Source organism: Pseudophryne corroboree, chromosome 9 (genome assembly GCF_028390025.1).
Source record: "Pseudophryne corroboree isolate aPseCor3 chromosome 9, aPseCor3.hap2, whole genome shotgun sequence".
Classification (NCBI taxonomy): Eukaryota; Metazoa; Chordata; class Amphibia; order Anura; family Myobatrachidae; genus Pseudophryne; species Pseudophryne corroboree.
In genome coordinates, this window is record NC_086452.1 from 467378511 (window position 1) to 467666868 (window position 288358).

The 288358-nt window shown below is 48.4% G+C and overlaps 3 protein-coding genes across 3 annotated transcripts; 1 reads left to right on the plus strand and 2 right to left on the minus strand.

The window, feature by feature from the left end:
- Positions 1-549: 549 nt before the first annotated feature.
- Positions 550-27808, plus strand: DUSP7 (dual specificity phosphatase 7). The gene is made up of 3 exons (XM_063941322.1): positions 550-1532; positions 11800-12228; positions 23216-27808. Exons 1-3 carry the CDS (start codon positions 1169-1171, stop codon positions 23521-23523), a joined length of 1101 nt encoding a protein of 366 aa, XP_063797392.1. The 5' UTR covers positions 550-1168; the 3' UTR covers positions 23524-27808.
- A 16469-nt stretch (positions 27809-44277) lies between these two features.
- Positions 44278-187732, minus strand: LOC134958615 (inter-alpha-trypsin inhibitor heavy chain H3-like). Its single transcript, XM_063941323.1, has 23 exons — positions 187624-187732; positions 139829-139995; positions 135829-135933; positions 134732-134894; positions 133476-133586; positions 133258-133386; positions 115302-115418; positions 114794-114962; positions 113523-113648; positions 111739-111920; positions 94847-95032; positions 92957-93096; positions 88550-88710; positions 87297-87329; positions 82676-82696; positions 75961-76008; positions 73621-73662; positions 70780-70833; positions 68574-68687; positions 64632-64800; positions 63054-63199; positions 60859-60937; positions 44278-44602 (listed from the first exon to the last, which is right to left on the minus strand). Exons 1-23 carry the CDS (start codon positions 187702-187704, stop codon positions 44467-44469), a joined length of 2679 nt encoding a protein of 892 aa, XP_063797393.1. The 5' UTR covers positions 187705-187732; the 3' UTR covers positions 44278-44466.
- Positions 187733-190678: 2946 nt separating this feature from the next.
- Positions 190679-203381, minus strand: RPL29 (ribosomal protein L29). The gene is made up of 5 exons (XM_063941324.1): positions 203317-203381; positions 196998-197119; positions 195728-195772; positions 194181-194245; positions 190679-190832 (listed from the first exon to the last, which is right to left on the minus strand). Exons 1-5 carry the CDS (start codon positions 203364-203366, stop codon positions 190731-190733), a joined length of 384 nt encoding a protein of 127 aa, XP_063797394.1. The 5' UTR covers positions 203367-203381; the 3' UTR covers positions 190679-190730.
- Between the last annotated feature and the right edge of the window lie 84977 nt (positions 203382-288358).

Here is a 288358-nt window from a genome sequence, read left to right on the forward strand (position 1 = left end):
CCTCCTCCCCCGGGCAGTGATTCGCAGTCTGCGCCTCCTCCTCCTGGCTGTGACAGGCGCCGCCCCCCGGCCAGTGAGTGACAGGCACCGCTCCCTGGCTGTGAGTGACAGGCACCGCCCCCCGGCTGTGAGTGACAGGCGCCGCCTCCTCCCCCGGCCAGTGAGTGACAGGCACCGCCCCCCGGCTGTGAGTGACAGGCGCCGCCTCCTCCCAGCGGCCAGTGAGTGACAGGCACCGCCCCCTGGCTGCGAGTGACAGGCGCCGCCTTCTCCCAGCGGCCAGTGAGTGACAGGCACCGCCCCCAGGCAGTGAGTGACAGGCACAGTCTCCTCCCCCAGGCAGTGATTGGCAGTTGCTGTCTCCTTCCTTGGCCAGTGAGTGACAGGCACCGCCTCCTGGCTGTTAGTGACAGACACCGCCTCCATCCCCGGGCAGTAATTTGCAGTCTCTGCCCCCTCCCCCAGGCAGTGAGTGACAGGCGCTGCCTCTTGGCTGTAAGTGACAGGCGCCGCCTCCTCCCCACTTGGGCAGTGATTGGCAGTCTGCGCCTCCTCCTCCAGGCTGTGAGTGACAGGCACCGCCTCCTCCCCGCAGCCAGTGAGTGACAGGCACCGCCCCCGGCTGTGAGTGACAGGCACCACCTCCTCCCCCCGGGCAGTGATTCGTAGTCTGCGCCTCCTCCTCCTGGCTGTGACAGTCGCCGCCCCCTAGCCAGTGAGTGACAGGCACCGCTCCCTCGCTGTGAGTGACAGGCACCGCCCCCCGGCTGTGAGTGACAGGCGCCGCCTCCTCCCCCGGCCAGTGATTGGCAGTGTCTGCCCCCTCCCCCAGACAGTGATTGTCAGTTGCTACCCCCTCCCCCGGCCAGTGAGTGACAGACACTGCCTCTTCCCGGGGGCCAGTGAGTGACAGGTACCGCCCCCTGGCTGTGAGTGACAGGCGCAGCCCCCCTCCCGTGATTGGCAGTCTGTTCCTCCTCCTCCAGGCTGTGAGTGACACAGGTGCAGTCTCCTCCCCCGGCCAGTGAGTGACAGGAACCGCCCCCAGGCCGTGAGTGACAGGCGCCACCTCCTCCCGGGGGCGTGGTCCCGCAGACAGCGCTGCTTGCTCGGAGAGTCGGTCGGACACGGCGGCGGGTCCGGGGCAGCTGCTGCCGGGTCCTGGCCGATGGCGGTGCCGCACCCCAGTAAAAGCGCCCGGTGGCTGCGGGCGGAGCTGGAGGCCGGGGCTGGCGGGCTGCTGCTGCTGGACTGCCGGCCACACGAGCGCTTCCAGGCGGCGCACATCGACTCGGCCGTCAGCGTCACCGTCCCCAGCCTGATGCTGCGCCGCCTGCGCCGGGGGAACCTGTCCGTCCGCTCCCTCATCGCCAGCGACACGGAGCGCTTCTCCCGCCGCGCCCAGGCCGACACCGTGCTGCTCTACGACGACGCCACGCTGGACTGGCCGGACAACAGCCCCGCCGGCTCCGTGCTCGGCCTGCTGCTCCACAAGCTGCGGGAGGACGGCTGCCGGGCCTTCTACCTGCGAGGTGACCGCCGGGGACACTCACTCTCACCCGGGTGGGGGGGTGGGACACTCACTCACTCACTCACTCACTCTGACCCGGGGACACACACACACACACTCACTCACTCTGACCCGGAAGGGGGGGACCCTCACCCTCACGGGCCCTAACCTGGGCAAGAGCATACGGGACACTCACACTGACTTGGAGGACACTCACCAACAGGGGGCCTGACTCGGGGGAGTTCATTGGGGACTCTCACACACCAACATGGGCCATCACCATGTTGGAGAGTATGGGGGGCACTCACCAATAGGGGCCCTGACCCTGAGAGGGGGGACACTCACTAACAGGGACCCTGAGGGAGGGCATGGGGGGATACTCACCAACAGGGGCCCTGACCCTGGGAGAGGGCATGGGGGAGCACTCTTCAACGATGACCCTGACCCTGGGAAGAGCATGGAGGGACACTTACACTCACCAACGGAAACCCTGATTCGGGTGAGAACATGGGGAGGACACTTGCACTTTCCAACAGGGGGCCTGACCCAGGGGAGAGCATGGGGAACACTCACTGACGGGGGCCCTGACCTGGGGGGAGAGCTTGGGGAGATACTCTAATCCAACCTGGTCAGGGTACACTTACTAACAGGGGTCCTGATCCAGGGGGGGAGGTGGACACTCACATTCCCCAACAGGGACATTGACCCAGGGGGAGAACATGGATTGACACTCGCTCTCACCAGTGAGGGTCCTGACCTGGATTGAAAAGGCGGGGGACACTCTCAGCAATGGGGGGGCCCTGACCCAGGGGAGAGGACAGGGGACACTTACTAATGGGGGGATCCTGATGTGGGGGGAAATTGCACTCACCAACAGGGGACCTGACCTGGGGGAGAGCATGGGGACACACACACTCTGACCTGGGACACACACACACTCACTCCGACCCGGAGGGGGGCACACACTCACTCTGACCCCGGTGGGGGGCACACTCATTCTGACATGGGGAGGGGGGGGGCACACACTCACTCTGACCCCGGGGGGGACGCACTCACTCTGACCCGGGGGGGTGGCACATTCTCTCTGATCCGGGGACGATGACACACACTCACGCTGACCGGGGGACGACGACACACGCTCACTCTGACCCGGAGGGGACACACAAACTCACTCTGACCCGGGGGGGGGGGGGGGGGGGGCAGGCACGCACACACACACACACACACACACACACACACACTCTGACCCGGGGGACACACACACACTCACACTCTGACCCGGGGGACACACACTCACACTCTGACCCGGGGGACACACACTCACACTCTGACCCCGGGGGGGGACACACACACACTCTGACCCGGGACACACACTCTGACCCGGGACACACACACACACTCTGACCCGGGGGGGACACACACACACACACTCTGACCCGGGACACACACACACACACACTCACTCTGCCCCGGGACACACACACACACACTCACTCTGCCCCGGGGGGACACACACACACACTCACTCTGCCTCGGGGACACACACACACACACACACACACACACTCACTTTGACCCGGGACACACACACTCTCACTCTGACCCGGGGGACACACACACACACTCTCACTCTGACCCGGGGGACACACACACACTCACTCTGACCCGGGGGGGGGGGAGACACACACACTCACTCTGACCCGGGGGGGGGGGGGGGGGGGCACACACACTCACTCACTCTGACCCGGGGGGACTCACACTCACTCACTCTGACCCGGGGGGACACACACACTCACTCTGACCCGGGGGGACACACTCACTCTGACCCGGGACACACACACACTCTCACTCTGACCCGGGGACACACACACACAAACACACACTCACTCACTCACTCTCTCACTCTCACTCTGACCTGGGGACACACACACACACTCACTCTGACCCCGGGGGGGACGCACTCACTCTGACCCGGGGGGGTGGCACATTCTCTCTGATCCGGGGACGATGACACACACTCACGCTGACCGGGGGACGACGACACACGCTCACTCTGACCCGGAGGGGACACACAAACTCACTCTGACCCGGGGGGGGGGGGGGGGCAGGCACGCACGCACGCACACACACACACACACACACACTCTGACCCGGGGGACACACACACACTCACACTCTGACCCGGGGGACACACTCACACTCTGACCCGGGGGACACACACTCACACTCTGACCCCGGGGACACACACACACACACACTGACCCGGGACACGCACACACACTCTGACCCGGGACACACACACACACACTCTGACCCGGGGGGGACACACACACACACACACTCTGACCCGGGACGGACACACACTCACTCTGCCCCGGGACACACACACACACACACACACACACTCACTCTGCCCCGGGGACACACACACACACTCACTCTGCCCCGGGGACACACACACACACACACACACACACACTCACTCTGCCCCGGGGACACACACACACACACACACACACACACACTCACTCTGCCCCGGGGACACACACACACACACACACACACACTCACTCTGCCCCGGGGACACACACACACACACACACTCACTCTGCCCCGGGGGGACACACACACACACACACACACACTCACTCTGCCCCGGGGGGACACACACACACACACTCACTCTGCCCCGGGGGGACACACACACACACACTCACTCTGCCCCGGGGGGACACACACACACACACTCACTCTGCCTCGGGGGGACACACACACACACACTCACTCTGCCTCGGGGACACACACACACACACTCTGACCCGGGACACACACACACACACACACACTCTCACTCTGACCCGGGGGACACACACACACTCACTCAGACCCGGGGGGGGGGGGGCACACACACTCACTCTGACCCGGGGGGGGGCACACACACACACACTCACTCACTCTGACCCGGGGGGACTCACACTCACTCACTCTGACCCGGGGACACACACACACACACACACACACACACACACTCACTCACTCTGACCCGGGGGGACACACTCACTCTGACCCGGGGGGGACACACTCACTCTGACCCGGGACACACACACACTCTCACTCTGACCCGGGGACACACACACACACACACACACACACACACACACACACACACGCACACACTCACTCTGACCTGGGGACACAAACACACACACACACACACACACACACACACACACACACACACACACACACACACACACACACTCTCACTCTGACCTGGGGACACACACACACACACTCTGACCCGGGGGGGGGGGGGGGCACACACACACACGCACTCACTCACTCTGACCCGGGGGGGGGGGGGGACACACTCACACTGACCCGGGGGGGGACACACACACACACTCACTCTGACCCGGGACACGCACACACACACTCACTCTGACCCGGGACACGCACACACACACACACACACACTCTGACCCGGGGGACACACATACACACACTCTCACTCTGACCCGGGACACACACACACACTCACACTGACCCGGGGGGGGGGGGGGGGCACGGCACACACTCATTTTGACCTGTGTGTGGGGGAGGGGGCGGCACACTCACTCTGATGCAGGGGACGATGGCACTCTCTCTGACCCAGGACACACACACACTCACTCTGACCCAGAGGGGGACACACACAGACACACACACACTCACTCTGACCGGGGGGGTGGGGGCAGTCACCCTGACCCGGAGGGGGGGGGGGGATGACACACACACACTCTCTCTCTCTGACCCGGGGGTGGGGGGGGGGGAGGCACACACTCATTCTGACCCAGCCCAGGGGGGTACTACGACGACACACACTCACTCTGACCCGGGGGGGGGGGGGGGGACAACTACACACTCTCTCTTTGACCCGGGGGGGGTGGGACACGCACACTCACTCTGACCCCGGGGGGATGTACTCACTCTGACCCCGGGGGGGCACTCACTCTGACCCTGATAGCATGGGGGGACACTGACCCTCACCAACAGGGGCCCTGATCTGGAGGAAGAGTATGGGGGACACACTCGCCAACAGGTGCCCTGACCCCGGGTAGAGCATGGGGAACACTCCCTAACAGGGGCCCTGACCTGGGGGGAGAGCATGGGGAGATACTCTAATCCAACCTGGTCAGGGTACACTTACTGACAGGGATCCTGATCCAGGGGGGGAGCATGGGGGAGGGGGATACTCACATTCCCCAACAGGGGCATTGACCCAGGGGGAGAACATGGAGAGACACTCGCTCTCACCAGTGAGGGTCCTGACCTGGATTGAAAGGGCGGGGGACACTCTCAGCAGTGGGGGGGCCCTGACCCAGGAGAGAGGACAGGGGACACTTACTAATGGGGGGATCCTGATGTGGGGGGGGGGGGGACTAGCACTCACCAATATGGTCTCTGACCCGATGGAGAGCATGGGAGGGGGGACACTGGCCATCGGGGGCCCTATTTCAGGGGGTTGTGGGAACAGCATAGGGTAACACTCACTCACAGGGTCCCTGTGCTGGGAGGATTGGGGTCACTCACCAATGGGAGGCCTGGGCTGGGAGGGTGGGGCACACTAATAGGGGGCCTGACCCAGGGAAGAGGATGAGGGACAGTCGGCAATGGAGGGGCCTTAACCCGGAGGGAGGAGGATGGGGGAAACTCACTAATGGTTGCCCTGTACTAGGGAAAAAGATGGGGACCCTGACGAAGGGGGAGAGAATGGGGGGACACTAACAGGTGGCCTCACCCTGGGCAGGAGGATGGAAGGACACTCACAGGGACCCTGTCCATTGGGAAGAGGATGTTGGACACTCACTAATGGGGACCTTGGCCTGGGGGGCAGATGGGGGACACTCGCCAATGGGAACCCTGAACTGAGGCTGGAGGATGGGCGACACTTATTAACGGTGGCAATGAACTGGGGGGTGGACGGGGGACACTCCCTCTCACAACTGAGGCCGTGTATGGGGGTATACTCGCCAACCGGGGCCCTGCCATGGGGGGGATATGGATGGAGGACACACTAACAGGGACCCGGCCCAGGGAGGAGGGATATGAGGATGAGCAACACTTATCAACAAGGGCCCTAAAATCACTCTCACCATCAGGGGCCTTGGCATGGGGGGGGTTTGAGGGACACTTTAAAACATTGTGCAATGATTTCAGTGCTCAATGAGTCTCTCCTATCTGCCTGCTCACATAGAGCCCCACATACTCCTGCCTACAGGGATTCTGCCTATGGGGCGGAGGATGGAGGGCACCCAACAGTGGGGTCCCTGACCTGGGGGGAATGGGGGAAAATACATTTGTCAATGGGGGCCCTGACCTGGGGGGAATGGGGGACACTCGTTTAACAGGGTCCCTGACCTGAACTGGAGTTGGATGATGGGGGGAACCTAACATGAGGGTGTGGGATGGGGACACTAATAGGCAGGATTGAACACAAAAGAGAAAGAACCCCTGGTGCGCTACAATACTAATAGCAGCCTTAGAGACCAAATAACAGCCTTCTATATTTATTGTACCATATTTATTGTACTAATAGGCAGGAGTATGTGGGGCTCTATGTGAGCAGGCAGATAGGAGAGACTCATTGGGCACTGAATTCATTGCACGGCTTATGGAGGACGGGCTATGCTGCTCGGGCAGGGACTATAGCAGGTGTACAAGTCACTCGGGGGTCTATAGCTGGTATACAGGTGTATGGGGCACTCTGAGTCTGCGGCAGGTGTATGGGGCCATGGATCACTTCGTGGCTAGCGCAGGTGTATGCGACACATGGGGTCTATAGCAGGTGTATGGGGCGCACAGTCTGTAGCAGGTGTATGGGGCGCACAGTCTGTAGCAGGTGTATGGGGCGCACAGTCTGTAGCAGGTGTATGGGGCGCACAGTCTGTAGCAGGTGTATGGGGCGCACAGTCTGTAGCAGGTGTATGGGGCGCACAGTCTGTAGCAGGTGTACGGGGCGCACGGGGTCCGTAGCAGGTGTACGGGGCGCACGGGTTCCGTAGCAGGTGTGCGGGGCGCACGGGTTCCGTAGCAGGTGTGCGGGGCGCACGGGGTCCGTAGCAGGTGTGCGGGGCGCACGGGGTCCGTAGCAGGTGTGCGGGGCGCACGGGGTCCGTAGCAGGTGTGCGGGGCGCACGGGGTCCGTAGCAGGTGTGCGGGGCGCACGGGGTCCGTAGCAGGTGTGCGGGGCGCACGGGGTCCGTAGCAGGTGTGCGGGGCGCACGGGGTCCGTAGCAGGTGTGCGGGGCGCACGGGGTCCGTAGCAGGTGTGCGGGGCGCACGGGGTCTGTAGCAGGTGTACAAGTGTATGGGGCGCACGGGGTCTATAGCAGGTGTACGGGGCGCACGGGGTCTATAGCAGGTGTACAAGTGTACGGGGCGCACAGGGTCTAAAGCAGGTGTACAAGTGTACGGGGCGCACAGGGTCTATAGCAGGTGTACAAGTGTATGGGGCGCACAGGGTCTATAGCAGGTGTACGGGGCGCACGGGGGCTGTTGCAGGTGTACGGGGTCTGTAGCAGGTGTACGGAGCGCACGGGGCCTTAGCAGGTGTACGGGGCCTTAGCAGGTGTACGGGGCGCACGGGGTCTGTAGCAGGTGCGCGGGGCCTGTAGCAGGTGTGTGGGGCGCACGGGGTCTGTAGCAGGTGTGGGGCGCACGGGGTCTGTAGCAGGTGTGGGGCGCACGGGGTCTGTAGCAGGTGTGGGGCGCACAGGGTCTGTAGCAGAGGTGTGGGGCGCACAGGGTCTGTAGCAGAGGTGTGGGGCGCACAGGGTCTGTAGCAGGTGTGGGGCGCACAGGGTCTGTAGCAGGTGTACAAGTGTGTGGGGCGCACAGGGTCTGTAGCAGGTGTACAAGTGTGTGGGGCGCACAGGGTCTGTAGCAGGTGTACAAGTGTGTGGGGCGCACAGGGTCTGTAGCAGGTGTACAAGTGTATGGGGCGCACAGGGTCTCTAGCAGATGTGTAATGGCGCACAGGGTCTGTAGCAGGGGTATGGGGCGCACAGGGTCTGTAGCAGGGGTATGGGGCGCACAGGGTCTGTAGCAGGTGTGTGGGGCGCACAGGGTCTGTAGCAGGTGTGTGGGGCGCACAGGGTCTGTAGCAGGTGTGTGGGGCGCACAGGGTCTGTAGCAGGTGTGTGGGGCGCACAGGGTCTGTAGCAGGGGTATGGGGCGCACAGGGTCTGTAGCAGGTGTATGGGGCGCACAGGGTCTGTAGCAGGTGTACAAGTGTATGGGGCGCACAGGGTCTCTAGCAGATGTATAATGGCGCACAGGGTCTGTAGCAGGTGTATGGGGCGCACAGGGTCCGTAGCAGGGGTATGGGGCGCACAGGGTCTGTAGCAGGTGTATGGGGCGCACAGGGTCTGTAGCAGGTGTATGGGGCGCACAGGGTCTGTAGCAGGTGTGGGGCGCACAGGGTCTGTAGCAGGTGTGTGGGGCGCACAGGGTCTGTAGCAGGGGAATGGGGCGCACAGGGTCTGTAGCAGGTGTGTGGGGCGCACAGGGTCTGTAGCAGGTGTGTGGGGCGCACAGGGTCTGTAGCAGGTGTGTGGGGCGCACAGGGTCTGTAGCAGGTGTGTGGGGCGCACAGGGTCTGTAGCAGGGGTATGGGGCGCACAGGGTCTGTAGCAGGTGTATGGGGCGCACAGGGTCTGTAGCAGGTGTACAAGTGTATGGGGCGCACAGGGTCTCTAGCAGATGTATAATGGCGCACAGGGTCTGTAGCAGGTGTATGGGGCGCACAGGGTCTGTAGCAGGGGTATGGGGCGCACAGGGTCTGTAGCAGGTGTATGGGGCGCACAGGGTCTGTAGCAGGTGTGTGGGGCGCACAGGGTCTGTAGCAGGTGTGTGGGGCGCACAGGGTCTGTAGCAGGTGTGTGGGGCGCACAGGGTCTGTAGCAGGTGTGTGGGGCGCACAGGGTCTGTAGCAGGTGTGTGGGGCGCACAGGGTCTGTAGCAGGTGTATGGGGCGCACAGGGTCTGTAGCAGGTGTACAAGTGTATGGGGCGCACAGGGTCTCTAGCAGATGTATAATGGCGCACAGGGTCTGTAGCAGGTGTATGGGGCTCACAGGGTCTGTAGCAGGGGTATGGGGCGCACAGGGTCTGTAGCAGGTGTATGGGGCGCACAGGGTCTGTAGCAGGTGTGTGGGGCGCACAGGGTCTGTAGCAGGTGTGTGGGGCGCACAGGGTCTGTAGCAGGTGTGGGGCGCACAGGGTCTGTAGCAGGTGTGTGGGGCGCACAGGGTCTGTAGCAGGGGTATGGGGCGCACAGGGTCTGTAGCAGGTGTATGGGGCGCACAGGGTCTGTAGCAGGTGTACAAGTGTATGGGGCGCACAGGGTCTCTAGCAGATGTATAATGGCGCACAGGGTCTGTAGCAGGTGTATAATGGCGCACAGGGTCTGTAGCAGGTGTATGGGGCGCACAGGGTCTGTAGCAGGGGTATGGGGCGCACAGGGTCTGTAGCAGGTGTGTGGGGCGCACAGGGTCTGTAGCAGGTGTGTGGGGCGCACAGGGTCTGTAGCAGGGGTATGGGGCGCACAGGGTCTGTAGCAGGGGTATGGGGCGCACAGGGTCTGTAGCAGGTGTGTGGGGCGCACAGGGTCTGTAGCAGGGGTATGGGGCGCACAGGGTCCGTAGCAGGGGTATGGGGCGCACAGGCTGGTTGCTTTCATGCCACATACCTATCACCAATACATACATGCAGCCTTTGTGCGCCAGTGTCTGGGGTATATGGCTGATCTGTCACAACATCCTCTGGCTGTCACTGGTGACCGTGTTCCCGCAGAGCGGAGTACTGACAGCTAGAAGCAGAACATAATAGAAGTATATATATTGGTGTGTTCCCCTAGGAGGCTGCAGACATTACTGTTATTGCTGTTAGTGATCTGTGTAATTATGACGTTGTACTTTCTGTAGGTTTATTGCCGGCCTATACATCACGGTCAGTGACTGCTATCATCAGGAGGTATACGCACACGCAGCTATCCCCGGCGACTTCATACAAATGTATAGGCAGATATTGTAAAGGGCAGACTACTGTAGAAGTGAAAACTATATTATTATTTTATTATAAGCAAAATACGCCACAATTGTTAAATATTATTTCTAGTCTAACATTTACACCCATATGCATATTTGAAGCCAAGTTGTAGCTGCTGAATTTCAGGGCCTGGCACGCCGGCGGTTAATCCGTGCCTCCTCCGCAGTCTGCGTGGGTGTGATAATTTGCATGTGTAACATAGGGAATATACCAGCCGATGGGTGGAGCCGACCGCGTACATTTTTCTCAATGTGTCGTACAGTTGACTCTTACCGACTTGTCGCGTCTTGTCTCAGGGAGGATCCTTCTCCTGCGTATAGAATTTATAGGAATTAAATCCCGTGTTGTAATTAGCTGTAATCTGCTATTGGGATAATGACGATTGTGCGTTCTGGGTCGTTACGGTAGATGATGTTCTTGTTTGTTGTGTGATCGTTGGGAACAGTGAGAAAACTGTCAGTCTTCCTGCGCAGGAAGCCGGCGCTGTCAGAGCCTTGGCGCTGACTGGTGTTTACATGTCTGAACACTTCCTCTCGTCATTCTCTAATTGCCACGCTCTTGTTAATAATCTGCTGTTAATTGCTGCTCCCCTGTCAGTCAGAAGCCACTGGGAATTGCTCCAGAGTATAATTCGCATCACGCTGGACATTTATTACATAAAGGTGTTATTTCTTCATCGTCGGAAGACAACTGTTTTTCCATTAATCAATCTGGGTGTTGACTCGTTTGCAAAGTTCTATCGGGGACATTAACCCATATTATCGTTGGGGAGGGGGGGGGGGGGGTTACTGACCTTCAATCCCGTCGTTACCTGCGTATAATTTATGTGATATAAAGGTGTGTAAATAGCTTTCTTTTTTGGATGCGATGGTCTACAGACCATTACATCGGAATACAGGTTTGGAATGTAGTATACGAGCGGCATACTGTGTCTCTATACGTCTCATTGCTGGATTATTAATGTACTACTTTACTATAGGTGGTATGTAATAAATAGGGGGCAGGGATGTCCTTCAGCATTTCCTGGAGCAGTTGGACTGCCGGTAAGATAATGTCAACATTATCCACCCTCCTAATGTCTGTCACACAACCGTGGTGTGTGTGTGTATATATGTATATATATATAATATATAGCAGTACTTAGTATGAATTACACATGAATACTCTTTTATCATTGTCTGATTTGTCATTTACTTACAGGTGGATACAGCAAGTTCCAGCGGGAATACCCTGAGCATTGTGAGGTTGGCCTTGAGATCCCCTCTCCCAGCGACCCACCCCCAGAATGTGTCCTGGGACTGGGGGGGCTTAGAATAAGTTCGGAATGTTCCGATGGGGAGTCTGACCGGGAGCCCAACAGTGCGACGGAATCAGAAGGCAGCCCCGCGCTCTCCAACCAATCAACCTTCCCCGTACAGATACTTCCATATTTGTACCTCGGCTGCGCAAAAGATTCAACCAACCTTGATATATTGGGGAAATACAATATAAAATACATCTTGAATGTGACTCCTAACTTGCCAAACACGTTTGAACACAATGGAGAATTTAAATACAAGCAGATTCCGATCTCGGATCACTGGAGTCAAAATCTGTCGCAATTCTTCCCTGAAGCCATATCCTTTATTGGTGGGTATTGTCCGGCAAAACGGGAGAATTAGCTGGATAAATGGTGTCTGTATATATGGGATTTATAGTCTGGAACTGCTCTGATATGGTGGGGGATTTGCAAGAACTGGTTTTGGTGGGGAGGGGAGACACACGGACGTATAGTTTGGAAACTGCCCCTGTCCTGCTAGAAGATGTATACTGTGGGAGCTATCCCCCGTCATCGTGGTGCTGGAGTGGCTCTATAGTGCATGAACTACCACGTCATGGTATGGGGGCTGTCTGGTGCAGTAGCTGCCCCATGGTGGTGGACTGTGTGGATGTGAGTGGTACAGGAGCCGACCTGACGTGGGGAATACATTGTGCTGGAGCTGACCTGACATGGTGGTGGGGAATACATTGTGCAGGAGCTGACGTAGTGGTGGGGAATACATTGCGCAGGAGCTGACCTGACGTAGTGGTGGGGAATACATTGTGCAGGAGCTGACGTAGTGGTGGGGAATACATTGCGCAGGAGCTGACCTGACGTAGTGGTGGGGAATACATTGTGCAGGAGCTGACGTAGTGGTGAGGAATACATTGTGCAGGAGCTGACCTGACATGGTGGGGAATACATTGTGCAGGAGCCGACCTGACTTAGTGGTAGGGAATACATTGTGCAGGAGCCGTACTGACGTAGTGGTGGGGAATACATTGTGCAGGAGCCGACCTGACGTGGTGGTTGGGAATACATTGTGCAGGAGCTGACCTGACATGGTGGTGGGGAATACATTGTGCAGGAGCCGACCTGGCGTAGTGGTGGGGAATACATTGTAGGAGCTGACCCGACGTAGTGGTGGGGAATACATTGTGCAGGAGCCGACCTGACGTGGTGGGGAATACATTGTGCAGGAGCCGACCTGACGTAGTGGTGGGGAATACATTGTGCAGGAGCCGACCTGACTTAATGGTGGGGAATACATTGTGCAGGACCTGACCTGACGTAGTGGTGGGGAATACATTGTGCAGGAGCTGACCTGACGTAGTGGTGGGGAATACTTTGTGCAGGAGCTGATCTGACGTAGTGGTGGGGAATACTTTGTGTAGGAGCTGACCGGGCGTAGTGGTGGGGAATACATTGTGCAGGAGCTGACCTGACGTAGTGGTGGGGAATACATTGTGCAGGAGCTGACCTGACATAGTGGTGGGGAATACATTGTGCAGGAGCTGACCCGACGTAGTGGTGGGGAATATATTGGGCAGGAGCTGACCACCTGACGTAGTGGTGGGGAATATATTGCATAGGAGCTGACCACCTGACGTAGTGGTGGGGAATACATTGCGTAGGAGCTGACCTGACGTAGTGGTGGGGAATATATCGGGCAGGAACTGACCACCTGACGTAGTGGTGGGGAATACATTGTGCAGGAGCTGACCTGACGTAGTGGTGGGGAATACATTGTGCAGAAGCTGACCCGACGTAGTGGTGGAGAATATATTGGGCAGGAGCTGACCACCTGATGTAGTGGTGGGGAATACATTGTGCAGGAGCCGACCTGACGTGGCGGGGAATACATTGTGCAGGAGCTGACCTGACGTAGTGGTGGGGAATATATTGTGCAGGAGCTGACCTGACGTGGTGGTGGGGAATACATTGCATAGGAGCTGACCTGACGTAGTGGTGGGGAATACATTGCGTAGGAGCTGACCTGGTGTAGTGGTGGGGAATATATTGGGCAGGAGCTGACCACCTGACGTAGTGGTGGGGAATATATTGGGCCGGAGCTGACCACCTGACGTAGTGGTGGGGAATACATTGCATAGGAGCTGACCTGACGTAGTGGTGGGGAATACATTGCGTAGGAGCTGTCCTGGCGTAGTGGTGTGGAATATATTGGGCAGGAGCTGACCCGACGTAGTGGTGGGGAATATATTGTGCGGGAGCTGACCTGACGTAGTAGTGGGGAATACATTGTGTAGGAGATGACCTGATGTGGTGGTGGGGAATACATTGTGCAGGAGCTGACCTGACGTGGTGGTGGGGAATACATTGTGCAGGAGATGATGTAGTGGTGGGGAATACATTGCGCAGGAGATGTAGTGGTGGGGAATACATTGTGCAGGAGCTGACCTGACGTAGTGGTGGGGAATACATTGTGCAGAAGCTGACCCGACGTAGTGGTGGGGAATACCTTGCGTAGGAGCTGACCTGGCGTAGTGGTGGGGAATATATTGGGCAGGAGCTGACCACCTGACGTAGTGGTGGGGAATACATTGTGTAGGAGATGACCTGATGTGGTGGTGGGGAATACATTGTGCAGGAGCTGACCTGACGTAGTGGTGGGGAATACATTGTGCAGGAGCTGACCTGACGTAGTGGTGGGGGAATACATTGTGCAGAAGCTGACCCGACGTAGTGGTGGGGAATACCTTGCGTAGGAGCTGACCTGGCGTAGTGGTGGGGAATATATTGGGCAGGAGCTGACCTGACGTAGTGGTGGGGAATACATTGCGTAGGAGCTGACCTGACGTAGTGGTGGGGAATACATTGTGCGGGAGCTGACTTGACGTAGTGGTGGGGGAATACATTGCGTAGGAGCTGACCTGGCGTAGTGGTGGGGAATATATTGGGCAGGAGCTGACCACCTGACGTAGTGGTGGGGAATATATTGGGCAGGAGCTGACCACCTGACGTAGTGGTGGGGAATACATTGTGCAGGAGCTGACCTGACGTAGTGGTGGCGAATACATTGTGCAGGAGCTGATCTGACGTAGTGGTGGGGAATACATTGTGTAGGAGCTGACCGGGCGTAGTGGTGGGGAATACATTGTGCAGAAGCTGACCTGACGTAGTGGTGGGGAATACATTGTGCAGGAGCTGACCTGACGGTAGTGGTGGGGAATACATTGTGCAGGAGCTGACCTGACGTAGTGGTTGCGAATACATTGTGCAGGAGCTGATCTGACGTAGTGGTGGGGAATACATTGTGTAGGAGCTGACCGGGCGTAGTGGTGGGGAATACATTGTGCAGAAGCTGACCTGACGTAGTGGTGGGGAATACATTGTGCAGGAGCTGACCTGACGTAGTGGTGGGGAATACATTGTGCAGGAGCCGACCTGACGTAGTGGTGGGGAATACATTTTGCAGGAGCCGACCTGACGTGGTGGGGAATACATTGCGCAGGAGCTGATCTGACGTAGTGGTGGGGAATATATTGTGCAGGAGCTGACCTGACGTTATGTTGGGGAATACATTGTGCAGGAGCTGACGCAGTGGTGGGGAATACATTGCGCAGGAGCTGACCCGACCCGACGTAATGGTGGGGAATATATTGCGCAGGAGCTGACCTGACGTAGTGGTGGGGAATACATTGCGTAGGAGCTGACTCGACGTAGTGGTGGGGAATACATTGCGTAGGAGCTGACTCGACGTAGTGGTGGGGAATATATTGTGCAGGAGCTGACCACCTGACGTAGTGGTGGGGAATACATTGTGCAGGAGATGACCTGACGTAGTGGTGGGGAATACATTGTGCAGGAGCTGACCTGACGTAGTGGTGGGGAATATATTGTGCGGGAGCTGACCTGACGTAGTAGTGGGGAATACATTGTGTAGGAGATGACCTGATGTGGTGGTGGGGAATACATTGTGCAGGAGCTGACCTGACGTAGTGGTGGGGAATACATTGTGCAGAAGCTGACCCGACGTAGTGGTGGGGAATACATTGTGCAGAAGCTGACCCGACGTAGTGGTGGGGAATACATTGTGCAGAAGCTGACCCGACGTAGTGGTGGGGAATACCTTGCGTAGGAGCTGACCTGGCGTAGTGGTGGGGAATATATTGGGCAGGAGCTGACCTGACGTTATGTTGGGGAATACATTGTGCAGGAGCTGACGCAGTGGTGGGGAATACATTGCGCAGGAGCTGACCCGACCCGACGTAATGGTGGGGAATATATTGCGCAGGGGCTGACCTGACGTAGTGGTGGGGAATACATTGCGTAGGAGCTGTCTCGACGTAGTGGTGGGGAATACATTGCGTAGGAGCTGACTCGACGTAGTGGTGGGGAATATATTGTGCAGGAGCTGACCACCTGACGTAGTGGTGGGGAATACATTGTGCAGGAGATGACCTGACGTAGTGGTGGGGAATACATTGTGCAGGAGCTGACCTGACGTAGTGGTGGGGAATATATTGTGCGGGAGCTGACCTGACGTAGTAGTGGGGAATACATTGTGTAGGAGATGACCTGATGTGGTGGTGGGGAATACATTGTGCAGGAGCTGACCTGACGTAGTGGTGGGGAATACATTGTGCAGAAGCTGACCCGACGTAGTGGTGGGGAATACATTGTGCAGAAGCTGACCCGACGTAGTGGTGGGGAATACATTGTGCAGAAGCTGACCCGACGTAGTGGTGGGGAATACATTGCGTAGGAGCTGACCTGACGTAGTGGTGGGGAATACATTGTGCGGGAGCTGACTTGACGTAGTGGTGGGGGAATACATTGCGTAGGAGCTGACCTGGCGTAGTGGTGGGGAATATATTGGGCAGGAGCTGACCACCTGACGTAGTGGTGGGGAATATATTGGGCAGGAGCTGACCACCTGACGTAGTGGTGGGGAATACATTGTGCAGGAGCTGACCTGACGTAGTGGTGGCGAATACATTGTGCAGAGCTGATCTGACGTAGTGGTGGGGAATACATTGTGTAGGAGCTGACCGGGCGTAGTGGTGGGGAATACATTGTGCAGGAGCTGACCTGACGTAGTGGTGGGGAATACATTGTGCAGGAGCTGACCTGACGTAGTGGTGGCGAATACATTGTGCAGGAGCTGACCTGACGTAGTGGTGGGGAATACATTGTGCAGGAGCTTACCCGACGTAGTGGTGGGGAATATATTGGGCAGGAGCTGACCACCTGACGTAGTGGTGGGGAATATATTGCATAGGAGCTGACCACCTGACGTAGTGGTGGGGAATACATTGCGTAGGAGCTGACCTGACGTAGTGGTGGGGAATATATCGGGCAGGAACTGACCACCTGACGTAGTGGTGGGGAATACATTGTGCAGGAGCTGACCTGACGTAGTGGTGGGGAATACATTGTGCAGAAGCTGACCTGACGTAGTGGTGGGGAATACATTGTGCAGGAGCTGACCTGACGTAGTGGTGGGGAATACATTGTGCAGGAGCCGACCTGACGTAGTGGTGGGGAATACATTGTGCAGGAGCCGACCTGACGTGGTGGGGAATACATTGCGCAGGAGCTGATCTGACGTAGTGGTGGGGAATATATTGTGCAGGAGCTGACCTGACGTTATGTTGGGGAATACATTGTGCAGGAGCTGACGCAGTGGTGGGGAATACATTGCGCAGGAGCTGACCCGACCCGACGTAATGGTGGGGAATATATTGCGCAGGAGCTGACCTGACGTGGTGGTGGGGAATACATTGCATAGGAGCTGACCTGACGTAGTGGTGGGGAATACATTGCGTAGGAGCTGACTCGACGTAGTGGTGGGGAATACATTGCGTAGGAGCTGACTCGACGTAGTGGTGGGGAATATATTGTGCAGGAGCTGACCACCTGACGTAGTGGTGGGGAATACATTGTGCAGGAGATGACCTGACGTAGTGGTGGGGAATACATTGTGCAGGAGCTGACCTGACGTAGTGGTGGGGAATATATTGTGCAGGAGCTGACCCGACGTAGTGGTTGGGAATATATTGGGCAGGAGCTGACCACCTGATGTAGTGGTGGGGAATACATTGTGCAGGAGCCGACCTGACGTGGCGGGGAATACATTGTGCAGGAGCTGACCTGACGTAGTGGTGGGGAATATATTGTGCAGGAGCTGACCTGACGTGGTGGTGGGGAATACATTGCATAGGAGCTGACCTGACGTAGTGGTGGGGAATACATTGCGTAGGAGCTGACCTGGTGTAGTGGTGGGGAATATATTGGGCAGGAGCTGACCACCTGACGTAGTGGTGGGGAATATATTGGGCAGGAGCTGACCACCTGACGTAGTGGTGGGGAATACATTGCATAGGAGCTGACCTGACGTAGTGGTGGGGAATACATTGCGTAGGAGCTGTCCTGGCGTAGTGGTGTGGAATATATTGGGCAGGAGCTGACCCGACGTAGTGGTGGGGAATATATTGTGCAGGAAATGACCTGATGTGGTGGGGAATACATTGTGCAGGAGCTGACCTGATGTAGTGGTGGGGAATACATTGTGCAGGAGCTGACCTGATGTAGTGGTGGGGAATACATTGTGCAGGAGCTGACCTGATGTAGTGGTGGGGAATACTTTGTGCAGAAGCTGACCCGACGTAGTGGTGGGGAATATATTGTGCAGGAGCTGACCTGACGTGGTGGTGGGGAATACATTGCGCAGGGGCTGACCTGATGTAGTGGTGGGGAATACATTGTGCAGAAGCTGACCCGACGTAGTGGTGGGGAATACCTTGCGTAGGAGCTGACCTGGCGTAGTGGTGGGGAATATATTGGGCAGGAGCTGACCACCTGACGTAGTGGTGGGGAATACATTGCGTAGGAGCTGACCTGGCGTAGTGGTGGGGAATATATTGGGCAGGAGCTGACCTGACGTAGTGGTGGGGAATACATTGCGTAGGAGCTGACCTGACGTAGTGGTGGGGAATACATTGTGCGGGAGCTGACCTGACGTAGTGGTGGGGGAATACATTGCGTAGGAGCTGACCTGGCGTAGTGGTGGGGAATATATTGGGCAGGAGCTGACCACCTGACGTAGTGGTGGGAAATACATTGTGCAGGAGCTGACCTGACGTAGTGGTGGCGAATACATTGTGCAGGAGCTGATCTGACGTAGTGGTGGGGAATACATTGTGTAGGAGCTGACCGGGCGTAGTGGTGGGGAATACATTGTGCAGAAGCTGACCTGACGTAGTGGTGGGGAATATATTGTGGAGGAGCTGACCTGACGTGGTGGTGGTGGGGAATACATTGTGCAGGAGCTGACCTGACGTAGTGGCGGGGAATACATTGTGCAGGAGCCGACCTGACGTAGTGGTGGGGAGTACATTGTGCAGGAGCCGACCTGACGTGGTGGGGAATACATTGCGCAGGAGCTGATCTGACGTAGTGGTGGGGAATACATTGTGCAGGAGCTGACGCAGTGGTGGGGAATACATTGCGCAGGAGCTGACGCAGTGGTGGGGAATACATTGCGCAGGAGCTGACCCGACGTAATGGTGGGGAATATATTGCGCAGGAGCTGACCTGACGTGGTGGTGGGGAATACATTGCATAGGAGCTGACCTGACGTAGTGGTGGGGAATACATTGCGTAGGAGCTGACTCGACGTAGTGGTGGGGAATACATTGCGTAGGAGCTGACTCGACGTAGTGGTGGGGAATATATTGTGCAGGAGCTGACCACCTGACGTAGTGGTGGGGAATACATTGTGCAGGAGATGACCTGACGTAGTGGTGGGGAATACATTGTGCAGGAGCTGACCTGACGTAGTGGTGGGGAATATATTGTGCAGGAGCTGACCCGATGTAGCGGTGGGGAATATATTGTGCAGGAGCTGACCACCTGACGTAGTGGTGGGGAATACATTGTGCAGGACCTGACGTAGTGATAGTAAATACATTGTGCAGGAGCTGATCTGACGTAGTGGTGGGGAATACATTGTGCAGGAGCTGACCGGATGTGGTGGTGGGGAATACATTGTGCAGGACCTGACGTAGTGGTAGTAAATACATTGTGCAGGAGCTGACCTGATGGTGGTGGTGGGGAATACATTGTGCAGGAGCTGACCTTACGTAGTGGTAGTAAATACATTGTGCAGGAGCTGACCTGATGTAGTGGTGGGGAATACATTGCGCAGGAGCTGACCGGATGTGGTGGTGGGGAATACATTGTGCAGGACCTGACGTAGTGGTAGTAAATACATTGTGCAGGAGCTGACCTGATGTGGTGGTGGGGAATACATTGTGCAGGAGCTGACCTTACGTAGTGGTAGTAAATACATTGTGCAGGAGCTGACCTGATGTGGTGGTGGGGAATACATTGTGCAGGAGCTGACCTTACGTAGTGGTAGTAAATACATTGTGCAGGAGCTGACCTGATGTAGTGGTGGGGAATACATTGCGCAGGAGCTGATCTGATGTGGTGGTGGGGAATATATTGTGCAGGAGCTGACCTGACGTTATGTTGGGGAATACATTGTGCAGGAGCTGACGCAGTGGTGGGGAATACATTGCGCAGCAGCTGACGTAGTGGTGGGGAATACATTGTGCAGGAGCTGACGTAGTGGTGGGGAATACATTGTGCAGGAGCTGACGTAGTGGTGGGGAATACATTGTGCAGGAGCTGACGTAGTGGTGGGGAATACATTGTGCAGGAGCTAACCCGACGTAATGGTGGGGAATATATTGTGCAGGAGCTGACCACCTGACGTGGTGGTTGGGAATACATTGCATAGGAGCTGACCTGACGTAGTGGTGGGGAATACATTGCGTAGGAGCTGACTCGACGTAGTGGTGGGGAGTACATTGCGTAGGAGCTGACTCGACGTAGTGGTGGGGAATATATTGTGCAAGAGCTGACCACCTGACGTAGTGGTGGGGAATACATTGCGCAGAAGCTGACCCGACGTAGTGGTGGGGAATACATTGTGCAGGAGCTGACCTGACGTAGTGGTAGGGAATACATTGTGCAGGAGCTGACCTGACGTAGTGGTGGGGAATATATTGTGCAGGAGCTGACCTGACGTAGTGGTGGGGAATATATTGTGCAGGAGCTGACCACCTGACGTGGTGGTGGGAAATACATTGTGCAGGAGCTGACCTGACGTAGTGGTAGTAAATACATTGCGCAGGAGCTGACTCGACCTAGTGGTGGGGAATACATTGCGCAGGAGCTGATCTGATAAGATTTGGTACGATATTCCGACGGACGGGATGCCAGTGGTCAGAATACTGACAGCCTCCCAGAAATTACCATAACCCTCATCTGTTGCCTACCCTAACCCTCGCTTCCCCACTGCCTAAACCTAACCCTCCCTGTTTGGTGCCTAACCTTTCCTTCTGAGTGCCTAAACTAAGGCTATGGCCACACAAAGCGGCCAAGTGGGTCCTGCTGAACGGGTTCCACTTGGCCGCTATGTGTGGCCGTACACTGAACCTTCCATCCCCAGTCCCTGCACCCTAACCCCCCTTCTAATGCCTAAACCTAACCTGCCACGCCCCACCGCAAGACGCGAGTGCTCCCTCTGAAAGAACAATCGGGATTCTGGCGTCAGTATTTCGACCGCAGGGTCCCGTCCTTCAGTAAATTAACGACATCCCACCTGATGTGTGGGGGGCTGCGTAGTGCTGGACCTGGCCTGTGTCGCTTTCTAGCGAGATCGCTATTCCATATAGGGATCAGGACTTGCGCTATGAATCCCATTCTGATGCCACTTTAAACTTTGCTCCTAAACTTGTCTGACTGGCTGCTGCCCGGGCTGATCATCTATGGGTTATTTGTAGGGACCACCCTTCATACAAGTGACATTGCTGTGTGTGTAGCCACCTGTATGATCCCTGTGTACTGATATCCTCCCTTATACTCGGAAGTCTGCGTGATCATTAGGAAACCCCGCATATCATAAGACGTAACCCCCAACCTCCATATTGATATTAGAAGTCACATCTGACGTTTGTGCCCCCTCCCCCACCATATACAGCCTGGTGCTTTTATATGATCTCAGAACTCCTTCCAATATCCTTCTAATTCACATTGCGTTGTCACATGTATATTGTATTATAACGTGAGAAACAAAACTTGCTTTGGAGACTGTAACTTTATTCTCTGTCCGTAATAAGACCCCTAGTTTCTGAGAATAATGGCCTATTCATGTCGTAGGGAAAAGATAGGGATATATATAATATTGTATATGCAGAGTGTTCAAAAAGTTACGCAACCGTGTGTACTCAGAGTTGGTGTCTGGTGTGCCATGGTACGTAGTTGCATCTTCCTAACGTTCTTCCAAGATGCTGTGAATAGTGGCTGATACATACCGATGGTGCAAGGATTTATCAATACGTTGCTGACAGAGAGCAGAACACGTGGTTTTAACAGGACAGTGCCGCTGCCCATACAGCCGGAAACACTATGGCTTACTCGGAAGACTGTTTTCCAGGACGACTGATCTCTCATGCAAAAATTTCACGGGAAACCTTGATTAGCCGCATCCATTTGTGCGGAGCGCTGAACGACGGACACTTCCGCCACTTTACTGTGAAATAAATTGTTTCCCCCTATGGCTGCGTGACTTTTTGAACGTCCTGTATGTACTGTAGTAGACCTTGTACACTAAGTTGAAATCCCGAGTTATTGGCGGGTCGGGCCTCAGTGTAAACAGCTCCAAAAGAAGTGACCCAGCAATCCAACGCGGGATTCGACCACGGTTGAGCACGGGTAGGCCCCGTGTTGAGGGGCAGTGTAAACGGGTAACTCAGGTGATCCGACCTGGGACCCATTTATAGCAATTGGAGAGCCCATACCTCCCAACTGCAGCGTCCTGCGGGAGGTTGGGGGAGACGGCGTGCACAGTGTCTGCTGCTGTCTGTCCGGCTGCGCAGGCGCTGGGCTGGATTGAAGGATTTAGTGTGGCGCCCATTTTCTGCAGAGACAGAGGCTGGGGGGCTGCCCAACAGCTGCTGGGTGGGTTTGCCCCAGAGTAAAGTTGGCGCCTCGGGGGTCCCGATCAGCAGGCTTCCTGGCACTTGGAGATGTCATCTCCAGGCGTCGGCCTTAAAAGACTGCACCCGTGTGCTTTGTGAATGGTGCCGACCTGGGAACATCCCGGGTTGGCACCGCAGTGTAAACTGTGTAGATCTCGGGTCTGACCCGGATTGGAGCAGTGTTCCAATCCTGGAGCGGATCTGGGATTTTTTGTGTAAAAGGGGTATTAGTGTGCGATATTGTACATAACACATTATTACACACATTTCTTCATTATTGACGGACTTTGATATTTTGTTGCAGACGAGGCTCGCACCAACAAATGCGGCATCTTGGTCCACTGCTTGGCAGGGATTAGCCGTTCCGTCACAGTCACCGTGGCGTACCTCATGCAGAAACTCAACCTTTCCCTGAACGACGCCTACGATTTCGTCAAACGGAAAAAGTCAAATATCTCTCCAAACTTCAACTTCATGGGGCAGCTGCTAGACTTTGAAAGGACCCTGGGATTGAAAAGTCCCTGTGATATTCGGTCGCCGACCAACCAGCTGTACTTTACTACGCCAACCAATAACAATCTCTTCCAGCTGGACAGCCTGGAGCTGACATGAAGCTGCTTTCCGGGTACAAGTGTTTGGAAGATGAGTGACGCACAGCGATGAATGAAGTGTCTGTCTGATGAGTCTCTTGTATGTTAATACAAAACTTGTGATTTGTAAGTACTTTTCCAAAAGAAAATGGATCAAATAACTGTTTCTAATGATGATCTTGCACTTAACAATCGTTTGTTACATCAGCATTTTTCCTCGCGGCATTCACGCCCCAAAATAACCTTTTTATTTTTATTATTTTTTTTGCTTACAATTTTTTTTACAGTCAGCAGTCGCTGCTGACGTTACTGCGAATTATAACAACGCAGGCCCTGACGTGGAATGTGTGTATTAAACAGTTCCACTGAATAGTGCTTTAAGAATACAGGACAGAACTTTATAGAGGTGGAAATTATATAGATACCGGTCTATATATAGATGTCTCTTACTCGGCTAATATTTGGCTGATCAGAATTGGTAATCTTGATAAAAGATCCCCTCCCCCCAACAATTATCTTCTAACCACTTATTTGCATAACAAAATATTTTTTTTTTTTAACTTCTAAGCCAAATGTTTATATTGACCAAATGCTATATGCACAGTCTACAGAGCTCTATATTACGCAACGTAAAGCGAAATGCGTCTCTGATAAGTATAATAGGTGGATGAAAGCAATGTTGTAATCTGCATATTTATTTTTTTCCATTTTTTTTTTTTTTTTAATTAAAGCGTTTTATATTCTTAAAGAGAACCTACATAAATTTGCTTAGACTATACCTATGAACATTCCAGGAGATTAAGGCCCAGTGATGATATATTTGAGATAACGATGGGTAATCCTGTTAAAATGAATCTGACCCCTGCACACCGCCCGTATTCCTGAATATACAGCCCATCAATGCAGGAGGTATCCGGTGGCCTCACTGAGGTACGATGCTGCCTCCTGTGTGCAGGCAACTGGTGTAAATAGGGTTTCTCGTTACATTTATCCTTTGCTAGACCGGTCGATACCATTGGGATAAACCTGTATATCGCTAGTTGTTCCCGAACTACAAGTCTCAGCCCAGAAGTATGTATATATTTATATTGGCTGTCCCATGCACTTGAGAACATTCCCTTTCATCAGATAATCACCTTGCCGTATAGTTTTGCACTCTGGGACTTGTAGTTCTACACCAGTTGTCTGAACGTGGTGCAACATGAAGATTCACTGAGGATTACCATCTTCGTTTTTAAATAGCTTTGACAATCCTTTAAAACAAAATGAATGTCCTAATCCCGCGAGTGGCGTATTACATGAGGTCACGCACGTGTGTGTGTGTGTGTGTGTGTGTGTGTCTGGTACAGTTTTGGGTTCCCAACCGGACATATCCCGTAGTCTGGTATGTTCTGGCGCGATCTCCCAGGTGCTATTTCGGAAATGGTTTACACGATGTCTCACTTTTTAAAATCTATTTTTATGAAAAGACAAGTTATTATAATCCCCCAGCGAGAGATCTTTATTTTTTTACACTTATTTAAACAATGTAAAATGATAAAAGCACCTTTAAAAAAAAAATATGTATTAAAGCTGCCAAATTTACCTGCGGCTTCCTGTGTTGTGCCTTGTCCCTGTAGGAAATTGAATGTGCGCCCCTCAGATGTAGAGAACCACTAATCCAGCAATTGCAGCCTATCCTTGTATCAGGAAGTAGTTACTTCCCAGTATGTTTGAGGCACTTGTTGCCTCGAGCCTCTGCGGTGGCACTAAATCCTATCAATATAATAGTATTGGGTCCTTATTGGAAATAATTGCTCTAGTAAATGCTGATCGCACAAAATAAATATACAATGAAGTGTTTACTGAGGAAGCCAGAATAGACCCCCAAATCAGTAGGGGAGAGGGCTCCTGCGCCACCTGGTGGAGATTGTCTAGCATGCAGGTACTTGAAGTTACGCAGCCGGTGAAAGGCGATGATATATTGCCCAACCCTGTTGTAGATGTGCCACGCCTGATTTCTGGTGACTCTGTAGACGCCATGAACGTAATTTGGGGATTCTTCATAGATATATGGGGAGGAGGCAGTAGTGTGGGTTTATTTTTTTTTTCTCCTTTCAGTTTCCTTATGAAGCTCTTATTTCATGACTTATTTTCTGTGTTGTCTGATATGCTGTTGGGGAACTTTAATGAAAACTGGTGCAGAAAAAAAAGATGCTGTAACTTTAGCAACTAATAAGGATCGGTCATTGGTGCATATAAGTTATATAATGGTTGCAGTGGTTACAGCACCGAGTATCACAAATCCCCCAGCTGTGGGTATTCAGGCTGGAATTATTCCTGAGATGGATTTCTCGTTACCTGGAAAGAGAAGTCCTGAGGACTGTTAGTGTAGCCCAGCGACTCCGTATCCTTAGTGATCGGAATCCTTAATTCCTCTTTGTATTACAGACTGGCAGAGGGTACCACACCACCCCCATGTGCCAGTACTTAATATGGACTTCGAGGCACGGCAACCCCAAAATGAGACTTGTTTAATTGAGCATAAAGGTCCTTCCAAATTATTATTGTGTTAAAAGACTGTGATGCACCAGGGGAGGGTGTCGGAGGCGGATGCGCCCCAGTGCTTTTACTTGCAAGCAAATGGTGGTGAAGCACGCAATAGGGAGCGTTCGGTCACATGGGAAAGATTGACATGGGCGCTCTGGAGGGACATAAATGTACGAAGACAAAGCAGTGGTATTCTGAGCGAGGAGCTATGGCGCAGACTTTGCACCAATGTTAGTGAATACCTAGAACGAGGAGCTAATCCACTAGATTTCTCCGTTACCAGGGAACAATATGGAACCATTCGGTTAGAGTGCCTTGATCCAGCGTCACAGCGGCCGTTCATGCCCTATCTCCAGCATTGTCAGAGATGTCTTTTATGTGTTCCTGTGGTTCATACCGGAGGTAGCCAATTTATATGCTCTATCTCACACTAATAGCAACATGGCTGAGGCATGAGGCACTGCGGTGGCTCTGGATAATATTAAGTCCAGAGATAGCTGCCTCCATCAGGAGTAGGCGCGGAGTCCACTGGGGTACTTGTATTTGGGGGTAAGAGCAGATCTGCCCTCTACTCATTTTGTGGGGGGTAATTAATCCGCTTTTCTCACTTTGATATTAAGCTTTTTTTTTTCTAACTAAATAATAGTTGAAATTGTCTTTATTCTACCGTATTATGATCCCGCTGTTGTACGGATCCTTCTACTTTCTACTGTCAGTATAATATAAGAACAATCTACATTTATACCTGGCAAAACTTTTCATGTATTCACTTATGGCAGAACCTGCCCCAGTTTAGTCTAATTCCGGCCTTTTCTACCATTTATACAGTGCCATGTTTTATACGATGAAAGTGGATCAAATGCTTTATACAATCTTGTAAATGACAAATGTTGTTTTTTTTGTATTTCCTGCAGATAATTACATGTATAACGATATAATTGTTTTGAATGTTTGATATTAAAACTGTGCATAGAGGAACACCAAAGCCCTGCCACATTATAACCAGGGAAGGAAAGATGGCGGAAGGCCGCGCGTCCTGCGTCGTTAGTAACATTGAGAGTAATAGGCCCTACACACTGGGCGACATGAGTGAAAGATATGAACGATCTCGTTCATTAATGAACGAGATACCGTTCATATCTTTCAGTGTGGAGTCACCAACGATGAAAGATGTGCGGCCCCGCGCTCGTTCATCGCTGGTGCCCCGTCGCTTGTGCATGCAGGTCAATATGGACGATCTCGTCCATATTTGCCTGCACTGCTATGGAGCCGGGTGACGGGGGAAGTGAAGAAACGTCACTGCTCCCCCGCCGCCGGGTCGGCCGTATCCGCCGTCGGGTAGCTCAGCGGCGCATCGCGCAGTGTGTAGGGCCATTAAGACGCCAGTTGCATAACTAGAGGTGGGTCTGGTACTTGTAGTTCCACAGCTACCTTCTGCTGCTGCTGCCCCATTCAATTCTTCCTTTCATAATGCACTTTTTGAGTATGAAATCTATCCAGGCCCATTTTACTGCTTTAATAACTTTGCTTAAAATACTAAATAAAGAAAGAAAATGAATGTAATTGTTCCTTTCTCACCCGCTGTAATGAGGCTGACTGTAACGGAGCAGCTAGTCGCTGACCGCCTTACCTGGAGAGAGTGGAAGCGTCCGCACGGTGTTCCAGGGTTTTGTGCTCTCTGCGCAGGTTGTGGTTAAACGGCTTCTGATTTCCGCATGAAAGAATGATGAGATTTATGTTGTTTATACTACAAATAAACATATTTTTCTTTATGACAATGGTGTTATGGTGTTTATTCTGAAACGTATCATTTTGGTATAATATCCTAATTTTGCGATCCTATAGCCGCGGAGTTAATACAGGTCACAGAAATCAGAGGTGACCTCTAATCTCTGATCATATACAGTCAGTGCCAGATAAAGGCCATATGGGCCTAGAGCTGCAATATATGAAGGGCCTATTTTATGCCACCGCAGGGGATGTGAAAACACTGTGGGGGTACGACTAGAAATGTGGGGTGTGTGGTTGATGTTGTGAGGGCGTGGTCTGTGCAGGGTGTGTGGCCTGTGCCATGGGGTGTGTGACTAGTCCCTTCCTTGATCAGATGATCTCCAAGAGCCTCCTGCCTCTTTAGTGTTCACGCTAGGCTGTTTTAGCCGGGGGCGCCGCGCCCTGCCCGTTTTTTTTTTTTTTAAGGACAAAATCCGCCCTGCCCTTTCTGCGGCACCCTGCTAAAACAGCCGGCCGCTTCCTGTCCTCTTAGCGTGTACAGATGCGGCACGACCCCAACAGTGACGACGCCGGCCGCCCACGCCCCCTGTATTAACGTCTGTGGGCTGTACCGCCCACTTCACTGACGTTAAATGGCCACGCCCCCATTTCTCTAACGTACTAGTGGATGCTGGGGACTCCGTAAGGACCATGGGGAATAGACGGGCTCCGCAGGAGACAGGGCACTCTAAGAAAGAATTAGGACTACTGGTGTGCACTGGCTCCTCCCTCTATGTCCCTCCTCCAGACCCCAGTTAGAATCTGTGCCCGGTCAGAGCTGGGAGCACTTTAGTGAGCTCTCCTGAGCTTGCTAATAAAGTATTTTATTAGGATTTTTATTTTCAGAGAGATCTGCTGGCAACAGACTCTCTGCTACGTGGGACTGAGGGGAGAGAAGCAAACCTACTAACTGCGGATAGGTCGTGCTTCTTAGGATACTGGGCACCATTAGCTCCAGAGGGATCGAACACAGGAACTCACCCTTGGTCGTCCGATCCCGGAGCCGCGCCGCCGCCCCCCTCGCAGAGCCAGAAGACAGAAGCCGGCGAGAGAAGCAAGAAGACATCAAAATCGGCGGCAGAAGACTCCAGTCTTCATATGAGGTAGCGCACTACAGCTGTGCGCCATTGCTCCCACATTAAACACGCACACTCCGGTCACTGTAGGGTGCAGAGCGCAGGGGGTGGCGCCCTGGGCAGCAATTGAGTACCTCCTGGCATAATAGAGCATATATACAGCTGGGTACTGTATATATGCATGAGCCCCCGCCATTATTTTTACACAATCGCGGGACAGAAGCCTGCCGCTGAGGGGGCGGGGCATCTTCAGCACTCACCAGCGCCATTTTCTCTCCACAGCTCCGCTGAGAGGAAGCTCCCCAGGCTCTCCCCTGCAGAATCACGGTAGAAAGAGGGTGAAAAGAGAGGGGGGCGCACATAAATTTAGCGCAAAATCACTAATACAGCAGCTACTGGGTAAACACTAAGGTACTGTGTAATTCCTGGGTTATATAGCGCTGGGGTGTGTGCTGGCATACTCTCTCTCTGTCTCTCCAAAAGGCCTTGTGGGGGTTCTGTCCTCGAATAGAGCATCCCCTGTGTGTGTGGTGTGTCTGTACGATTGTGTCGACATGTTTGACGAGGAAGGCTATGTGGAAGCAGAGCAGGTGCAGATGAATGTGGTGTCTCCGCCGACGGCGCCGACACCTGATTGGATGGATATGTGGAAGGTGTTATATGATAATGTAAACTCCTTGCATAAAAGGTTGGATAAAGCTGAAGCCTTGGGACAGTCAGGGTCTCAACCCATGCCTGATCCTACAGCGCAGAGGCCGTCAGGGTCTCAGAAGCGCCCACTATCCCAGATTGTTGACACAGATATCGACACGGATTCTGACTCCAGTGTCGATGGCGATGATGCAAAATTGCAGCCTAAAATGGCTAAAGCCATCCGCTACATGATTATAGCAATGAAGGATGTATTGCACATTTCAGAGGTAAACCCGGTCCCTGACAAGAGGGTTTATATGTTTGGGGAAAAAGGCAAGAAGTGACTTTTCCCCCTTCGCATGAGTTAAATGAGTTATGTGAAAAAGCGTGGGATTCTCCTGATAGGAAAGTGCAGATTTCCAAACGGTTACTTATGGCATATTGTTTCCCGCCAACGGACAGGTTACGCTGGGAATCCTCCCCTAGGGTAGACAAAGCTTTGACACGCTTATCTAAGAAGGTGGCCCTGCCGTCACAGGATACGGCCTCCCTAAAGGATCCTGCGGATAGGAAGCAGGGAGGTATCCTGAAGTCCGTTTATACACATTCAGGTACCCTACTGAGGCCGGCAATTGCGTCGGCCTGGATGTGTAGTGCTGTAGCAACATGGACAGATACTCTGTCTGAGGAACTTGATACCTTGGACAAGGATACTATATTACTGACCCTGGGGCATATAAAAGACTATATATGAGGGATGCCCAGAGAGACATTTGCCTACTGGGCTCTAGAATAAATGCAATGTGAATTTCTGCCAGAAGGGTCCTGTGGACTCTGCAATGGACAGGTGATGCCGACTCAAAAAAGCACATGGAGGTTTTACCTTATAAGGGTGAGGAATTGTTTGGGGACGGTCTCTCGGACCTAGTTTCCACAGCTACGGCTGGGAAGTCAAATTTTTAGCCATATATTCCCTCACAACCGAAGAAAGCACCGTATTACCAAATGCAGTCCTTTCGATCGCAAAGAGGCAAGAAAGTTAGAGGTGCGTCTTTTCTTGCCAGAGGCAGGGGTAGAGGAAAGTAGCTGCACAATACAGCTAGTTCCCAGGAACAGAAGTCCTCCCCGGCTTCCACTAAATCCACCGCATGACGCTGGGGCTACACAGGTGGAGCGGTGGGGGCGGGTCTCCGAAATTTCAGCCACCAGTGGGTTTGCTCACAGGTGAATCCCTGGGCTATACAGATTGTGTCTCAGGGATACAAGCTGGAATTCGAAGTGATGCCCCCTCACCGTTACCTCAAATCGGCCTTGCCAGCTTCCCCCATAGAAAGGGAAGTAGTGTTAGCGGCAATTCACAAATTATATCTCCAGCAGGTGGTGGTACAGGTTCCCCTCCCTCAACAGGGAAGGGGTTACTATTCCACAATGTTTGTGGTTCCGAAACCGGACGGTTCGGTCAGACCCATATTGAATTTAAAATCCCTGAACATTTACCTGAAAAGGTTCAAGTTCAAGATGGAATCGCTCAGGGCGGTTATTGCGAGCCTGGAAGAGGGGGATTTTATGGTGTCTCTGGACATAAAGGATGCTTACCTGCATGTCCCCATTTATCCACCTCATCAGGAGTACCTCAGATTTGTGGTACAGGACTGTCATTACCAATTCCAGACGTTGCCGTTTGGTCTGTCCACGGCACCGAGAATATTTACCAAAGTAATGGCAGAAATGATGGTGCTTCTGCGAAAGCAAGGAGTTACAATTATCCCATACTTGGACGATCTCCTCATAAAGGCGAGATCCAGAGAGCAGTTGCTGATCAGCGTAGCACACTATCGGGAGGTGTTACAACAGCACGGCTGGATTCTGAATATTCCAAAGTCGCAGCTGATTCCTACGACGCGTCTGCCCTTCCTGGGCATGATTCTGGACACAAACCAGAAAAAGGTGTTTCTCCCGGAGGAGAAGGCTCAGGAGCTCGTGACTCTGGTCAGAGGCCTCCTAAAACCAAAACAGGTATCGGTACATCACTGCACGCGAGTCCTGGGAAAGATGGTGGCGTCATACGAAGCCATTCCCTTCGGCAGGTTCCATGCGAGGATCTTTCAGTGGGATCTGTTGGACAAGTGGTCCGGATCGCATCTTCAGATGCATCGGCTGATCACCCTGTCACCCAGGGCCAGGGTGTCTCTTCTGTGGTGGCTACAAAGTGCTCACCTCCTCGAGGGCCGCAGGTTCGGCATACAGGACTTGGTCCTGGTGACCACGGATGCAAGCCTCCGAGGATGGGGGGCAGTCACTCAAGGAAGAAACTTCCAGGGGCTGTGGTCAAGTCAGGAGACTTGTCTGCACATCAATATCCTGGAACTAAGGGCCATATACAATGCCCTGAGTCAAGCGGAGCCTCTGCTTCGAAACCAACCAGAGCTGATTCAGTCAGACAACATCACGGCGGTGGCCCATGTAAACCGCCAGGGCGGCACAAGAAGCAGGGTGGCAATGGCAGAAGCCACCAGGATTCTTCGTTGGGCGGAGAATCACGTGCTAGCACTGTCAGCGGTGTTCATTCCGGGAGTGGACAACTGGGAAGCAGAGTTCCTCAGCAGGCACGACCTCCACCCGGGAGAGTGGGGACTTCATCAAGAAGTCTTCACGCAGATTGCAAATCGATGGGAACTGAAACAGGTGGACATGATGGCGTCCCGTCTCAACAAAAAGCTAAAAAGATATTGCGCCAGGTCAAGGGACCCTCAGGCGATAGCTGTGGACGCACTAGTGACACCGTGGGTGTTCCAGTCGGTCTATGTGTTTCCTCCTCTTCCTCTCATACCAAAGGTGCTGAGAATTGTAAGAAAAAGAGGAGTGAGAACAATACTCATTGTTCCGGATTGGCCAAGAAGGACTTGGTACCCGGATCTGCAAGAAATGCTCACAGAGGACCCGTGGCCTCTGCCTCTCAGACAGGACCTGTTACAACAGGGGCCCTGTCTGTTCCAAGACTTACCGCGGCTGCGTTTAACGGCATGGCGGTTGAACGCCGGATCCTAGCGGAAAAAGGCATTCCGGATGAAGTTATTCCTACGCTGATAAAGGCTAGGAAGGAAGTGACAGCAAGGCATTATCACCGTATATGGCGAAAATATGTTGCTTGGTGTGAGGCCAGGAAGGCCCCTACAGAGGAATTCCAGCTGTGTCGATTCCTGCACTTCCTACAGTCAGGAGTGACTATGGGCCTGAAATTAGCGTCCATAAAGGTCCAGATTTCGTCCCTATCCATTTTCTTCCAAAAAGAACTGGCTTCACTGCCTGAGGTTCAGACGTTTGTTAAGGGAGTGCTGCATATTCAGCCCCCTTTTGTGCCACCAGTGGCACCTTGGGATCTTAACGTGGTGTTGAGTTTCCTGAAATCCCACTGGTGCGAGCCACTTAAGACCGTGGAGCTAAAGTATCTCACGTGGAAAGTGGTCATGCTGTTGGCCTTAGCTTCGGCTAGGCGTGTGTCAGAATTGGCGGCTTTGTCATGTAAAAGCCCCTATCTGGTTTTCCATATGGATAGGGCAGAATTGCGGACTCGTCCGCAATTTCTGCCAAAGGTGGTGTCATCCTTTCATTTGAACCAACCTATTGTGGTGCCTGCGGCTACTGGTGACTTGGAGGATTCCAAGTTGCTCGACGTAGTCCGGGCTTTGAAGATCTATGTTGCCAGGACGGCTGGAGTCAGGAAGACTGACTCGCTGTTTGTCCTGTATGCATCCAACAAGCTGGGTGCTCCTGCTTCAAAGCAAACTATTGCTCGCTGGATCTGTGGCACGATTCAGCAGGCTCATTCTGCGGCTGGATTGCCGCATCCAAAATCAGTGAAAGCCCATTCCACAAGAAAGGTGGGCTCTTCTTGGGCGGCTGCCCGAGGGGTCTCGGCATTACAGCTTTGCCGAGCTGCTACTTGGTCGGGTTCAAACACATTTGCAAAGTTCTACAAGTTTGATACCCTGGCTGAGGAGGACCTTGAGTTTGCCCATTCGGTGCTGCAGAGTCATCCGCACTCTCCTGCCCGTTTGCGAGCTTTGGTATAATCCCCATGGTCCTTATGGAGTCCCCAGCATCCACTAGGACGTTAGAGAAAATAAGATTTTACTCACCGGTAAATCTATTTCTCGTAGTCCGTAGTGTATGCTGGGCGCCCGTCCCAAGTGCGGACTTTCTGCAATACATGTATATAGTTATTGCTTACTAAAGGGTTATGTTATGTGGCATCAGTTGAGTGATGCTTGTTTGTTGTTCATACTGTTAACTGGGTAAGTTTATCACGAGTTGTACGGTGTGATTGGTGTGGCTGGTATGAGTCTTACCCTGGATTCCAAAAATCCTTTCCTTGTAATGTCAGCTCTTCCGGGCACAGTTTCCTTAACTGAGGTCTGGAGGAGGGGCATAGAGGGAGGAGCCAGTGCACACCAGGTAGTACTAAATCTTTCTTTAGAGTGCCCAGTCTCCTGCGGAGCCCGTCTATTCCCCATGGTCTTTACGGAGTCCCCAGCATCCACTACGGACTACGAGAAATAGATTTACCGGTGAGTAAAATCTTATTTTTTTGCAGCCACTTGCATCTTCACTACGCTCACATATCAAAGACCCCACTTCCTTTCTAAACGCCATCTCAGATATTAATTGAAAAAGTTCTTTTTTTCTTTATGACCTGTGATGTACAGGTGTTATACTCCAATATTCCACATCAAAAGGGTGTATCCACAATAGCAGATTTCCTTTCAAAATCAGACTCTATTGAGCCTGAGTTACAGCAATTTATACTTGACTCAATTTCATTTATATTATCGCACAATTTTTTTGGTTTTTAATAAGAAATATTATTTACAGACTCTTGGGACGGCCATGGGGACGAGGTTCGCGCCTAGTTTCGCAAACCTATACACGGGGGCTTTCGAGCACCACCATGTGTGGGGTCGGGACTTTGGCGCGGACCTCGTCTACTTTGGCTGTTACATAGATGACATATTTTTTATCTTTGATGGCGATATTTCTCTCTTCTGATTTTACCACTCAGTTGAACACTAATAATTTCATTTTATGTTTCACGAGCACGTCACATAAATCCTCTATTACCTTCCTGGATATTTCCTTAACGATAATGGATAGTAAAATTTCCACGAAAACATTTAGGAAAGAGGTTGATACGTTAAATTTGATACATTATAACAGTTCACATTATAAACCTTGGTTAAATAACATTCCTTTTGTGCAGCTTAGACGTACCAAACGTAATTGTAGTGATGCACATGATTATTAATCACAGGCAGATGAACTATCTCTATCCCTCCAAAATACAGGCTACCCTATGGACCTGATTAAATCAGCCCGTGAAAAGACGGATGCATTCGAGAGAAAGGACCTTTTAACACACAAAGTACATTTTCATAAATACGAACAAGATCAACCGCATTTTTTGTCACAGTTTAATAGTTCCTCGTCGAAGATTAGGAACATCATTTGCAATAATTACCCCATCCTTCTCACAGATCAGGTTCTTAGAACTGAATTAAGAGATACACCATCTGTCATTTTCAAGAAATCAAATAATTTACAGCAACATCTTACACCCAGTCCCTTTATAGATAGAAGAAATACAGATGTTGCTATAACCTCAGCCAAGACCTCTCAGTGGCTTCCTAAAATCATAGGTTGCTTTAAATGTGGTGCTAAGCAATGCATCACTTGTTCTTACATCCAGAACAACTCCAAGTGTTTCAGTTCATCCAATTCCATACAATTTGAGATACGTTCATTCGTCAACTGCAATAGAGCTCTTTTGTCATGTATTTACTGATTTGTAACTGTAATCTTATTTATGTAGGAAGGACAACACGCAAACTCCGGATTAGATTTTTGGAACACAGAACATCCAAAAGGGTCTTCTTTTCCATAGTGTCTCCAGACATTTTTTAGAAAAATATCAGAAAAACCCGCATGAAATCCAACTAGTTGGCATTGAAACCATCATGCCCACGACACGTGGGGGGGGGGGGGGGGGGGATAGATATAGAAAATGATGTCTTAGAGAGAACTATTGGATACACAAATTGAGAACTCTCATACCTGAGGGTTTAAATGAATCTATCAAGTTTGATCTCTGCCAATAATTAGGGGGGTGTTTTTACTCAATTCTGTGACCATTTTTCCATCCCCCCCTTTCCCCACCCCCTTCCTTCCCCTTCGCTCCTCTTCCATTTTCCCTCTCTTCCCCATCACTGCTAGATATCCTTATGTGTCTACAACCTAAATTTCATACAGTGCTACTGTGTGTATACTTCTTTCACATCTGTGCACACCTGGTATTATCATTGAACAGCTATTTTCTAAAAATTAATTCACACAAGAGAAAGTTAGATATCCTAGCTATATATAGACATATTGCTCTATGTCATGTACTCTTTACATTTGCTGTCATACCTAACGGGCCCAGTGGCGTACATGGTTAAGTCACGGACCCGTTGTTAGATGGGGACCTAGGTTCGTATCCCAGATAGGATACTAGATGGAGCTTTAATGAGTTTTTGTTTTATTTGAATATAAATAATAACGATGGTATTAGGATATTGACTATAATCTGATCAGAATCGCCTTGCTTCATCAAGAGATACGGATTACTTTAGAAATTCTTCACAATATATTGGCTACGTTCGATATAGGGCTCTTATTCATTTAAGTGTAACTTTAGTATACAATTTTCTTTGACACAATTAGTATGTATTTATTGAATGTGTTTTATTTTCACTTTACATGTTATAGTAATATTTGTGCTTTATTTTAGACAAGTCATCTCTGCCATATTTATATTTATATACATCTTCTATATCTTTCTGTGAGAGCCGACATTTGTGATGTTTTAATGCAGGCATGTCCAAACTGCGGCCCTCCAGCTGTTGAGAAACTACACATCCCAGCATGCCCTGACACAGCTTTAGCATTCTCTGACAGCAAAACTGTGTCAGGGAATGCTGGGATATGTAGTTTCACAACAGCTGGAGGGCCGCAGTTTGGACATGCCTGTTTTAATGCATTGTTCTTAATTGAGCATTATGGACACCTGTTTATCCTTGGCCGTTTTGGCTTTAAATACCAGCTGGACTAGGGGCAGGAATATACCTTTGATAAAGTCACGTGGTACATGATGAAACGCGTTAGGATTCCGCCCTCTAGCACACCTTTGTTCAGGTATCTGCACCAGTAGCCATCCGCATTGATCCAGTGTGATTCTACCTGATCTACTTACTGCTGCAGGCCGTTGCCGCTCTGGCCCAACACGCCAGCCCGGCGTATTTTTTATATTTATTTTACACATCGGTTCTTATCTCTCATTTGTCTCCTGGTATGCAGCGCAGCCGCTCTTTGTTTAAATTGTTCCTTATACACCACTCACATAGTGTGTTACGGCTGCGCAGCATCTCAGGAGAATTTTTTGTCTATATATTTTTTATTTACAATTTTATTATTTTATGTCATATCTGAGGCGCTTATAGCAGTCAATTGTCTTTTCTCCTTTGGAACAGACTTTACTGAAGTCCACTCAAGCATTCCAGCTAGAGATGAGCGCCGGAAATTTTTCGGGTTTTGTGTTTTGGTTTTGGGTTCGGTTCCGCGGCCGTGTTTTGGGTTCGACCGCGTTTTGGCAAAACCTCACCGAATTTTTTTTGTCGGATTCGGGTGTGTTTTGGATTCGGGTGTTTTTTTAAAAAAACCCTAAAAAACAGCTTAAATCATAGAATTTGGGGGTAATTTTGATCCCAAAGTATTATTAACCTCAAAAAACATAATTTACACTCATTTTCAGCCTATTCTGAACACATCACACCTCACAATATTATTTTTAGTCCTAAAATTTGCACCGAGGTCGCTGTGTGAGTAAGATAAGCGACCCTAGTGGCCGACACAAACACCGGGCCCATCTAGGAGTGGCACTGCAGTGTCACGCAGGATGGCCCTTCCAAAAAACCCTCCCCAAACAGCACATGACGCAAAGAAAAAAAGAGGCGCAATGAGGTAGCTGACTGTGTGAGTAAGATTAGCGACCCTAGTGGCCGACACAAACACCGGGCACATCTAGGAGTGGCACTGCAGTGTCACGCAGGATGTCCCTTCCAAAAAACCCTCCCCAAACAGCACATGACGCAAAGAAAAAAAGAGGCGCAATGAGGTAGCTGTGTGAGTAAGATTAGCGACCCTAGTGGCCGACACAAACACCGGGCCCATCTAGGAGTGGCACTGCAGTGTCACGCAGGATGTCCCTTCCAAAAAACCCTCCCCAATCAGCACATGATGCAAAGAAAAAGAAAAGAAAAAAGAGGTGCAAGATGGAATTATCCTTGGGCCCTCCCACCCACCCTTATGTTGTATAAACAAAACAGGACATGCACACTTTAACCAACCCATCATTTCAGTGACAGGGTCTGCCACACGACTGTGACTGATATGACGGGTTGGTTTGGACCCCCCCCAAAAAAGAAGCAATTAATCTCTCCTTGCACAAACTGGCTCTACAGAGGCAAGATGTCCACCTCATCTTCACCCTCCGATATATCACCGTGTACATCCCCCTCCTCACAGATTATCAATTCGTCCCCACTGGAATCCACCATCTCAGCTCCCTGTGTACTTTGTGGAGGCAATTGCTGCTGGTCAATGTCTCCGCGGAGGAATTGATTATAATTCATTTTAATGAACATCATCTTCTCCACATTTTCTGGATGTAACCTCGTACGCCGATTGCTGACAAGGTGAGCGGCGGCACTAAACACTCTTTCGGAGTACACACTTGTGGGAGGGCAACTTAGGTAGAATAAAGCCAGTTTGTGCAAGGGCCTCCAAATTGCCTCTTTTTCCTGCCAGTATAAGTACGGACTGTGTGACGTGCCTACTTGGATGCGGTCACTCATATAATCCTCCACCATTCTATCAATGTTGAGAGAATCATATGCAGTGACAGTAGACGACATGTCCGTAATCGTTGTCAGGTCCTTCAGTCCGGACCAGATGTCAGCATCAGCAGTCGCTCCAGACTGCCCTGCATCACCGCCAGCGGGTGGGCTCGGAATTCTGAGCCTTTTCCTCGCACCCCCAGTTGCGGGAGAATGTGAAGGAGGAGATGTTGACAGGTCGCGTTCCGCTTGACTTGACAATTTTGTCACCAGCAGGTCTTTCAACCCCAGCAGACCTGTGTCTGCCGGAAAGAGAGATCCAAGGTAGGCTTTAAATCTAGGATCGAGCACGGTGGCCAAAATGTAGTGCTCTGATTTCAACAGATTGACCACCCGTGAATCCTTGTTAAGCGAATTAAGGGCTGCATCCACAAGTCCCACATGCCTAGCGGAATCGCTCCGTGTTAGCTCCTTCTTCAATGCCTCCAGCTTCTTCTGCAAAAGCCTGATGAGGGGAATGACCTGACTCAGGCTGGCAGTGTCTGAACTGACTTCACGTGTGGCAAGTTCAAAGGGCATCAGAACCTTGCACAACGTTGAAATCATTCTCCACTGCACTTGAGACAGGTGCATTCCATCTCCTATATCGTGCTCAATTGTATAGGCTTGAATGGCCTTTTGCTGCTCCTCCAACCTCTGAAGCATATAGAGGGTTGAATTCCACCTCGTTACCACTTCTTGCTTCAGATGATGGCAGGGCAGGTTCAGTAGTTTTTGGTGGTGCTCCAGTCTTCTGTACGTGGTGCCTGTACGCCGAAAGTGTCCCGCAATTTTTCTGGCCACCGACAGCATCTCTTGCACGCCCCTGTCGTTTTTTAAAAAATTCTGCACCACCAAATTCAAGGTATGTGCAAAACATGGGACGTGCTGGAATTTGCCCATATTTAATGCACACACAATATTGCTGGCGTTGTCCGATGCCACAAATCCACAGGAGAGTCCAATTGGGGTAAGCCATTCCGCGATGATCTTCCTCAGTTGCCGTAAGAGGTTTTCAGCTGTGTGCGTATTCTGGAAAGCGGTGATACAAAGCGTAGCCTGCCTAGGAAAGAGTTGGCGTTTGCGAGATGCTGCTACTGGTGCCGCCGCTGCTGTTCTTGCGGCGGGAGTCCATACATCTACCCAGTGGGCTGTCACAGTCATATAGTCCTGACCCTGCCCTGCTCCACTTGTCCACATGTCCGTGGTTAAGTGGACATTGGGTACAACTGCATTTTTTAGGACACTGGTGAGTCTTTTTCTGACGTCCGTGTACATTCTCGGTATCGCCTGCCTAGAGAAGTGGAACCTAGATGGTATTTGGTAACGGGGGCACACTGCCTCAATAAATTGTCTAGTTCCCTGTGAACTAACGGCGGATACCGGACGCACGTCTAACACCAACATAGTTGTCAAGGACTCAGTTATCCGCTTTGCAGTAGGATGACTGCTGTGATATTTCATCTTCCTCGCAAAGGACTGTTGAACAGTCAATTGCTTACTGGAAGTAGTACAAGTGGGCTTACGACTTCCCCTCTGGGATGACCATCGACTCCCAGCGGCAACAACAGCAGCGCCAGCAGCAGTAGGCGTTACACGCAAGGATGCATCGGAGGAATCCCAGGCAGGAGAGGACTCGTCAGACTTGCCAGTGACATGGCCTGCAGGACTATTGGCATTCCTGGGGAAGGAGGAAATTGACACTGAGGGAGTTGGTGGGGTGGTTTGCGTGAGCTTGGTTACAAGAGGAAGGGATTTACTGGTCAGTGGACTGCTTCCGCTGTCACCCAAAGTTTTTGAACTTGTCACTGACTTATTATGAATGCGCTGCAGGTGACGTATAAGGGAGGATGTTCCGAGGTGGTTAACGTCCTTACCCCTACTTATTACAGCTTGACAAAGGGAACACACGGCTTGACACCTGTTGTCCGCATTTCTGGTGAAATACCTCCACACCGAAGAGCTGATTTTTTTGGTATTTTCACCTGGCATGTCAACGGCCATATTCCTCCCACGGACAACAGGTGTCTCCCCGGGTGCCTGACTTAAACAAACCACCTCACCATCAGAATCCTCCTGGTCAATTTCCTCCCCAGCGCCAGCAACACCCATATCCTCCTCATCCTGGTGTACTTCAACACTGACATCTTCAATCTGACTATCAGGAACTGGACTGCGGGTGCTCCTTCCAGCACTTGCAGGGGGCATGCAAATAGTGGAAGGCGCATGCTCTTCACGTCCAGTGTTGGGAAGGTCAGGCATCGCAAACGACACAATTGGACTCTCCTTGTGGATTTGGGATTTCAAAGAACGCACAGTTCTTTGCGGTGCTTTTGCCAGCTTGAGTCTTTTCAGTTTTCTAGCGAGAGGCTGAGTGCTTCCATCCTCATGTGAAGCTGAACCACTAGCCATGAACATAGGCCAGGGCCTCAGCCGTTCCTTGCCACTCCGTGTGGTAAATGGCATATTGGCAAGTTTACGCTTCTCCTCCGACAATTTTATTTTAGGTTTTGGAGTCCTTTTTTTTCTGATATTTGGTGTTTTGGATTTGACATGCTCTGTACTATGACATTGGGCATCGGCCTTGGCAGACGACGTTGCTGGCATTTCATCGTCTCGGCCATGACTAGTGGCAGCAGCTTCAGCACGAGGTGGAAGTGGATCTTGATCTTTCCCTAATTTTGGAACCTCAACTTTTTTGTTCTCCATATTTTATAGGCAGAACTAAAAGGCACCTCAGGTAAACAATGGAGATGGATGGATTGGATACTAGTATACAATTATGGACGGACTGCCACGGTTAGGTGGTATAAAAAAACCACGGTTAGGTGGTATATATTATAATAATAATACAATTATGGATGGACGGACTGCCTGCCGACTGCCGCCACAGCCGTGAACTACCGCACTGTACACTGGTTGATAAAGAGATAGTAGTATACTCGTAACAACTAGTATGACACTATGACGACGGTATAAAGAATGAAAAAAAAACCACGGTTAGGTGGTATATATTATAATAATAATACAATTATGGATGGACGGACGGACTGCCTGCCGACTGCCGACACAGAGGTAGCCACAGCCGTGAACTACCGCACTGTACACTGGTTGATAAAGAGATAGTAGTATACTCGTAACAACTAGTATGACACTATGACGACGGTATAAAGAATGAAAAAAAAACCACGGTTAGGTGGTATATATTATAATAATAATACAATTATGGATGGACGGACTGCCTGCCGACTGCCGACACAGAGGTAGCCACAGCCGTGAACTACCGCACTGTACACTGGTTGATAAAGAGATAGTAGTATACTCGTAACAACTAGTATGACACTATGACGACGGTATAAAGAATGAAAAAAAAACCACGGTTAGGTGGTATATATTATAATAATAATACAATTATGGATGGACGGACTGCCTGCCGACTGCCGACACAGAGGTAGCCACAGCCGTGAACTACCGCACTGTACACTGGTTGATAAAGAGATAGTAGTATACTCGTAACAACTAGTATGACACTATGACGACGGTATAAAGAATGAAAAAAAAACCACGGTTAGGTGGTATATATTATAATAATAATACAATTATGGATGGACGGACTGCCTGCCGACTGCCGACACAGAGGTAGCCACAGCCGTGAACTACCGCACTGTACACTGGTTGATAAAGAGATAGTAGTATACTCGTAACAACTAGTATGACACTATGACGACGGTATAAAGAATGCAAAAAAAACCACAGTTAGGTGGTATATATTATAATAATAATACAATTATGGATGGACGGACTGCCTGCCGACTGCCGACACAGAGGTAGCCACAGCCGTGAACTACCGCACTGTACACTGGTTGATAAAGAGATAGTAGTATACTCGTAACAACTAGTATGACACTATGACGGTATAAAGAATGAAAAAAAAACCACGGTTAGGTGGTATATATTATAATAATAATACAATTATGGATGGACGGACTGCCTGCCGACTGCCGACACAGAGGTAGCCACAGCCGTGAACTACCGCACTGTACACTGGTTGATAAAGAGATAGTAGTATACTCGTAACAATTAGGATGACACTATGACGGTATAAAGAATGAAAAAAAAACCACGGTTAGGTGGTAGGTATATAATAATAAATAATACAATTCTGGTCGGACGGACTGCCTGCCGTGTGCCGACACAGAGGTAGCCACAGCCGTGAACTACCGCACTGTACACTGGTTGATAAAGAGATAGTAGTATACTCGTAACAATTAGGATGACACTATGACGGTATAAAGAATGAAAAAAAAACCACGGTTAGGTGGTAGGTATATAATAATAAATAATACAATTCTGGTCGGACGGACTGCCTGCCGTGTGCCGACACAGAGGTAGCCACAGCCGTGAACTACCGCACTGTACACTGGTTGATAAAGAGATAGTAGTATACTCGTAACAATTAGGATGACACTATGACGGTATAAAGAATGAAAAAAAAACCACGGTTAGGTGGTAGGTATATAATAATAAATAATACAATTCTGGTCGGACGGACTGCCTGCCGTGTGCCGACACAGAGGTAGCCACAGCCGTGAACTACCGCACTGTACACTGGTTGATAAAGAGATAGTAGTATACTCGTAACAATTAGGATGACACTATGACGGTATAAAGAATGAAAAAAAAACCACGGTTAGGTGGTAGGTATATAATAATAAATAATACAATTCTGGTCGGACGGACTGCCTGCCGTGTGCCGACACAGAGGTAGCCACAGCCGTGAACTACCGCACTGTACTGTGTCTGCTGCTAATATAGACTGGTTGATATTTAAAGAGATATTAGTAGTATACAACAATACTATACTGGTGGTCAGGCACTGGTCACCACTCCTGCAGCAAAAGTGTGCACTGTTAATTAATATAATTGTACTCCTGGCTCCTGCTAACAACCTGCAGTGCTCCCCAGTCTCCCCCACAATTAATTATAAGCTTTTAATTTATACATTGATGACTGTGCAGCACACTGGGCTGAGCTGAGTGCACACAGACTGAGTCACACTGTGTGACTGACTGTGCTGTGTATCGTTTTTTTTTTCAGGCAGAGAACGGATATAGCAGAGAGAAGTGAACGGATATATTATATTAAATAAAAGTTAACTAGCAACTGCACTGGTCACTGACTGTGGTAAACTAACTCTGTCTGCGACTCTGCACAATCTCTCTCTATCTAATCTATCTATCTCTATTCTAATGGAGAGGACGCCAGACACGTCCTCTCCCTATCAATCTCAATGCACGAGTGAAAATGGCGGCGACGCGCGGCTCCTTATATAGAATCCGAGTCTCGCGATAGAATCCGAGCCTCGCGAGAATCCGACAGCGTCATGATGACGTTCGGGCGCGCTCGGGTTAACCGAGCAAGGCGGGAAGATCCGAGTCGCTCGGACCCGTGGAAAAAAAAGTGAAGTTCGTGCGGGTTCGGATTCAAAGAAACCGAACCCGCTCATCTCTAATTCCAGCAGGTTTGAGCTCCTGCTGGACTTCTGTTGGCTCCTTTTATAGCTACTTGAATCACCCGAAGCGTTTCGTCTTTCTCTCACTTTTACAAGGGGCATGTCATACAGAGATGCCGACAGGAAAGGATCATTCTCATTGGTTTTTGTGTGGGTTTCCTCCCATACTCCATGACATGGAGCATGCTGGTAGGTTAATTGGCTTCTGACAAAAGTGAACCCTTGTGTGTAATCATGTGTCCAGGGCAGGGACTTATGTGAATGAACAAAATGATTTTTATAGGCAAAAGTAGGTCTGGACCGAGATAAGACCATTCTTTTATTACAGATCCATAGTCACATATTCATTGGCAGTCAATTTATTTCACATCTTAGGTCATTGTATCTTTACCAAGAAGTAAGCACAAAAGGTATTATTACAGCTTCTTATGAATTGCTGTTACTTGATCAGAGTAACACACGTATTCCTTATTACATTATTACTTATGCGGAACATAAAATATATCTGAGACAATTATACTGTTTCCACCGGGGAAATCATCAGCTTTCACAGCGACGCTCACGCAGGGTAATTGCTGTTTTACGCCATCTGACGCTAAGTAACAGATGCTGGATCTGGAAACAAAAAGGAGATAAATTAGGCTATTTCTCAGATTAGAACCCAGAGACTACAAACGGCTGCCTGTAACAGACAGTAACACGAGAGAAATGTATTATGTCTCGTATTATTATTATCTCACTACATGGCTCTACATGTCAGACTTATCTCACTACATGGCTCTGCACGTCAGACTTATCTCACTACATGGCTCTGCACGTCAGACTTATCTCACTACATGGCTCTGCACGTCAGACTTATCTCACTACATGGCTCTGCACGTCAGACTTATCTCACTACATGGCTCTGCACGTCAGACTTATCTCACTACATGGCTCTGCACGTCAGACTTATCTCACTACATGGCTCTGCACGTCAGACTTATCTCACTACATGGCTCTGCACGTCAGACTTATCTCACTACATGGCTCTGCACGTCAGACTTCTCTCACTACATGGCTCTGCACGTCAGACTTATCTCACTACATGGCTCTGCACGTCAGACTTATCTCACTACATGGTTCTGCACGTCAGACTTATCTCACTACATGGCTCTGCACGTCAGACTTATCTCACTACATGGCTCTACACGTCAGACTTATCTCACTACATGGCTCTGCACGTCAGACTTAAATCACTACAAGGATCTGCACGTCAGACTTATTTCACTGCATCGCTCTGCACGTCAGAATTATCTCACTGCATGGCTCTGCACGTCAGACTTAGCTCACTAGATGGCTCTGCATGTCATACATCTCACTACATGGTTCTGCATGTCACACTTATCTCACAACATGGCTCTGCATGTAACACTTATCTCACTGCATGGCTCTGCATATAACACTTATCTCACTACATGGCTCTGTATGACACACTTATCTCACTACATGGCTCTGCACGTCGGACTTATCTCACTACATGGCTCTGCACGTCGGACTTATCTCACTACATGGCTCTGCACGTCAGACTTATCTCACTACATGGCTCTGCACGTCAGACTTATCTCACTACATGGCTCTGCACGTCAGACTTATCTCACTACATGGCTCTACATGTCAGACTTATCTCACTACATGGCTCTGCACGTCAGACTTAAATCACTACAAGGATCTGCATGTCACTTATTTCACTACATCGCTCTGCACGTCAGAATTATCTCACTGCATGGCTCTGCACGTCAGACTTAGCTCACTGCATGGCTCTGCACGTCAGACTTGGCTCACTAGATGGCTCTGCATGTCATACATCTCACTACATGGTTCTGCATGTCACACTTATCTCACAACATGGCTCTGCATGTAACACTTATCTCACTGCATGGCTCTGCATATAACACTTATCTCACTACATGGCTCTGTATGACACACTTATCTCACTACATGGCTCTGCACGTCGGACTTATCTCACTACATGGCTCTGCACGTCGGACTTATCTCACAACATGGCTCTGCACGTAAGTTTTATCTCGCTACATGGCTCTGCATGTCAGACTTACCTCACTACATGGCTCTGCATGTCAGATTTACCTCACAACATGGCTCTGCACGTAAGTTTTATCTCGCTACATGGCTCTGCATGTCAGACTTATCTCACTACATGGCTCTGCACGTCAGACTTATCTCACTACATGGCTCTGCACGTCAGACTTATCTCACTACATGGCTCTGCACGTCAGACTTATCTCACTACATGGCTCTGCACGTCAGACTTATCTCACTACATGGCTCTGCACGTCAGACTTATCTCACTACATGGCTCTGCACGTCAGACTTATCTCACTACATGGCTCTGCACGTCAGACTTATCTCACTACATGGCTCTGCACGTCAGACTTCTCACTACATGGCTCTGCACGTCAGACTTATCTCACTACATGACTCTGCACGTCAGACTTATTTCACTACATGGCTCTGCACGTCAGACTTTTCTTTATCATCCACTAGGGGTCACTGGAGTACTCTTGGGATATGGACGGGCGTAGCCGAACAAAGGCACTGAATATTCAAATTTAGGACTCTCCCCCCCTCCATATCCCCAAGTACCTCAGTGTACTTTGCCAGTGTTTTTTCGGTGCTCACAGATGAACATCGGCTTGTGGCAATGGCCACTTTTCAGAAGATTTTTATTTTTATTTTTCTTTTTAATTTTTACACTTCCCGTCCCAGTTTCTGGAAAAACTTGGGTCCGGGATGGTGCCGCTGCAAGGCAGCGTATGGCGTGTCGGTCCTCACAAAGAGCACCCTCACAGCCACAGGCGCTATAGGGCAGCGCATGGCGTGTCGGTCCTCACAAAGAGCACCCTCACAGCCACAGGCAGCCACTGTCTCCTGCAAGCTGAACGGAGCTTACAGAAAGAAGATCCGTTACAGCCAGGATGAGACAAAGAGCTGGAAGAAGGAGCTTACAGCAGACACGAGTGGAGAAGCTGGAGGCTGAAACGGAGCTTACAGAGAGAAGCTCGTCACAGCCAGTATGGAGCAAGGTATGGGTGTCAGGGCGGTCAGCTCACGCTGCCGCCCTGCTGTGTGAGTGTTAACTGTACAGGGAGCTGGCCGCCGCTGAGCACGCCGCTGACGGGTCCCGCTGAAGTAGTAAGGAGCACTTCTTATATATGAAGTTCCACCTGATAGAATGAGAGCTTTACAGGTTCTCCTCACATTATACGCGCAGAGCGGCCGCACGTCACTCAGACGCCGGCCGCTCTCACTGCTCTGATGGCCCGGCACCGCTACACGCCGCCGACACTCTCCTTGGCTGAACTAAGCAGAGCGGCCGCACGTCACTCAGACGCCGGCCGCTCTCACTGCTCTGATGCGGCACCGCTACACGCCGCCGACACTCTCCGGGCGCTGAACTAAACAGAGCGGCCGCACGTCACTCAGACGCCGGCCGCTCTCACTGCTCGGATGGCCCGGCACGCCGCCGACACTCTCCTGTGTACTAAAGAGCGGCCGCACGTCACTCAAGGACGCCGGCCACTCTCCCAGTGAGACACCGCAGACACAGGGAGACTGTGTACTGCTGTAGGAAGGAGCTTCCGGTCGGCTCCCCGGCGCTAGATTCAGGCTCTCCTGCTCTCCCTGCACCCGATCCCCGTACGCTGCAGGTAACATGGGGATGCAGGGGGGGGGGGAGGGGGAATAATACCCATAGCAGCAGCAAAGGCTGCATGGGTTCAAAATAAACAAGCAGCGCAGCACTTTAAACAATGTACACTGTGTACTGTGATTCAGCACGTTTTATATATATAATATATAATGAAGCTTTTGCTGGCAGAACTGTCTATAATATCAGTATGAACTGTGATTATATGTGTAAACACTTTGTATATATATATAATATATATATGAGGCTTTGGCTGGCATTAGGTTATCAGTGGCATAACCTATTGCACGTTTAACCATGTTTTCTGTTATTTTTGGTTAAGGTTGCAAAATAAATACACTGCAGGCAGTGCTCATATTAATTGACTAAATGCATATATTTTACTGTAACCTACACCTGGGTTATCACTGTATAATAGGCTATTAAGCATAGTAACTGTATAATAGGCTATTAAGCCTATATTAAAACTGCAGCAGGTAACCTGTACTGTGATTTTCTGTGAAAGCATGGCATGACGGCCTTTTTAATCATTGCTGGTTTTCCAGTTATAATTCCAGACCATACACCTCTACTCCACAAGGAGGCGCAGGGGTGTTAGTGGGAATTTTTACTTCAGGATAATTCTAGAACATTCCTGCCCTACATCTTTAAGCCACCAGAAGGCGCAGGGGTGTTAGTAGGAATTTGGTTCGGGTTTCATACCCATGTGAACTGCTTTTCACATAAAGAACACTTTAGTTTCCTAATAAATATGCTGTTCAGCAATAACATATATATATAGATATATATGCCATATAATAATGTTATTAAGTCGTGCAAGTGTCTGTCTGTTGCCTATTATGATGTCTGTCTACATAGCAAATAAGGCTCTAGTGCAGACTAAAAATGTTAACATGGGCAATTCAAATTAAAACAGCGGTAATCAGAGTCTCAGAATAACTCCGCCAGCGCTAACAAAAGACAGTCTTTCCAAAGTGACAATTTTCCTTTGGGTACCAGAGTGTTTATTTCACTAGTCTTATAATTTAATGCACGATTCTATGTCAAATCTCACACCGATAACTACAAGTGAGAAGGGTACATTAGTCCAGCATTCAGATAGTGCGGGGTTTTGGACAACCATACATAATCGTTTCCAAAAGGACGCGATCCGCCATTGGTATATGCGTTTCTGTCAAACATTATAAAAACCACAGATACATTTGGGTCACTAGAATCTATGTATGAAACCATGCCGATCACGGTTAAAAGAAGCTGCAGAGTATATCTGTAAAGCTTCTGCTAACGCCGGTTATTTTCATTGTCGCTAGTTAAGTGCGACAAGACCAGAGCTTGTTTGCTCCTAAATTTGATATATGTGTAACGGCATTTTATCCCTTTAGGATATTCTGCCATTAGCGCATACAATATACTTGTAACGGCGTTTTATTCCTTTATAAGAAACAGTCACGCCTTGTAACGACAGGACGTTACAGTCAGCAAGCCAGTGGTTTGATGACCTCTTTTACAATTGTGGAAGTGCGTCTTTTCATGTTACATTTGCAAGGTTTCATGACTTCAACTCATATATGTCTCAGCTATTTACAGCTTAGAGTACAAAACTGCTTCTGGCGAACGGTTTGGCAGGTTGTCATTTAGTCTTTGCTGGTTTATAAACCAGCCAATAGTACGCCAACAGAGTCAAAGTTACTTATTCCCCTCTGTTTGAGCAAAATCAAAAGCTCCGTTGCAATATCAATCAGCAAGTCATTTACTACAGTTAGGAAATGGATTTTCTGCTGTTAGTTTTTGCTTATTGCAGCCACAAAATTGTATAATTGCATTTGATCTTCACAATGCGTATTTACCCAGTCCGGTTTCTTCATCACAGGTTCTAGCGTTGGCAAATCGCCACAACCATTAACCATTTCATTTATACCGTTGCTTATCGCTTCCGGTATTTACCAAAGTGATGTTGGAATAATAGCTCATCTCACATAAGAACTATGTATCAACAAAGTTCCTCTATCTTGCGCTACTAAGGTATACTGCGGTAGCAGATTAAGTTCGAAAACAATCACATCTAAGTCTGTCTAAACGATGTCAATTCCTAGGTAAGATTATAAATACGGTAAATCAAAGACTTTTACCTACTACAACAGCAAGAGCAAAAGTACACGCAGACTAGCGGTACATTGGTGTATTCAATTATTAAGAATAAAGATGTGTTTTCAATTTAGTTCGCCACCCTTCACTCGCGTTTCCCACAGAGGGACAGGGGTGCGTATACTCTGGACGACAGTCACAGAGAGTCAGGATTTGTAGTTGAAATCAACGCAAAGGTTCTAAACACGACAGATTGCTGTCGATAAAGGTACTACAACTCTGTGCATTTTACAATGCAATAAATGATTCGCTTTCAGTCTGACCAGGGATAGACTCTGGTTTCTCTTCAGAACAAATAAAAAATATTTCTGTGGAGAGGAACAACCGTGAGTTTCATGTAATTTTGTTTTTTCATGCCTAGCTCACGCTGCCCTTAAGCAGTCAAACAAAGCAAAGGCAGTTGCATACTCAACAACCAGTGAGAACCAATAAGCCGCATGGCAAGGCGGTAGGTAACTCAAATCTTCAATGGCTCAGAACGCCATTATGTGAAAATGTCAAGAGATCAATCCGTGAGTGGACATCTGTTAGACAGGCGATCTCACCCGTCAGGGTTTGGATCTTAAAAACTGGACATTAAATCCAGAGGTGTTTCATATGTGAGTCCACAGAAGGGGGTTACCCTCAAGTATACATGAGGGCATCTCGCCACAATTACAAAAGCTCAGTATGTGTACATCACATTCATGGGGTCATGCAGCATCGTGTATCTGGCTCCACCATTTTCCGCTTCTTTCTTCGTTGCCAAAACGGATCAGTAGACAGTTCGTCACAGTCATACTGGTGGTATCTCATGGGTTTCAGAGAAGTTTGCTTCTCGAATTTTCAAGGAATACTTGCACACGATCTTGGCCCGCTCATAATACGTCCAACCTGTTACATCAGGGAACGTTCTTTTACCCATAGTTACCTATGTACCTATTATCTATGTACCGCAGCTGCGGTTGACGGGGGGAGGGTTCAGACCGCCCTCTTAAAAAATAGAGCATTACAGTATCGGTTATACCAACCATGTTACGAAATACTAAGCCGCTTAAGGCAGCTCATGACTAAAAAAAAAAAAATTTCGTGTGCTTTCATAGGGTGTAAACCTCGGAAGTTTCCAACATCATACTTCAAGTACCCGTATTCTGTTACACGGGATGGGATGGCAAACTGCGTTCATCTGCACTAAGAGGGCAGGTATCTGTGTGGTAAACTTATTTTCAAAGCGTTTGCCTCTATTTGCGTCTGTCAACATCTTTCTACAAGGTGTCACCAAAGTTCAGACTCTATTTATCCCACCTACAGCGCCAGGCGATTTGAGGTTGGGTTCAGATTTTCTTACAGTTTCATATTTTGGAACCCTTTCAACAAATGGGGATTAAGTTTCTCACTTTGGAAAACATTTTTCTTCTAGCCTTGGCTTCGGCAATGGTGCTTCGACAAGGGGTTTGTTTTCATATTTGGGTGCCTTGTATTCCAAGCCACCGTATTTGAGTTTTCTCATGACAAAGCAGATCTTCGGACGAAATCCGCTTTCGTATTCTTCACATCAATATACCAATAGTGGTTCCTGTGTGGATAGCACATTCTAAAATTCTGATTGTGGTACACGCGTTACGCGTTTATATATGTACCGAACGTCTACAGTACGTGATATGAGTACGTTGTTGTTATATATGATACTGCAAACTGGGGTTAGCCAGTTTCTCAGCAGACATTATCCAGATAATAATGACTACAAGTCAGGCTTACTTTAAGGCTAAGTTACATTCGCCTACGTCAGTAATAGTTCATCCCACAGGTTCTGTGGGAATGTCAGACCCAGCGGGTCGTGGAGCGTCTACGACGCGGCTACATAGCCTTCAGTGCACCACGTTTGTGCACGTTTACATGTTATGAATGGTGGCGCCATCAGCATTTAGCTTTGGCTGCCTACTGTTACAAGTATCAAACAGCTCTCCCGCCCACGAGGGAAGCTTTGGTACGTCCCAAGAGTACTCCAGTGACCCCTAGTGGATGATAAAGAAAATAGGATTTTGGTACTTACCAGGTAAATCCTTTTCTTTGAATCCATAGGGGGCACTGGACGCCCACCCAGAGCAGTTTTACCTGGGTTGTTTTAAGCTCAAGGGAGCTTAGTGAACAGATTTAACTTGGATGGTATTAAGCTCAAAGGAGCTTATGGTAACACATTTTCACCGGTTGGTTCAAATTATAAGTTCTATCGGTTAAGGTGTCAACTGTTTAGTTGACAATAAGGTTACGGGTCAACTTTGTGGTTGTCCGTTATGTTATAGGGATTCTCCATTGTCAACCTCTCTATATCCTGTTCGCTCAGTAAAAAACACTGGCAAAGTACACTGAGGTACTTGGGGATATGGAGGGGGGGAGAGTCCTAAATTTGAATATTCAGTGCCTTTGTTCGGCTACGCCCGTCCATATCCCAAGAGTACTCCAGTGCCCCCTATGGATTCAAAGAAAAGGATTTACCTGGTAAGTACCAAAATCCTATTATCTCACTACATGGCTCTGCACGTCCGACTTATCTCACTACATGGCTCTGCACGTCAGACTTATCTCACTACATGGCTCTCCATGTCATACTTATCTCACTACATGGCTCTGCACGTCATACTTATCTCACTACAAGGCTCTGCACGTCAGACTTATCTCACTACATGGCTCTCCACGTCAGACTTATCTCACTACATGGCTCTGCACGTCAGACTTATCTCACTACATGGCTCTGCACGTCAGACTTATCTCACTACATGGCTCTCCATGTCAGACTTATCTCACTACATGGCTCTGCACGTCAGACTTATCTCACTACATGGCTCTGCACGTCAGACTTATCTCACTACATGGCTCTGCACGTCAGACTTATCTCACTACATGGCTCTGCACGTCAGACTTATCTCACTACATGGCTCTGCACGTCAGACTTATCTCACTACATGGCTCTGCACGTCAGACTTATCTCACTACATGGCTCTGCACGTCAGACTTATCTCACTACATGGCTCTGCACGTCAGACTTATCTCACTACATGGCTCTGCACGTCAGACTTATCTCACTACATGGCTCTGCACGTCAGACTTATCTCACTACATGGCTCTCCATGTCATACTTATCTCACTACATGGCTCTGCACGTCAGACTTATCTCACTACATGGCTCTACACGTCAGACTTATCTCACTACATGGCTCTGCACGTCAGACTTATCTCACTACATGGCTCTACACGTCAGACTTATCTCACTACATGGCTCTGCACGTCAGACTTATCTCACTACATGGCTCTCCATGTCATACTTATCTCACTACATGGCTCTGCACGTCAGACTTATCTCACCACATGGCTCTGCACATCAGACTTATCTCACTACATGGCTCTGCATGTCAGACTTATCTCACTACATGGCTCTGCATGTCAGACTTATCTCACTGCATGGCTCTGCACGTCAGACTTATCTCACTACATGGCTCTACATGTCAGACTTATCTCACTACATGGCTCTGCACGTCAGACTTATCTCACTGCATGGCTCTGCATGTAATAATACTACAGAATTAGATCTGTATATTAAACTTATCACCAGATACGGCTCTGTATATTAGACAATCACCAGATATGGTTCTATGTATTAGACTTATCAAAAGGCATGGCTCTGTATATTAAACTTACCACCAGACATGGCTCTGTATATTAGAATTATCACAAGGTGTGGCTCTGTATATGAGACTTATCCCCAGATATGGCTCTTTATATTATCCTTCTCAACAGATACAGCTCTATACATTAGACTTATCACAGAGACAGCTCTGTATATTAGACCTATCACCAGATACGGCTCTGTATATTAAAATAATCACCAGATACGGCTCTGTATATTAGAATATCACCAGATACAGCTCTGTATATTAGACCTATCACCAAATACGGCATTGTATATTAAAATAATCACCAGATACGGCTCTGTATATTAGAATATCACCAGATACAGCTCTGTATATTAGACGTATCCACAGATATGGCTATGTATATTAGACTTATCCCAAAATATGGCTATAAATGTATTTCAGACTTATCACCAGCTATGGCTCTGATTATTAGACTTATCACCATATACGTCTCTGTATATTAGACGATCGCCAGATACGGCTCTGTATATTAGACTTATTAAGAGGAAAAATTGTGGCAGAGATCAGTTTACCTAGGTGCACTCTACCCCTTTAATAAATCTAATCTATGATATTTTTACTTTAATAATTTGTAATTTTTGTTTTTTTTATAAACATAAGGTACCATGGAATGTCATACTTTATTCATAATATCCCATATGGTATTATAATGGCCTGAATATTAGGCCATACAAAGCGAAATATATATATTTTTTTTATAGAAATAGAAAAACGTGAAAAGAAGAAATATTTATTAGACAGATTTCTCTCTTGTGTGAAAATAAGAATAAAATAAAAATCTTAAAACCAAATCGTGTGCCGCCTATTATATCATATATATTTGATATCACTCTTATGATGAGTATAGGTGTTCTAAGCTCCAATTATTTGTATGTATGCACCTGATAAATATCAGTGTACTGCTCAAATATTAAACTATATCTGAACAATGTATTCATTCCAAATGTACCGCACTTAAATTACACTCTAGAGCCCAGAAGAAGCTCTAACAAAGAGCGAAATGCGCATTGGTTTAGCCGTGCGCCGCTAATGTTAATGTGTTGTTTCCTAAGCTCCTAATTGATCTACCTATGTACCGAACATTTATGTGATAGCTTTGTACCTTAAAAAATATATACTTAAAGGTAGTGCTACCCGGAGATTGTCATGCACAATGATAAGTGACCATAGGAGGAGGGCATGAGGGTTATATGATTAAATTTAGGCTGTCAGAAATTTGTATCTTTTTGCTTAATATATAATAAATTATGCGGAGTATGCCAGTCGGTGGGTCTCACATATAAGAAAGCAAACCCACCTCTATACTAACTGTACTATACTCTCTGACATAGTCCGTTCTTTAATAACCCAGGAGTGCTGGTGTGATTTAGCATGGATTGACAGCCTATTGCAGCCCTCATCCCCACATATGCATGTAGATTATAACTGCGGGATATAAATTATTGAGTCTATGTAAATAGTGTGAGATGAGGGGATTTGTGAATTCAAATCCCCAGTACTAATCCTGGTCATAAGAAGCAGTTATTGATATCACGTCACCGAGGGGGAACATATCAGTATTTTTTTATGGTTAAAAGAGCAAGAAGCAATCACAACTTTATATCTGTGCAGCATAGGAAGACTGGCAGATTGCCAAGAATTCATACTAATATATATTAGCAACATTTGTTGCCAGTCACAGCACATAAAGCAGTATGTAATTGAAATTCACTACTGTCAGAGGAACTAGTGGATACAGTGTCAACAGTATACACAGAGTAATGGGAGATTGAAACATAATACTGTTTATAAATAAATACAAGTAGATACAGCATCAACATTAAAACCTGGACAGAAAGTGTGATTTTTCATATCTATTTCTTTTCACACTGCTAAATGTAATTTAAGTGCGGTACATTTGGAATGAATACATTGTTCAGATATAGTTTAATATTTGAGCAGTACACTGATATTTATCAGGTGCATACATACAAATAATTGGAGCTTAGAACACCTATACTCATCATAAGAGTGATATCAAATATATAAGATATAATAGTCGGCACACGATTTGGTTTTAAGAATTTTATTTTATTCTTATTTTCACACAAGACAGAAATCTGTCTAATAAATATTTCTTCTTTTCACGTTTTTCTATTTCTATAAAAAAAAAAAAAAATATTTCGCTTTGTATGGCCTAATATTCAGGCCATTATAATACCATATGGGATATTATGAATAAAGGATGACATTCCATGTGAGTATTGGTACCTTATGTTTATAAAAAAAAAAAAAAATTACAAATTATTAAAGTTAAAATATCATAGATTAGATTTATTAAAGGGGTAGAGTGCACCTAGGTAAACTGATCTCTGCCACAATTTTTCCTCTTTGTATACATTTTCCGATCAGTAGGTAGCACCAGCGTCAAAATTATTTGAATATTCAATGGAAATTTAACGCTTAACCCCTTATATTAACTTTCATTCATTTATTATTAGTTCTGGTGCGGGATTTTCTCTCTCAAACATATCAGACTTATTCCCAGACACGGTTCTGTATATTAGTCTTATGCCCAGATACGGCTCTGAGTTTTAGACTTATCACCAGATATGCCTCTGTATGTTAGACATATCCCCAGATATAGTTTTATATATTAGACGTATCCCCAAATATGGCTCTGTATATTAAACTTATCCCCAAACATGGCTCTGTATTTTAGACTTATCACCAGATACGGCTCTGCATTTAGACTATCACCAGATATGGCTCTGTATTTTATACTTACTACCAGATGTGCCTCTGTATATTAAACATATCTTCAGATATGGCTCTGTATATTAGACTTATCCCCAGATATGGCTCTGTATATTAGACTTATCCCAAGATACGGATCTGTATTTTAGACTTATCCCCAGATATGACTCTGCATATTAGACTTTTTATCAAATATAATTCTGCGTATTAGACTATCACCAGATATGCCCCTGTATATTAGACTTATCCCCAGATATGCCTTTGTATATTAGACTTATCCCCAGATATGCCTCTGTATATTAGATTTATACCCAGATACAGCTCTGTCAAAGTCAGAAAAATATCATGATGCACACTGCCATATTTGCACCTCATGCGTGTCCCCGCTGCGCGTACATGCGCTCTCCCGTGCGTATGCATACTCGCAGTCGCGTGCAGGTGCACGGTATGTGGATTTACGGTAGAGTTTGTGTGCGTCTAGCGGGCGACTCAATCGTTACATATTTTTACCATATAATGTATTTTGTAGATTATGGTCCCCTTGATAGAATCTGAAAGTTTAGTTAATGTAGCATGTTCATAGACAAAGAGATCCCTCTTTGTTTGATACGAAGGGTCAGACAAGGGTTATACAGTGGTGTTTAGTATCCATCGGAAGAGTATTTAATTAGCAATATTCCGGTGTTGGTTTGAAGCAGATTAATCGCTCGTGCGAATAGTTATGGACATAAGAAGTTTATGGACTTTTACTATTATTTGCACTTTATTATCCATGCGGCGGGAAACCTAGTTTCCCACCCACCTGAGCAGTTGGAAATAGTCACAGCCCACCTGTATGAATCGACCTATGACCTTTTGTTATAATGCGGAGACGAATTCCTGTGTCCAATGAACAATGAGATTGTAGGGACCATTGAATTGTATTGTGTGTGGTGCATAAATAGACAAGCCGATCTGATCCAGCTCCCATTCTACTCTACTCTCTTCAACGGTTCTCACCACTGATAATCGGGAGCTGGATATCCAGAGGCGCATGCGATTGTTTCCTTTGTGCGTAAGTTTTCTCCGCAATCATATTGCCTTTATTGTTATTGTGAGCCATATCTCTCTCTCTCTCTCCTCTCCTCTTTCTCTCTCGTTTCTCTTAAGTGTTATTGTACTGTTATTGTATTTTAAGTGTAGTTATCTGGTTAGGTAGTCTATGTTATATTGGTAGTGTATGACTTGTATTGTATTATTCTTTTGCAAATAGAACGTTCACATAAGGTGTTAGAACCTCAGCAGGGTGTCTGTGTCTCTCTAGCTGGTACAAAGGGTTTCTGAATTCTAAATCGCTCTAACAGCATTTACATTAACAAGGTTAAGCAGCGTTATATCGCTGCAGTATTTCAGTAGTAAAGTTTTACAACACAAACTCAATCATAGTGTGTTGCATACAAGGGTTACAGTGTAAGCATAATCTGTGTTTAAAGTTTATAAAGGTTACTGTCTGTGTGTATGCTCACTGTGGGTATTCCGTACACCCAGCACAGCGTGTGTACTTTATTTGCGTACCACGTGCGAGGTCTTCATACGCAAATAGTGTACGGAGTGCGTAGCATGTGCACATGGTTTAGCAGCCATTACGGCTACACGGTATTAATATATAGCTCATGTTAAAAGGTAGATATTTGACTCTATCAGCTCTATATATTAGACTTATCACCAGACACGGTTCTGTATTTTAGACTTATCCCCAGATATGGCTCTGTATATTAGACTTATCACCAAATATGGTTCTGTATATTAGACTTACCACCAGATATGGCTCTTTAGATTAGACTTACCACCAGATATGACTTTGTATATTAGAATTATCACAAGATATGGCTGTATATTAGAATTATCACCATATACAACTCTGTATATTAGACGATCACCAGATACGGCTCTGTATATTAGATTATCATTAGATATGACTCTGTATATTAGACTAATCACCAAATACGGCTCTGTATATTAGACTTATCCCCAAATACAGTTCTGTATATTAGACTTACCACCAGATATGGCTCTGTATATTAGACTTATCCCCAGATACGGTTCTGTATTTTAGCCTTTCCACCAGATATGGCTCTGTCTATTAGAATTATCACCAGATATGGCTCTGTCTATTAGACTTATCACCAGATATGGCTCTGTATATTAGACTTATCACCAAATATGGTTCTGTATATTAGACTTACCACCAGATATGGCTCTGTATATTAGACTTATCCCTAGACACGGTTCTGAATATTAGACTTATACCCAGATACAACTCTGAATTTTAGACTTATCACCAGATACGGCTCTGTATATTAGACTATCACCAGATATGGCTCTGTATATTAGACTTACCACTAGATATGGCTCTGTATATTAGAAATATTATCAGATATGGCTCTGTATATTAGACTATCACCAGATATAACTCTGCATATTAGACTTATCACCAGATATGACTCTGCATTTTATACTTTTCACCAGATATGGCTCTGTATATTAGACTATCACCAGATATGGCTTTGTATATTAGATTTATCACCAGATTTGGCTCTGTATATTAGAATTATCACCTGATATGGTTCTGTATATAGACTTTTCATAAGATATGGCTCTGTATATTTGGCTTACCACCAGATATGACTCTGTAAATTAGACTTTTCACCAGATATGGCTCTGTATATTAGACTTTCACCTGATATGGTTCTGTATATTATTTTATCACCAGATATAGATTTGTATATTAGATTTATCACCGGATACGGGTCTGTATATTAGACTATCACCAGATACAGCTCTGTATATTAGACTTGGCACAAGATATTGCTCTGTATATTAGACTATAACCAGATACAGCTCTGTATATTAGAGTTACCACCAGATATGGCTCTGTATATTAGACTTTCACCTGATATGGTTCTGTATATTATTTTATCACCAGATATAGATTTGTATATTAGATTTATCACCGGATACGGGTCTGTATATTAGACTATCACCAGATACAGCTCTGTATATTAGACTTGGCACAAGATATTGCTCTGTATATTAGACTATAACCAGATACAGCTCTGTATATTAGAGTTACCACCAGATATGGCTCTATATATTAGACTTACCACCAGATATGGCTCTGTATATTAGACTTACCACTAGATATGGCTCTATATATTAGACTTGCCACCAGATATGGCTCTGTATATTAGACTTACCACTAGATATGGCTCTGTATATTAGACTTACCACCAGATATGGCTCTGTATATTACAAATATCAACAAATATGGCTCTGTATATTAGACTTACCACTAGATATGGCTCTGTATATTAGACTTACCACTAGATATGGCTCTGTATATTAGACTTACCACCAGATATGGCTCTGTATATTACAAATATCAACAAATATGGCTCTGTATATGAGACTATCACCAGATATGACTCTGCATATTACATTTATCACCAGATATGACTCTGCATATTAGACTATCACCAGATATGACTCTACATTTTATACTTTTCACCAGATATGGCTCTGTATATCAGACTATACCCAGATACAGCTATATATATTATACTTACCACCAGATATTGCTCTTTATATTAGACTATCACCAGATATGGCTTTGTATTTTAGACTTATCACCAGATATGACTCTGTATATTAGATGTTTTACCAGATATGACTCTGTATATTAGACTAATCACCAGATACGGCTCTGTATATTAGACTTATCCCCAGATACAGTTCTGTATGTTAGACTTTTCACCAGATATGGCTCTGTATATTAGACTTTCACCTGATATGGTTCTGTATATTATTTTATCACCAGATATGGATTTGTATATTAGATTTATCACCGGATACGGGTCTGTATATTAGACTATCACCAGATACAGCTCTGTATATTAGACTTAGTCTAATATGCAGAGCCATATATTGTGCTATCACCAGATGCAGCTCTGTATATTAGATTTATTACCAGACATGGCTCTGTATATTAGAGTTATCACCAGATATGGCTCTGTATATGAGAAATATCAACAAATATGGCTCTGTATATTAGACTATCACCAGATATGACTCTGCATTTTATACTTTTCACCAGATATGGCTCTGTATATTAGACTTACCACCAGATATGCCTCTGTATATTAGTCTTACCACCAGATAAGGCTCTGTATATTAGAATATCACCAGATATGTCTCTGTATATTAGCCTTTTACCAGATATGGCTCTATATATTAGAATTATCACCAGATATGACTGTATATTAGACCTATTTCCAGATATTACGAAACATATCTCATATACTAATAAATAACTAATAAATATATAAGTTATTGGTTTATATAAAAATAAGTCAGTAATGGTTCATTGTACATCATTGAGTTGTGCTTTAGTCCAGAAAAAGCAGTTGTGTCATTTGAACATATCATAGATACAGCAGAGAGAAATATTATAGTATGATAATTATAGATTATCACGCAGCATAAGTGTGAGCAACGCGTTCATGTGGACAATATTTATATATGTCTTTGCTTTAGAAAATACATTTATTGTGTCTTACTTCTCAGCCGGAAGAGTTTTCCCATTAACAATGATCTGATCCGTTTCTATGCGTAATTTATCATCACTTATCAACTGGCCTGGAAAGAGGAGAGAGCATATAACAGGTCTATAAGTCCTATGTATAGTATTACCAATCATATATAGAGGTTCTGTGTTAAAATAATAAAGTGAACTAGCTGATGTGCCCGGTTTTAACTGAGCAAAGGTTTGATGAGCGGAATATTTTACCATTTTCACCTCTTAAAAGTCGAATTTGGAAAAATCCGGCTGCTTAGTGGGTGGCTGCAAATAACTGTCACAGTTTCCAGACCACCCAGCAGGTCACATGTTCCAGGTCAGCCAGCAGGTGTACAGGGAGTGTTCACCAACTGTCACAGTTTCCAGACCACCCAGAAGCTCACATGTTCCAGGTCAGCCAGCAGGTGTACAGGGAGTGTTCACCAACTGTCACAGTTTCCAGACCACCCAGCAGGTCACATGTTCCAGGTCAGCCAGCAGGTGTACAGGGAGAGTTCACCAACTGTCACATTTTCCAGAGCACAATGGTGATGCACTGTAAATGGCAGGTGGATGTTTTGCAACATAGCTCCGAAACGAAGTAACCAATGACAAAGCTACAGACCAAGGCTTTTAATTTGGTATATAATGTGCCCTACTCAGACAATGGCATGATAGGAATATGTCACTCATAAAAGTCGTCCTTCTGCTATTAATATATAGATATTCCTGGATGGCAGCAGAAACTCCACGCCGGATTCTGGTCTGTGATGTGTATAAAACTGGATACACACCTTCCGACACTGCGACTCAGTGATGTGGCAATGTGCTGCAATGACACACAGTACGATGGCGTGACGTATCATTACATGCTACACATAACTACACTGCATCAGAATTGGAATTGTCCCATAGGAAGTGCAGCACATCTAATGGGACGATCCAATGAATGACCGCCGGGATCAACAGATTTGGGGTACACTCTAAACCAGAGGTTCTCAAACTCGGTCCTCGGGGGCACACGCAGTGCATGTTTTGCAGGTCTCCTCACAGAATCGCAAGTGAAATAATTAGCTCCACCTGTGGACCTTTTAAAATGTGTCAGTGAGTAATTAATACACCTGTGCACCTGCTGGGTTACCTGCAAAACATGCACTGTGTGTGCCCCCGAGGACCGAGTTTGAGAACCTCTGCTCTAAACTATATGCATGATATAACACTCCAATCCACATCAGAAGGATATATCATGTGATATATTGTATAGTGTGAACCCAGCTTAAGGTCAGCGCGAATTGGGGCATGGCAGGGGCGTGAATGCGGTGGCTGCGTGACGTAACACGCAGCCGCCATGATCAGAAACATGGCGGCAGGCCTCCGGCTAAACTGTGCCGGCAGGAGGCAGCCTTGCCCTGCGATGGGCGGACCCCAGCATGCGAACAGAAGGATTGCAAGTTCTGCTAATTAGCAGAATATGCATTCCTTACTGAATTAGGCCCAGGGGTGGATTGGAATGGAAAACCAGCCCGGGAAATTTATGAGAGCAGCCCTAATGGGGGTGCGGTCTCATGGGGAGGGGGGTCTGTTGAGGGGGGCGGGATCCCTCCTCATAAGACCTGGTTGTATGCAATAGTCGCCTTCCTTGGGTCTTTTGCTGCAGACCAGGGGAGGATTGGGAACAGAAAGTGGCTCTGTAAAACTTAGTAGAAGTGGCATGACATGGGCAACACAAGAGGTATAACACACCGTGCAGCCATGGCAGCATCACTGGGTGGCAGAGTTGCTTTAGTGCAGAGATGGAATAACAGAATGAATGGGGACAAGGCAGTGTACTGAGTGCGGGGGGCTGCCTGTCATGTGGGGGGGGGGGCACATGACAGCACATAAAACAGGCCCCGCAGACACGTTGGCCTACTGGGAATCTTCCTGGTGAGCCCTATGGCCAATCTGCCCTGATTAGGCCCATTTTTCAGGTTAAGAAACCCAACAAACACGTCACAGGCAGTATGCAAAGCTAAGGGTCATTTAGTAGAGTGTGCCTCGTACCTCTATGATGTACCTCCTAGTGATACATTCCCACAAGCATCGATCCCACAAATCTGTGTATAGGTAAGAGGGGTGGGGATCACCTTATTGGATGATTCTACTGTCAGATAACGTATGAGTGATAACATTGGGAAGTTACATTTCAGCACGTACCGAGCAGTCCCTCTGTGTAATTCAGATCTCGCCTCTTATTCTCCAGATGTAGAGCCAAGTGATCTGGGTTTCTGGCCAATGAGATTATCGCCCGGAATCTGCTGTCCAGAGATACCGTTAATTTTTCACCTTCTTTCTTCATAAACCTGGGAAATAAAACACAGGATTAAAGCCCTTTTCTGAGGAATTATATGTTGTGTATTTTGATTAAAAACTATTTCAGTACACAATGGGGTATATTTAGGAAAGCTAAAATTGAAAAGTGGTGATGTTACCCATAGCAACCAATCAAATTCTGTCAATCATTTTCTAGGATGCAATAGGGAAATGATAGGCAGAATCTGATTGGTTGCTAGGGGAAACATCACCACTTTTCAATTTTTGAAGCTTTAGTAAATGTACACTATATATAATAGATATACGTATACGGAAACCCCATTGACGTGTGAGGGTGGTTGAGCTGAAACTGCAGTCCTTGTCATGTTACCATGTTCTCTGTCATGTATTGAGCTCTTACTATGTTGCTTGCTGGACCGGATTAAAGGACACATGTGCCTGGGGTTGAAAATGATCGAGGAACCTACTGTGGGAAGTGGAGGAGGTGAGTCCAGTTCTGTGTGGGTGTGGTCAGTGCTGTGTGGGTGTGACTAGTGCTTTGTGGGTATGGCCAGTTCTGTGTGGGTGTGGTCAGATCTGTGTGGGTGTGACCAGTGCTGTGTGGGTGTGACTAGTGCTTTGTGGGTATGGCCAGTTCTGTGTGGGTGTGGTCAGTTCTGTGTGGGTGTGGCCAGTGCTGTGTGGGTGTGACTAGTGCTTTGTGGGTATGGCCAGTTCTGTGTGGGTGTGACCAGTGTTGTGTGGGTGTGGTCAGATCTGTGTGGGTGTGGCCAGCTCTGTCTGGGTGGACCAGTTCTGTGTTTGTGTGAACAGTGCCTTGTGGGTGTGGTCAGTGATTTCTGGGTGTGGCCAGTGCTGTGTGAGTGTGACCAGTTCTGTGTGGGTGTGGGCAGTGTTGTGTGGGTGGGACTAGTTATGTGTGTGGGTGGGACTAGTTATGTGTGTGGGTGGTCTGTTCAGTGAGTGGGTGTGGCCAGTTCGGCATGGGTGTGATTAGTTTTGTGGGCGTGGCTAGTTATGTGTGGGTGTGGCCACTTGTGTGAGTGTGACCAGTTCTGTGTGGGTGTGAACAGTGCCTTGTGGGTGTGGCCAGTGCTTTTTGGGTGTGGCCAGTGCTGTGTGAGTGTGACCAGTTCTGTGTGGATGTGACCAGTTCTGTGCGGGTGTGGGCAGTGTTGTGTGGGTGGGACCAGTTGTGTGTGGGTGTGGTCTTTTCAGTGAGTGAGTGTGGCCAGTTATGTGTGGGTGTGGCCAGTTCTGCGTGGGTGTGATTAGTTTTGTGGGCGTGGCTAGTACCCCAAATCTATCAGCCCCAATGTCTCCCTAAATGTGTAAAAATGTGTGGGTGACTGGTAATCATGATGGGCCTATTATGTTCCCGCCTGGGGCTGTAGCTCCATCTGCCCCATCTGCCCCATTGTGATTCTGGCTCTATATCCTAGCAATGTATTGAGCAGTTACCGTGTTCCCGGTAATGGTGATGCCCATGAGTAGACTTCTGATTCCTGGCCGGTGGTCACGGTAATGTTTTCAGTGGTTATCTCCACCAATATCATCTTTTTCTTCAGCACGATCCCAAGCTTATCTAAACTGCTGTTATCAGCGGCCAGTCTGCCATTAAGCGTTACACCTGTGGTGGGAAAGGATGGACACCATTACTGCAGGTAGTGTCTTAGGTGGCACCCCGCGTCCTGATATTGGGGAAGTGACAGTTGTAGGCCACCTGCATGAAGTAAAGGGGAGATACATTTGCTTGTCCAAATCAATCACCAAAAGATGATCACTGTTCAGACATTCTGGGAGGTCGGGCGCTGAGGCGGGCACATGGGGGTTTATTTACTAATATTCGTGTTTTGTCCGTTTTGAAGGGTGTTTGAACTCGAATGGTATCGGGTGCATTTTACTGCAACTTTTTGAATCCTGATACGGTCATTCACTAAGCTGCCGAGTTTTGCTCAATCGTTTTTTCCGATGTCGATGTGATTCGTAAAATCAGGCAGTGTTTTACGGGAGTGATGAGTAAGACACTGCCTGAGAAAACACAAGGAAACCCGGCCGGATCTGTGAGATCCGTGCAGGGCTTCATTGTGTACCTTAAAAAATTCATTAAAGTCTTTAAAAATCTGAAAAAAATTGCGTGGGGTCCCCCCTCCTAAGCATAACCAGCCTCGGGCTCTTTGAGCCGGTCCTGGTTTAAAAAATATGGGGAAAAAATGACAGGGGTTTCCCCATATTTAATCAACCAGCACCGGGCTCTGCGCCTGGTCCTGGTTCCAAAAATACGGGGGACAAAAAGCGTAGGGGTCCCCCGTATTTCTGAAACCAGCACCGGGCTCCACTAGCTGGGGAGATAATGCCACAGTCGGGGGACACTTTGATATCGGTCCCTGCGGCTGTGCCATTAAAACCCCAACTAGTCACCCCTGGCCGGGGAACCCTGGAGGAGTGGGGACCCCTTCAATCAAGGGGTCCCCCCCCTCCAGCCACCCAAGGGCCAGGGGTGAAGCCCGAGGCTGTCCCCCCCATCCAAGGGCGGCGGATGGGGGGCTGATAGCCAAGTGTGAAAGTGTGAATATTGTTTTTAGTAGCAGTACTATAAGTCCCAGCAAGCCTCCCCCGCAAGCTGGTACTTGGAGAACCACAAGTACCAGCATGCGGTGGAAAACCGGGCCCGCTGGTACCTGTAGTACTACTACTAAAAAAATACCCCAATAAAAACAGGACACACACACCGTGACAGTACAACTTTATTACATACATGCACACCAACATACACACATACTTACCTATGTTCCCACGAGGCTCGGTCCTCTTCTCCATGTAGAATCCTCGGGGTACCTGTGAAAAAAATTATACTCACATAATCCAGGGAAGAATCCGGCCTTTGAATAATCCACGTACTTGGCAAAAAAATAAAACGCAAAGCCGACCATGCACTGAAAGGGATCCCATGTTTACACATGGGACCCCTTTCCCTGACTGCCAGGACCCCCCCTGACTCCTGTCAAAGAGGGTCCCTTCAGCCAATCAGGGAGCGCCACGTCGTGGCACCCTCCTGATTGGCTGTGTGCTCCTGTAGTGTCTGTCAGGCAGCACACAGCACAGATACAATGTAGCGCCTATGCGCTCCATTGTATCCAATGGTGGGAACTTTGTGGTCAGCGGTTGACCGAAAGTAACCTCACCGCTGACCACAAAGTTCCCACCATTGGTTATAATGGAGCGCATAGGCGCTACATTGTATCACTGCCGTGTGCTACCTGACAGACACTACAGGAGCACACAGCCAATCAGGAGGGTGCCACGATGTGGCGCTCCCTGATTGGCTGAAGGGACCCTCTTTGACAGGAGTCAGTGGGGGTCCTGGCAGTCGGGGAAAGGGTTCCCACGTGTAAACATGGGATCCCTTTCAGTGCGTGGTCGGCTTTGCGTTTTATTTTTTTGCCAAGTACGTGGATTATTCAAAGGCCGGATTATTCACTGGATTATGCGAGTATAATTTTTTTTCACAGGTACCCCGAGGATTCTACATGGAGATGAGGACCCAGCCTCGTGGGAACATAGGTAAGTATGTGTGTATGTTGGTGTGCATGTATGTAATAAAGTTGTACTGTCACGGTGTGTGTGTCCTGTTTTTATTGGGGTATTTTTTTAGTAGTAGTACTACAGGTACCAGCGGGCCCGGTTTTCCACCGCATGCTGGTACTTGTGGTTCTCCAAGTACCAGCTTGCGGGGGAGGCTTGCTGGGACTTGTAGTACTGCTACTAAAAACAATATTCACACTTTCACACTTGGCTATCAGCCCCCCATCCGCCGCCCTTGGATGGGGGGGACAGCCTCGGGCTTCACCCCTGGCCCTTGGGTGGCTGGAGGGGGGGGACCCCTTGATTGAAGGGGTCCCTACTCCTCCAGGGTTCCCCAGCCAGGGGTGACTAGTTGGGGTTTTAATGGCACGGCCGCAGGGACCGATATCAAAGTGTCCCCCGGCTGTGGCATTATCTCCCCAGCTAGTGGAGCCCGGTGCTGGTTTCAGAAATACGGGGGACCCCTACGCTTTTTGTCCCCCGTATTTTTGGAACCAGGACCAGGCGCAGAGCCCAGTGCTGGTTGATTAAATATGGGGGAACCCCTGTCATTTTTCCCCCCATATTTTTTAAACCAGGACCGGCTCAAAGAGCCCGAGGCTGGTTTTGCTTAGGAGGGGGGATCCCACGCAATTTTTTTTTACTGATTTAACACTAAACAGACCCTTTCACATAGATAACCATGCACAGATATCACTGAGCCGTGCATGGTTATCCAAACTCGACTGGAAAAAGCAGGTCTATTTTTTTGCTGCTTTTTTTAACGAATCAAAAAAAATACACCCGCACTTGAGCACTCAGAGACTAACACCCAAATACGAATGAATAGTGAATGGCCGTATTCTATGAAATAACAGCCGCGTTTGACCGATGGTCTATTCATTCGTATTTCGGAAGGCTGTCATTCAAACCATTCCGAATAGACCAGACACTGCCGAGATTGGTGCTTAGTAAATTCCCGGATTGGGACTTAGAAAAAAAAACAAAAATCGGCCAAACTCGGATTTTTAGTAAATACTGGCCATGGACAGAGACAGAGGTGGTTTTGGAAACAACAGTAACAGAGCGCCATAACAGTATGCCCGTGGCTAATTTCACCTTTATAGTAAATATTTGGATTTGTTACCCACCATAAATATCACCTGAGTTATGGGGATCCTACCACTGGGACCACTCCCTTTGCTATGTTGAGGTCCATAAGTCCATCAGGTTCCACAACCGGGGGTCCAACGCCCCGATAGGCTGTAAATTGAACCCTATGATGGCTCCACCCCCTGACCTTGTCATTTGCACTGCTTCAGGCTAGTGATTGTTAGTATGAGACCACCAACGTCATATAATAAAGCAGGAGGTAGGGCTAACATAAGGACAGAGTTGTGGCCTACTTGAACATTGGGCTCTCTGTTGTGAGGAAACCATGGAGTCATAGTCCCCTGGACAGAGGAAGGGATCTGGGGTAAGGATTCCTAACAATTCTAGTAAGGGTAAGCAAGGAGGCGGGAGGTAACATTTTAGATTTTCCGCTACAGAAGAGGAACTCGAAAAGTTAGAGAAACTTTTTGAAACAGTCGTGTGATGAATTTGCCTCATTTGGCCGGGAATGTAGCAGAATGTGGCGTAGGTGTCATCAGTCTAGCCCTAACCATCCCGTATCAGCAAAATGAATTCACTATAGTCATCACACCTGCGTAGACAACAATGGAGATACAGCATGACGCAGAACGTCGTAGTAACGGTGGGAATGGAAGATTCTGTCGCGGAAACTTTTCAGCCTACACGAAATGTCCCGGTCATCTTGAGACAGATGCATCTTCCTACCTTTGTCAGAACTGTGTAGTAGTTGTATAATGGTATTTGGTTTCTCATTAATTCGGATGCACATCTTTTCAGGAACAGATTGTGGGGTGATGAGCACGTGGGCGTCTTTACAGTCTGCAAAAATAAAATATATGGAGAAACTAACCAGGATGATGATGTAATCCTAACAGTCACCGTCCAGCTATTGCACCCAATTGTCCCTTCTGGATGCGGTCAAGATCCCGCCAGACGGGATCCCGGTAGTTAGAATACCGACACCGGGATCCGGACCAGCACAATCCTGACATATTCTCCCTCTGTGGGTGTCCACGACACCCATAGAGGGAGAATAAATTAGTGTGCCGAGTGTAGTGACTCTTGAGGCACCGTGCCCACAGCGTGGCGAGAGCAGCTAGCCTGTAAGGGGCTGCGTTGTGCACGCCCCCCCTGTCGGGATTGTGACGGTCGGGATCCCGGTGTCGGTATTCCGACCGCTGGGATCCTGTCCGGCGTTATCTCGTACTGATTCCGTCCCTTCCCACCCCTGGGATCAGATGCATAGATTAGTAGAAAGTCCCCTACAGGCCCGGGATAGTGGCTGGGTGATTCCTGTGTGCATTATTACTGCAGGCTATGGCATAACTCCCAACATTCCCGTCACACTGCCTCCAGCCTCTCCCGTCACTGGGGGTGATTCAGATCTGATCGGAGATGTGCCACTTCTACCATCAGCTTCCCTGACATCTGGGGGGAAGCCCAGCACAGGGCTAGTCCGCCCCGCACGTCAGGCCCTGACTCGTGGCACAAGTACAATAGCATCGCTCAGCGGCGATGCTTTTGTACTTGAAGAGTAGCTCCCAGCCAGCGCAGCTCCTGCGCACTGGCAGGTAGCTACTCGTCGCAGCCCGGGTCGCAGCAGCTGCATGTGACGTCTCGCAGCTGCCGCGGCCAGCCCCCCCCAACGGTCCGGACACGCCCCTAAATGGTGGGCAAACGCCGCTGGCCCGCCCCCTCCCGTCCAGCGACTGCCTCTGCCTGTCAATCAGGCAGAGGCGATCGCAGGGATAAGACAGGCGTCGGCTGCGCACTGGGGTGCTGGCGCATGCGCAGTTCAAACCTGATCGCTGCTGTGCGAAAATGCACAGCACCGATCAGGTCTGAATTAGCCCCACTGTGTGGATGATGCTTCATCCGGTCATCACTGAGGCCCGCGGGTGGGACAGAGGAGCAGTACAGGAAAGCAGAACTGTCCCCCTGAAATCGGGATGGTCAGGAGGTATGCTATGAGGACACAGTACTATGGTCAGGAGGTATGCTATGAGGACACAGTACTATGGTCAGGAGGTATGCTATGAGGACACAGTACTATGGTCAGGAGGTATGCTATGAGGACACAGTACTATGGTCAGGAGGTATGCTATGAGGACACAGTACTATGGTCAGGAGGTATGCTATGGGGACACAGTACTAACAAAAAGAGGCACCACCAGAAAAATCCATCATTTGTCTGCAATATCCCTCTTCTTAAACAGGATGAAGCAGTGATATTCCCTTTCTCCTGCAAAACAGTCCAGAGAAAACGGTTACATAACTCCCAACTTTTCTCTCATCCGAGGAGGGACACTATCGCGCGCCGACGGTGCGTGCCCGATTTTAGGGGGCATGGCCTAACGGAAAGGGGGCGTGGCCTCATGGCAAGTGCCGCAATCACAAGCCACGCCCCCATTTTCGTCATTATGGGGGCATGAACTGCGCTGTGAGAGCTGCTGGCCATGCCCCCTGTCCCTCTCTGCCGTGTGCGCATGCGCACAGCATCTATTCACCGCTGCTCTCCTCAGAGCAGCGAGTGACAGGGAGGGATCTCCCAACTGCCCCCCCCCCCCACCCGCGGGACACTGCGACCCGCGGGTGGGGCAGACCGTGAAAAACGGGACTGTCCCGACGAAATCGGGACAGTTGGGAGGTATGCAGTTATCACTGCTTCATAAATAGACTCCTCTATGTAGACTGTGTCATCTACACCGGTATTACCAGGAGGCACTTTCTGTTTCTCCCATAAGGTATCACCCTTGCTGCATTCACCTTGCAAAATAACTTTTTTTTTCTTTTCTTTTTTACTATTTCTAAACGTTTATTTGTTTGGGGAACAATGTTTTGTCCTTCACACTATTCTGATCACATTTTTTCCACAAAAACTCACAAATTCAAGGGAAGCATCATACTTTACCTGTTGGTCTGAGAATGATCGATTTAATTGCAGGTGAGGGATGATCTAAGGAAACTGTAGAAATGCATGAGAGTCATATATTCACAGTTCTATACACCACTCTGATTTAGTAACTGGCACACTGGGATTTTACACACTCATTAATAGCATACTTACCTCCTCTCTTGGAAGGTACAGGAGATTCCCGATTTTTAGGGTAATACCCCAGAGTGAGTGAATATCCCGCATCCCGACCACTTTCTAGGGGTTAACATGGCACAAATCATGTTTTTCTAGCCATTCTCCTTCCACACAATCACACAATTAGCATAATTTGCTACAACAGGGATGGGGCCTAATGACATGCAGAGCTGGCTCTGCCCCTGAAGTGCCCAGCTGCATGTCCTCTCGTGGCTTCTCAGGGGTGGGGCCTAATGACATGTAGAGCTGGCTCTGCCCCTGAAGTGCCCAGCTGCATCTCCTCTCATGGCTACTCAGGTGTAGGGCCTAATGACATGCAGAGCTTGGTTCCGCCCCTGAAGTGCCCAGCTGCATCTCCTCTCATGGCTACTCAGGTGTAGGGCCTAATGACATGCAGAGCTTGGTTCCGCCCCTGAAGTGCCCAGCTGCATCTCCTCTCATGGCTACTCAGGTGTGGAGCCTAATGACATGCAGAGCTTGGTTCTGCCCCTGAAGTGCCCAGCTGCATCTCCTCTCAGGGCTTCTCCCAGAGAGGAGAAACAAGTATGATTAATAGCATATTGTATTACCAGAAAGTGCAATTTAGAACTATGGCCCTCATTCCGAGTTGTTCGCTCGGTATTTTTCATCGCATCGCAGTGAAAATCCGCTTAGTACGCATGCGCAATGTTCGCACTGCGACTGCGCCAAGTAACTTTACTATGAAGAAAGTATTTTTACTCACGGCTTTTTCTTCGCTCCGGCGATCGTAATGTGATTGACAGGAAATGGGTGTTACTGGGCGGAAACACGGCGTTTCAGGGGCGTGTGGCTGAAAACGCTACCGTTTCCGGAAAAAACGCAGGAGTGGCCGGAGAAACGGTGGGAGTGCCTGGGCGAACGCTGGGTGTGTTTGTGACGTCAACCAGGAACGACAAGCACTGAACTGATCGCACAGGCAGAGTAAGTCTGGAGCTACTCTGAAACTGCTAAGTAGTTAGTAATCGCAATATTGCGAATACATCGTTCGCAATTTTAAGAAGCTAAGATTCACTCCCAGTAGGCGGCGGCTTAGCGTGTGTAACTCTGCTAAATTCGCCTTGCGACCGATCAACTTGGAATGAGGGCCCATGTTTTCCATTGCAAACAATAGGGGGCTGTTTCTGAGTTGAGGGCAAAGCAAAAAAAAGTCGGTAACTGAACAAAAGATGCAGCAATTGTAAGGGCATATTTGCCTACTCTCCCAGAAGTTGCTCACAATTTTTCAGGTAGTCACCCACACCCCTGAGAGAGTAGGCAGATCTGCCACATTCCGCCTGCTTCCTAGTGAATGAGCGGGGAGATAATACTGGGATGGGGAGATAATATCGGGATGGGGCGATAATACCGGGAAAGCTAGTCAGTATTGTAAGGGAGGAAAATACATTTATTATATTTGCATGCAGGGTAAATACTGGCTGATTCTGCATGTAGCCCACACATGCTGCACAGCTTTATTCTTACACTTCAATTTATCTAATCTCTCTGCACATGTTACATCTGTCCCCCTTGCAGCACAACAAGGTTTTACCAAGGTGCAAAGTTTCTTAAATTTTTTCGTCTTTTCCTCCCGACAATGCAAATAAACCCAGAGACACCAATATGACCAGATATATACACACCTATACAATGATAACAATATGCATCAGTATTTGTTATGTATAATGGTGGACATTCCGAGTTGAGCGCTCGCTAGCAGTTTTTAGCAGCCGTGCAAACGCTATGCTGCCTCCCACTGGGAGTGTATTTTAGCTTAGCAGAAGTGCGAACGAAAGGATGGCAGAGCGGCTACAAAGTTTTTTTGTGCAGTTTCAGAGTAGCTCAAAACCTACTCAGCGCTTGCAATCACTTCAGACTGTTCAGTTCCTGTTTTGATGTCACAAACCCGTTCCAGCAGTCACCCAGCCACGCCTGCATTTTTACTGGCACGCCTGCGTTTTTCCGAACACTCCCTGAAAAAGGTCAGTTGACACCCAGAAACGCCCACTTCATGTCAATCACTCTGCGGCCACCAGTGCGACTAAAATGCATCGCTAGACCTTGTGCAAAACTGCATAGTTCGTTGTGCCCGTACGACGCGCACATTGCGCCGCATACGCATGCGCAGAACTGCCATTTTTTAGCCTGATCGCTGCGCTGCGAACGAATGCAACTAGCGATCAACTCGGAAGCTAGCGATCAACTCGGAATGACCCCCAATAAGTTATGTCAAACCTGAAAAAAAAAAAGTTTCCAAAGTCCTCTGACACCCACATTCCTCATTATCCTACTATATTACTGGGTCATGGGTTCGATTCCCACCATGGCCCTAATTGTGTGGAGTTTGTATATTCTCCCCGTACTTGCGTGGGTTTCCTCCAGGTACTCTGGTTTCCTCCCACAATCCAAAATATACTGGTAGGTTCTTTAGCTCCCAATAAAATTAACCCTAGTGTGAATGTGTCTGTGTACATGTGGTAGGGAATATAGAGTGTAAGCTCCACTGGGGCAGGGACTGATGTGAATGGGCAAATATTCTGTGTAAAGCGCTGCGGAATATGTGTGCGCTATATAAATAACTGGTAATAAATAGTAATAATAATAAATAATACATCACAGGAAGTTCTGTAAAGCAGATTAGTGCTGGAAATGAACAGATATTACCTCCCGGTTTCCGTCTCCGAGATGTGCGCCCATATGTCATCACTGCAATAGAAAAAAATACAGTAAAATGAAGTTAAAAAAACAAACAAAAAAACATAATGTATAAAGTAAATTCTAAGTGCATCCTCCCATTCACACGCGTCCGATTATAACCAAACACAGACTTCCTAAAGATGGATAGTAACACAGCCTCCCCCTCCCCCCAGTCCAAATCCCCCGAGAATACGTTATATATCGGCCTGGATAAATTCCACACCCGCATACCTAACACGTCTGATAAGTTATTAGCAACATTGAGGTTTTATAGCGTTACAATAGAAGCAAATCGTTAATGGAAAAAAAAACTAATTGTCCATTATATTATTATCTGTGACAAGGATATCAAGAACGGGATCCGTGCTCTGGTTCGACATACATTTGGTCAACAGCCATTAGGTCAACCCCATATGGTTGACATGAAGAAAAGGTCAACACTGGGAAAGGTGGACTGGTTCATATGGTCGACACATTTGTAGTTTTTTTCATGTTTTTGGCCTTTTCCCATCCTTGACTATCCATGTCGCAAATCATATCCTTTAGTAACCTTGTGGTGAGCGAAGCAAGACCGCGAGGGACGCGTTTCTACAAATGGTGGTTCCCAGATGAAAAAACTATCCACACTAATCCCAATGAGAGGGTGAGCTGATACATGTAGTACGCAGCCCGGCACGCCATTTCTACTCTTTGCTGAGGGATCATTCATCATTTGTAAAGAAACCGACATTGCTTGGGGGCGTAGGAAACATACTGGATTTGGATTGGGCCCCATTGCTCCCTAAGCTTGTCCATTTGCAAAAAATAAAAAAATAAAAAAATCCTAGATCCTATTCCCTAATGGAAGATCTGTCTGGGATTACAGCAGTGGTGCAAGTAGAAAAAATGTCTTACAGGTACTGTGTGCGCGCGCGTGCCAAAAATGGGTGTGGCCAAATGTCATATGGGGCGTGGCTAATGAAAATGTGGCCGTGGTACACATATGGGGGAGGGGCCGATACACATATGACCCCAATAGTGCCAGATACACGTTGCCCCACAGTACCAGATATACATTGCCCCACAGTGCCAGATACATTGCCTCACTGTGCCAGATACACAAATGCCCCCAGAGTGCCAGATATACATTGCCTCACAGTGCCAGTAACACATTGCCCCACAGTGCCAGATACACACATGCCCCACAGTGCCAGATACACACATGCCCCCAGCGTGCCAGATACAAAAATGCCCCCAAAGTGCCAGATACACAAATGCCCCACAGTGCCAGATACACAAATGCCCCACAGTGCCAGATACACAAATGCCCCCAGAGTGCCAGATACACAAATGCCCCCAGAGTGCCAGATACACGTTGCCCCCACTGTGTCAGATATACATTGCCCCACAGTGCCAGATACACATTGCCCCACAGTGCCAGATACACATTGCCCCACAGTGCCAGATACACATTGCCCCACAGTGCCAGATACACATTGCCCCACAGTGCCAGATATACATTGCCCCACAGTGCCAGATACACATTGCCCCACAGTGCCAGATACACATTGCCCCACAGTGCCAGATACACATTGCCCCACAGTGCCAGATACACATTGCCCCACAGTGCCAGATATACATTGCCCCACAGTGCCAGATACACATTGCCCCACAGTGCCAGATACACAAATGCCCCCACTGTGTCATATACATTGCCCCCCAGTGCCAGATACATAAATGCCCCCCAAGTGCTAGATATGCCCCAGGGCCAGATACACATGTCCCCCCCAGTGCCAGGTACACATGTCCCCCCCCCCCCAGTGCCAGATAGGCCCCCAGTGCCAGGTACACCCCCAGTGCCAGATAATACATGTCCCCCCAGAGCCAGGTATGCCCCAGTGCCAGGTATTCATGACGCCGTACCCATCCCCCTGCTCACCGCTGCTGCTGCTGTCCTGTCTCCTGTGTCTGTGAGGGGAGGAGAGCGCAGCCTGCGCCTCTCCTTCCCCTCAGTCTCCGGTGGGTGCGTGTGAGTTCAATTCAGCGCCGATCCGTGAGCCAATCAAAGCTCTGCGAGCTCTGATTGGCTCACAGGCGGCGCTGATTTGAACGAAGACATTGAGGGGCAGGAGAGGCTCAGGCTGCGCTCTCCTCCCCCCACATCAGCGGTAGCGAGCGGCGGCCAGTCGGTGTGGGTATGGTGTACCCACGGCGAAATTCTTAAGGGTACGCCGTACCCACCCGTACCCGCATACTTGCACCGCTGGATTACAGCCACACAAGACACACACGCAGTATGCTAAATAATACATATATTTGTATAATTACCTGGAATCCTTACCCTCGAGGCTGCAGTGGAGACATCAACAGGGAAACCTAAAGGTTGAATAAAAGAAGCTTTCACAAATTAATGTATTCAGATTTTCACAGTGATCTAAGTGGGAATTCTTCATAAACATGCTGACATCACAATGTAGACAGTTATGATATTGATATTGTTAAAATGTTAACACTGTGTACAGACCGAAAGGAGGGGTGTTAGGGTTCGGCTGTGGGAGAAGAGGGTAAGGGTTAGGCTGTGGGAGGAGAGGGTAAGGGTTAGGCTGTGGGAGGAGAGGGTTAGGCACTGAGGGAAGGGTTAGGCATGAGGGGGAGGGTTAGGGTTAGAGTGCGGGAGGGAAGGGTTAGGCACTAGGAGGAGGAATAGGGTTAGGCTGCAGGATGGTAGGGTTAGGGCATTAGGATGTGGGAGGAGAGGGTAAGGGTTAGGCTGTGGGAGGAGAGGGTCAGGCACTGAGGGAAGTGTTAGGCACAAGGGGGAGGGTTAAGGTTAGAGTGCGCGAGGGAAGGGTTAGGCACTAGAAGGAGGAATAGGGTTAGGATGGTAGGGTTAGGGCGTTAGGATGTGGGAGGGGAGGTTAGGGTTAGGCTGTGGAAGGGAATGGCTAAGGTGAGGCTACGGGGGGAAGATTAGGTTAGGCTGTAGGAAGGGAAGTTAGGGATAAGCTACAGGAGGGAAGGGGTAATGCTAGACTGTGGAAGGGGAGGGTTAGGATTAGGTGGTGGGAGGGGTGTGGCATGAGTTGCCGGCAGCCGGGTCCCTGGCGGCCAGCATACCGGTGCCGGGATCCCGACCGCCGGCTTGCCGACAGCGGGGCAAGCCCAAATGAGCAACGCGCGCCACACTATCTATTCTCGCACCAGGGGGGTCGTGGACCCCCAAGAGGGAGAAAAGGTGTCGGTATGCCGGTTGTCGGGATCCGGCGGCGGTATACTGTGCGCCGGGATCCCAACAACCGGTATACGGAATACCACCCAGTGAGAGAGTAAGGATAGGCTGTGGGAGGGGAGGGTTAGGATTAGGTGGTGGGAGGAAAGGGTTAGGAACTAAGGGAAGGGTTAGGCTTAAGCACCAGGGGGAGGGTTAGGATTAGGCACTAGGGGGGAGGAATAGGGTTAGGCTGCAGGACGGGAGAGTTAGGGTTAGGATGTGGGAAGAGATGTTAGTGTTAGGTTGTGGGAGGTGATGGCTACGGTTAGGCTACGGCGGAAGATGGAGGTTAGGGATAGGCTACAGGAGGAAAGGGTTAGTGTTAGGCTGTGGGAAGGGAGGGTTAGGGTTAGGCTGTGGGAGGGAAGGGTTAGGGTTAGGTTATGGGAGGGGAGACTAGAGTTAGGCCCTAGGGGGAGAGTTAGGATTAGTGGGAGGGGAGGGTTATGCACTAGGGGGATGGGTGAGTTAGTGTTAGGCTGCAGGAGGGGAAGGTTAGGGTTAGGCTGTGGGAGGGGAGTCTTAGAGTTAGGCTGCAGGAGCGGAGGGTTAGGGTTAGGCTTTGGGATAGGCACTAGGGGGAGGGTAGGGTTAGGCTGTGGGAGGGGAGGGTTAGGTGATGAGAGGGTAGGGTTAGGCTGTGGGAAGAGAGGGTTAGGCACTAGGGGGAGGGGTACAGATAGGCTGTGGGAGGAGAGGGTTAGGCACTAGGGAGTGAGTTACGGTTAGGCTGTGGGAAGAGAGGGTTAGGCACTAGGGGGAGGGGTACAGATAGGCTGTGGGAGGAGAGGGTTAGGCACTAGGGAGTGAGTTACGGTTAGGCTGTGGGAGGAGAGGGTTAGCCACTAGGGGGAGAGTTACGGTTAGGCTGTGGGAAGAGAATCTTAGGCACTAGGGGGAGAGTTACGGTTAGGCTGTGGGAGGAGAATCTTAGGCACTAGGGGGAGAGTTACGGTTAGGCTGTGGGAGGAGAATCTTAGGCACTAGGGGGAGAGTTACGGTTAGGCTGTGGGAGGAGAATCTTAGGCACTAGGGGAGGGTTACGGTTAGGCTGTGGGAGGAGAATCTTAGGCACTAGGGGAGGGTTACGGTTAGGCTGTGGGAGGAGAGGGTTAGGCACTATGGGGAGGGTTATGGTTAGGCTGTGGGAGGAGAGGCTTGGGCACAAGTGGGAGGTTTATGGTTAGGCTGTGGGAGGAGAGGCTTGGGCACTAGGGGAGGGTTATGGTTAGGCTGTGGTAGGAGAGGCTTAGGCACTAGGGGGAGAGTGGGAGAGTTAGACTATGGGAGGTGATGGTTAGGTTGTGGGAGGCGTGGGTTAGGGTAAGGATGCAGGAGGGGAAGATTAGGGTTAGGCACTAGGGGTAGGGTTATGCAGTGGGAGGAGAGGGTTAAGCACTAAGGGAAGGGTTAGGCTATGGGAGGGGAGGGTTAGGCATTAGGAGGTGGTTTATGGTTAGGTTGTGGGAGGGGAGGGTTAGGCTGTGGGAAGGGAGGTTAGGGTTAAACTGTGGAAGGAGAGGGCTAGGCACTAAGGGGATGGTTAGGGTTAGGCTGCGGGAGGGGAGGTTAGGGCTAGGTTGTGGTTTAGGCACTGGGGAGAGAGTTAGGGTTAGGCTGTGGGAGGAGAGGGTTAGGCACTAAGGGGAGGGTTAGGGTTAGGCTGTGGGAGGGGAGGGTTAGGTACTAGGGGGAGTGGAGGGTTAGGCTGCGGGAGGGGAGGTTAGGGCTAGGTTGTGGGTTAGGCACTGGGGAGAGAGTTAGGGTTAGGCTGTGGGAGGAGAGGGTTAGGCACTAAGGGGAGGGTTAGGGTTAGGCTGCGGGAGGGGAGGGTTAGGTACTAGGGGGAGTGGAGGGTTAGGCTGCGGGAGGGGAGGTTAGGGCTAGGTTGTGGGTTAGGCACTGGGGAGAGAGTTAGGGTTAGGCTGTGGGAGGAGAGGGTTAGGCACTAAGGGGAGGGTTAGGGTTAGGCTGCGGGAGGGGAGGGTTAGGTACTAGGGGGAGTGGAGGGTTAGGTACTAGGGGGAGTGGAGGGTTAGGCTGCGGGAGGGGAGGTTAGGGCTAGGTTGTGGGTTAGGCACTGGGGAGAGAGTTAGGGTTAGGCTGTGGGAGGAGAGGGTTAGGCACTAAGGGGAGGGTTAGGGTTAGGCTGTGGGAGGGGAGGGTTAGGTACTAGGGGGAGTGGAGGGTTAGGCTGCGGGAGGGGAGGTTAGGGCTAGGTTGTGGGTTAGGCACTGGGGAGAGAGTTAGGGTTAGGCTGTGGGAGGAGAGGGTTAGGCACTAAGGGGAGGGTTAGGGTTAGGCTGCGGGAGGGGAGGGTTAGGTACTAGGGGGAGTGGAGGGTTAGGCTGCGGGAGGGGAGGTTAGGGCTAGGTTGTGGGTTAGGCACTGGGGAGAGAGTTAGGGTTAGGCTGTGGGAGGAGAGGGTTAGGCACTAAGGGGAGGGTTAGGGTTAGGCTGCGGGAGGGGAGGGTTAGGTACTAGGGGGAGTGGAGGGTTAGGTACTAGGGGGAGTGGAGGGTTAGGCTGCGGGAGGGGAGGTTAGGGCTAGGTTGTGGGTTAGGCACTGGGGAGAGAGTTAGGGTTAGGCTGTGGGAGGAGAGGGTTAGGCACTAAGGGGAGGGTTAGGGTTAGGCTGCGGGAGGGGAGGGTTAGGTACTAGGGGGAGTGGAGGGTTAGGTACTAGGGGGAGTGGAGGGTTAGGCTGCGGGAGGGGAGGTTAGGGCTAGGTTGTGGGTTAGGCACTGGGGAGAGAGTTAGGGTTAGGCTGTGGGAGGAGAGGGTTAGGCACTAAGGGGAGGGTTAGGGTTAGGCTGCGGGAGGGGAGGGTTAGGTACTAGGGGGAGTGGAGGGTTAGGTACTAGGGGGAGTGGAGGGTTAGGCTGCGGGAGGGGAGGTTAGGGCTAGGTTGTGGGTTAGGCACTGGGGAGAGAGTTAGGGTTAGGCTGTGGGAGGAGAGGGTTAGGCACTAGGAGGTGGTTTATGGTTAGGCTGTGGGAGGGGAGGTTAGAGTTAAAATGTGGGAGGAGAGGGTTAGGCACTAAGGGGAGGGTTAAGGTTAGGCTGCGGGAGGGGAGGTTAGGGCTAGGTTGTAGGTTAGACACTAGGGAGAGAGTAAAGGCCAGTACTGATGGGGCAGATGTGTGCTGAGCAATCTTAACACAGACCGCTCAGAACACATCTCTCCCCCAGCTCAGCACAGCGCGATGTGCTGAGCGAGGAAGGGCGATGACGGGGGGGCCGCTCACTTCACACAGCGCTGAAGTGAGCGACCTGCTAGATTGAGCCTGCATGCAGGCCAATCTAGCACGGGCGATAGCGACGCCAGGGGCCACGCATCGCTATCGCTGGGGGGCATACACACGGCAGATCCGTGCTAAAATCTAAGCAATCTAGTCAGATTGCTTAGATTTTAAGCACAGATCTCTCCATGTGTACCCCCCTTTAGGGTTAGGCAGTGGGAGGGGAGGGTTAGTGTTAGGGTGTGGGAGGGGAGGGATAGGATTAGGAGGTGAGGGTCAGTGTTAGGCAGTGGGAGGGGAGGGATAGGATTAGGAGGGGAGGGTCAGTGTTAGGCAGTGGGAGGGGAGGGATAGGATTAGGAGGTGAGGGTTAGGGTTAGACTGCGGGAGGGTAGGGATAGGATTAGGAGGTGAGGGTTAGGGTTAGACTGCGGGAGGGGAGGGATAGGATTAGGAGGGGAGGGTTAGTGTTAGGCAGTGGGAGGGGAGGGATAGGATTAGGAGGGGAGGGTCAGTGTTAGGCAGTGGGAGGGGAGGGATAGGATTAGGAGGTGAGGGTTAGGGTTAGGCAGTGGGAGGGTAGGGATAGGATTAGGAGGGGAGGGTCAGTGTTAGGCAGTGGGAGGGGAGGGATAGGATTAGGAGGGGAGGGTCAGTGTTAGGCAGTGGGAGGGTAGGGATAGGATTAGGAGGTGAGGGTTAGGGTTAGGCAGTGGGAGGGTAGGGATAGGATTAGGAGGGGAGGGTCAGTGTTAGGCAGTGGGAGGGTAGGGATAGGATTAGGAGGGGAGGGTCAGTGTTAGGCAGTGGGAGGGGAGGGATAGGATTAGGAGGTGAGGGTTAGGGTTAGGGTGTGGGAGGGTAGGGATAGGATTAGGAGGTGAGGGTCAGTGTTAGGCAGTGGGAGGGGAGGGATAGGATTAGGAGGTGAGGGTTAGGGTTAGGCAGTGGGAGGGTAGGGATAGGATTAGGAGGGGAGGGTCAGTGTTAGGCAGTGGGAGGGGAGGGATAGGATTAGGAGGGGAGGGTCAGTGTTAGGCAGTGGGAGGGGAGGGATAGGATTAGGAGGTGAGGGTTAGGGTTAGGCAGTGGGAGGGTAGGGATAGGATTAGGAGGGGAGGGTCAGTGTTAGGCAGTGGGAGGGTAGGGATAGGATTAGGAGGGGAGGGTCAGTGTTAGGCAGTGGGAGGGGAGGGATAGGATTAGGAGGTGAGGGTTAGGGTTAGGGTGTGGGAGGGTAGGGATAGGATTAGGAGGTGAGGGTCAGTGTTAGGCAGTGGGAGGGGAGGGATAGGATTAGGAGGTGAGGGTTAGGGTTAGACTGCGGGAGGGTAGGGATAGGATTAGGAGGTGAGGGTCAGTGTTAGGCAGTGGGAGGGGAGGGATAGGATTAGGAGGTGAGGGTTAGGGTTAGACTGCGGGAGGGTAGGGATAGGATTAGGAGGTGAGGGTTAGGGTTAGACTGCGGGAGGGGAGGGATAGGATTAGGAGGTGAGGGTTAGGGTTAGACTGCGGGAGGGGAGGGATAGGATTAGGAGGTGAGGGTTAGGGTTAGGCAGTGGGAGGGGAGGGATAGGATTAGGAGGTGAGGGTTAGGGTTAGGCAGTGGGAGGGGAGGGATAGGATTAGGAGGTGAGGGTTAGGGTTAGGTAGTGGGAGGGGAGGGATAGGATTAGGAGGTGAGGGTTAGGGTTAGGCAGTGGGAGGGGAGGGATAGGATTAGGAGGTGAGGGTTAGGGTTAGGCAGTGGGAGGGGAGGGATAGGATTAGGAGGTGAGGGTTAGTGTTAGGCAGTGGGAGGGGAGGGATAGGATTAGGAGGTGAGGGTTAGGGTTAGACTGCGGGAGGGTAGGGATAGGATTAGGAGGTGAGGGTTAGTGTCAGGGTGTGGGAGGGCAGCGTTGGGCACTAGGGGGAGGGTTAGGGTTAGGCACAGGGGTGACATATAGTGTAGCAATGTGCTGGATCTGCCGGAAATCATCGTTACCTGACCGCCAAACCTTGAAGACACTGCTGGAACCGCCAGAGCCCTCATACCAGGTAAGTCACCACTAAACCACCCCGGGACATTTTGTCATCATTCTAATCATGTCAACATTTCATCAGTGTTGACATGATGAATATTGATGTTATCAATATCGACAGAACAAGCAAGTAGACATTATGAATTTTGACAAAATATTCCTTATCCGATCTAAGTTGTTTTATTTGCAAATTGGATTTTACAGCAATTTTACAGCAGGGACCCTGAATGCTCAGCAACATCCCAATTTTTGGGGGGCATCTTTATGAGCATGTATTTGTTAGATATCATATTAAACTCCAGAGAATTTTATTTAGAAAGAGACCATGTCCCTAGTCTCTTGCTGGGCCTGATACTTGCGTCTGAAAGATGCCATGGCCCTTGCTTGGCCAGAGACGCAGCGCAGAATTGGAGCCCCACCCCCCACCCCTCTGGGGAGTTACGTCACTGAATCCTCAGGAGTTCAGTTCATTTGTGTCTTATTGTGACATTTTTAATATAACTTACTTTGTAATCTTGATTGTGACTCTGTAGAACAGAACATAAAAACATGACAGTTACATAAAGGTATAGATCAGCTACAACTGACACCTGTTATCTGTGCCTCTCATTATACAGAGGAGTGATGTCCCGTGATCTATCCCAGGTTCACATATTAAGGAGAATTGGCAACTAACTGCGAAGGTTCCTTGAGGCCACAATTGAGGATATCAAGGTGTAAAACGGCACCAGTGCCGGTGAGTGGTTATGGGTAGAAGAGGTGAGTCTGTGTAGGGTGAGTGGTTATGGGTAGAAGAGGTAAGTCTGTGTAGGGTGAGTGGTTATGGGTAGAAAAGGTGAGTCTGTGTAGGGTGAGTGGTTATGGGTAGAAGAGGTGAGTCTGTGTAGGGTGAGTGGTTATGGGTAGAAGAGGTGAGTCTGTGTAGGGTGAGTGGTTATGGGTAGAAGAGGTGAGTCTGTGTATGGTGAGTGGTTATGGGTAGAAGAGGTAAGTCTGTGTAGGGTGAGTGGTTATGGGTAGAAGAGGTGAGTCTGTGTAGGTTGAGTGGTTATGGGTAGAAGGGGTAAGTCTGTGTAGGGTGAGTGGTTATGGGTAGAAGAGGTAAGTCTGTGTAGGGTGCGTGATTATGGGTGGAAGAGGTAAGTCTGTGTAGGGTGAGTGGTTATGGGGAGAAGAGGTAAGTCTGTGTAGGGTGAGTGGTTATGGGTAGAAGAGGTAAGTCTGTGTAGGGTGAGTGGTTATGGGTAGAAGAGGTGATTCTGTGTAGGGTGAGTGGTTATGGGTAGAAGAGGTAAGTCTGTGTAGGGTGAGTGGTTATGGGTAGAAGAGGTAAGTCTGTGTAGGGTGAGTGGTTATGGGTAGAAGAGGTAAGTCTGTGTAGGGTGAGTGGTTATGGGTAGAATGCTAAATCAGGCTATTTTTTCATCGCTTATTTTAAATCCATCGGTCAAAGCCATTAGTCATTGGCCTCAGCATAGTTAATCTAACCCAGTGCTGAATTACCAAATAGGCAGAGTAGGCACTGGCCTATGGGCCCGCGCCTTTCAGGGGCCCCGTGACAACGGATCAAAATAATATTGATTTGATCTTGAAAGGAAATGACAATAAAACTTTCTTACATGGGCCCTCATTCCGAGTTGTTCGCTCGGTAATTTTCTTCGCATCGCAGCGATTTTCCGCTAATTGCGCATGCGCAATGTTCGCACTGCGACTGCGCCAAGTAAATTTGCTAAGAAGTTTGGTATTTTACTCACGGCATTACGAGGTTTTTTTCTTCGTTCTGGTGATCGGAGTGTGATTGACAGGAAGTGGGTGTTTCTGGGCGGAAACTGGCCGTTTTATGGGAGTGTGTGAAAAAACGCTGCCGTTTCTGGGTAAAATGCGGGAGTGGCTGAAGAAACGGGGGAGTGTCTGGGCGAACGCTGGGTGTGTTTGTGACGTCAAACCAGGAACGACAAGCACTGAACTGATCGCACTGGAAGAGTAAGTCTGGAGCTACTCAGAAGCTGCACAGAAAAATCTTTTCGCAATATTGCGAATACTTCGTTCGAAATTCTGCTAAGCTAAGATACACTCCCAGAGGGCGGCGGCTTAGCGTGTGTACTGCTGCGAAAAGCGGCTAGCGAGCGAACAACTCGGAATGAGGGCCAATGTTTCCAAAAGACAGAAACAAGTGAATCAGCTTAAAGAATTGAAAACTTTACATTAAAGACTCCCTGGACTCTGTATATTAATGTAATGTACCCATTTACAATTTACAGTACATTAACCAATTATTTAATAACATAATATGTTAATTTGTTTAATAACATTAATGTTTAATGTTTCTTTTGTGTGATAAAATTGGTTTATTAAAATTGTTGGTTGGTAAAATTAAAAACGTATTAGGAGATAATTTGCGAGAGAGCCCCAGAGATTTCTACTGCCCAGGAGTCTCCACAGGGTTTAATCCGACAGTGGTCTAACCTAAAACCTAGTTTGTTTGTCCTGTAATTCGCGGGGTCGCTAGCTATCCTGCCCACCATGTAGTCTCATCCCCTCTGTGTTTCTCCTGCCCCAGCCCTCAATGTTCTGTACAATCTCAATCCCCCTCTGTGTCTTTCCAGCCTCACGCTCCATCCTGAGTATCTTCAGCCTCATTCCCCATCTGTGTCTCTCCAGCCTCATGCCCCATCTGTGTCTCCCTAGCCTCATTCCCCATCTGTGTCTCTCCAGCCTCATTCCCCATCTGTGTCTCCCCAGCCTCATTCCCATCGGTGTCTCTCCAGCCTAATTCCCCATCTGTGTCTCTCCAGCCTCATTCCCCATCTGTGTCTCTCCAGCCTCATTCCCCATCTGTGTCTCCCTAGCCTCATTCCCCATCTGTGTCTCTCCAGCCTCATTCCCCATCTGTGTCTCCCAAGCCTCATTCCCATCGGTGTCTCTCCAGCCTCATTCCCAATCTGTGTCTCCCCAGCCTCATTCCTCATCTGTGTCTCTGCAGCCTCATTACCCATCTGTGTCTCTCCAGCCTCATTCCCCATCTGTGTCTCTCCAGCCTCATTCCCCATCTGTGTCTCCCCAGCCTCATTCCCATCGGTGTCTCTCCAGCCTCATGCCACATCTGTGTCTCTCCAGCCTCATTCCCCATCTGTATCTCCCCAGCCTCATTCCCCATCTGTGTCTCTCCAGCCTAATTCCCCATCTGTGTCTCCCCAGCCTCATTCCTCATCTGTGTCTCTCCAGCCTCATTACCCATCTGTGTCTCTCCAGCCTCATTCCCCATCTGTCCCTCTCCAGCCTCATGCCACATCTATGTCTCTCCAGAAATCATTCCCCATCTGTGTGTCTTCAGCCTCATTCCCCATCTGTATCTCTCCAGCCTCAGTCCCCATCTGTGTCTCTCCAGCCTCAGTCCCCATCTGTGTCCCTCCAGCCTCAGTCCCCATCTGTATCCCTCCAGCCTCATGCCCCATCTGTGTCTCTCCAGCCTCATTCCCATCTGTGTCTCTCCAGCCTCAGTCCCCATCTGTGTCTCTCCAGCCTCAGTCCCCATCTGTGTCTCTCCAGCCTCAGTCCCCATCTGTGTCTCTCCAGCCTCAGTCCCCATCTGTGTCCCTCCAGCCTCATGCCCCATCTGTGTCTCTCCAGCCTCATTCCCATCTGTGTCTCTCCAGCCTCATTCCCCACCTGTGTCTCCCCAGCCTCATTCCCCATCTGTGTCTCTCCAGCCTCATTCCCCATCTGTGTCTCCCCAGCCTCATTCCCATCGGTGTCTCTCCGGCCTCATGCCACATCTGTGTCTCTCCAGCCTCATTCCCCATCTGTGTCTCCCCAGCCTCATTCCCCATTTGTGTCTCTCCAGCCTAATTCCCCATCTGTGTCTCCCCAGCCTCATTCCTCATCTGTGTCTCTCCAGCCTCATTACCCATCTGTGTCTCTCCAGCCTCATTCCCCATCTGTCCCTCTCCAGCCTCATGCCACATCTGTGTCTCTCCAGAAATCATTCCCCATCTGTATCTCTCCAACCTCATTCTCCACCTGTGTCTCTCCAGCCTCAGTCCCCATCTGTGTCCCTCCAGCCTCATGCCCCATCTGTGTCTCTCCAGCCTCATTCCCATCTGTGTCTCTCCAGCCTCACTTCCAATCTGTGTCTCTCAAGCCTCACTTCCAGTCTGTGTTTCTCCAGCCTCATTCCCCCATCTGTATCTCTCCAGCCTCATGCCACATCTGTGTCTCTCCAGCCTCATGCCCCATCTGTGTCTCTCCAGCCTCATTCCCCATCTGTGTCTCTCCAGCCTCATTCCCCATCTGTGTCTCTCCAGCCTCATTCCCCATCTGTGTCTCTCCAGCCTCACTTCCAATCTGTGTCTCCCAAGCCTCACTTCCAGTCTGTGTCTCTCCAGCCTCATTCCCCCATCTGTGTCTCTCCAGCCTCATGCCCCATCTGTGTCTCTCCAGCCTCATTCCCCATCTGTGTCTCTCCAGCCTCATTCCCCATCTGTGTCTCTCCAGCCTCATTCCCCATCTGTGTCTCTCCAGCCTCATGCCTCATCTGTGTCTCTCCAGCCTCACTTCCAATCTGTGTCTCCCAAGCCTCACTTCCAGTCTGTGTCTCTCCAGCCTCATTCCCCCATCTGTGTCTCTCCAGCCTCATTCCCCATCTGTGTCTCTCCAGCCTCATTCCCCATCTGTGTCTCTCCAGCCTCATTCCCCATCTGTGTCTCTCCAGCCTCATTCCCCATCTGTGTCTCTCCAGCCTCATGCCTCATCTGTGTCTCTCCAGCCTCATGCCACATCTGTGTTTCTCCAGCCTCATTCCCCCATCTGTGTCTCTCCAGCCTCATGCCACATCTGTGTCTCTCCAGCCTCATCCCCCATCTGTGTCACTCTAGCCTCATTCCCCATCTGTGTCTCTCCAGCCTCATCTGTGTCTCTCCAGCCTCATACTCCCGCTGTGTCTGCTCCATAGGGGGGTTTCAGCACTTTTTTGCGCTGTTGTGAATATTCACTCAATTACGTAAAGACCGGCATTGTGTGAGCACCATAATCAGGCCCCAAGCTTCACATGCAGCATTTGTCTAACTTACAATGTTGAATCTATTGGTATTACTGGACACTCAGAGTTACATTTGTATAAGAACTTACGTTTCTTGGAAGGCCTAATTGGGAATAGAGAGCCTGTAATAAATAGGAAAATGATGCAGTGGAGTAAATCAGGGGTTCAGTGATTAATACATTACACTTATAATACACTATATACCCCCCCATACAACCAACCCCCCATTTGTCCAAACCGCAGTATACCTCCACCCCCATTCCCTCCACCGAACCATCCTGCAACCAGGACAATGAAACAAGAATATGCGTCCAGGACCACATCCTGTCTTATTACCGGAGGAATGGAAGAAGAGCAGTGATGGAAGGGTCCAGTAGAAGATATAGGGACAGGCGAGGCAGAAGATTTGTGATTCTGAAATGCCGCAAGATCTCTGCGCCATTACCCAATAACAACATCGCATTATCCTGAACCAAATATGCATAACAGTATGGAAGAAAGGAAAATGGCTCCCAGGGATGCACAGGCCACATACAGAAAGAAGAACACTCTGTAGAGGAGAAAAGAGGAGAGTGACCCAAGCAGAGAGAATGAGAGAAACAGAAAGATGAGGGGGAAGAGAAAGATGGAGTAAGAGGGGGAGAGAGAGAAGAAAAAAAAGAGGGAGAGAAGTGCTGAATGGAGAAATGGGAGAAGAGGGGACAGTGTGTTAGAAATATAAAAGTAACACCTACGTCCCTGGGCATATTCATAATCATCATCCATATCTGAATAGCAAAGCAAAATAAGCAGGTTATAATGTCAAGAATTCATGAAATTATAAGTTGCTACACTTTAAATAGCCATGCTCCAAGTGTGAATTCATTTATGTTACCTAGAAGACTGCAAGTTTATCACTCAGGTTGAGTACCTTTGTACTTTCCTACAGCGCTACAGCTGGAGGATCTTAGAGGTCTAATATCTGTAACAATTAACAGTGGAGGGTGCATTACTCCTTGTAATACACAAGTTTTCCTAATGTACACTGCAGTGATGACATCAGAGGTCATAAATTATAAGTGATGACATCAGAGGGCATCAATTATAAGTGATGACATCAGAACATTGCACATATAGAGAAATTATTAACAGGAGTTTAAACATGTTACGACAGCTGATTGGTTGTTTTGAACAACTTTTCCACTTTGTCTCTCCCCAGGACTTGATAGGTCTCCCCCCGCCCGCCCCCCCCCCCCCCCCCCCCCCGCCACCCTCCAAGAAAGTTGTGCGACCTCAGACGACATATCCCATATAACTGACTCTACACTCAGCCCTTGCGTGGGTCATCACTGATAAAACTTGCCATCTTCCTTTGGTTTGTTTGCCACTATTTTCTTCTTGTCGTCTCGGTCCTCGGGGGAGGTGATAACCATCGAGGTGAGAGGGGTCACAAAGTTGTACTTCAAGCACAGGGACAGGGCTTCCTCTGTGATATTGTTCTTTTCCTCGCCCTCAGCCGAGACCCTGGGAACAGGAGGTAAAGAAAAACACTCATCGTGAATAGACTTGCGCCACGGAAAGTAACCAATTACCACAGCGACAAGGCTATGACAAAATGTCGGGAATTACAGTCAGTCTTATTTTTGCCTAAATTCACACAGACAAAAAAACTATAACAAATCAAAGATTAAAACTTTCATAAAGCAAAGAAAAATGGAATATATAAAAAAAATCATTTATATTGGTATTGCCATATTTATATTGGTAATGGTATTGCTTGCTATACTTCAGCACACGTTAGGGGAGTACTTTATATGGGTTCACTATGGTATGCCGGCGGTCGGGCTCCCGGCGACCAGCATACCGGCGCCGGGAGCCCGACCGCCGGCTTACCAACAGTGTGGCGAGCGCAAATGAGCCCCTTGTGGGCTCACTGCGCTCGCCACGCTACGGGCACGCGCGCCACGCTATTTTATTCTCCCTCCAGGGGCGTCGTGGACCCCCACGAGGGAGAATAAGTGTCGGTATGCCGGCTGTCGGGATTCCGGTGCCGGTATACTGTGCGCCGGGATCCCGTCAGTTGGCATACTGAAGACAACCCGTTTATATAACTGTACACAGTTTTGGGGGTAGTTGGGTTAAACTGATATCAAATGACCTGTGTTAGGGAGTACTTGAATAAGGGGCACATGATACAAGATTGGGAAACCCTGATCAGGAGTGCCGAGAGGGGTTGGGTACTAATTGCCCGGGAACGGGCTTGTTTGGGGTGGGCCTGGGCCAGCAGTGGAGGAGAAGAAATGGGCCTAAACTCCGCGTTTTGATGTCCATATTTTAACAAGCGGACGTGGTTATGGATCCATATTTGGCATGGCCGTCCCATTTAGCACCAAGACACTTATCCTACCAGAATGATGTTTGGATTGTGGGAGGAAGCCGGAGTACCTGGAGGAAACGCAATAAATGTGAGCACATATAAACTCCACACATATGAACCATGATGGGGAATATGGACATTAACTCTTCCTTTCTCTTCCTAGGGACCCGTGACAGGATGTCACTAACCTCTGAGGTGTAATTTGTATTGGGAATTGGGAAGAGGTTAACTTGAGGTAAATCCCAGATACCTCATCACACACAGAGAGAGTCATTTACTATAACAAAGGCAAAACAGATGCTCGGCCTAATTCAGGCTGGATTGCTGCAGCGACCGCAGTCTGAAGCCCTTTGGGGATTGCGCACGCACAGCGGTCGCACTGCGCATGCGCACCCCAGGAGGCCCATGAGATGCCAAAAGTATCCCAGAGCTGCGATGGCCTCTACCTGATTGACAGGCAGAGGCGGTCGCGGGGCGGGAGGGGGCGTGCCGTTAGCATTCTACGATCAGATCTGAATCACACCCGCTGTTTCTTCCCCTTATGTGAATAAAAATGAAGATCTGGAGGGATAATGCCAGGGTCTGGAGGGTTAATGTGAGGATCCGGAGGGCTGATGCCAGGATTAGGAGGGCTGATGTGAGGATCTGGAGGGCTGATGCCAAGATCTGGAGGGCTGATGCGAGGATCTGGAGGGCTGATGCCAAGATCTGGAGGGTTAATGTGAGGATCCGGAGGGCTGATGCCAGGATTAGGAGGGCTGATGTGAGGATCTGGAGGGCTGATGCCAAGATCTGGAGGGCTGATGCGAGGATCTGGAGGGCTGATGCCAAGATCTGGAGGGTTAATGTGAGGATCCGGAGGGCTGATGCGAGGATCTGGAGGGCTGATGCCAAGATCTGGAGGGCTGATGCCAGGATTAGGAGGGCTGATGTGAGGATCTGGAGGGCTGATGCCAAGATCTGGAGGGCTGATGCCAGGATTAGGAGGGCTGATGCGAGGATCTGGAGGGCTGATGCCAAGATCTGGAGGGTTAATGTGAGGATCCAGAGGGCTAATGCCAGGATCTGGAGGGATAATGTGAGGATCCGGAGGGCTGATGCCAGGATCTGGAGGGATAATGTGAGGATCCGGAGGGCTGATGCCAGGATCTGGAGGGATAATGTGAGGATCCGGAGGGCTGATGCGAGGATCTGGAGGGATAATGTGAGGATCCGGAGGGCTGATGCGAGGATCTGGAGGGATAATGTGAGGATCCGGAGGGCTGATGCGAGGATCTGGAGGGCTGATGCCAGGATTAGGAGGGCTGATGCCAGGATTAGGAGGGCTGATGCGAGGATCTGGAGGGATAATGTGAGGATCCGGAGGGCTGATGCGAGGATCTGGAGGGATAATGTGAGGATCCGGAGGGCTGATGTGAGGATCTGGAGGGCTGATGCCAAGATCTGGAGGGCTGATGCCAGGATTAGGAGGGCTGATGCGAGGATCTGGAGGGCTGATGCCAAGATCTGGAGGGATAATGTGAGGGTCCTGAGGGCTGATGCCAGGTTCCGGAGGGCTAATATGAGGATCCGGAGGGATAATGTGAGAAAACGGAGGGCTCATGCGAGGATCCGGAGGGCTGATGCCAGGATCCAGAGGGCTGATGCGAGGATCTGGAGGACCGATGCCAGGATTCGGAGGGCTGATGCCAGGATCTGGAGGACTGATGCCAGGATTCGGAGGGCTGATGCGAGGATCCGGAGGGCAGATGCCAGGATCTGGAGGGATAATGTGAGGAAACTGAGAGATAATGTGAGGAAACGGAGGGATAATGTGAGGTTCCGGAGGGCTAATGTGAGGAAACGGAGGGATAATGTGAGGAAATGGAGGGATAATGTGAGGAAACGGAGGGATAATGTGAGGATCCTGAGGGCTGATGCCAGGATCTGGAGGGATAATGTGAGGATCCGGAGGGATAATGTGAGGAAACGGAGGGATAATGTAAGGAAAACGGAGGGCTAATGTGAGGATCCGGAGGGATAATGTGAGGATCCGGAGGGATAATGTGAGGATCCTGAGGGCTGATGCCAGGATCCGGAGGGATAATGTGAGGAAACGGAGGGCTGATGCCAGGATCCGGAGAGATAATGTGAGGAAACGGAGGGCTGATGCCAGGATCCGGAGGGATAATGTGAGGATCCTGAGGGCAGATGCCAGGATCTGGAGGGATAATGTGAGGATCCGGAGGGATAATGTGAGGAAACGGAGGGATAATGTAAGGAAACGGAGGGATAATGTGAGGATCCGGAGGGATAATGTGAGGAAATGGAGGTATAATGTGAGGAAACGGAGGGCTAATGTGAGGATCCGGAGGGATAATGTGAGGATCCTGAGGGCTGATGCCAGGATCCGGAGGGATAATGTGAGGAAACGGAGGGCTGATGCCAGGATCTGGAGGGATAATGTGAGGATCCGGAGGGATAATGTGAGGAAAAGGAAGGCTGATGCAGGAATCCACGTTTCTCATTTATGTTTATTTTTTTAACTTTTGTTGTTGTTGTTGTTGTGAATTTTCCCGAGTCTGCAAGTCCATCCTGGTGAGCTGCGCGCTGACAATTACCGACAATGCCGACCTGCACCGACCTACACAGCACTGTACAATACCAGAACTGGACTAACCCACCAAGTAAATGCACTGGGTATAGGTAGGGACGGCTCCCCCTTGACCCAGAGGCCACGTGCACCTCAAACTCTGCAGCCATTATGGATGCGCCACTGGGGCCGCCCCAGTGGCAAATGCAGGATTTCTAGAGGGGGGTTTCCAAATGCAGTCCATAATCTCCCACTCTGTGGAACATTGAAGAAAGTGCGGGAGTCTGGGGGAGCGGTAGAAGAACCTAGTAACGACCCTGGATATTAATGTAAACACTATTCTTTTTATACACTGGATAGTGTATGGAATACAGTATTAATATTTAACACAATATAGGTGGTCTATAGCATAGGCTGTATCAAACATATTTAAATAATGAAAAAATACACAAACATAATAGAACCAGTACTGCATTTTCTAAGCACACATTCTCCCACCTCATGGTGAGGTTCCTGTCTCTTCTTCCTGGTAGCTACTCTCTGGTCCAGTGCACTGATTGAGGACTCAGATCCACACACACAGCAAACTTGGAAGAAGAAGCTGCTACCACTGGACATGTGCAGCAGCTCTGCTCTGCCCCTTACACTGCATGATGTGGTGGCAGCTCTAGTAATAGTATTATATACCATTGCTATTGTTGTCATAATTTGAGCCACATGACAAGAGAAGGGGGGTTGCCAAGCAACTGGAAACCCCTCCTGTGTTTGCCTATGCGCCCTACGGTATGTAGCTACTATCGTCAATCAGAGCCTGATCTTACTGTTTGCTCAGCAGCTGCTCTATGGTCAGGTAAGCCCACAGTCTCTCTGTGAAGTCCCCGAAAATGTAACTCTGCTCTTTAGCCATATGTTCCTGTTCGTGTATGTGAGTCACCACTTCCATGGAGAACGGCTCTGACACCTGTGCGGAGAAGATCACATTAGCAGAGGTAGGACTGAATTAAGGGCCTAATTCAGACCTGATCGCAGCAGCAAATTTGTTAGCTAATGGGCAAAACCATGTGCACTGCAGGTGGGGCAGATGTAACATGTGCAGAGAGATTTAGATTTGGGTGGGTTATTTTGTGTCTGTCCAGGGTAAATACTGGCTGCTTTATTTTTACACTGCAATTCAGATTTCAGTTTGAACACGCCACACTCAAATCTAACTCTCTCTGCACATGTTACATCTACCCCCCTGCAGTGCACATGGTTTTTCCCATTTGCTAACAAATTTGCTGGAGCGATCAGATCTGAATTAGGCCCTAGGTTCGTTCTAATATAATTGTATAGGATTAAATATCACTGAACTTCCCAATTTATTTCATTAGAAAATAATGCACAAGATTGATAAAGTTTATTTATTTTCTTGACAGCGCCAAACGTTTATCATCCAGACGTCGTTGTTACGATTTCTGTCTAGAGGGACCATGCGGCCAGTGGATGAATCGCTCCATTTGTACAATGGAGCAAATGTATTCACCGACCACTTTTGTCAGCGCCATCCTGCATGTCCTCTTAGCACAGCGACGCAGGTTGTCTCAGCGCTGAGATGCATTAGAGAGTCACGGGAGAGGTGGTACGATTACTCGCCTCTCCGGTCATCTCTCCGTCATGCCATATGGAACTGTTCCCAGGATTCACACCATGCTTACCAACGCTGCCGGAAGCTGCGGGACACTCCCAATTTTTGTGGTAGTCCCCAGTACCCCCCAGAATAGTGGGTTAATCTCCCGTGTCCCGCACAGAATTTACCCTTAAGTGCCCCTAAGCCCTATCCCAACCCCACTACACAGCACAATGGATTCCCCACTGTCACCCCAGTTCTATTGATAGACTATGAGGGGTATTCAATTAGCAATGACAACTACAGAGCTATTGACTTCGGCCCCCCCCCCCCCCCTGCGTATTCAATTGCGGGCTGTTTTCTCCCATTTTTAAAGCATTTTCGACAATGCATTTTCGCAATTTTTTGGGCATTGGAGATAAATGCCTCAAAATCGTCGAAAACAGCCTGTGCTTTTGCAAGTTCAAAAACACGCAAATTCGCCAAGCCACATGTTTTTTCGCTCCTGCTGAATTTTTAGCCTAGGCGACAAAATGGCCCTGTTATTGCATAGGGAGAATCTCCATTCGACCTGAAAAATAGCAAAAATTGCCGTCCTAATTGAATACCCCCTATAATGTCTACAGAATTTGCAAATACAGTGTGGAATGGTAACGGAAAAAGCGTAACATAAACGTCGTACAGCTGATGTTTCGCAAATTGCAGGAAGAGCTTTTTCCACCAGAGAATAGTACAGGTTTGAGGTCGCTGGCCTGAAAAGCTCACAGTGTTACTAGATTAGGCGCATCAGCGATTGCAATGTGGCAATTACTAAAATTCAGGATACAAGGACACATGCGCGGGTTGGAAGTAATACCTCTGCAGTCAGGAGTCGCTGCAGCTGCAGTGTTAGTAATTTAATGGGTGCAGTTTCAAGTTGGAATTCCCTTTTTTAGGGACACATTTAGAGGCAAATATATGGAAATGTCAAATTCCAGCTTTAAATAAAAAATGACCATACATTCTACACCTATGTATTGCTGTGTGGGAGCAATCAGTCGTCACTGCGCTGGGAAACCGCTACTGCGCAAATGTCGCTGTTCTCCCGCTGACCACCGATACTCACACCTTGTGCGGTGACCTGCCCTGTTAAAATGTCCACGTCGTTATTTTCCAAATATCCGGCGACAACTATTTCTGATCCCTGGTAGTAATGTCTGAAGTTGTTCTGGGTTAATGCGCTGACAGAAAAATCGGGATATTGTAGGGAAACGTCCAGGAGCACAGGGAACGCAACTTCTTTGTAGAAATTCTGCAGGGTGAAGAAAAAGAGTTTTGCAAGTTAATGATGGAAATTGTGGACAGTGAGGGTTATTCAGGGTTATTGCTTCCCGCAGCAAGATCTGCATCCATCTACTCACACCCAGGGGGCCGCCTGGATCCTGTTTTTATCTCTGAGGTACTGTATCGTCTCCCGATAAACACCCCTGACGCGTGTCTTTAGTCCTGCGAGCACCTGACAACCAGTGAACCCAACTCTACATCCCTAATGAGGTGCAGCACTTATAATTTGTCCTTTAAATGCTGGCAAATCATGAAAATCTATATAATAAAATCGACTGCTGATATAAATGATGTCATCACATGTAATGACAGCTGGTCTGTACTCTGACACCGCCCACTTGTATCAGAGACACACAGGAGAGAATGAGGGGACTGTGATAGAGAGAGACAGTGTTGGAGGGAGAAGGAGAGGTGGGGAGAAAGTGTTGGAGGGTGTGGAGATAGAAAAAATAAATAAAAAAAGGATAAAAGCCAGGCACCGCCAAGCATTCTAGAAAATATATATATAAAAACTGAGAATGTAATATAATAATTAGCTATACAACTATAGACATCATGGATAGGGACATATACAAGTCCTTGAAGCTGAAATCTAATCGTCCATTAAGTCCGTCCACATTGGATTAATTATACTCTGCTTCTCTGCTTGAAATATCACTTTGCATTTATTTTCTAGTTTTCAATTTTTAATATAAATGTATTAGTTCTTTTCCACTTTGCATAGAAGCGATGATATGTCTAAAATATTATTGGGTGTTGCTACATTAAAATGCAGCTCAGAATCAGTAATGTATCCCCTGAAGAAATTCATAGTGGACGAAACGCGTTGGGTCTGGTTGCACTCTGCACATACGCAGACGGTCGAGAATCTAGAGCAGGTGTGCAAGTGCTGAGCCCAGGTGGAGACATCTCTCGCAGTCGAGCTGTCAAAGTCAAAAATATTACATAAAGAGAACATACAAACTACACACATATAAGTCGCTATACTTGCAAATACGCGCAGCGAGCACAGCAATATATGGTAACACACGCATTTACACGGACATGCCACAGAGATGGATTCAACACTTATCTCATACAGTACATAATTATAATAATATCAAGCGCCAGACATCATGATGATTTAGAATTGTATATGATGGAGTGGTGTCATGTATGTGTATTATTTGAACGAAACCAGATAGACCGGTCATGTTTACTATTGAAGCAACCAGATTGATGTGTAGATTCATTTGATGCTTGTTGTGAAGTTGTGGGACATTGCAGCGGATAATTATGATTGCATGTATAAAAGCTAAAATCACTTTTATTAGAACAATACATAGACCAAACAGGTAGTGTGTTAGGTGCCGCGGTCCGCGGCGCAGCTCGGTCTGCTTCCGATCGACGCCCACGGCCGCTGCACTACCTCCCTGCCCGCCCGGCGCCTAGCAACGCCAGGACGCCGTGCGTACTGTAGCTGCCGGGTCCCTGGCAACGCTAGGACACCGGGCGTCCTCAGCCGCTGGGTCCATAGCAACGGGGACGCCATTGGCGGACCACGTTCCCCGTTGCCAGATAGGATTGATTAGTTGCTCGTGCAGCAGGGCAGCTGCACGTCAACTAGTGTCAGGAATCGGCTTACCAGACTGGCTTCCGTCCGCCGCTGCGGACTCCGTCCTGGCTCCCTGCGGTCACCTGTCGCCTATGCCCCTGCCATGGGACATCATCAAGGTCCTGGGAACACTCCTGAGCCAGCGGGCGTGTGCGCGCCGCGTCCCCGCTGGGCCGCGGCGTGGGCGCCGCCATGACAGTTTCCAAACAGCTAGTATACTGCGGCCAATCCGGTGCGTGGCCGCACCCACTGTCCTTTCCTCCATCCAATCCCTGCACACCATGGGGTATATAGGAGGCTACAGTTTCACCTCACAGGCATCCTGGACTTTGTGTCATTCTGACAACCTGCATGAAAGGATCGGCTCCTGTTTCTCCTGAGTTCCTGGTTCTCTGCTAAGAACTTATACTCCTGGTGATTCTGCTTGCTCCCGTGGAACTTCAAGGCTCAGCAATACCAGCAACCTGCATTGGGCTTCACACTCATCACCACCTTGTGTGCTTCAGCCTGCAGTTGAAGACTAAACTCCAGGTGTGTTCATTCCTCCACCTGTGACACAGCTTGCTGCTGCCAGTGCTTCATCACCTGCACTGTGAGTTGGTCTCCTGCTTATGCTCAGGTTTGCAATATCCATCTACTGCCTTAGTTCTCTGTTTTATAACCCTGCTCTGGTTCCCAAACCAGAATCATTTCATTGACATTCATTCTGTTGTTTTATTTCCGGATATGATTTCTCAAGTCACCTATCATCCATTGCCATAGACTATTTGTTATCATTCCAAGTGTTTTCTCATCTGATATATTATTTCTGCTGCATTTCTGTTTAAACTTATCTGCTGAATAAAATACCTTTGCGCTCATGCGCAAGAACGTGATACAACCTCCTCGTCTCTTTCCTCCTACCTCCACTGACCCACTAGCGCCCCCTCCGGGGACACAGACCAAACACAATCTGACAGTAAGTCCAGGATCGATGGACTCGGATGGTGGACGGAGTGTGGGGTCAGAGGCCTTGCAAAATCTGGTCTCCCGTCTGGATGGTCAAGAGGTTGCGCAGCAGCAGATGCTTCACTTTCTACAAGGGATGTCCTCCCGATTGGATACACTGCAGCAGTCCCTGCCAAGTGTACTCTCACCTACTGTTACCCCAGCACCTGCCAGTGCTGTAAGTTCTTCTATGTCGGCTGCATCAGCTCCAGTGTCACGTCTGCACCTGCCCGTGCCGAGCAAATATGATGGCAGTCCTAAATTATGTCGCGGGTTTCTTAATCAGTGCGAAATACAGTTTGAGTTATTACCACATAACTTTCCTACACCAAGGTCCAAGGTTGCCTACATCATTTCCTTACTCTCTGGATCTGCTCTGAATTGGGTGTCTCCTTTGTGGGAACGTGCTGACCCTCTGATCAATAACTACTCTGACTTCGTGTCAACCTTTAGACGGATCTTTGACGAGCCTGGTCGTGCAACATCAGCTTCGGCAGACCTGATCCAACTTCGTCAAGGTAACCGAAGCATGGGACAATATGTCATCCAGTTCCAGACGTTGGCTGCAGAAGTCCAATGGAACAACCAAGCTCTGGTAGCAACCTTCTGGCACGGACTTTCGGATCGGATCAAGGACGAACTGGCAACCCGTGACATTCCTGTTCAACTGTCTGACTTGATCTCCCTGTGTATAAAGCTGGACTCTCGCATCCGCGAACGCAATAATGAACGCGCTCGGAGTGAACCTCGCAGAGTAAGGTTCATACCTTCTGTACAGTTTCAGCCTCCTTCTTCTGACGAGCCTATGCAGGTAAATAGGTCCCGCCTAACCCCTGAGGAGCGGGCAAGAAGAATACGAGAGAGGCTTTGCCTATACTGTGCTGCTGCGGGTCATCAAATTAACTCCTGCACGATGCGTTCGGGAAACGCCAGATCCTGACTTGTAAGGGAGGAGTCAAGTTAGGATCATTCAGTCAAGCTCCTTCTCAACAAGATCTCATTCTTCCAGTGACGTTAGAAACTTCCGTTGGGCTCCAGTCTGCGTCAGCATTAGTGGACTGCGGTGCTGCAGGAAATTTTATCACCCAAGCTGCGGTAAACAAATTTTGCTTGTCTACCTGTGAACTCTCTTATCCTGTATACATTACTGCTGTGGATGGTAGTAGAATCTCTAAAGGGAACATTTCACATCAAACTACCCCAGTGGTTCTGGGAGTTGGATTTCTCCATTCAGAAGTGATCAAGTTCCTGGTCATCCCTCAAGCCACCCAGGAGATTGTCTTGGGCATGCCTTGGCTTCAACTACATAACCCACAGTTCGACTGGACAACGTTGCAGCTTACCTCATGGAGTTCACACTGTCATCATTCCTGCTTAGCCCAAGTGTGTCCCATCAAGTCTACCGAAGTAAAGTCACAGCTAACACTCCCAGCAGCTTATCAAGATTTCGCAGACGTCTTCTGTGAAAAGGCTGCTGATATCCTGCCGCCCCATAGGGAATGGGATTGTCCCATCGATCTCCTTCCTGGCAAGAAGCCACCCAGGGGGCGCACCTACCCTTTGTCTGTTCCTGAAACAGAGGCGATGAGTAATTACATCAGAGAGAATCTTCAGAAAGGATTCATCCGTCCGTCATCTTCACCCGCTGGTGCAGGGTTCTTCTTCGTCAAAAAGAAGGATGGTGGATTACGTCCATGCATTGACTATCGGGGTCTCAATGACATTACCATCAAGAATAGTTATCCTCTACCACTTATTACCGAACTTTTTGATAGAGTTAAGGGGGCTCGCATCTTCACCAAGTTAGATCTCCGCGGTGCCTATAATCTCATCAGAATCCGGAGTGGTGACGAGTGGAAGACAGCCTTCAACACTCGAGATGGCCATTATGAATACCTGGTAATGCCATTTGGGTTAAGTAATGCTCCAGCGGTATTCCAACACTTCGTGAACGAGATCTTTCGTGATGTCCTGTATAAGTACCTTGTTGTTTACTTAGATGATATTCTTATCTTTTCTCAAGACCTTCCATCTCATCGCCTACAAGTCTGTGAAGTTCTCCGACGTCTTCGTGAGAACCGTCTCTACGGGAAATTATCTAAATGTACCTTCGAAGTTCCCTCTATACCCTTCCTGGGGTATATAATTTCCGGATCGGATCTTCAGATGGACCCGGCAAAATTGGAAGCCATTGCCAATTGGTCCATTCCAAACTCCCTCAAATCTATCCAGCGGTTCCTGGGTTTTGCCAACTATTATAGAAAATTTATTCGAGGATTCTCCACTCTCATCGCTCCTATTACCAACCTGACTCGGAAAGGGGCAGATCATTCCAACTGGTCAGAAGAAGCCTTGGCAGCCTTCCGGAAGATCAAGCTAGCCTTTATGTCTGCTCCAGTGCTGTCACAGCCAGATGTCAACAGGCCGTTCGAGTTGGAGGTAGATGCCTCTACAGTTGGGGTTGGAGCTGTTCTCTCCCAGAAGGGATCTGATGGGAAAGTTCACCCTTGTGGATTCTTTTCTCGCAAGTTTCTTCCCGCAGAAGCTAACTACTCCGTGGGAGATCAAGAGTTACTGGCAATCAAACTGGCTCTCGAGGAATGGAGATATCTCCTAGAAGGGGCTAAACATCCGTTTAACATCTTCACGGATCATAAAAACCTGCTATACCTAAAAGCAGCTCAGTGCCTTAACCCTCGCCAGTCCAGGTGGGCTATGTTTTTCTCACGTTTTAATTTCAGGCTTCATTTCCGCCCAGGTTCACAGAATGTGAAAGCTGACGCATTATCCCGGTCCATGGAATCAGAAGAGGGAACATCTGACTCTGTGCCACATTCCATCCTGAGTCCCGTGGTTTTCGCTGCCTCTCAAGTCTCTCCAGCTCCACCTCCGGGTAAGACTTTTGTTTCCCCAGAACTCCGTCCCAAGTTGCTAGCTTGGGCCCACCAATCCAAGTTCTCTGGTCATCCTGGTGTCCTGAAGACATTCAAGTTCCTTTCTGCATCATATTGGTGGCCGAAGATGAAAGTGGACATCCAGGACTTCGTGGCATCCTGTCCGAAATGTGTGCAGCACAAGACTCCTCGTCAGTCTCCAGCAGGTCAGTTACAACCCTTATCTGTCCCTAATCGTCCTTGGTCTCACCTATCAATGGATTTTATCACTGATCTTCCACCTTCTCAGGGACATAACACTATTTGGGTTGTAGTGGACAGATTTTCCAAGATGGCTCATTTCGTTCCTCTCCAGGGTCTCCCTTCTGCCCCGAAACTTGCCCAGATCTTCCTACAGGAGATCTTCCGTTTACACGGTTTACCCTCCGAAATAATATCTGATCGGGGGGTACAGTTTGTAGCGAGGTTTTGGAGGGCCCTCTGTTCTGCCATGCAGATAAAATTGAAATTCTCGTCATCATACCATCCTCAGACGAATGGGCAGACAGAGAGAGTCAATCAAGAACTTGAGACTTTTCTAAGGTTATATGTGACATCCTCCCAGGATGATTGGTTCAATCTGCTCCCATGGGCCGAGTTCGCCCATAACTTTCGTTACCACACTGCTACAGACACGACACCATTCTTTGCAGTCTACGGGCAACATCCTCGAGTACCTGAATTCCAAGAACTCCCTCACTTGGATGTTCCTGCTGCCACTACTGCTCTGACTCAGTTTTCCTCCATTTGGAAAAGAATTCATGTTTCCCTCAAAAAAGCCTCCAGTCGATACAAGATCTACGCCGACCGCAAGAGACGTGCGGTTCCCCATTTGAAACCGGGGGACAGGGTTTGGTTATCAACCCGCAACCTTCGTCTCAGGGTCCCATCCATGAAGTTTGCACCACGCTTCATTGGTCCTTACCCTATTGAGAGTGTCATCAACCCAGTGGCTTACAAGTTGAAATTACCACCTTCACTTCGTATTTCTAATGCCTTTCACATTTCTCTCCTCAGACCTCTAATCCTAAACCGCTTTCAGAATACTCTTCCAGTAGGTCCCAAGGTTCGAACTCAGCGGGGCGTGGAATTTGAGATCAACAAGATTCTGGACTCTCGTTGCCGGTATGGACGTCTCCAGTACCTGGTCGATTGGTTCGGTTATGGCCCAGAGGAGAGAAGCTGGGTGAATTCATCTGATGTCCATGCTCCTAGGTTGGTCCGTATCTTCCACAGCACTCATCCCTCCAAACCACGTGGGTGTTCGGTGTCCACCCCTAAAGGAGGGGGTACTGTCAGGAATCGGCTTACCAGACTGGCTTCCGTCCGCCGCTGCGGACTCCGTCCTGGCTCCCTGCGGTCACCTGTCGCCTATGCCCCTGCCATGGGACATCATCAAGGTCCTGGGAACACTCCTGAGCCAGCGGGCGTGTGCGCGCCGCGTCCCCGCTGGGCCGCGGCGTGGGCGCCGCCATGACAGTTTCCAAACAGCTAGTATACTGCGGCCAATCCGGTGCGTGGCCGCACCCACTGTCCTTTCCTCCATCCAATCCCTGCACACCATGGGGTATATAGGAGGCTACAGTTTCACCTCACAGGCATCCTGGACTTTGTGTCATTCTGACAACCTGCATGAAAGGATCGGCTCCTGTTTCTCCTGAGTTCCTGGTTCTCTGCTAAGAACTTATACTCCTGGTGATTCTGCTTGCTCCCGTGGAACTTCAAGGCTCAGCAATACCAGCAACCTGCATTGGGCTTCACACTCATCACCACCTTGTGTGCTTCAGCCTGCAGTTGAAGACTAAACTCCAGGTGTGTTCATTCCTCCACCTGTGACACAGCTTGCTGCTGCCAGTGCTTCATCACCTGCACTGTGAGTTGGTCTCCTGCTTATGCTCAGGTTTGCAATATCCATCTACTGCCTTAGTTCTCTGTTTTATAACCCTGCTCTGGTTCCCAAACCAGAATCATTTCATTGACATTCATTCTGTTGTTTTATTTCCGGATATGATTTCTCAAGTCACCTATCATCCATTGCCATAGACTATTTGTTATCATTCCAAGTGTTTTCTCATCTGATATATTATTTCTGCTGCATTTCTGTTTAAACTTATCTGCTGAATAAAATACCTTTGCGCTCATGCGCAAGAACGTGATACAACCTCCTCGTCTCTTTCCTCCTACCTCCACTGACCCACTAGCGCCCCCTCCGGGGACACAGACCAAACACAATCTGACAACTAGTAATTAGGGTCTGGGGGCTGGTCTTGCTGGCCCTCCTGTCATTGGCCAGCAGGGTCTTTTTATGGGAGCCAGCACACTGCAGCCTCGCCAGTGATAGCTTCCTGTATGCTGTTCCTGCCTTGCAACGTCTGTTCCTGGTCAGCTGTATCTGGTCGATCCTGCTCCCTGTGCTCCTGAGTTCTGGAGTTCTGAAGCCGGTCCTGGGAATCCTTCCTGTCCAAGTGAACCTGTTGCAGTCATCTGGGGTTTTTCGCTTGTTGGGGTTCTCTCCCGGTTTCGTGAGTAGCGGCTTCTGCCGCGTGTTGCGGCCTAGGCCGCTTAGTCCTTGTGTTAATTTTGTATTGGTGGTTTTTGCGGAGGTTTCCGCTTTTCACTGTCCTCCCCGGAACTCGGCAGGGCCGTGTGGGGGAGTGGACAGTGGTATCTTTTGTTGTTCTTTTCCTTTGGCGGCGTGCCGCACATATATTTAGTTTTAGGGTAGTTAGTAGCCCCTAGCTTTCTGTTTTCTCTAGTTAGAGGTCCCCTTGTTATTATCCTGTCTCGGTTCACGCCTTGTCTCACTCTAGGACCTGGGGGCATCGGAGTTGGGCAGACCTAATCCGCCCTTCTAACGCGGCTGCCGTGGGCCCAAGAAACCATAGTCACTCAGGCGTGAACTGACCACACGGGTAAAACAATGGGGGTAGGGTGCTAGGGGCTATTCCCGTACCACCCCTTATTTCAGCGTCACGTCCTGGTGCTCTGGACTCACTACGCAACATCTCTCTAGTTCTGAGCATCAGGAACGTAACATAGTGGACAGGAAACTCAGGCCAGCCCTTTGGACGTTCCCAAGGCTGAACCTGTTCAGCATATACAAAGGAACTGGTGACTCATCGTGAATCCCTCCCCCAGAAACTAGATAACACATTGACCACACAGGAAGTTAGTAGCTTTTTGGTCTTAGAGGATGATGGACTTGCTGCCAGTTCAGTTCCTGTATTTATTTACAGAGAGAGGGAGACATAAGATGCATTGGAGGGAATGGTAATTGTATCGCTGGCCTGTAACTGTATGTAATTGTATGTAATTGTATGTATTAACTGCTTACTGTGTGAGTGTAACCATGTAACTATAGGTATACTGTACTTTGTAATATATATTGAATCCATATCCTTTTAATAACAAATATATACATAAATGAGCTTTGGAACTCAGATAATGTGTGGGTGTATTGTTTTCTCTTATGGGATGCAGTGTTTTGCGATGTATAGCGCACATTCATGGGATATGGTAATAAGAGATGCAGGCATTTACAATATATATTAGAGCGGGCATTTTAAATATTTGTGAGAAATCAATTTGGCATTCTTAGATGGGAGCTCGTCCAGAATATCAGGTTCTTAATGATGCACTGTACATTATAAACGCGACGCTGTGGTCGATCAGCTTGTGATGGATGCATCCTAAAAGCTGAGAAAATCATATCCGTGTGTATTGTTGTGTTATTAGTAAGATGCTGATATGAAATTCAAGGGACAGTGCGTTTCTCATAATATTTAAGATGCTAAAATGTATTTTTATTGTTGCAAAATAAGGTTCAAATAAGTCATATTGTGTTTGATTCAGATTGGACTGTTTATCTGTTAAGTAGGTTTAAAAGTATATTTAAAAATTGCGGCATAGCCTTGATATAGTTTTTATTTTTTAACTCAGGCCTAAAATAACTTCTGGTGCTTGTATGATGTGTGATTTCTTTGTGACAAAGGAAGCCGCATGGTCTGTCCTCTATTTTGGACTAACCACATGGCCTGTCCACCATTTTGTGTAACCCTCATGGATGTGGAAGGGGGAGGAGCTGCGGCCATTTTGGGAAGGTCATTTTCTAAATGGCTGATTTTCACTGCTCAGAATAATCAGCTTCCCTTGGTCACATCAAACACCATTTATGAGTTACCAATGCATTTATTTAACCCATGCCATAGTCCAGTGGTTCTCAAACTCGGTCCTCGGGACCCCACACGGTTCACGTTTTCCAGGTCACCCGGCAGCTGCACTGTGTATCACCAACTGTCACAGTTTAAAAATCTGCAGGTGACCTGCAAAACATGAACCGTGTGGGGTCCTGAGGACCGAGTTTGAGAACCTGTGCCATAGTCAATTACAAATAGTTTCAGCTGGGCCTAGTGAGAGTTAATAGATGAATACTTGATGTAAGAATTACACACAGATATAAACAAAGTTTTTTTTCTTTTTCCTCCAGGATTTAGTTAAATCTGCTTGCTAGTTTAGGATAGCCATTGAAATGTTAATTAACCTGTGTAACTGCTTTTTCTTAGCAGTGAAAAACAACTTTTACAGGCAGGCAAAAGCACATAGCTTTGATATGCAAATTAGAAGCACTGAATGTGTAAATGAGTCTCATAGGAGACCAGTGAATGGTACATATATATAATATTATAATTATGTGTATATTTATATCAGTGTATGTTTTGCAAGATAGCTATCCAATCTGAATCATATCATTGAAATTATTGATTATTACTAGATTCATTATAGATCTGTGTGAAACCGAATACATTTGTTGCTATAAAACTAAAATAAATGTTTAAGGAAGTAAGTGTAAAGCACAAACGCAGTCTGGCCTGGTTGTAAAGGTTTATACAGAAAAAACTGTGTGTTATGTTAAGTGAGCGAGCATTGCTCACATTTATAGAAGCTGTGTGATTTGTTTTATTGCGGACGCAGGGTTTTGTACACGTGTCTCGGACAAAGTAAAGGACTGCGCACGCAGCGTAAGAGACACGCATGGTCGCGTGTTTGCACAAAGTGCGTAAGAATGCGGGCACTGAGTACAAATTATACAATAGTGTCATTTAGTTCAAAGGTGGGATAGTAGACATTTAATACAATAGCACATAACTATCAGATTTCAAAAGCAGGTTGCTCTAAATTTAGTTTTAAAAAACTGTATTGCCTCTGGGGTAAAGCTGCCTATCTGAATGAATCCAAATTTTCTGTACAGAAAAACAAAGTGTATTTGATTGAGCGAACGTAGGAGTGAGTGGATATTCGAACCCCGGGAAATCGGGATCCCGTCGTGTGGTACATCAAGTAAGAGGAGGCTTGGTGGCGTGAAGTGGCTGACTCACGTTAGTATAAGGTTTAATAAGCAAATCGTGAGGTGATTTGCAAAGGAGCGTGATAGTGCATAAGTATTGCGAAGTATTGAAGTAAAAAGGTTTTTGTATTACGCTCCGGGCTGAGGGTCGCAGTTTGTACATCGACCCGTGGTTGTACGGCAGATAGGTAACAAGTACCTATATGCTGTGCGATTGGACCGCGCGTTTGTGGGTGCAATATATACAGCGCAACTTGATACCCCTTTACGAACTTTTGCGTAAAATCGTGGTATCATTAGCGCTGTGTAGAGCATACGCAAGCGTGATTTGTGTATAAGTGTATAGGGAGTTTTCGCTGGTCTCTCTCAGGAAAATCTCCAGCGGTGTATATTCACTGGAATAGGTAAGTCACTCCTAAACACTTCCAGTGAATAGAAGCCAGATAGGGGCCTCACTGGGTTCGCGGTGGTCAATATTGGAGTGAGTCGTGGTACTCAGCGGAGAAGGAGTGGGTGAAAGCGCTCTAAGAACTTTCACCGTCTATCTGCGGTGTGCATTGGGGATTGCGTTTATTGGCAAAAAGTCTGCGATGGGATCCAATTGCACAAGCAGTGTGCGTTTGGTAACCAGGGTTCAGGTTGAAGAGGTGCGACCAAGAGAGTCAGCAAGGTTTATTAGGTGTGAACAATATGGCTCACACACGGAGGCTTTTTGCAATGAATGGGTACGTATGACTGACAAAGATAGGGTACTATTCCCTAAGGTGAGCAGTTTTGAACCAGAGGTATTGCAGAACTTAAAGATAAGAATATGTCTGATAAAATCCCGAAAACAAAGGGTCAGACATACAAATTGTTTAAACCTGTGACAGCAAGAGGGGTTGGTGAGTTTGATCCTAAGGTATTGCAGGTGGTATGTTTAACCAAAGACATATAAGACAAGAATGGAAATATAAGAACTGTTTGAACTTGTAGCAACAATAAATAAGTAGGAAGAAAAAAAAAGAGAATGCAAGTACACCGCCATATGTAGATGTTGAAGCAGTTACGGCCAGCATACAAACTATAGAAAATAATAAAAATATGAAAAATATGACTGTAACCTATATATGTACTAATGAATGTTGAAGTTTTATTTAGGAGGAGAAGGTGACCTGATCGTTTTCAGCCATTTCTCATGCACCCAGAGGAGTATCCAACCGGTAAAAGAAGAGCAGTAGCCTGTGGGGGAAGTGGCTGAGACCAGTGGAACAGGTAAGTATGGTATCATTCGTGTACATATATAGTAAAACCCCCCAAAAAATCAAGAAAGTAACGTCATAAATGGAGAAAAAAACCTGTCCGCACATTAGTATTTGCCAGTAGGAAAGCGGACAGAGACAAGGTAACCCCAGGGTATTTCTTTCAGTTACCATATAAGAAGTATTCATTCCTAGTAATGCCCCTAGTAAAGATGAGCTTGGAAATGTTTGTTGGACCATGTACAGACCCTTAATACGGGATGAGAAGGATTGAATGAAATACTTCGCATGACCTAGAAGCTTGTTAAACGTTTTTTTGTTTTTGTAATAGTAATAGAAAACTCTCCATCTGGATAAGACCACTGGTAAACACTAATTCGGCAAATGGGAGGTGGCTGTCTCTGTGCAAATGGACGGGCTCAATAAGGCATTGAGTGTCAGGGTGCAGACTTCCTTGCAAAGTTGAAAAGGGGTCACAGTAGCTAATCTTAGATAGTGTGCTATTGAACATCACAAGAATAGTGCTAGGCGCTGAGAACAACAGGTGGAGAGGTTGAGGACGGTAAGTATACTGCCACATACAGGAAAGACCCATCAGTCCAAACCCCAGATCCCTAATGGTCAATAATATGTTACACTTGTAGGAAGGAAGGGCATTTTGCCAGAGATTGTAGGAGTAGTAGGACACATAGTCAATATAGATCCCCTAGACAGAAAACACAAGCCACATTATTAAACACATAGACGGGACCAAGGGACATATAGTAAGGAATCACGAGCCATATAGAAAACACAGATTCGGCTAATGGGAAGAACAAAATAAATGCAACATTACCCTTTGACAAAACTAGACACCCACGAAGACTAATGTTACATTTCATGGTTCTAGATTCATGTCCATCACAGGTAGAGGAAATTATCTCACAGATACCGGGTTCCCTATGAACTTAGGATGGACAGGACACTGGATTGATGGCTGGGATAATCCCAATAGCGATACGATAAGACACACAGAATTTTTTTCAAGGGGTATAGACCAAGTAGAGAATCACTTCCCCTTAGTGCCCAATCCAGTTGTCAAATTTTTATAAAATCTTCTCCACCTCTACAAACTCATCTGTCACCAACCTCTATTCTGTTTCTCTACAGTTTTCCTCTTCATCTTTTGCGTTCACACAGGGTGGTACAATACATGGACCCAAGTACAGTTCAAACTCCACATGCCTAGGTCCTTCAGAGTTCTGCCCAAACCCAGTATATCTCAACAGCACGATGACACCAGTATTACTGCAGTGTGCCTTGTCATGCACAAAGGGTGGAGATCGGGAATACTGGTGAAGGGAAATTTTGTATAGACACTGATATGCCTGTTGGTGAATGGCAAACCTGACATTTTCTTTTTCATTTTCTTCTTCTTTCTCTCCTCTAGAGATGTTTCTTTTTTCTTTTTTTCTTTTTTTGTTTGAGTTATGCTCATGGTACTCTACATTGCAAACACAAATTAAGATACAAAAAATTTGTGTTCCCTGCAGGAAGAGGCAGTCTGGAGAACAAAGGGGTATGGCCAGGAGTCCTCAGGACTGTGGGCAGGTGGACACGGTAAGCCAGTAGCCCCCAGAGCATACCTTCCAAGTCTAGCTGAGGTGGCACACGGTCTGACTCATCTAGGCAAAGAGGGTAGGTGCAGGCTGATGAGAGTCTACTGGTGTGCGCCAGGATTCTATTCTCATGCAGGTAAAGAGAGCAATGACCTGTCTTACTTGCTTGAGGAAGAATATTGGTAAAGCAATACCAACAGAGCCATCCCATATCCCTCCTGCAGACGGATCTTTTCAGGAAATACAAATCGACTTCATACAGTTAACACCCTTTAGGAATTATTGTTATGTATTGGTGTGCACTGATGTTTTCTCAAACTGTGTAGAGGCATTTCCTGCCGCCACGGATGCCTCTGTGTTTACCGCAAAGAAAAATTGCACAGAAATTTGTGTGTAGATAATGGTACCCCTAGAAGTAGGAGCAAAGCTTGAAATTGTACTATTGTGACCATAGATACTGCCACTAGTATTATGTAGCTTCGGAACCACTCCCAGATCTTCACTTGACGAATCACCCTCTTCGAAATTTGTTTTTGTTTTGGTATTTGTGTCTTTTTGGGTTGTTTTTGAAAGACAACCTCATGTCATGATTGATCCGCACAATGATCAGAAATACACCAATGAGGTGACAGTACAGTACCTTGTTGAGATGACCCAGCATTTGAGAACTTGACAAAGAACTTGAAACTGTTGATTGCTGGTATGCCAAATGCTAACTGTCTTGATTATGAACCAAGAGACTGTGTGATTCTTCTTACGCTCAGGTTGCCTAATAGACAGGTGGGAAGGACCATACCAAGTTTTGTTGACAGCACTAAAGGTCGCCGAAAGAAAGACTTGGGTCCACTCGTCCCACTGCAAGAAGGCCGCTGACCCGGAGAGAACACGTGACAAAGTAGTTTATTGCTCACATTCATCGAGTTTGTGAACTGTGTGTTCGAAGTGAACTGTGTGTTCCAAGTGAACTGTGTCTCCAAAGAGCAAGGCAAAGAGAACCTCGTATCACCAGAGACTCTGTTCCGTGAAGACTGAGAGGCGGCACTGTTGAACACTACCTGAGCATACTAAAGGACTGCAGAAAGACCAGTCATTGTAATTGATTTGTTATGAACAAGAGTTGTTTTGTTCTATTTCTCTTTTCTCTCTTTCCCGCTGACAAACATTTTCTTCCAGGATATTCTATTTTTGCGAGGTTTTTTTTATGAGGAGTCGAGTTGGGACTGGAACTGGTTCTGCAGGAAGGAGTGATTTCCTTATAGGATCCCAGGATTAGCCGATCAGTTGTATAAAGTCAGAGAAAAATCAAAGTTCTAGTAGTTATGGAGTTCAGAGGTAATCAGGAAAAATCAGACAATGGCTATTCACACATTGCAGATAAAGAGCTCATTAATATATGTGAAAGAAAGGTTTATGAGTGGCTCTCCCCGAACTCCGAAGGTTTATGTTATTTAGGAAGGACACTACTTATAACCCTTGTTCAATGATTAAACAGACCTAGCATACGTTCCAGAAATGGAAACAATGTTCAGAAAATGATAGGAATATGTAGATCATGAAAATTTTATATGTCACTTTCACGATTTGTTTGTGTCTTCTTCATTTATCCAGCAGAACCTCAATCGATTCCAAACATCAGTGTACAAAGACGTAGGTACATGTATGTGTGAAATGTTCATCGCAAATCAGACATTATAGGCCAAAGCACTGTCCCAGCATACTCTATAGGTTGAATGTTGTCCCACACCCAACCAGTGGTCCCGTGACCGCCGAGTGTATATAGAGGATGTCTCGTCCTCCCCCCTGTCTTCCCCAAATATAGTCAAGTGTCTGATTTGCGAAATGCAAACATACTTGTGTCTAGGTCACCGATTATGGTATGAAATATTTTTTCTTATGTTAATATATGATGGCAGTTATTGTTTACTGCCAAAGGGTGGACTGTCGAAGTCAAAAATATTACATAAAGAGAACATACAAACTACACACATATAAGACGCTATACTTGCAAATACGCGCAGCGAGTACAGCAATATATGGTAACACACGCATTTACACTGACATGCCACAGAGATGGATTCGACACTTATCTCATACAGTACATAATTATAATAATATCAAGCGCCAGACATCATGATGATTTAGAATTGTATATGATGGAGTGGTGTCATGTATGTGTATTATTTGAACGAAACCAGATAGACCAGTCATGTTTACTATTGAAGCTACCAGATTGATGTGTAGATTCATTTGATGCTTGTTGTGAAGTTGTGGGACATTGCAGCGGATAATTATGATTACATGTATAAAAGCTAAAATCACTATTATTAGAACAATACATAGACCAAACAGGTAGTGGACAGGAAACTCAGGCCAGCCCTTTGGACGTCCCCAAGGCTGAACCTGTTCAGCATATACAAAGGAACTGGTGACTCATCGTGAATCCCTCCCCCAGAAACTAGATAACACATTGACCACACAGGAAGTTAGTGGCTTTTTGGTCTCAGAGGATGATGGACTTGCTGCCAGTTCAGTTCCTGTATTTATTTACAGAGAGAGGGAGACATAAGATGCATTGGAGGGAATGGTAATTGTATCGCTGGCCTGTAACTGTATGTAATTGTATGTATTAACTGCTTACTGTGTGAGTGTAACCATGTAACTATAGGTATACTGTACTTTGTAATATATATTGAATCCATATCCTTTTAATAACAAATATATACATCAATGAGCTTTGGTACTCAGATAATGTGTGGGTGTATTGTTTTCTCTTATGGGATGCAGTGTTTTGCGATGTATAGCGCACATTCATGGGATATGGTAATAAGAGGCATTTACAATATATATTAGAGCAGGCATTTTAAATATTTGTGAGAAATCAATTTGGCATTCTTAGAGCCTGATCACGGAGCAGGTGGTTTGAGGTGCTACGTTTGCCTAGCGTAGCCGCACAGAATGGCTTATATCACCATCCTACCTGCAGCTGTAACGCAGACTTGGAATCCTCATAGATACGTCTCGCCAAACCTCCATTCTCCAAGGACATTTTCTCCAGGAAATTATAATCTACATCTGAGCCAAATCCCAAACTATATAACGTTGCCTGGCCGTTCACTTCTTGTTTCACATTTCTCATTATTGTTTCTAAGTTAGTGACACCTGTCAAATAAAACAGACATAAAGAAATAAAATAAAATTGTAATAGGCATGTAACAAAACACAAGAAAGTGTATAATACAAGAGGTACTATGAATTAAAGCAAATTTAAAAGAAAGACAAGCAAAAAACAGACAAGCAAAAAAATATTTTTTTTCTTTTTTTTTTTTTTAACTAATAAAAGTTTAAATACAAAAGTGTAAAGTTAAAGCAGTAATAATTACCCTTTACATTGGCTTGTTTTTTTCAGGCTGCTATTAAATAGTGACTTTTCTGGAGTTTCTCGGAGCATCATGTGACTACCATGGCAACCACAGTAACACGGCACATGATTTTGTGAACTGGAATGTTGTGAAACACCCCTTTGAGCTCCGTTTTCATTGTGACATCCTTCTCTACATCCTCTCCCTTATACCGTACCTTGACAGGCTTAGTGTTGTGTATGTGATTGGCAGCCATACTTGTTTTCCTTCCAGAGAGAATTTGAAAATGAAATAATGATTCAGAGGATCCCCATTGTGTTGCTATTGTTGAAATCTTTCCCAATTGCTCTCTCATGTAAAATAGGAGAATACAACTGCTGAGTAATAATAACGGCCCACCTAAACCTTCTCAGCTTCCCTTCAAGTTTCATAGACCCTGATGAATGACATAATTTTATAAAAGTGTTCGCCCCACAAACGCATCTGTAATTACGTTTTATAGCTGGAACACGGCTGTGAAACATTATCATTAGAAAGGGAAAGTTTCATTGCTGACTTTTAAAGAGATTGTGGCTTAGCACACAGTACAATAACACCACTGCACGATGAGCTTCATTCAGCACAGATTGCAATTGCGACTGAACGCCATCGCGATCGAAAATCTGCAAAGACCTCTAGTCAAACCCACAATCCGCAATTTTACAACCCTATCGCAAATCTAGCTCACTCCCACTGCACGTATAGCTACAAATGCAACATAGCGCACATTCACTCAATTATCTGAGAATAAACGCATCTCTTATACATCAATGTCACCACAAAACCATGTACTGTATACTGTATTCCTTTATAAATGATTTGTACATTAATAATGTAGCTATGTTAAAATATGGCGTACAGAAATCATATTGCAGTCGTGCTGGGATGGTGCGCTTCTTGTCAGAGTAATGTTAGGCAGGCATTAAGGGGCATGGCGCACACAATACATACATGTAACATGTTTAAGTAACATGTGCTGCTTACAACAGTAATAAGTTATGCACAACACTCTGCTGTGACGAGCACACACATGACACATACATACATAAGGAAAAGTGTTATTTTGTCATAGCGTTTGTAATTCCTGCAGTCTGTTTTGCATATATTGCGATTATGCGACACACCGCGCATTGCAGAAGCTGCGTACCCATCGCACTGACACGTCTCCACCACTACTTTTTATCTTTGCCAAATGCAATCTCTACTCTGTTTGCAGATACCTAGGTAAGGACACGGAAACCAGACTTGGCGCGTGTGTTTTGTGTCTGGTTGTGTACGCATGCGCAGTGTGTCGATAATCACTCATTGCGCGATAATTTGCATTTGCAACTGATGCTGAATGAGGCCCTAGATCACCGCTCACCTTCGGTTGGGTCTCCGTCAGATAGGAATATTATAATTGAAGTACTTATTTCAGGTAGTAACTTATTATCTCTCCCAACTTTCAGCATCTCCGCAGCAGATAATAAAGCTGAATTTATATTAGTACCTAAAATGACAAAATATTTACATAGGAAGGAATAGGTGCATAAACTACATAAATATAAACGTATATACTATATATATATCTGTATACATAAATACAAATATATAACAAAAAGTGTGCCCTAGAAAAAGACAGTAGTAAAATTGTAGCATTCTGAAGCATATACGTACTACTTCCAGTACCATGACTTAGAGAGTGGGTCCAATTGCACCAGACATGATGATGGGATTTGTTTTATCATGGCCCCACTCCCCCCCTCCCCACACCCACACAGACTGCGCAATGCACACACAAGGCCAGCACCGGTTGCTCTTATTTGCTCCAATGTTGCCATCAGAACGGTTGACCCATAGCATAATCCTATGACGCGTTTTGCAGATCATTTACCTGCTTCATCAGAGCAGTAGTGATCGGCAGCATGGTTGGCAATGAGGGGGAGGGAACCAGGAAGCAGAAGGGGTTGGGAGGTCCCTCTGATAGCGGCAGCTGCAGTTAGATTCTCTTCCTGCAGCCACACAGTGGGCTATCTGACAGGTGACATCAGATGCCACCATGTCAGGGAAAGGCCAGCCTGGTGTGGTCACATCTGATGCGACTACGCCAGGCAAGTGGTTATTGCATACGCATCGCACTGCTTCACTCTTTTCTGTCAGGTAGCGCTGCAGTCACACCCACCCCATGCTTGGTGCCAGAGATCCATTTACAATAGGTGTGCCCTCGGTACACACATGCCTGGTGTAACTCTGATGACACACCCCTGACACTCCATGCGACGCTCTCTATCCTGCGTACACCCAGAAGCTGCACGGCTGACACCCAGAGAGACAGAAATCCGTCCAATGCAGAATGCCCGTGAGATACGAGAGGATGCGCATGTTTGCTACGGCACCTGGGCAGTTTGCGAGAACTCATCAGATGCGGATGCATTTGGGCCAATTTGCAACTCACAGTCAGACACACGGTGGTGGCCCTGATCTCTTTGTCTGTCCACACACAACTTAATATACAGGCACCACAGGGGTTCTAGCTGAGCCCTTACTGACTCCTGGTGTCACAGCTCTGTCGCTGTAACGGGAAGAAGTAGAAGACGAAGAAGAAGAAAAAGATATAGCTCATACCACAAACATAACACCAAATTGTTTCCTTACTTCCTCTTGCGCTGATCTGAGCTACAAACTCTTTGGCACTCTTGATATTGTCAGGTACAGCCTTAACCAGATTATTCTTCCATTTAACAACTTCGCCGTTGAATTTTAGAATCCCAACATGATCTTCCTCTGGTAAATCTTCCAGGATTTTTGTAAAGGCTTCAAATGTCTAAATATAAAAACAGCACGTACGATAATAATCCTATAGCGATACGATATGTACACACAGCACCGGTCACCTATACCTGGGGGATTATCTGTTTCAGTGACTGCACATTTCACAAACTCAAAATTCCTAATGAAAAAAAATGACATGGAAGTGCACAACCGCAGATAGCGTCTGCGCAATTCCATCCAAACATGAATTGGGCCGCGAGTGCGATTGGCACCACACGTACAGTAGAAGTTTATAAGACTGCACCATAACTTTTGCAGGAAATGTGCTACATGGTGCGTCAATGAACTGTAATACGGAACAATGATAAATCCCACAGATTTCCCGCGTTACCTGTTGCATTTTGCGCCCCTTCATAGACCCACTGCAGTCAATAACAAAAATCGCGTTCTTGGGAACCTTCTGAAGACTGGTCGGCGCAAAGTAGTGCACGAAGTATCCATTGACAATCTGTGGATGAGAAACGTCATTATTACCAGAAATATAAGGATACTAAGGAACAACGAGCAAGTTACTACAATGATTCGGATAATGGATAATCAAGAATCCACCCAAAAATCTAAATAAGAATATGGGGTCTGATTCAAACTTGAACGCAGTTTCCATCTGCGATCTTTCGCTCACTGTGCATGTGTCCGCAACCTTCGAGCGATTCAGAGACGGACGAACCACAGTCGTATCTCCACTTGCAAGTGAGTGGGTGTTTCTGGGCGGTAATCGGGCATCCACGTATAGGAGGTGGGCGTGTTGGTGGAACAACAGGTTATGCAGGGATCAGTCGGATGTGGCCATATCCAGTGTCGGACTGGCCCACAGAGGTACTGGGGTAACCCCCGGTGATCCCCAATGCCTCGAGGCCCACCCCTTCCTCTAGGGATCAGGTTTCAGACTGGGCACGTGAATTATACATTATACATACAGTATCATACCTCCCAACATTTGGGGGCTTTAAGTCGGGACTCCAGATGTGGCGCCACAAGGGGCGTAGCCTACTGAAAAGGGGTGTGGCTTCACGTGAATGGCAACATCACGAGCCACACCTCCAATTTTCGTCACAGTGGGGGCACGGACAGTGCTCTGTGAGCTGCTGGCCATGCCCCCAGTCCCTCTGGCTCAGTGGAATAGACGCTGTGCGCATGCATACGGCGTCTATTCACCGCTGCTCTGCTCTGAACTGAGCAGAGCAGTGAGTGATAGGGATCCTCCCAACTCCCCCCCTCACCGTGGGACACTGCGGACCGCGGGAGGGACAGACCCAAAAAACGGGACTGTCCCGCGAAAATCAGGACAGTTGGGAGGTATGCAGTATGTTACCTTATGGTGTATTTTCTACAGTGCATTGCTGTTATTAATCTGGTACATTATCATGCATGCACTAGCAGTATTCGCTGTATTTATTTATCAAGGGGCCCAGACCATGCGCTCTCTAATAGTTACCAAGTCTCTGTGGTGACTGGCCACACCCCCTCTGGAGAGTGGCCACACCCCTAAACATGGGCCCCTACCACTGAATCCCCCGGTAGGCCCTTCATGTCCCAGTCCGACACTGGTCGTATCAGAATACAGCTGGAAATCCGCAGTTATAGTCAAACACGGAAATTGCCAGCGTTTTACAAGCAACTGCAAATCATTCCCATAAAAACTAAGTATAAAATATAAATTTTTGACGTTCCAGGTACTGCTACTTCCAGCACTCAATGGGGAGATTTATCAAATCTTGGAGAGAGATAAAGTACTAACCAATCAGCTCCTGACATTTTACAGGCTGTGCTAGAAACATGACAGTTAGAAGCTCCACTTTATTTCTCTCTGGACAGGATGTACTAAAGAAGAAGAAAAACTAGTTTTCGCGGTTTTTTTTAACCACATTTCCAAATGTACTAAAGTCCAGACACCGAGGCTTCGATGCAGAGGGTAATGGCAGCTATATGATAGAGTATATCGGGCGTCATTCCGAGTTGATCGCTAGCTGCCGTTATTCGCAGCGCAGCGATCAAGCTAAAAATCGGCATTTCTGCGCATGCATATGCACCGCAGGCGCATTATACGGGTACAATGAGCATCGTGGGTTTGCACAGAGTGTAACGACCATTCCAGTCGCACAGCCGAACGCAGGAAGATGGACAAGTAGTGGGCGTTTCTGGGTGTAAACTGACCGTTTTCGGAGAGTGCTTAGAAAAATGCAGCCGTGGCAGAAAAAAAGCAGGCGTGGCTGGGCGTTCGCTGGGCGTGTGTGTGACATCAAAAGCCGTCCCTCCGTCATTAGAATCAACGCACACGAAGAGTAAGTACAGGGCTGGTCTTGTTTTGCACAATATGATTTTGCAGGCGCTCTGCTGCACAAGCGTTCGCACTTCTGCAAAGCGAAAATACACTCCCCAGTGGGCGGCGACAATGCGTTTGCACGGCTGCTAAAAACTGCTAGCGAGCGATCAACTCGGAATGACTCCCAGAATCTTTCCTCTGTTACACATCTACTGCAGCCACTACATTGCACAATGTGGTGATACCCCAAAGGCAGCTGCAGAGGGAGCGAGAGAGACATGGGGTGCACCGGGACCCTGCATGCACCAGCTTAAGGCTGACCATCTTTAGGACCCAGCGGACACCCATTGAAGCGGATCCGTCGGTCCTTTTTCATAGGGGAACAGGAGGCTGTCAGGGGGCGGAGCTTGTGAGGGCGCCAAGACAGGAAACACTGGCTGCATGAGGCTGCAGGAGACGTTAGCTGTGTGTGGCCGCTGAGACACAGAGCGGAGCTGGCTGTGGGGAAGCTGAGGCAGCGGGGGTGATCAGTGCAGAGTACGAGGCCATTGAGGGATCCGGTGGCTGCGCAGAGGGACTCTCAGTAGGAACCTGGGCTCAGAAACTGGCAAAGGGAACCCAAGTAACAGCATGGAACATATCTGCTGTAACATATCAATGCTTTACATTGTTGTGCATCCATAGCCAGATTAAGGGGGGAGGGGGGGATGCAGGGCATATAGTTCCCCGGGCCCCCCTTTGTCAGGGGTCCCCCCGGCCAGAGCACACTTACATCACTAGCTTTACCTTTGAAGCAGTAGCAGAACCAGCAGCCAGCAGGACAGTATGGAGTGCAGGCAGAGACACAGGATTATCAGGTTTTATGAGCTACCAAAAGAGCTTTCTGACCAGAGGAGAGATAGGAGGGTGGAGAGAGCTCTAAGTGAGACAGAGATACCAGCTTCTCCTCCTCCCTGCCTGGGTGTCTGAGTACTGTGTGAACCGTTATGCAATTAAACCATTAGGGTCTAAAGATAGACACACACACACACAGAGTCCTCCTGAGTCCTGTCCCAGTGTGTAAGTAGTACAGAGGTGGTTGCTATTCTTGCATGTGACAAGATACATTATTTTATTTGTCTGTGTATTTGAAGGTTAAGTTGTCTTTGTTCCACTAAAAGAAAAGTTTATAAAATAGTTGTCTTTCAGTTAGGTGGAGCTATAAACAGTACCCAGGCATTATTAAACTATTATTAACTTTCATATACACAATCTGTAACTCCCACCATGACCCATTCCAGGAGGGACACAATGCTCTCTACCTGGACTTCCTTCTTAATTTATGATTGCAATCATCTGTGATGAAATACCTTTCTTATCAATTAATTAGTTCAACACAGGTGACACCAATCATATATTAAGAGGGAAGTCCAGGTAGACAGCATTTTGTCCCTCCTGGAATGGGTCATGTTGGGAAGTATGCACAATCTAATATACATCCCCCACCTTCCATCAGGGCTCCCCTGTCTTAAGTGCCCCGGGTACCCCCAAGGCTTAATCCGGCCCTGTGTGCATCTACCACACACATGGCTTAGTTAAGCCCCAGAGCAAGTGTACATCTATGCAGGTACAATCCTTGGACTCGGTACCCTGGTGAGACTGCAGTCTATATTACAGCCTGCACTGTGGAATTTCTGACAGATTTGAGTTTATTTAATCCAAAGCCATAACTCACTACCTGCAACTCCGCTACAGCTCCCCGCTAACAGAGACTCTTCTTATATTTATCTTGGGACATAGTCCCCCTATGTTGATCGAGTTGATCGCTCGCTAGCTACTTTTTGTAGCCGTGCAAACGCATAGTCGCCGCCCACGGGGGAGGTGTATTTTCGCTTTGCAAGTGTGCGATCGCATGTGCAGCCGAGAGGTACAAAAACATTTTGTGCATAACAAGACCAGCCCTGTAGTTACTTATTCTGTGCGATGATCCTAGCGACGAAGGTCCCGGAATTGACGTCGGATACCCTCCCTGCAAACGCTTGGACACGCCTGCGTTTTTCCAACCAATCCCAGAAAACGGTCAGTTGACACCCATAAACGCCCTCTTCCTGTCAATCTCCTTGCGATCGGCTGTGCAAATGGAATCGTCGCTAGAAGCATTGCACAGCAACAATGTTGCTTGTAACCGTACGACGCACGTGCGCATTGCAGTGCATACGCAGCTTTACCATTTTTTAACCTGATTGCTGCGCTGCGAAAATCGGCAGAGAGCGATCAACTCGAAATGACCCCCATACCCCTGTACCGACATCCAGGAGTTGGCCATATATATATATATATATATATTGCACAAATAGATTGCAGCAACAGTAGCACGTGTATATCTGTGACCCTGCCTACTCGCAACGCAAAGCCCCAACCTCAGTGGTTACAATTATAGGGGCAGCTTCATCGTTGATACAGTGCAAGATCTGTTCATATTAAGTGCCTACAACAGTAATTCTGGTCCTCATTACTATTGTGCCAGATACTATTAACACTTCCAATACCAGAAACTATGGTGACACTCAGCAGCCCACCTAAGAATAATATTGGAGGTAATTCCAAGTTGATCGCAGCAGGAATTTTTTTTAGCAGTTGGGCAAAACCATGTGCACTGCAGGGGAGGCAGATATAACATGTGCAGAGAGAGAGTTAGATTTGGGTGGGTTATTTTGTTTCTGTGCAAGGTAAATACTGGCTGCTTTAGTTTTACACTGCAAATTAGATTGCAGATTGAACACACCACACCCAAATCTAACTCTCTCTGCACATGTTATATCTGCCTCCCCTGCAGTGCACATGGTTTTGCCCAACTGCTAAAAAAATTCCTGCTGCGATCAACTTGGAATTACCCCCATTGTGTGAAATCGTTCCTCTCTACTTGCTGTCTCTGCATTTAATGTGCACCGACGAAAGTCTGGCCAGGGAAGATTCAAAAGGTTTTCCGTTTACACAGGACTATTTATCGAAAGGTTATTACTCATTACTCGCAAAGATATTACCTACTGAGAAATGTATTACTTGCAACTGATTTGCATTATTATTATTATTATTATTATTATTATTATTATTATTATGTGTTATTGTTAAACTATTCAGTCTTGGATTATGTGTTATTTATATGCGTGCCATAGCTAGAGCATGTAAAAGCTTAAACCCTGAGTAAGATTAACCCTTTGAAGGATATGCCACTTATTGAAACCGTAATATGCCACTTATTGAAACCTTTGAAACCTTTGTTGGCCCAGTGAACTTAAGCGGAGTTATTTTAATATATTGAAGTCATAATACCACTGTGTTACTAGCGGCAACGGCCGAGCCGGAATATCAAGTAGAGGTATATCGTATTGTTTTCTGCATTGTGTCAATTTATTTAGTATTGTGTTACACAGTGTATGTTAAATAGAGATATGCTGCGGGCACTTTTTCGTGCTTTGTGTTTTGGTTCTAATTCCACTTTCGTGTTTTGGATCTGGATGATTTTTGAAAAAAACGTCAAAACAGCTTAAATCATAGAATTTGGGGGTCATTTTGCTCCTACGGTATTATTAACCTTAATAACATAAATTTCCACTCATTTCCAGTCTATTCTGAACACCTCACACCTCACGATATTGTTTTTAGGCCTAAAAGTTGCACCGAGGTGGCTGGATGGCTAAGCTAAGCGACACAAGTGTGCGGCACAAACAACATGGGACGTGCTGGAATTTGCCCAGATGTAATACACGCACAATATTGGTGGTACAGGATAGCGTACCCCTAAACCACACACACGGCAAAGCCTGTAAAATTAATTTGGATAATAACCCGTTTATTTGGAGCTATTATAATAATATTAGGTGATTCATCCCGCCGTATGGGCGCTCTTCACACTGTCATAAGCAGCAGCATATACCACTGTGACTGCCTCATCACTGGAATGACTGATGGACAGGACACTACCACTGGTCTGATGCAGCACAACACAGCACCACTTTATACAGCTACACTGGATATATAGCAGCACAGGACACCAACACTGTGACTGGCTGGACTGATGCAGCACAATACACTGACTACACTGGACTGAGCAGCACAAGACTTGCCACCCCACTTTCCCGCCCCCACATAGATACTGAACACTGAGGACACGTCCTCTCAATACACTCTCCGAGACTGGAGTGAAAATGGCCGCGACGCGCGGCTCCTTATATGGAATCCAAATCCAGCGAGAATCCGACAGCGGGATGATGACGTTTTGCTGCGTTCGGGTGTCCGAGTCAGGCGGGAAAAACCCGAGCCTGGCTTGGAACCGAACTCGGAAGGCAAAGACCGGTAGGGTTCGGTTCTCTGAGAACCGAACTTGCTCATCTCTAATGTTAACCTGCCTTTGTTCAAAGCAGACAAAAAGCAACAAAGGGAGCCAGTCCAATAATACAATTCACCCTTTGTATCGTCATTGTATTGGGAGAACTAGGGGAGTCTCCCGTCTCTCTGCCGTGGTGTAGTGGTCCTGAAGAGAAGGTGCGGTCCACACTGACATACAAAAGCACCACTAGGGGTGTTACATTTGCATAAGGTAGTAAATTGGGTTCCCGCGGCATCGCACAAACACATACACTTTGCATTCAATCCGGAATCACACCCTTTATGTGCATTGGCCCTCATTCTGAGTTGATCGCAGCAGGAATTTTGTTAGCAATTGGAGAAAACCATGGCCCTCATTCCGAGTTGATCGGTCGCAATGCGAATGTAGCAGAGTTACACACGCTAAGCCGCCGCCTACTGGGAGTGTATCTTAGCTTCTTAAAAGTGCGACCGAAGTAATCGCAATATTGCGATCACAAACCTCGTAGCAGTTTTGGAGTAGCTTCAGACTTACTCTGCCTGTGCGATCAGTTCAGTGCTTGTCGTTCCTGGTTGACGTCACAAACACACCCAGCGTTCGCCCAGGCACTCCCACCGTTTCTCCGGCCACTCCTGCGTTTTTTCCGGAAACGGTAGCGTTTTCAGCCACACGCCCCTAAAACGCCGTGCTTCCGCCCAGTAACACCCATTTCCTGTCAATCACATTACGATCGCCGGAGCGATGAAAAAGCCGTGAGTAAAATTACTTTCTTCATAGCAAAGTTACTTGGCGCAGTCGCAGTGCGAACATTGCGCATGCGTACTAAGCGGATTTTCATTGCGATGCGATGAAAAATACCGAGCGAACAACTCGGAATGAGGGCCCATGTGCACTGCAGGGGGGGCAGATATAACATTTGCACAGAGAGTTAGATTTGGGTGGGTTATTTTGTTTCTGTGCAGGGTAAATACTGGCTGCTCTATTTTTACACTGCAAATTAGATTGCAGATTGAACACACCCCACCCAAATCTAACTCTCTCTGCACATGTTACATCTGCCCCACCTGCAGTGCACATGGTTTTGTCCAACTGCTAACAAATTTGCTGCTGCGATCAACTCTGAATTACCCCCATAGTTACATGCATACCACCAAATGTATTCTATTACTGAGATCTGGGCATTGAAATGATTGGAAAAGTACTGATTTCCGTGGCACCTCTGGGGTGATGAGAGTATCAGGTTGACTAACTCAGGAACCGCTCCAAATATGTACAATATCCGCCACACATTAATTATCTGTGGGGATTAGCCTAGACCACACTGCAGCCGATTGCAACACGAATCAGCTGACGTAGAAATGTTTGCAGAAAAACATTAAAGTGAAGCTGCCAAATACAAAACAAATGAACACGGAGCAAGAGTCCACAGAGCAGTTACAGAAAGCCGTACCGGAGACGCCGGAGCACTGTGGAAACAAGAGTGACGCGCTGGGCGGCTGTAACCGCTGCTGGGGGTTCTCAAGCCTGCTCTTTAGATATATCTGAGGCAACAGATGTGTTTCCCAATGATAAAGCTGGTCTGTACTCTCCCATATGGTATAGCGGTGGGGCCAGACTAACAGTGGGCTGAATGTGACTACAGTCCAGGGTCTTCACATAAAAATAGGCCCATCGTCATGCCAGCAGGTTATCTATAAATCAGGTATAAAGTGACATTTTTATTTTCCTCACACAACGATGCAATTTTGTATTTATCCATGTATTTAGGGAGATACTGGGCTTGTAGAGTAGAGTAGACCACACCCATATTTCACTGGTCACACCCACATTTCACTAGTGATGAGCGCCTGAAATTTTTCGGGTTTTGTGTTTTGGTTTTGGGTTCGGTTCCGCGGCCGTGTTTTGGGTTCGACCGCGTTTTGGCAAAACCTCACCGAATTTTTTTTGGCGGATTCGGGTGTGTTTTGGATTCGGGTGTTTTTTTCAAAAAACCCTAAAAAACAGCTTAAATCATAGAATTTGGGGGTCATTTTGATCCCATATTATTATTAACCTCAAAAACCATAATTTCCACTCATTTTCAGTCTATTCTGAATACCTCACACCTCACAATATTATTTTTAGTCCTAAAATTTGCACCGAGGTCGCTGGATGACTAAGCTAAGCGACCCTAGTGGCCGACACAAACACCTGGCCCATCTAGGAGTGGCACTGCAGTGTCACGCAGGATGTCCCTTCCAAAAAACCCTCCCCAAACAGCACATGACGCAAAGAAAAAAAGAGGCGCAATGAGGTAGCTGTGTGAGTAAGATTAGCGACCCTAGTGGCCGACACAAACACCGGGCCCATCTAGGAGTGGCACTGCAGTGTCACGCAGGATGGCCCTTCCAAAAAACACTCCCCAAACAGCACATGACGCAAAGAAAAAAAGAGGCGCAATGAGGTAGCTGTGTGAGTAAGATTAGCGACCCTAGTGGCCGACACAAACACCGGGCCCATTTAGGAGTGGCACTGCAGTGTCACGCAGGATGTCCCTTCCAAAAAACCCTCCCCAAACAGCACATGACGCAAAGAAAAAAAAGAGGCGCAATGAGGTAGCTGTGTGAGTAAGATTAGCGACCCTAGTGGCCGACACAAACACCGGGCCCATCTAGGAGTGGCACTGCAGTGTCACGCAGGATGGCCCTTCCAAAAAACACTCCCCAAACAGCACATGACGCAAAGAAAAAAAGAGGCGCAATGAGGTAGCTGACTGTGTGAGTAAGATAAGCGACCCTAGTGGCCGACACAAACACCGGGCCCATTTAGGAGTGGCACTGCAGTGTCACGCAGGATGTCCCTTCCAAAAAACCCTCCCCAAACAGCACATGACGCAAAGAAAAAAAGAGGCGCAATGAGGTAGCTGTGTGAGTAAGATTAGCGACCGTAGTGGCCGACACAAACACCGGGCCCATTTAGGAGTGGCACTGCAGTGTCACGCAGGATGTCCCTTCCAAAAAACCCTCCCCAAACAGCACATGACGCAAAGAAAAAAAGAGGCGCAATGAGGTAGCTGTGTGAGTAAGATTAGCGACCCTAGTGGCCGACACAAACACCGGGCCCATCTAGGAGTGGCACTGCAGTGTCACGCAGGATGGCCCTTCCAAAAAACACTCCCCAAACAGCACATGACGCAAAGAAAAAAAGAGGCGCAATGAGGTAGCTGACTGTGTGAGTAAGATAAGCGACCCTAGTGGCCGACACAAACACCGGGCCCATTTAGGAGTGGCACTGCAGTGTCACGCAGGATGTCCCTTCCAAAAAACCCTCCCCAAACAGCACATGACGCAAAGAAAAAAAGAGGCGCAATGAGGTAGCTGTGTGAGTAAGATTAGCGACCGTAGTGGCCGACACAAACACCGGGCCCATTTAGGAGTGGCACTGCAGTGTCACGCAGGATGTCCCTTCCAAAAAACCCTCCCCAAACAGCACATGACGCAAAGAAAAATAAAAGAAAAAAGAGGTGCAAGATGGAATTGTCCTTGGGCCCTCCCACCCACCCTTATGTTGTATAAACAAAACAGGACATGCACACTTTAACCAACCCATCATTTCAGTGACAGGGTCTGCCACACGACTGTGACTGATATGACGGGTTGGTTTGGACCCCCCCCAAAAAAGAAGCAATTAATCTCTCCTTGCACAAACTGGCTCTACAGAGGCAAGATGTCCACCTCATCATCATACTCCGATATATCACCGTGTACATCCCCCTCCTCACAGATTATCAATTCGTCCCCACTGGAATCCACCATCTCAGCTCCCTGTGTACTTTGTGGAGGCAATTGCTGCTGGTCAATGTCTCCGCGGAGGAATTGATTATAATTCATTTTAATGAACATCATCTTCTCCACATTTTCTGGATGTAACCTCGTACGCCGATTGCTGACAAGGTGAGCGGCGGCACTAAACACTCTTTCGGAGTACACACTTGTGGGAGGGCAACTTAGGTAGAATAAAGCCAGTTTGGGCAATGGCCTCCAAATTGCCTCTTTTTCCTGCCAGTATAAGTATGGACTGTGTGACGTGCCTACTTGGATGCGGTCACTCATATAATCCTCCACCATTCTTTCAATGGTGAGAGAATCATATGCAGTGACAGTAGACGACATGTCCGTAATCGTTGTCAGGTCCTTCAGTCCGGACCAGATGTCAGCATCAGCAGTCGCTCCAGACTGCCCTGCATCACCGCCAGCGGGTGGGCTCGGAATTCTGAGCCTTTTCCTCGCACCCCCAGTTGCGGGAGAATGTGAAGGAGGAGATGTTGACAGGTCGCGTTCCGCTTGACTTGACAATTTTCTCACCAGCAGGTCTTTCAACCCCAGCAGACTTGTGTCTGCCGGAAAGAGAGATCCAAGGTAGGCTTTAAATCTAGGATCGAGCATGGTGGCCAAAATGTAGTGCTCTGATTTCAACAGATTGACCACCCGTGAATCCTTGTTAAGCGAATTAAGGGCTCCATCCACAAGTCCCACATGCCTAGCGGAATCGCTCCGTGTTAGCTCCTCCTTCAATGTCTCCAGCTTCTTCTGCAAAAGCCTGATGAGGGGAATGACCTGACTCAGGCTGGCAGTGTCTGAACTGACTTCACGTGTGGCAAGTTCAAAGGGCAGCAGAACCTTGCACAACGTTGAAATCATTCTCCACTGCGCTTGAGACAGGTGCATTCCACCTCCTATATCGTGCTCAATTGTATAGGCTTGAATGGCCTTTTGCTGCTCCTCCAACCTCTGAAGCATATAGAGGGTTGAATTCCACCTCGTTACCACTTCTTGCTTCAGATGATGGCAGGGCAGGTTCAGTAGTTTTTGGTGGTGCTCCAGTCTTCTGTACGTGGTGCCTGTACGACGAAAGTGTCCCGCAATTCTTCTGGCCACCGACAGCATCTCTTGCACGCCCCTGTCGTTTTTTAAATAATTCTGCACCACCAAATTCAAGGTATGTGCAAAACATGGGACGTGCTGGAATTTGCCCATATTTAATGCACACACAATATTGCTGGCGTTGTCCGATGCCACAAATCCACAGGAGAGTCCAATTGGGGTAAGCCATTCCGCGATGATCTTCCTCAGTTGCCGTAAGAGGTTTTCAGCTGTGTGCGTATTCTGGAAGGCGGTGATACAAAGCGTAGCCTGCCTAGGAAAGAGTTGGCGTTTGCGAGATGCTGCTACTGGTGCCGCCGCTGCTGTTCTTGCGGCGGGAGTCCATACATCTACCCAGTGGGCTGTCACAGTCATATAGTCCTGACCCTGCCCTGCTCCACTTGTCCACATGTCCGTGGTTAAGTGGACATTGGGTACAGCTGCATTTTTTAGGACACTGGTGACTCTTTTTCTGAGGTCTGTGTACATTTTCGGTATCGCCTGCCTAGAGAAATGGAACCTAGATGGTATTTGGTACCGGGGACACAGTACCTCCAACAAGTCTCTAGTTGGCTCTGCAGTAATGATGGATACCGGAACCACGTTTCTCACCACCCAGGATGCCAAGGCCTCAGTTATCCGCTTTGCAGTAGGATGACTGCTGTGATATTTCATCTTCCTCGCAAAGGACTGTTGGACAGTCAATTGCTTGGTGGAAGTAGTAAAAGTGGTCTTACGACTTCCCCTCTGGGATGACCATCGACTCCCAGCAGCAACAACAGCAGCGCCAGCAGCAGTAGGCGTTACACGCAAGGATGCATCGGAGGAATCCCAGGCAGGAGAGGACTCGTCAGAATTGCCAGTGACATGGCCTGCAGGACTATTGGCATTCCTGGGGAAGGAGGAAATTGACACTGAGGGAGTTGGTGGGGTGGTTTGCGTGAGCTTGGTTACAAGAGGAAGGGATTTACTGGTCAGTGGACTGCTTCCGCTGTCACCCAAAGTTTTTGAACTTGTCACTGACTTATTATGAATGCGCTGCAGGTGACGTATAAGGGAGGATGTTCCGAGGTGGTTAACGTCCTTACCCCTACTTATTACAGCTTGACAAAGGGAACACACGGCTTGACACCTGTTGTCCGCATTTCTGTTGAAATACCTCCACACCGAAGAGCTGATTTTTTTGGTATTTTCACCAGGCATGTCAACGGCCATATTCCTCCCACGGACAACAGGTGTCTCCCCGGGTGCCTGACTTAAACAAACCACCTCACCATCAGAATCCTCCTGGTCAATTTCCTCCCCAGCGCCAGCAACACCCATATCCTCCTCATCCTGGTGTACTTCAACACTGACATCTTCAATCTGACTATCAGGAACTGGACTGCGGGTGCTCCTTCCAGCACTTGCAGGGGGCGTGCAAATGGTGGAAGGCGCATGCTCTTCACGTCCAGTGTTGGGAAGGTCAGGCATCGCAACCGACACAATTGGACTCTCCTTGTGGATTTGGGATTTCGAAGAACGCACAGTTCTTTGCGGTGCTACTGCTTTTGCCAGCTTGAGTCTTTTCATTTTTCTAGCGAGAGGCTGAGTGCCTCCATCCTCATGTGAAGCTGAACCACTAGCCATGAACATAGGCCAGGGCCTCAGCCGTTCCTTGCCACTCCGTGTGGTAAATGGCATATTGGCAAGTTTACGCTTCTCCTCCGACAATTTTATTTTAGGTTTTGGAGTCCTTTTTTTACTGATATTTGGTGTTTTGGATTTGACATGCTCTGTACTATGACATTGGGCATCGGCCTTGGCAGACGACGTTGCTGGCATTTCATCGTCTCGGCCATGACTAGTGGCAGCAGCTTCAGCACGAGGTGGAAGTGGATCTTGATCTTTCCCTAATTTTGGAACCTCAACATTTTTGTTCTCCGTATTTTAATAGGCACAACTAAAAGGCACCTCAGGTAAACAATGGAGATGGATGGATACTAGTATACAATTATGGACGGACTGCCGAGTGCCGACACAGAGGTAGCTACAGCCGTGAACTACCGTACTGTACTGTGTCTGCTGCTAATATAGACTGGTTGATAAAGAGATGTAGTAGTATGTATAAGTATAAAGAAGAAAGAAAAAAAAAACACGGGTAGGTGGTATACAATTATGGACGGACTGCCGAGTGCCGACACAGAGGTAGCTACAGCCGTGGACTACCGTACTGTACTGTGTCTGCTGCTAATATAGACTGGTTGATAAAGAGATGTAGTAGTATGTATAAGTATAAAGAAGAAAGAAAAAAAAACCACGGGTAGGTGGTATACAATTATGGACGGACTGCCGAGTGCCGACACAGAGGTAGCTACAGCCGTGGACTACCGTACTGTACTGTGTCTGCTGCTAATATAGACTGGTTGATAAAGAGATGTAGTAGTATGTATAAGTATAAAGAAGAAAGAAAAAAAAACCACGGGTAGGTGGTATACAATTATGGACGGACTGCCGAGTGCCGACACAGAGGTAGCTACAGCCGTGGACTACCGTACTGTACTGTGTCTGCTGCTAATATAGACTGGTTGATAAAGAGATGTAGTAGTATGTAAAGGTATAAAGAAGAAAGAAAAAAAAAACCACGGGTAGGTGGTATACAATTATGGACGGACTGCCGAGTGCCGACACAGAGGTAGCTACAGCCGTGGACTACCGTACTGTACTGTGTCTGCTGCTAATATAGACTGGTTGATAAAGAGATGTAGTAGTATGTATAAGTATAAAGAAGAAAGAAAAAAAAACCACGGGTAGGTGGTATACAATTATGGACGGACTGCCGAGTGCCGACACAGAGGTAGCTACAGCCGTGGACTACCGTACTGTACTGTGTCTGCTGCTAATATAGACTGGTTGATAAAGAGATGTAGTAGTATGTATAAGTATAAAGAAGAAAGAAAAAAAAACCACGGGTAGGTGGTATACAATTATGGACGGACTGCCGAGTGCCGACACAGAGGTAGCTACAGCCGTGGACTACCGTACTGTACTGTGTCTGCTGCTAATATAGACTGGTTGATAAAGAGATGTAGTAGTATGTATAAGTATAAAGAAGAAAGAAAAAAAAACCACGGGTAGGTGGTATACAATTATGGACGGACTGCCGAGTGCCGACACAGAGGTAGCTACAGCCGTGGACTACCGTACTGTACTGTGTCTGCTGCTAATATAGACTGGTTGATAAAGAGATGTAGTAGTATGTATAAGTATAAAGAAGAAAGAAAAAAAAACCACGGGTAGGTGGTATACAATTATGGACGGACTGCCGAGTGCTGACACAGAGGTAGCTACAGCCGTGAACTACCGTACTGTACTGTGTCTGCTGCTAATATAGACTGGTTGATAAAGAGATGTAGTAGTATGTATGTATAAAGAAGAAAGAAAAAAAAACCTCGGGTAGGTGGTATACAATTATGGACGGACTGCCGAGTGCCGACACAGAGGTAGCTACAGCCGTGAACTACCGTACTGTACTGTGTCTGCTGCTAATATAGACTGGTTGATAAAGAGATGTAGTAGTATGTATGTATAAAGAAGAAAGAAAAAAAAACCTCGGGTAGGTGGTATACAATTATGGACGGACTGCCGAGTGCCGACACAGAGGTAGCTACAGCCGTGAACTACCGTACTGTACTGTGTCTGCTGCTAATATAGACTGGTTGATAAAGAGATGTAGTAGTATGTATGTATAAAGAAGAAAGAAAAAAAAACCTCGGGTAGGTGGTATACAATTATGGACGGACTGCCGAGTGCCGACACAGAGGTAGCTACAGCCGTGAACTACCGTACTGTACTGTGTCTGCTGCTAATATAGACTGGTTGATAAAGAGATGTAGTAGTATGTATGTATAAAGAAGAAAGAAAAAAAAACCACGGGTAGGTGGTATACAATTATGGACGGACTGCCGAGTGCCGACACAGAGGTAGCTACAGCCGTGGACTACCGTACTGTACTGTGTCTGCTGCTAATATAGACTGGTTGATAAAGAGATGTAGTAGTATGTATGTATAAAGAAGAAAGAAAAAAAAACCACGGGTAGGTGGTATACAATTATGGATGGACTGCCGAGTGCCGACACAGAGGTAGCTACAGCCGTGAACTACCGTACTGTGTCTGCTGCGACTGGATGATAAATAATGATATAAAAAATATATATATATCACTACTGCAGCCGGACAGGTATATATTATATAATGACGGACCTGCTGGACACTGTCTGTCAGCAGAATGAGTTTTTTATAGAATAAAAAAAAAAAACACCACACAAGTGAAGTCACACGACGAGTGTTTAACTTTTTCAGGCAATCACAATATAGTATACTACTAACTATACTGGTGGTCAGTGTGGTCAGGTCACTGGTCAGTCACACTGGCAGTGGCACTCCTGCAGCAAAAGTGTGCACTGTTTAATTTTAATATAATATGTACTCCTGGCTCCTGCTATAACCTATAACTGGCACTGCAGTGCTCCCCAGTCTCCCCCACAATTATAAGCTGTGTGAGCTGAGCACAGTCAGATATATATACATAGATGATGCAGCACACTGGGCTGAGCAGTGCACACAGATATGGTATGTGACTGAGTCACTGTGTGTATCGTTTTTTTCAGGCAGAGAACGGATATATTAAATAAAACTGCACTGTCTGGTGGTCACTGTGGTCAGTCACTAGTAAACTCTGCACTCTCTACACTTCTACAGTACTCCTAAGCTCCAGTAAATCAGGTCAATCTCTCTCTCTCTCTCTCTTCTAATCTAAATGGAGAGGACGCCAGCCACGTCCTCTCCCTATCAATCTCAATGCACGTGTGAAAATGGCGGCGACGCGCGGCTCCTTATATAGAATCCGAGTCTCGCGAGAATCCGACAGCGTCATGATGACGTTCGGGCGCGCTCGGGTTAACCGAGCAAGGCGGGAGGATCCGAGTCTGCTCGGACCCGTGAAAAAAACCATGAAGTTCGGGCGGGTTCGGATTCAGAGAAACCGAACCCGCTCATCTCTACATTTCACTGGTCATACCTCCTCTGCATCTCAGGTTAGGTTGTTGCCCATTTTTAGCCCCAGGCCCATGTTGCTCTTGATCCGGCCCTGGAGGGACAAACTATCTGCTTATGGAACTGCCTGTACTTCCTCCTTTTTTTTTGGGTGGGGGAGGGGGGGTAGTGTCGGGAGAGGTCAAGCATTACTCTTATACACAGACCCGCTGCAGTTATATACACCCTACATTCCAACCACTCTATTGGCTTACTTCTGCCTATGTGTAATTATAGATCCACATATTGTAATTATAATTATAGATCCAAAATCAGTTCTATACTGACAGGTGCAGTATTCACAATATAAGTTTATGTCATCAATAAATCACCATTCATACATCAAATATATAAAATGAATCACCTGTATATAATACATGACCTGTATATAGTACATCACATGCATATAATACATCACCTACATATAACACAGCTCCTGTATATAATACGCCAGCTGCATATAAAACACCATTATATATAATACATGATCTACATATAATACATCACCTTAATATATTACCTATATATAATACATCACCTGTATATAATGCATCACCTTCTTATAGTACATCACCTGTATATAATATACCTGTCTATAATTCATCAACTGTATGTAATACATCACCCGTATGTAATACATCACCTGTATATAATATACCAACTGTATATAATACTGTATATAATATATCACCTGTATATATCACCTGCATATAATATATCACTGCATTTAATATATCACCTGTATGTAATACATCACCTGTATATATCACCTGTATGTAATACATCACCTGTATGTAATATATCACCTGTATGTAATACATCACCTGTATATAATATACCAACTGTATATAATACTGTATATAATATATCACCTGTATGTAATACATCACCTGTATATATCACCTGTATATAATATATCACCATATTTAATATGTCACCTATATGTAATACATCACCTGTATATATCACCTGTATGTAATATATCAACTGCATATAATATATTACCTGTACATAATGTCACCGGCATATAAATAATACATCACCTGTATGTAATACATCACCTGTATATAATGCATCGCCTGTATATAATGCATCACCTGTATATAATACACCGCCTGTATATAATACATCACCTGTATATAAATAATACACCACCTGTATGTAATACATCACCTGTATATAATATATCACCTGTATGTAATACATCACCTGTATATAATATATCACCTGTATGTAATACATCACCTGTATATAATACATCACCTGTATATAATACATCACCCAGGAGCGGATCTTGCCACGGGCAAGCAGGACTTTTGCCCGGGGCGCCGCCTTCCGGAGTGCGCAGGGCGTCATCCGGAGGGCGCCGCACCAGGGCAAGATCCGCTGCTGCTGTGCCCCCTGCTGCCCGTTGCCCCCCGCTGCCGCTGTGAAGAGAAACTAGACGCGTACGTGTCTAGTTTCCCTTCGTGGAGAGGTTCTTTACTGTGCGGTGCGCGATGACGTCATCGCGCACCGCACATCATTTCAGTCTGTACAGTGGGTGTAAATGACCACGCCCCCTGTACGTAGCCACGCTCCCTATTGTCGCCCGGGGCGCAGAGCGCCCAAGAACCGGCCCTGACATCACCTGTATATAATACATCACCTGTATATAATATATCGCCGGTATATAATATATCACCTGTATATAATACATCACCTGTATATTTCCAGCTGAAGTCTGTCTCTTAACATCATATTTTACAACAAAGTCTCCGTCCAGCAGCGTCTCTACGCAGTCATGACACTTGCGCTGCTGATCTACCGTTGGTCTGAATACAATATGCGCCTGTAACACAGACATTTTCTCCAATTAATATCACATAATGATGAAACGCCATCGTTACGTTTTGGAGGACTGATTCGATGCATCATCACCTTGTTGTGCGTGTGATTTACGTCAACGGTTTCCGTCAACTCATTCGTGATGAACTTTCCAAAGGCTTTTACAAAACTGATTTCCTGCGGTTCTGTGATGTCGACGGTTATCTGCAAGAGCAATGAGGATAAATGTATCCACTATCTAACGGGTCACGGAAATCCACGGCAAGGTGGATGCTAACACGTGCGCCCCCATATCCAGATCATCTGTCCGCCAGTGCAGGGACCGTCCCCACCCTTATGTATCTGTTCTTATTACCCGAAGGGATGGCGCCAGGGATGGGGTCAGTGATAAATGCGCGCTGAGAGTGATGCCGGCTACTTTCACAAGCGGGTGTATGCGGGTGTAGAGCACAGATGCAGCAAGCAAAGCGTCTGCATCCACGGGCGAAATGCGTGCAACTCTGAATCAACCCGCGTATATTCTCAGGTGGCCTGGTGTCTCCACACAGCTAATCCCATCACTTCTACCAGTGTTCCCTGTGCTCCCTACTGACCAGGACTGCCCACGCATTTCCAATCACAGCGCTAATTAGTCACATGACCTGTGGGAGCAAGTACTTAGTTGAATAAAATTAAAAAACAAGTTAGATGTAGCAGTTTTGCATTGTACTGCCGTCGATGCCGCTACTCTGTGCTCGGATTGGCTACATGTTGGGCTGGCCCCTCCCACTTCAATATGGTTACATCAGGGCTGGCCAAACCGGTCCTCGAGATCTACCAACAGTTCATGTTTTCCAGGCCTCCTGGAGATCTGTAGAATGGTCAGTTAGGAATGAATGCAGCACATCTTAATTAGTAATGACTACACCTGTGCACCAGCTAGGTGTTCTGGAAAATGTGACCTGTTGGTAGATCTCGAGGACTGGTTTGGCCAGCCCTGGGTTACATGGACACAAGTTAGCCAATCTAAAGTACTCTGTGCTGCTGTTATCATCGTAATGTTCTGATTGGCTACAGGTTGTTTCATCCTCCTACGTCCCACATGGATGGATCAAGTCTTGGAGAGAGACAAAGTAGAGTACCAACCAGCCAGCTCCTGACTTCCATGTTACAGGCTGTGTTTGAAAATGACACATAGGAGCTGGTTGGTTGGTACTTTATCTCTCTCTGAAGCTTGATACATCTCCCCCAGGATGTGGTAAGTGTCCAGGCCATAGTCACTCACCTGTGCACTGATCAGCCATGGCAGAAGATGGGTCTATACTCTCTAGCTGTACAGAACGTCGGCTACCTGAGGAATGATCACTCACCTGGAAGTTTTCTACCAGCTGCTGGGGTCTAACTTTCAGCTGCAATTCGTAAATTCCGTGGTGGCGCTTCAGCAACTCCTCATAGGTCAGTTTAAATACGGCCGTCGCCAGCGCCCCGACATTCACCGAGATTTTAAAATGCTCCATTTTCCTTCCAGTAGATCTGTACGTATATATTCCAAATACACAGGAGACAGTTAGATATGTGGAGGGGAAATATGGCGCTCTATCAGTTCTACCATCTCAGTTTCTGCTCGGTGTGGGCAGACATCTTGGTTATCCCCCCGGTGGGTGACGCTGTGACAAGAATCGTATTATGGTAAAGATAGGTGTTTTTGGTTACAATGTGACATCAGAACATGTAAATAAAAAAGATAAACAGCAAAAAGTGTATTGTAACATATATTACTCTCAATTCATTCACCCGGTGGCACTTGATATACCGGCTGTCGGGATCCCGGCGCTCAGCACACCGGCGCCGGGATACCGACAACTATTCTCCCTCTTGGGGGATCCATGACACCCCTGAAGGGAGAATAAACAGCGTGGCGCGTGTAGCACGCCACCGTGCCGGCAGCAAGCCCGCAAGGATCTCTTTTGTGCTCACCCCACTGCCGGCATTCCGGCGGTCGGGATCCCGACAGCCGGCCACTCATACTACACCCCATTCACCAGTGTCAGTGACTTGGGGTGTGGTATGGACCTTCACAGCAATATGGCAGTGGGCAGTGAGCAATTGTAAATGATTTCCTACTTACAAAAAGTTAATGTGACATTAAGGGAGAAGCAGACCTTGGGCCTTGGAGAGAGATAAAGTGGAGAGAGCTAGAGTACCAAAACAGTCAGCCCCTGACTGTAACTATTCAAACACAGCCTGTAACATGGCAGCCAGGAGCTGATTGGCTGGTACTCTATGGCATTTCCTGTTGTAATGTAATGTGTCTAGTTTCCGTTCCTTGTGATTTATCTATCACATGTCTGCATGTCGCTGTGCCGTATAATAATGGCACCACATAATATAGCGTCTGTAAAACATATGGCTGACATACAGTATGTAGCCAGGGAGAGGGCGGGGTAGGGAGGTAGGTGACACTTACTGGACCAGACCGGCACTCTCACCCCTGGACACCGCTCCTCTGTACTGTTCATCTGCCTCCGCTTTCTTTTTCACCACTCCGACAGTCGTTACACCATCCACAGTCCTACAAATAATGGGGACACATTGATTTCCAGTGGGTCTTAGACTACGCCTCCTGTGCTCTGTATAATGTCACTCAGCCTCAGATCATGGGCCGGATGTAATGACAGCTCGGGTTAGGCGGCCGTGCGGGCTGCCAGCCGAACTCCATGGTTTTTTTTAAGGGACGATCACTGACAATGCAAAACCATGTCTTGTAAGTAATTGCCCCTTTAAAAAAATGTCCGAGTCCAGCCGGCGTCCGGCACGGCATGGAAGGCAGTGCACCAAACCCAAACCTCCGATATCACGCGCAATTTGTCCTGAGCTGAACTGACCCTATTGTGTGTCAGGCAGGGCTGGGTAAGAAATTCCGGCAGTCGGGATCCCAACCGTTAAAAGACGGACAGCGGAATCCAGACGGACGGAATCCTGATGCATCCCAGTATTTTAACCCTAACATTAACCCACCCCTCTCACAGCCTAACCCTAACTTCACCCGTAACCTAACCCTACTCCCACTACTTACTGGTGGGATCTTTCGGGATCCTGGACATTGGGATCCCACTGTTGGTCTCCTGACTGCCAGGATCCTGACTGCTGGGACTTTGACCACATACCCCCAGACCATGTCTTGTCATTTACCTTTGCAGCACAGTCCAAAATTCAAACGGGAGCGCCACACCAACTACCGGTGAGTCGCGGCAGGCGATGTTTGGCAGCGTTTGGGGTGGCAGTGGGTGTGGCTCCCCTATCTGGATTTTGGACTGTACTGCAGCCCACCTCTGCAACTGCCACTAGCAAGGAAGTCCAGGAACGGAGCATTTTGTACCAAATGGAATGGGTCATGTTGGAGGGTATGCTTCCACAGTGAGTCCGAAACTTCTTAGCGGGTGTCCGCTTCTTGGCACCCCTGATAGGCTGACGTTAATCTTGAATGGTAAATTTGTTTTGTTAACACCACTCCCACATTCCAGGTCATGTCCAGTCTCAATTTGTTTTTGTTTTACATCAGTCCCACATTCCACCACTCCTACATCCCACCACCTCCCGCACCAACACATGCCATCGGCCCATTAGATCACCATATCCTGTACTGATACATTTTTAGCCTGTACCAACAGATACTGATACTGCACCCCTAAACACCCATTGAGCTGTAGTCCTGCCAGTAAACTGAGACCACCCTCCCATCCTTCCCCACCCACCATCACCACACTGTCATTTACTTAAACACTTCCACCACCCACATAAACCCGCCAACAGCCACCTCTATCCCCACCACCACCTCTGGTCCATACCTACCTATCCATCATACCCTACACTACACAATCCTGCTTATAACGCGGTCACATCCATCCTAAATACAGTGAAATGCCCCTCACACAACAACATACACACCACCTTTCAGTGATAGGTATCTCCTATTATTGGAGAAAGAGAAACCGCTACCTTTTCCCGATGGGTGGAAATTACATTGAGTCTGCATTAGGATTGTCTATCAAAAGGCTCTTCCATCGATGGTCTCTAACCTTTTCCTGAAAATTAATGATTGATAAACCATTGATGGTTTGCACCCACACATGTGCAGAGAAGAAAGCAACCATCATCAGACGTCTAACACCGAAGCACACCATGGAACTTCTCCCATCCATGGTAACACCATTACCAGCAAACCAACGATGGATGACAACCACCCATGGTCAATGTCCTGGAACCTCGCCCATCCATGGTCACACCATTACCAGCAAACCAACAATGGATGACAACCACCCATGGTCAATGTCCTGGAACCTCCCGCATCCATGGTAACACCATTACCAGAAAACCAACGATGGATGCCAACCACCCATGGTCAATGTCCACCCTAGGCTGCATATGTATGGCGTTACTCTCTGCGGGAAAGCTTCTCTAATGCTTGAAGCAGGTTGTCTAGTGTTTCTTTTTAAACAATCGCAATATATTTTTTATTTTACAGAAGAGGGTTCACAATGAGAATTCTGGATAGCAGTATAATGTGATAAGCCTTTACATGAAGCTACATAAACTCGCTTGGGACCCACCTTATGCAGCCATCATCCATTCCCATACAATTCTATAGGGAGGATAGCAATATGCTCAATAAAAGAAAACAAAAATGTAATGAGCAAATAAACTAAATGAACCAATAAACTCTTCTTGGAAATGTGTGTGTACTGACTCATAATACATGATGGGCCTGGGAGCACGCAACCGGCGCTGTATTCCGCTGGCAACGAGTGATTATCTTGCTGACTGTACGCACAACGGTGCTATTGTGCATGGGACCGATAGTATCAGAATTTCAGCAGTTCCTGGGTGGTGGCTGTCTCATGGGCGTGTCATGAAAGTTTTGCAAATGTGTCAGTGACAGGTTGACACCCGGGAGCAGTCCGCACCCCACGTACCTCCTTGTGATGCCACAGTCCACGTGCTAGTGCACAAGGGGAAAGCTGAAGCTACAGGGTGTTCAAAAGTTGCACAACCATATAGGGAAGCGCATGTAATTTTCTTCTTTTCCAGGTGGTGAAGAACATTGAAAACTGGAACTGATGACCTATGAGGTACACGTTGCCGCAGCGTACATCTGCTCCTGCAGTTCTGCCCGGACGCAGGAGACCTTCACAGAGAGTTACGGAACAGTTGCTCCAAACAAATCCTCCATGAAGCGGCTGTACGACAAGTTACAGGAGACAGGGAATGTCGCGGACAGAGGACCTCATATCTGACCTGATCCTACGCAGCAACTTTTTGCTGCCCATGCGAGGTAGATGCCGCCTATGGGGGAGTGGATTTTTGCACGGCAAGGCTGCAATCTCTTGTGCAGCCGGGCTATGCAAAAAACTTTTGTGCAGGATAGGTAGGTCTGGACTTACTTACCCACTGCAATGACTTCAGCGTGTCAGGTCCTGGAATTGACGTCAGACACCCGCCCCTGCAAACGCCTGGACACGCCTGCGTTGGACTCCCCACTCAACCGAAAACGGTCAGTTGACGCCCGGATCCACCTTCCTGCTGTCAATCTTATTGCGGTTGCTGCTGCAACAACTTTCTTCGTAGAAAGCGTTGTTTCCCGGCAACGGCCGTCGCTGGGCAACGACGCGTCTGCGAATTGCGCCCGCTGCGCATGCGCAGACCCGACCCGATCGCGCATCTGTGAAAAAGAGCAGCGTGCGATTGGGTCGGAATGACCTCCCACAGTGAGAAGCTGCCGACTGAAGTTAAAACTTTTTTTTTGCAGGAGTAACCGGAGGACGCTGCCTACGCAACACACCTGCACAGTATTCCAGAATTGCAAGCAAACATTCAGAAATGTGTCAATGCAATATCACCGGAAACATTGCAAAGGGGGTTCTAGAACGTGATTAGCCATGTCCATTTGTGTGAAGCACAGAATAGCGGCCGCTTCCAGCATTTACTGTAAAATAAAATTTTCCCCATGCGGTTGTAAGACTTTTGGAACACCCTGTAGCATATTAGCATATTATCGCATCCGCGCTTCCGGCAGCAGACGCTAGAGCAGACAGCAGTGCTATTTCGTAAACATTTCCCTCGTGTTGATATTTGCTACGTGAGTTGTGTTCAGTCCCTGACCCCCTTCCCCTTACTCCGCCCCTCCCTCTTCCCAGCAATTGCCTTTACTGTTTATTTTTGTCACATATTCGCCTTTGATATCAAAAAGAAAAAGCGCAGCCGCGTGGAGTCTCTACTGACCGGGCGCCGCGCCTATCACTTGTGTCTGAGCTAAAATACAGAGACTAGAAAGAAAAATGCATCCTAGAGGCCGCATTTCCATTTGTCTGGGACGGACAGCAACGCAAACCTCTCTAAACTTGCTCTTATGTGTATGCACTAAGCTGTGACAGTGCTGCACTGCGGGTGTAGGCCGAGGCTGTACTCACATGCTGAAGTTGGTGATAAAGGCCGTTTTCGGAAGCTCCACAGAAAACACGGCCTCGTGGGAGGAGTTCCGCGTGTTCCGGATTTTAGTGGTGATAAATGTGCGAGCGAAGCGAGATGTGATTTTACAGTCAATGTCCATAGTGTGGATCTCCATCGCTCGGTCGTCCTACGGAAAAACCACACTGTATTCGTGTCTGATACATACAAAGCTGCCAAACATTGGGCCTGACACTGAGTCGGAACCATCTGGCCTCCCACGTGCTACCTTATGCTCATGCTCATAACCATATACTACAATATGACTGTAATGGCGGAGTTTGGGAAACTTGGATATACAGTATATCAAAATCAATTTTTCTAGGTACACTTGCACACAGTTTTTGAAGGAACTTGGCAGGGAGGTTGTTCCAAATATCTTGGGGAACAAATCACAGATCTTCTGTGGATTTAACTTGCTCAAATCCTTCTGTCTCTTCATGTAAACCCAGACAGACGCAATTTTTTTTTTTTAGATCAGGGCTCTGTGGGGGCCATATCATCACTTCCAGGACTCCTTGTTCTTCTTTACGCTGAAGATAGTTCTTAATGACATTGGCTGTATGTGTCACATCTAGCAAGGTTTGAGGATCCGGCAGCTGAGACTCGCCCAAGGAGGGATTAGACTGGGGATGAACAAGACGAGGGGGTTGGATATAGTTCCTTCTCATGAAGCAAGGGGTAATGAGGGACGTAGGCGGGGCTCAGAGTCTGTGGGTTGTAGTTCTTGAGGATGGGGCTGAGGATGAGAACTGTGGCTGGTGGACGATGACTTGGGACGTAGTTGTAGACAAGGAACTGCGGGTTTGTGGCTTGAAAGGCGAAGTTGTAAATAATGAACTGCAGAACTGTGAATGATGGTTGTAGACGTAACTGAAGACAGAGAACCGAGGATGGAGATTTGCAAAACAAGTCTGTGGATAAGGGGCTGAGAACGGTGGTTCAAGGACGTGGCTGGAGACTGAGAACTGTAGACTGTGGCTTGTAAGACGAGGCTGGGGATAACGAGCTGAGGACTGTGAATGGTGGTTCGAGGACTTGGCTGGAGACAAGGATCTGCGGACTGTGGCTCGAAGGACGAAGCAGGAGACCCGGGGTCGTCCGTGCCCAGGGTCTTACTGGACCGGTTTTTCCAGGAGCGTCTCCACAGGCAGCAGCAGGCTAGGGACGGCAGGGCTGGAGCAACAACTGAGAACCGGCTAAGCAGGGTTAGAAGTACCAGAATACAGCAGGAATCCAGGGAGCACAGGCAAAAGCACCTACAACAGGGTTGTAACTTGAAGCACTGGCATCCCTGTCCTAAACCAGCCCCCTTTTATAGGAAGAAGTTTCCTTGGATTGGCTAGAAGAACCAGGAACAAGAATCATACCAGAAACTTGGTCTCCAACATGGCGGCGGCCAGTAATGCAGACCTTTTCCATGATCATGCTGCACACTGCGCCTGGTCTCCTAGGCAACGGTTTAGCGAGAGGGAGCCGCTGCAGGGGCGTCCCGCCGCCACGAGCGGACCCCCTCGCCGCCATTACCGCTGCCTTTCCCCCGGACCCAGCGCTGCAGCCCTCCTCCGCCACTGCCCAGCCGCCCGTGAAGCCAGCCCCGCGGCCCTTAGCGTTCCGGTAAGACCTCGGACGCTGACAGTATGTTTGGTATCGTTATCCTGCTGCAGAATACATTTGGAGCCAATTAGACGCCTCCTTGATGGTATTGCACGATGGATAAGTACCTGCCTGTATTTCTCAGTATTGAGGACACCATTAATCCTGATCAAATTCACAACTCTATTTGTTAAAATTAGTGATGAGCGGGTTTGGTTCCTCGGAATCCGAACCCCCCCAAACTTCACCCATTTTACACGGTTCCGAGGCAGACTCGGATCCTCCCGCCTTGCTCGGTTAACCCGAGTGTGCCCGAATGTCATCATCCCGCTGTCGGATTTTCACGAGATTCGTATTCTATATAAGGAGCCACGCGTCGACGCCATTTTCACTCGTGCATTGGCGATGATAGCGAGAGGACGTGCAGCGTTCTCTCAGTTTCTGTGTTCAGTGTGCTGCAAATATCTGTGCTCAGTGTGCTGCAAATATCTGTGCTCAGTGTGCTTGCAAATATCTGTGCTCAGTGTGCTGAAAATATCTACGTTCTCTGCCTGAAAAACGCTCCATATCTGTGCTGCATTGTAGTATATAGTAGAAGGACAGTGCAGAATTTTGCTGACCAGTGATGACCAGTATTATATAGCAGTACGGTACAGTAGGCCACTGCTCTACCTACCTCTGTGTCGTCAAGTATACTATTCATCCATACCTGTGGTGCATTTTAGTTGTGCGCAGTATATATAGTAGGAGGACAGTGCAGAATTTTGCTGACCACCAGTATATAATATATAGCAGTACGGTACAGTAGGCCACTGCTCTACCTACCTCTGTGTCATCAAGTATACTATCCATCCATACCTGTTGTGCATTTTAGTTGTGCGCAGTATATATAGTAGGAGGACAGTGCAGAATTTTGCTGACCACCAGTATATAATATATAGCAGTACGGTACAGTAGGCCACTGCTCTACCTACCTCTGTGTCGTCAAGTATACTATCCATCCATACCTGTGGTGCATTTTAGTTGTGCGCAGTATATATAGTAGGAGGACAGTGCAGAATTTTGCTGACCACCAGTATATAATATATAGCAGTACGGTACAGTAGTCCACTGCTCTACCTACCTCTGTGTCGTCAAGTATACTATCCATCCATACCTGTGGTGCATTTTAGTTGTGCGCAGTATATATAGTAGGAGGAGAGTGCAGAATTTTGCTGACCACCAGTATATAATATATAGCAGTACGGTACAGTAGTCCACTGCTCTACCTACCTCTGTGTCGTCAAGCATACTATCCATCCATACCTGTGCTGCATTTTAGTTGTGCGCAGTATATAGTAGGAGGGGACAGTGCAGAATGTTGTTGTGACCACCAGTATATATATAGCAGTACGGTACAGTAGTCCACTGCTCTACCTACCTCTGTGTCGTCAAGTATACTATCCATCCATACCTGTGCTGCATTTTAGTTGTGCGCAGTATATAGTAGGAGGGGACAGTGCAGAATGTTGCTGTGACCACCAGTATATATATATAGCAATACGGTACAGTAGTCCACTGCTCTACCTCTGTGTCATCAAGTATACTACAAAAGTTCAGTAAAATGACCCAAAAATCAAAATTAAAAGCATTTGATGAGAAGCGTAAACTTGCCAATATGCCATTTACGACACGGAGTGGCAAGGAACGGCTGAGGCCCTTGCCAATGTTCATGGCTAGTGGTTCAGATTCACATGAGGATGGAAGCACTCATCCTCTTGCTAGAAAACTGCAGTGCCACTCCTAGATGGGCCAGGTGTTTGTGTCGGCCACTTGGGTCGCTTAGCTTAGTTACACAGCTACCTCATTGCACCTCTTTTTTCTTTGCATCATGTGCTATTTGGGGACTATTTTTTAAATCTGACATCCTGTCTGACACTGCAGTGCCACTCCTAGATGGGCCAGGTGTTTGTGTCCGCCACTTGGGTCGCTTAGCTTAGTCACACAGCTACCTCATTGCACCTCTTTTTTTGTTTGCATCATGTGCTGTTTGGGGACTATTTTTTAAATCTGCCATCCTGTCTAACACTGCAGTGCCACTCCTAGATGGGCCAGGTGTTTGTGTCGGCCACTTGGGTCGCTTAGCTTAGCCATCCAGCTACCTCGGTGCAAATTTTAGGACTAAAAATAATATTGTGAGGTGTGAGGTGTTCAGAATAGACTGGAAATGAGTGGAAATTATGGTTATTGAGGTTAATAATACTATGGGATCAAAATGACCCCCAAATTCTATGATTTAAACCTTTTTTGAGGTTTTTTTGTAAAAAAAACACCAGAGTCCAAAACACACCCGAATCCGACAAAAAAATTTCAGGGAGGTTTTGCCAAAACGCTTCCAAATCCAAAACACGGTCGCGGAACCAAATCCAAAACCCGAAAAATTTCCAGTGCACATCACTAGTTAAAATGCAGCCCCAGACTTTCCAGGAACCTCCACCATGCTACACTGTTGCTGCAGGCACTCATTATTGTACCGCGCTCCATCCCTTCGGCGACCAAACTGCCTTCTGTTACAGCCAAATATTTCACATTTTGACTCCAGAGCACCTCTTGCCATTATTCTGCACCCTAGTTCCTATGTTCTCATGCATAGTTGAGTCACTTGGCCATATTACAGGCATGGCTTTTGAGCCGTAATTCTTCCATGAAGACCACATTTGGCCAACAGTAGATTTGTGTACCTGGGTCTCACTGGTTTCTTCCAGTTCTGAGCTGATGGCACTGCTGGACATCTGATTTCGAAGGGAAGTAAGCATGATGTGTCTTTCATCTAACGCACGAAGATTCCTTGGCCAACCACTGTGTCTACAGTCCTCAACGTTTGTGCGTCAATGCTGAGAAATACAGGCAGGTACTTATCCATCATGCAATACCATCAGGGAGGTGTCTGATTGGCTCCAAATGTATTCTGCAGCAAGAGAACAACCCCAAACATACAGCCAATGTCATTAAGAACTATTTTCAGCGTAAAGAAGAACAAGGAGTCCTGGAAGTGATGATACGGCCCCCACAGAGCCCTGATCTCAACATCATTGAGTCTGTCTGGGATTACATGAAGAGACAGAAAGATGTGAGCAAGCTACATCCACAGAAGATCTGTGATAGGTTCTCCAAGATGCTTGGAACAACCTCCCTGCCGAGTTCCTTCAAAACTGTGTGCAAGTGTACCTAGAACTGATGCTGTTTTGAAGGAAAGGGTGATTTGATTTAGATATTGAAATATTGATTTGATTTTTCTACTGTTCAATCACTTTGCATTTTGTTAATTGATAAAAATAAACTATTAGCACATCTATATTTGAAAGGATTCTTACTTTGCTGCATTTTTTCCACACCTGCCTAAATGTTTTGCACAGTATTGTACAGTGAGAGAGGTAGATAGTCAGAGCCTTATGTAATAGCCTGCAAGGTACCGGCACAGGCGAGATTACGGCAAGCCTGCCCATGGTTATAAAGCGTCAGTAATTTAAAAGGCAAAATCAGGTTGTGGAGACATTGCAGGAGTGGCGCCATCAGATGTTATAGGGGTATATTAAATCGCAGTCGAAATCTGCCGTCTGTCGGAAAGACGGCAGTCTTCGACTTTTTTAGGTCGGAAGGGGTTTCCGACCTATTCAATACACCCCAGAATTATCCGACAAGTTAGGAATTCCTACTTGTCGGAAAGCACGTGAATCGGCGGAATAGCCGCCGATCCGCGTGCTTCTGTCGGAAACGGGTCCAAATCCAACAGGTTTTGGCCCCGTTTCCGACCATCTGAATCCGACTTTAAAAAAAGTCAAATTGAGATGAGGGAGCCGAGAGGAGGGAGGGCCGTGGGGAGACGGGAGAGAGCAGCGATATCAGGTGGATGGGGCACCGCCGCAGTTCACGGCAGCGTCCACCCGGCTCCAGCAAGCGAGGTCCCGCTTGCTGGAGCCGGGTGGACGCTGCCGTGAGGTCTGGCGGCGGTGCCCCATCCTCCTGCTATCGCTGCTGTAGCCGCTGCTCTCCCCCGTCTCCTCCTCAAAGTCAGGTGTGTACCCAGCCTAACAGTCCAGGTTTTAAGGATAGCCATACACAGGAGACTTCATTAGTAGCTATTTTGATTTAACCATCTCTGCTCAAGCATGGATATCACTAACACCTGGACTGCTAGTGTACCGTGAGGACTGTGGTTGGAAACACTGCTCTAGACCTGTGTCAGACACCTTCTAGCCTCTGGTTATTGAGGTACCAGGACCTTACTGGACCCAGCAAGCGGCAGCGTTTCAGGTTCTGTGTGCTCCATGGAGGCTTTTGCAACATAAGTTCCGTCAGTTTGATAATGTTGTGCGTGTAAGGAAGCCCAAACACACTGCAACTTGGACGGACAACTGGGCGGCTTTTTATATTACTATACTATAGCATGGATCCAGCATTTCAGAATTTGGCATGGAGCCAAGTTTTCCTATATACTTTGTTTGGATCCGGCTTCTTCGGGTGTGTGAGAATTTAGCATGGATCCATCTTTTACCCTCCTCCTGCTACCGGGAGCCAGACAGTGACGATGCGGGGCAAGAGAGATCTACTCCAAACAGCAGAACGAGGCTGGAATAGTCTCACCATACGGCGCCTTCCAGTTACCCCTTCCCCCAGGGTATGGGTCATTGGGTTGACAACACTTAGGTTGACCACTATTGGTCGACATGCAGTAGGTCAACAGGGTTTCTAGGTCGACATGATATTTTTTTATTTTTTTTGGTGTCATTTTCTTTGTAGTGCCCGGGAACCCCAATCAGTGCACCGCATCCCCTCGCACTTCGGGCAAGGTATGTTAGATAGACTAGACTTAGATCGACAGTGTCTAGGTCAACCACTATTGGTCGACAGTAAGGTCAACATGGTTTCTAGGTCGACAGGGACTCTAGGTTGACATGAAAAAAGGTCGACATGAGTTTTTAAAAAAATGGTATTGTTTTCTTCGTAGAGTGACCGGGAACCCCAATTAGTGCACCCTGTCCCCTTGCATGGCTCATCGTGCATCGGGCAGGTTACTGTTCCCAATTGTAGTCCACATGGATTGTAAAGAATGAAAAAGTTAAAAAATTTAAAAATAAATTGTGAAAAATTAATGTCAACCTTTTGTCATATCGACCTAGGGACCATGTCTACCTAGAAACCCTGTCGACCAATAGTGGTCGACCTAATGACTGTCGGCTTCAGTTTGGTTAACCTAATGACCGTATTCCTTCCCCCATCCCCTGCACCTCGTCCCCTTGCACCTCCCATATGACATTACTACTTCTTAGCCCATTGGCACTGAGTCTGCATTAAGTTATGGATATTCAGCGAGTTCCATCTTTGTTTTTCATTTCATTGTGTTTTGCCAATTACCAACGCTCACCGCTTGTGTAAAAATGTTCTATAAAAGATAATGGAAATTGCCCCATCAGAAAACGTCATAGCTCTCATAAGACCCGCCTCCTAAAGGGCGTACTCACCCACGCTGCTGCAACACAAACACACCCCCTTACTATACTCCACCTACACTTGGCCACATCTGCTCCTGGCATAAGGACACACGTTTGCAATGCACAAACACCAGTATGCCTACACACTTCTGTATCTCATACGCAGTATGGAAACAAGGCTCATGTATTACAGAGTCATGGTGCAATGAAAATCATGACTGGGACATAGCTATACCAGGATACAATTTATTTAGGAAGGATAGAATAGGAAGAATAGGAGGAGGAGTAGCAATGTATGTGAAAAAAAAGCATAAATGCTACTTTAATACAAAATACTGAAGACAAAACTGAGGCCCTTTGGGTCACCATAGAAACCGGGGAGAAGGATGTTATTCGCATTGGGGTGATCTATAGACCACCAGGCCAGGGGCAGGATTTGGACAGGAACCTATTGTTGGACATCACTAAAATGGATTTAAAGGGAGAAGTCATAATCATGGGAGACTTTAATTTACCTGATGTAAATTGTGAGGGGTCTTTTGCAAGCTCAGCTACAGGTGGCAAATTTCTACATTTCTTTCAGGGAGCATCTCTCAAGCAATTGGTGATGGAGCCCACTCGCAAAGACTCAATATTAGATTTAATTCTTACAAATGGTGATAGGATATCCAACATATATGTGGGTGAGCACCTGGGATCCAGTGATCATCAAGCAGTATGGTTTAGTATAAAGACAGGATCCAACTCCTGTCACACAAAAAATAAGATTTTAAACCTACCGGTAAATCTATTTCTCCTAGTCCGTAGAGGATGCTGGGGACTCCGTAAGGACCATGGGGTATAGACGGGCTCCGCAGGAGATAGGGCACCTAAAAGAACTTTGACTATTGGTGTGCACTGGCTCCTCCCTCTATGCCGCTCCTCCTGACCTCAGTTAGAGAACTGTGCCCAGAGGAGATGGACACTACAAGGCAGGATTTATAAATCCAAGGGCAAGATTCATACCAGCCCAGACCAATCATACCGTGTAACCTGGATCATACATAACCAGTTAACCGTATGAACAATAACAGCAACGGTCCAAGACCGATTCCAACTGTAACATAACCCTTATGTAAGCAACATCTATATACCAGTCTTGCAGAGTTTCCGCACTGGGACGGGCGCCCAGCATCCTCTACGGACTAGGAGAAATAGATTTACCGGTAGGTTTAAAATCTTATTTTCTCTTACGTCCTAGAGAATGCTGGGGACTCCGTAAGGACCATGGGGTTTATACCAAAGCATCCAATCGGGCGGGAGAGTGCGCATGACTCTGCAGCACCGACTGAGCAAACGCTAGGTCCTCATCAGCCAGGGTATCAAACTTGTAGAATTTAGCAAAAGTGTTTGACCCCGACCAAGTCGCCGCTCGGCAAAGCTGTAATGCCGAAACACCTCGGGCAGCCGCCCAAGAAGAGCCCACCTTCCTAGTGGAATGGGTCTTAACCGAATTTGGTACCGGCAATCCAGCCGTAGAATGAGCCTGCTGAATCGTATTACAAATCCAGCGAGCAATCGTCTGCTTCGATGCAGGTGCGCCAATCTTGTTAGCAGCATAAAGGACAAACAAAACCTCTGTTTTCCTAATTCTAGTCATCCTGGCTACATAAATCTTTAAAGCCCTGACTACGTCCAGGGATCTGGAATCCTCCAGATCACTTGTAGCCACAGGCACCACAATAGGTTGATTCACATGGAACGAAGAAACCACTTTAGGCAAAAATTGCGGATGTGTCCTCAATTCAACTCGATCCATGAAAAATCAAGTAGGGGCTCTTGTGTGACAAAGCCGCCAATTCGGACACTCGCCTTGCTGATACCAAGGCCAGCAACATGACCACCTTCCAGGTAAGAAACTTCAACTCAACCTTGTTAAGCGGTTCAAACCAGGGTGATTTTAGGAACTGCAACACCACGTTCAGGTCCCACGGTGCCACTGGAGGCACAAAAGGGGGCTGGATGTGCAGAACTCCCTTTACAAAAGTCTGGACTTCTGGAAGAGAAGCCAATTCCTTCTGAAAGAAAATCGAGAGGGCCGAAATCTGTACCTTAACAGAGCCTAATTTCAGGCCCATGTCCACTCCAGTCTGTAGGAAGTGGAGAAAACAACCCAGATGAAAATCTTCCGTAGGTGCATTCTTGGTCTCACACCAAGACACATACTTTCGCCAGATACGGTGATAATGCTTTACCATCACCTCCTTCTTAGCCTTTATTAAGATAGGGATGACCTGTTCCGGAATCCCCTTTGTTTGCTAGGATTCGGCGTTCAACCGCCATGCCGTCAAACGTAACCGCGGTAAGTCTTGAAATACACAGGGCCCCTGCTGCAACAGGTCTTCCCTCAGAGGAAGAGGCCAGGGATCTCCTGTGAGCATCTCTTGTAGATCTGAGTACCAGGCCCTTCGAGGCCAGTCTGGGACAACGAGTATCGTCTGTACTCTTCTTCGTCTTATGATCCTCAACACTTTTGTGATGAGAGGAAGAGGAGGAAACACGTAGACTGATTTGAACACCCACGGTGTTATCAGAGCGCCTACTGCTACTGCCTGAGGGTCCCGAGACCTGGCACAATACCTCCAAAGTTTTTTGTTGAGGCGTGACACCATCATGTCTATTTGAGGAGTTCCCCAAAGACTCTTTATGTCTGCAAAGACTTCTTGATGAAGTCCCCACTCTCCTGGATGGAGATCGTGTCTGCTGAGGAAGTCTGCTTCCCAGTTGTCCACTTCCGGAATGAAGACAGCCGACAGAGCGCTTACGTGATTTTCCGCCCAGCGAAGAATCCTGGTGGCTTCCGCCATCGCGACTCTGCTTCTTGTCCCGCCTTGGCGGTTCACATGAGTCACTGCTGTGACATTATCTGACTAAATCAGAACTGGTAGTTTTCGAAGAAGACTCTCCGCTTATCGAAGGCCATTGTATATGGCCCTGAGTTCCAACACATTGATGTGTAGACAGGACTCCTGGTCTGACCAAAGTCCCTGAAAATTTCTTCCTTGTGTAACTGCTCCCCATCCTCAGAGGCTCGCGTCCGTGGTAACCAGGATCCAATCCTGAATTCCGAACCTGCGACCCTCCAGCAGGTGAGCACTTTGCAACCACCACAGGAGAGACACTCTGGCCCCTGGGGACAGAGTTATTTTCGATGTAAGTACAGGTGGGACCCGGACCACTTGTCCAGAAGGTCCCATTGAAAAGTCCTTGCATGGAACCATCCAAATGGAATGGCCTCGTAGGCCGCCACCATCTTTCCCAGAACTCGAATGCATTGGTGAACAGACACCCTTTTCGGTTTTAGCAGGTCTCTGACCATGTTCTGGATGTCCTGGGCTTTCTCTATTGGGAGGAAGACTTTCATTTGTTCCATATCCAGTATCATACCTAGGAACGTTAGTCGAGTTGTCGGAATCAACTGTGACTTTGGTAGATTTAGAATCCAACCGTGTTGCTGGAACACTCTCAGAGAGAGCGCCACACGCTAGCAATTTCTCTGTGGACCTCGCCTTTATTAGGAGATCGTCCAAGTATTGGATAATTGTGACTCCATGCTTGCGCAGGACCACCATCATTTCCGCCATTATCTTGGTGAAAATCCTCGGGGCCGTGGAAAGTCCAAACGGCAACATCTGAAATCGTTAATGACAATCCTGTACAGCGAATCTCAGGAATTCCTGATGGGGGGAATACATGGGGACATGAAGGTACGCATCCTTTATGTCCAGAGACACCATAAACTCCCCCTCCTCCATATTGGCTATTATCGCTCCGAGCGATTCCATTTTGAATTTGAATCTTTTTATGTACAGGTTTAGAGATTTCAGATTCAAGATAGGTCTGACCGAACCGTCCGGTTTCGGGACCACAAAGAGGGTTGAGTAGTAACCTCTTCCCTGCTGGTTCATGGGAACCCTGATTATCACTTGCTGTATACACAGCGTTTTAATTGCAGCTAACACTACATCCCGTTCCGATGTGGAAGCTGGTAGGGCCGACTTGAAAAATCGGCGCGGGGGCACCTCCTCGAATTCCAGTTTGTAACCCTGGGAAACTATTTCTAACACCCAGGGATTCAGGTCTGAGCTGACCCAGACCCGGCTGAAAAGTCGAAGACGTACGCCCACCGGTGCGGACTCCCTCAGGGGAGCCCCAGCGTCATGCTGTGGGTTTTGGAGTAGCCGGGGAGGACTTTTGTTCCTGGGCGCCTGCCGAAGCAGGTGCTCTTTTGCCTCTGCCCTTACCTCTGGCAAGGAAGGAGGATCCCCGACCTCTTCTGGACTTGTGCGATCGAAAGGACTGCATCTGATAGGGCGGTATTTTCTTTTGCTGTTGGGGAATATATGGTAAAAAGTTTGATTTACCTGCTGTAGCTGTGGAAACCAGGTCCGTCAGCCCATCCCCAAACAATACATTACCCTTATAGGGTAGAACTTCCATATGTTTTTTGGAATCCGCATCACCCGTCCATTGGCGAGTCCATAAGGATCGTCTCGCTGAGATAGATATGGCATTGGCCCTAGAAGCCAGCAATCCAATGTCTCTTTGAGCACCCCTCATAAATAAGACTGCGTCTTTTATATGGGCTAGAGTTAAGAATATAGTATCCTTATCCATATTATCAAATTGATCTGTCAGCTCATCTGTCCAAGCTGCAATTGTGCTATACAGCCATGCTGACGCAATCGTCGGTCGTAGTACAGCACCCGTATGAGAATAAATACACTTTAAGGTAGTTTCTTGCCTGCGATCTGCAGGGTCCTTAAGGGCAGCTGTGTCAGGAGACGGTAGCGCCACCTTCTTGGACAAGTGCGTCAGGGCCTTGTCCACAGTGGGAGGTGATTCCTAAATCTCCCTGTCCTGTTTAGGGAAGGGGTATGCCATATAAATTCTTTTGGGGATCTGCGGTCTCTTCTCCGGAGTCTCCCAAGCTTTTATAAAGAATTCATTTAATTCATGAGATGTGAGAAAATTAATAATCGGTTTCTTTTTCACAAACATATGTACCCTTGTGTCGGGGACCGAGGGTTCATCCTCAATATACATATATACTGGTAGATGCTCAATTAGCTTAGTGATATCATTCAGGTGCTCGAAAGGGAGGGGTATTTCTAAGCAAGAAAAAAAGGCATTTGTTTCCCCCAGCACCCTGAATCATAACCGTAACCAGATATAAATTCCACATGATAACAGAATTCAGAGATCTTCGTTACACATATTTGCGCAAATGTGTGAATAAGCCCCAAAGCCGCATCAAGGCGTCTCTGTATATTTGGGGTCCCTAGCGCTATATCTAGGTGCATGGTGTGGCACCCCAAAACACCAGCATAAGCCAGAAAGCCCAGCGTAGCATACCAGTGAAAAAAACTATAGTGTTAATAAATTAGTATTTAGGAAGCCGAAGCTATAGAGAAAGTGATACAAAATGAAATGCAATTAAAATAGAGAAATAGTGTTAAGAAATTTATAAGTGAAAAGTGTTAATAGAATGTAAAGGTATGCCACACTAAGGCCATCCAGCTCAGCCAGTCCAGAGGCACCACACCTCACACCTCCATTACCCCAATCTGGGTCTAAGATTAACCAGCAAGGAGCCACATGATAATGGCTCCTTACTACAATATGTCTAAGCTAAGAGCTACCTACCTTGGAGCAACCCCATAATGCTCCCTGTGGCATGTCAGGGCCTGCACCTCCTCCTAATGCAGGAACCTCTCTGCCTCTCACAACAAACATATATACTGGTAGATGCTCAATTAGCTTAGTGATATCATTCAGGTGCTCGAAAGGGAGGGGTATTTCTAAGCAAGAAAAAAAGGCATTTGTTTCCCCCAGCACCCTGAATCATAACCGTAACCAGATATAAATTCCACATGATAACAGAATTCAGAGATCTTCGTTACACATATTTGCGCAAATGTGTGTAACGAAGATCTCTGAATTCTGTTATCATGTGGAATTTATATCTGGTTACGGTTATGATTCAGGGTGCTGGGGGAAACAAATGCCTTTTTTTCTTGCTTAGAAATACCCCTCCCTTTCGAGCACCTGAATGATATTACTAAGCTAATTGAGCATCTACCAGTATATATGTTTGTTGTGAGAGGCAGAGAGGTTCCTGCATTAGGAGGAGGTGCAGGCCCTGACATGCCACAGGGAGCATTATGGGGTTGCTCCAAGGTAGGTAGCTCTTAGCTTAGACATATTGTAGTAAGGAGCCATTATCATGTGGCTCCTTGCTGGTTAATCTTAGACCCAGATTGGGGTAATGGAGGTGTGAGGTGTGGTGCCTCTGGACTGGCTGAGCTGGATGGCCTTAGTGTGGCATACCTTTACATTCTATTAACACTTTTCACTTATAAATTTCTTAACACTATTTCTCTATTTTAATTGCATTTCATTTTGTATCACTTTCTCTATAGCTTTGGCTTCCTAAATACTAATTTATTAACACTATAGTTTTTTTCACTGGTATGCTACGCTGGGCTTTCTGGCTTATGCTGGTGTTTTGGGGTGCCACACCATGCACCTAGATATAGCGCTAGGGACCCTAAATATACAGAGACGCCTTGATGTGGGTTTGGGGCTTATTCACACATTTGCGCAAATATGTGTAACGAAGATCTCTGAATTCTGTTATCATGTGGAATTTATATCTGGTTACGGTTATGATTCAGGGTGCTGGGGGAAACAAATGCCTTTTTTTCTTGCTTAGAAATACCCCTCCCTTTCGAGCACCTGAATGATATCACTAAGCTAATTGAGCATCTACCAGTATATATGTTTGTTGTGAGAGGCAGAGAGGTTCCTTCATTAGGAGGTGCAGGACCTGACATGCCACAGGGAGCATTATGGGGTTGCTCCAAGGTAGGTAGCTCTTAGCTTAGACATATTGTAGTAAGGAGCCATTATCATGTGGCTCCTTGCTGGTTAATCTTAGACCAAGATTGGGGTAATGGAGGTGTGAGGTGTGGTGCCTCTGGACTGGCTGAGCTGGATGGCCTTAGTGTGGCATACCTTTACATTCTATTAACACTTTTCACTTATTAATTTCTTAACACTATTTCTCTATTTTAATTGCATTTCATTTTGTATCACTTTCTCTATAGCTTCGGCTTCCTAAATACTAATTTATTAACACTATAGTTTTTTCACTGGTATGCTACGCTGGGCTTTCTGGCTTATGCTGGTGTTTTGGGGTGCCACACCATGCACCTAGATATAGCGCTAGGGACCCCAAATATACAGACGCCTTGATGCGGCTTTGGGGCTTATTCACACATTTGCGCAAATATGTGTAACGAAGATCTCTGAATTCTGTTATCATGTGGAATTTATATCTGGTTACGGTTATGATTCAGGGTGCTGGGGGAAACAAATGCCTTTTTTTCATCCTCAATATGCAAGACATCCCTAATTTACACTGAATGGTTTTAGTCACCCTAGGGTGCAATTTTACTTCGTCATAGTCGATACTGGAATCAGAGTCCGTGTCGGTAGTAGTGTCTTGTGTTAAGGGATGTTTGAGACCCCGACGGGCCCTGTGAGTCGGTCCAATCCGAGGATTGACCCCCTGATGTTCCCCCTAATTCAGCCTTATCAAGCCTTTTATGTAAAGATGCCACACTTGCATTTAACATATGCCACATACTCATCCAACCCTGAGTCGGCACAAGCGACAGGGACACACCACTCATTTGCTCCACCTCCTCCTTGGAGAAGCCTTCCGCTTCAGACATGTCGACACACACGTACCGACACCCCCACACACACAGGGAGTTACCTATAAGGGGACAAAACCCCAACCAGGTCCTTAGGGGAGACAGAGAGAGAGAATGCCAGCACACACCCAGCGCTTAATAACACTGGAATATATGACCAGATAGCGCTTTTATATATTTATAATGTTAATCTCCACACACTGCGTCGCCAATGTGCCCCCCATCTCTTTATTTTCCAGCCTGTGAGCTCAACAGGGGAGAGAACAGGGAGCCAGCGTTTTCTCATACAGCCTCTGTGGAGAAAATGGCGCTGGTTAGTGCTGAGGATCAAGCCCCGCCCACCCGACGGCGGGCTTCGTTCCGCTCATGAAATTGTAATAAAATGGCGGGGGTCCGTGGATTTACTGTCCCCCAGCCTAATCCACCTTATTTATGGCCAAATCAAGGTTTATTGCTGCCCAGGGCAGAAGCTGAGGAGAAAATGGCCCAGTCAGTAGATAAAGGGGGCAAAACTTTTTTTTAAGTATATAAGTGAAAGGAGAAACTCAAATGGAGGAATAATAAGACTTAAGACAGAGAGTGAGCATTTGGTGGAGGGAGACAAGGCAATAGCAGATCACCTAAATAATTATTTTTGCTCAGTATTTACTACAGAAGAAGGGATGGGGCCACAGTTAAGTTGCAAAGACATTCATAAAAATAAGGTAGATGAAAGTACATTTACAGAGGAGAAGGTCCTAACAGGAGTTTTCCAACTAAAAGTGGATAAATCAATGGGACAGATGGGATACACCCAAGGATACTCAAATAGCTAAAAGATGTGCTGGTTACACCTTTAACAGAATTATTTAACCAGTCACTAAATACAGGTGCTATTCCAGAGGACTGGAAATGAGCAAATGTGGTTCCACTGCACAAAAGTGAAAGCAAGGAAGAAGCAAGTAACTACAGACCAGTAAGCCTTACATCAGTAGTAGGGAAAGTAATGGAAAAACTATTAAAAGAAAGAGTTGCGGAATATCTTAAATCAAACCACTTACAGGATTCAAAACAGCATGGATTTACTGGTGGGAGATCATGCCAAACAAATCTTATGGACTTTTTTGACTCTGTGACGAAAATAATAGATCAAGGGGGAGCTGTGGATGTAGCATATCTAGACTTTAGTAAGGCATTTGACACTGTCCCACACTGCTAAATAAACTTGAAAGCGTTGGGGTGGATTATAAAACAGTTAAATGGATAAGAACCTGGTTGCAGGATAGGAAACAGACAGCTGTAGTTAATGGAGTGCAATCTATGGAGGGAAATGTTACCAGTGGAGTACCCCAGGGATCTGTACTTGGTCCAGTTCTCTTTAATATCTTTGTTGGTGACATTGCAGATGGTATTGAAGGGAAGGTATGCCTTTTTGCAGATGATACAAAGATATGCAACAGGGTATACACACCGGGAGGGGTAAAACAAATGATTGATGACCTAGGTAGGTTTGAGAAATGGTCAAGAACGTGGTAACTACAGTTTAATGCTAAAAAAATGCAAAATCATGCACTTGGGTCTTAAAAACCCAAACTACTGAGGAGGAAAGGGATTTAGGAGTCACTATTTCATGTGACTTGAAGGCAGGAAAGCAATGCAACAAAGCAATGAGAAAGGCAAGTCAGATGCTTGGTTGCATAGGGAGAGGAATCATTAGTAGGAAAAAAGAAGTGATAATGCCACTGTATAGGTCATTGGTGCGGCCCCATCTGGAATACTGTGTCCAGTTCTGGAGACCATATCTCCAGAAGGATATAAATACATTAGAGAGTGTACAAAGAAGTGCAACTAAAATGGTGCATGGCCTACATCACAAAACATACCCGGAAAGGCTAAAAGATCTTAACATGTATACTTTGGAGGAGAGAAACTTTCAAATATATCAAGGGTCTTAAAGTTCAGGAGGGAAACATTCTTCAAAGGAAGAGATATCTTAGAACTCGAGGACATACACTGAAACTGGAGGGGGGGAGGTTCAGGGGAAATTTAAGGAAAAATTACTTCACAGAAAGGGTAGTGGATAAGTGGAATAGTCTCCCATCAGAGGTGGTGGAGGCTAAGATTGTAGAGCAATTTAAACATGCTTGGGATAGGCATATGAATATCCTTACAATATCCTTACAAAGAATTAAGGTTCAAAAAGTGTTGAGATTGCCTAAAGGATAAAAAAATAAGATTTTACTCACCAGTAAATCTATTTCTCGTAGTCCCTAGTGGATGCTGGGGACTCCGTAAGGACCATGGGGAATAGCGGCTCCGCAGGAGACTGGGCACAACTAAGAAAGATTTAGGACGACCTGGTGTGCACTGGCTCCTCCCTCTATGACCCTCCTCCAGACCTCAGTTAGGATACTGTGCCCGGAAGAGCTGACACAATAAGGAAAGGATTTGGAATCCCGGGTAAGACTCATACCAGCAACACCAATCACACCGTATAACTCGTGATACTATACCCAGTTAACAGTATGAAATATAACTGAGCCTCTCAACAGATGGCTCTCAACAATAACCCTTTAGTTAAACAATAACTATATACAAGTATTGCAGACAATCCGCACTTGGGATGGGCGCCCAGCATCCACTACGGACTACGAGAAATAGATTTACCGGTGAATAAAATCTTATTTTCTCTAAAGTCCTAAGTGGATGCTGGGGACTCCGTAAGGACCATGGGGATTATACCAAAGCTCCCAAACGGGCGGGAGAGTGCGGATGACTCTGCAGCACCGAATGAGCGAACTCTAGGTCCTCCTCAGCCAGGGTATCAAACTTGTAGAATTTTGCAAATGTGTTGGACCCCGACCAAGTAGCTGCTCGGCAAAGTTGTAAAGCCGAGACCCCTCGGGCAGCCGCCCAAGAAGAGCACACCTTCCTCGTGGAATGGGCTTTCACTGATCTAGGATGCGGCAGTCCAGCCGCAGAGTGTGCAAGCTGAATCGTGCTACAGATCCAGCGAGCAATAGTCTGCTTTGAAGCAGGAGCACCCAGCTTGTTGGGTGCATACAGGATAAACAGCGAGTCAGTTTTTCTGACACTAGCCGTCCTGGAAACAAAGTTTTAGGGCCCTGACTACGTCCAGCAACTTGGAATCCTCCAAGTCCTTAGTAGCCGCAGGCACCACAATAGGTTGGTTCAAATGAAAAGCTGATACCACCTTAGGCAGGAATTGGGAACGAGTCCTCAATTCCGCCCTATCCATATGGAAAATCAAATAAGGGCTTTTACATGACAAAGCCGCCAATTCTGACACACGCCTGGCCGAGGCCAAGGCCAACAGCATGACCACTTTCCACGAGAGATACTTTAGCTCCACGGTTTTAAGTGGCTCAGACCAATGCGACTTTAGGAAATCCAACACCACGTTGAGATCCCAAGGTGCCACAGGAGGCACAAAAGGAGGCTGAATATGTAGCACTCCTTTAACAAAAGTCTGAACTTCAGGCAGTGAAGCAAGTTCTTTTTGGAAGAAAATCGACAGAGCCGAAATCTGGACCTTAATGGAACCCAATTTGAGGCCCATAGTCACCCCTGACTGCAGGAAGTGCAGGAATCGACCCAGCTGAAATTCCTCCGTTGGGGCCTTCCTGGCCTCACACCAAGCAACATATTTTCGCCATATGCGGTGATAATGTTTTGCGGTCACATCCTTCCTGGCTTTGATCAGCGTAGGAATGACTTCCTCCGGAATGCCCTTTTCCTTTAGGATCCGGTGTTCAACCGCCATGCCGTCAAACGCAGCCGCGGTAAGTCTTGGAACAGACAGGGCCCCTGCTGCAGCAGGTCTTGTCTGAGCGGTAGAGGCCATGGGTCCTCTGAGATCATTTCTTGAAGTTCTGGGTACCAAGCTCTTCTTGGCCAATCCGGAACAATGAGTATAGTTCTTACTCTTATCCTTCTTATTATCCTCAGTACCTTGGGTATGAGAGGAAGAGGAGGGAACACATAAACCGACTGGTACACCCACGGTGTCACTAGAGCGTCCACTGCTATCGCCTGAGGGTCCCTTGACCTGGCACAATATTTCTCTAGCTTTTTGTTGAGGCGGGACGCCATCATGTCCACCTGTGGCCTTTCCCAACGGTTTGCAATCAGTCGGAAGACTTCTGGATGAAGTCCCCACTCTCCCGGGTGGAGGTCGTGCCTGCTGAGGAAGTCTGCTTCCCAGTTGTCCACTCCCGGAATGAACACTGCTGACAGTGCTAACACGTGATTTTCCGCCCATCGGAGAATCCTTGTGGCTTCTGCCATCGCCATCCTGCTTCTTGTGCCGCCCTGTCGGTTTACATGGGCGACCGCCGTGATGTTGTCTGACTGGATCAGTACCGGCTGGCTTTGAAGCAGGGGTCTTGCCTGACTTAGGGCATTGTAAATGGCCCATAGCTCCAGAATATTTATGTGTAGGGAAATCTCCTGGCTTGACCATAGTCCTTGGAAATTTCTTCCCTGTGTGACTTCCCCCCAACCTCGAAGGCTGGCATCCGTGGTCACCAGGACCCAGTCCTGTATGCCGAATCTGCGGCCCTCCAGAAGATGAGCACTCTGCAGCCACCACAGTAGAGACACCCTGGTCCTTGCAGACAGGGTTATCAGCCGATGCATCTGAAGATGCGACCCGGACCACTTGTCCAACAGATCCCACTGAAAGATCCGTGCATGGAACCTTCCGAATGGAATTGCTTCGTAAGAAGCTACCATCTTTCCCAGGACTTGCGTGCAGTGGTGCACCGACACCTGTTTTGGTTTTAGGAGGTCTCTGACTAGAGAGGACAACTCCTTGGCCTTCTCCTCCGGGAGAAACACCTTTTTCTGTTCTGTGTCCAGAACCATCCCCAGGAACAATAGACGCGTTGTAGGAACCAGCTGCGACTTTGGAATATTCAGGATACAGCCGTGCTGTTGTAGCACTTCCCGAGCTAGTGCTACTCCGATCAACAACTGTTCCCTGGACGTCGCCTTTATAAGGAGATCGTCCAAGTACGGGATCATTATAACTCCCTTTTTTCGAAGGAGTATCATCATTTCGGCCATTACCTTGGTAAATACCCTCGGTGCCGTGGACAGACCAAACGGCAACGTCTGGAATTGGTAATGACAGTCCTGTACCACAAATCTGAGGTACTCCTGGTGAGGAGGGTAAATGGGGACATGCAGGTAAGCATCCTTGATGTCCAGTGATACCATGTAATCCCCTTCCTCCAGGCTTGAAATAACCGCCCTGAGCGATTCCATCTTGAACTTGAATCTTTTTATATAAGTGTTCAAGGATTTCAAATTTAAAATGGGTCTCACCGAACCGTCCGGTTTCGGTACCACAAACATTGTGGAATAGTAACCTCTTCCTCGTTGAAGGAGGGGTACCTTGACTATCACCTGCTGCGAATACAGCTTGTGAATTGCCTCTAGCACTGCCTCCCTGTCCGAGGGAGTTGTTGGCAAGGCAGATTTGAGGAAACGGCGAGGGGGAGACGTCTCGAATTCCAGCTTGTACCCCTGAGATACCACTTGTAGAATCCAGGGATCTAGCCGTGAGCAAGCCCACTGATCGCTGAAGTTCTTGAGACAGGCCCCCACCGCACCTGGCTCCGCCTGTGGAGCCCCAGCGTCATGCGGTGGACTTAGAGGAAGCGGGGGAGGACTTTTGTTCCTGGGAACTGGCTGTATGTTGCAGCTTTTTCCCTCTACCTTTTGCCTCTGGGCAGAAAGGACGCGCCTCTAACCCGCTTGCCTTTCTGGGGCCGAAAGGACTGTACCTGATAATACGGTGCTTTCTTTGGCTGTGAGGGAACATGGGGTAAAAATGCTGATTTCCCAGCTGTTGCTGTGGAAACAAGGTCAGAGAGACCATCCCCAAACAACTCCTCACCCTTGTAAGGCAAAACTTCCATGTGCCTTTTAGAATCTGCATCCCCTGTCCACTGCCGAGTCCATAAACCCCTCCTGGCAGAAATGGACATTGCATTTATTCTAGATGCCAGCCGGCAAATATCCCTCTGTGCATCTCTCATGTATAAGACTGTGTCTTTTATATGCTCTATGGTTAGCAATATAGTGTCCCTGTCTAAGGTATCAATATTTTCTGACAGGGAATCTGACCACGCAGCTGCAGCACTGCACATCCATGCTGAAGCAATAGCTGGTCTCAGTATAATGCCTGAGTGTGTATAAACAGACTTCAGGATAGCCTCCTGCTTCCTATCAGCAGGTTCCTTTAGGGCGGCCGTGTCCGGAGACGGTAGTGCCACCTTCTTTGACAGACGTGTGAGCGCCTTATCCACCCTAGGGGACGTCTCCCAACGTAACCTGTCCTCTGGCGGGAAAGGGTACGCCATTAGTAACTGTGACAGGACGGTACCGTACGAAAGCACTTGCCGCTCTCGCGTCCCGTTGACTGCGCACAGATTGGAAGGTCAAGTCACACGAGGCCTGACCACATAGGGGATTCCCGCTTACCGTCAGTAACCGCCTGTTACTGACTCCACCCACTGCGTTGTGGGCGGGGTTTTGCTGCCACCACCAAACTCCTAACCTGCCGTGGCGTTTGGAACCACGGTTCTGCTCTGTATGTGCCGACGCACTGCCTTACCACACCTGTGTGGTGTTGACGAATCCCCACTAGCCACTTGCTAGGCCTCTACCGGTAGCTGGCGGAGGGCGGAACTTGGAGACGCTAGGTGCTTCCCTGGACAGCCGGAGAACGGAGCTAGGTTTGGCCTAACCCTGTTGGTCACAAGATGAAGCAGTCTTCTTGAGGCAAGGATGTTTATTGCTCAAATAACCTTTAAAAAGGCTCCTCCCTATTGCTAGGGGCAACAGCATACAATCAGATGTTTTCAGCAGAATAAGATGGAATAATACACTCCTATGGGCCAACTGCCCTTCTTTTATCCCTCTCCAAGACCCCTTACCACAGGGGGTAAGCCCGCCCTGTGGTGCACAACCAATCAATGTTTACCCATGAGCTGTGCATGCTTTGGTCTCATGCACAGCTTTACATTGTTCCCTATGGACAGTGGGGAGTGGTCGGTCTCCTTTGACTCTCCCGTCTTGGAGAATCAGGATACTCCCCGGTGCCGTTCAGTCTGGCTGGGGGGAAGTTTTCCCTCCTAAATCTGACTTTCAGAAACCTGCCCGGGACCCAGCTCACTGCCTGCAGCCTGGATTTGGGCTCCAGAGCTGGGCAGCCTGGCTCCCCGGTCCAGGTCTCTAGTCCACTACGGCTGATCTCCATGGAGCTCCAAGAAACCACTCAGCTTGTTTCATAGCTGAGCTGCTTCTCTTTCTCCCTGTGCCCCTTGGAAATGTGAGGCTGGATGGGAAAGCATTCCGTTTTTGGGGAAAAGGTCTGGGAGAATCCATCAGCCTGCACAGCCATGGATTCCTCCCTCCTGGGACGCACAATCAAGTAAGTGCAATTTACCTTTAAATACATCACATTTAAATCACACTGTACATTCCTCTTTAAATATACACTGAGCCTGTGCCCCGCACAGACTCTACATACTCAGGCACTGCAGTGCCTTACAACACACTGTATGTCATTACATTTTTTACACAATGTCTTGTTATTTAACTACTGTGCCCAGCGCTCAGCGCTGGGCTTCCCTAGCCCTGCAGCCTGGCTGCTAGGGCTCTCTCTCAGTGCTGGAGGTATGGGGCTGGCTTCCCCCATCCTCCAGCCTGCCTTCCTGCCTCTGGGGTCCAGGGAGCTGGCTCTCCCTGTCCCCCCAGTGTGGCACTACTCGTTGGCCTCACTGCACAGTGCGGCAAACCCCCCTGTACCGAAGCCCGGCGGCCCGGGACACTTGTCCCGGCCGCCGTGACTCTGGCTTGTTTCAGCGCTGAGGCGCCGGGAGCATAGCTCCCGGACCCCAGCGCTCACCATCCTAATTCACCCACGCTGCTAGGGAGCCGGCTAGCCCGGTCCCCCATGAGCGGCGCTGACTTGTGGCCTCGCCGCAGCGTCCGGCGGGGAGCCGGGCTGCGGCGCACCCCCCCTCGCCGGCTAGCAGCCCGAACGTCCGTCCCGGCTGCTGCGGCTGGCCACCCATGCTGGGCTGAGGCGCCGGGAGCAGAGCGCCCGGCCCCCAGCGGCGGCTCTCACATAGAGCACTGCAGCGGGAGCCGAGCTCCCAGCCGCAGCGCTCACCCTTCTCCCCGGCGCGCACACAGTTGGTGCGCCCGGGGCTTTACTGACCGCTGCCGGGAGCGGAGCTCCCGGACTTCGGCGGTCAGCGGCTGCCTTCTCTCCCCCGGCGCGCACACTCTGCTGAGCGCGCCGGGGGCTGCCCTCACTGCCGTGGTCTCCGGAGGGGTCCGGGACCACGGCACATTCAAAAAATACATTTCAGAAATATTTAATACATCACGGCGCCTAGCGCCCACAACATTTTAAAATATGGCGCCAATCGCCCATGGTCCTGTAGAATGGCGCCGGGCACTAGGGGTTAACCCCTTCAGTGCCGCAGGCGGCCATTCTCCTCGTGGCTGGGGGCCTCTCCGGCCACACTCCTCCCCCCCCATTCAAGCGGGTCAACCAGGGACCCATGTCCCAACGATTTGGGTCCTGGTCCCGCAGTCCGTTGGGGTGAAGGGGACGCTACCTGGGGGGTGTAGGCTCTGGCCTAGACAGTTCATCCATAGTGTAGTGGGCCTCTCTTCGTGGGTGCACAATGTTCAAATAGTCCTCCTGAAGTCCAAGTTCAAGGCGCCACCACAAAAGTCTGTCCAATTCCCCCAAGGTAGGTTGCAGCCACCTAACAGGTAGGTGGTAAGTCACCACGGTGGGGGGCCGGTTACAAACAAGTGCCACCCACGGTGTCCCAACTGTGGCATACCCCACCTCCCACAATAGCAGTATACTGCTCAACCAGGCCACAGGGTGCTCCTGCCCATATGGCTCTTTCTGGCTCGGTACTGCTCCCAGTCCGTGCAGTGGCGCAATATTCGTAACACACAGTCCTGGTCAAGAATGTGCGCCATCAGCACTGGAGCGGGTACCCGAGTCTTCTTCAATGACTGGAATGCCAACTCGCAAGCAGGTGCAAAGTCCACTGACTTGGGAATGCCCTTCCTAGCCATCTCTGTCAAGGGGTTCACTACAGGACTAAAGTCAATGACAACATGTCCGTAGGGCCTTACAGGTTCTAAGGTCAGTACCGGTCTGGGTGATGTGGGTCGGGGACAGCCTCTGGTTGCCTCCACCCCCTCTGGGTTGGGCCTACCCCTGTCTCCTCCCACATGGTGCCCCAGGCACTGCACCTCCGTCATACCTATCTGGCAACTGTCTGCCCTAACTGTCAGACCTGCCCTCCAATCCTCCTCCGTCGACCTATGACTCGGGAAACCTACCCTGTCACCTAGGCCTACTCCTTCCTCCTCGTCCGCTACCTGTGCCACAGTGATGGCGGCCAGACCACCAGCCTCTGGATCCTGTGTGGCATCCACTACAGGGAGGCTGCGTGTCTTCCCCGATCTACGGTGCACAGGTAGGGGACCTGCTATGTCCACAGCAACTTGCTGCAAGGGTTCTCCTATGGGCAGAGGCCCAGAGACAACACAACCGCTGGAGTGCCCCGGCTGCCAACGCATGGCACCAGCCTTACATGTGGTCTGGGCGTCATCCGACATTCCAGACCAGGGTAAGCTCTGTGTCAGGCACTTCAGGGTACGGTCTGTCTCCGGGTTACTGTCCAAAGGGGTTTCGCTGGCAACCGACACCGGTTGCACAGGAAAGTTCCCTGAGGGGACCAGTTGGACACATTCCCTATCTGGTCTATCCCCTCCCACTTTCCTGGCTACCCTGTACCTTAACCCTTCCCGCCAGGTCAAACTCCCCGCCCCAACCCTGTCAAGGCCGCTGCCAGAGTGGCGCCTCATGCCTTTCGGGGATGGGCCAGAGAGTTGAGCCTCCCTAAACTCCTGCCTGTGGCCCTCAATCTCTCCTAAATTGGGACACTCTACAGGGGGATCTAGGTGGGGACTACTAGGGTCAGTCTGGTAGGGGTCAGTCATGGAAAAGTCAGTGTGGTTTCTCATACTCACCGCTGGAGTTGGCAAACCACTTGGGTCAGGAGCATCATTGGGCACCCCCACAGGATCACACGAGCTGGAACCGACATCCTCTGCGTTGCTAGTGGACGTGGGCATACCAGAGGCTAAAGGCATGCGGGGTCGATGTGCTGATCTAGCCGCTGTAATCTTTTCCTCTGGGCTGGTTGATGCTGTGGTTGGCTGTGCTGGCAGTTGTCTAGCAGCTGTAGTCTTTTCCTCTGGGCTGGGCTGTGCTGGAGCAGCTGATGTCAACGGTGGTTGTGGAACTTGACTCCGGGGAATGGCGCCAACAAACGTAGTGACGATCCCACCACCCAGATCATTTCCTAGGACCACATCAGTTGGGAGACCATCCATGACGGCAACTTCTCGCAACTCTGGTCCAGCTCCCCAGTCCAGGTAGACTCTTGCCATGGGAACCGCTTTCTCTGTTCCTTCTGCCAGGGTGACCGTGGCAGTGCGACCCTGCAATACTGCAGCAGGATCTATAAGGTGGGGGCTCACCACAGTGATTGAGGCCCCAGAGTCTCTTAGGCCCTCTCCCTGCAGGGGTCCCACGTGGACTGGCTGCAGGTGCCTCCACATGTTGTGTAGGGGCTGTTTGGCCATGCAGGTGACTCTCTCCGCAGAGTGCACCTGTCTCTCGCCACACTCCATTGGACTGACTGGAGGGGGAACAGTCTCTGTAGGCTCATCTCCTCTCGTCAAACAAGCGATCCGGGCTCCAGCACTCGGATTTGGGGCACGAGTCTGGGGTGCTTGGGATGCAGGACAGTTCATCCTCAGATGTCCGATTTTCCCACAGCCGTAGCACTTCTTCTCCAGTCGTGGCACCGATGATCTCTGATCAGTTGCAGGGACGCTGCGGTGTGGTTGCTGGCCAAGAGCACCCGGGTTGGAAGATGCTTGTCTTTGGGGGTGATGAGCTGAAGAGGGGGGTCCCCTTGGTGGTACAGTCTGTTGGAGCTGGCTGCTGGCGGGGCGCTTCTGCCCCCGTGGCCGAATTGCCACATATTTGTCGGCTAATTGGGCAGCCATTTTTAAGCTGGGTGGCTCCCGATCTAGCACCCTCTCCTTCACTTCTTGGGCGCACCTGCGGTAGAACTGCTCCCTCGATCAGTGCGTCCCAGGTAGTGGCTTCCGAATCCTTCACCCACTTCACCACGTACTGCCGCAGCTGGGTGGCAAACTGCTCATGGGTGCTGCTAGGATTCTTGGGCAAGTCTCTGAACTTCTTCCTGTAAGACTCTGGAGTGATGAAGAATCGCTGGAGGAGGGCCTTCGCGACTTCGTCGTAGTTCCCACAGTCCTCCGTCGCCACTCCTCGATAGGCCTCCAAGGCCTCTCCATGCAGAGTGGGCACAAGGTGTCTCACCCACTCTGACTTGGGTAGATCATGTAGTTTACAAGTCCTCTCAAAGACTTGCAAATGTCCATCAATGTCCCCATCACTGTCTGCAAACTTGGCAAACTGAACTCGTCCTGATCTGTGTACAACAGCTGACAACGGCTCCCGGGGTACCACGGCCTGTGGTGCCCGCTCATCACGCCACATCTGGATGATGATCAAGCGCTCTTGCTCCGTTGCCCTTTCCCCCAATTCCGCTAGCCGATCTGCTAGGGTATCCGGGCCGCCCCCCCTGGGACGGTGGGATCCTGGCCCTGCTAGGGATTGCTGGGAAACATTGCTGCTGTGAGAGAGGGCGGGGCTTGTGGTTCTCACCGGTTCCTTACGAAGGTCCACTGTTGGGCCGTCCTCTGCGATGCTGACGCCGTCAGTGCTTTCCACCTCCGCCCGATGAGACTCCTCCACGCTCCTGAGCGCCGCCTTCATGACGCTTCTGGACGCGTTGGAAGGGATATCCACACCCTTCCCCTGGCATACGATCTCCAGATCCTCCTTGGACATTCCGCTGAATTCCGCCATCTTGTGCGTTCTCCTGCACTGCAGTTACTCCTCTCCTGAGTAACTCGGCTTCTCCAATCGGGTGATGAAAAGCCGCCTGGGAATATCCCACCGCTATGCCACCAATTTCTGTGACAGGACGGTACCGTACGAAAGCACTTGCCGCTCTCGCGTCCCGTTGACTGCGCACAGATTGGAAGGTCAAGTCACACGAGGCCTGACCACATAGGGGATTCCCGCTTACCGTCAGTAACCGCCTGTTACTGACTCCACCCACTGCGTTGTGGGCGGGGTTTTGCTGCCACCACCAAACTCCTAACCTGCCGTGGCGTTTGGAACCACGGTTCTGCTCTGTATGTGCCGACGCACTGCCTTACCACACCTGTGTGGTGTTGACGAATCCCCACTAGCCACTTGCTAGGCCTCTACCGGTAGCTGGCGGAGGGCGGAACTTGGAGACGCTAGGTGCTTCCCTGGACAGCCGGAGAACGGAGCTAGGTTTGGCCTAACCCTGTTGGTCACAAGATGAAGCAGTCTTCTTGAGGCAAGGATGTTTATTGCTCAAATAACCTTTAAAAAGGCTCCCCCCTATTGCTAGGGGCAACAGCATACAATCAGATGTTTTCAGCAGAATAAGATGGAATAATACACTCCTATGGGCCAACTGCCCTTCTTTTATCCCTCTCCAAGACCCCTTACCACAGGGGGTAAGCCTGCCCTGTGGTGCACAACCAATCAATGTTTACCCATGAGCTGTGCATGCTTTGGTCTCATGCACAGCTTTACATTGTTCCCTATGGACAGTGGGGAGTGGTCGGTCTCCTTTGACTCTCCCATCTTGGAGAATCAGGATACTCCCCGGTGCCGTTCAGTCTGGCTGGGGGGAAGTTTTCCCTCCTAAATCTGACTTCCAGAAACCTGCCCGGGACCCAGCTCACTGCCTGCAGCCTGGATTTGGGCTCCAGAGCTGGGCAGCCTGGCTCCCCGGTCCAGGTCTCTAGTCCACTACGGCTGATCTCCATGGAGCTCCAAGAAACCACTCAGCTTGTTTCATAGCTGAGCTGCTTCTCTTTCTCCCTGTGCCCCTTGGAAATGTGAGGCTGGATGGGAAAGCATTCCGTTTTTGGGGAAAAGGTCTGGGAGAATCCATCAGCCTGCACAGCCATGGATTCCTCCCTCCTGGGACACACAATCAAGTAAGTGCAATTTACCTTTAAATACATCACATTTAAATCACACTGTACATTCCCCTTTAAATATACACTGAGCCTGTGCCCCGCACAGACTCTACATACTCAGGCACTGCAGTGCCTTACAACACACTGTATGTCATTACATTTTTTACACAATGTCTTGTTATTTAACTACTGTGCCCAGCGCTCAGCGCTGGGCTTCCCTAGCCCTGCAGCCTGGCTGCTAGGGCTCTCTCTCAGTGCTGGAGGTATGGGGCTGGCTTCCCCCATCCTCCAGCCTGCCTTCCTGCCTCTGGGGTCCAGGGAGCTGGCTCTCCCTGTCCCCCCAGTGTGGCACTACTCAGTGGCCTCACCGCACAGTGCGGCAAACCCCCCTGTACCGAAGCCCGGCGGCCCGGGACACTTGTCCCGGCCGCCGTGACTCTGGCTTGTTTCAGCGCTGAGGCGCCGGGAGCGTAGCTCCCGGACCCCAGCGCTCACCATCCTAATTCACCCACGCCGCTAGGGAGCCGGCTAGCCCGGTCCCCCATGAGCGGCGCTGACTTGTGGCCTCGCCGCAGCGTCCGGCGGGGAGCCGGGCTGCGGCGCACCTCCCCTCGCCGGCTAGCAGCCCGAACGTCCGTCCCGGCTGCTGCGGCTGGCCACCCGTGCTGGGCTGAGGCGCCGGGAGCAGAGCTCCCGGCCCCCAGCGGCGGCTCTCACATAGAGCACTGCAGCGGGAGCCGAGCTCCCAGCCGCAGCGCTCACCCTTCTCCCCGGCGCGCACACAGTTGGTGTGCCCGGGGCTTCACTGACCGCTGCCGGGAGCGGAGCTCCCGGACTTCGGCGGTCAGCGGCTGCCTTCTCTCCCCCGGCGCGCACACTCTGCTGAGCGCGCCGGGGGCTGCCCTCACTGCCGTGGTCTCCGGAGGGGTCCGGGACCACGGCACATTCAAAAAATACATTTCTGAAATATTTAATACATCACGGCGCCTAGCGCCCACAACATTTTTAAATATGGCGCCAAGCGCCCATGGTCCTGTAGAATGGCGCCGGGCACTAGGTGTTAACCCCTTCAGTGCCGCAGGCGGCCATTCTCCTCGTGGCTGGGGGCCTCTCCGGCCACAGTAACTTTTTAGAAATTACCAGTTTCTTATCGGGGGAAGCCCACGCTTCTTCACACACCTCATTTAATTCATCAGATGGGGGAAAAACCACTGGTAGTTTTTTCTCCCCAAACATAATACCCTTTTTTGTGGTACCTGGGGTAATAATAAGATTTTACTCACCGGAAAATCTATTTCTCGTAGTCCGTAGTGGATGCTGGGAACTCCGAAAGGACCATGGGGAATAGCGGCTCCGCAGGAGACTGGGCACAACTAAAGAAAGCTTTAGGTCACCTGGTGTGCACTGGCTCCTCCCACTATGACCCTCCTCCAAGCCTCAGTTAGGACACTGTGCCCGGACGAGCTGACATAATAAGGAAGGATTTTGAATCCCGGGTAAGACTCATACCAGCCACACCAATCACACCGTATAACTCGTGATACTATACCCAGTTAACAGTATGAAATACAACTGAGCCTCTCAACAGATGACTCAACAATAACCCTTTAGTTAACAATAACTATGTACAAGTATTGCAGACAATCCGCACTTGGGATGGGCGCCCAGCATCCACTACGGACTACGAGAAATAGATTTACCGGTGAGTAAAATCTTATTTTCTCTGACGTCCTAGTGGATGCTGGGAACTCCGAAAGGACCATGGGGATTATACCAAAGCTCCCAAACGGGCGGGAGAGTGCGGATGACTCTGCAGCACCGAATGAGAGAACTCCAGGTCCTCCTCAGCCAGGGTATCAATTTTGTAGAATTTTGCAAACGTGTTTGCCCCTGACCAAGTTGCAGCTCGGCAAAGTTGGAAAGCCGAGACCCCTCGGGCAGCTGCCCAAGATGAGCCCACCTTCCTTGTGGAATGGGCTTTTACAGATTTTGGCTGCGGTAGTCCAGCCGCAGAATGCGCCAGCTGAATTGTGCTACAAATCCAGCGAGCAATAGTCTGCTTAGAAGCAGGAGCACCCAGTTTGTTGGGTGCATACAGGATAAACAGCGAGTCAGTTCTCCTGACTCTAGCCGTCCTGGAAACATAATTTTTCAAGGCCCTGACTACGTCCAGTAACTTGGAATCCTCCAAGTCCCTAGTAGCCGCAGGCACTACAATAGGTTGGTTCAAGTGAAAAGCTGATACCACCTTAGGGAGAAACTGGGGACGAGTCCTCAATTCTGCCCTATCCATATGGAAAATCAGATAAGGACTTTTATATGACAAAGCCGCCAATTCTGATACACGCCTGGCCGAAGCCAAGGCCAATAACATGACCACTTTCCGCGTGAGATATTTTAGATCCACGGTTTTTAGTGGCTCACACCAATGTGATTTTAAGAAACTCAACACCACGTTGAGAACCCAAGGTGCCACTGGAGGCACAACCGGGGGCTGAATATGCAGCACTCCTTTTACAATGTCTGAACTTCAGGTACTGAAGCTAGTTCTTTCTGGAAGAAAATCGACAGAGCCGAGATCTGTATCTTAATGGAGCCTAATTTTAGGCCCATAGACACTCCTGCTTGTAGGAATGCAGAAATCGACCTAGTTGAAATTCCTCTGTTGGGGCCTTTTTTGGCCTCACACCAAGCAACTTATTTCCGCCATATGCGGTGATAATGTTTTGCAGTTACATCTTTCCTGGCTTGAATCAGCGTAGGAATGACTTCCTCCGGAATGCCCTTTTCCTTTAGGATCCGGCGTTCAACCGCCATGCCGTCAAAACGTAGCCGCGGTAAGTCTTGGAACAGACAGGGCCCCTGCTGCCGCAGGTCCTGTCTGAGCGGCAGAGGCCATGGGTCCTCTGATATAATTTCTTGAAGTTCTGGGTACCAAGCTCTTCTTGGCCAATCCGGAACCACGAGTATCGTTCTTACTCCTTGCCTTCCTATTATTCTCAGTACCTTTGGTATGAGAGGCAGAGGGGGGAACACATAAACCGACTGGTACACCCACGGTGTTACCAGATCGTGTCTGCTGAGGAAGTCTGCTTCCCAGTCGTCCACTCCGGGAATGAACACTGCTGACAGTGCTAACACATGATTTTCCGCCCATCGGAGAATCCTTGTGGCTTCTGCCATCGCCATCCTGCTTCTTGTGCCGCCCTGTTGGTTTACATGGGCGACTGCCGTGATGTTGTCTGATTGGATCAGTACCGGCTGGTTTTGAAGCAGAGGCCTTGCCTGACTCAGGGCATTGTAAATGGCCCTCAGTTCCAGAATATTTATGTGTAGGGAAGTCACCTGACTTGACCAAAGTCCCTGGAAGTTTCTTCCCTGTGTGACTGCCCCCCAGCCTCAAAGGCTGGCATCCATGGTCACTAGGACCTAGTCCTGTATGCCGAACCTGCGGCCCTCTTGAAGATGGGCACTCTGCAGCCACCACAGTAGAGATACCCTGGTCCTTGAAGACAGGGTTATCAGCCGATGCATCTGAAGATGTGATCCGGACCACTTGTCCAACAGGTCCCACTGAAAAGTTCTTGCATGGAACCTGCTGAATGGGATTGCTTCGTAGAAGCTACCATTTTTCCCAGGACTCGCGTGCAATGATGCACCGATACCTGTTTTGGCTTCAGGAGGTCTCTGACTAGAGATGACAGCTCCTTGGCTTTCTCCTCCGGGAGAAACACTTATTTCTGGTCTGTGTCCAGAACCATCCCCAGGAACAGTAGACGTGTCGTAGGAACCAGCTGTGACTTTGGACTGTTTAGAATCCAACCGTGCTGTTGTAGCACTTTCCAAAATAGTGCTACCCCGACTAGCAACTGCTCCTTGGACCTCGCCCTTATAAGGAGATTGTCCAAGTACGGGATAATTAAAACTCCCTTTTTTCGAAGGAGTATCATCATTTCGGCCATTACCTTGGTAAACACCCTCGGTGCCATGTACAGTCCAAACGGCAGTGTCTGGACTTGGTAATGGTAATCCTGTACCACAAATCTGAGGTACTCCTGGCGAGGATGGTAAATGGGGACATGCAGGTAAGCATCCTTGATGTCCCGGGATCCCATGTAATCCCCCTCGTCCAGGCTTGCAATAACCGCCCTGAGCGATTCCATCTTGAACTTGAATTTTTTTATGTATGTGTTCAAGGATTTTAAATATAAAATGGGTCACACCGAACCATGCGGTTTCGGTACCCCAAACCGTGTGGAATAGTAACCCCGTCCTTGTTGAAGTAGGGGCACCTTGAGTATTACCTGCTGGGAATACAGCTTATTAATTGCCTCTAGCGCAGCCTCCCTGCCTGAGGGAGTTGTCGGCAAGGCATATTTGAGGAAACGGCGGGGGGGAGACAACTCGAATTCCAGCTTGTACCCCTGAAATACTACTTGAATGAAACAGGGATCCACCTGTGAGCGAGCCCACTGATCGCTGAAATTGTTGAGACGGCCCCCCACCGTACCTGGCTACACCTGTGGAGCCCCCGCGTCATGCTGTGGACTCAGAGGAAGCGAGAGAAGAATTTTGATTCTGGGAACAGGCTGACTGGTGCAGCTTTTTCCCTCTTCCCATGTCTCTGTACAGAAAGGAAGCGCCTTTGACCCGCTTGCTTTTCTGAAGCCGAAAGGACTGTACCTGATAATACAGTGCTTTCTTAGTCTGTGAGGAAACCTGAGGTAAAAATATTTCTTCCCAGCTGTTGCTGTGGATACGAGGTCCCAGAGACCATCCCCAAATAATTCCTCACCCTTATAAGGCAGAATCTCTATGCGCCTTTTAAAGTCAGCATCACCTGTCCAGTGACAGGTCTCTAATACCCTCCTGACAGAATGGACATTACATTCATTTTGGATGCCAGCCGGCAAAATATCCCTCTGTGCATCCCTCATATATAAGACGACGTCTTTAATATGTTCTCATGTTTGACAGGGTCACCGACCACGCTGCAGCAGCACGATCTGCAGGTCTCAGTCTAGTACCTGAGTGTGTAAATACAGACTTCAGGATAGCCTCCTGCTTTTTATCAACAGGTACCTTCAAAGTGGCCGTTCCTAAGACGGCAGTGCCACCTTTTTTGACAACCGTGTGAGCGCCTTATCCACCCTAGGGGATATCTCCCAGCGTAACTTATCCTCTGGCGGGAAAGGGTACGCCATCAGTAACTTTTTAGAAATTACCAGTTTCTTATCGGGGGGAACCCACGCTTTTCACACACTTCATTCATTCATCTGATGGGGGAACAAAACACTGCCTGCTTTTTCTCCCCAACATTAAAAACCCATTTTTAGAGGGTTAATGTCAGAAATGTGTAACACATTTTTTATTGCCGGGATCAAGTCACGGATGTTCCTAGTGGATTGTGCATATGTCTCAACCTTGTCGACACTGGAGTCAGACTCCGTGTCGACATCTGTGTCTGCCATCTGAGTGAGCAGGCGTTTTTGAGCCCCTGATGGCCTTTGAGACGCCTGGGCAGGCACGGACTGAGAAGCCGGCTGTCCCACAGCTGTTACGTCATCCACCCTTTTATGTAAGGAGTTGACACTGTCGGTTAATACCTTTCACCTAACCATCCACTCTGGTGTCGGCCCCACAGGGGGCGACATCACATTTATCGGCATCTGCTCCGTCACCATATAAGCCTCCTCATTAAACATGTCGAAACAGCCGTACCGACACACCGCACACACCCAGGGAATGCTCTGACTGAGGACAGGACCCCACAAAGCCCTTTGGGGGAGACAGAGAGAGAGTATGCCAGCACACACCAGAGCGCTATATAATGTGGGGATTAACACTATAACTGAGTGAAATTTCCCCAATAGCTGCTTGTATATATAATATTGCGCCTAAATTTAGTGCCCCCCCTCTCTTTTTAACCCTTTGAGCCTGAAAACTACAGGGGAGAGCCTGGGGAGCTTTCTTCCAGCTGCACTGTGAAGAGAAAATGGCGCCAGTGTGTCTGAGGGAGATAGCTCCGCCCCTTTTTCGCGGACTTTTCTCCCGCTTTTTTCTGGATTCTGGCAGGGGTATTTACCACATATATAGCCTCTGGGGCTATATATTGTGGTGTTTTTGCCAGCCAAGGTGTTTTTATTGCTGCTCAGGGCGCCCCCCCCAAGCGCCCTGCACCCTCAGTGACCGGAGTGTGAAGTGTGTATGAGGAGCAATGGCGCACAGCTGCAGTGCTGTGCGCTACCTTGGTGAAGACTGATGTCTTCTGCCGACGATTTTCCGGACCTCTTCTTGCTTCTGGCTCTGTAAGGGGAACGGCGGCGCGGCTCCGGGACCGAACACCAAGGACGGGTCCTGCGGTCGATCCCTCTGGAGCTAATGGTGTCCAGTAGCCTAAGAAGCCCAAGCTGGCTGCAAGCAGGCAGGTTCGCTTCTTCTCCCCTTAGTCCCTCGCTGCAGTGAGCCTGTTGCCAGCAGGTCTCACTGAAAATAAAAAACCTAATTCTATACTTTCTTTCTAGAAGCTCAGGAGAGCCCCTAGTGTGCATCCAACCTCGGCCGGGCACAAAATCTAACTGAGGCTTGGAGGAGGGTCATAGTGGGAGAAGCCAGTGCACACCAGGTGACCTAAAGCTTTCTTTAGTTGTGCCCAGTCTCCTGCGGAGCCGCTATTCCCCATGGTCCTTTCGGAGTTCCCAGCATCCACTAGGACGTCGGAGAAAATAAGAATTTACTTACCGATAATTCTATTTCTCATAGTCCGTAGTGGATGCTGGGGACTCCGAAAGGACCATGGGGAATAGCGGCTCCGCAGGAGACTGGGCACAAAAGTAAAAGCTTTAGGACTACCTGGTGTGCACTGGCTCCTCCCCCTATGACCCTCCTCCAAGCCTCAGTTAGGATACTGTGCCCGGACGAGCGTACACAATAAGGAAGGATTTTGAATCCCGGGTAAGACTCATACCAGCCACACCAATCACACCGTACAACCTGTGATCTGAACCCAGTTAACAGCATGATAACAGAGGAGCCTCTGAAAAGATGGCTCACAACAATAATAACCCGATTTTTGTAACAATAACTATGTACAAGTATTGCAGACAATCCGCACTTGGGATGGGCGCCCAGCATCCACTACGGACTATGAGAAATAGAATTATCGGTAAGTAAATTCTTATTTTCTCTAACGTCCTAGTGGATGCTGGGGACTCCGAAAGGACCATGGGGATTATACCAAAGCTCCCAAACGGGCGGGAGAGTGCGGATGACTCTGCAGCACCGAATGAGAGAACTCCAGGTCCTCCTCAGCCAGGGTATCAAATTTGTAGAATTTTGCAAACGTATTTGCCCCTGACCAAGTAGCTGCTCGGCAAAGTTGTAAAGCCGAGACCCCTCGGGCAGCCGCCCAAGATGAGCCCACTTTCCGTGTGGAATGGGCTTTTACAGATTTTGGCTGTGGCAGGCCTGCCACAGAATGTGCAAGCTGAATTGTACTACAAATCCAACGAGCAATCGTCTGCTTAGAAGCAGGGGCACCCATACAGGATAAACAGCGAGTCAGATTTTCTGACTCCAGCCGTCCTGGAAACATATATTTTCAGGGCCCTGACTACGTCCAGCAACTTGGAATCCTCCAAGTCCCTAGTAGCCGCAGGCACCACAATAGGCTGGTTTAAGTGAAATGCTGAAACCACCTTAGGGAGAAATTGAGGACGAGTCCTCAATTCTGCCCTGTCCGTATGAAAAATTAGGTAAGGGATTTTATAGGATAAAGCCGCCAATTCTGATACACGCCTGGCCGAAGCCAGGGCTAACAGCATTACCACTTTCCATGTGAGATATTTTAAGTCCACAGTGGTGAGTGGTTCAAACCAATGTGATTTTAGGAATCCTAAAACTACATTGAGATCCCAAGGTGCCACTGGAGGCACAAAAGGAGGCTGTATATGCAGTACCCCCTTGACAAACGTCTGAACTTCAGGAACTGAAGCTAGTTCTTTTTGGAAGAATATTGACAGGGCCGAAATTTGAACCTTAATGGACCCTAATTTGAGGCCCATAGACAGTCCTGTTTGCAGGAAATGCAGGAATCGACCCAGTTGAAATTCCTCTGTAGGGGCCTTCCTGGCCTCACACCACGCAACATATTTACGCCAAATACGGTGATAATGTTGCACAGTTACATCCTTCCTGGCTTTGATCAGGGTAGGGATGACTTCATCCGGAATGCCTTTTTCCTTCAGGATCCGGCGTTCAACCGCCATGCCGTCAAACGCAGCCGCGGTAAGTCTTGGAACAGACATGGTCCCTGCTGGAGCAGGTCCTTTCTTAGAGGTAGAGGCCACGGGTCTTCCGTGAGCATCTCTTGAATTTCCGGGTACCAAGTCCTTCTTGGCCAATCCGGAGCCACGAGTATAGTCTTTACACCTCTCCTTCTTATGATTCTCAGTACCTTGGGTATGAGAGGCAGAGGAGGGAACACATATACTGACTGGTACACCCACGGTGTTACCAGAGCGTCCACAGCTATTGCCTGAGGGTCCCTTGACCTGGCGCAATATCTGTCCAGTTTTTTGTTGAGGCGGGACGCCATCATGTCCACCTTTGGTTTTTCCCAACGGTTCACAATCATGTGGAAGACTTCTGGGTGAAGTCCCCACTCCCCCGGGTGAAGATCGTGTCTGCTGAGGAAGTCTGCTTCCCAGTTGTCCACTCCCGGAATGAACACTGCTGACAGTGCTATCACATGATTTTCCGCCCAGCGAAGAATCCTTGCAACTTCCGTCATTGCCCTCCTGCTTCTTGTGCCGCCCTGTCTGTTTACGTGGGCGACTGCCGTGATGTTGTCCGACTGGATCAACACCGGCTGACCCTGAAGCAGAGGCCTTGCCTGACTTAGGGCATTGTAAATGGCCCTTAGTTCCAGGATATTTATGTGAAGTGACGTTTCCATGCTTGACCACAAGCCCTGGAAATTTTTTCCCTGTGTGACTGCTCCCCAGCCTCTCAGGCTGGCATCCGTGGTCACCAGGACCCAATCCTGAATGCCGAATCTGCGGCCCTCTAGGAGATGAGCACTCTGTAACCACCACAGGAGAGACACCCTTGTCCTTGGAGACAGGGTTATCCGCTGATGCATTTGAAAATGCGATCCGGACCATTTGTCCAGCAGATCCCACTGAAAAGTTCTTGCGTGGAATCTGACGAATGGAATCGCTTCGTAAGAAGCCACCATCTTTCCCAGGACCCTTGTGCATTGATGCACTGACACTTGGCCTGGTCTTAGGAGGTTCCTGACTAGGTCGGATAACTCCCTGGCTTTCTCCTCCGGGAGAAACACCTTTTTCTGTACTGTGTCCAGAATCATCCCTAGGAACAGCAGACGTGTCGTCGGAATCAGCTGCGATTTTGGAATATTTAGAATCCATCCGTGCTGTCGTAGTACTACTTGAGATAGTGCTACTCCGACCTCTAACTGTTCTCTGGACCTTGCCCTTATCAGGAGATCGTCCAAGTAAGGGATAATTAAGACGCCTTTTCTTCGAAGAAGAATCATCATTTCGGCCATTACCTTGGTAAAGACCCGGGGTGCCGTGGACAATCCAAACGGCAGCGTCTGAAACTGATAGTGACAGTTCTGTACCACAAACCTGAGGTACCCTTGGTGAGAAGGGCAAATTGGGACATGGAGGTAAGCATCCTTGATGTCCAGAGACACCATATAGTCCCCTTCTTCCAGGTTCGCTATCACTGCTCTGAGTGACTCCATCTTGAACTTGAACCTTTTTATGTAAGTGTTCAAGGATTTCAGATTTAAAATGGGTCTCACCGAGCCGTCCGGCTTCGGTACCACAAACAGCGTGGAATAATACCCCTTTCCCTGTTGTAGGAGGGGTACCTTGATTATCACCTGCTGGGAATACAGCTTGTGAATGGCTTCCAATACCGCCTCCCTGTCGGGGGGAGACGTTGGTAAAGCAGACTTCAGGAACCGGCGAGGGGGAGACGTCTCGAATTCCAATTTGTACCCCTGAGATACTACCTGCAGGATCCAGGGGTCCACTTGCGAGTGAGCCCACTGCGCGCTGAAATTCTTGAGACGGGCCCCCACCGTGCCTGAGTCCGCTTGTAAGGCCCCAGCGTCATGCTGAGGACTTGGCAGAAGCGGGGGAGGGCTTCTGTTCGTGGGAAGAGGCTGTCTGCTGCAGTCTTTTTCCCCTTCCTCTGCCCCGGGGCAGATATGAGTGGCCTTTTGCCAGCTTGCCCTTATAGGGACGAAAGGACTGAGCCTGAAAAGACGGTATCTTTTTCTGCTGAGAGGTGACCTGGGGTAAAAAGGTGGATTTCCCAGCCGTTGCCGTGGCCACCAGGTCCGATAGACCGACCCCAAATAACTCCTCCCCTTTATACGGCAATACTTCCATATGCCGTTTGGAATCCGCATCACCTGACCACTGTCGCGTCCATAACCCTCTTCTGGCAGAAATGGACATCGCACTTACTCTTGATGCCAGAGTGCAAATATCCCTCTGTGCATCTCGCATATATAGAAATGCATCCTTTAAATGCTCTATAGTCAATAATATATTGTCCCTGTCCAGGGTATCAATATTTTCAGTCAGGGAATCCGACCAAGCCACCCCAGCACTGCACATCCAGGCTGAGGCGATTGCTGGTCGCAGTATAATACCAGTATGTGTGTATATACTTTTTAGGATATTTTCCAGCTTTCTATCAGCTGGTTCCTTGAGGGCGGCTGTATCAGGAGACGGTAACGCCACTTGTTTTGATAAGCGTGTGAGCGCCTTATCTACCCTAGGGGGTGTTTTCCAACGTGCCCTAACCTCTGGCGGGAAAGGGTATAATGCCAATAATTTTTTAGAAATTAGCAGTTTTTTATCGGGGGAAACCCACGCTTCATCACACACCTCATTTAATTCATCTGATTCAGGAAAAACTACGGGTAGTTTTTTCACACCCCACATAATACCCTTTTTTGTGGTACTTGTAGTATCAGAAATGTTCAAAACCTCCTTCATTGCCGTGATCATGTAACGTGTGGCCCTACTGGAAAATACGTTTGTTTCCTCACCGTCGACACTGGAGTCAGTGTCCGTGTCAGTGTCTGTATCGACCTGAGGTAACGGGCGTTTTAGAGCCCCTGACGGTGTTTGAGACGCCTGTACAGGTATTAACTGATTTGCCGGCTGTCTCATGTCGTCAACAGTCTTTTGTAAAGTGCTGACACTATCACGTAATTCTTTCCATAAGACCATCCAGTCAGGTGTCGACTCCCTAGGGGGTGACATCACTAACACAGGCAATTGCTCCGCCTCCACACCATTTTCCTCCTCATACATGTCGACACAACGTACCGACACACAGCACACACACAGGGAATGCTCTGACAGAGGACAGGACCCCACTAGCCCTTTGGGGAGACAGAGGGAGAGTTTGCCAGCACACACCAGAGCGCTATATATATATATATATATATATATATATATAGGGATAACCTTATATAAGTGTTTTTCCCTGATATAGCTGCTGTATATATTTATCTGCCAAATTAGTGCCCCCCCTCTCTTGTTTTACCCTGTTTCTGTAGTTCAGGACTGCAGGGGAGAGTCAGGGAGCCTTCCTCCAACGGAGCTGTGAGGAAAAAATGACGCCAGTGTGCTGAGGAGATAGGCCGCCGAGAAGGGGGCGGAGCCTTTCTCCCGCTTTTTTATGGAAAAATTGTCAGGGGTTAAATGCATCCATATAGCCCAGGAGCTATATGTGATGTATTTTTTGCCAAAAAGGTGTTTTTATTGCGTCTCAGGGCGCCCCCCCCCAGCGCCCTGCACCCTCAGTGACCGGAGTGTGAAGTGTGCTGAGAGCAATGGCGCACAGCTGCGGTGCTGTGCGCTACCTTATTGAAGACAGGACGTCTTCTGCCGCCGATTTTCTGGACCTCTTCAGTCTTCTGGCTCTGTAAGGGGGCCGGCGGCGCGGCTCTGGGACCCATCCATGGCTGGGCCTGTGATCGTCCCTCTGGAGCTAATGTCCAGTAGCCTAAGAAGCCCAATCCACTCTGCACGCAGGTGAGTTCGCTTCTTCTCCCCTTAGTCCCTCGATGCAGTGAGCCTGTTGCCAGCAGGTCTCACTGAAAATAAAAAACCTAAAACTAAACTTTTTTCTAAGCAGCTCAGGAGAGCCACCTAGACTGCACCCTTCTCGTTCGGGCACAAAAATCTAACTGAGGCTTGGAGGAGGGTCATAGGGGGAGGAGCCAGTGCACACCAGGTAGTCCTAAAGCTTTTACTTTTGTGCCCAGTCTCCTGCGGAGCCGCTATTCCCCATGGTCCTTTCGGAGTCCCCAGCATCCACTAGGACGTTAGAGAAATCAGAAATGTGCAACACATTTTTCATTGCCGCAATCATATAACGGGTGGCTCTACTGGAATGTACGCTAGTCTCATCGTCGTCGACACTGGAGTCAGTATCCGTGTCGACATCTGTGTCTGCCATCTGAGGTAGCGGGCGTTTTAGAGCTCCTGATGGCTTTTGAGACGCCTGGGCAGGCACGAGCTGAGAAGCCGGCTGTCCCACATCTGCTATGTCGTCAAACCTTTTATGTAAGGAGTTGACACTATCACGTAATTCCTTCTACATGTCCATCCATTCAGGTGTCGGCCCCGCAGGGGGTGACATCACATTTATCGGCACCTGCTCCGCCTCCACATAAGCCTCCTCATCAAACATGTCGACACAGCCGTACCGACACACCGCACACACACAGGGAATGCTCTGAGGACAGGACCCCACAAAGCCCTTTGGGGAGACAGAGAGTATGCCAGCACACACCAGAGCGCTATATAATACAGGGATACACACTACACACAATGATTTTTCCCCTATAGCTGCTGATATAATACAGATTGCGCCTAAATTTAGTGCCCCCCCTCTCTTTTTTACCCTATGGAGTCTGGAAACTGCAGGGGAGAGCCTGGGGAGAGATCCTTCCAGCGGAGCTGTGAGGGAAAATGGCGCCAGCGTGCTGAGGGAGATAGCCCCGCCCCTTTTTCGGCGGACTTCTCCCGCTTTTTTATATACAGTTATGGCAGGGGATTTTACACATATATAGTCTTAATGACTATATTATGTGTTAATTTGCCAAGTAAGGTACTCCTATTGCAGCCCAGGGCGCCCCCCTCTTCCCAGCGCCCTGCACCCATCAGTGACCGAAGTGTGTGGTGTGCATGGGGAGCAATGGCGCACAGCTGCAGTGCTGTGCGCTACCTTAATGAAGACCGAAGTCTTCTGCCGCCGATTTTCCGGACGTTCTTCTTGCTTCTGGCTCTGCAAGGAGGACGGCGGCGCGGCATCGGGACCGGACGACCGAGGCTGGGCCTGTGTTCGATCCCTCTGGAGCTAATGGTGTCCAGTAGCCTAGAAGCCCAAGCTAGCTGCAAGCAGGTAGGTTCGCTTCTCTCCCCTCAGTCCCTCGTAGCAGTGAGTCTGTTGCCAGCAGATCTCACTGAAAATAAAAAAACCTAAATATTACTTTCTTTTATAAGAGCTCAGGAGAGCCCCTAGTGTGCATCCAGCTCGGCCGGGCACAAAATTCTAACTGAGGTCTGGAGGGTCATAGAGGGAGGAGCCAGTGCACACCAGGTAGTCCTAAATCTTTCTTAGTTGTGCCCAGTCTCCTGCGGAGCCGCTATTCCCCATGGTCCTTACGGAGTCCCCAGCATCCACTTAGGACGTTAGAGAAAAAGGGGCAGACTAGATGGGCCAAGTGGTTCTTATCTACCGTCAAATTCTATGTTTCTGTGTATGCAATAATAAGAATTTACTTACCGATAATTCTATTTCTCATAGTCCGTAGTGGATGCTGGGGGCTCCGTAAGGACCATGGGGAATAGCGGCTCCGCAGGAGACTGGGCACATCTAAAGAAAGCTTTAGGACTATCTGGTGTGCACTGGCTCCTCCCCCTATGACCCTCCTCCAAGCCTCAGTTAGGATACTGTGCCCGGACGAGCGTACACAATAAGGAAGGATTTTGAATCCCGGGTAAGACTCATACCAGCCACACCAATCACACAGTATAACCTGTGATCTGAACCCAGTTAACAGCATGATAACAGAGGAGCCTCTGAAAGATGGCTCACAACAATAACCCGATTTTTGTAACAATAACTATGTACAAGTATTGCAGACAATCCGCACTTGGGATGGGCGCCCAGCATCCACTACGGACTATGAGAAATAGAATTATCGGTAAGTAAATTCTTATTTTCTCTAACGTCCTAAGTGGATGCTGGGGACTCCGTAAGGACCATGGGGATTATACCAAAGCTCCCAAACGGGCGGGAGAGTGCGGATGACTCTGCAGCACCAAATGAGAGAACTCCAGGTCCTCCTCAGCCAGGATATCAATTTTGTAGAATTTTACAAACGTATTTGCTCCTGACCAAGTAGCTGCTCGGCAAAGTTGTAAAGCCGAGACCCCTCGGGCAGCCGCCCAAGATGAGCCCACCTTCCTTGTGGAGTGGGCATTTACAGATTTTTGGCTGTGGCAGGCCTGCCACAGAATGTGCAAGCTGAATTGTACTACAAATCCAACGAGCAATAGTCTGCTTAGAAGCAGGAGCACCCAGCTTGTTGGGTGCACACAGGATAAACAGCGAGTCAGATTTCTGACTCCAGCCGTCCTGGAAACATATTTTCAGGGCACTGACAACGTCTAGCAACTTGGAGGCCTCCAAGTCCCTAGTAGCCGCAGGCACCACCAATAGGTTGGTTCAGGTGAGACGCTGAAACCACCTTGGGGAGAAACTGAGGACGAGTCCTCAATTCCGCCCTGTCCGAATGGAAAATCAGATAAGGGCTTTTTCAGGATAAAGCCGCCAATTCTGACACGCGCCTGGCCCAGGCCAGGGCCAACAGCATGACCACTTTCCATGTGAGATATTTTAACTCCACAGATTTAAGTGGTTCAAACCAATGTGACTTTTGGAACCCAAAACTACATTGAGATCCCAAAGTGCCACTGGAGGCACAAAAGGAGGCTGTATATGCAGTACCCCTTTTACAAACGTCTGAACTTCAGGGACTGAAGCTAGTTCTTTTTGGAAGAAAATTGACAGGGCCGAAATTTGAACCTTAATGGACCCCAATTTCAGGCCCATAGACACTCCTGTTTGCAGGAAATGTAGGAATCGACCCAGTTGAATTTCCTCCGTCGGGCCTTACTGGCCTCGCACCACACAACATATTTTCGCCAATTGCGGTGATAATGTTTTTGCGGTTACATCCTTCCTGGCTTTGATCAGGATAGGGATGACTTCATCCGGAATGCCTTTTTTCCTTCAGGATCCGGCGTTCAACCGCCATGCCGTCAAACGCAGCCGCGGTAAGTCTTGGAACAGACAGGGTCCTTGCTGGAGCAGGTCCCTTCTTAGAGGTAGAGGCCACGGATCCTCCGTGAGCATCTCTTGAAGTTCCGGTTACCAAGTCCTTCTTGGCCAATCCGGAACCACAAATATAGTGCTTACTCCTCTCCATCTTATCAATCTCAGTACCTTGGGTATGAGAGGCAGAGGAGGGAACACATACCCTGACTGGTACCACCCACGGTGTTACCAGAGCGTCTACAGCTTATTGCCTGAGGGTCCCTGGACCTGGCGCAATACCTGTCGAGTTTTTAATCATGTGGAAGACTTCTGGGTGAAGTCCCCACTCTCCCGGGTGGAGGTCGTGCTGAGGAAGTCTGCTTCCCAGTTGTCCACTCCCGGAATGAATACTGCTGACAGTGCTATCACATGATTTTCCGCCCAGCGAAGAATCCTTGCAGCTTCTGCCATTGCCCTCCTGCTTCTTGTGCCACCATGTCTGTTTACGTGGGTGACTGCCGTGATGTTGTCCGACTGGATCAACACCGGCTGACCTTGAAGCAGAGGTCTTGCTAAGCTTAGAGCATTGTAAATGTCCCTTAGCTTCAGGATATTTATGTGAAGTGATGTCTCCAGGCTTGACCATAAGCCCTGGATATTCCTTCCCTGTGTGACTGCTCCCCAGCCTCGCAGGCTGGCATCGGTGGTCACCAGGACCCAGTCCTGAATGCCTAATCTGCAGCCCTCTAGAAGATGAGCACTCTGCAACCACCACAGGAGGGACACCCTTGTCCTTGGTGACAGGGTTATCCGCTGATGCATCTGAAGATGCGATCCGGACCATTTGTCCAGCAGGTCCCACTGGAAAGTTCTTGCGTGGAATCTGCCGAATGGGATTGCTTCGTAGGAAGCCACCATTTTACCCAGAACCCTTGTGCATTGATGCACTGAGACTTGGCTCGGTTTTAGGAGGTTCCTGACTAGCTCGGATAACTCCCTGGCTTTCTCCTCCGGGAGAAACACCTTTTTCTGGACTGTGTCCAGGATCATCCCTAGGAACAGAAGACACGTCGTCGGAACCAGGTGCGATTTTGGAATATTGAGAATCCAATCGTGCTGCCGCAACACTACCTGAGATAGTGCTACACCGACCTCCAACTGTTCCCTGGATCTTACCCTTATCAGGGAATTGTCCAAGGAAGGGATAACTAAAATTCACTTCCTTCGAAGGAATATCATTTCGGCCATTACCTTGGTAAAGACCCGGGGTGCCGTGTACCATCCATACGGCAGCGTCTGAACTGATAGTGACAGTTCTGTACCATAAACCTGAGGTACCCTTGGTGAGAAGGGTAAATTTTGACATGAAGGTAAGCATCCTTGATGTCCCGAGACATCATGTAGTCCCCTTCTTCCAGGTTCGCAATCACTGCTCTGAGTGACTCAATCTTGAATTTGAACCTCTGTACGTAAGTGTTCAAAGATTTTAGATTTAGAATCGGGCTCACCGAGCCGTCCGGCTTCGGTACCACAACAGTGTGGAATAATACCCCGTTCCCTGTTGCAGGAGGGGTATCTTGATTATCGCCTGCTGGGAATACAGCTTGTGAATGGCTTCCAAAACTGTCTCCCTGTCAGAAGGAGACATCGGTAAAGCCGACTTTAGGAAACGGCGAGGGGGAGACGTCTCGAATTCTAATTTGTACCCCTGAGATATCACCTGAAGGATCCAGGGGTCTACTTGCGAGTGAGCCCACTGCGCGCTGAAATTCATTGAGACGGGCCCCCCACCGTGCCTGATTCTGCTTGTAAAGCCCCAGCGTATACTGAGGGCTTGGCAGAGGCGGGAGAGGATTTCTGTTCCTGGGAACTGGCTGATTTCTGCAGCCTTTTTCCTCTCCCTCTGTCACGGGGCAGAAATGAGGAACCTTTTGCCCGCTTGTCCACGAAAAGACTGCGCCTGATAATACGGCGTCTTCTCATGTTGAGAGGCGACCTGGGGTACAAACGTGGAATTCCCAGCTGTTGCCGTGGCCACCAGGTCTGAAAGACCGACCCCAAATAACTCCTCCCTTAATAAAGCAATACTTCCAAATGCCGTTTGGAATACGCATCACCTGACCACTGACGTGTCCATAACCCTCTACTGGTATAAATGGACAACGCGCTTAGACTTGATGCCAGTCGGCAAATATTCCGCTGTGCATCACGCATATATAAAAATGCATCTTTTAAATGCTCTATAGGCAAAAATATACTGTCCCTATCTAGGGTATCAATATTTTCAGTCAGGGAATCCGACCACGCCAACCCAGCACTGCACATCCAGGCTGAGGCGATTGCTGGTCGCAGTATAACACCAGTATGTGTGTAAATACCTTTTAGGATACCCTCCTGCTTTCTATCAGCAGGATCCTTAAGGGCGGCCATCTCAGGCGAAGGTAGAGCCCTTACAAGCGTGTGAGCGCTTTATCCCCCTAGGGGGTGTTTCCCAACGCACCCTAACCTCTGGCGGGAAAGGATATAATGCCAATAACATTTTAGAAATTATCCGTTGTTATCGGGGGAAACCCACGCATCATCACACACCTCATTTAATTTCTCAGATTCAGGAAAACTACAGGTAGTTTTTCCTCACCGAACATAATACCCCTTTTTTGGTGGTACTCGTATTATCAGAAATGTATAAAACATTTTTCATTGCCTCAATCATGTAACGTGTGGCCCTACTGGAAGTCACATTCGTCTCTTCACCGTCGACACTGGAGTCAGTATCCGTGTCGGCGTCTATATCTGCCATCTGAGGTAACGGGCGCTTTAGAGCCCCTGACGGCCTATGAGACGTCTGGACAGGCACAAGCTGAGTAGCCGGCTGTCTCATGTCAACCACTGTCTTTTATACAGAGCTGACACTGTCACGTAATTCCTTCCAACAGTTCATCCACTCAGGTGTCGACCCCCTAGGGGGTGACATCACTATTACAGGCAATCTGCTCCGTCTCCACATCATTTTTCTCCTCATACATGTCGACACAAAAGTACCGACATACAGCACACACACAGGGAATGCTCTGATAGAGGACAGGACCCCACTAGCCCTTTGGGGAGACAGAGGGAGAGTTTGCCAGCACACACCAGAGCGCTATATATATACAGGGATAACCTTATATAAGTGTTTTTCCCCTTATAGCTGCTGTATAGTTAATACTGCGCCTAATTAGTGCCCCCCTCTCTTTTTTTAACCCTTTCTGTAGTGTAGTGACTGCAGGGGAGAGACAGGGAGCTTCCCTCCAACGGAGCTGAGGGAAAATGGCGCCAGTGTGCTGAGGAGATAGGCTCCGCCCCTTTTTCGCTGACTTTTCTCCTGCTTTTTTATGGATTCTGGCAGGGGTTAAATGCATCCATATAGCCCAGGAGCTATATGTGATGCATTTTTTTTTGCCATCCAAGGTGTTTTTATTGCATCTCAGGGCGCCCCCCCCCAGCGCCCTGCACCCTCAGTGACCGAAGTGTGAAGTGTGCTGAGAGCAATGGCGCACAGCTGCAGTGCTGTGCGCTACCTTGTTGAAGACAGGACGTCTTCTGCCGCCGATTTTCCGGACCTCTTCTGCCTTCTGGCTCTGTAAGGGGGCCGGCGGCGCGGCTCTGGGACCCATCCAAGGCTGGGCCTGTGATCGTCCCTCTGGAGCTAATGTCCAGTAGCCTAAGAAGCCCAATCCACTCTGCACGCAGGTGAGTTCGCTTCTTCTCCCCTTAGTCCCTCGATGCAGTGAGCCTGTTGCCAGCAGGTCTCACTGAAAATAAAAAACCTAATCTAAAACTTTCACTAAGAAGCTCAGGAGAGCCCCTAGTGTGCACCCTTCTCGTTCGGGCACAGAGATCTAACTGAGGCTTGGAGGAGGGTCATAGGGGGAGGAGCCAGTGCACACCAGATAGTCCTAAAGCTTTCTTTAGATGTGCCCAGTCTCCTGCTGAGCCGCTATTCCCCATGGTCCTTACGGAGTCCCCAGCATCCACTTAGGACGTTAGAGAAAAAACAATACATAAGGACAGGTGCCCCATGAAATCAGCCAAAATACATACAGGTGCGATTACACTTGCAGGACAGAACACAGACTTCAGCCCCTCGTGTGACGCAGGTTGTCTAACACCTCCCAGGCCAGCTGGTTTTCTTGCTTGTAGTTTATCACATACATTGTATGATTATATTGCTGCCACTAGTCTCCATAGGGCAGTATACATATAGAAAGGTTATCAGACCATTGAATAGATGTTTTCTATATTTCATGCAGATACTGAACATATATTTACACGTAATACAGCCCTTTGGTCCTTAATAATAATGAAATGCAGACCAGGACATCATACACCTACCTCAGCACCCTGACAGCGTGGGGTACACAGGGTTAGGAACACAGCGGCGGCAGTAACACACAACCACCTGATGGCAGCCATGGTGTAGCAGTGTAGGACAGTCCCCAGCCCATCAGCACTAATATCTAACATGTTGATTAATGAGTAACTTTACAGAGACACAAATTCCAAAAACCAATTTTCCCCCCTTCTGTAAACGCATTCTGCAACGTTACTCTATAAAAGGCGTTTCCAGGGTTCACGTGCTTTCCCAAACCTCGCTGGACTGATCATTGCATCTCTGATCAGGACCTGGAACTAGCTCTGTATGCAGAAGGATCAGCCAGTCATTATTTCCCTGCCCAGAGGATCAGGACCTGTAAATACACTATATGGACTAAAGTATTTGACCACACCTGTTTATTAAATTCAGGTGTTTCAATCAGTCCCGTTGCCACAGGTGTATAAAATGAAGCACCTAGCCGTGCAGTCCCCATTTGCAGACATTTGTGATACAAATTGTCGTTGTGAAGAGCTCAGTGACTTCCGGCGTGGTGCTGTGATAGGACGCCACCTCTGCAATAAGACGGTTCATGAAATGTCATCCCTGCTGGATATTCCAGACACCTGTAAGTGATATTATTAGAGAGTGGAAGCATTTAGTAACAGGAACTCAGCCACGAAGCAGAGGTGGGGTCAGCAACTGCTAAGGTGCATGGTGCGTCAAAGTCACCAACGCTCTGCTGATTCCATAGCTGGAGAGTTCTGAACTTCCACTGGCATTAATGTAAGCACCAAAACCGTGTGGCAGGAGCTTAATGGAATGAGTTTCCATGTCCGAGCAGCTGCATGCAAGACTCACATCACCAAGTCCAGTGCCAGGCGTCAGATGGAGTGGTGTAATGTACAGACACTGGACTGTGGAGCAGTGGGAACCTGTTCTGTGGAGTGGTGTAATGTACACAGACACTGGACCGTGGAGCAGTGGACACGTGTTCTGTGGAGTGGTGTAATGCACACCGACACTGGACCGTGGAGCAGTGGACACGTGTTCTGTGGAGTGGTGTAATGCACACCGACACTGCACTGTGGAGCAGTGGACACGTGTTCTGTGGAGTGGTATAAAGCACACCGACACTGGACCGTGGAGCAGTGGACACGTGTTCTGTGGAGTGGTGTAATGCACACCGACACTGGACCGTGGAGCAGTGGACACGTGTTCTGTGGAGTGGTATAAAGCACACCGACACTGGACCGTGGAGCAGTGGACACGTGTTCTGTGGAGTGGTGTAAAGCAAATTATCACTGGACTGTGGAGCAGTGGGAACGTGTTCTGTGGAGTGGTGTAAAGCACACTGACACTGGACTGTGGAGCAGTGGACACGTGTTCTGTGGAGCGGTGTAATGTACACAGACACTGGACTGTGGAGCAGTGGACACGTGTTCTGTGGAGCGGTGTAATGTACACAGACACTGGACTGTGGAGCAGTGGACACGTGTTCTGTGGAGCGGTGTAATGTACACAGACACTGGACTGTGGAGCACTGGACACGTGTTCTGTGGAGCGGTGTAATGTACACAGACACTGGACTGTGGAGCAGTGGACACGTGTTCTGTGGAGCGGTGTAATGTACACCGACACTGGACTGTGGAGCAGTGGACACGTGTTCTGTGGAGCGGTGTAATGTACACAGACACTGGACTGTGGAGCACTGGACACGTGTTCTGTGGAGCGGTGTAATGTACACCGACACTGGACTGTGGAGCAGTGGACACGTGTTCTGTGGAGTGGTGAATCACACTTCTGTTTGGCAGTCAGATGGGTGAATCTGGGTTTGGCGGATGCTGGTAGAACATTACCTGCCTGACTGCATTGTGCCAGCTGTGAAGTTTGGTGGAGGAGGGATAATGGTATGGGGCCAGGCACCTTCTCTCCATATATAGTATATGTATTCAGTCCATGTTGTTGTAATAGTCAAGCGTCCAAATACTTTTGTCCATATAGTGTAGCTCTGCATGCAGAAGGGACAGTCAGTCACTATTTCCCTGCACCAAGATCTGTCACAGAGGAGTCATCTCCAGTCACAACCTAGAACCAGTGCAGAAACTGACGCTGCATTTAGGGGGTTATTCAGAGTTGTTAGCAAATCAAGTGAGTTTGCAATTGGGCAAAACCATGTGCACTGCAGGTGGGGCAGATGTAACATGTGCAGAGAGTTAGATTTGGGTGGGTTCTATTGTTTCTGTGCAGGGTAAATACTGGCTGCTTTATTTTTACACTGCAATGTAGATTTCAGTTTGAATACACCCCACCCAAATCTAACGCTCTCTGCACATGTTACATCTGGCTCTTTCATTGGTGGCGTTAGTTAGAAGCGTGCACCAGTACCATTTAGTCAGTCCAGTGCAGATGTGAGCGCTGTGGAAAACTCTGCTGCAGACACCGGGCCTCATTCCAAGACACACAGTGGCAAAGATCACGGAATTAAGCTATATTGCTAATGTGCATGTATCCGAGACTCTACCACACAGCGCATTCAAGGCATTGTGTGTGTACACAGGCGCAGTTTTGATTGACATGTACGCTATCAGAGATCTGCTGAGCATGCCTGGCCAGCAACCATTCAGACCCACGTTATGGGAAGTCAGATGTATAACCACTCACAATGGCAGGGAATATGCACCCAGCACGAGGTTGGTGCAAGTTTCCATGGTGTCACCGATGGCTGCATATAAAGATGCACCAAGTGGTATTTCAGCATGTAAAGTTCCAGTCCTTGCACATGCGCGGCTGTACACCAGTGAAGGGATTGTAACGGTATCAGCATAAAGTCCCAGTAGCAATAATGGACGACTCAGAATCAGACCCACAGTGGGACGTGCAGCACAAAACGTCATCTTGTGACATCACTTCCTGTCTAGTGATCCCTAAGCAATAATCTGTCACTGTCTCAGTCTTACTATAAGCTACTAACTCTGTTATCACCCACGTACCGTAACGCAGCTACTTATCCATAGGCCCGCTGGTTCCGCACATCACTGCCGCCGCGACACAACTACACACAGCACAACAGCATCTGAACAGGTTTTTTTATTTCAAAGTAACATATCGGGCGCCAAAAGTGCACCTATTTCGCAGCATTCTTGGCATTGTTTGCCAACATCTTTTTCATTCCTTTTTTGTTGTGTTTCTTGGCAAAACGCATATTCCTCATGAACTTGGGATCAACCTGAGAACAGAAAGGAAACAAAGCTCAGCACACAGATTGTTATAGACAGGACAGTATATAAGGCGCACGCTGCCTGGTAGTACACAGTACCATAGGGGTCTATATGTGCTTACACCAGTATATCGTAGCTCTGCGTGCCAGCTGCACTGGACCAGCACACCCACGGACATATAGCACACCTAGCATTTAAATAACTCATGGGCAAAAGAATTCTCTGAGTTAGTCCTGTACATTTTATCAGTGTTCAAGGCCAAAAATAAAGTCATTGCCGATGTAGAGGAAGGAACTGATTGCTGGAGAGTGTTCTGCCTGTACAAAACCAAGCCGGAGCAGCAGTAGCCACTAACTACGTAAGTGCTTCAACTTCAGGACTGGGCAAAGCTGCGTCTTCATGCTGGGTGAGAAACTGCGCACACATCAAAAAAAGAAAAGAAAAAAAAGTCCAGGTCAGCTTTATATCTTACAGGAATATATATACACTGCTACAGTGAGAGCAGGAAATCTGCCCCATATGCCATACCAGCTGCCTTCGGAGCACTTACATGTTGTATATTAGGGGCAACAGTCACGAAAAAAACCCAGCATATTCAACCCACTAAATCAGAGCTCGACAAATACAGGCTGCAGGGTAGACAAGGAAAACGGATCCCTCTATCCCCACAAGGTAACCGTATTCTCATGAGCCGTATTCTGCACTGAGCAGTGGATCAGTAAACTACAGAGCCTCTCCAGTGACACACAATCATGATTTAGCCACAAGGGGGCACACTACACCATTTAAAGTCAAATGCGTTTAGGCAGGCGTGTGGCTGGCTGGGACAATGATTTGGCTTTTAAACGTTTAAGTTAGCTCCGATTGTGCAAAAAAAACAAGTTGACCCCGACACTAAATACGGAGGTGAAATATTATAGCGTAGGGAGACAATGCAGTGATGGATGACGCCAAGCAGGTCATCGTAAGGGGTTATTCCGATCATACAGAGATGACAGTTTACATGATATTATAGCACAGACGCACGGTATAGGGTTTGTGTACAGCTGTCCTCTGAACTTCTTACACCAAAAACTACCAACGGTGAGAAAATCCCCACAGGAAACATTACAGTGATGGGATACTACAGTTTATACCCACTGACTAATCCCACCATTGCCATCAACTACCCTAGGTAAGAAGGAGAAATGTCTGGGCTCCAGTAATCACTGTGAGGAGCTCCGCTACCCAGTGTGATAATACACAGACCTGACCACTGAGCCCCTTCTGCAGTCACTGTGAGGAGCTCTTACATAGGGTACTGAGGTGGGGATGTCATTCATAGACCTGACCACTGAGCCCCTTCTGCAGCCGCTGTGAGGAGCTCTTACATAGGGTAATGAGGTGGGGATGTCATTCATAGACCTGACCACTGAGCCCCTTCTGCAGTCACTGTGAGGAGCACTTACATAGGGTAATGAGATGGGGATGTCATTCATAGACCTGACCACTGAGCCCCTTCTGCCGTCACTGTGAGGAGCTCTTACATAGGGTACTGAGGTGGGGATGTCATTCATGGACCTGACCACTGAGCCCCTTCTGCAGTCACTGTGAGGAGCACTTACATAGGGTAATGAGATGGGGATGTCATTCATAGACCTGACCACTGAGCCCCTTCTGCAGTCACTGTGAGGAGCTCTTACATAGGACAATGAGGTGGGGATGTCATTCATAGACCTGACCACTGAGCCCCTTCTGCAGTCACTGTGAGGAGCTCTTACATAGGGTAATGAGGTGGGGATGTCATACATAGACCTGACCACTGAGCCCCTTCTGCAGTCACTGTGAGGAGCTCTTACATAGGGTAATGAGGTGGGGATGTCATACTTAGACCTGACCACTGAGCCCCTTCTGCAGTCACTATGAGGATTTCTTACATAGGGTAATGAGGTGGGGATGTCATACACAGACCTGACCACTGAGCCCCTTCTGCAGTCACTGTGAGGAGCTCTTACATAGGGTAATGAGGTGGGGATGTCATACACAGACCTGACCACTGAGCTCCTTCTACAGTCACTGTGAGGATTTCTTACATAGGGTACTGAGGTGGGGATGTCATACATAGACCTGACCACTGAGCCCCTCTGCCGTCACTGTGAGGAGCTCTTACATAGGGTACTGAGGTGGGGATGTCATTCATAGACCTGACCACTGAGCCCCTTCTGCAGTCACTGTGAGGAGCTCTTACATAGGACAATGAGGTGGGGATGTCATTCATAGACCTGACCACTGAGCCCCTTCTGCAGTCACTGTGAGGAGCTCTTACATAGGGTAATGAGGTGGGGATGTCATACATAGACCTGACCACTGAGCCCCTTCTGCAGTCACTGTGAGGAGCTCTTACATAGGGTAATGAGGTGGGGATGTCATTCATAGACCTGACCACTGAGCCCCTTCTGCAGTCACTGTGAGGAGCTCTTACATAGGGTAATGAGGTGGGGATGTCATACTTAGACCTGACCACTGAGCCCCTTCTGCAGTCACTGTGAGGATTTCTTACATAGGGTACTGAGGTGGGGATGTCATACATAGACCTGACCACTGAGCCCCTTCTGCAGTCACTGTGAGGATCTCTTACATAGGGTAATGAGGTGGGGATGTCATACACAGACCTGACCACTGAGCCCCTCTGCCGTCACTGTGAGGAGCTCTTACATAGGGTACTGAGGTGGGGATGTCATTCATAGACCTGACCACTGAGCCCCTTCTGCAGTCACTGTGAGGAGCTCTTACATAGGACAATGAGGTGGGGATGTCATTCATAGACCTGACCACTGAGCCCCTTCTGCAGTCACTGTGAGGAGCTCTTACATAGGGTAATGAGGTGGGGATGTCATACATAGACCTGACCACTGAGCCCCTTCTGCAGTCACTGTGAGGATTTCTTACATAGGGTAATGAGGTGGGGATGTCATACACAGACCTGACCACTGAGCCCCTTCTGCAGTCACTGTGAGGAGCTCTTACATAGGGTAATGAGGTGGGGATGTCATACACAGACCTGACCACTGAGCCCCTTCTGCAGTCACTGTGAGGAGCTCTTACATAGGGTAATGAGGTGGGGATGTCATACACAGACCTGGTCACTTTGTTTCTCTTCCTAAAATGACTGAGGCGCTCTGCTACATGTTACAATCCGGGGAATGCCATAGGTAAGGTTTGGATAGAAAGTTAATTGAAACCAATTAATTTTGCAGAGTGTAAGCTTACGGCTTGGGCACCAATAGCAGGCCAATAAATATGCACTCTCACATAAGACACAGACGAGCCACCAGTTACTAGCAGTGTAGGATCCATATTCAATAACAGACACTTACCCCCTTAAGAGACTCATATCTCTGAGATCTGGGCTTCTTGATGCCATTCCTGTGCCATTTGCGAGCTGTGAGATTAGAACAATATTATCAGCTTAAGACGAGCAATTAGTTCTCTAATACAGAGACATTACAGGGGGAATTCAATAACAGGCAAGACATCCACCCAGACGAATTAGCATGGCAACATCCGCGCTTTACCGCAGCCCGATCTTGCAGAAAAGTGTTTGCAGCCTCATACGGTAGTGAACACTCGAGTAAATTGGTTTTCAGGCGGGCGAAGGGTGTGAGATGCGGTGCTGTTGCCGGTGTCGAAATGATGCGGCAACGGCAATTCAACCCCTTTGCCTGGAATTGAATTCTCTCCTCCACCTGAGAAACACACATTAGCCCACGTACATGGTGTTCTCCTCAAACACACAAGGGTCTAGGCCAGGGAACCTGCGGCCCGCCAGCTGTTGAACTACACATCCCATCAAGCACAATTTTAGCATGGACAAATAGCAACAATGTGCTGGTATGTGTAACTCAACAACAGCTAGAAGGCCAAAGGTTCCCCACCCCTGGTCTAGGTAAAGGCTGGGTACACACCTAGGCGACTTGTCGGGAGACCTGATGTTCTGCCGACAGAGCAACCACTTAGGTAAGCTAAGTCACAACTGCTCGCCCAGCTGTGATGTCAGAGGTCCCTGCAGCCAGTGTACGGGCGGGCGGTCGGTCACCGACACGCACACCAATATCGGCATTGGCTGTGCTGTAGGGCCAATCACATATGCCTGAACTATTATTCACAGATTTAAGGCCCGTACATACTGGTCGATATATCGGCCGTTCTCTTTAACGGCCGATATATCGCGGGACCGTCGGCCAGTGTGTACGGCCGATACGTCTGTGAACTCCGTCGTTCACAGACGTATCGCGTCGGCCGCGCAGCACAGCCGACGGCCAATATATCTACCGATATATTGGCGCATCGCTGTGTGTGTATGGGGCGGTCGGCCGCCCGTACACATGCTGCGGCGGCCGGCGGTGATTGACAGCTGAACTGGGCGGGCATGACGTCAGTCCCCGACGGATCGGGCAGTGTGTATGCTGAACACACTGCTCGATCCGTCCATAGATATATCTGCAAATCAATTGATCTGCAGATATATCTATTAGTGTGTACCCACCTTTAGCAGTACACACCCACCAATCCATGCCACTAGCCACCAGTGCCATGATCTGTCTGATGCTGGGAACTGCCGCTCCGTTCATTTCTTTGTGTGGACAGATTACCCCCCACCCTATCGTTCTGCATAAGCAGCTACAATAAAATGAAGGTTATAATGTACCGGCGGTGATACAGCTCTATGAGGAGTGCGTTTTCCGTTAGGTGGCTCTCTCCTTACCCTGCCCCTATTTATGCGAAATGTTCTGGTACAATAAAGATCGTTTATACAGAGCCCACATATACCATTCTGCTGCACAAAGACCCAGGTGTGGGCGTACTGCGGAAGGTATAGTAGCTGCGGTACAATGGCAGACGGCGCAGGGACGTCACTACTTACATTGGTTGTGTGTGGTGTGATTCTTGGACTTTGCCATGATGAACCCTGTATAAAATACAGTAACAGTCACAACTATGGACAACAGATCTATACAGAGAAGAACAGATGCAGAACACTTTATATCGGGTTTTCCCATGTACAGGGACAGTGAGGATAATCATCTCCACTCTCTGCATAAAGTCTACAACTCCGTGACATAACTGTGCATTATAATATACACCTGTGTCCCCTCTGCCCTCCTGATGTTCCCCAGCGTGTGTCTCTGGGTCAGAATAAGACAAATATCAACATAATATAACTGATCTAAATGCATTTGGGTGGAACATCAGCAACCCCAGCTCCATACAGCAACCCCACCTACCCAGACACCCACCAAACCGCAACTCCATTCACAGCCCACCAAGACTCCAGAGCAGACACCCCCCATACACAGCACCACCCCCAGACTGCAGCTCCATACACAGCCCCCCATCATTCCAGAACAGACCCCCAGACTGCAGCTCCATACACAGCCCCCATCACTCCAGAGCAGACACCCCCATAACACAGCCCCCATCACTCCAGAGCAGACACCCCCCATACACAGCACCACCCCCAGACTGCAGCTCCATACACAGCCCCCCATCATTCCAGAACAGACCCCCAGACTGCAGCTCCATACACAGCCCCCATCACTCCAGAGCAGACACCCCCATAACACAGCCCCCATCACTCCAGAGCAGACACCCCCATACACAGCACCTCCCCCAGACTGCAGCTCCATACATAGCCTCCCATCACTCCAGAGCAGACACCCCCATACATAGCTTCCCATCACTCCAGAGCAGACACCCCCATACATAGCCTCCCATCACTCCAGAGCAGACACCCCCATACATAGCCTCCCATCACTCCAGAGCAGACACCCCCATACATAGCCTCCCATCACTCCAGAGCAGACACCCCCATACATAGCCTCCCATCACTCCAGAGCAGACACCCCCATACATAGCCTCCCATCACTCCAGAGCAGACACCCCCATACATAGCCTCCCATCACTCCAGAGCAGACACCCTCAGACCACAGCCCCGGACCTACACAGACACCCTGTTGCTGGGACTGTATACCGAGCCCGGAGCTCAGCGTATCCGACAGGAAATCCAGCTCCGTTTCAGTAAATACCCAGCGTGCCCGGTGCCGGGAGCTGTGTACAGGACCCCTGGGTGTGGTGTGCGCCGGTTCCCCGCCCAACGGCTTAGGATTCCCCCGGATCCCCGGCCCCGCACTCACCGTCCAGACGGTAAGGATCACAGACCGGAAGAGAGGCTGGTGCAATGCACGCCGGGAGGTTACTATGGTGCGGTGCAACGCATACATCTGTCCCTCGCAACATGGCAATGTTTGGAACGTTCCTGCAGCCACAATGACCTGCCATTAATACCCACAGATACATTATTATTCTGCTTATATTTATTACATGATATTATTATTATTATTATTGTTGTTATAGTTATTATTATGTTGCTGAGTAACACTGGGATCATTTGCAAAATTATATGAGCTCTTGCAGCAGAAAAGACATGTGTAATGTAATGTCAGGCACTGATCCTGTGAGATGATGGGTCACCTGTATGCTGCAGGTTTATATGTATGGGTGATGTATTATGATGAGTGCGCATGCACACACATCCGCCATGAATGGCTTTCCACAGATGGTAGTGATTTGAAGGCCGTCTGCCACACAATGTCCCACTGAGTGACAGGTGCACACGGCAGGAGAGTTATTTTCAGTGGAGGGGAAGGAGGCTGGGTGCAGCAACATGGCCGCTGGGGATATATGCCGCCAGTATGATGTGGGTCCTACTAGCATCACCACGTGCCTTTGATGGCGGTGCACGCATCCTCCATTAGAAATTTTGGGGATTATGCGTTGCAGCATGGTTCCCAACCTCAAACCTCATATTGTGAGGATTTCTGTCTGTGGATGCAGGTAGGACAGTAGCTCCCAAACTGGGTGCTTCATAGGCCCTACACACTGGCCGATATTCGTCAAAGATATGAACGATCTTGTTCATTATTGAACAAGATACCGTTCATATCTTTGAGTGTGGAGTCACCAGCGATGAGCGATGCGCTGCCCCGCGCTTGTTCTTCGCTGGTGCCCCGTCGGCTGTACATGCAGGTCAATATGGACGATCTCGTCCATATTTGCCTGCACTTCAGTGGAGCCGGGTAACGGGGGAGTGAAGAAACTTCACTCCCCCCGTCACTGCCCCAACGCCGCCGGGTCGCCCGTCTGCCATATCCGCCGTTGGGCAGCTCGGAGGCGGATCTTTATATGTGTAGGGCCCATTAGAGGTGCCTCGGGTTGGTGGCCCAGGACCAATTAAAATTATTTATGGTCAATGTAATAAGCGAAACCAGAGTTGGTGGCTGTCAGTCATACAATATGTGGACACACAGAAGTAAATCTTGTCCCTCACCACATAACAGACCTTAAAGTTTCTTATAAACACAATTTGCTTCTGAATTTCTCAATAAGAAACTATTGGCCTAGGGGCCCCATGACTCAAAAATGTTTGGGAACCACTGAGGTAGGATAATGACTGACCCAGCAAAATAGATAAACTCACCTGTGCATTAGTGGAAATCTACAAAACATGACCTGTTTGGGGTACTTGAGGACTGGCGTTGGGTCCCCCACTTTAAATTAATTTTCAAAAATTGTTGTAAACGGTTAAACGGGAGGACACGATGCACAGGTCTGTAATAAGGAAATGCAGCATGGCCAGTTACTGACACTGACCCAGAGCCGGCCATAGGTATAGGTAAACTAGGCAATTGCCTAGGGCATTTGATATGCCCAGGGGGATCAGCAGCTTCTGCTGATTAAAATGATATGCGACATGCCTATATTCTGTGTGTAGCATTTCTTATGCAGATACAGCCACAGTCTCACACAGTATATAGGCATGCTACATATCATTTTAATCAGCAGAAGTTGCTTGTGCATCCTAGCCACATAACATTGCAAATAAGATGCATTTTCATTAAAAAAGTGCCAGACGTTAGCATTGAGGCAAGATGTATGAGGATACATCTGTATCCAAGCAGAGGCAGAGGTCACAGTGTTAGTGGCAGTGTGAGTGCTGTGTGCATGTGAGTGGGTTGGTTGTGCAGTAGTGTTCAGAGTATGTGTAAGGAGCATTATGTGTGTCATGTAAAAATGCATTAATAATGTGCAACATATGTGTAAGGGGCACTATGTGTGTCATTATGTGTATAAGGGTATTAATAATGTGCGGCATATGTGTAACCGGGTACTACTGTCATACTTACCGACTTTTTGGCTGCTCTCTCCGGGAGAGAGCAGCCAGGTCGGTGCTGCAGGGGGTCGGGCTGCGATGGAAGTGCAGAGGGGGGCGGGCCGGAGGCGGTCCGGGGGCGTGTCGGAAGCGGACCGGGGGCCTGACTACGGGATCGTCCCTTGTAAGCCCCGCCCCCCGCCGTGTAATGCCGCTATTGCAGGCATTATACAGCAGGGGGCGTAGCTATGATGACGCGATTCAACAAGAATCGCGTCATCGCCTGCCCGGACCGCCCACTTTACTCGCTAAGTGGGCGGCCGGGCAGGGGGGGGGACCCCTGTAACCGGGAGACTTGCCTGCTCTTCCGGGGGGCCGGGAGGGTCACCCGATTTTCGGGAGCCTCCCGGCCATTCCGGGAGAGTAGGCAAGTCTGACTACTGTATGTGTGTCATTATGTGTATAGGGGCACTAATAATGTGCAGCAAATGTGTAGGGGGCACTGTGTGTGTCATTATGTGTATAAGGCAATTAATAATGTGCAGCATATATGTAAGGGACATTATGTGTAAAAGATCTTTAATAAATAAAGGGGCATTACTGTGTGGAATTATGTGTATAAATGCATTACTGTGTGGCATTATGTGTATAAGGTGCTCTACTATGTGGTGTTGCGTATAGAAAGGGCACTACGGTGTCGTCTAATATGAATAAAGAGCAATAGGGTGTGGTGTAATGTGAATAAGGAGCAATTCAGTGTGATGTAATGTGAATAAGGGGCTCTACTGTGAGGAGTAATGTTTATAAGGTAAAGTAATACTACTGTGGGATGTAATATGAATTATGGACACTATCGCATGATCAAATGTGAATAAAGTTGCAGTACTGTGTGGCGTAATTGGAATTAGGGTTACTATTGTGTGGCCATGCCCCTTGCCAGCAAAAACACACCCCTTTTTGGGCTGTGTGCCAAATGTGCGAACTGTTCCTATTTAAAATATAGGGGGTACAAACACCAAAATAAGGACTGCTATGGGTGAGGGGTGATGGTGGTGGGAAAGAGGTGCAAGGTCAGAGGCGGAACCAGCGGTGGTGCTAGGGGGCACCAGCCAAAATTTTGCCTAGGGCATCATATTGGTTAGGGCCGGCTCTGCACTGACCCTATGGTAATAATGACGCATACTTAAAAATGTGTCACCGCTGCCCCTTCCCCCAACAATACACCACCCTTGTCACTTACTAAGATGCACAGCACCATGGCAGTGGTCCCCACTAGTGTGGGCACAAACATGCCACTTTTTTCCATAAATCCCAATGGAACTTTCTATAACAGACATTAGAATAGTCTGCACAGTAAGGGCCTCATTCACACATTATGGCGATAGCAGCGCAGTTGGGCGATGCTTTCACTACCGCGCATGTGATGATTATTGCACAAAACCACTGTGGACGCAGGGAGTGTGGATTTTAGATGGCATTCCTGAGAGGTAACAGCGGGGTGGCTAGGCAGACAGGAGGCATGTTGCGGAAAGCGCTGCGTCTAAAGGCACACAACTGCTCACACCACGGGGCTGCTGCACGTTTCCATGGTGCCTCTAAAGACACACAGACGGATTCACACAAACGCTCTATGCTGCAAGTGGGCATCTGATTGGTAGAAATCTGCTGTGGCATTAGCAGGCGATTTGAGATTCATACCCTAAAGGATCGCAGCAATACTCCTGACCAGTCCGCCTGCACCAATCATTTTGAGGCTGAACATCTTTTGTCAATCATTTAAATTATTCACAATCTTTTTAATCCACTTTCAGAGACAGCAGTGCCCCCCTAGCACCTGCAGCCTCGGGGGTAGGGGAGCATAACAGTTTTCCTTCCCACCGTCTCCATCCCTATTTTACCTCATTTGCTGCTGCTGAGCAGTTCCTTACCCCTCTCCTGTTATACTTTGCACCCAGCGCCTCTGTATTGCATGTATTCTGTTACAGTCGTACACAGAGCATAATGGACTTATAATGTTCCCTAGATCATTATTGCATCGTTTGTGGTGGAAAATGCAGAAACAACGTATCCTGGGATGGTGGCAGCTCCTGTCTCCTTGTAGACAGATGCTACACTGTGACCCTGCCCTGGAGCGTGATTGAGTGGTCAATGCAAAGAGACCACAGCACAGATATAACGGGACAGAGGATCCTGGTGGTGGAGAGCACAGGAAATATTACATACAAGGTTTCTCTGGTCTCCGCAGGACTCACAACTCCCAATCTGCACTTCCTATGCATTCATTACATGCCGCGAATACTGGTAACAGCTCTGGTCCTGGAATTCCTCAGCCTTTACATCTGCAAGAGTTCCCTGAAAACCCTACAGAGAACAGGATCAAAGTTCCCAGTCATCTTTTCCCCCTCAAAAAGCCATTCCACCAACTGCTACTCTGCAGTACACAGACGTACATTTACATACCCTCCAACATTTTACACATAAAAACTAGTGATGAGCGAGGTTCGGTTTTACTCGGTTTTACTCGGTTCTCAAAACGGCATCTTATTGGCTATCCAAAACACGTGACATCCGTGAGCCAATAAGATGCCGTTTTGAGAACCGAGTAAAACCGAGTAAAACCGAATCCGCTCATCACTAATAAAAACAGGTACTAATAAGGAAAGGGGGCGTGGCCGCAGGTAAAGGGGGCGTGGTTACAGCGCCACCTTTTTCTGCTTTGTCGGTTCACACCATCTTGCTAATGAGCATGTCTATTCCCAACTGTAAAGCTTTGCAGAGGATATTGTATAGACAATTAAATTAATGTTTTTGTTTTTTTTAAAGACTTCAGTTTTGCATAACCACACCCACATTTTGGGGCATAGTTTATGCAACACTTTCAGCTCCCCTCCACCGACTCCTCCGAACTGAATACACTGCTGCTGACTGTGACGACGCTGCCGGCCAATTCCACAAATATGCCAATTTGAGAACTGCCACATGCGACGTACGGGGTCACTTTTGACACACGGGATTATTTAAATACTTTCAGCTGCCACCAGCAAAGACTTTTCAATGTATTACGGATGTTACAGGCGTCTTTAGCTTTACCTGTCACACACACACTGCAATACTTAGAAAAATAGGTAAGCGCGAGCAGGGCCGGTTCTGGGGCTCTGTGCGCCCCGGGCGGCAATAGGGGGCGTGGCTTTGTACAGGGGGCGTGGTCATTTACGCCCCCCTGTACAGACTACTGTAGCGCTCTGTAATGTGCGGTGCGCGATGACGTCATCGCGCACCGCACAGTAAAGGACCTCTCCACGAAGCGAAACTAGATGCGTAGCGTCTAGTTTCCCTTCACAGCGGGGGGCACAGCAGCAGCGGATCTTGCCCTGGTGCGGCGCCCTCCGGAAGGCGCCCTGCGCCCTCCGGGAGGCGGCGCCCCGGGCAAAAGTCCTGCTTGCCTGTGGCAAGATCCGCTACTGAGCGCGAGCCACACAGGCGTTGAGTTCATAAGAACAACAGAAATCAGAACTAAAATTAGGGTTTTAATTTCATGAATACTTCAGAGCTTTGGTTACAAAAAGGTTACAAAGATTATTAAGAATATTTTAAAAACACACAGAATACAGCAATCTCAATAAATGAAAAGGAAATAAACTTACAGAAACCCTACTCACTTACGCAAGCAAATTTTAGATTTCTGCCGTGGGGGCTTCACAGAATAACTCAGGTCATCTCCAGCATACTAGCTGTCCCCAAGAGATCACAACCTCTATTTTCATGAGTGGGACAGATATAGTCTCCAGCTTCATCAGGCCCCCTCCCTTGGGATTTTTAACCACTTTCCTGCTGGACAAAACACCTACACCAGGTTTTACATACTTGGTGCTTGGCAACAGCCAAGGGGGGAGGTAAGGGGTGTACTGTATGAATCTCTTTCAAAGAGAGTAAGGTTTATGACATTAGCCAGGAAACAGTATCCCTGGTCTGTTTACAGCCCCTCTGTTGACCCAACAAACAAATTGGCCTTATCAGTATTTATAACCTCTGGTCTGGTCCTTGCACATGTCATCTCAAACTTTATGGTCTGCAGATCTCTCCCAGCCTGGCCTATAGGGGTCAAATGCAGGATATAGCCTGTCAGCCATGTTGTCACATCTCGGCTGAAAAGAATACAAAATTATATATATATACAGTCACTTGAAAACATTATTGGTGATTATTCCTGCAGGTAATCACCACACCTTAGATCACATATAATTTGTGATCCTCCTTTCTGTATTCAAACGTGACAGTGACAAACTCTCATGATGGATACACACCTGGACTGGACTGAACCACCGTCCGGCCGTCGGGCTGACTTGGTACGCATACACACTTACCAATCAACCGCACAAATTATCTGGCCAGACATCACAACTAGGCAGTCATTTAATGTTTTGATGTTATTGTCTGCTCCTGCGGCCAGCATAACAGCTCGGAAGGTCAGTCACCTGTACACACAGGCAGATAGACTGATATAGCGCCATCTGCTGTGCCATGTCTGAATGACCGTTTACATTCATATCGGGAATGCACTTAACGATATATCGTTCATCGGCCGTATGAACAATATATCACATACTAGGTGCTTCATCGCGCCCTACGGGCGCTCTTCACACCGTCGCAAGGGGCTACGCCCCCTTAACCCTTGCATGCCTTTCTGGGGTTTAATATTTGTATTATATGGAGTATTACCTGCATTCCTTTGTTAGTGGTTAAATATTGCACAATGAAAGGGCGTGCGATGGTGAAGGAGGCGCAGCCCCTTGCGACTGCGTGAACAGCACCTGCAGGGCACGATGTACAGAATGTAGCGGGTGCGGGGGGGACTGCGGATGGTGTCTGTAGATGCTGCGGGTGGAGGGGAGGCAGAAGTGGGGGTGGGGCCCGGATGGGGAAGGTTCGGGAGGTGCTGCGCGTGGGGGAGGGGCAGAGGAGTGGGGGATGCAGATGGGGGAGGGGTCCGGAGGCACTGCAGGTGGGGGAGGGGCAGGGGTGCCACGGGTGGGAGAGGGGCAGGTGTGGGGATGTTGTGGATGGGTGAAGGGTTCCGGAGGTGCTGTGGGATGGGTGTGCCGGGGGTTGGGTAGGGGACCGCAGGCACCATGGGTAGGGTAGGGGCAGGTACGGGTGTTGCGGCGGATGGGAAAGGAGGTCCGGAGGTGCTGCAGGTGGTGGAGGGGCAGGTGCGGGGGTGCCATTGGTGGGGGAGGGGTGGGTGAGGGGGGGACCGCTGATGGAGGAGGGTGTCTGCAGATGCTGCGGGTGGAGGGGGGCAGGTGTGGGGGGAGACGTATAAGGGGGGTGAATGGTGGAAGGGGCCTGGAGGTGCTGTGGGTGGTGAAGGGGTGGAGGAGTGGGAGCCACGGGTGGTGTAGGGGGTCTGGAGGCACAGCATGTGGGGGAGGGGTGGAGTGCCGCATGTGGTGGAGGGGAAGGTGCGGAGGTGTAGTGCATTGGGGAGAGGTCTGGAGGCGCTGCGGGTACTGTACATGCCATAAAAGGTAGTTGGAGGGTATGCAGTAACAGGGCCAGGACAGGGGTGACAGGGTCAGTACAGGGTTGACGGGGCCAGGACAGGGGTGACGGTGCCAGGACAGGGGTGACGGGGCCAGGACAGGGGTGACGGGGCCAGGACAGGGGTGACAGGGCCAGGACAGAAATGATAGGGACAGGATAGGGGTGACAGGGCCAGGGTAGGGGCGGCAGGACCAGGACAGGGGTGACGGGGCCAGTATAGGGTTGACAGGGCAAGCACAGGGGTGACAAGGCCAGGATAGGGGTAACAGGGCCAGCATAAGGGTGACAGGGCCAGGATAGGGGTAACAGGGCCAGCATAAGGGTGACAGGGCCAGGATAAGGGTGACAGGGCCAGGATAAGGGTGAAAGGGCCAAAATAAGGGTGGCAGGGCAAGGCCAGGGGTGACAGGGACATGACAGAACACAGGGCACGGGAGAGATTGGTATTAGGGACAAAACAGTGGTGACAGACAGATGTGTCTTACCGGAGTCACTGCTGCTGGCTGCTGCTGTTCCATTCCAACCTGTTGGGATCTGCTGCTGCTGGAGACTTGGCATGGCTGACTCTCTCAGGCTGGAGTCCTGCTTTCTCTGCCAGTCCGCATCCCTCCCCCCCTCCTCAGTCACACACCGCAGACCTCGCGCAGCTGCCGGGCACTGTGGTAAGGTGAGACTGGAAATGACTGGTTAGCCCCCAGGAGATGCTGCGGCTGGAGGGAGGAGGGGGTCATAGCATGCACGTGGCGCGGACCTCACGGCTTCCGGGCACTGTGGTAAGGGGAGACTGGGAGTGACTGGTTAGCTCCCAGGAGACGCTGCGGCTGGAGGGAGGAGTGGGTCAGAGCCTGCAAGCAGCTCGGATTTCTGCAGCGCTACCCACCAGCTAAAGTGTGTGAATGAGCTGGGCGCACTCCACTGCGGGTGGCAGCGCTGCAGCTAGCGGTGGGGTTTCCGGGGCTGGAGATAACAGAGGCAGTGTGGAACCTGCACAGCGGCAGGTGCCCCACTAAACTGCAGCTAAGAAGCGTGGAGTGTGTCAGAAAGTGACGCTCCTCCGCACCAGAGAGACCCTGCTGAGTATGCCGATGTGGGGGGTCAAGCACACAGTGAGCCGGTGCCCGTCTGTCTGTATGACATACCCCTCACACACCCCCATACCTCCCAAATGTCCCGATTTTCGCGGAACATTTTTTGGGGTCTGTCCCGCTGTCCCACCCGCGGGTCGCAGTGTCCGGCGGTGGGGGGGGGGGGCAGTTGGAAAGCTCCTGTACTCGCTGTTCTGCTTAGCAGAGCAGCGGGGAATAGTGGAGACAGAGGGAGAGGGGGCATCAGGGGGTACGGATTACGGGGGGGGGGGGTTCCAGCAGCAGAGCCGGATTAAGGGGGGGGGGGGTGGCCAGGGGATACGTACCGTTGGCCCCACAGTTTTAGGGGGCCCCCCGGCTGGAGTAGCTCTGTCCCAGCTCAGAAGCTCCCCCCGTCCTGCCAGCAACAGCGGCAGCATTGTGCTACAGTCAGCACACGCTGCTGCATATTGGCAGGTCTGTGGTGTTGCAGGGAGGCAGCAGTCTCCCTGCTTTCTTCTCCCTGTGCGGGTGTGTAGGGGGAGCGACCACCTCCTCTGGATTTAGCCCTAGCTGAGGGGCCAAAATCCCATAAAAAAATAAAAATAAAAATCGGAATTTGCGTAAGGCCACGCCCCCAACACACAGCAGGCACAGCAATGAGATAGGGCTCCCCTGTCTCAAGTGCCCTGTGCCCCCCGGACTCATAATCAGCCCTGGGGGCATGCCAGCAGCTCACAGAGCGCTGGGCATGCCCCCTCACTGACGAAAACGGGGGCCCTCCCGTGAAGCCACGCCCCCTTTTCGCAGAGTGTGTTTCCCTCCTTCTGCCTGGAGAAAGCTCCTGCAGAAAGCTGGGAGGTATGCACCCCTGCCTGTGACATGCCCAATGCCCATGCTATCTGCTTCTGCTCCTAGTCTCCTGTAGATTTGGCCAGATCTCTGTGACTCATTTGAATAACTCCGCCCACTGTTGTGACTCCGCCCAGCGTTAGCAAATGAATCACAAGGTCACAGAATAGGACGAGGCTGAAGTTAGCTTCTTATTCGGCCAGCTTCTTATTCACTTCTTATTCAAGCTCTAGCTTCTTATTCACTTCTTATTCGAACTCCAGCTTCTTATTCAGATCATTCAGTTTCGCAAGGGTTAATGAGTCTTCTGTCACAAATTTGACACCTGAAATCAACAGAGTAGGGTCCCTTGCATATGACCCACTTGTATTTTGCCTGGCCCAACACTGTTTTGGGCATGAAATACACTGGCAAAGTGGGCACACACACCATATTTTCCATTTTGAATAAGTAGCTGTAGTTTTGCAAGGGTTAACTAGTCTTGGGCCACAAATTTGACCCCTGAAATCCACAGAGGGTGGTCACTTACATATGACCCACTTGTATTTTGCTTGGCCCAACGCTGTTTTGGGCATGAAATACACTGGCAAAGTGGGCACACACACCATGTTTTGCTATTTTGAATAAGTAGCTGTAGTTTTGCAAGGGTTAACTAGTCTTGGGCCACAAATTTGAACCCTGAAATCCACAGAGAGTGGTCACTTGCATGTGATCCACTTGTATTTTGCCTGGCCCAACGCTGTTTTGGGCATGAAATACACTGGCAAAGTGGGCACACACACCATATTTTCCATTTTGAATAAGTAGCTGTAGTTTTGCAAGGGTTAACCAGTCTTGGGCCACAAATTTGACTCCTGAAATCAACAGAGAGTGGTCACTTGCATATGACCCACTTGTATTTTGCCTCGCCCAACGTTGTTTTGGGCATGAAATACACTGGCAAAGTGGGCACACACACCATATTTTCCATTTTGAATAAGTAGCTGTAGTTTTGCAAGGGTTAACCAGTCTTGGGCCACAAATTTGACACCTGAAATCAACAGAGGGTGGTCAGTTACATATGACCCACTTGTATTTTGCTTGGCCCAACGCTGTTTTGGGCATAAAATACACTGGCAAAGTGGGCACACACACCATATTTTCCATTTTGAATAAGTAGCTGTAGTTTTGCAAGGGTTAACCAGTCTTGGGCCACAAATTTGACCCCTGAAATCAACAGAGAGTGGTCACTTGCATATGACCCACTTGTATTTTGCCTGGCCCAACGTTGTTTTGGGCATGAAATACACTGGCAAAGTGGGCACACACACCATATTTTCCATTTTGAATAAGTAGCTGTAGTTTTGCAAGGGTTAACCAGTCTTGGGCCACAAATTTGACACCTGAAATCAACAGAGGGTGGTCACTTACATATGACCCACTTGTGTTTTGCTTGGCCCAACGCTGTTTTGGGCATGAAATACACTGGCAAAGTGGGCACACACACCATGTTTTGCTATTTTGAATAAGTAGCTGTAGTTTTGCAAGGGTTAACTAGTCTTGGGCCACAAATTTGACCCCTGAAATCAACAGAGAGTGGTCACTTGCATGTGACCCACTTGTATTTTGCCTGGCCCAACGCTGTTTTGGGCATGAAATACACTGGCAAAGTGGGCACACACACCATGTTTTGCTATTTTGAATAAGTAGCTGTAGTTTTGCAAGGGTTAACTAGTCTTGGGCCACAAATTTGACCCCTGAAATCAACAGAGAGTGGTCACTTGCATGTGACCCACTTGTATTTTGCCTAGCCCAACTCTGTTTTGGGCATGAAATACACTGACAAAGTGGGCACACACACCATATTTTGCCATTTTGAATAAGTAGCTGTAGTTTTTCGAGGGTTAACTAGTCTTGGGCCACAAATTTGACTACTGAAATCAGCAGAGGGTGGTCACTTACATATGACCCACTTGTATTTTGCTTGGCCCAACGCTGTTTTGGGCATGAAATACACTGGCAAAGTGGGCACAGACACCATTTTATAAATTGCCATTTTGAATAAGTAGCTGTAGTTTTGCAAGGGTTAACTAGTCTTGGGCCACAAATTTGACACCTGAAATCAACAGAGGGTGGTCACTTACATATGACTCACTTGTATTTTGTTTGGCCCAACGCTGTTTTGGGCATGAAATACACTGGCAAAGTGGGCACACACACCATGTTTTGCTATTTTGAATAAGTAGCTGTAGTTTTGCAAGGGTTAACTAGTCTTGGGCCACAAATTTGACCCCTGAAATCAACAGAGAGTGGTCACTTGCATGTGACCCACTTGTATTTTGCCTGGCCCAACGCTGTTTTGGGCATGAAATACACTGGCAAAGTGGGCACACACACCATATTTTGCCATTTTGAATAAGTAGCTGTAGTTTTGCAAGGGTTAACTAGTCTTGGGCCACAAATTTGACCCCTGAAATCCACAGAGAGTGGTCACTTGCATGTGACCCACTTGTATTTTGCCTGGCCCAACGCTGTTTTGGGCATGAAATACACTGGCAAAGTGGGAACACACACCATATTTTCCATTTTGAATAAGTAGCTGTAGTTTTGCAAGGGTTAACCAGTCTTGGGCCACAAATTTGACACCTGAAATCAACAGAGGGTGGTCACTTACATATGACTCACTTGTATTTTGCTTGGCCCAACGCTGTTTTGGGCATGAAATACACTGGCAAAGTGGGCACACACACCATATTTTGCCAAGCTGTAGTTTTGCAAGGGTTAACTAGTCTTGGGCCACAAATTTGACACCTGAAATCAACAGAGAGTGGTCACTTGCATGTGACCCACTTGTATTTTGCCTGGCCCAACGCTGTTTTGGGCATGAAATACACTGGCAACGTGGGCACACACACCATATTTTGCCATTTTGAATAAGTAGCTGTAGTTTTTCAAGGGTTAACTAGTCTTGGGCCACAAATTTGACCCCTGAAATCAGCAGAGGGTGGTCACTTACATATCACCCACTTGTATTTTGTTTGGCCCAACGCTGTTTTGGGCATGAAATACACTGGCAAAGTGGGCACACACAGCATATTTTGCCATTTTGAATAAGTAGCTGTAGTTTTTCAAGGGTTAACTAGTCTTGGGCCACAAATTTGACACCTGAAATCAACAGAGAGTGGTCACTTGCATGTGACCCACTTGTATTTTGCCTGGCCCAACGCTGTTTTGGGCATGAAATACACTGGCAACGTGGGCACACACACCATATTTTGCCATTTTGAATAAGTAGCTGTAGTTTTTCAAGGGTTAACTAGTCTTGGGCCACAAATTTGACCCCTGAAATCAGCAGAGGGTGGTCACTTACATATCACCCACTTGTATTTTGTTTGGCCCAACGCTGTTTTGAGCATAAAATACACTGGCAAAGTGGGCACACACACCATGTTTTGCTATTTTGAATAAGTAGCTGTAGTTTTGCAAGGGTTAACTAGTCTTGGGCCACAAATTTGACCCCTGAAATCCACAGAGAGTGGTCACTTGCATGTGACCCACTTGTATTTTGCCTGGCCCAACGCTGTTTTGGGCATGAAATACACTGGCAACGTGGGCACACACACCATATTTTGCCATTTTGAATAAGTAGCTGTAGTTTTGCAAGGGTTAACTAGTCTTGGGCCACAAATTTGACCCCTGAAATCAGCAGAGGGTGGTCACTTACATATCACCCACTTGTATTTTGTTTGGCCCAACGCTGTTTTGAGCATAAAATACACTGGCAAAGTGGGCACACACACCATGTTTTGCTATTTTGAATAAGTAGCTGTAGTTTTGCAAGGGTTAACTAGTCTTGGGCCACAAATTTGACCCCTGAAATCCACAGAGAGTGGTCACTTGCATGTGACCCACTTGTATTTTGCCTGGCCCAACGCTGTTTTGGGCATGAAATACACTGGCAAAGTGGGCACACACACCATATTTTCCATTTTGAATAAGTAGCTGTAGTTTTGCAAGGGTTAACCAGTCTTGGGCCACAAATTTGACACCTGAAGTCAACAGAGGGTGGTCACTTACATATGACTCACTTGTATTTTGCTTGGCCCAACGCTGTTTTGGGCATGAAATACACTGGCAAAGTGGGCACACACACCATATTTTGCCAAGCTGTAGTTTTGCAAGGGTTAACTAGTCTTGGGCCACAAATTTGACACCTGAAATCAACAGAGGGTGGTCACTTACATATGACTCACTTGTATTTTGCTTGGCCCAACGCTGTTTTGGGCATGAAATACACTGGCAAAATGGGCACACACACGATATTTTGCCAAGCTGTAGTTTTGCAAGGGTTAACTAGTCTTGGGCCACAAATTTGACACCTGAAATCAACAGAGGGTGGTCACTTACATATCACCCACTTGTACTTTGTTTGGCCCAACGCTGTTTTGGGCATGAAATACACTGGCAAAGTGGGCACACACACCATATTTTGCCATTTTGAATAAGTAGCTGTAGTTTTTCAAGGGTTAACTAGTCTTGGGCCACAAATTTGACACCTGAAATCAACAGAGGGTGGTCACTTACATATCACCCACTTGTACTTTGTTTGGCCCAACGCTGTTTTGGGCATGAAATACACTGGCAAAGTGGGCACACACACCATATTTTGCCATTTTGAATAAGTAGCTGTAGTTTTTCAAGGGTTAACTAGTCTTGGGCCACAAATATGACACCTGAGACTGGAGGAGGCTGCACAGGAGAGAGCTCTTAGGCCCTGGTCCTTTTCTGAAGCCTGCAGTGTTTCCCCTGGGAGCCTCCCAGGGGAGGATGGATCCTCCTGGGGAGGACGATGATGGCGAGTCCCGGGCTGCTGGGCCCGAAGGAGGCCCCGGGATTTCTGGCCTGCATACAGCCATGGAAGTTCCAGCATTGGGAGATTCGGTCAGTGTGGCAGCCCCAGTGATTGTGGACCCTGTGAAGAAACAGGATCCCCAACTGGTGACCCCCAAACCACGGGACTCTGGCTCTCCAGGTGAGGAAAACCGGGGGGGTGATATGGCGAAGGTACCTGCCTGTGGTGAAGCGGGGGATGCTGTGGTCTTTGATAGCAGCTCAGAATCCTCTGTGGATGAATATGTGAATATGAGCCTGGAAGAGTTAAAAATGGAGCAGTCTCGTTTAACCTCTCGTCTTTCCCTCAAGAGAAGGAAACGAAATACTTGTAGCAGTCGTGAGAGAGCTCTCCTAAAGGATGAGATTTGGGAGCTAAGTACTAGCCTGGCTGCAGTAAAGGAAAGAATGAAAGTGTTATGTAATCTGGCTCTTTCTCAGGAGAAAGAAGCATTGATAAAGTCCTTACCTGAGCAGGATTGTGGGGGCAGTAGCAGGTCGGTCCCAGCAGTTTCAGTGGCTGCGTCGGCATTGTGTCGTCAGGTTCTGTCTCAAGGGAAAAAGGAGTTGCAGGAATCTCTGCCTGAACAGGATGGCGGTGGCGGCCTGGTCCTGGCAAGTTCAGTAGCGGCATCAGAGCCTCCAGTGGAGTGTATGGAGGTGGAAGTCCAGCCTATGGAGAAGGAAGTGGCTGTCGGGAGCTGTGATGGAAGTGATTTTTCTAAGATCGTGCATGATGCTGCAGATATCGTGGAAAGGCCAATGATGGCAGTATCTGGTGGCTTCCAAACGGGGGAGGCGTCTCTCCTGGAGGGAGTGCTGGGTGGTGACGGTGCGGGGGGCGTGGCGGTTGCTGGGGTCTTGGCGGATGCTGGGACTCTTGTGACTGTCACTGCTCCCTGTGGACTTGTCCCCGAAACGCTCGCCTCTAAAGTTGCAAGTGTGGGTGCGGCGCGGGCCGTGGTTGATGCTGAGGCTGGCCATCCCTGTAAGCCTGCGGTGGCTGGCTCTGGCTTAGTCGCCGTGGTGGCTGAGGGAGGCGGGGCCAAAGACGCATCAGGTATGACATCGCAGGTGACATCATTACCCACATCGATGGGTGTTTCAAAGTATGAAGCCATGCCGAAAGAGGGGCAGAGATTGGCTCAAGGACTGCCAGCTGTAGATAAGAGCAAATTAACCCCTGAAGAATTTATGTTAGTAGAAACTGTATATGGTAACATGGATATGCCGGTGAGGGCTCTAGCAGCTGTGAATTTGTTTCAGGCGAACCAGGTCAGGATGACTGGTGGGGTGGGGAATGTGGGAATAGGGGCTTGTAGTGGTCTGGCACCTGAAGGGCTCCCTGTAACTCCCTCTGAGGTTAGGCCAGGTGCTGGTTCATATGCTAATTCTTTGGCTGCTCCTGGTCGGCCGAGTGCTGGTCCTCAGTTCGGGGTGAGTGGGGGTCAGCCCATAAAAAGAAGAAATGTGGTACAATTCAAATGGGTAGGGGATGGGGAGGCTCCTTCAAAGTCGGAGTTCTTAGGTATGATCTTCTCACTGGGGTTTGAGGCTGCAGATCTTTTTGCATGCATTCACCCAGTGAGAACTCCAGATTTCGACCTGAGCTTCCTCTCCCTGAATGGCCTGCATGCCTTTGGCTCACGTTGGGAGAAAAACAAGATGAAGGAACCATATTGTTTTTTCAAATCCCATACCATCACGAGGCAGGACAGGGTTAAGATCACTGTGTTGGTGCGTAACGAATCACTGCCCCCTGCTGATATTATATATTGGTTGTCTAGGTCTTGTACAGTACTCTCTCCTTTGGTAAAGTTTGATCATACAAGGGGGGTCTGGGGTGGTGCCTATTCGGCCTTTGTGAGGTTACACCAGGTAGGGGCTGAGACTAGACACATACCTTCCGCCGCTTACATTGGCCGTGATCGACTCCAGTGTTTTTACCCTGGGCAACCCAGAAACTGTCATAAGTGTGGTGACTTCCGTCACCTCAGTAGCGATTGTGGGGTGATTAAATGTGCTTTGTGTGGCCAGTTGGGGCATGGGTCCCGGGAATGCAGCAAGGTCAGGTGTAATCTTTGCGGTACAGTTGGTCATCCCTACAGTCGATGCCCTAAGGCTTCGCATAATTATAGTGCAGGGGTGGAAGAAGTGGTGCCGGAGGTTGGTCCTGGTCGAGAAAGTAGCGTACCGGTTACTGTGCAGCATCAGGACATCTCGAAGAGAATAGAAGATGGTGGGAAAGAGAAGGTTCAGCCTGAAAAGGGGGAGGCATCCTTTCAGATCGTCAATAAAGGGAGGAGGAGGAAGCCTAAAAAAAAGGAGGCAGATTTTATTTGCTCAAATAGGTTCGATGTCCTGTCTTCTTCTGATGATGAAGAAGAGGGGGAGGTGGTCATGGTTGGGGGCAAAGAATTAGTTTTTGTCCCAAATGTCTCAAAAAATAGAAAGCCAAAGCAGGCCTCTAAGCTGTCAGTTGCTGGGAAGGAGGTTGTAGCTAAGGATAAACAGGGAAAAATGGGACAAGGTAAAGCCCAAAGCAAAACTAAGCACTTGGAAAGAAATGGTTCTCAGGGGGAGCTGGAGTGGGACCCTGTGGGGATTGAGTTGAGCCAGGCTGTAGGATCCCTGTTAGACGTGGTTGAAGTAGCTCAGTGTCCAGAAGGGGAAGTCCCTCATTCTTCAGATGAGGTGTTGGTGGTTGATGAAACTCCTGGGTCCCCTGGTGTGGGTGGTCCCGGAGGCGGCTCCTTTATTAGTACCCCAAAGGCTCCTGATCCGGATCCTCCCCCGGACGAGGTGGTAAAGGTGGAGGGGTGTGTTGTTGGGGAGGGGATTGGTAGGAAGGGGTCCGAGAGTCTACTTAGTGAGACTGTGGTCCCTGTTGCTGATAGTGTGAGTGAGGAGGAGGGGGAGGAGGAAGAGATCTCCCTGTCTGATGAGGATGCTATCCCTTTTGGGGTGGCATGTAAAAGAGTTGGATCCTCGGATGAGGACTCTAAAAGACAAGCAAAGAAAAAGTGAATGGGATCCTACTTCTATAATCCAAGAAACATGGATCCCCAACCTATGCGATGTGCCACCATTAATGTGGCTTCCGTGTTTTCCGAACGTGCTCGTTTCTTGGCCTTTGATTTTTTCAACACGGTTGATGTTGATTTTTTATTTTTGCAGGAGACCAGGATAGGTGACCTGGCCACACTTCATCGGGCCAAGGGTCAGTGGAGGCGTGGGCCTTCCTTCTGGTCTCTTGCGGCCGAGCCGTACGGTGGGTTGGCAGTGCTTTTTACTGATATGGTAAACGTGCACAGGATTATAGAATTACAGGTAGGTAGGTGCATGGTTTTGGATGTCAACCTGAGAGGACATGACCTGAGATTAATAAACATCTATGGGCCCCAAACAGCTTGGGACAGGAAATGTCTTTTCAGGGAGATAAAACCGTTTCTCTTTACGGCCCGGCAGATCATCTTTGGTGGTGATTTTAACACCGTTATTAGGCCAAAAGATAGGGGAGTCACAAAGATGACCCTGGGCTATGATTCCAATTTTTTAGTTAGCATGATTAGAGAGGCTGGTCTGGTCGATGTGCATGTTCGCCATTTCCCAGACCTCACTGGTTTCACCTATCATTGTGGTAGCCGTAGTTCTAGGATAGATAGGTTTTTTGTTAAGGAGTCCTCGAAAACTTTGCCTCCTGAGACAAAGCCAGTAGAGTTCTCCGACCACGTTTTTCTGTGTGTTGCTTTGAACGTCTCAGAAACCCCTCAGAAAGGGCGGGGCCTTTGGCGTTTGAATTCTGGGCTCCTGAAGGAGGAGGGAGTTAGACAGTCCTTTAGAGACTTTTTTCAACTGCAGGAAACACTTCTGGAGGCTGGTTGGAGTAGATCTGAGTGGTGGGAGGAGTGTAAAAAGAGGACTCAAAGGTTTTTTCAAAGGCTGGTAGCCAGGAGAAACTTGACAAAAAGATGTATCTACCAGAGCCTGAGAAAGGAACTAGATTTCTTGATCTCTGGGCGTGGGGATTGTGGGGAAATCTCCCGGGTGAAGGCTCAGATGAGAGAATATCAGTATGATCGTCTGGCTTCTTTGATTTTGGAGAGGGATTATGGAAAATACCACTCGCCTGATCCCTACCAGAGTTGCAGAAAATCAGTTGATTTGAGGGAGGTCCAGGGCCTGTTTGATGACCAGGGTACTCTTCATGGAGACAGGGAGGGTATTTTGGGAGTCATCAGGTCTTATTACTCCGACCTTTTGTCTGAGCAGCCACTCATTAGAGAGAGGATGGATCGGTTCCTGGGGGAGACACCTGGGCTTGAGCAGCTTGATCCTTCTTTTGACTCTTTGGGGAATGATGTGACAGTGGAGGAGGTCAAGAAGGCTATAGACGGTTTGTCTATAAAAAAATCTCCAGGCCCAGATGGGTTAACATCTGAATTTTTTAAAGTTTTCTCAGACATCTTGGCTCCTCATCTTGTAGAGGTATTTAATGAAAGCCTGGGTGAGGGAGTGCTCCCTCCCTCTATGAGATCCTCTGCTCTCATATTATTGTCTAAAGGTAAGGACCCAGCCCGTATTGAGAATTGGCGCCCCATCGCTCTTCTCAATATGGACAGAAAGATTCTGGCAAAGGTACTCTTTAATCGGCTGATGGAAGTTTCCGGGCTGTTACTTTCCCCGTCTCAGCATTGCACTGTAAAGGGTCGAAGCACCTTTAGTGCTGTCCTTGGCATCCGGGAGGCCGTGGAGCAATGTCGTGCTGAAAAATGGGGTAAGTATTTGCTGGCATTGGACCAGTCCAAGGCTTTTGACCGGGTTAATCATCAGTACCTGTGGGCTGTGCTAGAAAGGTATGGTCTTCCAGTAAGGGTGGTAGATTGGCTACGTGTCATTTACAATCAGGCTGAGAGCTTCCCGCTTGTCAATGGTTGGGTTGGGCCCACATTTTCGGTTGACTCGGGTGTCCGTCAGGGGTGTCCCCTGAGCCCCCTTCTGTACGTATTCGCAATTGACCCCTTTGTGCGGAGGATTGAGTGCAGTACTGTTGCAGGGGTGCAGCTGGGCCCTGGGCTACCACTGAGGGTGGCGGCCTACGCGGATGACGTTACTGTGGTCGTGTCGTCTGTGGCAGAGGCGCGTGACATGGAACGTCTTATCTGCGAGTATTCTGAGGCTTCGTGCTCCAGGATCAATCAGGACAAGTGTGAAGCTTTCTGGATGGGGGAGGAAGGTGACGAGTTTGCCCTTCCGGATAGTCTCCCCCGCGCCAGTCCAGAGATAAAAGTTCTAGGTATTAAATTTGGCCGTGGTGATTATGCCACTCAAAATTGGGATAAGAGGCTGGAAGATGCTACTAGAAAGGTGCAGTCCTGGAGAAGGTGGCAGCTCTCTCTCAGGGAAAGGGTTGATTTGTGCAAAACCTACTTGGTTCCGCTTTTCTTGTATGTCAGTTATGTGTGCTTTTTGCCACAATCTTTGTGGACCAAGATGTATTCTTTATTCTTCCTGATGTTATGGGGGAATAGAATGAATCTGGTCAAGAGAGGGATCACCTACAGATCGAGGGAACAAGGGGGGCTGTGTATGGTCAACCCTGTAGTGTTTTTCGCTACAACTTTTTTAAAGCTAAATCTAGGGAGTTTGTTTCTAGAAACTCCCCCTCGATGGGTAGAAAGTTTTAGGGCTTGGGTGTCTCCCTTCCTCGGGTTATGGATGGATGGTGGCCGAGTAAAAACCCTTGGAGTCCGGCATGGCTACCTCCCGATCTACGTTATACTGTGCTTGAAGATGACAAGGCTTTGGGGGCTGGAGGTGGGTGAAGTCAAAAACTTCTCTAGAAGGGAGTTGGAGAGAAGAATTTTACAGACTCACTTCTATGCTCCGCTGTCACTAAGGGACTGCCCGGGCAGTGTCTGCTCAGATGGGTTGTCTCTGATTAATTCTCAGAGAATCCCACTGAAGTTCAGAGATATTGCCTGGCTTTCCTTCCAAGGGAGACTTTATGTGCGGGGTAATCTCAAGTGTCGAAGTGCCGATGATCGTGGTTGCCCACGTGAGGAATGTCTAGGGGAGGAGGAGACAATGGACCACTTCCTCCTTGAGTGTCCCTTCAATATAAAGGTTTGTAAAGCGGTTCCAAGGGCCTTACGCATCCCGTGCCTTTCGGGGCATAGTTACCCTGAGTGGGTTTATGGGACGTTCAAAGGGTATAAAGGATATGATTTAACCACAATTTTTTTAGTTAGTTTAGCAGTTAGGTTTCACACATGGGGTGCACGGTGTCAGGTTTCCCTCAGAGCAAAGGTCCTCCCCTGTGAAGTGGTGGTGGGAAATATTCTACACGAGATTAGGGGGATGATGGATATGGACAGGAGGAGGTTGGATGCTGTCGAGTGGTCCAGGCTCTGGCGCCACTTGAAACCCCCTTGAGTGGGTAGCAGAAATCCTTTTCTTGTTCATCTTTTGGCTTTCTGTTCTTCACCTCCCCGTAGATTTTCTTTTTCTGATTCTTTTGTTGAGACGGTTTACATGTGGCTAAAAGGTTTCATTCATTTTTTCATTGCTTCTGGTTATGATGTGTATTGTTTGTATAGTAGGTTGGTTTTGTCTAGATGATATATGTTAAGCTGTACTGGCAGTATGTGCAGCCATACAAGCTTTGTTGATTTCTGTTTGGTTGGCTAGACAACAATTCAGTGTATACTGTGTGTCTTGTTTTATGAATTTTACCATATTTATATAATATATGTTGCAATTTTCTTAATAAAAAGATACCCACTTGTATTTTGCTTGGCCCAACGCTGTTTTGGGCATGAAATACACTGGCAAAGTGGGCACACACAGCATATTTTGCCATTTTGAATAAGTAGCTGTAGTTTTGCAAGGGTTAACTAGTCTTGGGCCACAAATTTGACACCTGAAATCAACAGAGAGTGGTCACTTGCATGTGACCCACTTGTATATTGCCTGGCCCAACGCTGTTTTGGGCATGAAATACACTGGCAAAGTGGGCACACACCATATTTTGCTATTTTGAATAAGTAGCTGTAGTTTTGCAAGGGTTAAAAAGTCTTGGGCCACAAATTTGACACCTGAAATCAACAGAGAGTGGTCACTTACATATCACCCATTTGTATTTTGTTTGGCCCAATGCTGTTTTGGGCATGAAATACACTGGCAAAGTGGGCATAAACACCATTTTATAAATTACTATTTTGAATAAGTAGCTGTAGTTTTGCAAGGGTTAACTAGTCTTGGGCCACAAATTTGACACCTGGAATCAGGAGCCTATCAATACAGTCTCTGCGCATAAAGCTTTTCTTAAATTCTGCAATGTAGTCTCTGCGGGCCTAGGGGGTAATTCTGACTGCATCACTGCAGCAGCAGCGATCGCAGTCTGAATTACTTTGTGGAGTGCGCCCTGCGCGTGCGCAATCCGGGAGCCCAGTGAGATTCTATCAGCATCTCAGGGCTTCGATCGCCTCTGCCTGATTGACAGGCAGAGGCGGTCATGTGGTGGGAAGGGGCATGCCACCGGCTTTAGAACCACGGTCCGGACAACGGAGGCCTATCTGGACCGTGGGGGGGGGGGGGGGCGGCCCGAGGCAGCTGTGTGGTGTTACACACAGACTCTGCGACCCGGGATGTGGCGAGTAGCGGACTGCCAGCGTGCAGGAGCTTCGTTTGCAGGGAGTTACTCATCAGGTACAAAATCATCGACACCGTGCAATGGTTTTGTACCTGTGCGAGGGGGATGGGGGGGGCTAGGGCCAGTCATGCGGGGCGAACTAGCCCTGTGCTGGGCATCCACCCGCATGTCAGAGTACATGATTGTAGATGTGCTACATTTAGCACATCTGTGATTAGATCTTGTCTGGGGACTGTTTCCTCAGACATTCAGTAAATGATGCTGCCCTGTGGCAAATTCGCGCATGCACCTACGCAGTGGCGGAACAAGACCATGGTGGGCCGAGGTGCAACAAAATGCGTTGCCCCAGCCCGCCCAAGATGCAAAACGTGTGTCAAAAAATAGGGCATGGTCTCATTGAAAAGGGGTGTGGGCACTAGAGATGAGCGCCTGAAATTTTTCGGGTTTTGTGTTTTGGTTTTGGGTTCGGTTCCGCGGCCGTGTTTTGGGTTCGAACGCGTTTTGGCAAAACCTCACCGAATTTTTTTTGTCGGATTCGGGTGTGTTTTGGATTCGGGTGTTTTTTTCAAAAAACACTAAAAAACAGCTTAAATCATAGAATTTGGGGGTCATTTTGATCCCAAAGTATTATTAACCTCAAAAACCATAATTTACACTCATTTTCAGTCTATTCTGAATACCTCACACCTCACAATATTATTTTTAGTCCTAAAATTTGCACCGAGGTCGCTGTGTGAGTAAGATAAGCGACCCTAGTGGCCGACACAAACACCGGGCCCATCTAGGAGTGGCACTGCAGTGTCACGCAGGATGTCCCTTCCAAAAAACCCTCCCCAAACAGCACATGACGCAAAGAAAAAAAGAGGCGCAATGAGGTAGCTGTGTGAGTAAGATTAGCGACCCTAGTGGCCGACACAAACACCGGGCCCATCTAGGAGTGGCACTGCAGTGTCACGCAGGATGGCCCTTCCAAAAAACCCTCCCCAAACAGCACATGACGCAAAGAAAAAAAGAGGCGCAATGAGGTAGCTGTGTGAGTAAGATTAGCGACCCTAGTGGCCGACACAAACACCGGGCCCATCTAGGAGTGGCACTGCAGTGTCACGCAGGATGTCCCTTCCAAAAAACCCTCCCCAAACAGCACATGACGCAAAGAAAAAAAGAGGCGCAATGAGGTAGCTGTGTGAGTAAGATTAGCGACCCTAGTGGCCGACACAAACACCGGGCCCATCTAGGAGTGGCACTGCAGTGTCACGCAGGATGTCCCTTCCAAAAAACCCTCCCCAAACAGCACATGACGCAAAGAAAAAAAGAGGCGCAATGAGGTAGCTGACTGTGTGAGTAAGATTAGCGACCCTAGTGGCCGACACAAACACCGGGCCCATCTAGGAGTGGCACTGCAGTGTCACGCAGGATGTCCCTTCCAAAAAACCCTCCCCAATCAGCACATGATGCAAAGAAAAAGAAAAGAAAAAAGAGGTGCAAGATGGAATTGTCCTTGGGCCCTCCCACCCACCCTTATGTTGTATAAACAAAACAGGACATGCACACTTTAACCAACCCATCATTTCAGTGACAGGGTCTGCCACACGACTGTGACTGATATGACGGGTTGGTTTGGACCCCCCCCAAAAAAGAAGCAATTAATCTCTCCTTGCACAAACTGGCTCTACAGAGGCAAGATGTCCACCTCATCTTCACCCTCCGATATATCACCGTGTACATCCCCCTCCTCACAGATTATCAATTCGTCCCCACTGGAATCCACCATCTCAGCTCCCTGTGTACTTTGTGGAGGCAATTGCTGCTGGTCAATGTCTCCGCGGAGGAATTGATTATAATTCATTTTAATGAACATCATCTTCTCCACATTTTCTGGATGTAACCTCGTACGCCGATTGCTGACAAGGTGAGCGGCGGCACTAAACACTCTTTCGGAGTACACACTTGTGGGAGGGCAACTTAGGTAGAATAAAGCCAGTTTGTGCAAGGGCCTCCAAATTGCCTCTTTTTCCTGCCAGTATAAGTACGGACTGTGTGACGTGCCTACTTGGATGCGGTCACTCATATAATCCTCCACCATTCTATCAATGTTGAGAGAATCATATGCAGTGACAGTAGACGACATGTCCGTAATCGTTGTCAGGTCCTTCAGTCCGGACCAGATGTCAGCATCAGCAGTCGCTCCAGACTGCCCTGCATCACCGCCAGAGGGTGGGCTCGGAATTCTGAGCCTTTTCCTCGCACCCCCAGTTGCGGGAGAATGTGAAGGAGGAGATGTTGACAGGTCGCGTTCCGCTTGACTTGACAATTTTGTCACCAGCAGGTCTTTCAACCCCAGCAGACCTGTGTCTGCCGGAAAGAGAGATCCAAGGTAGGCTTTAAATCTAGGATCGAGCACGGTGGCCAAAATGTAGTGCTCTGATTTCAACAGATTGACCACCCGTGAATCCTTGTTAAGCGAATTAAGGGCTGCATCCACAAGTCCCACATGCCTAGCGGAATCGCTCCCTTTTAGCTCCTTCTTCAATGCCTCCAGCTTCTTCTGCAAAAGCCTGATGAGGGGAATGACCTGACTCAGGCTGGCAGTGTCTGAACTGACTTCACGTGTGGCAAGTTCAAAGGGCATCAGAACCTTGCACAACGTTGAAATCATTCTCCACTGCACTTGAGACAGGTGCATTCCACCTACTATATCGTGCTCAATTGTATAGGCTTGAATGGCCTTTTGCTGCTCCTCCAACCTCTGAAGCATATAGAGGGTTGAATTCCACCTCGTTACCACTTCTTGCTTCAGATGATGGCAGGGCAGGTTCAGTAGTTTTTGGTGGTGCTCCAGTCTTCTGTACGTGGTGCCTGTACGCCGAAAGTGTCCCGCAATTTTTCTGGCCACCGACAGCATCTCTTGCACGCCCCTGTCGTTTTTAAAAAAATTCTGCACCACCAAATTCAAGGTATGTGCAAAACATGGGACGTGCTGGAATTTGCCCATATTTAATGCACACACAATATTGCTGGCGTTGTCCGATGCCACAAATCCACAGGAGAGTCCAATTGGGGTAAGCCATTCCGCGATGATCTTCCTCAGTTGCCGTAAGAGGTTTTCAGCTGTGTGCGTATTCTGGAAAGCGGTGATACAAAGCGTAGCCTGCCTAGGAAAGAGTTGGCGTTTGCGAGATGCTGCTACTGGTGCCGCCGCTGCTGTTCTTGCGGCGGGAGTCCATACATCTACCCAGTGGGCTGTCACAGTCATATAGTCCTGACCCTGCCCTGCTCCACTTGTCCACATGTCCGTGGTTAAGTGGACATTGGGTACAACTGCATTTTTTAGGACACTGGTGAGTCTTTTTCTGACGTCCGTGTACATTCTCGGTATCGCCTGCCTAGAGAAGTGGAACCTAGATGGTATTTGGTAACGGGGGCACACTGCCTCAATAAATTGTCTAGTTCCCTGTGAACTAACGGCGGATACCGGACGCACGTCTAACACCAACATAGTTGTCAAGGACTCGGTTATACGCTTTGCAGTAGGATGACTGCTGTGATATTTCATCTTCCTCGCAAAGGACTGTTGAACAGTCAATTGCTTACTGGAAGTAGTACAAGTGGGCTTACGACTTCCCCTCTGGGATGACCATCGACTCCCAGCGGCAACAACAGCAGCGCCAGCAGCAGTAGGCGTTACACGCAAGGATGCATCGGAGGAATCCCAGGCAGGAGAGGACTCGTCAGAATTGCCAGTGACATGGCCTGCAGGACTATTGGCATTCCTGGGGAAGGAGGAAATTGACACTGAGGGAGTTGGTGGGGTGGTTTGCGTGAGCTTGGTTACAAGAGGAAGGGATTTACTGGTCAGTGGACTGCTTCCGCTGTCACCCAAAGTTTTTGAACTTGTCACTGACTTATTATGAATGCGCTGCAGGTGACGTATAAGGGAGGATGTTCCGAGGTGGTTAACGTCCTTACCCCTACTTATTACAGCTTGACAAAGGGAACACACGGCTTGACACCTGTTGTCCGCATTTCTGGTGAAATACCTCCACACCGAAGAGCTGATTTTTTTGGTATTTTCACCTGGCATGTCAACGGCCATATTCCTCCCACGGACAACAGGTGTCTCCCCGGGTGCCTGACTTAAACAAACCACCTCACCATCAGAATCCTCCTGGTCAATTTCCTCCCCAGCGCCAGCAACACCCATATCCTCCTCATCCTGGTGTACTTCAACACTGACATCTTCAATCTGACTATCAGGAACTGGACTGCGGGTGCTCCTTCCAGCACTTGCAGGGGGCGTGCAAATGGTGGAAGGCGCATGCTCTTCACGTCCAGTGTTGGGAAGGTCAGGCATCGCAACCGACACAATTGGACTCTCCTTGTGGATTTGGGATTTCGAAGAATGCACAGTTCTTTGCTGTGCTGCTTTTGCCAGCTTGAGTCTTTTCATTTTTCTAGCGAGAGGCTGAGTGCTTCCATCCTCATGTGAAGCTGAACCACTAGCCATGAACATAGGCCAGGGCCTCAGCCGTTCCTTGCCACTCCGTGTGGTAAATGGCATATTGGCAAGTTTACGCTTCTCCTCCGACAATTTTATTTTAGGTTTTGGAGTCCTTTTTTTACTGATATTTGGTGTTTTGGATTTGACATGCTCTGTACTATGACATTGGGCATCGGCCTTGGCAGACGACGTTGCTGGCATTTCATCGTCTCGGCCATGACTAGTGGCAGCAGCTTCAGCACGAGGTGGAAGTGGATCTTGATCTTTCCCTAATTTTGGAACCTCAACATTTTTGTTCTCCATATTTTAATAGGCACAACTAAAAGGCACCTCAGGTAAACAATGGAGATGGATGGATTGGATACTAGTATACAATTATGGACGGGCTGCCGAGTGCCGACACAGAGGTAGCCACAGCCGTGAACTACCGCACTGTACTGTGTCTGCTGCTAATATATAGACTGGTTGATAAAGAGATAGTATACTCGTAACTAGTATGTATGTATAAAGAAAGAAAAAAAAACCACGGTTAGGTGGTATATACAATTATGGACGGGCTGCCGAGTGCCGACACAGAGGTAGCCACAGCCGTGAACTACCGCACTGTACTGTGTCTGCTGCTAATATATAGACTGGTTGATAAAGAGATAGTATACTCGTAACTAGTATGTATGTATAAAGAAAGAAAAAAAAACCACGGTTAGGTGGTATATACAATTATGGACGGGCTGCCGAGTGCCGACACAGAGGTAGCCACAGCCGTGAACTACCGCACTGTACTGTGTCTGCTGCTAATATAGACTGGTTGATAAAGAGATAGTATACTACTAATATTATATATACTGGTGGTCAGGTCACTGGTCACTAGTCACACTGGCAGTGGCACTCCTGCAGCAAAAGTGTGCACTGTTTAATTTTAATATAATATTATGTACTCCTGGCTCCTGCTATAACCTATAACTGGCACTGCAGTAGTGCTCCCCAGTCTCCCCCACAATTATAAGCTGTGTGAGCTGAGCAGTCAGACAGATATATAATATATATAGATGATGCAGCACACTGGCCTGAGCCTGAGCAGTGCACACAGATATGGTATGTGACTGACTGAGTCACTGTGTGTATCGCTTTTTTCAGGCAGAGAACGGATATATTAAATAAACTGCACTGTGTGTCTGGTGGTCACTCACTATATAATATATTATGTACTCCTGGCTCCTGCTATAACCTATAACTGGCACTGCAGTAGTGCTCCCCAGTCTCCCCCACAATTATAAGCTGTGTGAGCTGAGCAGTCAGACAGATATATATAATATTATATATAGATAATAGATGATGCAGCACACTGGCCTGAGCCTGAGCAGTGCACACAGATATGGTATGTGACTGAGTCACTGTGTGCTGTGTATCGCTTTTTTCAGGCAGAGAACGGATTATAAATAAAACTGGTGGTCACTGGTCACTATCAGCAAAACTCTGCACTGTACTGAGTACTCCTAATGCTCCCCAAAATTAGTAAATCAAGTGTCTCTCTAATCTATTCTAAACGGAGAGGACGCCAGCCACGTCCTCTCCCTATCAATCTCAATGCACGTGTGAAAATGGCGGCGACGCGCGGCTCCTTATATAGAATCCGAGTCTCGCGATAGAATCCGAGCCTCGCGAGAATCCGACAGCGTCATGATGACGTTCGGGCGCGCTCGGGTTAACCGAGCAAGGCGGGAAGATCCGAGTCGCTCGGACCCGTGAAAAAAAACATGAAGTTCTGGCGGGTTCGGATTCAGAGAAACCGAACCCGCTCATCTCTAGTGGGCACACAATAGTACCACCAATTCAAATTATGCCACACAGTAGTGCAACCTTATTACATTACACCGATTTACATTACATTACACTGAACAGTAGTACTCCTTATATACATTACGCTACACAGTACTGCTCCTGAAACACGTTATGCCACACAGTACTGCTTCTTATACGCATTACGCCACACAGTAGTACTTATACACATTACAACACACAGTAGTGCCTCTTATACATGTTACGCCACACAGTAGTATCTTAATATACGTTATACCACACAGTAGTGCTCCTGATACACGTTACTCCACCCAGTACTGTTCCTTATACATGTTACGCAACACAGTAGAGCTCCTTATACACGTTACAACACACTGTAATGGTCCTTATACACTTTACGCCACACAATAGTGCTCCTTATACACGTTACGCCACACAGTGGTGCTTCTTATAGACGTTACACCACACAGTAATACCCCTTATACAGGTTAAGCCACACAGTAGAGCTCCTTATACACATTACGCCACACAGTAGAGCTCCTTTTACACGTAACGCCAATATAGTAGGCACTACGGTAAAGTTTTAGGGTTAGGCTGCTGGGGGGGGGGGGGGGGTGAGGCACTGGGGTGGTGGCTAGGGTTAGGCTGTGGGGAGGGGTAAAGGTTAAGGTTAGCTACTAGGGAAAGGTTTAGGGATTAGGGATAATGGGGAAAATACTCAGCAGAACACTGCTGATACATCGCCAATGCAATGTGATCCAGAAAAAGGCACTGCTGTCACCGGTATAAAGTACGAAACTGCTATATCACAAGGGACTGTTTGTTGACAGTTCTTTATGTTGACATAATGAATATCAATATGATAACTGTTGGCCAATTGTATCCAACTCCCACAAAAACTCAGGAGACTTCTCACTGTATAAAGATGGGACAATTCCTTTGTACAAGGATACACAAGGCCCATGGAGATAGATGCCCATACTATGCATCATGCAGCCAGCAGCAGCACATGCACCCTGGGTGACAATACATGACTTTGTGCCTGGCTGCCTTAGTGGGGTCACTCTATGCTGTGCTGTATGTTATATGTCACTGCACAGTCACCATTACTATTTGCAGAGAGACCAGCTTACTGTAACAACCCCGCCCACCACCTCCCAATCTCCGTCCCCTCAATGTAGGCTCCGCCTCTTCGAGGTCCGCGATTCTGCGTTTGCAGGATGAAATGTACAATTAGAAAAATGTATAATAAAATAAAAATAAATAAACACACAGCTGCCTGACCGCCTTACAAGGAATGCTGCTGCACTAACTGTACAGTTTAGCCGCATGGTCACATGATGCTCCGGCTCCGGCAGCAAAAAGAAACAGCTGGGCTGCCCGTGAATGAGAGGGGAAGATGGCCCCTTCTCCTTCTCCAGACTCCTCCACTGCATCCTCCTCCCCCTCTGGCCAGACTGCAGCTCTGCACACCAGCTCAGCCTCATTCTGTTAAGGGGAAGGGGCGGCTTGCAGCGCGCCGGCAGGTGGCATGTAATGAGTCAGTCTCACTCATTGTAGTGCCTCCGGCTGTGGGCCCCTTCATCGTGGAGGGGCCCTGCCGGTTGCACCGCTGCAAGTTCCACCCCTGAACCTACGATAATAGCCCACCAGACCAAAGAATATCCTGAGTTGCGACATACATTTTAGCTTAGGCCATGTGAAGACTGATTCCACCTTGCTAGGTTGAGGTTTAACTTACCCTTGGCATACAATATACCCCAGATACTTTGCCTCCACAGATATGATGGCACACTTCTCCAGGTTAGCTGTGAACCCTTGTGCCTGTAGACACTGTAACACTGCATCCACCTTTGGAAGGTGCAACTGGAACAAACCCACTGTGGTAGAGAAGGCTGTTGTTGCTTTGGCAGCTTCCATCAGAGGAATTTGCCAGTACCCCTTCAGTAAATCTAGCGTAGTTAGATACTGGCTTATTGCTAAGTTCATCAACCCGGGGCATAGGATAGGAATCAAACCGAGGAACTTTATTTAACTTTCTGAAGTCATTACAGAATCTCAAAGCTCCAAAAAGCTTGGGCTCTAAAAAAATGGGATTATTCCATTCACTGTTTGACTACTCTATGACCCCCAAGCGCCGCATCACTTCCAGTTCCCGTTTTACTGCTGCCTGTTGGGCCTCAGATATACAATATTGCCTTTGTTTTATCACCCCCCTGGGTGGAGTAACATTGTCATGCTGTATGATTTGAGTTTTCCCCAGGAGGGCAGAGAACACAACCTGGTACTGTGCTACTAAGTTTACCACTTCTTGTTTCTGGCTAGGACTCAAAGTTACTTCAGTAGGCACCTGACATTCTGGGGTTTTCATGGCCACTAAAGAGGGATGACTGGCACTTTCCAAGGCTTCAACAAATTCACATGGTAGACTTTTACCTCTTTCCTTCTACCTTCCTGCCGTACCTAGACACAAGTATCAGTACCTTGTTGCCCCTATTGAGAGTCCGGTTGACAGCAGTAACGCCATGACTGCGTTTTTGATCCTGTTGAGCTCTTGCCATATGCTTGGTCAGAAGTGGCGCAATTTGCCTTAGACAGCCATACAATTGGGACACAAACTGAACGATGTTAGGCTCTTGGGATGGGATCAGTACTAAATCCCGCAGGATGGGATCCCGGCGGTCGAAATACTGACGCCGGAATTTCGACCACACAATCCCGACAGGGGTGGCGAGCAGAACGCAGCCCATTGCGGGCTCGCTTTGCTCGCCACGCTGCAGGCACGGTGCTTTGCTATGCTCAGCACACTATTATATTCTCCCTCTATGGGTGTCGTGGACACCCACGGAGGCAGAATATGTCGGGATTGTGCCGGTCGGGGTTCCGGCGTCGGTATTTCGACCGCCGGGATTCCGTCCAGCGGGATCTTAACCGCATCCCCTTGGGACAATTGCTGCTCCCACCCATCTTTTAATAGATCTAGTATCCCTCTGCGTTGTCTACCATAGGGGAGTTTGAAGGGTCTAAACCCCATACAGTCTCTATATGAAGTCTCTATATAAATAAAGGATAATAATAATAATAATAATAATAATAATAAAAGAGGCTTGGGGTACCTCTCAAACTGCCAACATTAGTTAAGGTAAGAGTAGGTCCTAATCTCGCTTCTCCTGTGACACTGCCCTTTTCATCATCTGCATAAGGGTTCTGTTAAAGCATTCAACCAAGCCGTCTGTCTGCGGGTGGTAAACCGAAATGGTAATTCTATCCACCTTTAACAGGCGACACAGGTATTTCATTAATTTAGACACAAAAGGGGTACCTTAGTCGGTCAGGACCTCTATTGGTATTCCTAGACGGGTATACAGCATCAAGAACTCCTGGACAATAGTGCTAGATTTCATGTTACATAGTGGTATGGTCTCCGGGTACCCGGTGGAGTAGTCCACCGTCACCAATATATACTGATGCCCATGATCCGATTTTTCTACTGGCCCCATCAGATCTATAAAAATTGGCTCAATAGGCATGGAAATTATAGTCAGGAAAACCAAGGTCGCCCTAAATTCTGTCTGGGGTGCATTCTTTTAGTACACTGGGCATTCCTGACAATATTCTTTTACTGCAGCATGAATGCCTGGCCAGGAGAAACATAGCTGGATACGCTGGAGAGTTTTCCTCTCCCCTAAATGGCCACCCCATAAATGCATGTGAGCCGCCCTCAGTACCAGCTGCTCGTGTTTTCGGGGAATCAGCAACTGGTCTACCCTTTTACCTTGCAAATAAGTTACAAGGTAAAAAAAAATGTTTTTCACATAAAGTAAGGTACACCTTCAGGTGGTAAAGCAGAGTTTACCTTACCATTTACCACTACCACATTTTAAAAAGTATTAGACAAGTTGCCATCGTTATGTTGATCTCGCCTAAAGTCCTGCAAAGACACTCTTTCGCAAATGGGGGACTAATGTGTCTCAATCTCACTGGCAAGAGAGGGCTTTACAGTCATACAACCTTGGCTTCCAGTAGATCTTGGCCCCTGCGACAGCTTAACCTTTGTCTGTCTGCCAATGTCATGCCAGGTAACAAACTCCTGCAACAGTGGGAAGTCCTGGCCCAGGATTAGTGGATAAAGAGGTTTGGAAGCTACTGTGACTACCATTTTTACTGGTCTTACTTTAATCACCATCGGCAGGTGCACTCATGGGCATTCTTCTATGTCACCAAGTATACATAGCATCTTTACCAGAAGCACAACCTGGCCAGACCCGGGAAGAACCAGGTTAGCAGAGATGATAGACAATTCATTGCCAGTATCAACCAAGGCCCAGATATCCCAGCCTTCAATCTGTACCATCAGATGAAATGGTAGTTTCAGCTGGGGAAATAATTCCAGGCGCCATACTGAATACAGGTTGTACTGTTTTCCCTGAGCTGCAATCCACTAGCTCACCCTGCTTTAGGAAGTACCGCTGTGCATGACTGGGCTCTCTGCACTCAAAACATATGACTGGAGACGGGCTGTTTGATTTAACAATGGGGATCTGGGTATTGGGCTTAGGTACTGGCTGTAACCCTTGCTTGGCTTTATTAAAATTTCCCAGGGTCAGGTACCTCTCAATCACCACTGCTAGCTCCTCAATTGTCTGGGGGTCAGCCTGCAAAGACCCAGTGTTTTACACTACGGTCTGATACCCGTATAGCCTGGTCTAGAGCCATCACTTCCACTGCCCACTAAGAAGAATTTTTATCTGTAACCAGGTTTTACTCAGTTTGGCCAATTATGCCAGTTTGACCACTGGAGGCTCAGATGGGTTCAGCTGCAACTCATAATATTCTTGGGCTTTGCTGGGACCCGTCACCCCAATCCTGCTGAGTATAGCTTCCTTCAAGCAAGGATAAGAGCTGACTTCAGACAACTTTAACGCAACATAGGCTCTCTATGACTCCCCTGTGCGATAAGGAGCTAATCTAACCCTTGATTTCTGGTATCAAATATGTCGCCCAAGACTAGTTAACCCTTGCAAAACTACAGCTACATATTCAAAATGGTAAATTATAATATGGTGGTTGTGCCTACTTTCCCAGCGTATTTCATTCACAAATCAATGTTGGGCCAAGAAGAATACAAGTGGGTGATATGTAAGTGACCACATTCTGTTGATTGCAGGTCTCACAATTGTGTCCCAAAACTAGTTAACTCTTGCAAAACTACAGCTACTTATTCAAAATGGTAAAATATGGTGTGTGGGCACACTTTGCCAGTGTATTTCATGCCCAAAACAGCGTTGGGCCAAGCAAAATACAAGTGGGTCATATGTAAGTGACTACGCTTTGTTGATTTCAGGTGTCAAATTTGTAGCCCAAGACTAATTAACCCTTGCAAAACTACAGCTACTTATTCAAAATGGCAATTTATAAAATGGTGTTTGTGCCCACTTTGCCAGTGTATTTCATGCCCAAAACCGCGTTGGGCCAAGCAAAATACAAGTGGGTCATATGTAACTGACCACCCTCTGTTGATTTCAGGTGTCAAATTTGTGGCCCAAGACTGGTTAACCCTTGCAAAACTACAGCTACTTATTCAAAATGGAAAATATGGTGTGTGTGCCCACTTTGCCAGTGTATTTCATGCCCAAAACAGCGTTGGGCCAGGCAAAATACAAGTGGATCACATGCAAGTGACCACTCTCTGTGGATTTCAGGGGTCAAATTTGTGGCCCAAGACTAGTTAACCCTTGCAAAACTACAGCTACTTATTCAAAATGGCAAAATATGGTGTGTGTGCCCACTTTGCCAGTGTATTTCATGCCCAAAACAGCGTTGGGCCAGGCAAAATACAAGTGGGTCACATGCAAGTGACCACTCTCTGTTGATTTCAGGGTTCAAATTTGTGGCCCAAGACTAGTTAACCCTTGCAAAACTACAGCTACTTATTCAAAATAGCAAAACATGGTGTGTGTGCCCACTTTGCCAGTGTATTTTATGCCCAAAACAGCGTTGGGCCAAGCAAAATACAAGTGGGTCATATGTAAGTGACCACCCTCTGTTGATTTCAGGTGTCAAATTTGTGGCCCAAAACTGGTTAACCATTGCAAAACTACAGCTACTTATTCAAAATAGCAAAACATGGTGTCTGTGCCCACTTTACCAGTGTATTTCATGCCCAAAACAGCGTTGGGCCAAGCAAAATACAAGTGGGTCATATGCAAGTGACCACTCTCTGTTGATTTCAGGGGTCAAATTTGTGGCCCAAGACTAGTTAACCCTTGCAAAACTACAGCTACTTATTCAAAATAGCAAAACATGGTGTGTGTGCCCACTTTACCAGTGTATTTTATGCCCAAAACAGCATTGGGCCAAGCAAAATACAAGTGGGTCATATGTAAGTGACCACCCTCTGTTGATTTCAGGTGTCAAATTTGTGGCCCAAAACTGGTTAACCCTTGCAAAACTACAGCTACTTATTCAAAATAGCAAAACATGGTGTCTGTGCCCACTTTGCCAGTGTATTTCATGCCCAAAACAGCGTTGGGCCAAGCAAAATACAAGTGGGTCATATGCAAGTGACCACTCTCTGTTGATTTCAGGGGTCAAATTTGTGGCCCAAGACTAGTTAACCCTTGCAAAACTACAGCTACTTATTCAAAATAGCAAAACATGGTGTGTGTGCCCACTTTGCCAGTGTATTTCATGCCCAAAACAGCGTTGGGCCAAGCAAAATACAAGCGGTCATATGTAAGTGACCACCCTCTGTTGATTTCAGGTGTCAAATTTGTGGCCCAAGACTGGTTAACCCTTGCAAAACTACAGCTACTTATACAAAATGGAAAATATGGTGTGTGTGCCCATTTTGCCAGTGTATTTCATGCCCAAAACAGCGTTGGGCCAGGCAAAATACAAGTGGGTCACATGCAAGTGACCACTCTCTGTGGATTTCAGGGGTCAAATTTGTGGCCCAAGACTAGTTAACCCTTGCAAAACTACAGCTACTTATTCAAAATAGCAAAACATGGTGTGTGTGCCCACTTTGCCAGTGTATTTCATGCCCAAAACAGCGTTGGGCCAAGCAAAATACAAGTGGGTCATATGCAAGTGACCACTCTCTGTTGATTTCAGGGGTCAAATTTGTGGCCCAAGACTAGTTAACCCTTGCAAAACTACAGCTACTTATTCAAAATGGCAATTTATAAAATGGTGTGTGTGCCCACTTTGCCAGTGTATTTCATGCCCAAAACAGCGTTGGGCCAGGCAAAATACAAGTGGGTCACATGCAAGTGACCACTCTCTGTTGATTTCAGGGGTCAAATTTGTGGCCCAAGACTAGTTAACCCTTGCAAAACTACAGCTACTTATTCAAAATGGCAATTTATAAAATGGTGTGTGTGCCCACTTTGCCAGTGTATTTCATGCCCAAAACAGCGTTGGGCCAGGCAAAATACAAGTGGGTCACATGCAAGTGACCACTCTCTGTTGATTTCAGGGGTCAAATTTGTGGCCCAAGACTAGTTAACCCTTGCAAAACTACAGCTACTTATTCAAAATAGCAAAACATGGTGTGTGTGCCCACTTTGCCAGTGTATTTCATGCCCAAAACAGCGTTGGGCCAAGCAAAACACAAGTGGGTCATATGTAAGTGACCACCCTCTGTTGATTTCAGGTGTCAAATTTGTGGCCCAAGACTGGTTAACCCTTGCAAAACTACAGCTACTTATTCAAAATGGAAAATATGGTGTGTGCCCACTTTGCCAGTGTATTTCATGCCCAAAACAACGTTGGGCCAGGCAAAATACAAGTGGGTCATATGCAAGTGACCACTCTCTGTTGATTTCAGGGGTCAAATTTGTGGCCCAAGACTGGTTAACCCTTGCAAAACTACAGCTACTTATTCAAAATGGAAAATATGGTGTGTGTGCCCACTTTGCCAGTGTATTTCATGCCCAAAACAGCGTTGGGCCAGGCAAAATACAAGTGGATCACATGCAAGTGACCACTCTCTGTGGATTTCAGGGGTCAAATTTGTGGCCCAAGACTAGTTAACCCTTGCAAAACTACAGCTACTTATTCAAAATAGCAAAACATGGTGTGTGTGCCCACTTTGCCAGTGTATTTCATGCCCAAAACAGCGTTGGGCCAAGCAAAACACAAGCGGTCATATGTAAGTGACCACCCTCTGTTGATTTCAGGTTTCAAATTTGTGGCCCAAGACTGGTTAACCCTTGCAAAACTACAGCTACTTATTCAAAATAGCAAAACATGGTGTGTGTGCCCACTTTGCCAGTGTATTTCATGCCCAAAACAGCGTTGGGCCAAGCAAAATACAAGTGGGTCATATGTAAGTGACCACCCTCTGTTGATTTCAGGTGTCAAATTTGTGGCCCAAGACTGGTTAACCCTTGCAAAACTACAGCTACTTATTCAAAATGGAAAATATGGTGTGTGTGCCCACTTTGCCAGTGTATTTCATGCCCAAAACAGCGTTGGGCCAGGCAAAATACAAGTGGATCACATGCAAGTGACCACTCTCTGTGGATTTCAGGGGTCAAATTTGTGGCCCAAGACTGGTTAACCCTTGCAAAACTACAGCTACTTATTCAAAATAGCAAAACATGGGATGTGTGCCCACTTTGCCAGTGTATTTCATGCCCAAAACAGCGTTGGGCCAAGCAAAATACAAGCGGTCATATGTAAGTGACCACCCTCTGTTGATTTCAGGTGTCAAATTTGTGGCCCAAGACTGGTTAACCCTTGCAAAACTACAGCTACTTATTCAAAATGGAAAATATGGTGTGTGTGCCCACTTTGCCAGTGTATTTCATGCCCAAAACAGCGTTGGGCCAGGCAAAATACAAGTGGATCACATGCAAGTGACCACTCTCTGTGGATTTCAGGGGTCAAATTTGTGGCCCAAGACTAGTTAACCCTTGCAAAACTACAGCTACTTATTCAAAATGGCAAAATATGGTGTGTGCCCACTTTGCCAGTGTATTTCATGCCCAAAACAGCGTTGGGCCAGGCAAAATACAAGTGGGTCACATGCAAGTGACCACTCTCTGTTTATTTCAGGGTTCAAATTTGTGGCCCAAGACTAGTTAACCCTTGCAAAACTACAGCTACTTATTCAAAATAGCAAAACATGGTGTGTGTGCCCACTTTGCCAGTGTATTTCATGCCCAAAACAGCGTTGGGCCAAGCAAAATACAAGTGGGTCATATGTAAGTGACCACCCTCTGTGGATTTCAGGGGTCAAATTTGTGGCCCAAGACTAGTTAACCCTTGCAAAACTACAGCTACTTATTCAAAATGGAAAATATGGTGTGTGTGCCCACTTTGCCAGTGTATTTCATGCCCAAAACAGTGTTGGGCCAGGCAAAATACAAGTGGGTCATATGCAAGGGACCCTACTCTGTTGATTTCAGGTGTCAAATTTGTGACAGAAGACTCATTAACCCTTGCAAAACTACAGCTACTTATTCAAAATAGCAAAACATGGTGTGTGTGCCCACTTTACCAGTGTATTTTATGCCCAAAACAGCGTTGGGCCAAGCAAAATACAAGTGGGTCATATGTAAGTGACCACCCTCTGTGGATTTCAGGGGTCAAATTTGTGGCCCAAGACTAGTTAACCCTTGCAAAACTACAGCTACTTATTCAAAATGGAAAATATGGTGTGTGTGCCCACTTTGCCAGTGTATTTCATGCCCAAAACAGTGTTGGGCCAGGCAAAATACAAGTGGGTCATATGCAAGGGACCCTACTCTGTTGATTTCAGGTGTCAAATTTGTGACAGAAGACTCATTAACCCTTGCGAAACTGAATGATCTGAATAAGAAGCTGGAGTTCGAATAAGAAGTGAATAAGAAGCTGGAGCTTGAATAAGAAGTGAATAAGAAGCTGGCCGAATAAGAAGCTAACTTCAGCCTCGTCAGAATAGGGCTATTATATAGGAGATTGGGGCAGATGTATTAAGCCTAGAGAAGTGATAAAGCAGTGATCAGTGGAAGGCGATAACACACCAGCCAATCATTACGGGTTTGAAATATGACAGGAGCGGATTGGCTGGTGCGTTGTCACTTCTCCAGCCTTAATACATCTGCCCCAGTGTGCACACAGCCTTAATCCCACTTACTTACAGACGAAGCTGGAGTGGAATGATCCGAGAACACTGAACAACGCATTTTACCTTACACCCTGGGTGAGACTAAGTTGGTATTTGTAACATACAGAATTTACTTTCTCTGCAGCTTTTTATATGAACTGTATCAATCCAGAGCTGGAAAAACTGCATATTCCATGGCACGCGGACCAGCACGATTCCTCAGATTATAGAAGTGGTCATCGCTCCCGTGCAGCTGACACAAAGGGCCTTGCATGGAGTGTGTAGAAAGGGCTCATGGGCGATACAGCACTGCTGAAAGAGAGGCTCGGAAGGAACGGGCTGATTATGTCGGAGGGCAGCCAGTATTGTCCAAGGAGCATTTCAGGACAGGACTCCGTTTTCCAGATCTTATATTGCAAGGGGAAGTATTTACAGTCCACAAATGCTGAAAAATAGGAATCAACCTTGCATCATATTTTTTTTCACGGTTTATATCAAGGGTAGGCTCCTGTGGAACTGCACATCCCAGCATGCCTGCCACCGTTTTGCCATTAGGGCATGTTTAAACTGTGATAGGGCATGCTGGGATGAGTAGTTCTACAGCAGATTGAGTGCTTCATGTTATATTTCTTTTAGCCAGTGCGGGTGGGGAGGGGGGTCATACTACAAAATAGAAGACAAATTCTATATAGGTCCTAAGTGATGTTACTATATGTATAAACTCCTAATATCACATAAGAAGTCAGATGGCATCACTCCGATGTTCAGTAGGAATAACGCACCCAGGGGGAGACGTACTAAGCTGTGGAGAGTCAGTGCCAGATTAAGTCCCATATGGGCCTGGAGCTGCAATTTATGAAGGGCCTATTTTATGCCACCACAGGGGATGTGAAAACACTGTGGGGGTGTGACTAGAAATGTGGGGTGTGTGGTTGATGTTGTGAGGGCGTGGTCTGTGCAGGGGGTGTGGCCTGTGCCATGGGTTGTGTGACTAGTCCATTCCTTGATCAGATGATCTCCAAGAGCCTCCTGCTTCTTTAGTGTTCACACTAGGCTGTTTTAGCAGGGCGCCGCACCCTGCCCGATTTTTTTTAAGGACAAAATCCGCCCCGCCCTTTCTGCGGCACCCTGCTAAAACAGCCGGCCGTTTCCTGCCCTCTCAGCGTGTACAGATGCGGCACGACCCCAACAGTGACGACGCCGGCCGCTTTCGCCCCCTGTATTAACGTCTGTGGGCTGCACTGCCCACTTCACTGACGTTACATGGCCACACCCCCATTTTGCATGACCATGCCTACTTTTCGTCCACACGCGCACAGATGTGCCCCCGCAGTCCTGCGCCCTACCCTCTACATTTTCTAGAGGGAACACTACTCTTTAGTGTGAATGGGTAGCAGGTCGCATCGACTCGGTAACCTGTTCACACCGCACAGCAACCTTGATCTGACCCGTGTTTAACCCTGCTTTCAACACAAATTAAAATGCCGGGTTGCTTGACCGCGATATTTCCCCTGGCCCCTTTCACACTGCACAAAAACCTGGGTTACTGCGTGCAATAACCCAGGTTATTTAAAGGGGTATAAATGGCCTCAATAGGAGAAACACATTGGCCCCATACTCTTCCCCCCCCACACTCACACACTCCCCTTGTGGCCTGCACTCTATCACACTCCCTCCCACAGCGGCCAGCGCTCTATCACACTCACACACTCCCCCCGCGGCCTGCGCTCTATCACACTCACACACTCGCCCTGCGGTCTGAACTCTATCACACTCCCTCCCACAGCGGCCAGCGTACTATCACACTCACACACTCCCCCCGCGGCCTGCGCTCTATATCACACAGACACACTCCCTCCCCCTGCGGCCTGCGCTCTATATCACACAGACACACTCCCTCCCTCCGCGGCCTGCGCTCTATATCACACAGACACACTCCCTCCCCCTGCGGCCTGCGCTCTATATCACACAGACACACTCCCTCCCCCTGCGGCCTGCGCTCTATATCACACAGACACACTCCCTCCCTCCGCGGCCTGCGCTCTATATCACACAGACACACTCCCTCCCCCTGCGGCCTGCGCTCTATATCACACAGACACACTTCCTCCTCCTGCGGCCTGCGCTCTATATCACACAGACACACTCCCTCCCCCTGCGGCCTGCGCTCTATATCACACAGACACACTCCCTCCCCCTGCGGCCTGCTCTCTATATCACACAGACACACTCCCTCCCATCGCGGCCTGCGCTCTATATCACACAGACACACTCCCTCCACCCGCGGCCTGCGCTCTATATCACACAGACACACTCCCTCCCCCTGCGGCCTGCGCTCTATATCATACAGACACACTCCCTCCCCTGCGACCTGCGCTCTATATCACACAGACACACTCCCTCCACCCGCGGCCTGCGCTCTATATCACACAGACACACTCCATCCACCCGCGGCCTGCGCTCTATATCACACAGACACACTCCCTCCCCCCGCGGCCTGCGCTCTATGGCCCTCATTCCGAGTTGTTCGCTCGCTAGCTGCTTTTAGCAGCATTGCACACGCTAGGCCGCCGCCCTCTGGGAGTGTATCTTAGCTTAGCAGAAGTGCGAATGAAAGATTAGCAGAACTGCACAGGAAAAATGTCATGCCGTTTCTGAGTAGCTCCAGGCCTACTCCTATCTTGCGATGACTGCAGTCTGTTTAGTTCCTGGTTTGACGTCACAAACACGCCCTGTGTTCGGCCAGCCACTCCCCCGTTTCTCCAGCCACTCCTGCGTTTTTTCCTGGCATGCCTGCGTTTTCTCATACGTCCTAGAGGATGCTGGGGTCCACTTCATGACCATGGGGTATAGACGGTTCCGCAGGAGCCATGGGCACTCTTAAGACTTTTCAATGGGTGTGAACTGGCTCCTCCCTCTATGCCCCTCCTCCAGACCTCAGTTTTACAAATGTGCCCAGGCAGACTGGATGCACTCTGAGGAGCTCTACTGAGTTTCTCTGAAAAAGACTTATGTTAGGTTTTTTATTTTCAGGGAGATCTGCTGGCAACAGACTCTCTGCTTCGTGGGACGGAGGGGGCAGAAGTAGAACCAACTTCCTGAAGAGTTTCATGGCTCTGCTTCTGGCTGACAGGACACCATTAGCTACTGAAGGGAACTGAGCGCTAGCTGTGTCTAGATGCTCACTCCCACAGCACGCCGTCACCCCCCTCGCAGAGCCAGAAGTCAGAAGACAGGTGAGTAGAAGAGATCTTCTATCAAACAAAGTGACGGCTGAGGTACAGTGCGGCTGGCGGGGGCGCAGCGCGCCATTGCTGCCCACACACACAGGCACTGCAGGGTGTGGGGGGGCGCCCTGGGCAGCATAAAAACCTCTAAAAACTGGTGAAAAGGGGGCATAAGATGGCACTGGCACAGCCCTACCCCCGCCAGTATAAATATTAACAAACATTGCTGAGTGAAAAACGTGCCATTGCGGGGGTGGAGCTTCTTCCTCAGGAAGCCAGCACACTGCTCAGCGCCATTTTCTCTCTCTCCTCTGGCTGCAGAGACAACGCTGGTTCTCTCCTCCACTTCTGACTCCAAGTAAAGGGTGTAATTAAGGGGGAGCACAAAGCGTTTGTGGTGCATTACAAGTGAGAATTACTGTGTAAAAGCGCTATTTGTCTGTGGGCATTCTGTGTTCACAGACATTACATACTGGCGCTGGGCTTGTGAACTAGCTGCTCCTATACTGTGTCCCTCTGACAGATTTTACTGTGGGTCTGTCCCCTTATAAGTCCCAGTGTGTCTCTGAGTGTGTGTAGTACACGTATGTAAGACATGTCAGAGGCAGGGAGTTCCTCCCCGGAGGAAGGCATTTTAGGGACACAGAGTTGTAATGTGGTGGCGCTGCCGGCACACCAAGAGCCTGCATGGGTGAAAGAAATATGTGACAGTATGCATCTTATTAACAGGAGGTTAGATAAGTCTGAATCTCATGCTTGCTGAATGCTGGAGAAAATCTGTGGAAGATGTGATTTTTCAGGACTCAGTTCTTCCATATGCAGGCGGCCCCTCTGGGTCACATAAGAGACCATTTGCGAATATTGCGAATATTGTGAATACTGATACCGACACAGACTCTGATTCTTGTGTCGACGATAGTGACTCTAGAGAAATAGACCATAAATTGGCAAAAAATATACAATATATGATTGTGGCTATAAGGGACGTGTTGGAAGTAACAGAAGCCATGCCTGTACCTCAGGAGAAGGCTTATTTATGTAAGCAAAAGAAATCCAAAGTCCCGTTCCCTCCTTCCCACAAGCTAAATGCTCTCTTTGCAGGGCTGTGGGTGAATCCTGAGAAAAAATTTCATATTCCTAAGCGGATTCAGATAGCTTACCCTTTTCCAACAGAAGACAGGAAAAAATGGGAATCACCCCCTGTGTTACTGTCCAGGTTGACAAAGAAGGTAATTCTCCCTGCCCCTGGCATGGCTTCACTAAAAGAGCCGACTGACCGTAAGATGGAGACTACATTGAAATCCATTTATCTTGCCAATGGTACGCTGCTCAGGCCCACTATTGCCTGTGCGTGGGTGAGTCGCGCTATTGAAAAATGGTCAGACAGCGTGTCATCAGAAATTGACACGACTGATAAAGATGAGATACTCCTTAAGTTAGGGAATATCAAAGATGCTGCCGCATACATGCTAGAAGCAATGAAAGATATTGGACTCTTGAGTTCACAAGCCGCTACCATGGCAGTATCGGCTAGGCGAGCATTGTGGATTCGCCAGTGGAACGCGGATGCGGATTCCAAAAGAAACATGGAGGCTCTCCCATATAGAGGGGAGACCTTATTTGGCGATGGTCTGGATGCGTTAGTCTCGCCGGCTACCGCAGGTAAGTCAAAATTTTTGCCCTCTGCGCCTGCACCGGCAAAACAGACCTATCACACACACATGCAGTCCTTTCGGCCCAATAAATACAAAAGAGTGAGAGGTTCCCCCTTCTTTGCAGGAAGGGGAAGGGGGAAGAAGCCCACAGCGGCTCCAGGTTCCCAGGAGCAGAAGTCTACCCCTACTTCTGCCAAATCTTCAGCATGAGGCTGGAACTCCCTTGCGGGAGGCCGCTCGGGTGGGGGCACGTCTCAAACTGTTCAGCCAAGGTTGGATTCTGTCTGGCCTGGATTCCTGTGTATTGCAAATAGTATCCCAGGGATACAGGCTGGAGTTTCAGACGTTCCCCCATGCCGATTTTTCAAATCAACCTTACCAGCTTCTCTTCAGGAAAGAGAAGCAGTATCAGCGGCAATCCAAAAATTATGTCAGGACCAGGTAGTAGTCCTGGTACCTTTGCCGCAACAAGGGGAGGGGTTTTATTCAAGCCTCTTTGTAGTTCCGAAGCTGGACGGCTCGGTCAGACCGATCCTAAACCTACAAAATTTGACTCTCTACTTGAAAAGGTTCAAGTTCAAGATGGAATCACTCCGAGCAGTAATTTCCAGTCTGGAGGAGGGGGACTACATGGTGTCGGTAGACATCAAAGATGCTTACCTGCATGTTCCCATTTATCCTCCTTACCAGGCCTATCTGAGATTTGCGGTTCAGGATTGCCATTACCAGTTCCAGACTAGAGATGTGCACTTGAAATTTTTCGGGTTTTGTGTTTTGGTTTTGGGTTCGGTTCCGCGGCCGTGTTTTGGGTTCGACCGCGTTTTGGCAAAACCTCACCGAATTTTTTTTGTCGGATTCGGGTGTGTTTTGGATTCGGGTGTTTTTTTTTTTAAAAACACTAAAAAACAGCTTAAATCATAGAATTTGGGGGTCATTTTGATCCCAAAGTATTATTAACCTCAAAAACCATAATTTCCACTCATTTTCAGTCTATTCTGAATACCTCACAATATTATTTTTAGTCCTAAAATTTGCACCTAGGTCGCTGGATGACTAAGCTAAGCGACCCTAGTGGCCGACACAAACACCGTGCCCATCTAGGAGTGGCACTGCAGTGTCACGCAGGATGGCCCTTCCAAAAAACACTCCCCAAACAGCACATGACGCAAAGAAAAAAAGAGGCGCAATGAGGTAGCTGTGTGAGTAAGATAAGCGACCCTAGTGGCCGACACAAACACCGGGCCCATCTAGGAGTGGCACTGCAGTGTCACGCAGGATGGCCCTTCCAAAAAACCCTCCCCAAACAGCACATGACGCAAAGAAAACAAGAGGCGCAATGAGGTAGCTGTGTGAGTAAGATAAGCGACCCTAGTGGCCGACACAAACACCGGGCCCATCTAGGAGTGGCACTGCAGTGTCACGCAGGATGGCCCTTCCAAAAAACCCTCCCCAAACAGCACATGACGCAAAGAAAAAAAGAGGCGCAATGAGGTAGCTGTGTGAGTAAGATAAGCGACCCTAGTGGCCGACACAAACACCGGACCCATCTAGGAGTGGCACTGCAGTGTCACGCAGGATGGCCCTTCCAAAAAACCCTCCCCAAACAGCACATGACGCAAAGAAAAAAAGAGGCGCAATGAGGTAGCTGTGTGAGTAAGATAAGCGACCCTAGTGGCCGACACAAACACCGGGCCCATCTAGGAGTGGCACTGCAGTGTCACGCAGGATGGCCCTTCCAAAAAACCCTCCCCAAACAGCACATGACGCAAAGAAAAAAAGAGGCGCAATGAGGTAGCTGTGTGAGTAAGATAAGCGACCCTAGTGGCCGACACAAACACCGGGCCCATCTAGGAGTGGCACTGCAGTGTCACGCAGGATGGCCCTTCCAAAAAACCCTCCCCAAACAGCACATGACGCAAAGAAAAAAAGAGGCGCAATGAGGTAGCTGTGTGAGTAATATAAGCGACCCTAGTGGCCGACACAAACACCGTGCCCATCTAGAAGTGGCACTGCAGTGTCACGCAGGATGGCCCTTCCAAAAAACCCTCCCCAAACAGCACATGACGCAAAGAAAAAAAGAGGCGCAATGAGGTAGCTGTGTGAGTAAGATAAGCGACCCTAGTGGCCGACACAAACACCGTGCCCATCTAGGAGTGGCACTGCAGTGTCACGCAGGATGGCCCTTCCAAAAAACCCTCCCCAAACAGCACATGACGCAAAGAAAAAAAGAGGCGCAATGAGGTAGCTGTGTGAGTAAGATAAGCGACCCTAGTGGCCGACACAAACACCGTGCCCATCTAGGAGTGGCACTGCAGTGTCACGCAGGATGGCCCTTCCAAAAAACCCTCCCCAAACAGCACATGACGCAAAGAAAAAAAGAGGCGCAATGAGGTAGCTGTGTGAGTAAGATAAGCGACCCTAGTGGCCGACACAAACACCGGGCCCATCTAGGAGTGGCACTGCAGTGTCACGCAGGATGGCCCTTCCAAAAAACCCTCCCCAAACAGCACATGACGCAAAGAAAAAAAGAGGCGCAATGAGGTAGCTGTGTGAGTAAGATAAGCGACCCTAGTGGCCGACACAAACACCGGGCCCATCTAGGAGTGGCACTGCAGTGTCACGCAGGATGGCCCTTCCAAAAAACATTCCACAAACAGCACATGACGCAAAGAAAAATTAAAGAAAAAAGAGGTGCAAGATGGAATTGTCCTTGGGCCCTCCCACCCACCCTTATGTTGTATAAACAGGACATGCACACTTTAACCAACCCATCATTTCAGTGACAGGGTCTGCCACACGACTGTGACTGAAATGACGGGTTGGTTTGGACCCCCACCAAAAAAGAAGCAATTAATCTCTCCTTGCACAAACTGGCTCTACAGAGGCAAGATGTCCACCTCATCATCATCCTCCGATATATCACCGTGTACATCCCCCTCCTCACAGATTATCAATTCGTCCCCACTGGAATCCACCATCTCAGCTCCCTGTGTACTTTGTGGAGGCAATTGCTGCTGGTCAATGTCTCCACGGAGGAATTGATTATAATTCATTTTAATGAACATCATCTTCTCCACATTTTCTGGATGTAACCTCGTACGCCGATTGCTGACAAGGTGAGCGGCGGCACTAAACACTCTTTCGGAGTACACACTTGTGGGAGGGCAACTTAGGTAGAATAAAGCCAGTTTGTGCAAGGGCCTCCAAATAGCCTCTTTTTCCTGCCAGTATAAGTACGGACTGTGTGACGTGCCTACTTGGATGCGGTCACTCATATAATCCTCCACCATTCTTTCAATGGTGAGAGAATCATATGCAGTGACAGTAGACGACATGTCCGTATCCGTAATCGTTGTCAGGTCCTTCAGTCCGGACCAGATGTCAGCATCAGCAGTCGCTCCAGACTGCCCTGCATCACCGCCAGCGGGTGGGCTCGGAATTCTGAGCCTTTTCCTCGCACCCCCAGTTGCGGGAGAATGTGAAGGAGGAGATGTTGACAGGTCGCGTTCCGCTTGACTTGACAATTTTCTCACCAGCAGGTCTTTCAACCCCAGCAGACTTGTGTCTGCCGGAAAGAGAGATCCAAGGTAGGCTTTAAATCTAGGATCGAGCACGGTGGCCAAAATGTAGTGCTCTGATTTCAACAGATTGACCACCCGTGAATCCTTGTTAAGCGAATTAAGGGCTCCATCCACAAGTCCCACATGCCTAGCGGAATCGCTCCGTGTTAGCTCCTCCTTCAATGTCTCCAGCTTCTTCTGCAAAAGTGTCTGAACTGACTTCACGTGTGGCAAGTTCAAAGGGCATCAGAACCTTGCACAACGTTGAAATCATTCTCCACTGCGCTTGAGACAGGTGCATTCCACCTCCTATATCGTGCTCAATTGTATAGGCTTGAATGGCCTTTTGCTGCTCCTCCAACCTCTGAAGCATATAGAGGGTTGAATTCCACCTCGTTACCACTTCTTGCTTCAGATGATGGCAGGGCAGGTTCAGTAGTTTTTGGTGGTGCTCCAGTCTTCTGTACGTGGTGCCTGTACGCCGAAAGTGTCCCGCAATTCTTCTGGCCACCGACAGCATCTCTTGCACGCCCCTGTCGTTTTTAAAAAAATTCTGCACCACCAAATTCAAGGTATGTACAAAACATGGGACGTGCTGGAATTTGCCCATATTTAATGCACACACAATATTGCTGGCGTTGTCCGATGCCACAAATCCACAGGAGAGTCCAATTGGGGTAAGCCATTCCGCGATGATCTTCCTCAGTTGCCGTAAGAGGTTTTCAGCTGTGTGCGTATTCTGGAAAGCGGTGATACAAAGCGTAGCCTGCCTAGGAAAGAGTTGGCGTTTGCGAGATGCTGCTACTGGTGCCGCCGCTGCTGTTCTTGCGGCGGGAGTCCATACATCTACCCAGTGGGCTGTCACAGTCATATAGTCCTGACCCTGCCCTGCTCCACTTGTCCACATGTCCGTGGTTAAGTGGACATTGGGTACAGCTGCATTTTTTAGGACACTGGTGAGTCTTTTTCTGAGGTCTGTGTACATTTTCGGTATCGCCTGCCTAGAGAAGTGGAACCTAGATGGTATTTGGTACCGGGGGCACACTACCTCAAGAAATTGTGTAGTTCCCTGTGAACTAACGGCGGATACCGGGCGCACGTCTAACACCAACATAGTTGTCAAGGCCTCAGTTATCCGCTTTGCAGCAGGATGACTGCTGTGATATTTCATCTTCCTCGCAAAGGACTGTTGGACAGTCAATTGCTTACTGGAAGTAGTACAAGTGGTCTTCCGACTTCCCCTCTGGGATGACCATCGACTCCCAGCAGCAACAACAGCAGCGCCAGCAGCAGTAGGCGTTACACGCAAGGATGCATCGGAGGAATCCCAGGCAGGAGAGGAATCGTCAGAATTGCCAGTGACATGGCCTGCAGGACTATTGGCATTCCTGGGGAAGGAGGAAATTGACACTGAGGGAGTTGGTGGGGTGGTTTGCGTGAGCTTGGTTACAAGAGGAAGGGATTTACTGGTCAGTGGACTGCTTCCGCTGTCACCCAAAGTTTTTGAACTTGTCACTGACTTATTATGAATGCGCTGCAGGTGACGTATAAGGGAGGATGTTCCGAGGTGGTTAACGTCCTTACCCCTACTTATTACAGCTTGACAAAGGCAACACACGGCTTGACACCTGTTGTCCGCTTTTCTGTTGAAATACCTCCACACTGAAGAGCTGATTTTTTTGATATTTTCACCAGGCATGTCAACGGCCATATTCCTCCCACGGACAACAGGTGTCTCCCCGGGTGCCTGACTTAAACAAACCACCTCACCATCAGAATCCTCCTGGTCAATTTCCTCCCCAGCGCCAGCAACACCCATATCCTCCTCATCCTGGTGTACTTCAACACTGACATCTTCAATCTGACTATCAGGAACTGGACTGCGGGTGCTCCTTCCAGCACTTGCAGGGGGCGTGCAAATGGTGGAAGGCGCATGCTCTTCACGTCCAGTGTTGGGAAGGTCAGGCATCGCAACTGACACAATTGGACTCTCCTTGTGGATTTGGGATTTCGAAGAACGCACAGTTCTTTGCGGTGCTTTTGCCAGCTTGAGTCTTTTCATTTTTCTAGCGAGAGGCTGAGTGCTTCCATCCTCATGTGAAGCTGAACCACTAGCCATGAACATAGGCCAGGGCCTCAGCCGTTCCTTGCCACTCCGTGTGGTAAATGGCATATTGGCAAGTTTACGCTTCTCCTCCGACAATTTTATTTTAGGTTTTGGAGTCCTTTTTTTACTGATATTTGGTGTTTTGGATTTGACATGCTCTGTACTATGACATTGGGCATCGGCCTTGGCAGACGACGTTGCTGGCATTTCATCGTCTCGGCCATGACTAGTGGCAGCAGCTTCAGCACGAGGTGGAAGTGGATCTTGATCTTTCCCTAATTTTGAAACCTCAACATTTTTGTTCTCCATATTTTAATAGGCACAACTAAAAGGCACCTCAGGTAAACAATGGAGATGGATGGATACTAGTATACTTATGGATGGACTGCCGAGTGCCGACAAAGAGGTAGCTACAGCCGTGGACTACCGTACTGTGTCTGCTGCTAATATAGACTGGATGATAATGAGATGAAATCAATATATATATATGTATGTATATATAATATCACTAGTACTGCAGCCGGACAGGTAGATAATATATTTATTAGGTAATGATGACTGATGACGGACCTGCTGGACACTGTCAGCTCAGCAGCACCGCAGACTGCTACAGTAAGCTACTATACTATAGTAGTATGTACAAAGAAGAAAGAAAAAAAAAACCACGGGTAGGTGGTATACAATTATGGATGGACTGCCGAGTGCCGACACAGAGGTAGCTACAGCCGTGGACTACCGTACTGTGTCTGCTGCTAATATAGACTGGATAATAATGAGATGAAATCAATATATATATATGTATGTATATATAATATCACTAGTACTGCAGCCGGACAGGTAGATAATATATTTATTAGGTAATAATGACTGATGACGGACCTGCTGGACACTGTCAGCTCAGCAGCACCGCAGACTGCTACAGTAAGCTACTATACTATAGTAGTATGTACAAAGAAGAAAGAAAAAAAAAAAACCACGGGTAGGTGGTATACAATTATGGATGGACTGCCGAGTGCCGACACAGAGGTAGCTACAGCCGTGGACTAACGTACTGTGTCTGCTGCTAATATAGACTGGATGATTGATAATGAGATGAAATCAATATATATATGTATGTATATATAATATCACTAGTACTGCAGCCGGACAGGTAGATAATATATTTATTAGGTAATGATGACTGATGACGGACCTGCTGGACACTGTCAGCTCAGCAGCACCGCAGACTGCTACAGTAAGCTACTATACTATAGTAGTATGTACAAAGAAGAAAGAAAAAAAAAAACCACGGGTAGGTGGTATACAATTATGGATGGACTGCCGAGTGCCGACACAGAGGTAGCTACAGCCGTGGACTAACGTACTATGTCTGCTGCTAATATAGACTGGATGATTGATAATGAGATGAAATCAATATATATATGTATGTATATATAATATCACTAGTACTGCAGCCGGACAGGTAGATAATATATTTATTAGGTAATGATGACTGATGACGGACCTGCTGGACACTGTCAGCTCAGCAGCACCGCAGACTGCTACAGTAAGCTACTATACTATAGTAGTATGTACAAAGAAGAAAGAAAAAAAAAAAAAACACGGGTAGGTGGTATACAATTATGGATGGACTGCCGAGTGCCGACACAGAGGTAGCTACAGCCGTGGACTAACGTACTGTGTCTGCTGCTAATATAGACTGGATGATTGATAATGAGATGAAATCAATATATATATATATGTATGTATATATAATATCACTAGTACTGCAGCCGGACAGGTAGATAATATATTTATTACGTAATGATGACTGATGACGGACCTGCTGGACACTGTCAGCTCAGCAGCACCGCAGACTGCTACAGTAAGCTACTATACTATAGTAGTATGTACAAAGAAGAAAGAAAAAAAAAAAAAACCACGGGTAGGTGGTATACAATTATGGATGGACTGCCGAGTGCCGACACAGAGGTAGCTACAGCCGTGGACTAACGTACTGTGTCTGCTGCTAATATAGAGTCTAGACTGGATGATAAATTATTGATAATGAGATGAAATCAATATAATATCACTAGTACTGCAGCCGGACAGGTACTATATATATTTATTATGTAATGACTGATGACGGACCTGCTGGACACTGTCAGGTCAGCACAGCACCGCAGACTGCTACAGTAAGCTACTATAGTAGTATGTATAAAGAAGAATGAAAAAAAAAAACCACGGGTAGGTGGTATACAATATTATATATATATATATATATATATATATATATATATATATATATATACAATTATATATATATATATATATATATATATATTAAACTGGTGGTGATTGATTATTAAACTGGTGGTCACTTCAGGTCACGTTGCAACTTGCAACTAGTACTCCGAGGCCTAAGCAGACAATCACAAAATATATTATTATACTGGTGGTCAGTGTGGTCACAACAATGGCAGTGTGGCACTGACTCTGGCAGCAAAAGTGTGCACTGTACGTTATATGTACTCCTGAGTCCTGCTCTCAGACTCTAACTGCTCCCCACTGTCAGTGTCTCCCTCACAAGTCAGATAATACACTTACAGTCACACTATGTAATCTATAAATATCACTTCAGCAAGTAGTATAGTAGTATACAGTATAGTAGTACTCCTCCTAATAATGCTCCCCAAAATACTGTGTCTCTCTCTTCTCTAAACGGAGAGGACGCCAGCCACGTCCTCTCCCTATGACTCTCAATGCACGTGTGAAAATGGCGGCGACGCGCGGCTCCTTATATAGAATCCGAGTCTCGCGATAGAATCCGAGCCTCGCGAGAATCCGACAGCTTGATGATGACGTTCGGGCGCGCTCGGGTTAGCCGAGCAAGGCGGGAAGATCGAGCCTGCTCGGACCCGTGTAAAAAAACCTGAAGTTCGGGCGGGTTCGGATTCAGAGGAACCGAACCCGCTCATCTCTATTCCAGACGTTACCTTTCGGTCTCTCCACGGCGCTGAGGGTATTCACCAAGGTGATGGCAGAGATGATGGTCCTCTTTCATCAAAAAGGAGTCAATATAATTCCTTATCTGGACGATCTCTTGATAAAGGCGAGATCCAGGGAGCAGTTGTTGCAAAACATCACACTCTCCCTGTCGATTCTCCAACAACACGGTTGGATCATAAATTATCCAAAGTCTCAATTGGAACCGACAACAAGATTGTTTTTTCTCGGGGGCGTGGCCTGGACCTAGCTCTGAGCAGATGTGCAGATTCAGAGCTGCTGCCTGAGGCCAGATTCCTGCTAAATAACTGTCCTCTACGGCTTGTTTCCTCCTGCAATACCCCTCCAGTAACCCCACTTGGCGTGCGGGCCTCGGGGAGATTCCAAAGTGGCCCCCCGAGACATTTGGCGACTGAGGCCTACCACCCCTGTTGAGACCGGGGCCTTGAGTTTGGCGCCTCCCCGGCCGTGAGCCCCGGGGACGTGCTGGAGCCGGACCGGGATCGCTGGTGGCTCCCTCCTGCCCCGGACGAAGTTCCCCCGCTGCCTACCATCTGCTCTGGGGCTCTGGGACCGGCGGTGAGTTCGGGGCTCCTCTGTCTGCCCTCCTGAGCCGCAGCTGTGGCAGGCCTGCGTCTGCCTCTCTCCTCCCGGCGGCCATCTTCTTCCACACGACTGCCTCTCCTGCTGCCCCGTCCCGATCCGGCGAGCGGCGGCCGCGCTCCTCCGCACCCCTGATCACCCAGACGCCCTCCTACAGAGGGGTGGAGTGGCTGCCTACCTCCCTCGGAGCGCCGGCCGTTCGCGGCCTATATCAGAACCGGGAGCCGTGGCCTAGATTTGGGCCTCCCCCCGCCGGAAGTGCCATATCAACGTGGAGACCCGGAGCTGCCCCCTTTCCAGCCTGCCTGCTCACCTGGGTTGCAGTTATTACTCACCTACTCCTCTCCTGCCTGCTGATTCCTGCATCCTGGGTCCCGCAGGATGGAGATAACCCTCTGCCTGGCCATGTGTGATACCGATCTTCTGATGTAGCCCAGACCGCTTGTCCGCCACCACCCGTGTTCTTTATGCTTACCTAACTCTCCGCCATATATTCTGCGAGATCCTGAGCTTCTTTATCATCGTCATTCCGCCTACGGAACCTCATTTCATTGGAATGCCTCCTAAAAAGGTCAAAGGGGTGCTGCCTCCCAGAGTATCTTTTCCGCCTCAGAAGACGGACCCTGCCGCCTCTTCTCTACGGAAGTTCTCGGTTGCCGCTTCTCCACAAGATACCCCCTGCAGCCCTGCCTCTTTGCCGGGGTTTGACCCCGATTCTGATGCACCTCTCACGGTCAAAACTCTGTATCAGGCCCTCTCAGCGTTCAAATCTAAGTTGACTCAGGACCTCACAGCCGCTCTTCGGGAGGTTAAGACGGAGCTGCACGCTATAGGAGACCGTACGGACCATTTAGAGAGGAAAGTAGAGGAACTGGTCTTGTCTCATAATGACCTCATAACGGCCCACGATCAGCAGCAAAGTGACCTTGAGGCGTTTAAACTCAAGATTGAGGATATAGAGGACAGATCCCGGCGTAATAACATTAAGATCCGAGGCATCCCCGACTCCGTGCAGAATTCCGAGTTGGAGAATTACGCTACCGTGCTGTTCCAGAAACTTCTGCCTAGAGCCGACCCTAAAGAGCTGCTTATAGACAGGATCCATAGACTGCCTAAACCACGCTCAGTTGCTCCCTCGCTCCCGAGAGATACGCTCCTGAGGGTGCATTTCTTTACAACCAAAGAACGCATCCTGAAAGCGGCCAGAGAGGCGGGCGACTCCGACTCGGATGTTCTTGGCAGCTTACAACTGTTCCCGGACTTCTCTGCTCTGACCTTGGCCAAATGGCGAGCATTCCTCCCTATCACTTTGGCACTTCGCGACCAAGACATCACGTACAGATGGGGTTTTCCGGTGAAGCTCGTCATCTCGTATGAAAATAAGTTCTACACAGTGACTTCATTGGAGACTGGAGTCAAACTACTGGCGGAGTGGGATATCTCTGTCACGCTGCCTCCTGGATCCAAGAAACAGCCCGCCCTCCACTCGGAATGGATCACCGCCTGACGCTGATGTCTACAGCTTTGGTTTTCCCGTTGGACTGTCTCCGGTACCGTTATCACAGAATGGACTTAGCCATTATCCTTGTTGGGGTCACGTGAGTTGCCCTGCGTGCAGTTGTGCTAATGGTGTCCCATCTCTTCATGTTATATCTTAGTTTATATGTATCTGTTTTTTCATTTGTTCTAATTTGTATTGTTGGTAGGCATATTTGCTCCTGCTTACTGTTATTTTTCCTGTTCAGTTTCATGGGTGGTGGCCATAGGCGTGCACAGCACACTTTATTAGGGGGTGCACTGTTGGAGGGGTGTGTCTAGCACTGCCTTTTGGGCGTGTCTAGCACCATCTATTGATGGTCAGTGTTATTTAAAATATCCACCCTTGTACCAATCCTAATAAAGCAGATGCATTGTCAGATGTTGTGGTGTGCACCAAACAAACACCCCAGATGGCACTCACTGCAATTACACTGCTCCTCCTCAGCCTGGTCTGGCTCCCCCTCTCTTTCCCTGCAAGCTGCAGTCACTCACTGACACTGACAGTTGCAGACTAGTACTGCTGCTGCTGGAAAAATGAGTGACGTGTCAATGCTGCTGCCGACCGCCTGCCAGTATTGCATTTGTCTTCCTAAGAGGAATACTGGCTGCATGCTGCTCCTCATCAGTGGCTGGCGTTGGCTAGAATAGAAGGAGAGAGGTTGGCGTGTGACGGGTGGGCGTGCGAGCAGCATGATGTCATCACGTCACATCACACAGTTTTTGTACATGGAGGTGGAGCCGGGAGTTTGAAAGCCGGTGGCAGTGGCACCCTTGATTAACCCAGGCGTCCAGTCAGTAATGCAGTCCTGACAGGGTGCAGCGCAGAGGGGACAGTAATCAGCCTGCTCGGCAATCGCTGCATCAGGCATGTGAGATCGGATTGTCGGACATTAGGGGGTGCCTGTGCGCACCAGGCACCACCCCTGCGCACACCTATGGTGGTGGCGCTAGGCCGCATGTTCCCCCCTGGTAATATACTACTGCATTTTTTTGCCTTCCTTGCAGTAGTTATGCCGATCCGATGTACTGGGTCGTTTTGGTTTGTTTCTTTCCTCTCACCTCCCTCCACCCTTCCCCCCCCCCCCCCCCCCCCCTATTTTATGATGTAGGTATTCGCTGTTTGAGACAATTCTATCTCTGTATGTGTCAAGGTCTTTCACCTCCCACAACGAGCATTAGTTTGCCCCGATGGTTCAGGTATTATCCATGAATGTCAAGGGGCTGAACTCCCCTAATAAGCGGAGGCTGGCTCTGGGGTATTTTGCTAGACATAACGCAGATATTGTCACGCTGCAGGAGACACACTTTTCATCTGCAGCACCCCCTATTTTTTAAAGATTGCAGATTCCCTCTAGGTTATTTTGCTAATGGCCCTTTTAAGAGGAACGGTGTGGCCATATTGTTTAGGGACTCCATCTCCTTTATTTTGCATTCTCAGATAGCTGATAAAAATGGCCGGTATCTTATACTGAGCGGCCTCTTAAACGAAAAGCCGGTCACTCTGGTCTCTGCATATGCCCCGAATTCAAACCAAGTTGCTTTTATCCGTAAGTTATGTGTAGCTATTCAGAAGATTCGTACGGGCTCCCTTCTGCTCATGGGGGATTTTAATTTAGTCCTTGACCCTAAATTGGACAGGTCTCCTAGGTCCTCTCCCCCCTCTTCAACCTCCCCCAACGCCCCCTCCTTAGCCTTTCGTAACCTCTTAGCTGAATTTGACCTCTATGACATCTGGCGAGTGCAAAACCCTACTGGTCTGGAGTACACTTATTATTCCCCCGTCCACAACTCTTACTCCAGTATTGACTTTATGTTTTCGGACAAATGGACCCTCCAGTTTGCCAGATCCATGGACATCCTCCCTATAACTTGGTCAGACCATGCCCCGCTGACTCTTAACTAGTGATGTGCACCGGACATTTTTCGGGTTTTGTGTTTTGGTTTTGTGTTCGGTTCCGCGGCCGTGTTTTGGATTCGGACACGTTTTGGCAAAACCTCACCGAAAATTTTTTGTCGGATTCGGGTGTGTTTTGGATTCGGTGTTTTTTTCAAAAAACCCTAAAAAACAGCTTAAATCATAGAATTTGGGGGTCATTTCGATCCCATAGTATTATTAACCTCAATTACCATAATTTCCACTCATTTCCAGTCTATTCTGAACACCTCACAATATTATTTTTAGTCCTACAATTTGCACCGAGGTCGCTGGATGGCTAAGCTAAGCGACACAAGTGGCCGACACAAACACCTGGCCCATCTAGGAGTGTAGGAAAAAAAAAAACTGTGTTCCCTAATGCACACCGAGTGAATAATATTACTACATAATAATAGTCAGATAATACGGAGATCTTAGTTGCGTATATCTGCAGATATAGGGTTAAGCCCCCAGGCCGATCGACAAGGCTTCTCCGTCACTGGGGGTCCCTAATACTAGGTATGGGCCTGGGGTGCAGGACCCCACGATGTCGGCACAGGTCGGCCAACCCAGGTCAGCACACAGGTGAGAATTAATAGGGGTTAATAAGAAGCACAAAAGTGCTATGTAAGTGGTGTGATTAAAATAATATATACAAAGTGATAGGAAAAATAATAAGTGTTAATAAAGTGTTAGGGTGTGCCGACCTGAAGCAGCCCAGCCATACCGACACAGGGGCCACCGCACCCCACACCCACCCCATAAATATTTACAAATATATCTGGGTTAAATTCCCAGTGTAAGGCCACATGGTAATGGCACCTACAGCATCTGAGAGCCAGCTTACCTGGGGATACCCCTGGCTTCCCCTATGGCACTTCTGGAGTCAGCAATCCCTCCTAATGCTGACCCATTTATGCCTCTCTATATACAATACACAAAATGGAAAGCTGCTCAATCAGATTGTAATGTCACTCAGGTGCTAAAAGGGGAGGGGTAATTCTGTGTAGGAAAAAAAAACTGTGTTCCCTAATGCACACCGAGTGAATAATATTACTACATAATAATAGTCCGATAATACGGAGATCTTAGTTGCGTATATCTGCAGATATAGGGTTAAGCCCCCAGGCCGATCGACAAGGCTTCTCCGTCACTGGGGGTCCCTAATACTAGGTATGGGCCTGGGGTGCAGGACCCCACGATGTCGGCACAGGTCGGCCACCCCAGGTCAGCACACAGGTGAGAATTAATAGGGGTTAATAAGAAGCACAAAAGTGCTATGTAAGTGGTGTGATTAAAATAATATATACAAAGTGATAGGAAAAATAATAAGTGTTAATAAAGTGTTAGGGTGTGCCGACCTGAAGCAGCCCAGCCATACCGACATCTAGGAGTGGCACTGCAGTGTCAATCAAGACAGGATGGCACTTCAAAAAAATTGTCCCCAAACAGCACATGATGCAAAGAAAAAAAGAGGCGCACCAAGGTCGCTGTGTGACTAAGCTAAGCGACACAAGTGGCCGACACAAACACCTGGCCCATCTAGGAGTGGCACTGCAGTGTCAAGACAGGATGGCACTTCAAAAAAATTGTCCCCAAACAGCACATGATGCAAAGAAAAAAAGAGGCGCACCAAGGTCGCTGTGTGACTAAACTAAGCGACACAAGTGGCCGACACAAACACCTGGCCCATCTAGGAGTGGCACTGCAGTGTCAAGACAGGATGGCACTTCAAAAAAATTGTCCCCAAACAGCACATGATGCAAAGAAAAAAAGAGGCGCACCACAGGTATAGAATGTAGATGGATAGTATACTTAATGACGACACAGAGGTAGGTACAGCAGTGGCCTTCCGTACCGTACTGCTATATATAGTATACTGGTGGTCACTGTGTCAGCAAACTGCAAAACTAAAATGCACCACAGGTATAGAATGTAGATGGATAGTATATTATTTATTATTTATTACCAGTTATTTATATAGCGCACACATATTCCGCAGCGCTCTACAGAGAATATTTGGTCATTCACATCAGTCCCTGCCCGAGTGGAGCTTACAATCTATATTCCCTATCACATGTACACGCACACACATTCATGCTAGAGTTAATTTTGTTGGGAGCCAATTAACCTATCAGTATATTTTGGGATTGTGGGAGTAAACCGGAGTAACCGGAGGAAACCCACACAAGTACGGGGAGAGTATACTTAATGAATGACGACACAGAGGTAGGTACAGCAGTGGCCTTCCGTACCGTACTGCTATATATAGTATAATGGTGGTCACTGTGTCAGCAAACTGCAAAACTAAAATGCACCACAGGTATAGAATGTAGATGGATAGTATACTTAATGAATGACGACACAGAGGTAGGTACAGCAGTGGCCTTCCGTACCGTACTGCTATATATAGTATACTGGTAGTCACTGTGTCAGCAAACTGCAAAACTAAAATGCACCACAGGTATAGAATGTAGATGGATAGTATACTTAATGAATGACGACACAGAGGTAGGTACAGCAGTGGCCTACCGTACTGCTATATATAGTATACTGGTGGTTACTGTGTCAGCAAACTGCAAAACTAAAATGCACCACAGGTATAGAATGTAGATGGATAGTATACTTAATGAATGACGACACAGAGGTAGGTACAGCAGTGGCCTACCGTACTGCTATATATAGTAAACTGGTGGTCACTGTGTCAGCAAACTGCAAAACTAAAATGCACCACAGGTATAGAATGTAGATGGATAGTATACTTAATGAATGACGACACAGAGGTAGATACAGCAGTGGCCTACCGTACTGCTATATATAGTATACTGGTGGTCACTGTGTCAGCAAACTGCAAAACTAAAATGCACCACAGGTATAGAATGTAGATGGATAGTATACTTAATGAATGACGACACAGAGGTAGGTACAGCAGTGTCCTACCGTACTGCTATATATAGTATACTGGTGGTCACTGTGTCAGCAAACTGCAAAACTAAAATGCACCACAGGTATAGAATGTAGATGGATAGTATATTATTTATTATTTATTACCAGTTATTTATATAGCGCACACATATTCCGCAGCGCTCTACAGAGAATATTTGGTCATTCACATCAGTCCCTGCCCGAGTGGAGCTTACAATCTATATTCCCTATCACATGTACACGCACACACATTCATGCTAGAGTTAATTTTGTTGGGAGCCAATTAACCTATCAGTATATTTTGGGATTGTGGGAGTAAACCGGAGTAACCGGAGGAAACCCACACAAGTACGGGGAGAGTATACTTAATGAATGACGACACAGAGGTAGGTACAGCAGTGGCCTTCCGTACCGTACTGCTATATATAGTATAATGGTGGTCACTGTGTCAGCAAACTGCAAAACTAAAATGCACCACAGGTATAGAATGTAGATGGATAGTATACTTAATGAATGACGACACAGAGGTAGGTACAGCAGTGGCCTTCCGTACCGTACTGCTATATATAGTATACTGGTAGTCACTGTGTCAGCAAACTGCAAAACTAAAATGCACCACAGGTATAGAATGTAGATGGATAGTATACTTAATGAATGACGACACAGAGGTAGGTACAGCAGTGGCCTACCGTACTGCTATATATAGTATACTGGTGGTTACTGTGTCAGCAAACTGCAAAACTAAAATGCACCACAGGTATAGAATGTAGATGGATAGTATACTTAATGAATGACGACACAGAGGTAGGTACAGCAGTGGCCTACCGTACTGCTATATATAGTAAACTGGTGGTCACTGTGTCAGCAAACTGCAAAACTAAAATGCACCACAGGTATAGAATGTAGATGGATAGTATACTTAATGAATGACGACACAGAGGTAGATACAGCAGTGGCCTACCGTACTGCTATATATAGTATACTGGTGGTCACTGTGTCAGCAAACTGCAAAACTAAAATGCACCACAGGTATAGAATGTAGATGGATAGTATACTTAATGAATGACGACACAGAGGTAGGTACAGCAGTGTCCTACCGTACTGCTATATATAGTATACTGGTGGTCACTGTGTCAGCAAACTGCAAAACTAAAATGCACCACAGGTATAGAATGTAGATGGATAGTATACTTAATGAATGACGACACAGAGGTAGGTACAGCAGTGGCCTACCGTACTGCTATATATAGTATACTGGTGGTCACTGTGTCAGCAAACTGCAAAACTAAAATGCACCACAGGTATAGAATATAGATGGATAGTATACTTAATGAATGACGACACAGAGGTAGGTACAGCAGTGGCCTACCGTACTGCTATATATAGTATACTGGTGGTCACTGTGTCAGCAAACTGCAAAACTAAAATGCACCACAGGTATAGAATGTAGATGGATAGTATACTTAATGAATGACGACACAGAGGTAGATACAGCATTGGCCTTCCGTACTGCTATATATAGTATACTGGTGGTCACTGTGTCAGCAAACTGCAAAACTAAAATGCACCACAGGTATAGAATGTAGATGGATAGTATACTTAATGGATGACGACACAGAGGTAGGTACAGCAGTGGCCTTCCGTACCGTACTGCTATATATAGTATACTGGTGGTCACTGGTCAGCAAAACTCTGCACTGTACTCCTCCTATATAATATTAATTATACTGGTGGTCCCCAGTCCCCACAATAAAGCAGCACACTGAGCACAGATATGGAGCGTTTTTCAGGCAGACAACGTATACTGGTGGTCACTGTCAGCAAAACTCTGCACTGTACTCCTGCTATATAATACAGCTGCTCCCCAGTCCCCACAATTAAGCAGTGTGAGCACAGATATATGCAGCACACTGAGCACAGATATGGAGCGTTTTTTTCAGACAGAGAACGGATAACTGGTGGTCACTGATCAGCAAAACTCTGCACTGTACTCCTCCTATATTATACAGCTGCTCCCCAGCCCTCCCCACAATTAAGCAATAGTGCACAATCAAGTTCAACAATAAACAGAGAGGACGCCAGCCACGTCCTCTCCCTATCATCTCCAATGCACGAGTGAAAATGGCGGCGACGCGCGGCTGCTTATATAGAATCCGAATCTCGCGAGAATCCGACAGCGGGATGATGACGTTCGGGCGCGCTCGGGTTAGCCGAGCAAGGCGGGAAGGTTCTAACCTACCTCGGACCCGTGTGAAAAAGGTAAAGTTCGGGGGGGTTCGGTTGATAAAGCTGCAGTGCCTTGCAGTGAAACGCGTTAGGAGGAGGCTACCTGGGTCAACTATTACGCTATTCTTTGACTGCCGTATTACATCCGGACCAAACACTGGACTTTACCATCTGCAGTTCAATTGAGACAACTATTTCCCGATTAAGGAGCACCATCTACCCTATCTTCACAAAGAGGACACCGTGTGAAATGAGGACCCCGAATTTGGCTGATTTCAAGCAAAAACATCAGTGACGTTCTTAAAGGGACTACACCTCTAGCGGTTCTGGGTAAAGTGCTTTGGTGTGACTGCGCCGTCAGTCTGTCTCCATCTGCTAAATTCCAGGTTTTTAAATCAGGAACGGATGTTAATGTGCCAGGCAGTCATTATTCTCATTAGACCCATATGAATTGTTTTTAATTGTTTCATGGATGTGTATCCATTTTTATATAAAGGCAGTTATTATCATTATTATTTTTATTAAATTGTATAATCAATTTATCACTCAATCCTTCTTATTATTAATTGTTTATAACACTTCATTAGCGCTGCTATCTTTTTTCTGTATTTTTCCGAGAAACCGAACCCGCTCATCTCTACTCTTAACTGGGATGTTGCTAGTCAACACTCTCCCCCCCGCCCTTGGAGACTCTCTCCTCATTTGCTGTCTTACCCAGTCTCAAAAAAAAATCATAGTTGACAGTATCTCGTCCTTTATTGGAATTTAATTCCCCCTCGGACACGTCCACCCTGAACTTCTGGTGCGCACTTAAAGCTGTCACCCGTGGGGCAGCGATTCAGGCAGGAGCGCAGCTTAAGAAACTTAACCTACAACGTCAGGCCGATTTGGAGCTCAAGATGAAGGAATTAGAGGCCAAAAATCAATCTAGACCTACGAAAACCCTACAGAAGCAGTTAGCCGACATTAGGTCCCAACTCCAGAAATTACTTATGGCACGCACCCAGGCTTCATTGAATAGGATGCGTCAGAAGTTTTATCTAGCGGGGAACAGGCCGGGGAAAATGCTTGCCCGCAAGCTTAGGGCTCAGCAGGCTCGGAATAGAATCAAGCTCATTGTATCCCCCACAGGCAACAAAATTTCTAACCCAAGAGAGATAGCGAATCAGTTCGCCAACTTCTACTCCCAACTTTATAACCTCTCGACTGATCCTGCCACCCCCCAGCCTACCCCCTCCTCTATCAACTCCTTCTTAGTTGATATAAACCTCCCAACTATTTCAGACGATCAATTAGCATTACTGAATGCCCCATGGTCCTTATCGGAAACCCTTCAAGTGATCAAGTCCCTTCCTCGAGGTAAGGCGCCGGGCCCCGATGGCTTTATTAATGACTTTTATGTTTCGCTCCAAGACCTCCTAGCTCCCTCTTTGGTGGCAGTTTACAACGACATTACCTCTCGGGGCGCCCTCCCTGAGGAGATGCTCGAGGCGCGTATTGTCACGATCCCTAAACCGGGCAAAGATGTGACCTCTTGTCAAAATTACCGCCCCATTGCGTTACTGAATGGGGACATTAAAATATATGCTAAATTAATAGCTTCCCGATTGAATGCCCTCCTCCCCTCCCTGATACATCCGGACCAGGTTGGCTTTATCCCAGGAAGACAAACGTCTGATAATACACGCAGGGTTTTTAACCTTGTCGATTCCCTAGCTCCTAAGCAGGGTCTCCTTCTGCTATCTTTGGACGCAGAGAAGGCCTTTGATCGTTTAAACTGGTCTTATATGCGAGAAGTTCTACTAAAATTTGGCCTGCGCGATCGCATCCTCTCTTCGATATTAGCCCTGTATAGCTCCCCGTCGGCCCGGGTCTTCAGTAATGGTTTTTTATCTCGCTCTTTTCCAATTTACAATGGCACCCGCCAGGGCTGCCCTCTCTCCCCTCTCATTTTTGTACTGACCATTGAGCCACTGGCAGCTAGGCTTCAAGCGGACCCGCAGTTCCCTGGACTGCGATTAGGCACCTCGCTACACAAACTATGTTTGTTCGCGGACGATGTTCTTTTATTTGTAACGGACCCTTCCACTACACTTCCCCATTTGCACAATATTTTAGATATGTACTCTGCAGCATCCTATTATAAATGAAACACCTCTAAGACCGATGCCTTGCCCATTAATCTCACACACTCCTTGCCCCCATTACGCGCTAAGTACCCATATAACTGGCAAACATCCTCGATACGATATCTAGGTATCTACATCCCCCCATCTACCTCTTCTGTATTTGAGGTTAATCTTCTTTCTCTGCTGTCCTCCCTTCAGATGTTCACCAAATCATGGCTCAACTATGAAGTTTCTTGGTTGGGGCGTCTGGCCGCTTTTAAGATGTCATTGCTCCCTAAATTAATGTTCCTGTTACGAACTATCCCTTTTATTTTCCCCAAGAAATATCTAGATAAGGCCACTACAATCCTCACCAATTATATATGGTCTTCGCGCCCGCCTAAACTTGCTCGCGCGAGGATGTCTCTACCGAGGAGACCCGGTGGCCTGGATATGCCTAATTTACTATTGTACTGGCCCAGCTTAAAGAATTCTACAAAGATGTATGTCCGGGGTGGACGTGTCTGGTAGAGGCGACCTGCACCCGTTTTCCCCTGAAAGATCTCTTTTGGCTGCCCAAACCCCTTCGCCCACAGAGCTTAAACCTCCTTCCCTCTACCCGAGCCAAGCTCCAGGTTTGGGACAAATTGACTGCGGCCATATCCCCCTCTTATCAGAATATGTCTTTGATATCACTACGAACGGTGGCCGCCCTAGTCCCTAACCTTAACCTGGCAGGCTGGAGGTCCAGGGGGATGGCGGTCCTGGGAGACTTGTTTAATGGGTCTGTGCTCGCCTCCTTTTCTGATAGTCAGGGCCGCTTCTCTCTGCCTGACTCTGAGAGGCTTCGATATTATCAAATCCAGCACTGGTGGACTAGCCTCCACCTTACCCCCTCCCCACCACCACCTGGTATTCTGCACGCCATAGGCCGATTTTCTAGTGCTACTTCTAGGGGGGAGATTTCCTTCTGGTATAGAACATTACTGTCACTACTCCCCATTTCTAAATCTAGAGCCCAAATCAGGTGGGAGGCGGATGTTGGCTGTGTTCTCCATGATTCCCAATGGCAACACATTTTTATTAGAGATGAGCGCCTGAAATTTTTCGGGTTTTGTGTTTTGGTTTTGGGTTCGGTTCTGCGGCCGTGTTTTGGGTTCGACCGCGTTTTGGCAAAACCTCACCGAATTTTTTTTGTCGGATTCGGGTGTGTTTTGGATTCGGGTGTTTTTTTCAAAAAACACTAAAAAACAGCTTAAAGTATTATTAACCTCAAAAACCATAATTTACACTCATTTTCAGTCTATTCTGAATACCTCACACCTCACAATATTATTTTTAGTCCTAAAATTTGCACCGAGGTCGCTGTGTGAGTAAGATAAGCGACCCTAGTGGCCGACACAAACACCGGGCCCATCTAGGAGTGGCACTGCAGTGTCACGCAGGATGTCCCTTCCAAAAAACCCTCCCCAAACAGCACATGACGCAAAGAAAAAAAGAGGCGCAATGAGGTAGCTGTGTGAGTAAGATTAGCGACCCTAGTGGCCGACACAAACACCGGGCCCATCTAGGAGTGGCACTGCAGTGTCACGCAGGATGGCCCTTCCAAAAAACCCTCCCCAAACAGCACATGACGCAAAGAAAAAAAGAGGCGCAATGAGGTAGCTGTGTGAGTAAGATTAGCGACCCTAGTGGCCGACACAAACACCGGGCCCATCTAGGAGTGGCACTGCAGTGTCACGCAGGATGGCCCTTCCAAAAAACCCTCCCCAAACAGCACATGACGCAAAGAAAAAAAGAGGCGCAATGAGGTAGCTGTGTGAGTAAGATTAGCGACCCTAGTGGCCGACACAAACACCGGGCCCATCTAGGAGTGGCACTGCAGTGTCACGCAGGATGTCCCTTCCAAAAAACCCTCCCCAAACAGCACATGACGCAAAGAAAAAAAGAGGCGCAATGAGGTAGCTGTGTGAGTAAGATTAGCGACCCTAGTGGCCGACACAAACACCGGGCCCATCTAGGAGTGGCACTGCAGTGTCACGCAGGATGTCCCTTCCAAAAAACCCTCCCCAAACAGCACATGACGCAAAGAAAAAAAGAGGCGCAATGAGGTAGCTGTGTGAGTAAGATTAGCGACCCTAGTGGCCGACACAAACACCGGGCCCATCTAGGAGTGGCATTGCAGTGTCACGCAGGATGTCCCTTCCAAAAAACCCTCCCCAAACAGCACATGACGCAAAGAAAAAAAGAGGCGCAATGAGGTAGCTGACTGTGTGAGTAAGATTAGCGACCCTAGTGGCCGACACAAACACCGGGCCCATCTAGGAGTGGCACTGCAGTGTCACGCAGGATGTCCCTTCCAAAAAAACCCTCCCCAATCAGCACATGATGCAAAGAAAAAGAAAAGAAAAAAGAGGTGCAAGATGGAATTGTCCTTGGGCCCTCCCACCCACCCTTATGTTGTATAAACAAAACAGGACATGCACACTTTAACCAACCCATCATTTCAGTGACAGGGTCTGCCACACGACTGTGACTGATATGACGGGTTGGTTTGGACCCCCCCCAAAAAAGAAGCAATTAATCTCTCCTTGCACAAACTGGCTCTACAGAGGCAAGATGTCCACCTCATCTTCACCCTCCGATATATCACCGTGTACATCCCCCTCCTCACAGATTATCAATTCGTCCCCACTGGAATCCACCATCTCAGCTCCCTGTGTACTTTGTGGAGGCAATTGCTGCTGGTCAATGTCTCCGCGGAGGAATTGATTATAATTCATTTTAATGAACATCATCTTCTCCACATTTTCTGGATGTAACCTCGTACGCCGATTGCTGACAAGGTGAGCGGCGGCACTAAACACTCTTTCGGAGTACACACTTGTGGGAGGGCAACTTAGGTAGAATAAAGCCAGTTTGTGCAAGGGCCTCCAAATTGCCTCTTTTTCCTGCCAGTATAAGTACGGACTGTGTGACGTGCCTACTTGGATGCGATCACTCATATAATCCTCCACCATTCTATCAATGTTGAGAGAATCATATGCAGTGACAGTAGACGACATGTCCGTAATCGTTGTCAGGTCCTTCAGTCCGGACCAGATGTCAGCATCAGCAGTCGCTCCAGACTGCCCTGCATCACCGCCAGCGGGTGGGCTCGGAATTCTGAGCCTTTTCCTCGCACCCCCAGTTGCGGGAGAATGTGAAGGAGGAGATGTTGACAGGTCGCGTTCCGCTTGACTTGACAATTTTGTCACCAGCAGGTCTTTCAACCCCAGCAGACCTGTGTCTGCCGGAAAGAGAGATCCAAGGTAGGCTTTAAATCTAGGATCGAGCACGGTGGCCAAAATGTAGTGCTCTGATTTCAACAGATTGACCACCCGTGAATCCTTGTTAAGCGAATTAAGGGCTGCATCCACAAGTCCCACATGCCTAGCGGAATCGCTCCCTTTTAGCTCCTTCTTCAATGCCTCCAGCTTCTTCTGCAAAAGCCTGATGAGGGGAATGACCTGACTCAGGCTGGCAGTGTCTGAACTGACTTCACGTGTGGCAAGTTCAAAGGGCATCAGAACCTTGCACAACGTTGAAATCATTCTCCACTGCACTTGAGACAGGTGCATTCCATCTCCTATATCGTGCTCAATTGTATAGGCTTGAATGGCCTTTTGCTGCTCCTCCAACCTCTGAAGCATATAGAGGGTTGAATTCCACCTCGTTACCACTTCTTGCTTCAGATGATGGCAGGGCAGGTTCAGTAGTTTTTGGTGGTGCTCCAGTCTTCTGTACGTGGTGCCTGTACGCCGAAAGTGTCCCGCAATTTTTCTGGCCACCGACAGCATCTCTTGCACGCCCCTGTCGTTTTTTAAAAAATTCTGCACCACCAAATTCAAGGTATGTGCAAAACATGGGACGTGCTGGAATTTGCCCATATTTAATGCACACACAATATTGCTGGCGTTGTCCGATGCCACAAATCCACAGGAGAGTCCAATTGGGGTAAGCCATTCCGCGATGATCTTCCTCAGTTGCCGTAAGAGGTTTTCAGCTGTGTGCGTATTCTGGAAAGCGGTGATACAAAGCGTAGCCTGCCTAGGAAAGAGTTGGCGTTTGCGAGATGCTGCTACTGGTGCCGCCGCTGCTGTTCTTGCGGCGGGAGTCCATACATCTACCCAGTGGGCTGTCACAGTCATATAGTCCTGACCCTGCCCTGCTCCACTTGTCCACATGTCCGTGGTTAAGTGGACATTGGGTACAACTGCATTTTTTAGGACACTGGTGAGTCTTTTTCTGACGTCCGTGTACATTCTCGGTATCGCCTGCCTAGAGAAGTGGAACCTAGATGGTATTTGGTAACGGGGGCACACTGCCTCAATAAATTGTCTAGTTCCCTGTGAACTAACGGCGGATACCGGACGCACGTCTAACACCAACATAGTTGTCAAGGACTCAGTTATCCGCTTTGCAGTAGGATGACTGCTGTGATATTTCATCTTCCTCGCAAAGGACTGTTGAACAGTCAATTGCTTACTGGAAGTAGTACAAGTGGGCTTACGACTTCCCCTCTGGGATGACCATCGACTCCCAGCGGCAACAACAGCAGCGCCAGCAGCAGTAGGCGTTACACGCAAGGATGCATCGGAGGAATCCCAGGCAGGAGAGGACTCGTCAGAATTGCCAGTGACATGGCCTGCAGGACTATTGGCATTCCTGGGGAAGGAGGAAATTGACACTGAGGGAGTTGGTGGGGTGGTTTGCGTGAGCTTGGTTACAAGAGGAAGGGATTTACTGGTCAGTGGACTGCTTCCGCTGTCACCCAAAGTTTTTGAACTTGTCACTGACTTATTATGAATGCGCTGCAGGTGACGTATAAGGGAGGATGTTCCGAGGTGGTTAACGTCCTTACCCCTACTTATTACAGCTTGACAAGGGGAACACACGGCTTGACACCTGTTGTCCGCATTTCTGGTGAAATACCTCCACACCGAAGAGCTGATTTTTTTGGTATTTTCACCTGGCATGTCAACGGCCATATTCCTCCCACGGACAACAGGTGTCTCCCCGGGTGCCTGACTTAAACAAACCACCTCACCATCAGAATCCTCCTGGTCAATTTCCTCCCCAGCGCCAGCAACACCCATATCCTCCTCATCCTGGTGTACTTCAACACTGACATCTTCAATCTGACTATCAGGAACTGGACTGCGGGTGCTCCTTCCAGCACTTGCAGGGGGCGTGCAAATGGTGGAAGGCGCATGCTCTTCACGTCCAGTGTTGGGAAGGTCAGGCATCGCAACCGACACAATTGGACTCTCCTTGTGGATTTGGGATTTCAAAGAACGCACAGTTCTTTGCGGTGCTTTTGCCAGCTTGAGTCTTTTCAGTTTTCTAGCGAGAGGCTGAGTGCTTCCATCCTCATGTGAAGCTGAACCACTAGCCATGAACATAGGCCAGGGCCTCAGCCGTTCCTTGCCACTCCGTGTGGTAAATGGCATATTGGCAAGTTTACGCTTCTCCTCCGACAATTTTATTTTAGGTTTTGGAGTCCTTTTTTTACTGATATTTGGTGTTTTGGTTTTGACATGCTCTGTACTATGCCATTGGGCATCGGCCTTGGCAGACGACGTTGCTGGCATTTCATCGTCTCGGCCATGACTAGTGGCAGCAGCTTCAGCACGAGGTGGAAGTGGATCTTGATCTTTCCCTAATTTTGGAACCTCAACATTTTTGTTCTCCATATTTTAATAGGCACAACTAAAAGGCACCTCAGGTAAACAATGGAGATGGATGGATTGGATACTAGTATACAATTATGGACGGGCTGCCGAGTGCCGACACAGAGGTAGCCACAGCCGTGAACTACCGCACTGTACTGTGTCTGCTGCTAATATATAGACTGGTTGATAAAGAGATAGTATACTCGTAACTAGTATGTATGTATAAAGAAAGAAAAAAAAACCACGGTTAGGTGGTATATACAATTATGGACGGGCTGCCGAGTGCCGACACAGAGGTAGCCACAGCCGTGAACTACCGCACTGTACTGTGTCTGCTGCTAATATATAGACTGGTTGATAAAGAGATAGTATACTCGTAACTAGTATGTATGTATAAAGAAAGAAAAAAAAAACCACGGTTAGGTGGTATATACAATTATGGACGGGCTGCCGAGTGCCGACACAGAGGTAGCCACAGCCGTGAACTACCGCACTGTACTGTGTCTGCTGCTAATATATAGACTGGTTGATAAAGAGATAGTATACTCGTAACTAGTATGTATGTATAAAGAAAGAAAAAAAAACCACGGTTAGGTGGTATATACAATTATGGACGGGCTGCCGAGTGCCGACACAGAGGTAGCCACAGCCGTGAACTACCGCACTGTACTGTGTCTGCTGCTAATATATAGACTGGTTGATAAAGAGATAGTATACTCGTAACTAGTATGTATGTATAAAGAAAAAAAAAAAAACCACGGTTAGGTGGTATATACAATTATGGACGGGCTGCCGAGTGCCGACACAGAGGTAGCCACAGCCGTGAACTACCGCACTGTACTGTGTCTGCTGCTAATATATAGACTGGTTGATAAAGAGATAGTATACTCGTAACTAGTATGTATGTATAAAGAAAGAAAAAAAAACCACGGTTAGGTGGTATATACAATTATGGACGGGCTGCCGAGTGCCGACACAGAGGTAGCCACAGCCGTGAACTACCGCACTGTACTGTGTCTGCTGCTAATATATAGACTGGTTGATAAAGAGATAGTATACTCGTAACTAGTATGTATGTATAAAGAAAGAAAAAAAAACCACGGTTAGGTGGTATATACAATTATGGACGGGCTGCCGAGTGCCGACACAGAGGTAGCCACAGCCGTGAACTACCGCACTGTACTGTGTCTGCTGCTAATATATAGACTGGTTGATAAAGAGATAGTATACTCGTAACTAGTATGTATGTATAAAGAAAGAAAAAAAAACCACGGTTAGGTGGTATATACAATTATGGACGGGCTGCCGAGTGCCGACACAGAGGTAGCCACAGCCGTGAACTACCGCACTGTACTGTGTCTGCTGCTAATATATAGACTGGTTGATAAAGAGATAGTATACTCGTAACTAGTATGTATGTATAAAGAAAGAAAAAAAAACCACGGTTAGGTGGTATATACAATTATGGACGGGCTGCCGAGTGCCGACACAGAGGTAGCCACAGCCGTGAACTACCGCACTGTACTGTGTCTGCTGCTAATATATAGACTGGTTGATAAAGAGATAGTATACTCGTAACTAGTATGTATGTATAAAGAAAGAAAAAAAAACCACGGTTAGGTGGTATATACAATTATGGACGGGCTGCCGAGTGCCGACACAGAGGTAGCCACAGCCGTGAACTACCGCACTGTACTGTGTCTGCTGCTAATATATAGACTGGTTGATAAAGAGATAGTATACTCGTAACTAGTATGTATGTATAAAGAAAGAAAAAAAAACCACGGTTAGGTGGTATATACAATTATGGACGGGCTGCCGAGTGCCGACACAGAGGTAGCCACAGCCGTGAACTACCGCACTGTACTGTGTCTGCTGCTAATATATAGACTGGTTGATAAAGAGATAGTATACTCGTAACTAGTATGTATGTATAAAGAAAGAAAAAAAAACCACGGTTAGGTGGTATATACAATTATGGACGGGCTGCCGAGTGCCGACACAGAGGTAGCCACAGCCGTGAACTACCGCACTGTACTGTGTCTGCTGCTAATATATAGACTGGTTGATAAAGAGATAGTATACTCGTAACTAGTATGTATGTATAAAGAAAGAAAAAAAACCCACGGTTAGGTGGTATATACAATTATGGACGGGCTGCCGAGTGCCGACACAGAGGTAGCCACAGCCGTGAACTACCGCACTGTACTGTGTCTGCTGCTAATATATAGACTGGTTGATAAAGAGATAGTATACTCGTAACTAGTATGTATGTATAAAGAAAGAAAAAAAAACCACGGTTAGGTGGTATATACAATTATGGACGGGCTGCCGAGTGCCGACACAGAGGTAGCCACAGCCGTGAACTACCGCACTGTACTGTGTCTGCTGCTAATATAGACTGGTTGATAAAGAGATAGTATACTACTAATATTATATACTGGTGGTCAGGTCACTGGTCACTAGTCACACTGGCAGTGGCACTCCTGCAGCAAAAGTGTGCACTGTTTAATTTTAATATAATATTATGTACTCCTGGCTCCTGCTATAACCTATAACTGGCACTGCAGTAGTGCTCCCCAGTCTCCCCCACAATTATAAGCTGTGTGAGCTGAGCAGTCAGACAGATATATAATATATATATATAGATGATGCAGCACACTGGCCTGAGCCTGAGCAGTGCACACAGATATGGTATGTGACTGACTGAGTCACTGTGTGTATCGCTTTTTTCAGGCAGAGAACGGATATATTAAATAAACTGCACTGTGTGTCTGGTGGTCACTCACTATATAATATATTATGTACTCCTGGCTCCTGCTATAACCTATAACTGGCACTGCAGTAGTGCTCCCCAGTCTCCCCCACAATTATAAGCTGTGTGAGCTGAGCAGTCAGACAGATATATATAATATTATATATAGATAATAGATGATGCAGCACACTGGCCTGAGCCTGAGCAGTGCACACAGATATGGTATGTGACTGAGTCACTGTGTGCTGTGTATCGCTTTTTTCAGGCAGAGAACGGATTATAAATAAAAGTGGTGGTCACTGGTCACTATCAGCAAAACTCTGCACTGTACACTACTGAGTACTCCTAATGCTCCCCAAAATTAGTCAATCAAGTGTCTCTCTAATCTATTCTAATTCTAAACGGAGATGACGCCAGCCACGTCCTCTCCCTATCAATCTCAATGCACGTGTGAAAATGGCGGCGACGCGGGCTCCTTATATAGAATCCGAGTCTCGCGATAGAATCCGAGCCTCGCGAGAATCCGACAGCGTCATGATGACGTTCGGGCGCGCTCGGGTTAACCGAGCAAGGCGGGAAGATCCGAGTCGCTCGGACCCGTGAAAAAAAACATGAAGTTCTGGTGGGTTCGGATTCAGAGAAACCGAACCCGCTCATCTCTAATTTTTATGTCATCTTTTACTATGTCTAAATGCCTGAATCACTCCGAAATGCATGTCAAGCTACTCCATAGATTATACCTCACACCGGAAAGGTTGCATACGATTTGACCTGCATGTTCGAAGTTTTGTTGGCGTCTATGCGGAGAGGTAGGCCACCTCTTCCATATTTTTTGGTCATGCTCCCATATTCAATTGTACTGGGTGGAGGTATTTGGGCTTATCAACAAAGTTTTGAATCTCGACTTGTCCCCTTCCCCCCTTATAGCTTTATTGAATGTATACCCACGATCCTTGGGTGCACATTTACACTATGTCTTAGGCCATATCTGTCTCGCCGCATGTGCGGCTTTAGCCCAAAACTGGAAACAGCCCACACCGCCTCCCCTGTTGAAGGTGTTACACAAAATACAGCTGCACTTCTTGATGGAGACTGAACACATCCCATACTCCTTCACCGCTAAATCTCCCTTTGTGCGTTGGATGCCCTGGCATCTGTTTACCACGGATGGTGAGGGCGCTACACTGATATTACATTCCCCTCCCCTAGACATGCACCCTCCAGTCCTATCGGCTGATGAGGCCCCCCCCTAAGCCTAAGCTGACCTTCTTTTTGTATTGTATTTATAATATGCCCATTGCTGCCTTTCCCTTAATTTTTTGTTTTTCTTCTGATGTACCTGTCTGATTGACTTTGAACTGTTTACACATCTCTGTCATAGCGTTGTCTCATGTATTTATGTACCTACTCCCCCCCCCCACTTTTTTTCTTCCTTCTGTACCCCTGTTTTGCAACAAGAAAATTCAATAAAAACTATTGATGGAAAAAAAAAAGATTGTTTTTTCTCGGGATGATTCTGGACACGGTAGTTCAGGCTCTGGAAATCCAGAAAATGGTAAAACAGATATTGAAACCATCCAGTGTGTCGATCCATCAGTGCATTCGGTTGTTGGGGAAGATGGTGGTGGCCTACGAGGCCATACAGTTTGGCAGGTTCCATGCCAGAGTATTCCAGTGGGACATGTTGGACAAGTGGTCGGGATCCCACCTTCACATGCACCGGAAGATAGTCCTGTCGTCAAAAGCCAGGATTTCACTCTTGTGGTGGCTACACAGTCCGCACCTACTAGAGGGATGCAGATTCGGGATTCAGGACAGGGACCTGGTAACCACGGATGGAAAACTTCCAAGGAAAATGGTCAAGTCAGGAAGCCTGCCTTCACATAAACGTGCTGGAATTGAGAGCCATTTACAACGGCCTTCAACAAGCGGTACATCTTCTTCAAGATCATCCCGTGCAGATCCAGTTGGACAATGTAACAGCAGTCGCATACATAAACAGGCAGGGTGGAATGAAAAGCAGAGCATCAATGGCAGAGGTAACAAAGATCCTCCTCTGGGCAGAAAGACATGCAAGAGCTCTGTCAGCAATTTTCATTCCGGGAGTGACAACTGGGAAGCAGACTTCCTCAGCAGATACGATCTCCATCCAGGAGAGTGGGGCCTCCACCAAGAAGTCTTCGCAGAGGTGACAAGTCTTTGGGGAGTTCCATAAGTAGACCTGATGGCATCTCGTCTCAACAAGAAGCTTCAGAAATATTGTTCCAGGTCGAGAGACCCTCAAGCAATAGCAGTGGATGCGCTAGTGACCCAGTGGGTATTCCGGTCAGTGTATGTCTTCCCTCCACTTCCGCTGATCCCAAAAGTTCTCAGGATCATAAGAAGAACAAGGTTTCGAGCAATCTTCATTGCCCCAGACTGGCCAAGGAGGGCTTGGTACCCAGATCTTCAGGAGTTGCTCGTAGAAGATCCTCGGCCTCTTCCTCTTCGCAAGGACCTACTGCAGCAGGGGCCGTGCGTGTATCAAGACTTACCGTGGCTACGTTTGACAGCATGGCTGTTGAGCGCCGGATCCTAGCCCGAAAGGGTATTCCGAAAGAAGTCATTCCCACACTTATTCAGGCCAGGAAAGGAGTAACGTCGAAACATTACCACCGTATTTGGAGAAAATATGTGTCTTGCTGTGAATCCAAGAAGGCTCCTATGGAAGAGTTTCATTTGGGACGTTTTCTCCATTTTCTGCAGGCTGGTGTGAAGTTGGGCCTCCGATTGGGGTCAATCAAGGTCCAGATTTCGGCTTTGTCAGTGTTCTTCCAAAAACAATTGGCCTCTCTTCCAGAGGTTCAGACCTTTGTGAAAGGGGTTCTGCACATCCAGCCTCCATTTGTGCCTCCAGTGGCACCATGGGACCTTAATGTGGTGCTGCAGTTCCTTCAATCGGATTGGTTTGAGCCTCTACAAAAGATAGAGTTGAAGTTTCTCACTTGGAAAGTGGTGATGCTTTTAGCATTGGCATCCGCACGGCGGGTATCTGAATTGGGGGCCTTGTCTCACAAGAGCCCTTACCTGATCTTCCATGAAGATAGGGCAGAGTTGAGATCTCATCAACATTTTCTTACTAAGGTGGTTTTCATCTTTCCACATAAACAAACCTATTGTGGTACAAGTAATTACTGACACATTCACTACATCTAAATCTCTAGATGTGGTGAGAGCTTTGAAGATTTATGTCGCTAGAACAGCTCGAATTCGGAAAACAGAGTCTTTGTTTGTCCTGTATGCTCCTAACAAGATTGGGTGTCCTGCTTCCAAGCAGACTATTGCGCGTTGGATCAGAGATACGATTCAGCATGCTTATACTACGGCTGGATTGTCGTTACCGACGTCGGTGAAGGCCCATTCCACTAGGAAGGTGGGCTCATCCTGGGCGGCTGCCCGGGGGGTTTCGGCATTACAACTTTGCCGAGCAGCTACTTGGTCGGGGTCAAACACATTTGCAAAATTCTACAAGTTTGACACCTTGGCCAATGAAGACCTCAAGTTCGGTCAATCGGTGCTGCAGGGTCATCTGCACTCTCCTGCACGTACTGGAGCTTTGGTATAAACCCCATGTCATGAAGTGGACCCCAGCATCCTCTAGGACGTATGAGAAAACAGGATTTTAATACCTACCGGTAAATACTTTTCTCTGACGTCCTAGTGGATGCTGGGAACTCCGTAAGGACCATGGAGAATAGCGGCTCCGCAGGAGACTGGGCACAAAAGTAAAAGCTTTATGACTAGCTGGTGTGCACTGGCTCCTCCCCCTATGACCCTCCTCCAAGCCTCAGTTAGATTTTTGTGCCCGGCCGAGAAGGGTGCATGCTAGGTAGCTCTCCAGAGCTGCTTAGAGTAAAAGTTTAAATAGGTTTTTTTATTTTCAGTGAGACCTGCTGGCAACAGGCTCACTGCATCGTGGGACTAAGGGGAGAAGAAGCGAACTCACCTGAGTGCAGAGTGGATTGGGCTTCTTGGCTACTTGACATTAGCTCCAGAGGGACGATCACAGGCTCAGTTTGGATGGGTCCCGGAGCCGCGCCGCCGGCCCCCTTACAGAGCCAGAAGAGCGAAGAGGTCCGGAAAAATCGGCGGCAGAAGACGTTCCTGTCTTCAATAAGGTAGCGCACAGCACTGCAGCTGTGCGCCATTGCTCTCAGCACACTTCACACTCCGGTCACTGAGGCTGCAGGGCGCTGGGGGGAGCGCCCTGAGACGCAATAAAACACGTTTTAAACCTTATATGGCTAAAGAAATGCATCACATATAGCTCCTGGGCTATATGGATGCATTTAACCCCTGCCAGTTTTCCTAAAGAAAGCGGGAGAAAAGGCAGCCGAAAAGGGGGCGGAGCCTATCTCCTCAGCACACAAGCGCCATTTTCCCTCACAGCTCCGCTGGAAGGACGGCTCCCTGACTCTCCCCTGCAGTCCTGCTACAGAATCAGGGTAAAACAAGAGAGGGGGGGCACTAATTGGCAGATAATACAAATACAGCAGCTATAGAAGGGAGAAACACTTATATAAGGTTTTCCCTGTATATATATAGCGCTCTGGTGTGTGCTGGCAAACTCTCCCTCTGTCTCCCCAAAGGGCTCGTGGGGTCCTGTCCTCTATCGGAGCATTCCCTGTGTGTGTGCTGTGTGTCGGTACGATTGTGTCGACATGTATGAGGAGGAAAATGATGTGGAGGCGGAGCAATTGCCTGTAATAGTGATGTCACCCCCTAGGGAGTCGACACCTGACTGGATGGTCGTATGGAAGGAATTACGTGACAGTGTCAGCACTTTGCAAAAAACTGTTGACGACATGAGACAGCCGGCAAATCAGTTAGTGCCTGTCCAGGCGTCTCAAACACCGTCAGGGGCTCTAAAGCGCCCGTTACCTCAGATGGTCGACACAGACCCAGACACGGATACTGACTCCAGCGTCGACGGTGACGAGACAAACGTAATGTCCAGTAGGGCCACACGTTACATGATCACGGCAATGAAGGAGGCTTTGAACATTTCTGATACTACAAGTACCACAAAGAGGGGTATTATGTGGGGTGTGAAAAAACTACCCATAGTTTTTCCTGAATCAGATGAATTAAATGAGGTGTGTGACAAAGCGTGGGTTTCCCCCGATAAAAAACTGCTGATTTCTAATAAATTATTGGCATTATACCCTTTCCCGCCAGAGGTTAGGGCGCGTTGGGAAACACCCCCTAGGGTAGATAAGGCGCTCACACGCTTATCAAAACAAGTGGCGTTGCCGTCTCCTGATACGGCCGCCCTCAAGGAACCAGCTGATAGAAAGCTGGAAAATATCCTAAAGGGTATATACACAGATACTGGTGTTATACTACGACCAGCAATCGCCTCAGCCTGGATGTGCAGCGCTGGAGTGGCTTGGTCGGATTCCCTGACTGAAAATATTGATACCCTGGATAGGGACAGTATATTATTGACTATAGAGCATTTAAAGGATGCATTACTATATATGCGAGATGCACAGAGGGATATTTGCACCCTGGCATCAAGAGTAAGTGCGCTGTCCATTTCTGCCAGAATCTGCCCCGGGGCAGAGGAAGGGGAAAAAGACTGCAGCAGGCAGCCTCTTCCCAGGATCAGAAGCCCTCCCCCGCTTCTGCCAAGTCCTCAGCATGACGCTGGGGCTTTACAAGCGGACTCAGGCACGGTGGGGGCCCGTCTCAAAAATTTCAACGCGCAGTGGGCTCACTCGCAAGTGGACCCCTGGATCCTGCAGGTAGTATCACAGAGGTACAAATTGGAATTCGAGACGTCTCCTCCTCGCCGGTTCCTGAAGTCTGCTCTACCAACGTCTCCTTCCGACAGGGAGGCAGTATTGGAAGCTATTCACAAGCTGTATTCCCAGCAGGTGATAATCAAGGTACCCCTCCTACAACAGGGAAAGGGGTATTACTCCACGCTGTTTGTGGTACCGAAGCCGGACGGCTCGGTGAGACCGATTTTAAATCTGAAATCATTGAACACTTACATAAAAAGGTTCAAATTCAAGATGGAGTCACTCAGAGCAGTGATAGCGAACCTGGAAGAAGGGGACTATATGGTGTCTCTGGACATCAAAGATGCTTATCTCCATGTCCCAATCTACCCTTCTCACCAAGGGTACCTCAGGTTTGTGGTACAAAACTGTCATTATCAGTTTCAGACGCTGCCGTTTGGATTGTCCACGGCACCACGGGTCTTTACCAAGGTAATGGCCGAAATGATGATTCTTCTTCGAAGAAAAGGCGTCTTAATTATCCCTTACTTGGACGATCTCCTGATAAGGGCAAGGTCCAGGGAACAGTTAGAGGTCGAAGTAGCACTATCTCAGGTAGTGCTACGTCAGCACGGGTGGATTCTAAATATTCCAAAATCGCAGCTGATTCCAACAACACGTCTACTGTTCCTAGGGATGATTCTGGACACAGTCCAGAAAAAGGTGTTTCTCCCGGAGGAGAAGGCCAGGGAGTTATCCGAGCTAGTCAGGAACCTCCTGAAACCAGGACAAGTGTCAGTGCATCAATGCACAAGGGTCCTGGGAAAGATGGTGGCTTCTTACGAAGCGATTCCATTCGGAAGATTCCATGCAAGAACTTTTCAGTGGGATCTGCTGGACAAATGGTCCGGATCGCATCTTCAGATGCATCAGCGGATAACCCTATCTCCAAGGACAAGGGTGTCTCTCCTGTGGTGGTTGCAGAGTGCTCATCTTCTAGAGGGCCGCAGATTCGGCATTCAGGACTGGATTCTGGTGACCACGGATGCCAGCCTGAGAGGCTGGGGAGCAGTCACACAGGGAAGAAATTTCCAGGGCTTGTGGTCAAGCATGGAAACGTCTCTTCACATAAATATCCTGGAACTAAGGGCAATTTACAATGCCCTAAGTCAAGCAAGGCCTCTGCTTCAGGGTCAGTCGGTATTGATCCAATCGGACAACATCACGGCAGTCGCCCACGTAAACAGACAGGGCGGCACAAGAAGTAGGAGGGCAATGGCAGAAGCTGCAAGAATTCTTCGCTGGGCGGAAAATTATGTGACAGCACTGTCAGCGGTGTTCATTCCGGGAGTGGACAACTGGGAAGCAGACTTCCTCAGCAGACACGACCTCCACCCGGGGGAGTGGGGACTTCACCCAGAAGTCTTCCACGTGATTGTAAACCGTTGGGAAAAACCAAAGGTGGACATGATGGCGTCTCGTCTCAACAAGAAACTAGACAGATATTGCGCCAGGTCAAGGGACCCTCAGGCGATAGCGGTGGACGCTCTGGTAACACCGTGGGTGTACCAGTCAGTGTATGTGTTCCCTCCTCTGCCTCTCATACCCAAAGTATTGAGAATCATAAGAAGGAGAGGAGTAAGAACTATACTCGTGGCTCCGGATTGGCCAAGGAGGACTTGGTACCCGGAACTTCAAGAGATGCTCACGGAGGACCCGTGGCCTCTACCTCTAAGAAAGGACCTGCTCCAGCAGGGACCTTGTCTGTTCCAAGACTTACCGCAGCTGCGTTTGACGGCATGGAGGTTGAACGCCGGATCCTGAAGGAAAAAGGCATTCCAGATGAAGTCATCCCTACCCTGATCAAGGCCAGGAAGGATGTAACCGCGAAACATTATCACCGCATTTGGCGAAAATATGTTGCGTGGTGTGAGGCCAAGAAGGCCCCTACAGAGGATTTTCAACTGGGTCGTTTCCTGCATTTCCTGCAAACAGGACTATCTATGGGCCTAAAATTAGGGTCCATTAAGGTTCAAATTTCGGCCCTGTCAATATTCTTCCAAAAAGAACTGGCTTCTGTGACTGAAGTTCAGACGTTTGTCAAAGGGGTACTGCATATACAGCCTCCTTTTGTGACTCCAGTGGCACCTTGGGATCTCAATGTAGTGTTGAGTCTCCTAAAGTCACATTGGTTTGAACCACTCACCACTGTGGAATTAAAATATCTCACATGGAAAGTGGTCATGCTGTTAGCCCTGGCTTCAGCCAGGCGTGTCTCAGAATTGGCGGCTTTATCATATAAAAGCCCTTACCTAATTTTTCATTCAGACAGGGCAGAACTGAGGACTCACCCTCAATTTCTCCCTAAGGTGGTTTCAGCGCTTCACATGAACCAGCCTATTGTGGTGCCTGCGGCTACTAGGGACTTGGAGGACTCCAAGTTGCTGGACGTAGTCAGGGCCCTGAAAATATATGTTTCCAGGACGGCTGGAGTCAGAAAATCTGACTCGCTGTTTATCCTGTATGCACCCAACAAGCTGGGTGCTCCTGCTTCTAAGCAGACGATTGCTCGTTGGATTTGTAGTACGATTCAGCTTGCACATTCTGTGGCAGGCCTGCCACAGCCAAAATCTGTAAAAGCCCATTCCACAAGGAAGGTGGGCTCATCTTGGGCGGCTGCCCGAGGGGTCTCGGCTTTACAACTTTGCCGAGCAGCTACTTGGTCAGGGGCAAACACGTTTGCTAAATTTTACAAATTCGATACTCTGGCTGAGGAGGACCTGGAGTTCTCTCATTCGGTGCTGCAGAGTCATCCGCACTCTCCCGCCCGTTTGGGAGCTTTGGTATAATCCCCATAGTCCTTACGGAGTTCCCAGCATCCACTAGGACGTCAGAGAAAATAAGAATTTACTTACCGATAATTCTATTTCTCATAGTCCGTAGTGGATGCTGGGCGCCCATCCCAAGTGTGGATTGTCTGCAATACTTGTATATAGTTATTGTTACAAAAATCGGGTTGTTTATTGTTGTGAGCCATCTTTTCAGAGGCTCCTACGTTTATCATACTGTTAACTCGGTTCAGATCACAAGTTGTACGGTGTGATTGGTGTGGCTGGTATGAGTCTTACCCGGGATTCAAGATCCTTCCTTATTTATGTACGCTCGTCCGGGCACAGTATCCTAACTGAGGCTTGGAGGAGGGTCATAGGGGGAGGAGCCAGTGCACACCAGCTAGTCATAAAGCTTTTACTTTTGTGCCCAGTCTCCTGCGGAGCCGCTATTCCCCATGGTCCTTACGGAGTTCTCAGCATCCACTACGGACTATGAGAAATAGAATTATCGGTAAGTAAATTCTTATTTTCTCCTAGTCCGTAGAGGATGCTGGGCGCCCGTACCAGTGCGTACTTTACCTGCAGTATGTTAGTTTCAGCTTGTTGCTGCAATTGGTTCATGCCTGTTGTCGTGTGTTATGTTGATTGCCATGTGTGGGGCATGGTTGAGGTGTGAGCTGGTATGTATCTCACCACTAGTATTAAAGTAAATCCTTTCCTCGAAATGTCCGTCTCCCTGGGCACAGTTCCTATAACTGGGATCTGGAGGAGGGGCATAGAGGGAGGAGCCAGTTCACACCCATTGAAGGGTCCAAGGAGTGCCCATGGCTCCTGCGGAACCGTCTATAGCTGTGCATCTGCAAGGACTGGGACTTTACATGCTGAAATACCACTTGGTGCATCTTTATATTAGTGATGAGCGGGTTCGGATCCTCGGAATCCGACCCGCCCGAACTTCACCTTTTTTTTTTACACGGGTCCGAGCGACTCGGATCCTCCCGCCTTGCTCGGTTAACCCGAGCGCGCCCGAACGTCATCACCCCGCTGTCGGATTCTCGCGAGACTCGGATTCTATATAAGGGAGCCGCGCGTCGCCGCCATTTTCACACGTGCATTGAGATTGATAGGGAGAGGACGTGGCTGGCGTCCTCTCCGTTATAGTAGAACACAGAGTGACTTAGTTAGTTATAATTGGGGGGATGGGGAGCAGCTGTTAGGGAGTACAGTGCAGGGTTTTGAATAGTTTAATCCTTTGTTTCTCTGCCTGAAAAAAAGTCTCCACCATATCTGTGCTCACTCAGTGTGCTGCACTGCTGCATGATATATCTGTGCTGAGTGCTCTGCTCACACTGCCTAATTGTGGGGACTGGGGAGCAGTTATAGTAGGAGTACAGTGCACAGTTTTGCTGACAGTGACCACCAGTCCAGTATACGTTTGTCTGCCTGAAAAACACTGTGGTGTTTTTTTTTTCTTTCTTCATGCTAGTTTGTTTAGCAGTCTGCTGACAGTGTCCACCAGGTCCGTTATACAGTATATTATATATATAAGCACTAAGCAGCAGTACGGTAGGCCACAGCTGTACCTACCTCTGTGTCGTCAGTGCACTCGTCGTCCATAAGTATAAGTAATACTGATACTATCCATCCATCTACATTGTATACCTGTGGTGTTTTTTTTTTCTTTCTTCATGCTAGTTTGTTTAGCAGTCTGCTGACAGTGTCCACCAGGTCCGTTATACAGTATATTATATATATAAGCACTAAGCAGCAGTACGGTAGGCCACGGCTGTACCTACCTCTGTGTCGTCAGTGCACTCGTCGTCCATAAGTATAAGTAATACTAATACTATCCATCCATCTACATTGTATACCTGTGGTGTTTTTTTTTTCTTTCTTCATACTAGTTTGTTTAGCAGTCTGCTGACAGTGTCCACCAGGTCCGTTATACAGTATATTATATATATAAGCACTAAGCAGCATTACGGTAGGCCACGGCTGTACCTACCTCTGTGTCGTCAGTGCACTCGTCGTCCATAAGTATAAGTAATACTATACTATCCATCCATCTACATTGTATACCTGTGGTGTTTTTTTTTTCTTTCTTCCTACTAGTTTGTTTAGCAGTCTGCTGACAGTGTCCACCAGGTCCGTTATACAGTATATTATATATATAAGCACTAAGCAGCAGTACGGTAGGCCACGGCTGTACCTACCTCTGTGTCGTCAGTGCACTCGTCGACCATAAGTATAAGTAATACTAATACTATCCATCCATCTACATTGTATACCTGTGGTGTTTTTTTTTCTTTCTTCATACTAGTTTGTTTAGCAGTCTGCTGACAGTGTCCACCAGGTCCGTTATACAGTATATTATATATATAAGCACTAAGCAGCATTACGGTAGGCCACGGCTGTACCTACCTCTGTGTCGTCAGTGCACTCGTCGTCCATAAGTATAAGTAATACTATACTATCCATCCATCTACATTGTATACCTGTGGTGTTTTTTTTTCTTTCTTCCTACTAGTTTGTTTAGCAGTCTGCTGACAGTGTCCACCAGGTCCGTTATACAGTATATTATATATATAAGCACTAAGCAGCAGTACGGTAGGCCACGGCTGTACCTACCTCTGTGTCGTCAGTGCACTCGTCGACCATAAGTATAAGTAATACTAATACTATCCATCCATCTACATTGTATACCTGTGGTGTTTTTCTTTCTTTCTTCATACTAGTTTGTTTAGCAGTCTGCTGACAGTGTCCACCAGGTCCGTTATACAGTATATTATATATATAAGCACTAAGCAGCAGTACGGTGGGCCACGGCTGTACCTACCTCTGTGACGTCAGTGCACTCGTCGTCCATAAGTATAAGCAATACTATACTATCCATCCATCTACATTGTATACCTGTGGTGTTTTTTTTTTCTTTATTCATACTAGTTTGTTTAGCAGTCTGCTGACAGTGTCCACCAGGTCCGTTATACAGTATATTATATACTAGGTGCTTCATCGCGCCCTACGGGCGCTCTTCACACTGTCGCAAGGGGCTACGCCCCCTTAACCCTTGCATGCCTTTCTGGGGTTTAATATTTGTGTTATATGGAGTATTACCTGCATTCCTTTATTTAGTGGTTAAATATTGCACAATGAAAGGGCGTGCGATGGTGAAGGAGGCGCAGCCCCTTGCGACGGCGTGAACAGCACCTGCAGGGCACGATGTACAGAATGTAGCGGGTGCGGGGGGGACTGCGGATGGTGTCTGTAGATGCTGCGGGTGGAGGGGAGGCAGAAGTGGGGGTGGGGCCCGGATGGGGAAGGTTCGGGAGGTGCTGCGCGTGGGGGAGGGGCAGAGGAGTGGGGGATGCAGATGGGGGAGGGGTCCGGAGGCACTGCAGGTGGGGGAGGGGCAGGGGTGCCACGGGTGGGAGAGGGGCAGGTGTGGGGATGTTGTGGATGGGTGAAGGGTTCCGGAGGTGCTGTGGGATGGGTGTGCCGGGGGTTGGGTAGGGGACCGCAGGCACCATGGGTAGGGTAGGGGCAGGTACGGGTGTTGCGGCGGATGGGAAAGGAGGTCCGGAGGTGCTGCAGGTGGTGGAGGGGCAGGTGCGGGGGTGCCATTGGTGGGGGAGGGGTGGGTGAGGGGGGGACCGCTGATGGAGGAGGGTGTCTGCAGATGCTGCGGGTGGAGGGGGGCAGGTGTGGGGGGAGACGTATAAGGGGGGTGAATGGTGGAAGGGGCCTGGAGGTGCTGTGGGTGGGGAAGGGGTGGAGGAGTGGGAGCCACGGGTGGTGTAGGGGGCCTGGAGGCACAGCATGTGGGGGAGGGGTGGAGTGCCGCATGTGGTGGAGGGGAAGGTGCGGAGGTGTAGTGCATTGGGGAGAGGTCTGGAGGCGCTGCGGGTACTGTACATGCCATAAAAGGTAGTTGGAGGGTATGCAGTAACAGGGCCAGGACAGGGGTGACAGGGTCAGTACAGGGTTGACGGGGCCAGGACAGGGGTGACGGTGCCAGGACAGGGGTGACGGGGCCAGGACAGGGGTGACGGGGCCAGGACAGGGGTGACAGGGCCAGGACAGAAATGATAGGGACAGGATAGGGGTGACAGGGCCAGGGTAGGGGCGGCAGGACCAGGACAGGGGTGACGGGGCCAGTATAGGGTTGACAGGGCAAGCACAGGGTTGACAGGGCCAGGATAGGGGTAACAGGGCCAGCATAAGGGTGACAGGGCCAGGATAAGGGTGAAAGGGCCAGGATAAGGGTGAAAGGGCCAGAATAAGGGTGGCAGGGCAAGGCCAGGGGTGACAGGGACATGACAGAACACAGGGCACGGGAGAGATTGGTATTAGGGACAAAACAGTGGTGACAGACAGATGTGTCTTACCGGAGTCACTGCTGCTGGCTGCTGCTGTTCCATTCCAACCTGTTGGGATCTGCTGCTGCTGGAGACTTGGCATGGCTGACTCTCTCAGGCTGGAGTCCTGCTTTCTCTGCCAGTCCGCATCCCTCCCCCCCTCCTCAGTCACACACCACAGACCTCGCGCAGCTGCCGGGCACTGTGGTAAGGTGAGATTGGAAATGACTGGTTAGCCCCCAGGAGATGCTGCGGCTGGAGGGAGGAGGGGGTCATAGCATGCACGTGGCGCGGACCTCACGGCTTCCGGGCACTGTGGTAAGGGGAGACTCGGAGTGACTGGTTAGCTCCCAGGAGACGCTGCGGCTGGAGGGAGGAGTGGGTCAGAGCCTGCAAGCAGCTCGGATTTCTGCAGCGCTACCCGCCAGCTAAAGTGTGTGAATGAGCTGGGCGCACTCCACTGCGGGTGGCAGCGCTGCAGCTAGCGGTGGGGTTGCCGGGGCTGGAGATAACAGAGGCAGTATGGAACCTGCACAGCGGCAGGTGCCCCACTAAACTGCAGCTAAGAAGCGTGGAGTGTGTCAGAAAGTGACGCTCCTCCGCACCAGAGAGACCCTGCTGAGTATGCCGATGTGGGGGGTCAAGCACACAGTGAGCCGGTGCCCGTCTGTCTGTATGACATACCCCTCACACACCCCCATACCTCCCAAATGTCCCGATTTTCGCGGGATAGTCCCATTTTTTGGGGTCTGTCCCGCTGTCCCACCCGCGGGTCGCAGTGTCCGGCGGTGGGGGGGGGGGGGGCAGTTGGAAAGCTCCTGTACTCGCTGTTCTGCTTAGCAGAGCAGCGGTGAATAGTGGAGACAGAGGGAGAGGGGGCATCAGGGGGTACGGATTACGGGGGGGGGGGGGTTCCAGCAGCAGAGCCGGATTAAGGGGGGGGGGGTGGCCAGGGGATACGTACCGTTGGCCCCACAGTTTTAGGGGGCCCCCCAGCTCAGAAGCTCCCCCCGTTCTGCCAGCAACAGCGGCAGCATTGTGCTACAGTCAGCACACGCTGCTGCATATTGGCAGGTCTGTGGTGTTGCAGGGAGGCAGCAGTCTCCCTGCTTTCTTCTCCCTGTGCGGGTGTGTAGGGGGAGCGACCACGTCCTCTGGATTTAGCCCTAGCTGAGGGGCCAAAATCCCATAAAAAAAATAAAAATCGGAATTTGCATAAGGGGGCGTGGCCGCGCGGGCCGCGATTAGGCTACGCCCCCAACCCACAGCAGGCACAGCAATGAGATAGGGCTCCCCTGTCTCAAGTGCCCTGTGCCCCCCGGATTCATAATCAGCCCCTGGGGGCATGCCAGCAGCTCACAGAGCGCTGGGCAAGCCCCCTCACTGACGAAAACGGGGGCCCTCCCGTGAAGCCACGCCCCCTTTTCGCCGAGTGTGTTTCCCTCCTTCTGCCTGGAGAAAGCTCCTGCAGAAAGCTGGGAGGTATGCACCCCTGCCTGTGACATGCCCAATGCCCATGCTATCTGCTTCTGCTCCTAGTCTCCTGTAGATTTGGCCAGATCTCTGTGACTCATTTGAATAACTCCGCCCACTGTTGTGACTCCGCCCGGCGTTAGCAAATGAATTACAAGGTCACAGAATAGGGCTATTATATAGGAGATATAAGCACTAAGCAGCAGTACGGTAGGCCGCGGCTGTACCTACCTCTGAGTCGTCAGTGCACTCGTCGTCCATAAGTATAAGTAATACTATACTATCCATCCATCTACATTGTATACCTGTGGTGTTTTTTTTTCTTTCTTCATACTAGTTTGTTTAGCAGTCTGCTGACAGTGTCCACCAGGTCCGTTATACAGTATATTATATATATAAGCACTAAGCAGAAGTACGGTAGGCCACGGCTGTACCTACCTCTGTGTCGTCAGTGCACTCGTCGTCCATAAGTATAAGTAATACTATACTATCCATCCATCTACATTGTATACCTGTGGTGTTTTTTTTTTTCTTTCTTCATACTAGTTTGTTTAGCAGTCTGCTGACAGTGTCCACCAGGTCCGTTATACAGTATATTATATATATAAGCACTAAGCAGCAGTACGGTAGGCCACGGCTGTACCTACCTCTGTGTCGTCAGTGCACTCGTCGTCCATAAGTATAAGTAATACTAATACTATCCATCCATCTACATTGTATACCTGTGGTGTTTTTTTTTTCTTTCTTCATAGTAGTTTGTTTAGCAGTCTGCTGACAGTGTCCACCAGGTCCGTTATACAGTATATTATATATATAAGCACTAAGCAGCAGTACGGTAGGCCACGGCTGTACCTACCTCTGTGTCGTCAGTGCACTCGTCGTCCATAAGTATAAGTAATACTATACTATCCATCCATCTACATTGTATACCTGTGGTGTTTTTTTTTTCTTTCTTCATACTAGTTTGTTTAGCAGTCTGCTGACAGTGTCCACCAGGTCCGTTATACAGTATATTATATATATAAGCACTAAGCAGCAGTACGGTAGGCCACGGCTGTACCTACCTCTGTGTCGTCAGTGCACTCGTCGTCCATAAGTATAAGTAATACTAATACTATCCATCCATCTACATTGTATACCTGTGGTGTTTTTTTTTCTTTCTTCATACTAGTTTGTTTAGCAGTCTGCTGACAGTGTCCACCAGGTCCGTTATACAGTATATTATATATATAAGCACTAAGCAGCAGTACGGTAGGCCACGGCTGTACCTACCTCTGTGTCGTAAGTGCACTCGTCGTCCATAAGTATAAGTAATACTATACTATCCATCCATCTACATTGTATACCTGTGGTGTTTTTTTTTTCTTTCTTCATACTAGTTTGTTTAGCAGTCTGCTGACAGTGTCCACCAGGTCCGTTATACAGTATATTATATATATAAGCACTAAGCAGCAGTACGGTAGGCCACGGCTGTACCTACCTCTGTGTCGTCAGTGCACTCGTCGTCCATAAGTATAAGTAATACTATACTATCCATCCATCTACATTGTATACCTGTGGTGTTTTTTCTTTCTTCTTCATACTAGTTTGTTTAGCAGTCTGCTGACAGTGTCCACCAGGTCCGTTATACAGTTTATTACATATATAAGCACTAAGCAGCAGTACGGTAGGCCACGGCTGTACCTACCTCTGTGTCGTCAGTGCACTCGTCGTCCATAAGTATAAGTAATACTAACACTATCCATCCATCTACATTGTATACCTGTGGTGTTTTTTTTTTCTTTCTTCATACTAGTTTGTTTAGCAGTCTGCTGACAGTGTCCACCAGGTCCGTTATACAGTTTATTACATATATAAGCACTAAGCAGCAGTACGGTAGGCCACGGCTGTACCTACCTCTGTGTCATCAGTGCACTCGTCGTCCATAAGTATAAGTAATACTAATACTATCCATCCATCTACATTGTATACCTGTGGTGTTTTTTTTTTTCTTTCTTCATACTAGTTTGTTTAGCAGTCTGCTGACAGTGTCCACCAGGTCCGTTATACAGTATATTATATATATAAGCACTAAGCAGCAGTATGGTAGGCCACGGCTGTACCTACCTCTGTGTCGTCAGTGCACTCGTCGTCCATAAGTATAAGTAATACTATACTAACCATCCATCTACATTGTATACCTGTGGTGTTTTTTTTCTTTCTTCATACTAGTTTGTTTAGCAGTCTGCTGACAGTGTCCACCAGGTCCGTTATACAGTATATTATATATATAAGCACTAAGCAGCAGTACGGTAGGCCACGGCTGTACCTACCTCTGTGTCATCAGTGCACTCGTCGTCCATAAGTATAAGTAATACTATACTATCCATCCATCTATATTGTATACCTGTGGTGTTTTTTTTTTCTTTCTTCATACTAGTTTGTTTAGCAGTCTGCTGACAGTGTCCACCAGGTCCGTTATACAGTATATTATATATATAAGCACTAAGCAGCAGTACGGTAGGCCACGGCTGTACCTACCTCTGTGTCGTCAGTGCACTCGTCGTCCATAAGTATAAGTAATACTATACTATCCATCCATCTACATTGTATACCTGTGGTGTTTTTTTTTTCTTTCTTCATAGTAGTTTGTTTAGCAGTCTGCTGACAGTGTCCACCAGGTCCGTTATACAGTATATTATATATATAAGCACTAAGCAGCAGTACGGTAGGCCACGGCTGTACCTATCTCTGTGTCGTCAGTGCACTAGTCGTCCATAAGTATAAGTAATACTATACTATCCATCCATCTACATTGTATACCTGTGGTGTTTTTTCTTTCTTTCTTCATACTAGTTTGTTTAGCAGTATGCTGACAGTGTCCACCAGGTCCGTTATACAGTATATTATATATATAAGCACTAAGCAGCAGAACGGTAGGCCACGGCTGTACCTACCTCTGTGTCGTCAGTGCACTCGTCGTCCATAAGTATAAGTAATACTAACACTATCCATCCATCTACATTGTATACCTGTGGTGTTTTTTTTTCTTTCTTCATACTAGTTTGTTTAGCAGTCTGCTGACAGTGTCCACCAGGTCCGTTATACAGTATATTATATATATAAGCACTAAGCAGCAGTACGGTAGGCCACGGCTGTACCTACCTCTGTGTCGTCAGTGCACTCGTCGTCCATAAGTATAAGTAATACTATACTATCCATCCATCTACATTGTATACCTGTGGTGTTTTTTTTTCTTTCTTCATACTAGTTTGTTTAGCAGTCTGCTGACAGTGTCCACCGGGTCTGTTATACAGTATATTATATATATAAGCACTAAGCAGCAGTACGGTAGGCCACGGCTGTACCTACCTCTGTGTCGTCAGTGCACTCGTCGTCCATAAGTATAAGTAATACTAATACTATCCATCCATCTACATTGTATACCTGTGGTGTTTTTTTTTTCTTTCTTCATACTAGTTTGTTTAGCAGTCTGCTGACAGTGTCCACCAGGTCCGTTATACAGTATATTATATATATAAGCACTAAGCAGCAGTACGGTAGGCCACGGCTGTACCTACCTCTGTGTCGTCAGTGCACTCGTCGTCCATAAGTATAAGTAATACTAATACTATCCATCCATCTACATTGTATACCTGTGGTGTTTTTTTTTTCTTTCTTCATACTAGTTTGTTTAGCAGTCTGCTGACAGTGTCCACCAGGTCCGTTATACAGTATATTATATATATAAGCACTAAGCAGCAGTACGGTAGGCCACGGCTGTACCTACCTCTGTGTCGTCAGTGCACTCGTCGTCCATAAGTATAAGTAATACTATACTATCCATCCATCTACATTGTATACCTGTGGTGTTTTTTTTTTTCTTTCTTCATAGTAGTTCGTTTAGCAGTCTGCTGACAGTGTCCACCAGGTCCGTTATACAGTATATTATATATATAAGCACTAAGCAGCAGTACGGTAGGCCACGGCTGTACCTATCTCTGTGTCGTCAGTGCACTAGTCGTCCATAAGTATAAGTAATACTATACTATCCATCCATCTACATTGTATACCTGTGGTGTTTTTTCTTTCTTTCTTCATACTAGCTTGTTTAGCAGTATGCTGACAGTGTCCACCAGGTCCGTTATACAGTATATTATATATATAAGCACTAAGCAGCAGTACGGTAGGCCACGGCTGTACCTACCTCTGTGTCGTCAGTGCACTCGTCGTCCATAAGTATAAGTAATACTAACACTATCCATCCATCTACATTGTATACCTGTGGTGTTTTTTTTTCTTTCTTCATACTAGTTTGTTTAGCAGTCTGCTGACAGTGTCCACCAGGTCCGTTATACAGTATATTATATATATAAGCACTAAGCAGCAGTACGGTAGGCCACGGCTGTACCTACCTCTGTGTCGTCAGTGCACTCGTCGTCTATAAGTATAAGTAATACTAATACTATCCATCCATCTACATTGTATACCTGTGGTGTTTTTTTTTTTTTTCTTCATACTAGTTTGTTTAGCAGTCTGCTGACAGTGTCCACCAGGTCCGTTATACAGTATATTATATATATAAGCACTAAGCAGCAGTACGGTAGGCCACGGCTGTACCTACCTCTGTGTCGTCAGTGCACTCGTCGTCCATAAGTATAAGTAATACTATACTAACCATCCATCTACATTGTATACCTGTGGTGTTTTTTTTTCTTTCTTCATACTAGTTTGTTTAGCAGTCTGCTGACAGTGTCCACCAGGTCCGTTATACAGTATATTATATATATAAGCACTAAGCAGCAGTACGGTAGGCCACGGCTGTACCTACCTCTGTGTCGTCAGTGCACTCGTCGTCCATAAGTATAAGTAATACTAATACTATCCATCCATCTACATTGTATACCTGTGGTGTTTTTTTTTCTTTCTTCATACTAGTTTGTTTAGCAGTCTGCTGACAGTGTCCACCAGGTCCGTTATACAGTATATTATATATATAAGCACTAAGCAGCAGTACGGTAGGCCACGGCTGTACCTAGCTCTGTGTCGTAAGTGCACTCGTCGTCCATAAGTATAAGTAATACTATACTATCCATCCATCTACATTGTATACCTGTGGTGTTTTTTTTTTCTTTCTTCATAGTAGTTTGTTTAGCAGTGTGCTGACAGTGTCCACCAGGTCCGTTATACAGTATATTATATATATAAGCACTAAGCAGCAGTACGGTAGGCCACGGCTGTACCTACCTC

Bases quoted from the DNA above. Each gene is read 5' to 3' on its own strand.
- LOC134958615 (XM_063941323.1), bottom strand. From the start codon at position 187,704: ATGGCTGCCATCAGGTGGTTGTGTGTTACTGCCGCCGCTGTGTTCCTA. The intron at 87,330-88,549 runs GCAAGTTTTATC...TATTTATTACAG, and splicing joins AAACAAACCAAAGGAAGATG to GCTCTCTATTCCCAATTAGG. The intron at 70,834-73,620 runs GTAATATCTGTT...GCATTTCTACAG, and splicing joins TCGGAGACGGAAACCGGGAG to TTTCCTTAGATCATCCCTCA.
- DUSP7 (XM_063941322.1), top strand. From the start codon at position 1,169: ATGGCGGTGCCGCACCCCAGTAAAAGCGCCCGGTGGCTGCGGGCGGAG. The intron at 1,533-11,799 runs GTGACCGCCGGG...ATTTACTTACAG, and splicing joins CCGGGCCTTCTACCTGCGAG to GTGGATACAGCAAGTTCCAG. The intron at 12,229-23,215 runs GTGGGTATTGTC...ATTTTGTTGCAG, and splicing joins TGAAGCCATATCCTTTATTG to ACGAGGCTCGCACCAACAAA.
- RPL29 (XM_063941324.1), bottom strand. From the start codon at position 203,366: ATGCGTACCAAGTCAGCCCGACGGCCGGACGGTGGTTCAGTCCAGTCC. The intron at 197,120-203,316 runs GTGTGTATCCAT...TTGTGGCTGCAG, and splicing joins GGTGGTTCAGTCCAGTCCAG to GAACGTTCCAAACATTGCCA. The intron at 194,246-195,727 runs GTAAGTAGTGAC...CTAATCTCACAG, and splicing joins TCACACCACACACAACCAAT to CTCGCAAATGGCACAGGAAT.